The sequence below is a fragment of the Saimiri boliviensis genome, chromosome 1 (assembly GCF_048565385.1).
Source record: "Saimiri boliviensis isolate mSaiBol1 chromosome 1, mSaiBol1.pri, whole genome shotgun sequence".
In the NCBI taxonomy this organism is placed as follows: Eukaryota; Metazoa; Chordata; class Mammalia; order Primates; family Cebidae; genus Saimiri; species Saimiri boliviensis.
Window position 1 is genome coordinate 125,823,775 of NC_133449.1, and position 237,998 is coordinate 126,061,772.

At 44.9% G+C, this 237,998-nt stretch overlaps 5 protein-coding genes and 2 pseudogenes across 11 annotated transcripts; 3 read left to right on the forward strand and 4 right to left on the reverse strand.

Annotated features, from left to right (window-relative positions):
* The first annotated feature begins 25,517 nt into the window (after positions 1-25,517).
* On the forward strand, positions 25,518-49,183 carry MAL (mal, T cell differentiation protein (MAL blood group)). The gene is made up of 4 exons (XM_003941247.4): positions 25,518-25,720; positions 43,328-43,495; positions 44,867-44,992; positions 48,573-49,183. The coding sequence occupies exons 1-4, from the start codon at positions 25,628-25,630 to the stop codon at positions 48,645-48,647; spliced, it is 462 nt and encodes a 153-aa protein (XP_003941296.1). The 5' UTR covers positions 25,518-25,627; the 3' UTR covers positions 48,648-49,183.
* Positions 49,184-75,273: 26,090 nt separating this feature from the next.
* MRPS5 (mitochondrial ribosomal protein S5) lies at positions 75,274-111,674 on the reverse strand. Of its 2 annotated transcripts, none has more exons than XM_003941248.4 (12): positions 111,406-111,674; positions 106,878-106,958; positions 102,355-102,492; positions 98,996-99,121; positions 97,251-97,484; positions 93,781-93,815; positions 91,968-92,058; positions 88,658-88,704; positions 87,813-87,870; positions 87,457-87,519; positions 83,618-83,754; positions 75,274-80,826 (listed from the first exon to the last, which is right to left on the reverse strand). In XM_003941248.4, the coding sequence occupies exons 1-12, from the start codon at positions 111,461-111,463 to the stop codon at positions 80,602-80,604; spliced, it is 1,293 nt and encodes a 430-aa protein (XP_003941297.2). In that variant the 5' UTR covers positions 111,464-111,674; the 3' UTR covers positions 75,274-80,601. The 2 variants fall into 2 exon arrangements, with proteins under 2 accessions (XP_003941297.2, XP_010350307.2); XM_010352005.3 differs by lacking the exon at positions 111,406-111,674 and adding an exon at positions 111,101-111,397.
* On the reverse strand, positions 94,549-97,244 carry LOC104653431 (heterogeneous nuclear ribonucleoprotein A3 pseudogene; annotated as a pseudogene).
* Positions 111,675-122,011: 10,337 nt separating the features above from the next.
* On the reverse strand, positions 122,012-135,666 carry ZNF514 (zinc finger protein 514). Of its 2 annotated transcripts, none has more exons than XM_010352007.3 (5): positions 134,947-135,666; positions 133,370-133,458; positions 129,054-129,180; positions 128,595-128,690; positions 122,012-126,177 (listed from the first exon to the last, which is right to left on the reverse strand). In XM_010352007.3, the coding sequence occupies exons 1-5, from the start codon at positions 134,963-134,965 to the stop codon at positions 125,195-125,197; spliced, it is 1,314 nt and encodes a 437-aa protein (XP_010350309.3). In that variant the 5' UTR covers positions 134,966-135,666; the 3' UTR covers positions 122,012-125,194. The 2 variants fall into 2 exon arrangements, with proteins under 2 accessions (XP_010350309.3, XP_010350308.3); XM_010352006.3 differs by having other exon boundaries at positions 122,012-126,180.
* Positions 135,667-143,420: 7,754 nt separating this feature from the next.
* On the forward strand, positions 143,421-160,281 carry ZNF2 (zinc finger protein 2). 3 transcript variants are annotated; one of them, XM_003941249.4, is made up of 5 exons: positions 143,423-143,848; positions 153,079-153,150; positions 154,657-154,783; positions 157,802-157,915; positions 158,442-160,281. In XM_003941249.4, the coding sequence occupies exons 2-5, from the start codon at positions 153,118-153,120 to the stop codon at positions 159,443-159,445; spliced, it is 1,278 nt and encodes a 425-aa protein (XP_003941298.1). In that variant the 5' UTR covers positions 143,423-143,848; positions 153,079-153,117; the 3' UTR covers positions 159,446-160,281. The 3 variants fall into 3 exon arrangements, with proteins under 3 accessions (XP_074259590.1, XP_003941298.1, XP_074259589.1); XM_074403489.1 differs by having other exon boundaries at positions 143,421-143,848; positions 153,079-154,806; XM_074403488.1 differs by lacking the exons at positions 143,423-143,848; positions 153,079-153,150; positions 154,657-154,783 and having other exon boundaries at positions 155,855-157,915; positions 158,407-160,281.
* A 16,757-nt stretch (positions 160,282-177,038) lies between these two features.
* Positions 177,039-185,962, forward strand: ZNF892 (zinc finger protein 892). Of its 3 annotated transcripts, XM_074403490.1 has the most exons (6): positions 177,039-177,342; positions 178,146-178,234; positions 180,912-181,014; positions 181,490-181,576; positions 183,905-185,179; positions 185,874-185,962. In XM_074403490.1, the coding sequence occupies exons 1-5, from the start codon at positions 177,324-177,326 to the stop codon at positions 185,170-185,172; spliced, it is 1,566 nt and encodes a 521-aa protein (XP_074259591.1). In that variant the 5' UTR covers positions 177,039-177,323; the 3' UTR covers positions 185,173-185,179; positions 185,874-185,962. The 3 variants fall into 3 exon arrangements, with proteins under 3 accessions (XP_074259591.1, XP_010350311.2, XP_074259592.1); XM_010352009.3 differs by having other exon boundaries at positions 183,905-185,956; XM_074403491.1 differs by lacking the exons at positions 178,146-178,234; positions 180,912-181,014; positions 181,490-181,576 and having other exon boundaries at positions 183,905-185,956.
* Positions 185,963-186,506: 544 nt separating this feature from the next.
* On the reverse strand, positions 186,507-186,887 carry LOC120361816 (protein POLR1D-like; annotated as a pseudogene).
* Positions 186,888-237,998: the final 51,111 nt, after the last annotated feature.

The following is a 237,998-nucleotide window of genomic DNA, read 5'->3' on the forward strand; positions in this document are numbered from 1 at the left end:
CCTTTGGCAAGTGTCTCTTGAGAGCCAACTAATTAGGAGTTGGAGACTTTGTCCTGGGCAATTCACTTCTATTGTGAGAACTAAATAGGGAAACTTGGATCAAGAGCCTGGCACAGTAGAACCTTCTTATATTTTGCTTCCCAATCTCACACATCATGTAATGCATAGAAAAATAATACAATTTTTTTGCACAATTGGATAAAGTAGGTAATTATATGAGGCTTTGTGAAAAAAATCATTACCTTTCTGTATATATTTAACTATGATAAAAAATAATTTTAGAGGTATTGGGGAGGTGTTAAAGGTGGATTTGATATAAAACATAAAAACTAAGTCTTTTTTAAAAAACTTAATGAGAAACTTGGGCTTCCATTTATTTCCATACTTTTTTGTGTCAGTCTTTTTGCTTGAACTAGCTACAATTACTGAACAAGACTTTTGGATTACTCCTTAGGTGAGTGAGTGAAACTGCCAACAAGTTCTGTGGGCAATTGGGAGGGCAATGGGCCTTCACAGCAGGCGCACACATGCCAATCCCAGAAGGGTCTGGGCAAGCTCAAAAATGCTTAGGTGTTAGTATCTGGTTGTCAAGAAGAAATCCACACATTTGGAATTTTCTGAAGATAATATGTTAGAAATGTGGAACTCAGATTCTGGTGTGGAATTGCATAGTCGTTTTAGCCTTGTGGTTTTAGATTGAAATCTAAGTTTGCAAACAGTGTTGGAACATTTAAGATAATGTAAAGTTCAACATACTTCAAATTCAATTTATTAGACACAAAAACTTGTTTAATTAGCTAGGCGTGATGGTGCATGCCTGTAGTCCCAGCTACTCAGGAGGCTGAGGCACAAGAATCACTTGAACCTGGAAGACGGAGTTTGCAATGAGCCGAGATAATGTCACTGCACTCCAGCCTTGGTGACAGAGTAAGTGTCTGCCCCCCCCCAAAAAAAAAAAAAAAAAAAACTCATTTAAGAGACTCAAAACCAATTTATTTACATAATTAAAAAGGAAAATGAGTATATTAAACTTATAAAGCCAGCTTACAATGTTGGAAGACATTTCCTTAGTTAAATTTGTGATTGAAACCAAATATTGGCCAGGTGCACTGGCTAAAGCCTGTAATCCCAGAACTTTGAAGGCTGAAGCAGAAGGATAGCCTTAGCCCAGGAGTTTGAGACCTGCTTGAGCAACATAGTGAGACCCCCATCTCTACAAAAAAACAATTAAAAATTAGCTGGTGGCACATGCCTGTGGTCCCATCTACTCTGGAGACTGAGGTGGAAGGACTTTTGAGCCCAGGAGGTTTGAGGCTGCAGTGAGCCATGACCAGGCCACTGCACTCCAGCCTGGGCAACTGAGCAAGACCCTGCCTCAAAAAAAAAAAAAAAAAAAGAAGAAGAAGAAGAAGAAGGAAAAAAAGAAAAAAAAAAAGCAAATATTCATCAAAGCCTATCAAAAGTGATTGCTGACTAAACATTAGCAATAAACAACCCAAAAGTATTATTTTCAAAAATTCCTCATAAATAGCATCAAAAAAAAATAAAATACTTGGGAATATATTTAATTTAAAAGAGCAAGATTTGTATAGTGAAAACTACAAAACACTGTTGAAAGAAATTTTAAAACTTCCAAATAGATGGAAAGAAACCCATATTTATAGATTGGAAGATATAATATTAAGAAGGCTCTATTTCTCAAATTTATCTACAAACAAATGCAACCCCTAGCAAACCCCAACGTGAAATGGCAATTTTTGGAGAAATTGACAAACTGATCAAGTTTATGTGAAAATGCAAAGGACCCAGAATAGCCCAAACTATTTTGATTTTGAAAAAGGACAAAATTAGAGAGCATACATTTCCTAATTTCAAGACTTAGTATAAAGCTACAATAATCAATGCAGTGTAGTACCAGCAAAAGCGTAGACATACACAGAAACAAAATAGAATTAAGGGTCCAGAAACAGCCCACACATTCACAGTCAATTGGTTTTGACAAGGATGTAATGACAAGCCAACGGAGAAACAATACTCTTTTCAACAAACTGTGCTGGGACGCCTGGATCTCCTCAAGCAAAAGAAAGAAGATGGACCCTTACTTCACACCAGATGCAAGAATTAACTCAAAATGGATAAAAGACGGAAAATGGAAGAGCTAAAACTACTAAAGTCCTGGGAGAAAACACCATAGTAAATGTCCATGACCTTGGATTAGGCAAAGGTTTCTTAGGTATGATGCCAAAAGCATCCGCAACAGAAGAAAAAAATAAACTCACCTTGCCTTAAACACAGATGGTGGAGGAAAATCTGAAAATTGGTGGCGTGTATCAGCGCCAATGTCCTGGCTGTGATGTTGTACTATGGTTTCAAAAGGTGTTATTATGGAGGGGAACCAGGCAAAGGGCACAAAGGATCTCTCGGTATTATTTCTTACAGCTGCATATGAGTCTATAACGATTTCAAAATAAGAAGTTTTGGGTAGTTTTTTCTTAAAGTGCTTTGGATCAGGAGGCAGGGGCTTGGGATCTGGACATGTTGTTCCAAGTCAGTCACTGTGTGACCTTGAGCAGGTCACTTCTTTTCACTGCTTCTGTTTCCCTTTTGTTTCCTTATCTGGAAGATAAAACTCAGGGAGAGGAGCATCACATACTGGGGGTGCTAGGGGAGGGAAAGCCGGGGGTGGGGAGAGAAAGCTGGGGGTGGAGGAGAGGGTGGGGAGGGTAGGGAGGATAGGGAGGGATAACATGGGAGAAATGCCAGGTATAGATGAATTGGGCATAGAGGCAGCAAACCACCTGGTTATGTATACACCTGTGCAACAACCCTGCATGACCTGCACCTGTACCTCAGAACCTAAAGTAAAATAAATAAATACATACATACATACATACATAAGTTTAAATTTCCCAAAGGTGTCCTCCAGTGTGGACAGCCTGGAGTCAAGGCCTTCGTGTTGCTGTGGCCTGAGGCCTCAGGTCTAAGAGGCTGCTCCTCAGCTGCACAGAGTGGACAGGCCTCTACAGGCATGCCCTGTTCCCTGGAGGACCTCGATACCAGGCACAGCACAGGAAGTTAGGTACTAGGACCAGGAGTTCTGGCCTGTGGGGGTCACTGGCTGCCACAGGCTTGGCCAAACTGGCCTTAGGCCAGATGCTCCATGTTATGACCTGCACCTGCTCTCAGTAGGAGGCAGAAAACAGAGCTGGGTAAAGCATATATGAGCCACCCAGGAGCTACAGAGAGAATAGCAAGGAGGAGGATGTCACGCCACTGAGCTGACCAGGCTAAGGTTGAAAAGTGCATGCCTGAGTCAGCCAGGGTCCAGTCTGGAAAACAGAAACCACGCTGGGTATTTCACAAAGCAGAGATTTAATCCAGGGGCCTGATTACAGAGAGTTTTCAGAGCAGAAGGAGACCAAAGGGGGACAAGAGGTAACCCAGAGATCGATGACCGCAGGAAGTCGGCACAGCCCTCAGGGCTGGAGGATCACAAGACAAGAGGTCCTGCTGTCTGAGCTTCCTTCTTGATGTCTATTTTTCGGACAACATTCACATTTTTATTTTATTTGACTCTAGGGAGTTATTGGTCTTTATTTTTCAAAAAGTCCTTATAGAAATAATAAATTATAGAATTTAAAAAAATATTTTAGAAAATTCCACGATTCATAAAGTAAAAGTAGAACTCACTTGGAATGCTCCTCTGCCCCCACGATGGCCAATGTGAATATTTTGGTGCTGGTGTGGCACGTCCTCCCTGGCTGTATCTGTAAATATGTTGGGTGAAAATGGGGTTTTGGCTTCTCCATGGAGAGAGCAGGACATTCCAAAGGATCCCCATGACAAAGGTCCAGCCATATAGGACTTTCCGATGCACCGTTATCAGTGCATTGCCCATGCTGATGACAGAGGGGAAGGCAGGAGCATACCCCAAGCCAAATACAGGAAGTGTCAAGAGAGTGCTCGGAGAACTTGGCTGGGTCCCTGGAGTTTGGGAGGGGAGCACCAGGACCCAACACAGGATGTGTGCCTGGAAAATCTAACAGCAAGGGCTATAGCAGCTGCAGTCTCTACAGCAGAGGGAGCAGGAGCACTTGGCCTTCCCTGGGCAGCGATGTCAGCTGCATGAACTGGCATCTCCAAGGGGCCTAAATGGCTTGGATAGGCAAGGTGAGTCCCCCACCAGGGGAATCCCAGACGGGTGGGCAGCCAGCAGGCCAAAGCTGAGAGCAAACAGCCAGCAAAGGAAAAACCGCATCAAGGAACCACAGGTGCGGCCCCTACTGCAAAAGCACCATAGCGTGAGAGAAGGTGCCTGCTCAGGGCACGAGCTGGAGGAGAGAACTTCAGAGAGCCGCAGCGACCTAGGGTTCAGCCTTTGCCCCTGAGCAGAAGGGAAGGGGTGCGGGGGGTGGGGGCCAAAAGAACAGTTATTGAATAGGAGAAAAGGTAAAGTGAGGAAGAGAGAAAAGCTGCCATAGACAAGCCACCCCTTCTACTGAAGGTTTTCAAGCCTGGGCTGGCGAGATGGGTGCTTGGATTGGATAAAGATCGATTGCAGCTTTGGTTTCAGACTGGACTGGATTTTCCAATCTTGAAAAACAAAAACATTCCTTGATACCTGAGGGCCACATGTGGCAACTGAGCCCTCAAACCAAGGCTGGTCCAAATAGCGATGTGCTGTGAGTGTAAAATACACATCGAACTTCAAAGAACTGGAACAGAAAGTAAAGTATCTCAAAAATTGTTGTATTAATGTATGTGTTTAAGAGATAATGTTTTAGAGATCTTGGGGCTAAACACAATACATTATTAAAGTCAATTCTACCTGTTCCATTTTACTTTTTCTAATGTGGCCACTAGAGCATGGACGCTTAGGTATGCAGCCGCTGGGCTCCGGTCATCTTTCTCTCCGATGCCACAGCACAAGGACACAGCCGAGGTTTCTTCCAGGGCTGGGAGGAGGCCTCTGCTTGGCATTCAAAGCGGTGAGGGGAGGAGGCTGAAGCTTACTTTCCTATTTTCTTTTTTTTCCCTTCCAACAGACTATGCAGAGCCTCGATGGCACAGGACATCAGCAGCAGCTGCACGGGAATTTCCCACTGCCCCTCTACTCCACTCTTGGGGGCAGTTCCTGTTCTGGATGAAAGCACAGCAGAGAGTCTGGTCATTCTTAGGTAATAAAAACATGGAGTCCCCTCCTCTCCTCCTGCCACCCCCCGAAACCCTCTCCAGCCTGCTGCAGCCGGGGCGATGTGGCACAATGGGCTGCCTCGCTCTTCTTCACCACCCTTCTCCTCAAAGTCACTTCCAACCCTTCCAGGGTGGAGACGGGACAAGGAGGACGGAAAGCAGCAGGAGCCTTTCACCCGGTGGGCCTGTGATGGGATCTGGCCCTGGCAGAGGTGGAGACAACCTCTTTCTCAGATAGCCGTTCTCCTGACTCCTTCCGAGATTTCCCCTCCACCCGCGACAGCAGGTGCTGCACAGCGCACCTTTGGCTGCAGTCTCTGAGGAGGAGAAGCCCGCTCTGTTCAGATTGGTTGCTCACTCCCGTCTCAGCCTCTGGGCAGCCGATCTCACCTCCAGCCCCCCGCAGTGGTATCTTTCCACAGGAGCTGCCACTACCTTGGGCCACCTCAGTCTCTCACCTGGCCTCTGGTCAATGGGAACTCTTTGGTTCTGCCTCCCCATGACCCACGTGGGCTCCAGCATGAGAGGCAGGCAGTCAGTCTACCGTCGCCCTCTGGATCGTCCAGTCCTGGGTCTGAGGCCAGTCTCTCTGTCCCTCATGCTGCAGGGTCCCAGGTTAAACTCTCCCAGCAGCCTGCTTTAAGCCCTTACCTCAGATGGACTAGACCAGTTGCGCCCCTCTCCTCCCCCGGGAATGGCTCCTGGCTCCCACAAAGTTCTTCCTCAGGCCCACCTCTCAGCCTTTTTTCCCTTGATGAGAGGGAGTTTTAAGGGGTCCTGCAAAGCATCTTCCCAGCCCCTCCATGGAGATTCTGCAGGTGGTTGCCCCAGAAGGAAAAACACAATTAATATTAAAGTTCTGCTGGGATATTTGACAGGAAGGGCGACGCTAATGATGAGGAACGCCAGAAGCATGGTGGGGTTGGGGTTCCTGAGACAGCTGCCTGCACGGTCCTGGCAAAAGCTTCCTTCTAAGTGTATCCTACAGTAGTGATGCCAAACGGCCACCTCCAAAAACCCCTTTCTGGGCCTCATCAACCAGCAAGCACGTGACACAACTGATGTCGCTGGACTGTGATCACACACATAGAGATGGCTCTACTCTCAGCAGGCGCTCCAGTCTCTATCACAGGACATTTTTATTCTACAGCTGTGCACCTGCGTGGTAATGTCCTCTGTGCCCTCGGAGGGTCAAGTTGAGAACTTGCTCCTCAGCTTCCAGCAGGTTGTACCTGGCCCTCCTCCTTGGACACTGTAGAGATCTGCACCTTCCTGAAATGCCGAGCCTCTTGTCTCTGTCTGCCCTCATCAAACCTTCCGTGTAAGCATCAACTGCACACATGCAAAGCAAAAAGGGGTCCCTCCCTTTGATGTGTATATATGTGTAGAGTGTAACTGCACATCTTTTCATCTTATTGAAGGTACACATTATAGTGTGTCCCCACGACAGATCCCAGAATCCCTACATGGCAGGTGTAACGAAACCCCCTCCCAACTTGGCTTAAGGTCACCCATTTCTGTTACAATCACTTAAAGAGCAGGGAGGGGAGCAGCCCCAACTAGTGGCCCTCGATAAGCCCTGGATGCCTTGCTCTCTATGGACCCAGCCCGTTGTTAATTTAGTTAATAAATTTAATAAGGATATAAATTAAATAAAACTTTGAAGTTAAGAATTTATTGAAGAAGTAAATTAACATGTTAATTACAAAAACCTAGAAGTCCCAGGAATTAGATTTCAAAGGATTTGGTTTCAAAGAATTCCTTATGAATGATTTTAACACTACATTCCTGATTAAACTGGGACTTTTTCTGCTTTGGGAATTACGTTGCCCCAGCTGTGGCCATGATTAAAATTAATCCGCAGCATATGAAGTTGTGGAGAGATGAGAGGTTCGCATTCACTCTTTTCCAAGTTTTAGCAAATAGCACTGTATTTCCCATTTAGTGGGATGCAGTTTCTTCTGCGATTCTTTGGCATAATGAGGCGCTAGACTCCCCATTTCTCCCACTTAAGGAAGAGCCATTTGCATTCTTGTCCTTACACCTGCAGACTTGTCACTTGTCACTTGACCTGTCTCTGAGTCGCCATGGCCCAGAAATGGTCAGAATAAAGTAGAGAATTATTAAATAAACCAAACCCAAAATAATAGTATTTCATGTATGTTTGCACATAGTTTACAAATTCTGGGTGTTTTTCAAGTTTAAAAGAAATTAGCCTGAATGGAGTAAAAATTCACCTTTTTTTGATTCTAATTTAAAATATGTCATCAACTGAGATTGTGATTTTCAATTAAAATGTCCTAAATTTGTAAGCACCATTAGAAGACTTGAGAGAACTTAAAACACATTCTATTTCTAGATTTAACCTATTAGATTCATAAGTTGTTTAAATATTCAGGAAGATTTTTAATAATTCAAATACTTGGAATACTTAAAAGAAAGATAGAAACTATTCTATTTATAAATACAATTTCAAAGGCTTAAGGGAATTTAATCCTTAAGAAATAAAGTTGCTCTTAAAACAATTGCCAAAAAATGTTAGATAAAATATGTAAGATTTAAAAAATATGTATGTACAATTTTAAAATTTGCTGGCTGAAATTAAATGCCTGAGTGAAAACTGGGTTTTTGAATGTGTGGGTTTAATGAGTGAGATATTAACTCTATAAAGCAGAATAATCTCTGGTTAACCTCTCCTGTACCGAAAACTTTCTTTAAGGACAGCAGAAGTTGCCATGAAGGAGGCCTCCTTTCTAGGGCCAGTCAGAGGAAGCCAGAGTGACCCTAAAGCCCAACCCTAAAGCCCAGAGCACTGTGGGCAAAAAAGTGGAATAAAAGAATAACATAACTTAAACAGGGAAAGTCTAGTCAAGATAACACCTGCCTCCCCTAGGGGGTCACAATTTTTATATATTGCTCCAAAGTTGTATTATCTGGACAATAATTTCAAAATTCATCATGTATCCCATTATTTAATAAGCCTGCTCTTCAATTCTTTGTAAGGTTGAGCTCTGTTCAGGACAGGAAGGATTTGCTGTGGGGCTGTGCAGCCTCAGCAGCTGGGCTCTTGCTGGCCAGTCCCTTCCATGGCCCTGCAAGGGGACCGGGCAGTGTGTTCACATAATTATGTGTTGTGTATATTTCACAGACTGTGGGTATATAAATAGCAAGTTTAAAAATTGAATTGCTGAGACCCAGAGGCAACTGAGCTGGTTTCGGGCAGAATAGAACACTGCAATTAAGACCCTAGATGCTGGCCTGGGCACCATGGCTACACATGTAACCCAAGCACTTTGGGAGGCAGAAGCAGAAGGATCACGAGCCCAGGAGTTTGAGACCAGACTGGGCAACATCTGGCAAAACCCCATCGCTACAAACAGAATGAAAGAAACATTAGCTGAGTATGGGAGGTCGAGGCTGCACTGAGCCATGATCGCCACTGCACTGCAGCCTGAGCGACACAGCAAGACCCTGCCTCAAAAAAAAAAACAAAAAAAACAAAACAAAACAAAAAAAAAAACAAAAACTGAACTCTGAGCTCAAAAGTGCAAATCCCTCCTCTGCCATTTTCTAACCATTGTGATTCTAGGCAAGTTGTTCCATCTCTCTGTGCCTCTGTTGCCTTATCTTTACAGTGGGCACGCCTGCGTGACTGCTGCCCTGATGGAGCTGATGGGAATTCATTTACATCAGGACTTGGCCCAGGGGCTGCTGCACAAAGCCATGGTAGTTCTGAGCACTGTTGTCACCACTTCCAGCAGAAATCAGAGGGTGTGGGCTCTCTACTCCGGTCAACTCAGGCTGCCGTAACCAAATACCACGGACTGGGTGGCTGAAACAACAGCCCTTCATGTCTCCCAGTTCTGGGGACTGGAAGCCTGGATGCTGGATGGGAAGGCGGCTGGGGCAGCTAATGCAGAGAGAGGAGAGACAGGAGGCCCTCCCGGGGGTAATGAATGCTGTGATCATCCTTTAGTAGTCACTCATGTGGGGTGGGCGCAGGATAGGAAAGGCTCCCTTAACCCCTCAACCACCAAGGTACCACTAGGATGCCTGCTTCGCACATGAGTGTGAAAGAACTTGTCACAGTCTCCAGACGGTAGAAGGGGTCTGGAGTTCATGCCATGTGACCCAGCACCCAGTAGGCCTCACGGAGCTCACTGATGGCCATTCCTCAGGCCCTGTTGTCCTTGCCGCCCAAACACCACTCTCTCCACCTGGAGGAGGCCGTTAGGACAGGCTTCCCTTGCTGGAGCCTGCAAGCTGGAGGAGTAGGGGCCTCACCTTTCCCTCCTCCCACTCCATCAGTCCTACCTTGGGCTCCCTGGGCTCTAGGCCTGGCAGTCTGCTGTGGACAGAGGTCTAGAGTTCCCTGGTGACCAGCAGCCCAGCCCGGCGCAGGCTGGTGGTGACCTGCCCAGCTCCGGCTGCAGAGTGATGAAAGCCCAGATTACATTCCAGGGTCTCTCACCAGGCCATAAAGCCTACAGTCTGTTGGCAGCCCCACCCCGTGCACACTGCCACCTGTGTGCCTCCAGCTCCAGTACCTGGGAGCCGTCAGTGTGAGAGGGCCTCCGTGCCTTGGGCTCTGTGATGGGCAACGAAGCGATGCGATCATCTGTGACTTTCTCTAAGACCTCAGGCTTGACTCAGTGCTGCCATCAGTGCCATCCTCTTATTTGCCTCCCATTTGTGGAGGGAGATTTTTAAAGAGGATCAGAGTCTGACCCAGAGGCGGGTCATGAAGAGGGGCTGGCATCAGTAGTCAAGGGCTGCCCTGTGCCAGGTATCAGCCACTGCCTTCTCAACTCTTGTGATCCTCATTGACAGATGAGGGGACTGAGGCTCACGGAAGGGGTAACAGCCTGCCACCAAGGCAACTGCTCAAAGCATTCAATACACGGATGATGACCAGAGGGAAGAGCAGGCTCTGCATTCCGGAAGGAACCTGGTTTCAAACCACACTCCACCATTTTCTTGCTGTGTGGGCTTAGGAAAGTCCCTTAGTCTTTCCGAGCATCACTTCATTTGTTTATAATGACGATTGTAAAATTTAGAGATCACGAGTAAAAAACCTTTGTCAGTTAATATGTGTTCAATAAGTGACCACACCCTTCCTCTAATTCTCAGAAGGGCTGGTGGGGTTTAGTGGACAGAAGTGGCCATCAGATGACTCCAGCCACCAACCAGAAACCTGGCAAAGAGCTCCTTGTATCAGCAATCTTGTGTGTAAGTCATTGGTTGTGAGGAAGAGTTCCCAAGCCCAAAAAGCACACAGGTAATTTACTGTTGATCACGAGATTGGCTGCCATCCTTTAGAGGGCTCCTCTACCTCCAGGTGTGGTGACTCATGGTGGCCCAAGTCATGAGTACCAGCACTTTGTTTTCTTGGTCATCAATCAGCACTTAGAAGGGTCTTCACATCATCAGTGACAACAACAGAGGGGACGCTCCCCTCTTCTAAAGCTTCCTCATATTTGGCTGACCAGTGTGGGTTACCGATTCTGACCTCCTGACATCTGGACATCCCTCCTGAGAGGCCCACACTCTGGCTCCAGGACTGGCCAGCCCCAACATGGAATTCTCCTCCTGTTACTCTCCAATGAGACATTGGGGCTTGTTATATTTTTTGTACAGAATGCACATCAGGCCAGGTGAGGTGGCTCATGCCTGTAATTGCAACATTTGGGAGGAGGAGGTGAGAGGATTGCTTGAAACCAGGAGTTCAAGACCAGCTTGGGCAACATAATGAGACCCTGTCTTTGCAAAAAAATAAAAATAAAATTATTCAGCCATGTTAGCCTGCACCTGTAGTTTTAGCTATTTGGCAGGCTAAGAAGGAAAAATCACTTAGACCAAGGAGTTCGAGATTTCGGTGAGCCATGATTGTGCCACTGCACTCCAGCCTGGGCAACAGAGCAGGACCCTGTCTCAAAAAAAAAAAAAAAAAAAGAATGCACACTAGATATCATCAGACCTGCACAGAGACATGTACAGATGCAGAAGGAACCCACAACTGCTCTGTGCTCCTCAGCACCGCGGAGCTAGGGCCACGATATACACGGGATCATGCAGTATGAGCCCAGGACCAGGCTGCTTCTGAGTGGCAGGAACAGAATCCCGACCCAGAGAAGCCTAAACAGTAAGGAACTGAGTGCCACATCCCACGTGATGGAAAGGCTGGAGGCGCAGCACCTCCAGGCTGAGTAATTCAGCAGCTCCACCCTAGTCAGGGCCCCAGTCGGCCTCTTTGTCTTTTCTGCGGTTTTTCAGTCATCTTCTCACAGAGGCTGCAGCAGCTCCAAGCATCATGTCTTTACACAATAAGGCCCAAGAACGTAAAAAAGCCACATCCCAGAAGCAGCCCTCTGTGGTATAAGGCCTAAAACTAATATTATTAATGACATTATGTGCTGCCTTGACATCTGGTAAAACCGGGAGGGCCTTGAATGTCCTGACCACAAGCTCCCCTCTGTAAGCCTCCACCCTCCTTCTCAATGGGGCTGGGCACCGTTCCTGCTTGTCCCTGCGTTTCCATTCCCTGCCACCCCACAGAATTATTCAAACAAGCCAGTCACATCATCAGTTGGGAAGTAGGGTCACCCCATCCCCTTAGTACTGCAAAGCCTGCCTCCCTAGCCCCTGCTGGGTTCCTCTGCTCGCACCGCAGCACTCACGGACCCTGTGTCCTCTGCTCCCAGACTGTTGTCCTTGTCATCTGCCCAGTGTGTCGAGGTTGTGTGTTGGGCCATCCCCATAACCCTGGGATGAGAATCCCTTCCTCACCAGCAGGGTGAGTGGGAGCCATTGAAAACACCCTGACCCACAGCAGAGCTCTCTCCCTAGGCCAGAAGCTCCCCGAGGAAGGGACATTGTTCTATCCCATGCAAATTCCCTGTTCACACAATAGTGCCTAGAAAAAAGCAGGTGCTCGATGCAAGTAGAGTAAATGTGCGGGTGGAAACCAAACGAATCCACCCTATCATTGCCTGGGCTGTGTCGCATGCCTGCACCCTAGCTAACAACCAGCAGGGAGACTGGTATCACCAGGACTGGCCTCGACCTGGGCGCTCCTCTTCTGGTGTGCAGGGGTGGGCAGGTCCTGGGTGCTGAGGTATGGCTTCTTCAGGCCTGGAAGAGGCCTCTGCCACCTGAACCAGTTATAATAACATTATATATATATATATATATATATATATATATATATATATATATATATACTGTCTTGACCCCATTTTGCAGCCCTGTTTAGAGGCCAGTTAGTTTAATTTCCTGAGCAGTTAAGTCTACAGTCCAACCATCTCCCTTAGGGGGCTGTCACTATGACAGTCTCTCCAGACCACCACACTCACCCTAACTGCCTGGGATGAAGTTCCGGACAACCAGGGATGCCTTTCAGCCTCCTGAGCCTGCAAAATTGTGTCAGTGAATCAATTCCCAGGGAGCCCATACAGCCCACCCCACTTGCCATGCACGAGGTATCCTGACAGTCCTGGCCTGCCGGTCCGCCGTCCCCCAGTGATTCCCCTGTGTGGCCCTGCTGGGCAGCCGGCTCTCTTTGGGAGTTGTAAGTAACAAAAAACTCTGCCTTTCATCTCTTCCAGAGTGTTTGTGTTGTGTCCACTGTCAAAAGAACATTGAAATATTACAAAACAATTGGCATTGTGAGCAGGATGGCATGGCTGTGACGCTGGCTCTTGGACAGCTTTGTCAGGGACTGCCCTTGGCTTGCCAGTTTCTCCCAGGCCACCTCAAGAGGGCTTGGGGCAGAGCTCAAGCCTGCACTTCAGCCAAGCTGCCTGCTACTGAATCTGCCAGGGATTGCCAAGTCTCTCCCCACCCAAATGTCCTCAGCATGGGACTATTCAAAGTAAACAGAGCTAACTGTCCAAACTCCAGGACTAGACACCAGCCCAGGAGGGCCACGTTAGAGTGAGGGGAGTGATGAGAACCAGAGCAGCTCTTTTCTTAATGGGGGGGTGTGGGGGGGGCGTTCCTGTGTATGTGGTGGAGGCCCGTCCTAGGGCTCATTACTTCTACAACATCAGTGTTCACTATTAGTTGGGCAGAATCCTGGCTCTTCTGTGTTTTTCAAGCAAATCCTGTGAAAGAAGGTGTTGTTGGGATCCCCCATCCCCTCACCCCTGGTACAGAAGTGAAACCCTGGCCTTAATGCTGATGCTGCTCAGGTGGGAGCTGCAGTCTACAGGTCTCCTTTGTGCTGCACACCTTGCTGCTTCACATCCTCCCAACCCCACTACCACTCCCATTAGTGCACTCGGAGACTCCTTACCTGCAGACGCTTTGGCAGCCTCCTCCAGCCTCCTGGAGTCTCTGGACCACCTATGCAGCTGTGAGTTGCCTGTGGGCTTCTATTGAAAAAAAAACAAAACAAAACAAAAAAAAACTGCCCTCCTTGGCTCCATGCTGTACACCTTAGAGAAAACACTGCTGGCCGCACACTGGGCTCTCTTGAAAATAAAGGCTTTCAGAGCCCCTAAGCCGGTGGGCCTCCATGCAGCTGCCCATTAGCTCCATACAGCTGACCCTTTGGGTCATGCCAACAGCACCCCACAGCTTGGCACAGAGACTGAGGCCTCCCTGATGTTAGACAGAGCCAAGCATGTACCTGCTGGTCTATTTCACCTGCGTGAAGGGTGGTTTCCCACGTCCTCAGTTCCTTGTGAGCTCACCCTCCCCCAGACCCCTTGGCTATCTGGAAGCCTCTTGGATCAACTGAGTGAGGCCATCTCTGGACACGAGCTTTTCAGCCAGGGCTTGCAAGTTTTTTGGCAGCCACTCACCAGATTTCCTTCTGCTTTCCCATGCAGAAAGGACATGGTGACCACACAGAGCATGGTGAAACGGAAATGATAGATCAACGCAGGAACAAAGCAATACAAGAAAGCAATAAATCTCTCTAAGGCTGTATTTGTTAATGAGAGTGCAGGAGCAGCTGAAAACCATGAGAAACTCATGGCAACAATGCTTGTGATATTGAGGGCTTCCTCAAAATTGCAGTAACTGTAACCATGCATGTGTGTGCACACTCGTGTATGTGCATGTGTGCTGGCCCAGAAGCTAGACGACTGCTTCTCAGACAAATTTCTTAGGGAAATACTGAGTTGGGGCCTCAGAAAACTCTGGTACCAAACTTCTTATTTATGAATATCAAACTTAGCCGGGTTCAGAAAGTCCCTGTGGATTCTCTCCATTCATGCACAAGTTATTCAGAAAGTCCAGGAAGCCACTGACCTTTGTCTCTTAAGAACCACCACCAGGGCCAGGTGCGGTGGCTCACACCTGTAATCCCAGCACTTTGGGAGGCCGAGGCAGGTGGATCACTTGAAGTCAGGAGTTGAAAACCAGCCTGGCCAACTGTGAAACCCTGACTCTATTAAAAATACAAAAATTAGCTAGGAGTGGTGGCACGTGCCTCTAATCCCAGCTACTAAGGCTGAGGCAGGAGAATCGCTTGAACCTGGGAGGTAGAGGTTGCAGTGAGCAGAGATCGTGCCACTGCACTCCAGCCTAGGCAACAGAGAAAGATTCTGTCTCAAAAAAAAAAAAAAAAAAAAAAAGGAACAACCACCAGCCTTTTATGGTGGCTCACACATACAATCCCAGCACTTTGAGAAACCGAAAAGGGAGCATCACTTGAGCCCAGGAGTTTGAGACCAGCCTGGACAACAAGGTAAAACTCTGTCTCTAGAAAACAATACAAAAATTAGCCACATGGTGGCATACACCTATAGTCCCAGCTACTAGGGAGGCTGAAGTAGGACAATTGCTTGAGCCTGAGAGTTCAAAGCTGCAGTGAGCTGTGATCGTGCCACTGTGCTTCAGCCTGGGTGACAAAGAAAGACCCTGTCTCAAAAGAAAAACAAATTCCAACAAAAGCTGCTACCTGGGGGTCAGGGTGAGGGAATGGAGAGGTGTGGGTCAAAGGGTACAAACTTTCAGTTAGAAGATGAATACATTCTGGGGATCTAATGTACAGCTCGGTAACCATAGTTAATTACACTGTATTGTATGCTTGACATCTGCTAAGGAAGTAGATATTAAGTTCTCATGGGGGAGCGGGGGAATGTAACTGTATTATGCGGCTGATGCGTGTGTTAATTAGTTTGGTTGTGGTCATCATTTCACAATGTATGTATCAAATTGTCACATTGTACACCTTAAATATTTACAATTTCTATTTGTCAATTATACCCCAATAAGGCTGGAGAACAAAAGAAATTTGGAGGCTGATGTGTCAATGTGGGGATGGTTTCAAAATGTATGCATACGTCAAATTCATTAAGGTATACACTTCAAATTGTGTGGTGTATTACACATCAATTATATCTCACTGAAGTGGTGAAGAAAAAAAAGAGAAAAAAGAACAACTGCCACCAAGAAAGATTCAGGGAGCATCTGTTAAATGAGTTGTTGGTTTATCCTGAGTGGTCTGACAGCCCCTAGGGGGTCCTCATCATATGTGAGCCAATCCCTTTATTGAACTGCGTGAGTGTACTGCTCACCCCTCCCTCCCCAACACAGAAAGAGCAGGAAGAACTGAGTTCCCACATTAGTGCAGTGGGTCCCGATGCATGGGCAGGACTTTTGTGAACCACATTCGCTTCCCAGCAGTGAAATGGAACCTCTGGGCTTGAAGCTGTCGCTCAGGACCCCTGATCCAGGCCTGACCCCAAGCAGAACCTGCCAGTGGTGAGCCTGCCCTGTCATACTTCTAAGCTGGGCGGGCCCTAGCCCTCCCTTGCAGGCCCGAGAGGCCACTGGAGGTGAAACTTCCAGAGCCAGCTCAGCAGGTGACTAAGGCCCCATGATGAGGCCCCAGAAATGTGGCATCCAAGGTCTCCTGCTCAGCCAGCTGACTCTGTAAACACAGGAGTTCCTGGCCAGGCAGAAGGAAGCGACCTGCACAGGTGAGCAGGCTCGAGCCAAGGCATGCATTCCTTTAGTGGGTTTTCAGTTGCAGCTGCTCCACATACGCCATGACACAGTGCACCTGATGGTCCAGTGAACTGTGGAGGGAGCAAGCCCATGAGGACTGGGTTCCCGGGAAGGCTGGGCTTCCACTGGAGCTGAGAGACTTTACTGGCTGATGACAACTCCGGGAGCTTTTTGAATTTGCTTTCCTTCCCTAGCACTGAAAGGCCACAGTGACCCTTTATAAGAGCTCATAGTGAGGCATGGTGACATTCACACTGTGTCAGCCTTGGGTTTCGCCGGAAGCTCAGCTGTCAGCTGTGAGGTTGGCTCACGTGGCCATCCCATCTTCAGCCGTATAGGAATTCACAGTGCAGTGCCTCCAGCAGTGACCAGAACAGGAACTGCCACTTGCTGCAAGAGTAGGTACAGAAATAGCCTTAGGCCTGGGAGGTGACAGCCTAGAGAAAAGGTGGAGACGCAGGTTTGTGTGTGAGAACCAGAATGTTCCCTAATAGAAGCTACATTCAAATAGGGAAGACAACTTTTCTCCTGAGAGTGAAGCTATGAGACAGGACATGGCATGCACAGGATGGCAAAGAATCCTGGGGGAACCCAGAGAGCCTCCGTTTATAAAAACACCAGCTGCCATGTCCTGGGCACTACCTCATGCCAGGCACTGCCAAGGGCACTGACACACATTATCTCATTTAATCCATGGATAGCCGTGGAAGAGAGAGATTACCATCACTATTGTGTAGACAAGAAAACCGAGGCACTGAGAAGTCAAATAATTTGTCTTAAGTTGCCCAGCAAGGAAATAGCAGAGGGAGATTTTGTCTGTCTTTCTGTCTGTCTGTCTGTCTGCTTGTCTCTTTGTTTGTTTCTGAGACAGAGTCTCACTCTGTAGCCGAGGCTGGAGTTCAGTCAGTGCCAGGATCTTGGCTCACTACAGCCTCCACCTCCTGGGCTCAAGCCATCCTAGAAGAGAGATTTTTAATCCAGGCCCCGAGGTCACTCGAATCTGAGTGCTCTCTGAGGTCTCCCAGGAAGGAGGAATTCTGTGGTATATTCACAATGTGACCAGGGGGAGAATGATGCCGTGAAGAAGACAGAGGTGCTGCCACACTCCCTGTGAGCAGCCATCTCTGGGGAAGGCACTATGCAGAGGAGAAAGCTAGAGGCCCCAGGTCGGAAGTGCCAGGCTCCTGAACAGGCAACCCCTTCTTGGGAGGAAGGCTAAGGCACAGGACAGTGAGGCCAACGCAGAGGGGCCACTCACCAGCCCCAGGCCTCCCAGGGACAGCAAACCTGCAGCCGTCTCTACCCAGCCCTGTCTCTAACCCTGCCTCTTTGAGGTCGGGACCACATGAGGGTGGGGAAAAGAAAAAGGAAGTCCCCAGAAATGTAGCATCCAACGTCTCCTGTGCAGCCGGTCAGCTCTGCAACGCACAGGAGTCCCAGCCAGGCAGAAGGAAGACACCTCCGCAGGTCAGCAGGCTGGAGCCAAGGCAGGCATTCCTTTAGTGGGTTCTCGGTTGCAAATTCTACATCCTTTGTTCACTGTTTAACGAAAAAGTGACATCTGCCTTCAGCCCAGCTCTTCCTCACCCCCAATACCACCCTACCATCCTCAAAGGGAGCCGTTGCGAGGAGCGCAGCTTCTGCCCATCCAGGTGTGCATTTGCCTCTGTATCTGCAGACACATTCTATTAGCAGCAAAAAATGGATTACGCCTTAAGTACAGCTCTGTCACTTCCTCTTTTACCCCAAAAGGATGCTGTCCCAGTATCCTTCCGTTGCAGCACATGGATGTCTACCGTCCCTCTTCCACCACTGGCAGGGTGTCATCCCACAGCCCGGACACAGGCCCCCTATGCCAAGTGAAATGGACACTTTGTGAGAAGGGACTGTCCTTTCCCACATAAAAAGCAAACGATCAGGCCTGGAGCCGGTGGGGGGAGACTGTCATGTCTCAGAGGAGCGGGTAGTGCCAAGATTCTGACCTCTCTGATTTTTTAAGGGGTCTGCTGGAGGTGATGGATCTGAGAGGTGATGGGGTCTGGCAAGTAGTGATGGTTTGGGAAGATAGTGGGGTCTGGAAGGACATGGGTCTGGGGGGTTTGGAGTCTGAGAGGTGAGGCAGAGGGGATGGGTCTGAATCTTCCCCGTGATGCAATGACTAGTCCTGCACAGTCAGGACCGCTTCACAAACAAGCCGGGCTGGTCGGATGCAGGCAGCCCTTCCCTCTGTGGCTGTGGTTGCCCTCTGGTTTCCTATATGCCTCTGAGGTTCACCTCCGTGGGTGCCTCCTCATCTGTCATCCAGGTGATCCAGGTGGGGTGGTGGCAAGTCCCCTCCCTTCTTTCCAAGGCTTGGCTGCTCTGACACATAGACCAAGGCCTAGGGCAGCCAAGAGCTTTTCCTTCCTCTTCCTCTAGGCCCTACAGCTGGAAAAGCAGGTCTGTTACCACAACAGGAACCAATGCACCCAAAGGACACACTTTGTGTCTGAGCCGCAAGTTTAGGAAACCAACAGGACAGGCCCTGTGGGGTCTGAGGGGTTCCTCAGCTTTCTAGATGGCTGCCTGCGAGCTCGTTTCTCCCCCCTTTCTCCCTGTCCTTCAATAAGCACTCATGGTCCCGCCTATGGGCCAGGCACTGCGCTAAGCACTGGGCACTGAGACATGAAGTAGCAAGTTCCCTCCATGCAAACAAGCCATTCTTTCGTAGCAGGTTTTTACATTCTGCTTCATTGAGGTTTCATGGTTTTGTTGTGTTTCCTGATTTCATGCTATTCCTGATCTCCAAGGCCCCTGGGCCAACTCAGAGGCATCTGGGCTGGTCTCTGTGCCCTGTTTCTTCTGGCTCTGTTCCAAGTGCTTGGCCCTGGCCAAGCATTCAAGGGACAGAAGAAACAGTAAGCCTCACTGGACCCTGCTTTCTTCCCCCAGAGGAAAACCCACATCGTCCTTGTCAAAGGTCTTGAGGGCCGCACCCTGGAGTGCCTGCACCTGCACCTCGCAGGCTTCCACATGCGCCTCCCCGTCCAGCCTGGCTGCCTGTGCTTGCACAGCCTGGGTGTGAAACTGGGGGAGTGTGTTTGAGGCTGAATGAATGGACAAGTCGCCAGCTGGAAAGAGAAGCACAGAGAGGGAATGAATTCATCTCTCCATGACTTCTAAAAAATCATATGCAGAAATGAAAATAGTTGCCTTGATTTGGAAGAATCGTGGGCATTAGGGCAATGCTGTTTTTCTGTGTTTTCTAAGTAAGGGTGTGTTTTTTCCAACAGAACATAGCAATGCTAAGAAGAACCATATCTAGCAGGAAAGCCCCACTGCCACAGTCTCTCTCCTTGACTGTAGGGCCAGGTGGCTTCTCTAGAAGATGGGTTCCTGGCCATCCATGAGGGAGTGACCTCACTGCAAGATGGGGGGGTGCCTTTGGAGGAAGCCCCAGTTGGAAGTATAAGTTGGAGCAGGAAAAGACTGGGGCCAAGCTCATTGCAGGATGCATCTGCTAAATTCTGTTATTTACTTAACTGCCACTCCAGAGTTTAAGAAGTCAGGAAGCGGCCATCTGAGGGGTGTCGTAAGTGAAACCTGAAAGAAGATGCTTTGCACTGGAGCAAACCAGCCTAGCCCCAAACATGCTGAGACTGCATTCCAAAGACCCACTGGCCCAGCCCTGTGGGTCTGATGTTTCGGACAAGTTTGGCCAAATTCCTGGTGCAACTTGCTGGGCAGGTTGTGAGCTCTCATGTGGAGGTGCAGGGTCCAGTCCCTCTCCGGGGCAGAGAAGATGGGTTCCAAACAGGGAAGAAGAGGGATCTTACTTTTGGGGTTGAACAGAGGGAATTGACTAAATTCAGGGTGTACAGCACACCCTCTGCATTTTGCCTGAGCCCAGCCTGTGCCTGGCCTTTCTAGATTTGTGCAGGAGTCACCTTCTCACACGTCACAGGTCTCCCTGGCCCCAGGACTCATCTGCACTGTCCACTTGGCCTGGCACCCATCCTCCCTCTTCCTGCACATCCACATTCCATGCAGTTTCACAGGCCTTCCTCGAGCTCCCCTGTGGCACTAGTTCTGTCCTCCTCCCCTTCCAGAACCTGCCCCCATGCCTGTTCCTTCTGCCCTGGACGCCTGTGGCTTCTGTCTCCTCCCGGCTCTATCGCCTTCCTCAGACTGTTACTGTTGCTCTGTGTCCACTGGAGGCCCACAGCATGTGATGCGGTGCCAGACCCTCCTCCAGGAGACAACAAGGGGCCTCATGTGTGCTGTTCCCGTGTCAAGAAGGCTCTCTCCCTTCACCTGGCAACTGCTGCCCACCAGACCAAAGGACGCTTCCTCCCACAAGCTTCCTTATAGGTCAGCCTGGGCTGATGGTGTATCTGGGCTCCCTGCAGTGTGCTGTGCTTGATTGAAGTCTGCCTCCCACGCCTCGTGATAAGATTCAAAGAAGCAGGATTCCCTCCTCCATGGTGTCCCCATCACCCAGGGCTTACCGAACTTGGGCTGGTGGCAGGAGAATCTATTGAGTTTACTGTTACATCTTCAGGGTGAGCACAGAGGTGCCATCCAAGAGGTGCTCAGAAATAGGGCCGCACTGTGCAGCCTGCCCCCACCCTAACTTTGTTCTTGAACAATTGGTCCATGTGCCACCTGCTATGATCTGAATGTCTGTGTCCCCTCCCCAAATTCCTATGTTGAAATCCTAACCCCCAAGATGATGGTATCAGGGCTGAGGCCTTTGGGAGGTGATTAGATCGTAAAGGTGGAGACCTTGTGAATGGTATCAGTGCCCTTGTAAAGAGCAGGGACTCTGACTTTCCTACTCACACACCCTCTACCCTCCATCCACATCCACAAGACACCCAGATAATGCCAGCCTGTTTTGTGCTAGAATCTCGTGAGGACTCTGTTGAACAGTGGCAGAGTGCCACATCTCCCTGGTTCTAGAAAACGTGATTCTACAGGAGGATGGGGGAAAGAGCACATGCGGATCATTGTCCCTGAAGGCAGTGGGCATACAAGCCCATGCCCATCAGAAGACAGTGCCCTGGTGAGCATCCACCACTTCTGATTTTCCAGTCTGTGGATTTCGTGCAGGAGACACAGGGCCTGCCTGCTGGAATTAAGAGGCCTGGTCACCAGCCATGTGGCCTGAGCACATTACCTCCCACTCCCAGCCTGTATGATGCTGCCAGCAGAGCTCTGTGGCATTAAACGAGGCCATGCAGGCAAAGTGCCTGTGGCGTTGCTGGGACTTAGCAGGCCCTCAGTAACGGGTTCCACTCCCACGCTGAGGCCAAGGCAGCTGCGGCTGCCCTTCCACCATCCACCAGCAGGTGCTCTCACTGCTTCACACCATCTGTGGAACCCAGTGCTGTGCGTGACTGTGTCTATGAGACAGGTAAGATCCCTAGGGGTAAGTGCACGGTCAGGGTAGCTCTCTGAACTCATGTCTGCACCCAGCCTCGCCATCCATAAATGGGGATGACAACCCCCACTTCCTTGTGTTCCCAGAGGAAGAATGTCCCAAGCCCTGTCCACCAGGGCAGGTGCCCAGGGCCACGCCTGAGATGACTATGAAGACTGGATTTGGGAGGCTGCTGATCTCTGCATGGAGCTGGCATTTGACTTACAACTGCCTATCTTGAGCAGGGTTTTCATTGAGGGCTTGAAGTTTTAGAGGTGCAGCATCACTCAGGTTCAAGGTACTCAGCAGCTCTGTGCCCTTGGGCAGCTTCCTAACACCTGTGAGCCTCTGTGACTTCATCAGTAAAACAAGAGTCATCTTACCTACCTCAAAAACCAATGTACCTGCTATTACAGATAGCAACGCCTGCCCCGTGACTCTCGCTGAACATGTCCCTCTCCCCACAATCTCCTCCCTCCCCCTGAACAAATACAAGGTGGAAGTAACCCCTTCCTTCCCCAGGCTGGCTCTGCAATTGTGACTTTCCAATTCCTACTTTGTGGAAACCCACCCTAGGCCACACTATTAATTTGACAGAAGCCCCAGACCCACCCTCTCATTCACACTCACTGGGAAGACTGAGGATGCTCACTGAGTTTTTATTGGCTGAAGTTATTTTTTCATGTCCTGCTGGAGCAAAATATGGTCCTGGGCTTCTGGTAAGTATAAACCACGTCATTTATCAGCAGGTGGCCCAGAACACCTGTGGAAGCTGTGCTGGAAAATGAAGACAGGCCCATCTCTACTTACCAATGTCACTGTCTTAGCAGTGCCTCTCTCTCTCCTCACCAATACTTCTATCTCATCAATGCCTCTCTCTCACCAGTGCCGCTCTCTCACCAATGCCTCTCTCTCTCTCACCAATGCCTCTGTCTCTCTCACCAATACCTCTCTCTCTCTCACCAATGCCTCTCTCTCTCTCTCACCAATGCCTCTCTCTCTCTCACCAATGCCTCTCTCTCTCTCACCAATGCCTCTCTCTCTCTCACCAATACCTCTCTCTCTCTCTCACCAATGCCTCTCTCTCTCTCTCACCAATGCCTCTCTCTCTCTCACCAATGCCTCTCTCTCTCTCACCAATGCCTCTCTCTCTCACCAATGCCTCTCTCTCTCTCTCTCACCAATGCCTCTCTCTCTCTCACCAATACCTCTGTCTCTCTCACCAATACCTCTCTCTCTCTCACCAATACCTCTCTCTCTCTCACCAATGCCTCTCTCTCTCTCACCAATACCTCTCTCTCTCTCTCACCAATGCCTCTCTCTCTCTCACCAATACCTCTCTCTCTCTCTCACCAATGCCTCTCTCTCTCTCACCAATGCCTCTCTCTCACCAATGCCTCTCTCTCTCTCTCACCAATGCCTCTCTCTCTCTCACCAATACCTCTCTCTCTCTCACCAATGCCTCTCTCTCTCTCACCAATACCTCTCTCTCTCTCTCACCAATGCCTCTCTCTCTCTCACCAATGCCTCTCTCTCACCAATGCCTCTCTCTCTCTCTCACCAATGCCTCTCTCTCTCTCACCAATACCTCTCTCTCTCTCACCATTGCCTCTCTCTCTCTCACCAATACCTCTCTCTCTCTCTCACCAATGCCTCTCTCTCTCTCACCAATGCCTCTCTCTCTCTCTCTCACCAATGCCTCTCTCTCTCTCTCACCAATGCCTCTCTCTCTCTCTCTCTCTCACCAATGCCTCTCTCTCTCTCTCACCAATGCCTCTCTCTCTCTCACCAATACTTCTCTCTCTCACCAATGGCTCTCTCTCACCAATGCCTCTCTCTCACCAATACCTCTCTCTTACCAATGTCTTTCTATCACCAGTGCCTCTCGGCTGACCAGTGCTTTTTACATCCAAACAAACAAGGTGCTTACACTTCCTCCACTGGTGGTCAGGCACAGATAAGGCTGGAGTCATCCAGCATTGGCTAAGGTTTAGTGAGCACTCACCAGAGACTGGGTCCTGCTTGGGCGCTAAGGATATGCTAGGGTAGGGAAGGAGAGTGGCAGATGGGGGTGGGTAGAGGGCGCCCTTCTGAGGGTAGAGCCCAGTCAGGAAGATGAACATCTAGTGGAGAACTCCAGGTGGGAGGAGGAGGTCACAGAGATAGGGACAAACCCCTTGACCCTGGCTAGGCTGCCTTCCTCGTCCTGTGAAACCTCTTTCAGAGACCGCTGCCCCTCTGCCTTATCAAAGGAGGGCTGGGACTGCCGAGCTCCACTGAGGTGCCCCAGGGAGTTAGCCCTTTCCCAGAGGCTCAGGCTAAGTAAGAAAGGGTTAGCAACAAAGGCTTGAAAGAAGCAGCAAAACCCCAAACCGAACCACAAACAAAAGCCCTCAAGGCCAGGCAAAGACATTATTAGGAGCTGATAGGATCTTTCTGTCTTAATTAGTATGTGCTGATAGGAAATCTCCAAGCAGCTTTGCTGTACTGCTTGCGGGTCAGCTCACCCCCAGCAGGTAATGGCCTTCTGTGGCCACCTCAATTTAAGGCTTGTTTCCAGAATTGTCTCCTGGGGAGGAAAATGTCCTCTCAGAGGCCAGCAGGTCCGACAAACGAGCTATGAGATGTCCAAGGCGGGTGAGGACGGGGGCTCCTGACAGTCCCACAGCCCACTGTGTCCAGAAGGATGCTGCCCTTGGGACCTGACACAATAGCACCTTGGTTGTGGCCATCCAGGCTGGCAGCTCACAGAGGCACAGTGGGGTTTCCTCATTTCAAATGCCTGATCCCTTTACAGAAGCAGTTAGAATGGCCAGCTCATGGGCGTGCCACTTTTGCTTTGGAAAATGGGTCCAAGAATGTACTTTCTCCCTAGGGACTGAGAAGGAGGAAGAATTGTGCAGCGGGGAGAGTGCGGGCCCCAGTGGAAAGAGGGGAGCCCCTTGCCCTGCCTGCAGCAGCTGTCAGTGGAAAGCAAGGAGAGTTAGGAGTCTGAGCTGGAGGCTGCGGGGCCAATTCCCTCTTGGCAGGAGAGAATCCGGGCTGGAGCAGATTTTAGGCGTCAGTGTTTGTAAGACAAAACACAGCAATCATACTATTAATACTAAATTAAAATAAATGGGCAACTGCTGTATGGTTGTACTTGCTTAAAGGCAAAATACAAAAACTAATAAATAGCGAAACAGAAAAACAAAACATGAAACGCCGGCAGTCAACAAGCAGGCAAAGAACACGGGGCTGAGGGTAGCAGCGGTCCCACCCTCAGAAGGGCTGGGCTGCCCAGAACAGGAGAAAGCGATGCATCTCCTCTGGTAAGGTCTTTTCCTGTCCCATGGATTCAAGGCAGACCTGCCCCAGCACCACCACCCACAGCCTTCTGCTGGGGCCGGCGCGGCTGGGAGCAACCCTCAGGCAGACGCGCAGCACCAAGTAGAGAGGCCCCAGTGCATGATCCCAGCGCTGGCTGGGTGGACGCGGAAGGAGCCGGCGGCCGGGGCCGGTCCCAGCCCCCACGGTAGACCCCAGCCTGAGGCGGCGGTCCCATTCGGCCAGGAAACCTCCTGGATGTGCGGGTAGCGCATATTAATGCATCCAGCGGAAGGATGAAGGAGACCCAACTTCAAAGTTAAAGCACTGGTGACCGGAGGGGTGCCTCGGTGGGAAGGTTTGGGGTCTTGGTTACTGATGGTTATCATTCTTAGAAGATGCTGGTCACCTACCAAGCTAGAAAAGCATGAGGAGCGCCTGACCAAAGTGCTTTTGCCCTGCTTCGCGCAAGAGGTGGTACCCAGGGCTGGAACGCAGGAGTCAGGGCCACCGTCTTCAGCTCTGCAGCCGGCAGCGCGCCCTCGAAGTGGTTCAGGGCGGTGCCCGCGGTGCTCGGGCCGAGTCTCCGGGGACGGAGGGGCGGGCTGGGCGGCGGCCGGAGCTCCTCCCACTTCTGCCCCGGGCTCCCCTACTCTTAACCCGCGCGTGGGGGCGCCCAGGCCACTAGGCTCCGAGGAGCAAGCGAGAGGTCTGCGCCGAGCCTGAGCGGCGCGCGTCCAGTCCCGAGGCCGACGCCAGCACGCCGGCATGGCCCCCGCAGCGGCGTCGGGGGGCAGCACCCTGCCCAGTGGCTTTTCGGTCTTCACTACCTTCCCTGACTTGCTCTTCATCTTTGAGTTTGTGAGTGACTTGCGGCTGGGGAAAAGGCGGGATGGGCTGAGCTCTGCGCTCTCGCTGGCACCCCGCACAGCTGTCGGGCTGGATCCGCGAGCTGCGCAGGTCCTGGGAGCAGCGGGGCAGCAGGGGCAGGGCGGGGACTAAGCCAGGAAAGTCCCCTCCCATCTCTGGTCGTTTGCCCCCTTCTAGACCAACGGAATGAGGGGAACAGTCTACAGGACTATGGAGGAAAAACCGGGTTCGCAACCTGGGTCAGATGTCGGCAGCGGGCCAGGTGGGGACAGTTCTTGGTGCCCTGGTTCCAAAGTTGCGCGAGGGGCCAGCTTGGCAAGCGCAGCGCCAACGAAGCTCATGCTGCGCTTTGGGCGGTTGGGTGGAAGTGCCCAGCTTTTTCAAGGAAGGAGGTTTCGTTTAAAAAAAAAAAAAAATCATCAAAAGAAATGTTAGTATTACCAACCGAGATTTGGAGAAGAGAGGGAGCTGAATCCGGTTTATTTTCTTCTGGCCTTTTAAAGTTTCACTTATTTGCGACCAATTTGATCTGGAAATGAGGAAACTGAGGCCGTCGTTTGCTCGGCCACAGTACTTCTGCCTCTTGTGTGGGGTGGGGGTGGACGAGATGGGCGGGCGAGAACGATCCGCGCGCCTCGGCTGACCTTGGGCAGCCCCGAAGCCTCTGCACCTGCTGTCGGTCCCGCCTTGCGCGCAGGGTCGCTGCCTGAGACTGCGGGAAAGCGCTTCCTACTGTGGGCTCCTGGTCAGCACTCACGGTGTCGCGAGGCTGAAGTGACCTCCCTCAGCCTGAACTCTCTGGGGGCCACTCGCCCTCAACTGGGAGAGGTGTGCCTTGTATATTATATGGGTGTGGTGCATCGCCGCCTCAGGGACACGTTTTCCGGCACCCCTGCCTCAGAAGCATCGGCTTCGATGGTTGGGTAGGAAAGAAAATGTCGGAGCCTGACTTTAAAAATTGGACCCCAGGTTGTTATTGCCTGATTGGAGGCGGAGGGCGTGAGTACCAAGGAGAGCAGGTCAGTTCATCTAAGGAGGGCTTGGGAACAGGGGTTAAGAGGGCCACAGCTCTGTGAGCAGGGCTGTCTTGAAATTGGGGTGAAAGTCGAGTTGAACCCAAAGCTGAGTGGAACCAGTGCCTCCAAATCCTAGGGATTGGCAGAATCCAAGTAGTTACATTTAGAAAAATCCCTGGACACCAATTAACCCAGCTCCACCATTTACAGAGAGCCCACCCCCTCTGGCCTTCTTTTAGAAGTTCAGCATACAAGAAAGAGTGAGTGCCCTTGCAAGTAGAAACAGTCCAGTTAGACCCGGAGATCTCATCTGCAGGAAAGAGGGCCAAAGATTCCAACCCAACCCACCAATGCTATGAGAAACCTTGAAGCCATCCACTACTGGCAGCTTGCTCCTCCAGCGTGGCTTTGTGGCTTCAAGAGGAAACAATTTCTCCCTCGCCCAGAAAGCTTCTCTCAGCTGTCTTAGAAAGTCACTTCTCCACCTCACCTCTGTTCACCTCCCTTCCTCACTTCCCAGGAGACCCTCAAAGCATAGTCATCTCCTGGTGTCTTCCTCAGGCTCTAGATTAGATTAGGGGTGGGCTTGCAGATGCCTGGGAGAGAAGAGGAGAAAGCTGACTCCAAGCCTCTCAGTTGTCCTCTGCATGGACCGTAAATATGAAGCTGTATATACTTGATGTATGGAAGGAGTGGAGAATTAAAGGATCTAAGAAGGCACTGGCCACCCCAGGATAGTTTTTTGTTGTTGTTGTTTTTTTTAATGGAATATTACAACTCAACAACTAAAAGACAACCAAGTTAGAAAATGGACAACGAACTTGAACAGAGGTTTCCACAAAGAAGATATACAAATGGCCAATATGCACCTAAAAAGATGCTTAACATCATTAGGCTTTAGGAAAACAAAACTGAAATCACAAGGAGACTGGGTGAGGTGGCTCACACCTATAATCCCAGCACTTTGGGAGCCCAAGGTGGGTGGATCATCTGAGGTCAGGAGTTTGAGACCAGCTTGACCAACATGGTAAAACCCAGTCTCTACTTAAAATAAAATAAAATAAGTAAAATAAAAAATAAAAATAAAAATAAATTAGCCAGGCATGGTGGCTCATGCTTGTAGACCCAGCTACTCGGCAGGTTGAGGCATGGGCATTGCTTGAACCTGGGAGGCAAGGTTGCAGTGAGCCAAGATCATGCCACTGCACTCCAGCCTGGGCAATAGAGTAAGACTCAGTTTCAAAAAAAAATAAATAAATAAGTAAATAAATAAAAAGAAATGACAATGAGATATCACTTCACACCCATTAGGATAGCTACTATCCAAAACATGGAAAACATCAAGTATAGGCCAGGATGTGGAGAAATTGGAACACTTGTATGCTGCTGGTGGCAATGTAAAATGGTTCAGCCACTGTGGAAAAGAGTCTGATGGTCCCTCAAAAAATTGCCCTCTGACCCAGCAATTCCACTCCTGGGTATATAACCAAAGGATTCAAAGCAGGGACTTTAGTACCAGCACATGTATGTTCACAGAAGCACTCTTCACGATAACCCACAGCCCAATGTCCATCAGCAATGAACTGAGTGACAAAGTGTGACATATCCAAATGATGGATACTATCCGGCCATAGAAAGGAATGAAGTACTGATACGTGCTATAAAGTTCATAAACCTTGAAATCTCTCTGCTGAGCAAAAGACACCAGGTACAGAAGGTCATATAGTGTATGATTTCATTTATATTAAATATCTGGAATAGATAAATCCATAGAGATGGAACACAAACCCTGGTGATTTGCCAGGGACTGAGGGGAGCAATTGTTTAATTGCTATGGGGTTTCCTTTGGGGGTAATGAAAATGCTTTGGAATTAAATCGAGTTGGTGGATGCACAACACCATGACTGCACTAAATGCTGCTAAACTGTCAACTTAAAATGGTTGGTTTGATGATAATGTGAATTTCACCTCAAGTTTAAAAAATGAAAAAAAAAATTAGAAATATTTCAAATGCCACAGAAGAGTATGTATAATATTTTAACAGACACCCACATAATTATTGCCCAACTTTGTCAAATCTTAATATTTTGCTTTATCTGCTTTTATGTATTAAGGGAATGAAGCTTTCAGATGGCATCTAAGCCCCTTAAACAGCCTTCTGTTATCTTATTCTCTCTCTCCCTCCATCCTCAGGGCCACCTGTAGGCTGAATGAGGTGATCACTTCCAAGCACAGTTTAGACTTTAACTGCACACATATGAACTACGCATGGCATTGCTTTACATGTTTTCACACTTTATGAAATGCCAGCATACAGTACATATTCTTCTGCAACATGCTTTCCAGGCAACATTATGTTTTGAGATGTATACATGTTGACTTTGTTTATCCAGTCTTCTGTTAATAGATATTTTGTATACTTCCAACTTGCTGCCTTTAGCTACTGCAGACAGCATTGCCAAGAACATTCTCATGTTTGCCTCTGTAGTTACATGTTGGAAATTTCTCCCAGAAACACATGGAGGATGTGACTTGTTGGGTGACAGGGGATATTCACATCATCATTTTCCCAGATGTTATCACATTGCCATCCAAAAGAGTAGTTCCGATTTACACACCCCAGTAGCAGATTTACTGGGAAGATGGTGATGTTCATTAAATTCAAGACTTCCACTTACTCAAGCCCCTTCCAAGACTCTGCCTGATTTTGATTCTTTTATAAAGATGGTTCCCCCAGTTGTTTAAGCTTCAGGCTAAACCTGGACTTTCCCCTGTCCCACCAGCAGCGCATGAAAGTCGCCATTGTTCCTCATCACTTGGTAGCGTCAGACTTTATAATTTTCTGCTAGTCCGATGGGTGTGAAATGCTTGATTATTTTTTATATCTGTAGTCTACTGAGTTGCTGATGACTCAGTTTGGATTCCCATGCCTGACCTCCCAGCAGCCTGGGAGGCACAGATGTCCAAGGCGATCAGGGTGGAGCACCACTTCTATGCTGAGGGGACTGCCCACTGGAGCAGGCGAGGGTGGCCACTCAGGGTGGGGCATAACAATGTCTTCTTGGCCCAGCACCCCTATCCCAGAGCTCCTGACCTCTGAAAGCTGCAGGGTCTTCACATGAAGAGGAAGGCAGACCCAACTAGGTAGTGAGACTGCCGTTCCAGACACTCCCAAAGCCACAGCGGCTGTGCCCTTATTTCATGTGGTGGGGTCATTGGTGCAGCCCCACATAGGCCAGGGGTGAAATGGCCAATGCTCTCCCCTCCTCCAACAAAACCCAGGGCTTTGCTTCTGGTCTGCTGCCCTGCAAAAGTTCCACCCAGTGAGGAACTTTTCCTTTTGGAGCCACTCTGTCTCCTCCTCCTTCTCCAAATCTAAGCCAGGGGCTTCATGACACTGGGCCATCATTCAGGGAACAAAAGGTTCGCAGGGAAGAATTTCTGTCTCAGCTGTGGCTCCTAGAGCAGTGTCTCCACAGAGTGCCAGGAGAGACCCTTCGCTCTTTCAGGACTTTTGAAGGAAAGGCCTGAAGACTGCCGTGAGCCCATCTACTCAGCGCCCTCCTCCCCAGGAGGGGTTGTGAGTGAGAGCTTCAGGAATCCCACCCAGCCTCCCAGGGGCACACCCTCCTCCTCTGTGCCTCCTCTGTGCTTTTGGGGTGGGGGACCACCTGGAATCAGTTTGTAGTTTTTACACAGTACACTGCAGAGTAATGACTAAAATGACACCTTTTCTGTGACCCAAACTGACTGGACTTTTATTATTTAAGAGTGACCAGAGAAGTCCAAGGACCTGCACTAGATTTCTACCTGGCTGGGGAAGAGCCAGCCTGACAGAGCTGGGACTGGCCCATGGGCTGGCGAGGCAGCTTCGCATTGAGTGGTCTGAGCTGAGGCTGCATTGAGAAGGCAGCATGGAAACTCCCCAGGGACCAGAGATGTGGAATCACAGAAATGTAACTTTCAGAGCTGGCAGGAAACTCAGGCTCAGACAGGGAGCAACTTGCCCAGGTCATTGAATCCAGGGTCCAGCAAGCCCTTCTGGCAGCAAGCAGGTCACATCCAGGCTTCTGTTTTCACCTAAACAGCCACACGGGACTTTTGCTTACACCAGAAGGGACCCAGGGATCCTGAGCGAGCAGCCCTGCCCACCTGGCAGCCCTCGGCAAGGCTTGAATCCCTTCTCTCCCACAGCAGAATGAAAGGCCAGCTCAGGACCACTGGGGAGCTTGCACTTTCTGGGCCTCCTTGTCAAAAACACACCCTACAGGTTCTGAGTCACGAGGTCCAGGGCAGGTCCAAGAACCCACACTGGGTAAGCACGGCACACCTCCGCTGGCTCGCTGAGACTTGGAGCAGGCATCTGGAGGCCAGGTCACCCTCTTGATATTTTTACAGAGGGACAGAATAGTGGGAACAGTTCTCAGAGAGTCTGGGGCAAGCAGCCAGGTGCTCCAAGGTTCTCACAGGTCAGGCCAGGGACTCCTCTGTTCCTAGAGAAAGTTCCCTGCTGCTCTAGCTAGGTGCCTCTCCTACAGGCGCAGGTAGTGGGGCAGGCCCTGCTTAGCTAGCAAGGGATGGTGGCTGAGTTGGCCTTCCCTGACTGTGTCCACTGGCTGCTGGCCCTGTCCCCTCTCTGTAGCTCTTTAGAGAGGGCAACGGCCTGATCTGCCGTATTTTCTCCTCTCTCCCTCTCTAAAGGGCGGAGAAGAGTTCTAGACAGAGGTCTCACAGGGGTTTGGTGGAGAAGTGACTTTTCCAGTTTTTCAAGACCAGAGGCCGGCTTTGGTGAGAACTCGGTGACTTTGAGCTGCTCCCTGGAAACTGTTAAGTGTGATGATGTGGCTCAGCTCCACAGGATTGTCAGACATGTGTCATCACACTTGAGCTGCATTTTAAAAGATTGCCTTTTAACTTTTCATAAATCACTCCCCCACCTCATGGGGACAGGGCAATGCCAGGGCTGGTGCACACATATCCTTTCTGTCCAAGTGCTTTCAGGAGTGAGTAGGAGGCCCCACGATGCTGCTGCCGACAGGACTCACGCTCAGGTCAGCCAGGGCCAAGGGCTGACTATTTGCACCTACGCTCGCCACACCAGTGGGCAAGGGGCAGAGCATATTGTGCTGCCAGCACAGGCCAGCTCTGCACAGCCTTAGCAGTAGCCTGGCTTTGTCCTGGGCCCAGGACACATTCCCCAGAGAAGGGGCTGGGAGTGGGGACTGGACCACCTGGGACCTGCCTTGACATAGGACAGAGCCAGCCAGACTTGAACTAAAAGGGGCTGGGGGCTGACTTAAGCCACTCTGAGGCTTCTTCCTGAGGCCTCCAGTCTCAGTCCCTGGACATGGTGCTTTGGACCAGCAGGTCCCAGAGGCAGGTACTGAGAGGATGCCCCAGCAGGTGTTCCCTCCTGGTGCTGATGGGTGTGAAGACAGTGGGAGTCAATACCCCTTGTACTTGAAGCAGGAACACCCTGGGGTTCGTGGTCAGCTCCTTCTCACAGCTTTCAGATTGTTCCCAGGGGCGTGGAGCATGGAGTAGGTCCCTGGTGGTCTCTCAACAATTTGGAAGGCTCCAAATTGCCTTCGACGCCCTTTTGGAAAGGTTTGGTTCCCAGTGAGCTCCCAGCTGGGTATGAGCATTGTAACCATTTCCTTTCCTGGGGTCATGAATGTGCTACACTCTGATTATCTGCAGCACTTTGCCCCAGGCTCTCTGACACGCACGGCTCATTCACAGCTAATGTGTTGGGTGAATCATTTTAATGCCCTGGGTCCTGAAAAACGGAGGTAGGAAATCAAAGGAAAGCCTGTCATCAGCCACAGCACCTCCACATACACTGGCAGTGGCAAGAGAAGGCGCAGGGCAGCACAGCCAGTCTCACTGCCCTGCAGTTCCTGGCCAGAGCCTCCAGTCCCTGTAGGGGTGCAGTGGGCCAGGAGGGAAGGGGCTGGAAGGGCCAGGGGAGGAGACAGAAAGTGAAAGTTCCAGAACCAGCTTGAGGGAGGCCCACGGGGGACCCGGGAGGTGGGCACTCCAGGAGTGAGGCCATGAGGAAGGACAGAAGGTGACATCCCCTGACCTATCAGTGGAGTGGGGAGGGGTGAGGTCTGCATGGCAGCCCTTCCCTCTTCCTACCGAATTCCAGGCCTACATCTGTGGAAGAGGGAGCGGCATTCTTCAGCATTTCATTTTGTGTTTTATGTGTCTTAAACACAAACCTTGCTATTGTTTTCCTCTGAAAGAACAGAGGTTATTGAGACTCATTGTTTCAGTGGTAGGCCAGGGAGGGAAAAGCTGTCTGGGAGTGGCCTGAAAACTAATGGGTTATTCTCCTTCCTCTATGTTAACACGCCCGTAATCCCGGCATTCTGGGAGGTCAAGGTGAGAGGATCACTTGAGGTCAGGAGTTTGAGATCAGCCTGGACAACACAGCAACACGCCATTTCTACAAAAAAATGTAAAAAATTAGCCAACCATGATGGTGTGCACCTATAGTCCCAGCTACTTAGGATGCTGCAGTGGGAGGATGGCTTGAGCCTGGAGGTCAAGGCTGAAGTGAACTGTGATCACATCACTGCCCTCCAGTGTGGGTGACAGACTGAGAACCTGTCACCAAAACAAAAAGTCTCGTAGCCATTCCCAAAGCTGATCCTAGACACAGAAGGTAACTGCCATACTCATGGGGGCCTGGATCTGGACCTCAGCCAGCCTGTCAGAGCAGCTGCAGGAATGTGGCAGGTAACTGTGCCTCAGTTTCTGCATCAGTAAAATGAGGATGCAGCAGCACCTGCCTCATGTAGCTACTGCCCCGCAGCTATCTAGTGCTGTTATTATTAGTTGACTAAATATTTAAACACCTGATCTGAGATCAACTGGCTGACTTGTGTCCACAGTAGAGTCTGCAAGGCCTGCCCCCATCACCTTTGCTGTAGGTGCTACATGAAGATTGGGATTGGACCAGGCTGTGGAGGGCACACTTGACTTGTCCCTGGAGTCACCGAGTCCTGCATGGACACCACCTTCCTGGGGCCTTCCCAGTGGCTCTCCTCTCACCAAGAAGGAACAACTGAGGGCAGAGGTCGGTGTGTCCTCAGGTAGGAGCTTGACGGGGTAGCCAAGGAAGAGAGAACAGGATGGCAGCCCCGGCCTGCCTTCTGCCAGGGAGCAGGCTGCTTTCTAAGCCTCTCTGCACCACACTGCCAGCCTGGTGCCAGGACAAGTGAGGAGCGCTTTGTGGATTCTGTGACACACATTGCTGTAATTGCCCACAGGCATAGGAACAAATTACCAGTGGACTCAGATTAAAGCTTTCAAAAGTGATTTGTCATTAGTGTCAATGTGTCTGCTGTCTGCAAGGGCATCAGTTCAGGGAGGGAACAGCCTCTGGCACAAACATGTGCCCTCATCTCCCCCAGACTCCATCCTGGCCCCTGGCTGCTTGGCAGGTGGGCACAGTTGGATTGAAGGGCCTGTCAGGAAGGGAACCACCCAGTTTGTGGGTCTTAGGACTCTTTCTGAAACCAGCCACAGACCTCCCACATCTCCGTTTGTGGCTGGGTTGGAGGGCGACAGTGTCAGTGCTTCTTTGTTGGAGGGGGCCCTTTAGGCCCGGGCTTACCCATCACCTCCACCGGGAAGCCTACCCTCCTAGCACCCTTTCGTGGCACCCAGAATACCTCCTGCAGACCTTGCTTATTGTCTCTCTCGTGCCTACACCCTGAGTCTGCCCACATACCTGACACAGACCAAGAACTCTGAAACATTTGTCCCAGCAAGCATCAGTAGGGAAGGGGCTCGGATCTCCTCTCCCACCTACCTAATACTGATTAATCATGAGTCCTTGGCCTCAAGGGCAGACAGAGGGTGAAACTGACAAAGGCTGCCAGTCCCCAAGAGACTCTGGGAGTTCCAGTTCCCTTGAACCCTCCCAGACCCTGGGCAGGCAGCCTCCTCTTGCCTCTTGCAGGTATATGCCTGTTTTGTTGCTTTGCTCACATTACTAACCCACCTGGTGACTCCCATAAATACCTTTTGTTTTTCTTGCATTTAAGCCACTCCTGTCTGGTCTAGCATTTCCATGGATTTTGCCTTTTACAGGTGGCTTACCCGGTATTTTCACGGAACCTCTTGGTTTCTGTTTACCCTGCTGGGTAAAGCCAGTGGGTGTAGGTGTGGTAGGCAGAATTTTCCATCCAAACGGAGACCTGCCTATCAGAAAGTCCATAGATTTGTGGATCTGAGGGGAGTTTTCCTTCATTCAGGAACTAATGACCGTCCTCTAGCTTGTGACGGAGGTGGGTTTAAGGCAGCAGTCACTTTGTCCTGCTGGCAGCATGTGCTATGGGAGAGAAGGCTTCCCTGGGGTTTAAGGGGGGGTGGGATTGCAAGCCTGAACAAGGGGCTCTTCCCAGTCCAACTTGCCTTGTTAATATAAACTGTGGCCCTGAACTCAGCTCTTAGATCTTTTAATCTCAAATCTCTATCCCTCTCTTCACAAACAGATCCAAACTCTTTGAGTCCTTGACTTGCCTTCAGATTAGATAAAGGAACACTGTCTGAGGCTAGCTGCGGGGGGATGATGGGGTGAGGGGTTCCTCTGAGAGAAAGAAGCCTGCTGACGAAGAGGCCAGGAGGGGAGAGTGACTGGTATAGGTAAACCAAGTCAAATCCCAGCCCCACTCCCACATTCAGGGTTCTCTTTGAGGGCAGCCCCAGGGGTCAGACTCCTGATAATCTGCCTTTTCAGTTGATGTGGGGAGAGGGTCACAATCCAGAGAATCTCTGACCCCTACCCCTGACCTCTCCCCATGGGCTCAGATGGGGATCTTGTGCCAAATACCAGGCTCTGTCCCTGTGCAGTGTGACATTTGTAGCTGGTGACTCTTGCTCAAACACTGAAACTTTCACCAGGGCCTGAAACCACCCTTGTGGACCCAGACCTGCTCCAGTGGGGACTGTGGCATGAGAGGAGAGGAAGGGAGAGGTGGGCTTCATTCATTAAAGTATGTCTTTGAATGAGATCCATTACCTCAGTGTTGATCATGGCCACACTCAGCACCTGTTAAATGCAGGCATGAATGAATGAATGAACCACCAAGTGAGTGAGTGAGTGACAGACTGACTGACTGACCGAGTGATTAAGTGACTGACTGAGTGACTGAGTGAAGGAGGAAGTGACTGAGTGATTGAGTGACTGACTGATTGACTGAGTGAGTGACTGAGTGACTGACTGAGTGAGTGACTAAGTGAGTGAATGACTGAGTGAGTGACTGAGTGAGTGAGTGACTGAGTGAGTGACTGAGTGACTGAGTGAATGACTGAGTGAATGAGTGACTGACTGAGTGACTGACTGAGTGAGTGTTTGAGTGAGTGACTGAGTGAGTGATTGAGTGACTGAGTGAATGAGTGACTGACTGAGTGACTGAGTGAGTGAGTGACTGAGTGAGTGGCTGAGTAAGTGACTGACTGACTGAGTGAGTGACTTAGTGAGTGAAGAAAGCTCCCCTAACTTGCTGGGACTGAGTTCCTTCGTACCAGGAGGTACGAAGGACTAATACAAGTAGAGAAGCCAACCCGCGTTTGCTTCCTTGCCTCTCTGAACTGGAATAGAGTCCCCCAGCCTCCCTCTCAGATGCATTTTCTGAGTGGAAGAGCTGCGGGACTTTGAGGAAGCTTTCAGCATTTAGCGGTCTTGGGTATCCCCCCGACCTCCTGCTCTGTGTATGTTCATTCTCCCACCACCTGGTGCTTGGTGCCCTCTTGACTTCACCCTAGCATCCAGGCCTGTCGTGCCATTTACCTGCTCTGCAGTAGCTCATCCTTAACCCCACTCTGCCCACCTATACACACACACACGTGCACTCATATGCACACACATGCATGCATGTGCACACACACATACACAAGCATACACACATATGCACACATACATATACACATGCATATGCATGCACCATACACACATACATACACACATGCATACAGATCTGCACACAAACACATACATACACACAAAGAAGCTCACACATACACATGCACATGTGCATACATACACATACGTATAGGCACATACATACACATATACACAAGCATGCATCTGCACACAAACACATACACATACACACAGAGAAGCTCAGACATACATATGCACACACACATGCACACACACACATACATATAGGCACATATATGCACATATACACAAGCATGTATGTGCACACACACATATGCATACGTACACAAAGGAAAATGCTTCCTACTCTCTATCTCACTCCAAGAATGATTTTTTTAAAATCAGTCCTTAGAGCTGGGCAAAGACTGTGAGCCTCTCCTGAAGCAGCTACTTTTCTGGTCAGATCACCTACACAAAATGTTCTCCTGGCATTGAAATAACCCTTAGCTGCTAAAACGATGCAGTAAGTAGATTGCCAGCAATGTGAGTGGGGGTTGCTACTCCTGGTGGCCTTGGGAGGGCACAGAAGGGTGGGGAGCTCCCTGGGGTCCTCCCAGCAGACGGGATGAGTCTCCATGTGTCCCTCATCTGTCGAGGACATCTCTTCTTTTCCTTCCCGGGGAGATGATATCTGCCACTTGATCTAAGCGGCAGGAGAGCTCAGCAGTGATGCACAGCCTCTGTTTCGTGGCCGGTTTCCTTTACTTCTCAAGAATTCAAGGCAAAAACTGCTGTTCACATATGCCTTTAAAGGCACACACCATGTGTTCCATGCCATTGGGAATGTTGATGCTGAGCTCTGGGGACCACGCCGTTGATGTAGATGGAAAGCCTTGCCTGGGAAAACCTCTTAGGTTCACATCTTGATGTGTCCTTGGAAGAATTTCTGCTTGTGGAGGCCCTGACAGAGTGAAATGAAACCCCAGAAAAATATCCAGAGAATCTGAGCAAGCCCTCTGCATTGCCCTTGTTACCCAGCCCTGCAGCAGAAGAAACACTGGGGACTGTGGATGAAGAGTTCTTTCAGACACAGGCAGTGGAAACTCCAGACAAATCTCAAGAATGTGCCAGAGAATGCCTCTTCCCGTTCTTGATGACCAGGCTCGTTGTTGGAAGGAAAGCTAGCTCATATCTTAGCGCCCTTTGGGCTTCCTTGTGTGGGGCAGGCACATTGTTCTCAATTTTTGGTTTCTGGAGACCATAGATTTTTCTCTTTTTGATGCTTTTGAGGTTATTTTAAAAATCTGGCTCTTCTTGGACAAGTTTTGGAGTAGATGATTGTGCATAGTGAGATCAGACTCAGACCGCTGGGATTTCTCACAGAGTTACAGAAGAGGCTGCTTCATCTAACAATATTTGTGACAGCAAACACTTAGTGGAAGCTGGGTACCAGCCCCCTGCAGGTATAACTTGAGTCACAACTACTGTTATCACTACTTTCCAGATGAGGAGACAGAGAGATTCAATAACTTACTCAGGGACAGCAGGTCACCCAGCTAGTGACAGAGCTCACTTCAAACTCATCAACCCTGGCTCCAAAGTGTACTCCATTAACTACCCTTTAACAACCTGGCTGCTTCCCATGGATTAATCTGGAAATAAAACATGAGACGCTTCTTCAGGTTCACACGAGAGCTTCCAGGAAAACAATTCCTGACAGAATTTTTTTCACAAACCTCATTTCACCGGGTAGACCATGGATGTGAACTCTTCGGAAAATTTTTGTCCAGTTTTATACATTATCCCCTGTTCTTAGAGAAGCTCAACTCTGCTCAGCACTCCCAACTGGATGGAATTAAAGATGGGAGGTTTCCAGCTCTGTCATATCAGAGTTGAGAGGGGCCTCTGATCGCTCATGCACCCCCTCGGCCCCCATCCTCAGACAGTGAGGCTGCGTCTCGGAGTTCAGAGGACACCCCAGGACAAGCTCGTCTCACGTTCCAGGCTCAAGGAGAGGAGAGGTGGAGAGAGGAGAGGAAACACTAGGGTGACACTTTGCACTGAGAGGCCGGGCAGGATCTGGAGGGGAACAGTCGGCTGGCATCACTGGGGGACAGGCAGGGCCCTGAGACAGGAGCTACAGAGCATTGCCCATGGCCTTATGTTACGGTAACACATCACGAGGCCTTGGCCAGGAGTCTGGGGCATCTGTCCCATCACTCTGCTTCTTTCCCGCAGAATCAGACGCTGGGCATGAGTCCTAGGCTTTGGTGTTTTTTTTCTAAAGGCGTCCCAGGTGACTTAATGTATAGTCAGGGCTGAGGACGATAGAGTGTTTGCCTAGGCTCCATCCCCATCTTCTTACTTAAAGCCCTGGGACCCAGAGAGTGCTCAACCTTTGTCCCTCTCCAGCCATGCAACTGGAGACCTTTGTCTGAGATTGCCCAGACAGCTGTACCGTCTCTATTTTGATGGACAATGACAAGGTGCAGCTGCGGGCTCAGGGAGAAGTCTGACCCATTGACAGAAACCAAGGGGACACAGCACCATGCCTACAGAGTGTCAATAACGTTTTCAAAATAATTGCCTCTGTGCATGGTCACATGGAAGCTGGGAGCCACCGGAGTTTCCTTGATGAAGGAAAATGCTTGAACCCTTACCTACTCCCTTGCTCTTGACAAATATTTGGCCGGTGGGGTGGGTCCTGACGCCAGGCTGGAGTATATTGCTCCATGCCCAGGATTGCCTTATCTCCCTGGTGAGAGTGCCCTGCTTATTCTGTTTGCTCTGTACATTGAGTAGGTGGAGCAAGATGGGAATCAGCTTTGACTCATGGTGCACACGAAATCTCAGCTTTGCATACAGCAGGGCTGGAGGCTCACCCGCCCTCAAGCCTCATCTTCTAGCACTCTTTGACCTGTGCCCAGCTGCTCAGCCTTCAGCCTCCGAAGCCCTCACAACTGTTTCAGCATCCTCTGAGCTTGAAATGTGCTCTTTCTGCTATGAATGTACCATGCAAAGGAAAAATGTCAGCCTGATTTTTTTAAAGGGCTTCACTTGCAAGGTGAAGCCCCTGGAGTTTGGATGAGGTTTTGAGATCTGTCAGGGGACAGGGGCTGGGGCTGAGCCCATGGTAGGCTTTGTTCTATGGGCAACTGTGGACAGGGTTCCCATTATAGACAGGAATCTGCATGCCAGTGTGGGGATCATGGAATTTCCCAGGGAGCTGAAAAATAGTCTTCATCGGGTTGGTAAAAGCACTCACCGGAACAGTCAGGGCATAGAATCTAGCTTGATCTCAAGGCTCTCCACGCAGCTCAGGGCCCACGCTGTGGCTGCAGTCAGCAAGGTGCACACAGAGGCTGTGGCCAGCCCTCCATGCACTGACTTCCCCTCACTTTTCCTGCCCTTGATTCTCACATATCACATCTCGAGCCACATGGGAAGAATGGAGTGAAGAGAGATGACTGCAGATAGGAACTGGGGGCCACCTTCTCAGATTTGCCATTTCCAAGTGCCACCTGTGCATTAATTCACCTCATATGTATTTTACAGTTTATTTTTCCCCAAATGATGATATTGCAATCATAAGCATAGAAACAATGTCACTATCCAGTTCACCTTTGCCTATCTGCACTATAAGAGAACTCCAGACACCCAGCTCCACCCTGAGCCCTTCCTGCCTTCATCAGAAAAAACAAAGAGAGTAAAGGAGCAGGGAATCATTGCCTCACTATGAAATTCAGTGTTCCTCAATAGCATGCCCATTGGTCACCCATAAGCACCTCTGGCCCCTGGGGTCCCACTGGGATTCCATAACGGAGTCTCCTCCCTACCATGTGCAACCCAAGCTGCTCCTTTGGGGTTTGGTTCGTAAGTGGCTCTACTTTAGCCACACCAAGGTACCAGGAGACTGAAGGTCCATTAGCCGACTTGGACACTGATGGGTGGCTGAATGGGTCTTCTCCAGGTCCCCTCCAGGGAGGCAGCTGTGAGCAAGGCAGACCTCAAGCCCACTATCACCTGGTAGGAGGAAGCACCACGTTGTCCCTAATCCAATACCCCTGTGTTTGTGCTGAGTGTTGCAGAGACGACATGCAGGACTCCCCGAGAGCATGTGAACAAGGAGGCAACTTAGTTTTGTCATCCTCGGAGGGTCACGTGGCCACCAGGCAAAGGGTGCTTAGGGGAGGAATTCCCAGGCCAGGACCACCCTCTGCCCTCTGGATGTGTCCAGTGGATTCTCCCATTTCTCCGCGCCACCCTCGCATGCCTCCTGAATCCAAGTCCTGCCTGCACCAATGCGCTCCTGTCCCTCCATCAGTGCCCGCTATGGAAAAGGCCGCATAATCTATTTGATCTTAAACTCAATGGTGGATGAAATCCACACACACATCTTATTCTATGGCGGTCTGGGGATTTTTATTTAATTGATTTTGCTCCCATTTTTATAAGGTGCACAGTGCATCCCACCGGCCCTGCCATGTGCCTTCAGGCAACCTAAGATCCATCAGCAGAGGACGCTTTATCGTCAGAGATACCCACATCTGATTCCTTAGGGACAACTTGGTTTTGATAAATCCAGAGTCTTCATTGCACTGATTTTTGTACCCAAATGCAATTCTCTCCTGATGCTTTTCAGAAAGCAGCTCAAAGAACACCTGTGAAGACAGTAGTATCTCTCACCCAGCAGGTGGTTAGCAGGTCCAGGGAGGTGGGGGGTCAAGGTGCTGTGTGAATTCACACTACAGGGGACATAGGCCTCGGAGGGCAACCCCGTCCTCAGTCCCCCAGATGTCTCTGTAGTACCTTGGAGACTTGGCTGCAAAGGAATCTCCATATAGGCCTAGAGTCCTCCGAGCTCAGTCCCCATCTGAGTGGGGAACCTGTGGATGAGGCTGAGCTGATTCTCACTGAGGGGAGCGGGGAGAGATGAAGAGAAGGGAAGGAGAAGTGCAGAAAGTCCCCGCTGGGGTTTGTATGTGCCTATCCGTGGCAAGGTGGTAAAGAGCAGGGCTAGGCCACTGAGGGGCACTACTGGCTCCTGTGTCTGCTCCTTTTTTTTTTTCCCCCGCCCCGAGAAAGAGTTTCGCTCTTTGTTACCCAGGCTGTAGTGCAATGGCGCAATCTCAGCTTACCGCAACCTCGCCTCCTGGGTTCAGGCAATTCTCCTGCCTCAGCCTCCCGAGTAGCTGGGACTACAGGCGCGCACCACCATGCCCAGCTAATTTTTGTATTTTTAGTAGAGACGGGGTTTCACCATGTTGACCAGGATGGTCTCGATCTCTTGACCTCGTGATCCACTGGTCTCGTCCTCCCAAAGTGCTGGGATTATACGCATGAGCCACCGCGTCTGGCCCGTGTCTGCTCTTCTTTGAGTAAATGGGGCTCATTGACCCTGGGGACATCAACTGGGATATATTCTGGATAACCTCGAGGCTGTACTTCCCTCACTCCCATCCTCGGCAGTTCAAGGAGACAAGGCTGATCTGGGTTACTTTATTCCAACTCCAAATTTGTGGTCGGAACACTTCCTGGACTTGGGGATATAAAGGGTTGAATCCAGAAAAAGAAACAATAAGTAAGAGAAAGAAAGAGAGAAGGGGAGAGAGAGAAGAAGAAGGAGGAGGATGAAGAGGAGGAGGAGGAGGAAAAAAGGGAAGGGGGGAGCAGGAGGGGAGGGAGGAGGGGAGGGGGAAGGGGAGGGGGAAGGGGAGGGGGAAGGGGAGGGAAAAAGGGATGGGGAGGGAGAGGGAAAGGGAAAGGGAGGGGAGAGACATAGAAAGGAGGTGGGGGTGGCTACTGACAGTGTGACTAATTTGTTTTGCCAAATAAAGACGGAAAGGATCTGCTGGTCACTACAGTTACATAAAAGAAAGGACATCTTAATATCAAAGCAAGTAGAAAGGCTAGAATCTCGGAAGAAATAGCAGCCTTCTCATGACAATACTGAATGACATAAATCCTTCCTCAGAATGATGAGTTACTTAACTTCCACCTACCTCAGTTTCCTTATCTGGCGAACGGGTCAGCGTTACTCAAAGGGTTGTTGTAAGAATCACTGAGTTATTATTTGTAAAGTACTTAGGATACTGCCTGGCATGTAGGTCTGATATAAGCGTTTGTTAAATAAAAAATTTAAACTGTATTTAAAAAGTGAATCAGGCCAGGTGCAGTGGCTCACAACTGTAATCCCAGCACTTTGGGAGGCCGAGGCAGGTGGATTACCTGAGGTCAGGAGTTCAAAACCAGCCTGGCCAACATGGTGAAACCCTGTCTCTACTAAAAATAGAAAAACTAGTCAGGTGTGATGGTGCATGCCTGTAGTCCTAGGTACTCAGGGAGCTGATGCATGAGAATTGCTTGAACATAGGAGGCAGAGGTTTCAGTGAGCCCAGATTATGCCACTGTACTCACGCCTGGGTGACAGAGCAAGACTCTGTCTCAAGAAAAAAATTTTTTAAAAAAGTGAATCAAAGCAAGTGTGCAGGGGATTGGGAATGAGATCCAGCCCAGGGCCTTTGGGGGGACTAAAGCTGCATTTTTTATGAGGAGGAGAATGCCTGCCCTGTTCTCTTTGCCTTCTTTCTGTGTTTCTGCACCCCAGTCACCCCTGCTGGTCAAAGGCTGGTCACGGGCTGGGGGCTCCTCTGGGCTGACACTCACTCTGCTCCTCCCCTGCAGGTCTTTGGGGGCCTGGTGTGGATCCTGGTTGCCTCCTCCCTAGTGCCCTGGCCCCTGGTCCAGGGCTGGGTGATGTTCGTGTCTGTGTTCTGCTTCGTGGCCACCACCACCTTGATTGTCCTGTACATAATTGGAGCCCACGGTGGGGAGACTTCCTGGGTCACCTTGGTGAGTCCAGCCCAAGGCGGCTGTGGGAGCGGGTAGTACTGGCCCCTGGCCCAGTAGGGCTGGCTTTTCCAGTGCCAGTGAGACTTCCCCATAGATGTCACCCCGCCATGTTCCAAGGCTGAGCCTGCCCAGGGCTTCCGGCAACAGATTCAGGAGAGTCGGGGGCAGAGGCAAGGTCTGTGCTGCCAGCCCTCACTGGACCTGTTCTGTGTTCTCCTGCATAACTGCCTTTCCACAGATAACCAGCTGCCCAGCCACCACACCACCTGCACCCACCAGGTGCCTGCTGCCCCTCCCATCACCCAGGAGGGCTATTTTCATCTCAGGGGAGCAGGGCCCCGGAGGCCGACACAGGCTGGAAACTGGCCCTGACTCTCAGGGTCAGGCCATGCTTACTGTCTGGGTCCTCAGCCACTGACTTCCAAGCAGGGCTGTCAGAGAACACTGGGAAACAGAAATGGTCTGCGGTGGTTATTCTATATAAATTCTGCTTTGAGGCCTGTGAAAAGGTAACTTTTACATGTGGGATGCTGCCCTTCCCTACTGTAGAGGTGATGGAGGCCATTTGGCCAAGCCTCTTTCCAAATCATAACTACACAAAACCCTGTTTTAGTACCTTTTCGCTTTCATTTATTTCTTTATTTTGAGCTGGGGGTCTCGTTCTGTCACCCAGGCTGGAGTGCAGTGGCGCAATCTCATCTCACTGCAGCCTCAACTTCCGAGGCACAAGTGATCCTCCTGCCACAGCCTCCTGAGTAGCTGGGACTACAAGCATGTACTGCTGTGTCCAGCTAAGATTTATTGTTTTGTGTAGAAATGGGGATCTCAGTATGTTTTCCAGACTGGTCTCAAATCCTGGCCTCAAGAGATCCTCCTGCCTTGACCTCTTAAAGCTCTAGGATTACAGTCACACACCCAGCCCTTTAATGCTTTTAAATATACCAGGAGCCAAAAATAAGCAATGAAACAAAACAAAACAAAAAAACACCATAGAAACAGCGTGGGCCACCCTCACCCTGCACTGGCCAGTGAGGCCACACCCAAGCTGGCCATGCACGACACTTCTCAGATCCAGGACCAGCTTCTCCCCGGGGCACCCCAAGTTGCTGGACCCTCCTCCACCTCTCCCTTGACCCTTCCTCAGGGGAGACCAGTGTCCCATCCCCAGGGAAGTGCTTGCTCTGACCCCAAGCAGTGAAGTGAGACTCAGCATAGCAAGGTGGGCACAGGACCTCCGTGAGGAGGCTGGGAGGGGTGAAATTCAAAGAAAGTGGGGGGAGAGGCTAGGGGCAGGGGTGGAGGGGACCTCAGCTCTGCATCTGGGCCCCGTCTCTCTCTCCCCATCCCTCTGACACCCCGTGTGCCCCACAGGATGCAGCCTACCACTGCACCGCTGCCCTCTTTTACCTCAGCGCCTCAGTCCTGGAGGCCCTGGCCACCATCACGATGCAAGAAGGCTTCACCTTCAGGCACTACCACGAAAACATCGCTGCCGTGGTGAGTCCAGGCATCTGGGGCTGTATTCACGTGGGTGGCTCCGCGGCTGGCAGGGGGTATGCAGAGGCTGCCAAGGCCCTCCGTCTGTTTTCAGCTCACTAATTTTTCTGTAAGGTCAAACCTTCGCCTCATCCTTGAAGCAGGGAAGCCTCCGAGAAGGGGAGTGTCATGCCCAAGACTCCGCTTATTCTTCCTGTCAGGGCTGCATGTCCCAGGCCTGGGTGGGCTTTGCAGAAGGCAGACATGTGAAGGGATGACAGCCGCCCAGCGCCCCGTCCAAGTGCTTCGTGAACAATCTGATTTAACATCCACAGCAACCCTACAACCCAGGGTCATGACGCCAATCTCACAGAGGGAGAACGGGGGCCAGAGAGTGTGGGTGTGTGGGTGACTGGCCCAAGATCGCCAGTCACCGTGGGGCCCGGCATCGAGGCTGAGGGCCCAATCCCCACACTCTCAACACCAGTTCAGGGCTGTGAGGCTGGCCACATGGGTCTCCTGACTCTCCCTGAGAGGCCATCCACTGAAGCATCCAGCCAGGGGTGGGGACACTGAAGCCAGGTGGATTTTCCTTTTAATGGACTGGATCAGAATGACAGGGTAACAGAATGTACTGTTTCATCAAGTGCTTTTCAGAGCTGGGCCTGTGTGCCCCTGCACCAGTCTATAATATAAAACATACTTCTAACCACGGGTTATTGCTAAAAAGTAAGAAGTTTCCAAAATAGCACCCTTCAGATCTCTAGAACTTGACCTATGAGGTATGCAAATCCCAAGGTAGAATGTGGTGATAGATCCTGAGATACCAGCTCCGTTGACCAAAGCTGTGCTGTCCCCTCTTTTTGGAAAGTGTAGGATGGAGGCTGAGAGAAGACCCACAGATGGGCACAGCTGGGCCTTGGGAATGACGTTGGTGAGGTGACTCTTGAGGGGAAAGTCCCTCAAAGCCTCACCTGGTGGTCCCTCTGCACAGTACCCTGCCCTGGGAAAGCCGCACACTGCCCTCAAGCTCCCAGCCTACAACTGCTCCCCTAAAGAGGCCCCCCTCAGGATCCTGGCATCTCCCCAGGGGCCTCACAGTGTGGAAACATTTCCTGTGTTGGCCCATCTCCCAACATGGCTGGTTTCCAAGCAGCAGCACAGCCAAGTGACATCTTGACGGATCTTCCTTCCCCAGGAGGCTGGTGACCCACCCTCCATCATTCTTCACACAGTTCTGTCTCATCTCCCTCTCCCAAGACTGCCTCATACCTCCCCCATCCCAACCAAGCATTCTCTTTTAACAAACATCAGCAAAGTGTCTGACAACAATTTTCATAAAATTGTTGTGAACAAGTGTTGTGAAATGTAGATGGGATGTGGGTAGTGGGTCAGCACTTGATGGAAAAAAACCCAGACAGGGGAATGAATGCCCCTTCCCACTGGGCAGGTCACTAGTTGAGAACCACTAGGCTCTACTGCCTTCTGATATTTCTCTCTTACCTTTTATCAAAATGCAGCACACAGCCAGAGAGGTGTGCAGTTACCAGCGCACAGCTTGATGAACTTTCATAAAGTGAATTCCCCTGTGTAGTTGGCATCTGGACTAAGAAATAAGGCCTGATAAACCACTTCCAGAAATCCCCTCAAATCCTGTCCCCATCATTGTGCACTCTCACCACCACCCAGTTCTGATTTCTAGCACTCCGTTCAGTTTTGCCTGCCTTTGAACTTCATATAAGTGTAATTACACAGTGGGTACTCATGTGTGGCTTCTTTCTCTCACCCTTGTGTTTGTGAGATTCACCCATGTGGCTGGGTATCCATGTGGCTTATTTGTTCTCATTACTATATTGTACTCCCTTGTAGGAATAGACCAACATTTATTTATCCATCCCACAACTGACCATCTCCCCATTTTTTTAGTTGAGTTGGATAGACACAAATATGCTCATGCAGACAGAACCATTAGAATGGAGAACCAGAGTGTTCTCAGCTGGCAGATGCGCCCGAACAAGACCACCAAGGGGGATCTGCACAGTGTTGGACGTAAAGTCATGCCTTTCTACCCAGGGTATCAACTGCATCTGTTCGTGGGGGAGAAAGAAGTTCATTACTCAGGATTCAACCCCAGACACCTGCCCCCACAAGCCACAGCATGCCCAGTCCAGGGGATACTCGGGTACAGGGAGGCACCTCACACCCCCCTCACACAACCTGGTTTTGGAGGCAGCCAGCCTGCCTCACATCCACTCTGTGGCTACTAATTAGGGTCTGTCCCAACCTGAGCTCCTCCCTCTCTCCTTTGTGGGTGGCAGAGCTGCTTTCCTAAAGGGACCCTGGGGACCGGTGGAAACTGATTGGGGCGAGATGGAGATTTCCGGAGAAATATGGAGGCTTCTCGATTATAACTATGGTGGGCAATTATGGCTGCAGTTTAGGGAGAGGGCTTTCTGAAGCCAAAACATGTCCATTCATGCCCAGCTCTGTTTTCCCAGTAGGACATTTCTTGATCCTTCTTGGAAAATGAGTTTCCACTGCTTTTCCTGCGGGGGACTTTCAAGGTGCTTCTGCCAAAGGCTCCCATTGGTCTGGAATGCCCACATTTTTGGAGGGCTGCCTCTGGTGTGTGACTGCTCCTCCCTGGATACATTATCGTAAATGTGTTATTCAATAATTTGGCTTACTCACCACCTCCAGGCCATGAGAGAAAGTGCTTGCCCAGGCGTGGGGGCAGGAGGGCAGGCACCCTGAGGGCTGGGGTTGATGGGCATTTTCAGGAGTCACAGAAGCGTAGCCACCCTACATGGATGTTGTGCCTGAGCTGGAAACTCTTGACCCCCACTCAAGGTCACAAAACCAGGTGCAGATATTGTTCTTGGCGGCAGGCAAGTGTTTAAGGAGCAGGGTGATGGGAGCAGACGGTGCCCAGGAGGACACAGCAAGTCCCCAGCAAGCAGGGCCATCCCTCCCAAGGCCACAGTGGCTGACTGCATGGTCCCAACAGTAAGCCCCCTTCTTTCGACAAAAGCTCAAAATCCCTGTCTCTCATTTCCTATGAAGCCTGGCTCCCTTGGCCACACCTGTGATATTAAGAACCCTAGAACACAATCCTGAGAGGGCAAGGATGTCCAAGCAGCATGGAGACTTTCACCAGGGCCAGCACACCCAGGTCTTTACGATCGCTCAACCCAGCTACCAGGACCACAGCTGGTGGGCGCTGGTCTCACTGGTGTGGGGAGGGAAGCTGTCCCTGGAGAGTTACCTGCCTGAGATGCTTTCACTGGAGGAGCCTTTGAGGACTCCGTCTCAAGTCAGCTGAGACCTAAGCTGAGTCCAGTGTGATGGTGGGTGATAGTGGAGTCTTACCTTGCACACCAGGTCTAGGAGCCCGTAGGTCATGTCAGCTCTGTACTGAGAGGATTTGGTGTACACTTGGGCTCAGCAGGGAGGGCATCCTCTGTGTGAGGGATGAGAAGCAATGGCAGCTCACGCTCTCTGGGTCTGGTAACCCTGCGCCATGTGGGGCTGGATGCAGTGCAAACTCTGTGCCTCGTCCTACCCGAGCAAGCCCATTAACGGCCCTTTCTCTTGGTTCCAGGTGTTCTCCTACGTAGCCACGCTGCTCTACGTGGTCCACGCGGTGTTCTCTTTAATCAGATGGAAGTCTTCATAAAGCCGCAGCAGAACTTGAGCTGAAAACCCAGATGGTGTTAACTGCTCGCCCCACTTTCCAGCATAACTTTTTAAAAAACAGAAATGCCCTTGATGGTGGAAAAAAGAAAACAACCCCCCGCCCAAAAAAAAAAAAAAAAAAAACCTGCCCTGTTGCTTGCGGGTGCCGTGTGGACTCTCCCGTGTGCCTTCGAGTCCGGGTTGGGAGCTTGCTGTGTCTAACCTCCGACTGCTGCGCTGTCTGCTAGGTCACCTCCTGTTTGTGAAAGGGGACCTTCTTGTTCGGGGGTGGGAAGTGGGGACCATGACCTAAGAAGGAAACAAAGATCCCCTGCTGACCCCTGGACCAGCTCTTGAGAAGGGCCATCTGGAATTTTCCACAGGCTCTCCTGAGCGCCCCATCTTGTGGCATGTTTTAAGTCTTCATGGATGTCTGCGTGTCATGGGGACTAAAACTCACTCAACAGATCTTTCCAAATATCCATGGTGGAAGATGATAACCCTTTGAAATACTTTATAAAGTGTCTTTATGTTCAATACATTTGTTGGGTGTTTTTTGGGTTTGGGTTGAATTCCCCAGCATCAGGAATGCCATCATTTCAGCTTGCTTTCTGAGGAATCCTTTGACTTAACCTGAATCTCAAGAGACAGCATCAGGTGGCAGCTCAGACGACACTGTATGTGCCCGGCCACTGCACTCTGGGGAGCCCACGCTCCCAGCTACCTGCCCAGATGGCTGCCCCTCTCTCTGGAAACTGGCTAAGTGCCAGCCTGGGGCCCCTTCTCTTTCCTACAAGACACAGTAGTCTGTGCCCCACTAGAACCTCCTTCCACCAAAAGAAAACATGGTGCAGAAGTTTCCATTCACTCATTGTGAAACTCATCAGAATGTTCTGGGCAGTCTGTTCTGTTTCAATTATGCGGATCATACACTATTTTAGAATTTCCTTAGGCCACTCCATAGGAGAGAAAGGAAGGGAGATTACAGAGTGAAAGGAAGTACCGTGACAAGAGGGAGAATGCCATATTTCGGGTCTGAGATGTCTGGGTTGAAAGGAGATGGGATGATTAAGAAGAAGGCACTGAGTTAGGAATCTGGAAAGCCCAGCTCTGTTATGAAATGCTCCTTTATCCCATGGATCCCAGGAATTAGCGCCATTCCAGTGATGGGACCCTGGGACAGGTGCTCCAAGACCCCTGAGCTTCCCACCATGGAGGTATGTGGCAGAATGTCTGTGACCTCATGCTGGCAGCCATGGAGGCAAAGATTCAAGCTTCAGGCTAGGAACAGTGTCAGGTACCTGTGGTCCCAGCTACTCAGGAGGCTGAGGTGGGAGCATCACCTGAGCCCAGGAGTTTGAGGTCGCAATGAGCTGTGATGGTGTTACTGCACTCCAGCCTGGGCAGCAGAGCAAGACCCTGTCTCTAAAATAAAATAAAATAAAATAAAATAAAATTCAAGCCTCAAGTGGTGAGTTTAGTTGACATTTTACTCCTCTTCAACTTGGAGATTCTACAACTCAATTGGTCTATTCAGGAGGTCCTTTGTTAACCCAGGATAACTGGTACCAGAAACCAGCCACTTTTAGTAAGTCCACTTCAAACCAACATTTCATTGTACATCATGAACAAAAGGTTTGATTGGAGAGTCACCTTAAAAAACTAAACTACAAATGAGAAGTAATAGGAAGTTTGTTACATGTTTAACAAAACTTGCATCAAGTGTTGATGGAGGAAACCCTCATTTTTCAACAAAACTGTCCAGTTGCATTACAGGAAGCCAGCAACATCGTGTTAATGAAGCTCACTTCTTACTCTCATCAAAAAAAGAAGAAGAAATGGAAGGCTTAGTTTCCCAAGAGCTTCTCAGTGTTTTGACATTTTAATCATTCTCTTTTTAAAAACTTTTCATATACTCTATTTTCTCTCTAACCAAAGGCTTTGCAGATGGTTCTCTGGCACCACTTTCTTATTCCTTCTGTCCCTGGGCATGTTTTAAATTTGCAGTTTCATTTCACACTTGACTTGGGTGTGAATTGAATGGGCAAGGTTTCATTTCCAGCCTCAAAAAATACCCCCTCCCGGTCTTGCTCTTCCTCCTTGCCTCCTACCCCGACTCCCTGATGGATTTCTTTGCTCCAGCAACTCTGTGCCCAGCTCTGTCCGTTTTCAGCTGTTTCATGCTTGCAGGTACACATGCGTGCTGGCAGCAGCCCTGCCAGCCATGGGCACTGCTCCCTTGGTAGCCCACGGTGCCTGGGTAAGAAGGGTTACAAATGAGGACATTAAATAAGCCTGCTAGGTGAAGCAGGCTGCAAAGCAGGGGCACCAGCTGAGCACTTTCTGTGTGCTGGGACCCTTGGGAGGATGATGTCTAGCCCCCAAAGCTGCTTCTGTCTGACACTCCTCACCTCTCTACTTCTGGGTCTTATACAGGAGGGGACTTCTAGGGCAGAGCCTGGTGCCACCAAGGCACTCAGAGACTGCCTGCTCGGTGACCCTCACTTGGATCGAATATAACTGCCCAGAAGACCCAAATTCACTCCTGTGTAACCATCTTCCCTGCCATTTTGGGGCTCTTGCCTTGTGCCAGGCACTGTGTAAGCACCTTCCATATATAGCCTTTGTCACTTTTCCAGTGGCCATGTCATCCTACAGATGAGGAAACTGAGGCTGGTGCAGGTGGTGAGAAGTGCAGCTAGATTGAGGGCCGCCTCCCTCTGGCCCTGGAGCTCTGGGCCTGATATGACCTAAAGATGCCCAGACCTGATCTCACATGGGGCTGTCCTCCCACCTCCCAGGAAGTGGCAGTGAGATTTAGTGGTGCCATGATGCCAGTAGGCAGGGACCTTCAGAGAGTGAAGCCAGGCACTTAAGACAGCCCCAGATCACCACCAGGGCCCACGGCAAGCCACAGCCACAGCCACGGCCACGGCCAGGCCCTGGACTCAGCTGTCTTCTGGAGAGGAGCTGGCTGCTCAGAGCTGTAGCCACAGCCACGCCAGCTCAGGTAACTACTGGGTCTACTTTGCAGCCCCCACAGAGTCAAAGGCTAGCCCAGTCCAGCTGATACTTTGCAAAGGTGAGGAACTGGATATTTTTATGCCCACAGAATAAAGAGCTAAACCTATCCATAAGCCTGAGAAAGGATCAGGGAGAAGCCAATGTCGATGATGTGACCAAGAGCCAAAGCTTGCAGAATAGGCCAAACCATAGTCAGTCACCCCACTGTCATCCCTACCAAGTCTTGGGCCCAACAGAGAAGAGGACCGGGGAGTTTGGACCAACTGGGCCTCATGGGTCACTGCTACGGGCCTCTTCCTCCTCCCCTGATTGTCCCTGTGGCTTGTGTGCTATCCGTGGACCCAGAAACACTAGCACCCGGCCAGGTGCCAGGAGGGCATGGGTCCAGCGCTCAGTAAACAAGGCTGCATGAGTGAGCAGGCCCAGTGCCCTAGGGCTGCTCTAGCTGACCTGAGCTCCTACGTATCTGTCCTCTGGCTTCTCAGGAAACGACAGTGAAACGAGACCTTGTTGTGAACAGATGCCAGGTGAAAGGGGGCTTGAGTGGGGTTCGGCCAGGGCTTTGGGATAGTGGCTGGGAGTGCTCCGGTGTGGCTTTGACTGGACACTGATTTCATCAGTGCACTCCCTCCTGTCTTCCATGGCCCTCGGGCAGCTCCACAGGGCTTATGATTTGTTATGGACACATGTCGGGAGGCTGCGCGTCACCAGAGGGCAATCAGCAAAAGGCAGCTACAAGTCAAATCCAACCAGGACATTTTGGAGGCTATGGCCTGTCACTTGCAGGCTGTGGCACTTTGCTTCAGGTGGATTCCTGGAGGTACCCTCTTGATGGCCTTCCCTGTGCGGGGTAGGGTGGCCTGGGAGGTGTCCCAGGGAGCCAAGCTCCTGCCCCCCATTCTGCACACAATAGAGCCCCATCGATCTGCCCTTCTGTAGAAGACATGGTTTATAGGAGCCGGGCTTCACCAACATTCGAGAGCTGAATTCTAAACAGCATCTCGTACCCCCGCCCCCACAGGTTGTAGGACTATTTTTGCAGCAAAGCAGCCCAAATGGAGGACTGAAGGCTGTTTTACACTGACCTTAAAGAGACAGCAAAGGGTTTGCGCTGCCAGCCGTGGGTTGGAGCGAGCCTGCCTTCGTGGCCCACACAAGGGCCTGTTGTTCTGGGAATCAATTGGGGCCGGTGTGGGGTCACAATAGGGCCTTTCAAAGAGACAAAGCGCCTCTGGACAGAAAAACTCTCTTTGCTGAGTGTCCCTGCACACGTGGGCATCCGCCCAGGGCATTTAAAATAACGCAATTTGAAAAAACAGATTTGAAGTGATTTTTCCCACTCCGCACGATTCAGGGGCCTTTGTTCTGTCTGCATCGTTCCCAGTGACAGCAGCTTCTAAGATCTGGGGCGCTGGGCAGACACGGGGGTTCCTAGCTGTGGCTGCTCTCTTCCGTCACAGGTAACGAGATCATCACACTGCCAGGCTCTCTAGATGGTACCCAGAGAGGCTGGATCCACACAGCGTGCTCAGCTGCCAGGACTTCCTTCAGCCGGAGGCAGGCACCCAGCACATGCAGTGTGAGACGACTTGCCAGCGCCACTGAGTGCCAGGTGCTGCTTGAAGTGCTTTACTTCTTCACTTAATCCTGTGACAACCTTATGTGGTAGATACAATTTAGATGAGGACTCTGAGGCACAGAGAGGTTAAGCGACTTACCCAAGGTCACACAGCAAGTAGGCGTGGATCCTGGTTCCAGCAGAGTGGCTCCTGGGCCTCTGAGGTTAACCATCATGCTTCATGTCTCACTATGACAGGGTCCCTGTCCCTCTGGGAGCAGGGGGCACAGACATGCTAAGAAGTCTTTCATACCCACAGTACTGACTTCACCAATGCTGAAAACTCCAAATGGCACTTGAGTGTCAGGAAAACCCAGCCAGGAGCCCAACCTTCCAGGCAGGGTTGTCTGAGATGAGGGAGACTTTGCCATACAAAGAAGTCAGAAAGGGCATCCCTGGGCAGGGCAAGGCTGATCTGGGCCAGGTGTGTGTCAGAGGTTACAAGGGCCTGGGCTGCTCCTACAGACAGAGCTGAGCTTGGCTTTCACCCAAGGGGCAAGCCCTATGGGGCTATCTGCTGGGCAGTGACAGCCATCCAACCGAGAAATGCTGTGGGTGTAGGCAGGCAGGCTAGACCAGGGAGATGGGAGAGTCTCAGCCAGACTTTGATGAACTGGGAGCAGCCAAAGGGAGGTGGCCAAAGGCGTGGCCTGAACCAGCCGAAGTGTGTGGCCCCTCTCAGCCTCAGCTTCCTGTCTGCAGAATGGGAATATTAATTCCACCTCACAGGCTGCTGGGAGGATTTGAGGACTTGGTTCAGATAAGCCCCTGGGACCAAGGACATCTCAGGAAGTATCAGCCACTGTTATTGTGGGAATGAAGAAAAGGAAGGTCTAGAATGATCCTGAAATTTCCAGCCTGGACAGATGATGGCTTCACATTGTGTTTATTCATTAAACGAAGAATGCCATGTTCTTTGCATTTTATCATAAACTTGGACTGTTACTTTTGCTATTTCCCATAGAACTGAATATTTAATCAGTCATAACAGAGTTTAAAATAGTACCAATTAGGAAACCAAGCTCCAGTGCTTCGGGGAGGGGCCATTCCTGTCACAGCCCTGGCACTGAGGGAGGAGCTCCCAGAGGGCCTGAGAGGGTCACAGTCACTGGGTGGACCTCTGTGCTCCCTCGGCCCCGGGCATGAGCAGCCAAGTCAGAACAGCCTCAGCCACCAGCACAGTAGTTCTGGGAGATGCCTGGGAATTTACAGATGAAGAGCCCAGGCCCCAGGAGGGTGAGAGTCAGCCCAGGGCACCGGACGAGTCAGCGCTGGCCTTGGCCCTGCCTCCCACGTTCCCTCCCCTATGAGGGTACCTTACTGCTTCTTGAATTGAGGCAGAGGAAGAGGCAGGAGCTGATGAGAGTGATGAGTAACCCATGATAAAGACGGAAAGGGGGCAAAAACGGCCCGGGAGGCTCGCCGATGGCAGCATCCAAGTCTATTGCCAACTGGGAGTCTGGCCCCTTGGCCTCCACTTTCTGGGATGAGAGCTGGTAACACCTGCGGATTGCACAGGACATGCCCCCTCCAGTGGCTGGAATGAGGGGCATGGCTGTCCCCCACATTCACACACACACATCACCCAGCACAGTCCAAGTGTGTTGTACCGTGGATGTTAGGTGGCACGATGATGGTGATGAGGATGTCATCTATTGGCTTAAACCCTGCCCACCTCACATGCCCCCTCCTCCAGGGCTCTACACCTGTCCCACTCCTGCTCCTGGGCATCCTGGCTCCCCACACCCCACCCACTGCCCTTAAGCCTGCAAGCACCCACCCTCCAGACCCCACTCCCAAGACTCCACTGCCTCCCAGACACCATGGCTGGGTCTCTGCCGATGCTCACCCACAGCCATCCCCAAAAGGCTCGGTGGACTGAGGGGCCCCACACAGCCCCAGGACAGGTACTGGCCAAGGGAAGAGGAAGAGAATTGACCCTGAGGGCCTCCCCTGTGACTCATCCCTGACACCCAAGCCAGAAGACGGTGGAAGTGCAGGTGGAGAGACAGCATATTTTTATGGACTACTCACTTCTACAATTGGGATTGGGACCTCCAATCACAGCCTGTGCCCCACCTTGGACAAACAATGACAGGAATGTGCACCGAGACAGCCAGCCCAGCTAAGCCGGCCTGGGCAGCCAGATGCCTCAATAGGGTCTGCCCTGCCCTTCACCCCACTTCCTGAGGCGGGCAGTTTTCTGGCTCCGGTGCTGACAGGTGAAGGACGCTCAGCCCTGTGGCTGTCCCCACAGGGTGCACTCTCGGAAGCTGGCACTGCCCTGCTGGAATGGAAGGGACAGGGTTTCTGGCCTCACTTGGCAGAAAGGTGGGTGGAGAGAGGTTACAGGGGACCAGAGAAAGCTGGCCACGTGGTCAGCCTGGGGCCCCATCCCACCAGCTCCATCTGCTGAATGTCGTTACCTACTGTATCAAACACAAGACCCCACAGCAGCCAGCGTGCATTCTCCATGTGACCGGAAGGAAGAGCTCCACATGCGCGCTCCACTGTTACGTCGAGACAATCCTCCTAGGGAGATGCTATGATCATTTCCACCGTGCAGATGAGGAAGCAGATTCTCTGAGGCTGAACTGTGCCCAGCCTACGCCGCATACAGAGGGAGCCGGGCAGAGGCATGGTGTAGACTCCTGCATCTTTACATTCCCTGCCTCCCTGTGAGTCTGTCTTCCCTTGAGCACTCTTCCCATCCTAGCCCCATACGCAGACTGCGCTGGATGTATAATCTCTACTGTCCCAGCTTCTCTCTGAGGCTTAAAAGGGCTACTGTTCCCAAATACCCCTGCGCTTTGGCCAGAGACCCTTGAAAATCCACAAAGAAGGTGCTCTTGGTAGGGCATGGGACACCAGAATGGGGAGTATTTGGGGAAGTGGAAAGCAAAAAAAATAACGTTTTTTTGTTTTGTTTGTTCATTGAGACGGAGTCTCCTTCTGTCACCCAAGCAGCTGGAGTACAGCAGCACGATCTAGGCTCACTGCAGCCTCTGCCTCCGGGTTTACAGCAATTCTCCTGCCTCAGCCTCCCCAGTAGCTAAGATTATAGGCACACACCACCGCACCCGGCTAATTTTTTTTTTTTTTTTTTTTTAGTAGAAACGGGGTTTTGCCATGTTGGTCATGTTGTTCTGTAACTCCTGACCTCGTGATCTGCCCTTCTCTACCTCCCAAAAGTGCTGGGATTACAGGCGTGAGCCACCAAGCCCCACCAAAAAACTAATGTTTTACAGTAAAATTTACAGGCAGGGTGCAGTGGCTCATGCCTGTAATCCCAGTACTTTGGTGGGAGGTTTGCTTGAGGCCAGGAGTTTGCGACCAGCCTGGGCAACACAGGGAGACCCTGTTTCTACAAAAAAAATTTTAAAAAGTATCAGCATGGTGGTGTGCACCTGGGGTTCCAACTATTCAGGAGGCTGAGGTGGGAGGATCACCTGAGCCCAGGAGGTCAAGACAGCAGTGAGCTATGATTGGGCCACTGAACTCCAGCCTGGGCAACAGAGCAAGATCCTATCACCAAAAACAGGGAAAAAAAAGTGCTTATTATATACCCCAAACAGGAATGGTGCTAATCTTTTAACCTAACAGGACTCGGATGAGACTTTTGTGAAGAAGACAGTTGCCTGGTCCTGTTTTACACTCTGTATTGTTTCAGGGGAATGGAATTCAAGCATTTCCCACTCCAGACAGGCAGGTTCCCCAGCCCTGACAGTGGCCTGGTCTGAGCAGACGGTCCAGGTTTGGGAGGAGGCTGGCTGTTCATGTCTGCTCACTCCTTCCTTCTCCGAATCTTCTGTCTGCTGAGCATGTGTTTCCTGCTGGGGTGAGAGGACAAACCCATAGGAGCGGCCCCTTCACCCAGTCCGTGAGGAGCTGTAAGGAAGCCCCAGCAGACTCAAGCAAGCTCCAGTCGAGTTATTTCCGAGACAGCTGTGAGAAAACAGGCACGGTTGCAGAAGCCATCCGAGGTCTGTGGCGAGTGGTTGGGGACAGAGAGAGGTGCAAGGGACAGGCATCGATGACAGTCTTGGGCACCAGCACACTGGCACCGTGGGTCTGACCTGTGGCCTTTGCTATGCTGGGCCTCTGCATCCACACGCAGAACCATGGGAGGTGCAAAGCCGTGCTCTGGCCACCTGCTCAGACGGTGGGCACCGGGAACCTTCCTTCGTCCCCAGGCACGGAGACACAGGTCTCTCCCTTCCTGCCCTCCTACCTGGGGTGCTGAGAACAGGCTGTGACTTCACAGAATCCACACATCTTTGCCTCCCACCCCACAGGGCCTCAGCCAGCAACTGAAACGTCCTGCGGAACTCACTCACTCCTCAAGCACCTGTTGGTCTCTCCCTTTGGCACAGGGAGTAACTTCACCTCTTACTTTTAAAAATTAGAGATTTTGTAATTAAAAAAAAAGGGGGGGCTTCCCTATTAGAGGAAGGGACTTTTCCCGGGCCCCTTCTTCCTGCCCATCCCTCCCCATCTACAAACCTACCTCCATCCTCTGGGTCACATCCACCCCCACTGCCAGACGTCAGGCCTCCTTCCAACAGCTGCCTCCCGTCTTCAGAGGCTGTTCTGCTCCCAGCGAGGTCGCTCCCAAGGCATCTGATCCAATCTCTGCATCCTTCAAGGCAACACCACCAACACCATAACCAAAATCAGACAAACACATCAGCGAAAATGAAAATATGAAAAACTCACAACACCCAAATCACACCAGACCCAAGAAAACTGCCAATCCCGCCCCTCTTCTCCCCTGCCCAGCCTGACTCCTTGAAAGAGCCAGCCCGAGGCTCTGCCCATTTCTCTGCCTCCAGTGTGCTGTCTTCGTTTGTGTTAGTAATCTTTACATTTTTATTTCTACCAAGCGTAGATGTGAACATGGTTTGAAGGCTTAAATAGTTCATAAAAACGCCCAACACTGCCCTGGACTCCTGCCCTCCTGCACCCTCCTCTTTCCCCAGAGGCAGAGAGGCAGCCACTTCCACCTCTTTCGCTAATCATGTAAACAACAAGTCTGTGTTAGGCTTCCTGGGTTTTTAGATTTAGGTTTTCCTGCTGGGTGTGGTGGTTCACACGTGCGTTCCCAGCACTTAGGGAGGCAAAGACAGGAGGATTGCTTAGCACAGCAGACCTGCGTAGACAGCGTAGCCAGACCCCGTTCTCCACAAAAAGGAGAAAAGAAAAACAAGTACATTCACAGACTCCTCACTTTGGATGACGAAAATTGAGCTCCTGTCCTTCTCCATCCGCCACCTTCTGCATTCAGTTCCCCTCCCTCCACCCTCCTGTGTGGCTGCATGGTAATCTTGTGCAGGTCAGAATTCATCGTTTGCAGCACTGTATTAAGCTGTGTCATGCTGTTCAGAGATAAGCCATGCAGTGCACCAGAACGACTTCCCCTTTCTTTTGTATCCCATGGAGCTAAGAATTACCTGCAGTTTGGGTTTGTTTTTTGTTTTTCAAGAGAAGGGGCTTATTTTTTTCTATTTACTTATCATTAATTCAACTCAAATCTGGTGACAATTTTTTTTTAAGACATTCTCGCTCTGTTGTCCAAGCTGGAGTGCAATGGCATGATCACAGCTCACTGCAGCCTCAATCTCCCAGGCTCAAGCTATCCTCCCACCTCAGCCTCCTGAGTAGCTGGGACTACAGAGGCGCACCACCACGCCTGGCTGATTTTTTTCTTTGTAGAGATGGGATCTCTCTATGTCACCCAGGCTGGTCCAAACTCCTAGGTGGTGACAATTTTCTAAGTCTCCCTCAGGATCATCACACACATCATGTATTCCACCAGCTTCCTCCTCCTAGAGGGTCTCTCCCGGAGCCTTCCCACCCACCCTGGGTGCCCTCATCGCCTGGGGCCAGTGGTCCCTGCATCATCTTCCTACGATGAGCCGCCCCCCGCCCAACGCCCCGTGCCCCACTCCCCTTTCCTGCTGTGCGCACAGCTCTTGCTCCTGTTAGGCCCACTCCTTTGGGAACGCGTGCTCCACTGACCTCCTAGGAAACTGTTTAATGAGAGTTAAGGAGGCTGGGTTTTAGGCTGCTACTGTTGGACAATGTTTTCTTCTACCTTCACCCTTGATTAGTAGTTAAGCTGGGAGTAGAATTGGGGTTAAAAATAATTTCTTTTTAAAATGTAGGAGGCATAGCTCTATTTACATTTAAGCTTACAGAGCTGCTGTTTCTTCCATGATTTCCTCCGATTTTTCTCTGTCCTGTTTAGGGCTTTTTATTTGTGTATCCAGTGTACTGAACTGGTTCTCCAAGCTTATTTTACTGTCTTCTGTCTCTTTGTCATTTTGCTCTACTTTCTGAGAAGTTCCTCAAATTTGTCTTTCAATCCTTCTACTGAGTTTCTAATTTTTATTGTTAATTGTTTAAAACTTATTTCTAACAGCTTCTTAGGTGCTCTGATTTTCGTTTTCAAAGTCATCCTTCTGTGCTTCATGGATCTGTTAGCTTTTCTTTTTTTCCCCTCCTAGGATATTAATAATTGTATGGATGTTTTCTTCTCCCTTAAACTCACTTTTTGTTTGTTTTGATCTCCCTGTTTTATGTTAAAGGCATTCCTGGGATTTCTGGTAATCTTTATTTAATAACTTATATTTTAAAAACAACCTTACTGGGGCTGGACGCAGTGGCTTACACCTGTAATCCCAGCACTTTGGGAGGCCAAGGCAGGAGGATAACCTGAGGCCAGGAGTTCAAGACCAGCCTGGCCAACATGGTGAAACCTCATCTCTACTAAATGCACAAAAATTAGCCAGGCATGGTACAGAGCCAGACTGTCTCAAAAAATAATAAATAAATAAATAAAAACAATCATATTGGGGCACAATTTGCATTTTTAAAAAGGCAACCATTTTCCAAACACATTTAATAAGTTTGCTGCATACATGCATGCATATAACAACCACGGCAATCAAAAGAAAGAACATTTCCATAACATAAGACAGTTCCGGGGCCCTTTCCCAGTCAAGCCCCACCACCCTCACCCCTCAGTCCCAGGCAACCACTAATCTACTTTCTTCACTACGGATTAGAGTTGTCATTTCTAGCGTTTTATGTAAATACAATCTTACACAGTATGCTCGTACACAGTGTACACGGTGCCTGTATTCTTTTGTTCAGCATGACGTGCATGAAATTCATTCATGTTCTTGAGTTCTTCAGCAGTTTATTTCTTCTAGTTGCTGTTTTTTCCCCAGTTACCCATTGTATGAATATGTGTTTATTTATTCACCCATCTGCCAATGGACATTTGGCTTGGTACAGTTTTAGTTATTATGACTAAAGCTGCTAGGAACATTCACATAAAAGTCTTCATCCAGTTGTAGAATAGCCAAGTCAAATGGTCAGTGAAGCTTAGGTTTATAGGAAATCATCAAAATGGTTGTACCATTTTACATTCCCACCAAAAATGTATGAGAGTTCCAGTTTCTCCACATCCTCAATAACACTTGCTATTATCAATCCTTTAAAATTTTAGCCATTCTTGTGGGTACATAGTGGTAGCCCTTTGAGGGTTTAATATGCATTTCCCCAACAGTTAATGATGTTGGACAATTTTTTATGTGATCATTGGATATTTGTGTATCTTCTTTTGTGAAGTATGCATTCAAATCTTTTGCATATTTTCTGTTAGACGACAGATAGATAGACAAATAGACTCAATTCTTGTTAACCACAGTAGTTATGTTCTATAAACTCACGACAAACACTGAATTAGAGAATACCGAACTGTTGTTCATAGGATAAATATAAGATTAGGCTCTATGAGCTTATAGTCACAATATTTTTCTCAGCTAAGAAATATGTAACCTTGTTTTCTGTGAATTTCTATTTAGAGACACCCTTATTTAATGTATGTTGTTGATTCATTAACATTGAAATCATAGCCAACAACACTATTTCTCACGCCTGAACAAAGCTGGTCTAACACGTGTATTTTCTCTGTAAAGCACATTGAAGCACTTTCAAGCATTGGACAGCACTTCAGCACTGTGCTTGAGGGCCAATTCAACCCAAAATCACCAAATGTGAAAGAAGGGGCACTAAAGAACATTTGTTTACAGTGTGAACTCATAACATTGGGTTTAAAAATGTTGCTTGGATATGATACCAAAAGCACAGGCAACAAAAGAAAAAGTAGGCAAATTGGACTTCATGAAAATTTCAAACTTTTGTGCACCAAAAGGCAACATGAACAGAGCAAAACACAACCAGCAGAATGGGAGAAAACATTTGCAAATCATGTATCTGATAAGAGATTAATACGCAGAATGCATAGAGAACTCCTGAAACTCAGCAACCTGAAAAGAAACAACCTGGCTGGGTGCGGTGGCTCATGCCTGTGATTTCAGCACTTCGGGAGGCCAAGGTGGGTGGATTGCCTGAGCTCAGGAGTTTGAGACCTGACCAATATGGTGAAACACCATCTCTACTAAAATACAAAAAAAACTAGCTGGGTGTGGTGGGGCACACCTATAATTTCAGCTACTGGGGAGGCTGAGGCAAAAGAATCACTTGAATCTGGTAGATGGAGGTTGCAGTGAGCCGAGATCATGCTACTGCATTCCAGCCTGGGCAACAGAGCAAGACTCTGTCTCAAAAAAAAAAAAAAAAAAAAAAAAAAAAATTATTTCAGCATTGTTTCGTAGTTTTCCTTATACAAATCTTTCATTTTCTTGGTCAAGTTAATTTTTAAGCTTCTTTGTGATGCTGTTGTAAATAGTACTATTTTTTCATAATTTGTTTTTCAGATTGTTCATTTTTAGTATATAGACATGCAATGAATTTAGGTGCATTTACTTGGTATTCTGCTACTTTGCTGAATTCATTTAACAGATTAGTGTGTGTGTGAAATCTTCAGGTTTTCTACATATGAGATTATATCTTCTTCAGAAATAATTTTACTTCTTCCTTTTCCATTTAGATGCCTATTTCTTTTTCTTGCCTAGTTGCTCTGGCTGAGACACAGCACTATGTAAATAGAAGTGGCCAAAGCAGGCATCCCTGCTTTGTTCCCAACCTTAAAGAAAAAAACACTTTCAGTCTTCCAAGAATTGGTTTCATGCTGAAGCTGCTCTCCTGGGCTTGCAGATGGCCGCCACTCAAACATGACCTCCTAGACTGGAGGATTCCATCAACTGCTATCTGTAAAGTGAAGTGATCTCTAGGTGGATGCATTGGAAGGGTCTGGAGAGGCACACACTGACATTTGATTTGCTTATGAGCAGGGGTGTGTTTGTGTTCCATAAGCTTGTTTTTGGACACTTCTCTCTGTATGAACATATGTCCTACAGAACTCTGCACATCTGGATAGATGCATATTACACATTGTTGATTAGGACTTTTTGTCAACGGTCACTTGATTGTTACCACTGTTTAAAAACAGTACCAGGACTATCATGAATCCCTTCTGGGAGCATTTCTCCAGAGTAGATGCCAAGAAGTGAAACTTCTCAAGAGTAGGTGATACATGTGCATCTTAAATTTTGACAGATAATGTTAAATGTGTCTCCAAAATGTGTGAGTCTATTTCTTTCTACCCCACACATATTATTGATATTTTTAATTTTTGTGAAAAAAAGTATGTCATTTGAATTCACATTTTCCTCATTGCTGGTGAGTTTCTGTGCCTTTTTCACATGCATATTGGTTATTTGTGTTTTTTCTTAGGAGAATCACCTATTTATTATATCCTTTGCCTACTTTTCCACTGGGTTGTCCTTTTCTCCCAACCTGTCCGTTATATTGTAACACTGAGGATGCAATTTATTGCAGAAAGTTTTTAGTGTGGATGTAGTCAAATGGTCAATCGTGAGTTCATGACATTGGCTTTTTGAGATTAAGCTGACATTCCCTATTTCTGGGCCACAGGCATATTCATTTAGCTTTTTTACTAAAATTAAAATAAATACTTTATATGCATGTTATTTTGTTGGGGGAAAAAAAAAAAGATCTTTCCTTCTCAGGGAGAAAGGCAGAGATCAAATCAGGACCAAGGAACTCAGGCAAGGTCCACCACCATCTGCGATCCCCTTTCCAGGAAGGTCAGCTCAGGTTACTGCATCACTGTGGGTCTGCAGTTTCCTGGCCGGATCTGTCTTTGGACGCTGTGTTTGCTTATTGTTTAGTGACCAGATACCCACTTCAGGTCCTGGAGAAAGGAGTCAAGCAAGCTATGGCCCAGATCTGTGCTTTCTGTTCTGAGGGCTATAACCAAGCACCAGAACACCCCATAGTCTGAGTTCACATCCTAGGCTTCTCCACTCACTAGCTGGCAACATTGAGCGGGGACTTGACCTATTTGTGTCCACTTCTTGGGGCTCTTGTGAGGATCAAATGAGATGATGCAGGGAAGCACCAGGCCCAGAGCCTGGCCCAGACAGCACTCAGCGCACTCACAAATGACTGCTGTTAGCTAGAATATCAATGACTAACCGGCACATAAATTAACAAGTATTACTAACATAGTGGTGTTAAATTTGGTTATCATTGCTTTTACTTTTTTGTGAATTAGTCAATCCTGTGGATTGACTGACTTTATTTATTTACAAATTGGATAAACAACTGCTCCAACAGATAACCTGAAAGATCTTTAAATTCCCATATGTGTAGGGTTAACATTATGACTCTATTCTGTTCCATTAATTTTTTTTTTTTTTTTTTTTTTTGAGACGGAGTTTTGCTCTTGTTGCCCAGGCAATGACATGATCTTGGCTCACCGTAGCCTCTGCCCCCCAGGTTCAAGCAATTCTCCTGCCTCAGCTTCCCAAGTAGCTGGGATTACAGGTACCTACCACCACACCCAGCTAATTTTTGTATGTTTAGTAGAGAGGGAGTTTAACCCTGTTGGCCAGGCTGGTCCCGAACTTCTGACCTCAGGAGATCACCCACCTCAGCCTCCCAAAGTGCTGAGATTACAGGCGTGAGCCACTGAGCCTGGCCTGTTCCATTAATTTCTTTGCCTATTCTGGAATGAATGCCAACTTCTTAAAGGTGTTGCAAGAACAGAATAGTCAACACACTGAAAAGAATGTCTGGCATGCAGTGCATGTTTAAGGTATATGTATTTTTAAATTTAAGAATACTTAACTGGCAAAAATTGTATATATAGTGTACAACACAATGTTTTGATATATGTGTACATTGTGGAATGGCTAAGTCAAGCTAATTAACGTATGCATTACCTCACTTTTTTTGTAGTGAGAACATATAAAATTACTCTCTTAGCAATTTTCAGGCATACCATACATTATTGGTAGTAGCTGTTGTCACCATGTTGTGCAAAGGATCACTCCTGAATTTATTCCTCCCCACAGAAATTGCGCATACTTTGACTACCATCTCCTCGAAGTAACCACCATTCTACTCTCTGCTTCTATGAGTTCGACTTTCTCGGATTGCACATATAAGTGAGCTCATTTGGTATTTGTCATTCTGTGTCTAGCTTATTTCACTATTTCACTTAGCATAAAGTCCTCTGCTTCCTGTGCTTTGTGACTTGTGCTCCATGACTGGAATCCCCCCTTTTCTTTTTCCAGATGGAGTCTTGCTCTGTAGCCCAGGCTGGAGTACAGTGGCGCGATCTTGGCTCACGGCAACCTCCGCCTCCCGGGTCTGGGTTCAAGCAACTCTCCTACGTTAGCCTCCCAAGTAGCTGGGATTACAGGCATGAGCCACCATGCCCAGTTAATTTTTGTATTTTTTAGTAAAGATGGGGTTTCACCATGTTGGCCAGTCTGGACTTGAACTCCTGACCTCGTGATCCACCCGCCTCGGCCTCCTAAAGTGCTGGTATTACAGGCGTAAGCCACTGCACCTGGCCTGGAATCTCTTTCATGTCACTTTTTTTTTAACTGGCCATTGCTAGGGCATTGGCTACTTTGAGATTTTTTATGAGATCACCTGTATCGGGCCACCTTGAGCCTTGCTTGCATTTGTTCTAAGAGTCTGCCATTGATCCTTTTGGATTATCTGTGTGGACAATCATGTCCCCTGGAACGAAGACTGCTTTGTTCCTTTCTGTCCCTCCTCTTGGCTTGCTGTGCTGGGTCAGCTCCCAAGACAGAATTGAATATTGAATGGTGAACGAGAAAGCATGCATGCCCTGTTCCCTGCAGCAAAAGAAAAAAAAAATGTTTCTAAAGTTTTTCACCATTCAATCTCAGGCTTACTCTAGTAAGCACCATTTATCTCAACGAAGTTCCCTTCTACTCCTAGTTTGCCAAGAGACTTATCAAGAATGGGTGTGACTTTTATCAGTTTTTAGGGGTTTCTCTTGGAGCGACTGATCACAAGCCTTTCTTCTTTTAAACTCTAGTAAATTACAGATGCTCTAGTAAATTACAGTTACAGACTATGATTGAACCAGTCCTGGGGCCATTGTTCTGGCAGTCCTAGGGACACCCCAACCCCATCATGTGAGGGTTTTTCTTTCGCAAGGAGAAAGGCAGAGATCAAACCAGGACCCATGAACTCAGGCAAGTTCTACCACGATCTGTGATCCTCTTTCTCGGAAGGTCAGCTCAGGTTTCTGTGTCATGTGGGTCTGCAGTTTCCTGGCTGAATCTGTCTTCCAAGGCTGTGTTTGCTTATTGTGTAGTGACCAGAGACCCACTTCAGGTCCTAGAGGAAGGAATCAAGCACACTATGGCCCAGACCTGTGCTTTCTGCTTTAAGGGCTATAATCAAGAGCCAGAACACCCCATGCCCACCGGGTCCCACTCTCAGAACCTGCCTGTGGATTGCAGCCAAACCCATCTGTGTCCACTTATGGGGCCACATGAGCCGCCAGCTCTGGAGTCCAGGACATTCAGGCTCAGGAGAAATTGTACCTTAGAAGAGAGATGACCAGAGACGAGCAGCCTTTTAACTGGTCTCCATCTGTTGGTGTCTCAAAACTTCATCTCTCAGATACCAAAGGAATCAAAGAAAAGCTTCACCCAGAAAAGGAAATAATTCTTATTTCAGCAGGTTCCACCACAGGAATACTGTAATGTTCTATAGATGTGCCATAATTTTGGGGGAGTTTGGCTTTTGGATGCCTTCGTGGAACTGACATGCCCTTTTCTTTTGTGCGTTGCCTAGACGTGGGGAGCTTTAAAAAATAGAGGGCTGGACCCAAGCCTTGGAGATTCTGATCCAGTTGCCAAGTGATGGACATTGAAATCTGCATTTTTTTTTTTTTTTTTTTTTGAGACAGGGTCTCTCACTTATCCAGGCATCCCCAAACTACAGCCCGCGGGTCACATGCAGCCCCCTGAGGCCATTTATCCGGCCCCCCGCCACACTTCAGGAAGGGGCACCTCTTTCACTGGTGGTCAGTGAGAGGAGCACAGTATGTGGCGGCCCTCCAACAGTCTGAGGGACAGTGAACTGGCCCCCTATGTAAAAAGTTTGGGGACGCCTGCTCTTATCTCTCTGTTGCCCAGGCTGGAGTGCAATAGTATAATCACAGGTCACTGCAGCCTTGAACTCTTGGGCTCAAGCATCCTCCCGCCTCAGCCTCCTAAGTAGCTGGGACTACAGGTGCACACCATCACGCCCAGCTAATTTTTATTTTTTGTAGAGGCTGGGTCTCGCTATGTTACCCAGGCTGATCACAAACTCCTGGCTTTAAGCAGTCTCCCCGCCTCAGCCTCTCAAAGTGCTGGGATACCAGGTGTAAGCCACTGCACCTGGACAGAAATCTGCATTTTTTTTTTTTTTTTTTTTTTAAGACAGAGTCTTACTCTGTTGCCCAGGCTGGAGTGCAATGGCACAATCTCAGCTCACTGCAACTTCTGCCTCCTGGGTTCAAGCAATTCCCCTGCCTAAGCCTCCTGAGTAGCTGGGACTACAGGCGCGCATCACCACACCCAGCTAAGTTTTGTATTTTCAGTAGAGATGGGGTTTCACCATGTTGGCCAGGATGGTCTTGATCTGTCGACCTCATGATCCACCCATCTCGGCCTCCCAAAGTGCTGAGATTACAAGTGTGAGCCACCACGCCTGGCCAGAATCTACATTTTTAAAAAGCTTTTTCAGAAGGTTCATTTATGGTCAGCCAGGTTTGGAAACCACTGACTAAAAAGGTACTGGGAGGTCCTGGTCTCAGCCTCGAGATCGAGGGGCGCCTGGAAGGTCTCAGAGATGGCATGGTCACCATGGGCCTTACAGCCTCATCCTCTAGTGTTAGTTCTAACCCAAGTAGAGCAAGAATGTGTGTGTCTGGGTGCACACTGCTGAGTCCAGCTCTCACTGCAAACTCAAGGGGACTCTAAACCTGTGGCTTCCACCCTGAGGGCCCTGGGGACTACCTCTGCACATCCAACTGTCGTCCAGCGCCTTCAGTGCTGTTTCTCAAAGTGTATACATGTGTTTGTGGCACCTACATTAAAAACACCACTAACCTCAGAGCAACTTTTTACAAACCTATGTCTCCATCGACAGTTACTAGAAGTGTACCTACTATTAACATATATCTTGAATAGAGGACCAATGTGTGAATTTAAATATATATATATATATACATATATATGTATATATATATATATATATATATATAAAACAGAGATCTTCAAGCACGGACAGGCTGGGAAGTCCTGGGGAGAGGGCCTCCCTGGAGCCAGTGGCCACCTCTGAGTTAATGAGCAGCTGGGTGGCTGCCACCCTGGCTGCAGGGCAGGCAGTCACCCCACCCCACCCCACTCGGGTGACAGCTGGCCCGGGTGCGGTCCAGGACTTGAGTCATCCCAGTCTGTGACAGGGAGGGCAGCATTAGAGAGGAGGGCCTGGGACAGAGTGAAACTTTTGACCATGGAACTGCCTCGGGTGAGGGTGAGGGCACCGTAGCTGCCATCCTAGTGAGGCCCCGACCCTCCCAACCCTTCAGGCTCTTAGATTCTTCAGAGTTCTCAGCCTGCCCTCCATTGAGTGAAAGGATCTGGATGTTAGTAGATTCAAAGGCTTAGGAGACAGAGAGAGCCGGCTTCGACTGCTGTCCCAGGTCTTAAGGGTCTGGTGGGTTATGTGTGTGTTCATGAGTCTATGAGTTGAATCCCCATAGGCCTGGGCTGGGCGCAGCACCATGTCTGAAGCAGCAGCTGCATTTGTAAGATGAAGATCTGAGCCTGTTTTTCAATTACATATTCAGTGTTCATAAAGAAAGGGCCTCCCGGTTTGTGTTTAGTAGACATGAATTGGACTGCTCTCCAGGAATAAGAAAAAAATATTATAGCCCTGCTGTGTGGGCACCCCAGGGCAGCCCCCAGGGTTAAGGGGCAGCTTTCTTTCCAAGGAATCCCATCATCAAAGATGAACCTTCAGCTAAGGGCTCAGAGCTGCTTGCTTGGCCAGATACTTCCAACGGGGTTCCTGGGGATATGAGTTGATCTCCCCAGAAAGGAAGCTGTGCTCGGGCACTGTGCCCAGGGAGTATCCAGATCTGCACCCTGGAAGCTAAGGCTGTAGCCTCAGCCCCAGTTAAGGACCATGGTGTCTGGTCTGTCCTTTTGTTTTACAGATAGGGAAGCAGAGGACACAGAGGAAGCAAGAGCAGCCCCAGGCCACTCAACCTTCTTTTTATTATTCATTCAGGTTGGGCCCTATCTCATTATTTGAATAGCAAATTGGTTTTTCTTCATGACTCTTAGTCTGTAGAGTCTCTCAATGTGCTGTGAGCCAAGAAAGAACGCTCTGAAGCGTTCCAGTGCCACCCACTCCTGGTATCCCACTTTATGCTTGAAAGTGAAGCTCGTGGGTTTTTTTTTCTTCTGGTTGTTTTAAAAATCACAATCAGCTGGGCGTGGGCACAGTGGCTCACGCCTATAATCCCAGCACTTTTTAAGGCTGAGGAGGTGGATGACCTGAGGTCAGAAGTTAGAGACCAGCCTGACCAACATGGTTAAACCTCGGCTCTACTAAATATACAAAAATTAGCCAGCTGTGCTGGTGCTTGCCTGTAGTCCCAGCTACTAGGGAGGCTGAGGCAGGAGAATCGCTTGAACCCGGGAGGCAGAGGTTGCAGTGAGCCGAGATCACACCACTGCACTCCAGCCTGGGTGACAGAGCAAGACTCCGTCTGGAGGCGGGGAGAAGGCCTGGCATGGTGGCTCACGCCTGTAATCCCTGCACTATGGGAGGTAGAGGAGGGGAGGAATCACGAGGTCAGGAGTTCCAGACCAGCCTGGCCAACATGGTGAAACTCCATCTCTAATAAAAATACAAAAATTAGCCGAGTGTGGTAGTGGGTGCCTGTAATCCCAGCTACTCGGGAGGCTGAGACAAGAGAATCGCTTGAACCCAGGAGGCGGAGGTTGCAGTGAGCCGAGATCACGCCATTGCACTCCAGCCTGGGCAACAAGAGTGAAACTCCATCTCAAAAAAAAAAAAGGGGGGTCGGGGGAGGAAGGGAGGGAGGAAAGAAGAGAAGGAGAGAGGAAGGAAAAACCACAATCAGTGAGTGCTGAGCCCTCGGCCAGCTGTAGCTCTCCCTCCAGCAACACCCTTCCTGGCTATCCTCAGGCAGGCCCCGCCCGCCCAGTCACCCAAGTAGGAAGGGTGCCTCCTGGGTGCAGCTCTACTGGCGGGGCTGGCACCCCAGCCCTCTCGTGAAACTCCAGTGCTCAACCCGTTCGGGCCAGCCGGTGGCGTTCGCTGAGCAAACAGTGAGTGGGGCTCGATTACTCACTTACCCCCTCTTGAAAGTACCTTGTTCAGGCGGGGACGTCTAGACCCTCACAGAACCCTCCTTAAACCAGCAGTAGCAGCTAAGAAGGTGGGACTGCGAGGAACAGGGAACAAAGGCTCCTTCCTGTGGCCGAGCGCATCGCCAGCCCGAGTGTGGAGGCAGGGGAAGCTCCCCCGGTCCTAGCTGGCGCCACCCGCGGCCCAAACGCCAGCGCACCCCGCTCAGTCCTCCCAGAACGCCCGGCAAAACGGAGAGGTTTTCCCGGCCGCTATCCTGACGGGGAGCTCCCCCACCTGCAGGGACCCCACTAGGGCTCAGCCGCCCGCTGGGCAAAGCGGGGAGATCCGAGGGCCCCAGGACTGCGTCGGGGCGTCCCACCTACCCCACAGGCACCTGTGCAGCTGCCGGGGTCCCCTCCCTTTCCCCCCCTCCAAGCCCCGGCAACAACCACTATGTGTCCCGGTGTATACAGTACCCTTGACATAACTAATTTCATCAGACTAAGACTGTATCTAACATTTCATAGGACACTTTGCTAACAGGAACCAGATGTTTTGCCTGATCAATAAAGACTGCATTCAGCCAGACAAGGACATAACCAAGCACACTCCTCCATTCAGTCCTCATCTGAGGATGCTGTAGCCATTAAGAGCAGGACTTCGGCAGCCCCAAATGGCCATCTTAACAGATCCAGTCTTGCAGTCACTGGTGATCAGCACCTGACATCTGCCCACATCAAAGATGCTTCCTAAAAGTACTGAATTTTGCACCAGCCCAGAGTAGGAGATTCTTTTTCTCTGTTACTCTCTGGACTGGTGTGTTAACCTTTTTCCTACCGCCTTTCTCTTGATGTTAAATGTTAACTGTGTGTTGTGGAATGTTTAATCTGTAACATTTATATATTGATTAAGTATATGACTATACATGGCTTGCAATACTGACTGGCTTGTGGAATGGCTTGAGCCCGTGTGCTCTGACTCAGGAAGTAAACAGGAAGTCCTAAGGAAAACTGCCATGGAGCTCATGGCTCCTGTGATTGAAATAGCATCAAAGTCTGACAATGTGGAAAGCCAAACATGCACAGACCTGGTTATCGTTGAATTTGCACTGCTCACAACACCCAGGATGGCTCAGGCCCCACCTGGCTCCCACAAGCAATCCAGTTTCAGCTCTAACTAGCCAAGCTCCCCGAGGCCACAGTCCCTGGACTCTCTACCCAGTGTGTGCACACACACCTCCTACTGACCCTTATGACCCTACACAAAAATCCTTTCACTCCTCAGTGCTCTTTGAGCTTTCTTTGAAAGGCCTTTGAAACCCTTGCCTCCCCTCAACTCTCTGAGCTGGGATTCCCAGGTAAGGGAACTTGTCCAGCCTCACTGGGGCAGCTTGAGTTTAGGAGCTGGGCACTGGAGCCAGTCTGCCTGGGTGTCAACCCTGGCCTCACCCCTTTCTAGCTATGTGTTACCTTGAACAAGTTATTTAATCTGGGAATCTAATTTCTCAAGGTTATTAATTTAAATATGTAAGTGGATTACAACACTGTCAAGCACATGTTAAGTGTTCAATAAATATCAGCACATTATAAATTAAAAAAAAAAACCTTAAAGTCACAGGACATACATACACACTAAACAATATTCTAGTTAAGAATGAGGAGCTCAATCAACATCAAAGTAATGAGCAAAATCTCTGAGGGTCTAGAATCACTGATCTGAGTGCTAAGAAAAAGGCCAAGGTGCTTCTGCCTGTCACAGACTACAGAGCTGTGGCAGCCAGTGACGGTGCTGTGCAGCACAGACACACATTGCTTCTTCCTGTACCTAGAGCTCAGCTCTCATTTGCTGGCCTCTTTCTGAAAATAAATAAGCCTCTGACCCGGCGCAGTCACTTACACCTATAATCCCGGCACTTTGGGAGGCTAAGGCAGGAGGATTGCTTGAGCACAGGAGTTCGAGACCAGCCTGGGGAACAAAGTGAGACACTGTCTCTACAAAAAGAAAAAAGAATTAGCCAGGTGTGGTGGCATGTACCTGTGGCCAGTTACAAGGGAGGCTGAAGTACAGAATCCCTTGATCCCAGAAGTTGAGGCTGCAGTGAGCTGTGTTTGCATCACTACACTACAGCCTGGGCGACGGTGCAAAACTGTGTCTAAAAAAATTAAAAAATTAAAAAAAAAATACTAAATGAGCCTCTTAGAAGCAGCGGCCCCAGGCTGTTGACATGCTGGCTTTGCCTCACATGCCACAGGTCTAGGAGGAGCTCAGAAGGCTCCACTCCCCAGGCTGCTGTTTGTCTCCTGCAGTCCACCAGCCACCACTGACACCCAGCAGGATGCTTTATTCTCCACCTACGCTACACTGGCCTGCAGTGTGGATCTTACGTAACACACACACGATGAAAAGCTCATTACTTTCAGAAAGTTAAGATGATGGTGGAGGGTGCTGGGAGCAGAAAGAAGAGTTAAGCCCCACAACTGACGTCACACATCAAGTTGATGGATTTTCAAGCTTCAGTCCCCAGATCCCATGTGTGTCCTGTCTCTGTCCCACAACTCACCCTTTAGGCTAGTGATAAACTGCAGTTTGAATGCATGATCTGCAGCTGAAAGGTGCCTGAAAACCACAAAGGAGAGGAAGAGAAGCAAATGTGATTCTTTCAAGGTAATCTTTGTCTTGCAAATCTGGAAGCTTAACTTTAATCATGTTGCTAGTAGGTACTTACAGCCCTTCAAGATCTCACATTTAGCATTTCAAACAGAAGTGATCACCTCTGTAGGTAGGACATGCTTTTTTTGCTTTTTTTTTTTTGGGGGGGGTGGAGTCTTGCTGTCGCCAGGCTGGAGTGCAGTGGGGTGATCTCAGCTCACTGCAACCTCCGACTCCCTGGTTCAAGTGATTCTCCTGCCTCAATCTCTCCTGAGTAGCTGGGATTACAGGCACGTGCCACCATGCCCAGGTAATTTTGTATGTTTAATAGAGACAGGTTTCATCACATTGGCCAGGTAGTCTTGATCTCCTGACCTCGCGATCCGTCCGCCCCGGCCTCCCAAAGTGTTGGGATTACAGGCGTGAGCTCCTGCGCCCAGCCTGGACACAAGCATTTCTAACTGCAAATTATTTCCCTGAGAAGAGAGATAGGTTTCTACTACAATCATCAATGTCTCCATTGCAGCATTCAGCAAACAGAGACTGTATTATTTGGGAAGCTCTTTCTGCCCCCTGGTGGTAGTTAAGATGTTTAGCATAAACTACACACTAAAAAGTGTACTCTTGGATAATAAATTTTGATTATGTATACACTGTGAAACCATCACCACAATCCATTTGTTGACCATATCTGTCACCGCCAAAAGCTGCTTCATGCCTCCTTTGTAATCCCTCCCTCAGACCCATCTTATCCACTCCCAGCCCCATCAAATGCTTTTAATGGACTCCTTAGTAGACTGGACACAGCTGAGGAAAGAATCTCTGAGCTTGGGGACATGTCAATAGAAACTTCCAAAACTGAAAATCCAAGAGAAAAAAGACTAAACAACAACAAAAACTGGAACAGATATAACTGTGGGGCAACAAAAGGTGTAATATATACCTAACGGGAATATCAGAAAGAAGAAAAAGAGAAAGGAATGGAAAAACTATTTGAAGCCATAATGACTCAGAATTTCCCCAAATTAATGTCAGATACCAAACCACAGATCCAGGAAAACACACACACACACACACACACACACACACACACACACGAGGTGCCAAAAAGTGTACCTACACATCACATTCACCCTGCAGAAAATCAAAAATTAAGAAAAAACCTTGAAAGCTTTCTCGGCTCACATGCATCGGTGGCAGCAGGTACAGCCTCAATGTGCAAAACAATGCCTGCGAGTTCATGGATGTGAATGTCCCATGGAAATGCTCCACCAGCAACTGTGGCATTTGTGCCAAGGATGTCATGTCCATCCAGATAAATGTGGCCAAATTTGAAAAGGTTACAGGCAGGGTTTTTTGTTTTGTTTTGTTTTGTTTGATACGGAGTCTTGCTCTGTAGCCCAGGCTGGAGTACAGTGGTGTCATCTCAGCTTACTGCAACCTCTGTCACCCGGGTTCAAGTAATTGTCTGCCTCAGTCTCTTGAGTAGCTGGGATTACAGGTGCCCACCACCACGACCGCCTAATTTTTGTATTTTTAGTAGAGACAGGGTTTCACCATCTTGGCCAGGATGGTCTTAAACTCCTGTCCTCGTGATCCACCGCCTTGGCCTCCCGAAGTGCTGGGATTATAGGCATGAGCCACTGTGCCCAGCCAACAGGCAGGTTTAATGGCAAGTTTAAAACCTATGCTACTGGCCAAGTGCAGTGGCTTATGCCTGTAATCCCAGCACTTTGGGAGGCCAAGGTAGGCGGATCACTTGTCAGGAGGTCAAGACCAGCCTGGCCAACATAGTGAAACCCAATCTTTACTAAAAATACAAACATTAACCAGGCATGGTGGCACACACCTGTAATCCCAGCTACTGGGGAGGCAGAGGCACAAGAATCGCTTGAACCTGGGAGGCAGAGGTTGCAGTGAGCCAAGATCACACCACTGCACTCCACTCCATTACAGCCTGGGCAACAGAGCAAGACTCCATCTCAAAAAAACAAAAACAAAACCTATGCTATCTGCAAGGCCATTTGCACAACAAATGAGTCAGATGACTCCATTCGCCAAATGGCCAAAGCAACAGTGTTGTTTCAAAGAACTTCTGACTAGAGAGCATCATGAATGTGCAATATTTCTCATAAAGGAATAGTTTTTTTTTTTTTTTTAATGTTGAAAGAAGCTAGAGGAAAAAAGCATCCTACCTATAGAGAAGCAAAAATAGAATTATATCCAACTTCTCCCCAAAAACGATGCAAGCAAGAGTGAAGTGAAATATTTAAAGTGGTGAGAGGAGAAAAAAAGAAAAACAAACAAACAAACAAAAAAAAACCCACCACCTAGAATTGTTTCCCGTGAAATTATCCTTCAAAAGTAAAGGAGAATAAAGATTTTTCTCAGACAGCAGGGAGTTTGATGACTTGTGAGAAACACTAAAAGTTCTTTAGAGAGAAGAAAATTCGGTAAGCCCGAAACTTGATTCTACATAAAGGAAGACCATCAAAGGAGGAATAGATGAAAGGAAAATTAAAACTTCATTTTTCTTGGTTGATCTAACAGGTAACAGTTTGTTCAAAATAGTAATAGCAACAATGTACTTGATGAGTATAGATTATATAAGTAAAATGAATGACAGCAAGAGATATGAGGGGGGAATTAGGAATACTTTATTAATGCAAGGGATTCCCACTACCCAAGAAGCAATATAGCGCTATTTGAAATTGGCCTTGGATTAGCTGTAAACGTGTACTGTAAAATCTAGGGTAATCAGTAAGTTAAAAAAAAAAAGTATATGCGAAGAAAGGGGAGAAAATTGAACCATAAGGCAGAGAAAGTAGAAGACAAAAATAGAACAAAGAACAAGGGCAACAAGCTACAGTAACGTATGAAGTATGGCAGACATTAATTCAATTATATCAAGAATCACTTTAAATGTGAATGGTCTAAATACACAAATGGAAAGACAGATTGTTAGAAGGGAGAAATTTTGATTCTTAATCAAAAACCAAGAATCAACTACATACTATCTACAATAAACCCACTTTAAATATAAAGACGCATGTAGATTAAAAGTAAAGGAATTGGAGAAAGATATCAGGCTAACACGAATCAAAAGAAAGTGGGAGTAGTTCTATCAATTTCAGACAGAGCTGACTTCAGAGCAAGGAAAATCAGCAAAGATATAGGGGCATTACATGATGATAAGGAGTCAATTTTCCAAGAAAACATATCCTTGTTTTTTGGGGTGCAAATATGGCTCATGACAGTCTCAACCTCCAAGGCTCAAACGATCCTCCTGCCTAAGCTTCCTTGTAGCTGAGACTATAGGAACACACCACCATGCTACTTTTGTAATTTTTTGTAGAGACGAGGTCTCACCATGTTGCCTAGGTTGGAAAACATTCTTTAATGAACAACGGAGCATCAAAAAATACATGAGGCAAAAACTGATAGAACTGCAAAGAGAAATAGATGAATCCTAATAATGTCCACCCTAAAGGAATCACAGAACTGTGTTACTTCTGTGATTCCTTTAGGGTGGACATTATTATAGGTTAGAGACATCAACACCCCTCTCAGACAGATCTCGTAAGAGGAACATCAGTAAGGACCCAGTTGACAGCAACACGACCATCAACCAACTGGTTATAAAGAACACTGACCATTTACGCTTTAGGTGATTATGAATATGGCTGGGTTTCTATCTACCATCTTGCATCCTGTTTTCTATTTATTTTGCCTGTTCCTTGTTCCCCTGTCCCTTTTTCTGCCTTCTTTTAGAATGCAACCTTAAAACTTATTAATAGAAAGTTTTGGCCAGGCATGGTGGCTGTCACCTGTAATCTCAGCACTTAGGGAAGCTGAGGCAGGCAGATCACGACGTCAGGAGTTTGAGACCATCCTGGCCATAGTGAAACGCTGTCTCTACTAAAAATACAAAAATTAGCCAGGTGTGGTAGCGGGTGCCTATAGTCCCAGCTACTTGGGAGGCTGAGACAGGAGAATCACTTGAACCCGGGAGGAGGAGGATGCGGTGAGCGAGATTGCACCATTGCACTCCAGCCTGAGTGACAAGAGAAATTCTGTCTCAAAAATAAGTTTTAAGATTGCATTTTTATCCTCTTTGTTGGCCTAATAGCTGTAATTGTGTTACTTCTGTGATTCCTTTAGGGTGGATTTTCAGTGCACATCTTTAACTTAAACCAATCCACCTTCATATACAACACGATTTCAAATATGTAAGAACCACATAACTACATATTTCCATTTCTCCCCTCTCCACCTTTGGGCTATTACTATATATTTTACTTCTACATGTTGAAAACCATGATACATTATTATTACTTTTGCTTTAAATAGTCAATTAGGTTTTAAAGACTTCTGAATAAAAGGATATATGAAATCCTTTATGTATATAACCTACCTAGTTATCATTTCTAGTGTTATTTCTCTGCATAGAAGCAGGTTTCCATCTGTTACCATCTTCTGCTTGAAGAATGTCTTTTAACAACTCTTATAAGGCTGATTACATTCTTTCAGGTTTTACATCTGGAAAACTCTCCATTTTTAATCAAAGAATTCCAGGTTGGTAATGTCTCTTTCCATTTCTCCCCTCTCCGCCTTTGGGCTATTATTTATTTAATAATATTTGGAAATAGTTTAAATATAAACACTTTAAAAATGGTGTTTGTCTCTTGCCTTGCATTATTTCCAACAAGAAAGCTGCTGTCTTTACCTTTCTTCCTCTGTACCTAAGCTGTGTTCTCTTTCTCTCTCTTCCTCACTTCTAAAGTTTCCTCTTATATTGCCAGATGAAATTTGATTGATACAATTCATTGCATTTCTTGGGTCTCACTAGTTGTCATCAATTCAGCTATTATTTCTTCAAATATTTTTTTACACCTTCTTTCTCCAGGGACTCCAGTAACATACATATTTGGCTCCCAAAGTTGTCCCATAGTTCTCTGAAGCTCAATTTCTCCGACCATCTCTTCTTCGGCAGTCTTTTTCCTGTTTAAGTTGCTGTCTTCAAATTCTCTTATCTTCTTCTGAGATGTCCAATCTGCTGTTAACTGCATCCAGTGTTTTTCATCAGATATTATAGTTTCCATCTCTAGAGGTTCAATTTGTTCTGTATCTTCCATCCCTCTACTTAGTATGTTTTTCTCTCTAGCTTTTTGAACATATGGAATACAGTCATAATACCTGCTTTAATGTTGTCTACTGATTCCTGGGTCAGTTTTGATGGACTTATTTTTCCCTTCATTATGAGCTTATTTTCATGCTTCTTTGCATGCCTAGTGATTTGTTAGATACCAAGTACTGTATATTTTACTTTATCGGATATATTTCTTGTATTCCTTTATTCTTGAGCTATGTTCTGGAACACAATTAAATTACCTGGAAACAGATGTGTTCGTTTGGTCTTTTTTTTAAGCTTTGTGAGTTGGGACCAGGGGTAGTTTTTATATAGAATTAATTTTTCTACCATTAGAGCATCTTAGTTTTCTTCCAATGCCACTTAGGTTACAAGATTTTCCACTGTGGCTATTGAAAACAGGCACTATTTGCAGCTCTAAACACTGTTCCCTCTTATTCTTTTGGGTGAGTTTCCTCACAGGCATGCACTGTGTATAACTGAGTATCTGATGGAAACTCTCTACAGATCTTAGTTCTCCTGCTGTGCAGCCCTCCCGTCAAAGGCATTCTCCCCTGTGAACTCTAACCACCTTGACTGCCCAACTGCACGTCAGCTCCAGGAAACCGCCAGGTCCTGATGGGGTAACCCTTCCTGGAGCCATGGACTTTTTCCAGATATTAAGTACAGATAATTTTGTTTCCCCTCTCCAGAGGATGATTGTCCTTTGTTGCTTAAAGTTCATTGTCTCGGTATTTGTTAGGTATTTAAAAAAAGGAAGTTAAACAAGACAGTTAACTTCTAGGAAATAACTACCTTACTCTAGCAAAATACCACAGGAAAAAAAAGAGCCCCACCCTCACCGAATATAACAGGCTGAGAACGTTCACCATCCAGCCTAAGACAGCCTTCTCCCTATGTCGTGGTGTCATCAGGGTGCTCCTCCTAATTCCAGCAGAAAGGCAGCAGCGGAGGTCTCCAGAAGAGCCACAGTAGGAAACCTGGATCTCCATCCTTACCAGGCAGTAATGAGGCTGTGCCCCATTGCACACCGGCACCATCAGAGGAAGCATGCTGAGAGATGTAAATAACTCCCAGAGATTCATTGCATAACAGTGAAGATGTCCAGGATACAGCCAAAGTCACTCATCATAACAAGAACCAGGAAATTGTAAACTTGAATGAGAAAAAACATCAAGGGATGTCAACACTAAGATGACACAGACATATGACAACAATTTTTTTTTTTTTTTTTTTGAGACAAGTTCTCACTCTGCTGCCCAGGCTAGAGTGGTGTGAACAAAACTCACTGCAACTTCAACCTCCTGTGATCAAATGATCCTCCCACTTCAGCCTCCTATGTAGCTGGGACTACAGGCACCATGCCTAGCTAGCTAACTTTTAAATTTACTTTTTATTTTTTGTAGAGATGAGGTCTCACTTTGTTGCCCAGGCTGGTCTCAACTCTTGAACTGAAGTAGTTCTCCTGCCTCAGCCTTGCAAAGTGCTGGATTACAGGCATGAGCCACCACACCCAACTGATGAGAAGGATTTTAAAGCAGCCATCATAAAAATGCTTCAGTGAGCAATTACAAACACTTTTGAAGCAATCAAAAAAAAAAAAAAAAAAAAGTCTCAGCAAATAGAAAACCTCAGCAAAGAAACAGGAGATATAAAAAAGAAATCCAATGGAAATTTTAATTAAAATACACGATGATCGCCACAGTTAAAGTACTGCATGGATGGTTCACGAGCAGAATGGAAAGGAAAGGGAAAATAACCAGTTATCCTGAAGCTAAGACAACAGAAATGACCTAAACTGAGCAACAGAGAGAAAACAGACTGGAAAAAAAATAATAACACAGAGCCTCAGAGACTCATTAGATGATAATAAAAGATTTAACATTTAGAAAAAAATAAAGAGAGCTTCAGGGACTCACGGGACAATAATTAAAGGTTTAACATTTGTGTCATCAGTGTCCCAGAAAGAGGATGTAAGTGGGGCAGAAAAAGTATCCAAAGAAATAAAATATATACATACACATACATATATACACACACACACACACACACACACACACACATATATATGTTTATATATATATATATATATATATATATACTTATATGTATATGTTTCCCAGAATGGGTAAAAACTTTTGTAAAGCATGTTTCTCATAGGGGGCTTATATCAAGAAACTGTAAGGAACTCAATAATAACAAAAAATAACTTTTTAAATGGGCAAAGGCTCTGAATAGACATTTCTCCAAAAAACACATACAAATGGCCAATAAGCACATGAAAAAATGTTCAACATCATCAGCCATCAGGGAAACACAAGTCAAAATTACAATGGTGTACAATTAATACACCATTTAACATTTCCAACAGAAGCCTACAGGCTTCCATTTCCACTGTGGAAAACAGTTTGGCAGTTCCTCAAGGTAGTCAAGTTTCTTAACTGCTCTGTAAAATGAAGTTAATCACATTCACTTTGGACGAATGAGTTAATATATATATTAGCTACAATTATTATAGCAATTATTATTGTGCATATTACTGATTGGGTCAGATTATTAGCCCTGTCTCCCTAACTCATTTGCTACTTTGGATGAATATTTAAGGTAGTCTTGAACTGAGATATACATGTAAAGATCCTATCACACTGGCATGTACCATGTGCTCAATAAACGAAAGCTGTAATTATTTATTTCTCAACAGTTTAAACTTTCCTCAAAACAAACAAAAAACAAGGCAACACCCCAAGCTGTGAGGAGCTGAGTCTCTCCTAGGTATGGGGCAGCACAGGCACTGGCTGCACAAAGCCAGAAAGGTTACATGGCACCTCTCTTTAAATTAGACCACACAGAGCCTTTAATTCCCTGCGCAGTCTTCACATCTTGCCAGTCCAGTTTGATGTCTGGAACTTCATCTTCTGGTTCTGGATCCTTACTCAGTGCCCCCCGCGGGGAGGCAACCACAATGGGCAGAGGACCACATTCCTCCCGGATTTCCACAACATGGAGGCCCTTCTTATCAGCCAGCTGTTGATGGGTTTCCTAGGCCAGACCAAATTGAGAACAGGTTAGGTCTGAAGTACATTTGCAGCATAAAAAGCAGAACTTCCACAGGGAGAAGGAAGCCAGCAGTACAGCCTAGGGGAATTCAAAGACCATTTCAGTGGATTTGGGTTAATGTGTTTTGTGGCTAAACTTTGGTAACCTGTCATGGGTGGTGCCATTTCAGCCTCATCTGCCTCATCTGCCCACCCCAAACCGGGACAAAGGAAGGCCCTTGGCCACTGGTCCCTTGGCTTCTAAACCCTCCTGATTATGCACTACGCTATGCCAAACACTGAACTTGAATCTCACCAATCCCCTAGATCTAACTACCAATTTACAGTAAATACACAGGAGAGAAGACATTAAGGACCCCAGAGGTGTTTTAGTCAGCAATAGACCGGGAAGCACTATGAAACAAACAAGCTGGATTCCTCAGCAAAAAAATCATAAGGGGCAGGGAAAGACGAGGGGAAACCTATTGAAAAGGCATAGCAAAAACATACAACACATTGACCTATTCTGCAGCCTGATTCAAACACTTTGTGTAAAAAGCATTTTTTAAATCTAACAAATGGAATTTGTTCGTTTAGACAAATGTTCATTAGTCCAAATGTTCATTTGTATGAACACTGTTCCAATGTTCATTTGTATGAACATTGATAGGACATTTAATGATACAAGTTACTGTTAAATTTTTAGGTATGATAATAGTATTATAGGGTATTTTTTAATGCTTATCCTTTAGAAAATATATACTAAAATATTTAGGGGTAAAATAAAATGTCTGAGATTTGGCTCAAAATAACTGGGGGTGGTACTGAGAAGCAACTGGTCATCAGCTAGGTGACAGGGCCATGGGGATTCACTGTAGAGGGAGGCCACAGAGATCTGGAAGCAGGCAGATTAGTTCAGTAGACATTATTCACGGTACAATGACATACCTGATATGTCAATCCCATGATCCCAGGCCTTATGGCTGCCTTGCACTATTCTAATTCTATGTATGTTTTAAATTAGAAAAGAGATGAGCCGTTTCATAAACAAAATAAAATAATTTATATTGGTGTATCTTTCAATCAAAGGCATATCACCTAAACTGGTAACATCTTTTTCTTTTTGTGTAGCATATTAAATAATGTAACCCGGCCGGGCGCGGTGGCTCAAGCCTGTAATCCCAGCACTTTGGGAGGCAGAGGCGGATGGATCACGAGGTCGAGAGATCGAGACCGTCCTGGTCAACATAGTGAAACCCCATCTCTACTAAAAATACTAAAAAAAAATTAGCTGGGCATGGTGGTGCGTGCCTGTAATCCCAGCTACTCAGGAGGCTGAGGCAGGAGAATTGCCTGCACCCAGGAGGCGGAGGTTGCGGTGAGCCGAGATCGCGCCATTGCACTCCAGCCTGGGTAACAAGAGGGAAACTCTGTCTCAAAAAAAAAAAAAAAAAAAAAAAAAAAAAAAATAATGTAACCTTTTATAGCTGATAGCATTTTAGGAGAGATGATATATGGTAATCATGTCAGAAGGTTTAAAAAACTAACAGAAAACAAAAATATCACATAAAAGAACAAGTCTACTGGATCATAAATAAACCTATCTAAAACCAACATCTTAATTAAACCTCTAATGTTTCAACTTAGAAGTGCTGTGAAAGGTGTTTTAGGCAGTACCAACAAACACGAAAAGCTTCAAAAACATCTTTTACCTAAAGCCTTCTTTTTCTTCTAATTTTCCTAGAGATGTGGAAAATTACTCCCTGGATCACTTTAACTAAAACCCACCACTGTACTCTTGAAGTGTCAGGAAGCCTGCCAAAGTCCTCACCTAACAGAGTTCAGCAAATGAAACCTACCGAACCGAATCTGCTCATCCATCTATGCTAAGGTCTACCCATCCTTTCAAGAGACAGGCCAGCCCTACTGGGCAAGCAGGATGGGTACCCAAGAATGGGGGACCAGTGCAGTCACCGTCCTCTCCTCCATGGTGGGTGACTGGAAGCTGGGCCCACCTATGAGGAATAGTAACCTGGCAAGTTCATAGTTTCTTACCCACCCAGGCATCAGTCCGAACTACCTACGCAGGTAACGGGAAACTGACTGTGCTTGCCCTGAATGCAGAGTGCTTCACCCTAGCCCCGGCTGAAAGGACTAAATTAGGAAATGGAGTCCGGGTGCGGTGGCTCAAGCCTATAATCCCAGCACTTTGGAAGGCCAAGGCAGGTGGATCACGAGGGCGACAGATTGAGACCATCCTGGTCAACATGGTGAAACCCCGTCTCTACTAAAAATACAAAAAATTAGCTGGGCATGGTGGCGTGTGCCTGTAATCCCAGCTACTCAGGGGGCTGAGGCAGAAGAATTGCCTGAACCCAGGAGGCGGAGGTTGCGGTGAGCCGAGATCGCGCCATTGCACTCCAGCCTGGGTAACAAGAGGGAAACTCTGTCTCAAAAAAAAAAAAGGAAATGGATGTTCTCTTTTTATTTTACTTTTCCATACTTTCAGAGCTTTAGAACAGCATGTGTTATTTTCATAATAACATGTAGATTGTAATTCCTGGCTTGAAATAACGCTACTTAGAAAAATCCATGAAGTACTTTTTAAAAGGTAATTTTAATGAACTTTTCAGTGAATTTAACTAAACGGATGCAGTCACAGACAGCAAAGAATGCCCAATTCCTCAGGTGCCCACAGGAAAGATTCTCCAGAAGGCCCCAGGGCATGGTAGTCCCAACACACACAACTGAAATACAAACTAAAACTTTTGTTTCAGACCCCAGGAGAAGGTTACCTGTCTGGAGAGCCCATGGAAGAGTCCCCGGGTGAGGTTGAGCATATTGAGGGACCCAGAGACCTTGGCATACATGTCTTTGATGCCAATGAGCCGGCAGATGGTAATGATGGCCCTGTGGCAGTGGAGGCCATAACCTAGAAATAGAGAAACCAGGTGAAACACAGCCCACTTGCCTGAAGTGGGCGGAGTCACCCTGCTGACTTTCACATGGCTTCAGGCTCAGGGCTTCAGGAAACTGATTCATATTCTGGTATCACCACTTCCTAGTGAGTCGACCCTTGACAACTTAACTTCTAAGATGACACTTACTTAAACAGGATACTACAAGGATTAAAAAGATGACATCTATAAATATCTTGAACACAGAGGGTAAAAAAACAGGACTGTTACTAACAAAGATGCATGAAAATTCTTGGCACCCCAGACTCATGTTAACTAAGGATGGAGGGACACATCTCTTCTCAGCCTCCTTCACTGTTCTGTTGCCCTGAGCAGAGGGTCCACTTCCTCCTCCTAGAGAAGCTCTTCTTTTCTTATGGTAACATATCCTTTCCCAGATTTCCTTCTAGCTACTGGCCTGTCCTTCCCTCCTTGCTGGCCTCTAAATCTTTGGGGGTCTCCCCTCCAGCCACTTGCCCTACCCCCATTTCCACCTGTAATCCCTTCTCCAGAGAGCTTTAAAAACACAAGCCAAACATGTTGCTCCCCATGTAAAGAGACCCCCCTACCCCGCTCTGTTCTCGAGATTAAAATAAAGAATGCCATGGCCTATAGAGCCCTCTGTGCCTGAGTCCTGCCCACCTCTGACCTCATCTAGAGACACACCACCTCCTGCTAGCGTCCCTGCCTTGAGGACTGCACTTGGGATTCCCTCTGCCTGGAATGTCCTCCCAGCTTTGCCCCCTTGGCTCCTTCTCACCTTCAAGGTCCCACTCAAATTGCTTCTCCTCAGACACGCCTTCTGTGACCATGCTGCTCAAGGTGGCATCCTTCCTTCCACCTTCCTCCCTCCTACTCTAATACAGTACCCTGATTAGGGTACTCAAAGAAACCTGTTTATCCAATGTTTCCCCCCAGTAGAAGATGACTTCCATAAGGGCCAGGATATTGTTTGTTTACGACAGTGTCCCCAGAGCCTATAGCAGTACCTGGCAAATGCAGGTGGAGTGAGGGAACGTGAAGGGGCCCAAGTGTGGCCTTTAACTTTCTTATTTGCCAGACATGAAACTAAGCACACACCTCTTCTGCTCCAAGGTAGAAGATCTACTCTAGAAGTTGGACATTACTGTCTTTCTCATTTGACTTTTTATGGTCAAGAACTATTCCTTCTACTTGAGAGGGCCAATGAACTGTGGCCTCCATAATTATGCTAAAGCATGCAAGAACTTAAGAGGATAGCTAAAGACAGGACACAATGGAGTCCTTTGTTCTTCCATGTGGAGTTATTTACACACAGAATATGTGCCCATGTGTGAACACAATGTACCCACGTCTGGATGAGCACAAGTGCACACACACCTAGAGGGAGATACACATGGAAGGGGGTATCATGCAGATTCCAGAAGGAGCTGAGAGGCAGCCTCTACCCTGCCACTGCTCTCTGGATGACCCAGACAAGAAGGCTCCTCCCTACAATACCTACTTAGCAGTGCTGCTGGTGAGCATCGAGGTGTGTAATACACAGTACCTGGACCAGCACAGACAAAGCACAAATGCTGGCCACTGTGTCACACATACACAAACACCCACGTGACAGTGGTCGTAGTCTTATGGTAATGATTTGACTACCTTCCAGGCAGAGACTATGTCAAAAAAACACTTGTTTAATGAAACTTAATGTGTATATTTAAGTGGCAAAGTTTTGCAGTGCTGTGTGTGGAACTGAATACTGTCCTATTGCCAAGGTAGACGTGTTCCATGGTTAAGTAAGTTTGGAAACACACTTTCCATTTCCCTTGGGAGATTCATATTGCATGGCAGTGCATTAAAGACTGCAACGTTCACAAAGATGCACAAACACTTTTGGTGCCTTTCCTTAATCCTGTTCTGACATTTGGCGTCCTTTCTGGAGTAACACCTATTCTATCTCCCACAGAACTAGCAACACATAGGAACATCATTTAGGAAATGCCTATTTGTACATGTACGTACAGAATGTCTATAAATGTACACGTATTTAGGAAATGTCTAAAAGTACTATAGACTGTTTTAGTTTCAAAATCAGAATATTTAACCCCAATAAACAGGTAATGGTCTAGCTAATACAATACAGCTTTGATTAAAAGACAGGAAAGATTTTAAAAGGTAGCTTCTTCAATTAAATTAAAATTGAAGCAGTCATTCAAAAATCATCCAGATATAAAAATGTATCTAAACAACATTGCCCAACATAAATATAATGCAAGCCACAAGCAGATGCATAGACATAATTTTAAACATTCTCATAGATGCATTTTCTAAAGTTTTTTAAAAGTTTATTTAGTAATGTGTTTTATTAACCCAATATGTCCAAACATTATCATTTAAAAATGTTATCAATACAATAACATTTTTGAAATATTTCATATTCTTTTTTTGTACTAGGTCTTTGCATTCTGGTGCGTATTTGACAATTAGAGCACATCTCAATAGCCCCATGTGAAGTGCTCCCTAGCCAGGCCGGCTAGTGGCTACTGTGTGGGACAGCACAGATCTAAACCTTGAAGTCCACTCAACACCTTTTCTAATGACAAAATATATGGTTTTTATCCAGCATTTAAATGGTTAATTATGGTTTTAAAGCAGAAGGCAACTTCTGGTGCATTAACACAACTGATTCTGTATTTGAGGGCTATTTATTTCCAAGCCATAGCTCTAGCAAAGTTGTATTAGAAGCTTTGATAAGAAATTTTAAATATGATGTTTTATCTCTTCTGACTCAAAACTTTTTGAGATTTATATACCAAAAGTTACATAAAATCATTCCTTATTGTAGAACTACAGGTGAAATGCAAATCAGAATGTTCAAGAATCCTACACTCAGAGACCACTAGGCATGCCTGCCCTAGCACATGACCCTAAACTCTGCCTTCCTGCCTTCTTTTTTTTTTTTGAGACGGAGTTTCGCTCTTGTTACCCAGGCTGGAGTGCAATGGCACGATCTCGGCTCACTGCAACCTCTGCCTCCTGGGTTCAAGCAATTCTCCTGCCTCAGCCTCCTGAGTAGCTGGGATTACAGGCACGTGCCAACATGCCCAGCTAATGTTTTGTATTTTTAGTAGAGACGGGGTTTCACCATGTTGACCAGGATGGTCTCGATCTCTCGACCTTGTGATCCACCCGCCTCGGCCTCCCAAAGTGCTGGGATTATAGGCTTGAGCCACCGCGCCCGGCCTCTTCCTGCCTTCTTGTCCATAAAACAGGAAAGTCCATCTCTGCATCATCCCTAGTGCCTAGAGTAGCACCCAGCTCACAGAAGACATTCAATCAGAACTTGATGTGCAGTAAACACCTGCACCTGAATAAGTTAGAACAGAAATGTCTAAAAGCAACAACGAATTTCCTGTGAGGAACTAATATTCCCACTCCTCCAAACCCTACTCCACTCAGTTGCTATTTCCCATTTCCAATGTGCTCTCCCCACCATCAAGTATTCCTGGAACAAGCCTGTGCTCACGGGAGCCTGTGTGCCTTGACTATTCTTTATTTCTCTGAGAGCCTCATCATTCTTAAATCTAATATGAGCTCTTAAATCAAGATGAATTCAACTAAAGATGAGCAAAAACAGAGGAGAGGACAGAACTGTTAAACAATTTCTCTGCTTTATCATCAACAAGTGGTAAGAGTTTTAAAGTTACCTTTGGGTTGTTTCTTCATCTTGATATGTGTCCTTTTATATCTTAATGAAATATCATGGAATACTGGAAGGTAAAAACATAAACACAGAAGGTTTAGGTGTGTGGCTTTAATGCCTTTGCAAATATTGCAAAGCAATGTATACTAGCCTCAACCGCCAGTGCACATTCACCAAGGATAAATGATAAGCTCTAAATTCATTCACTTTACTAACCTTCTTAGGAGATTGTTTTCATAATTCATGTGTTTGTAAGAATGTAATAAGAGAGAGCACAAAGATAACTATAGAGATACATTGCCACACATACTTTAACAAATGTAATCCTGCAAATTAAAAAAAAAATAGATTAACACTCACTTGTATGGTCTTCATATCGTTCTATATAATGCAAATAGTGAACTGCTCTGTTCTTTGCCTGAAAGAAGGAAAATGTTTTTCTTAAATGTGTTGAAATTTACATCTTTTCAAGGATTCCAAAAATACTTTTAATAAAATGTTTCATTATTAAAAATTCATTTATGCAAAAAGGTTAGTATATACTTCTAAAATATAAGGACTTATTTTTTTAAACTCTTAACCACAATATCACTATCATGCCTAAAAAAAAGTAACAATAATTCCTGGCCAAGCGTGGTGGCTTACGTATGTAATCCCAGCACTTTGGGAGGCTCAGGTAGGCAGATCACTTGAGGTTAGGAGTTCAAGACCAGCCTGACCAACATTGAAAATCCCCATCTCTACCAAAAATACAAAAATTAGCCAGGCATGGTGGGGGGCACCTGTAATCCCAGCTACTTGGGAGGTGGAGACAGGAGAATTACTTGAACCCAGGGGACAGAGGTTGCGGTGAGTCAAGATCATGCCATTGCACTCCAGCCTGGAAAACAAGAGTGAGATACTATTTCAAAAAAAAAAAAAAAAAAAAAAATTAACAATAATTCCTTAGTATCTTCAAACACTCTGTCAGTGTTGAAACTTCCACAGCTGTCTCCTAACTTGGCTAGGCAATTATAAATCTGATAAAAAATGGTGTGAAGGAATGTAAGTACTTCTGAAACTGATTTTTATGAGCTAATTAAATCTTGACAGCAAGCCTCCTGGGAACGTTCTGGGACAAATTATCTTTTTGTGGTTCCCACTGTGTCTACCATATAGCTTACTTATCTTTTACTGAGTGTCAACCAAGAAAAGAATGTACATACCTTCCTCAAAGCATCGAACCGGTCAGCGGCTTTCCCAAGAGCAAAACCTTAAAAAAAAAAAAAAAAAAAGCAAAACTAAGAAAAGTGACAAACATTTGGCCCATGTGGCTTTTGCCACATCTCAAGTTTCACCTCCTACAATATTTTCTAGCACTTCATTTTTCCACCACCCACAAAAGACTTGCTATACAAAACCAATAACCGGCTGGGTGTGGTGATTCACACTCGTAATCTCAGCACTTCAGGAGGTTAAAGTGGGAGGATCACTTGGGTCCAGGAGTTTAAGACCAGCCTGAGCAATATAGCAAGAGTCTCTACTAAAAATAAAATTTAAAAAATTTGCCTAGCATGGTGGTGCCTGACTGTGGTCCCAACTACTTGGGAGGCTGAGGTGGGAGGATTACTTGAGTTTGGGAGTTTGAGGGTACAGAGCTATGACTATACTCCAGCAAGCAGCCTGGGCAATAGAGCAAGACCCTGTATCAAAACCAAAAAAAAAAAAAAAAAAAAAAAAAAGTAACAAAACATGAAGCTACAGAGATCTGTTTTTAATTATTCTGGAAATAATAAATTTAAACATATTTATAAAAGCCAAGGTTAGATGTGGCCTTTTAAAAATAGCTAGATAAAATACACTTAACTTTTAAAAAACTAAGTATGTTCGAAATTAATCAGGTAAATCACTTTGAACAGTTAAAGATAGATTAAAGGGGCGAGGCATGGTGGCTCATGCCTGTAATCCCAGCACTTTTGGAGGCCAAGATGAACAGACTGCTTGAGCTCAGGAGTTCAAGACGAGTCTGGGCAACATAGTGAGACCCTGTCTTTACAAAAAATACAAAAATTAGCCAGGCATAGTGGTAGGTGTCTGTTATCCTTGCTGCTCAAGAGGCCGAGGTCAGAGAATCACTTAAGCTCAGGAGGTTGAGGCTGCAGTGAGCTGTGATGATGCGACTGCACTACATCTGGGGTGACAGAGCAAGACCCTGTCTCAGGAAGGAAAAAGGCAAAACAAAACAGAACGGGTGGGAAAAAACATCCACTGCTATGAAGTAAAACTATGATTTCACTGGAACGTCAAATGGAATTCAGATTTTAATTAACCAGGAATCCAAATATATGACTCTTTAGTTTACAAACTCTTAACTATGAAATATGGTTTACCAGCAGTTACAGAGATGCTGCCATTATTTGCTGCCACTGTATCTTGTTTTGAACAACGTATTTTGTTTCTACATTATACAGGGGAAAATAACATAAGACAATACTGCTCTATATGATACGTGGGACCTCTGAGACTTGGGACAAAAGAGGCCGTGAATGCCAATTCCTAGTTTAAACAAAAGAAATTAAATCATGGAAGTTCTACAGGAAAATACGGGGAAACTTATTAATATTTATAATCTTCAAACGACCCTTTCTAAGCAAGACAGAAACCTAGTCATGATAAAAGATTGATACATTTGCCACAGAAAGGCTTAAAACTTCTGTGTGGGGAAAAAATTAAAACCAAAGTCAAAATATCTGACTGACAAAGGGCTAATGTCCTTAACTCACAAACAGCTTATACCAATCAGTAAAGAAAATAATAACCACCCAATAGAAAAATGGGCAAAGCACATAAATGAACAGATCTCAAAAAAAAAAAAAAAAAAAAGATGGCCAATAAACATGTAAAATGGTGTTCAAGCTCTCATACTTTAAAAAATACAAATAAAAACTGAGTTTTTATTTGAGAGATTTGTTTCACAAATCATACTGACAATCAGTAAAATTTAATGACACCCAAGGCTAGCAAGGGCGAGATGGCGTAGAGCAACATACACTGGTGCAACCTTTTGGGAAGGGGAAATCTCGCAATATTTATCGACACTTAAAATGCATATAACCTTAGGGCAGCAATTTCACTGCAACAAGTTTCCTCTATTGATATACTTGCAGAAGTAAAACAAATTACATATACACGAACTATACTGTTTTTTATAATTAGTAAAAATTTGGAAACAACATAAATATTCAGCAACAAGGAAAAGGTTACAAAAATTATCCATGGACAATGGAACGCTTTGCAACCAGTACAAATAATCAAGGACAATGTTTATGTTAATCTGAGTATTAATATCGCTGAGTATAATACTAAGCAAGAAAATCACAGTGCAAAATTATGGCTATAATGTGATCCCTTTGTGTAAATTTTTTTAATGATATGTGACAATAATGCGAACATCACATTTCAGGAAAGGTACAAAGGTAGCTGTTAGGCCTGGTTTCCTTGGGCCACATACCATATATATATATGTATTACTTTTGCTTTGAAAATGTCAGTATGGGCTAACTAGGTGATTTTCCTGTTTTCTTCTCCTTCAACAGACATGAACACATTTCAAAAACAGGTGTCCACTATGGTAACTATATATAGGAGAAAATGTAAATAACCAGCAAACCTACTAATTGGAGTAAACACTATTAACCTTTTCAGTGTATAGTTTTCCAGTCTTGTCTTTGCAGATAAATATATATTTTTTTTGGTTTTTTTTTTTTTGAGACGGAGTTTCGCTCTTGTTTCCCAGGCTGGAGTGCAATGGCGCGATCTCGGCTCACCGCAGCCTCCGCCTCCTGGGTTCAGGCAATTCTCCTGCCTCAGCCTCCTGAGTAGCTGGGATTACAGGCACGTGCCACCATGCCCAGCTAATTTTTGTATTTTTAGTAGAGACAGGGTTTCACTATGTTGACCAGGACGGTCTCGATCTCTTGACCTCGTGATCCACCCGCCTCAGCCTCCCAAAGTGCTGGGATTACAGGCTTAAGCCACCGCGCCCGGCTGCAGATAAATATATTTAAAAAAAAAACTAGGATTTTATATGGTCTTATATAAAGTTTTTGTGTTTTTTAACTTAGCATATTATTTTATAAGTAATTTCCCATAATTCTTTAATGGACAGAGAATATTACATTATATGTCTTTAATGGATAGAGAATATTACATTATATGGCTATATTGTTTTTATAACCATGGCCCTATTGAACATTTAGTGTTTTTCTCTCTAATTTTCCACTATTATGCATAATAAAATAATGTCCTAAGCCTTTTATAATACTCCTTTTCCTCGGAGGAAAAGGCATTTTCATCTTTTCTCTCTAAGGGATGTGATGGGCTTAACACAAGCTTTGTGAACCCAAGCCACTAAAAGGTTTAATCAGTGCAAAAAGTCTGGCCAGCAGCATGATACTGTAGGCTCCACAGCATGGGCCCATAACACACCTGTCCCTGCACACCACCGCCACTGAGGTGCCAACACTCCCCACTCACCTGCAGCTCCTCTTCCATTCCCCACAGCCACCAGGACACGGACCGATTTCTTTCTTCCCTCTTTCGCTGTCATACTGAAAACATTTCTTACCTAAAAGGCAAAATGTCTCAGAGATATAGCACATTAAGAAAATCTGAAGGAGTTCCCTCCTGGAGGGATGTGCCTTTCTTGCAGGCATACATGGTGAACAGGCACACACAGAGAACATCCTCCAACTCCCGAGCACAAGTAGCAGACTTTCTCTAAACAAAACCTCCTGGACTGTTTCAGGAAGAAAACAGAAATGAGACTTTCTCTTCATTTCACAGGGTTATCAGAGGGTTCAACTGAGAAAACTTTTAAAGGAATCTGACATTATACATCTCGATATATCCTGTCTTAATGAATGTACCACAAGAAAGAAAAAAGTTGCTGATCAAACTTTGATACAGTTTATCACTGATTGTAAGATGTATCCCCATGTCAGAGATGTTAAAATGTGAGGAAAATAATCCTCAGAAATTATGACATGCAGTATACAGACATAACCAGCACAGGACTGGCTCTCTATGCTAAGGATTAAGATATATGATTTTTTTTGAGACAAGAGTTTCGCTCTTGTTGCCCAGGCTGGAGTGCAATGGCATGATCTCAGCTCATTGCAATCTCTGCCTCCCAAGTTCAAGCAATTCTCCTGCCTCAGCCTCCCAAGTAGCTGGGGTTACAAGCATGTGCCACCATACCTGGGTAATTTTGTATTTTTAGTAGAGACGGAGTTTCTCCATGTTGGCCAGGCTGGTCTTGAACTCCTGACCTCGTGATCCACCCACCTTAGCCTCCCATAGTGCTGCGATTACAGGTGTGAGCCACCGTGCCCGGTAGGATTAGCATATTTGGAAATATTTGGAAATACTTGCTTATTCTGAACTATAGGAAAATGTATATTTTTTTCTGTGTATTTAAAAGGCCAGGAACTATGAACTGTTAACTAAACTGCTTACACAGCAGCTGGCTCTCTGGTACATACCTCTCTCTTTCCCATAAAATGGGGTTAAAAGGAAATGGAGCTTGAATCCACCCCGATGGATCTTACAGAAAATCACCCACATATATATGAATTCTTCAAAGAGATTAACTTTCAAAAGCTCTAAGTGGGAATACCAAAGCCATAATATTGGTAAACATTTTAAATCCTACAATGCAACTCATACTGAGGTAACAATACAGATATTAGGTGAGGCTCAATCACAAACTCAATAAATGATTATTCCACATGGTATTAAACACTGAGCATTCAGTGCCAGCTCAAAGGGAAGTAGACTATTTTAGAGAATGTTCCAGAAAGTGACTATAGTTTACTTGATACAGGCTTTAGTTTCAAAGGCCTGTGAGCAACCCAGAGACCATTTCCCCATCAAAAACCAGACATGCACCACAACTTTAAGCTTTCTACCCTGCCCCAGGGCTCAACCCAACCCCAGCTTCCTGCATTGAGTGCTAGATACAGCTGGTCTATAATTCAAAAATAGACTCCCAATGCTACTTTAGTGTTAGGAAAGAGGAAATTTAAACCTAATCTCCAAATCCTGTAGTTAACAATACCACCTTACCATGAGACCTCAATTTGGTAGCACCCCCACAAAGAGTGCAGTAGTCAGAAGAGCAAGTATCAAGCAAATGAAATTAAAGTTGCATAATTTCCTTCCCCAGATCAGCTGTGTATCAGAAATAGTATGCCAAGGCATTCCCTCACAGTTCCTCTTGTCCTGTCCCTGCCCCACCCACCCCAACCTTTCCAAAGGCTTAGCCAGGTATTTCATTCTGCAAGCCTACCTCAAGTATTCTGGTATCAAAATCCTCGTATGTTTCTGCAGGAAGAAAAGAAACAGGCATACAGATGAAATGTGTGTACACAACTAACATGAAAACATTTTCAGCATGGGCACCATCACAGATCTTTTGGTCCTACTCTCAAGGTCATGCCCCAGTCACCCCTCATCACTAGAGACTGCTCCACCAGTAAGTTCATAAACTCAGACACTGATCCCACTGGCACCCTCCTCCCCATCCATCTCTATCTCATCAGCTTCTGGCCCCTCCAGACCCTGGATCCCTGCTTTCCCTTTGCTTCCCTCTGTCTTCACGGCCTCTCCCACTCAGCCAAGACACCATAGTCCATAATTTCCACCAGATCGTGAATGCCCTCAAACCCTTCACCCTTTGCTCTCTCCACACTAGCCAGACCTGCAACTCTTGGCCACTCCTGACCTGCTGGATGCTGCTAGAGAGAAATCAAAGTATTCATACACAGGGGCCACTAAAAATTCATAGACTCCAATTCCATCAAGTCTTCCCTGCTGCCAGCTGGCCTTTTTGTCCTTTCAGTTAGGTCTCCCTCCACTTACCACTGCAGCCATTTCAAAGACTATGTTTTTTGTTGTTGTTTTTTTTTTAATATTTTTATCACAATTTCAATCAAACAAAAATAGAACAGCAGAACCAGCAAAAGCTTATGTATGCATTAGTCAGCTTCAACACACATCAACCCACAGCCAATCTTCTTTTCTCTAAACTCTGTTCAACTCTCACTCCACTGGCTAATTTCCTTTTTTTTTTTTTTTTTTTTTTGAAAAGTTAAAAATTCCTTAATTTTTTATTCCTGGTACCACTACCACAATTTACAGGGCAATATACCTGATGTAATGAAAAGAAAAAGACAAAGCTACAACAGATAAAAGACCTCAGGAATGTACATCTAACTGACACTGCATTGCATTAATCAATAGCTGCACTTTTTGCAAACTGTGGCTATGACAGTCAACAAGAAGGGTTTCCTGTTTAAGCTGCAGTAACTTTTCTGACTATGGATCATCGCTCCTTCTGTGGCAGATTTTTACAGTTCCTCTAATGCATTTGGGACGACTGTCTCAAAGTAACCTGCAGCTTTCCTGACAACTCCTCGCTCTCTCTACTGCTAAGAACTGCAGCCCTTTTCTGCTGCTTTTAGAACCTTCTGCTACCATATCCACCACTTCCACCACCAGATCCATAACCACCACCACAGGGACTGCCGGAGCTTCTTCCACCGAAACTGCCCCCTTTCATGGGTCCATAATTTGATTGCTGTTGTCCACTATAATTTCCAAAATCATGATAGTTCCCACCACCACCATAGTTACCACCTCCAAAATTTCCTCCTTCATTGTAACCATCGTATCCTCCACCACCGCCACCACATCCACCACCTTGGTTTCCATATCCTGGTCCACCACCACCATAGCCCCCTCTACTACTATAACCAGGACCACCACCATAGTTGCCACCGTCACCAAATCCATTATATCCACCATCACTTCCTCCATAACTACCTCTGCTGCCACCACCTCCACCACCATAACCTCCTCTTCCACCAAAGTTTCCACCCCAGCCAAAATTACCTCCACCACCTCCAAAGTTTCCTCCCATAAAATTGCCAGATCCACCTCCACGACCTCTCTGTGATCCAGCAGACAGCATCTCTGGTTTGGAAAGGGCCTTTTTCGCTTCACAATTATGCCCATTAATAGTATGGTATTTCTAAACAACAATTTTATCAACTGTATCATGATCATTGAAAGTTACAAAAGCAAATCCTCTCTTTTTTCCACTCTGCCTTCCGTAACTTCTATGGTTTCAATCTTGCCATACTTTTCAAAGTAGTCTCTCAAATTATACTCTTCCGTATCTTCTTTAATACCACCAACAAAAATTTTCTTCACTGTTAGATAGGCACCAGGCTTTACAGAATCCTCTCTTCTAAACAGCTCTCTTTGGTTCCACTACACGCCCATCAACCTTGTGTGGTCGAGCACACATTGCGGCATCCACCTCTTCAACATGAGAATAAGTCACAAAACCAAAGCCCCTGGAACGTTTGGTTTCGGGATCTCTCATTATCACACAATCTGTAAGTGTGCCCTATTTCTCAAAATGTTATCTTAACATCTGTAGTTTCAAAGCTCAGACCACCAATAAACGGTTTTCTCAACTGCTCTGGTTCCTTTGGATCATGGCCCTCCTCCCGCCAGCGGCAACGGCAACAGCCGGAGTTGGGCTGGGGGTGACCGGGCGGCGGTTTTACCTCCATTTTGAGACCGGACTCGCCTCTTCCAGCTCCCCACTGGCTAATTTCAAAGCCGGTTTCAGATACCCTACCTTTTCATAAATAATCTGGAGGCCATAATCATCAATGTCCCCAACTCACTCTCCGCAGATGATTCCACCTCTTCCTTACAGACCAACTGCGGCCACATCACACAACATCCCCCCCTACCTACAACCCCACAGGCTCACCTGATTCTCTGCCCTGCCCTTCCTCCTGTGAACAAGTGAAGCCATTTCTCTAGACTCTGGATCTGGGCCACTGTGAGGGACTTGGTTCACTGACTTGGTACTCTTCCCTCCATACCTTCCTCCTCCTGACTGAAGCATTTTGATCAGTTCTAAGCACGTTCCTTGGAATCTCTCCATTTCAACCTCTCCCCTCCTCTTTATGCCAAAGTTCTTAAGAAAGCAGTCAAACTCTCAGCTATTTCCTCTTCTCTCATTCATCAGTAAGAACAGGCTTCTTGGATGATTTTTACTGGTTTACACACTCAAAGAGGGAGCCGGAAACTTTGTTTTCAAATTTGGCCTAAGTATTTTCAATATCTGCTTCATGCATTCTTTTACAGGATCAATGACAACTATCTGCTTTGCTGACTTCTAGTAGGGAAATAGTATTCCCAGGCCATGCTGCTCCACAGGTGCCCCTGTGGCCAACAGTTTTTGGGAAACACTGTATCCTACAGGCAGCTCCTGCAGGTCTACAGTGCACATCCCCACATTTAAGGATCTGAGAAGGTACACAATAAACACCAGGAACCCAGTGCTTTCTACCCTGTTAGTAGAATACTTCTGCATTCCACAAAATACAGTTGGGACATTAATATATGTTATTGCGAAGATCAGGCATCCCCAAACTACGGCCCGCGGGCTGCATGCGGCCCCCTGAGGCCATTTATCCGGCCCCCCGCCGCACTTCAGGAAGGGGCACCTCTTTCATTGGTGGTCAGTGAGAGGAGCACAGTATGTGGCGGCCCTCCAACGGTCTGAGGGACAGTGAACTGGCCCCGTGTAAAAAGTTTGGGGACACCTGGCAAAGATGCTCAAATCTTTTTTGGAAAAAGGCAATATAAAGACAAGTAATAATACCATTTCAAGGAAATTTTAAAATACAAGTACTCTCTCTGTCACAAAGGCAAACAAAACCAGGAGTCTGCTACCTCCATTAGGACCAGGGTCAGGGGGTCCAAGACTGAGGCCTCCCCATGACCTTCCACTCCATCCTCGCTCCCGTTTAACCTTCATCTTCCTCCTTCGGTCCCACTCTTCTCTCTGCTGGATCATGTCCGCCTCCACCTTCTCCTGTTCTTCCTTGCTTCTTTGGGCAATGGTCTGCACTGCTCCATTTTTCATAAGAGGAACATTCAGACCAGGCCACAGAAAACCATGATGCCCTGAAGGTTTAAAAATATTATAAATAAAAAATTTTTTTAAGTACCCATTTTCCAAGTGTTAAAAAGTCAGTTAATCCACGTACAGATAATGATGACACTGTTCACTGGACCTTAAGCTAACATATTACCTTGGTAGGCCACTTGGCACAATCAAAATTTTAAATGTACTTCATGCTATTACCTAAAGAAACACTCACATACAGGTACAAAGCATATGAATGCTTGAACAAGGATGTCCACTGATATATTATTTGTAAAAGCAAGAAATGCATGTAGTCCAAATGTCCAGCAATCATGGACTGGTTAAATGAACCACAGCATCTCCAACATATGAAACATTCTGCACTAAATCAAAAGAACGAGGTAGCTCTCTAGGTTCTGATGTGGAATGATTTCCAAGACCTATTATTGAATGAAAAAAGTAAACTGTCAGACAACAAGTACCATGTGACATAATCTAAATTATTTTTGTAAAGAAGATATCTATTTCTTTTTAGGTATTTATCCATAAATTTAATACATAATACCTTTAGTAATACCTTTTTAGGTATTCATGTATTAAAAAACTGAAGGAAACACACCAATATGAGGCCAGTGGTTTCCTTGAGGGAGAGAGGACCAAAGAAGGTAGAAAAAGCATCCAGGGGGACTTTAGGTTTCTTTATAATCTTTACATTTTTTACTGAGAAAGTATACATACATGATTTTTATAATTTTAAAAAACAAGTGTTAAAAAATAAGATATAAGGAAAGAAATAAAGAAAAACATCCGAGTAGACATGTGATGCTGGAAGTGTGGTACCAGGTGTTTTCTTTATTCCTGAAAGGTCATTACTATCAAAGATGGTTTGTCAGTAAGCACAATACAAGACGGGCTGATTGAAGTACACTACATTATTTTTACTCTTCCAAAACCATGAGTATAAACAATCGTGTGATCTAGGTGTCAACAAACTAAGGACCACAGGCCAACTGAGCCCACCACCTGTTTTGTAAATGAAGTTTTACTGGAACATAGTGATGCCTATTCCACTGTGTGTTGTCTGTGGCTGTTTGTTGAAAAATTGGATGCTTTACAGACATAAAGCATTTAGAACTATTAAAAACCTAAAACATTTCTACAACAGCAGAGTTGAGCAGCTGCAAAACAGACTATGTAACTCACAAAGCCAAAAATATTTACTATCTTCCCTTTCCAGGGAATATTTGCCAACTCTCCATTTATTCTCTCTTTTACCACTAATCATAACCTCTTTGAGGGCACACACTGTTATAGGAGATGACACACAGAGATATGTAATGCTTGCTGAATGAATAAATCCATTTCCATGGGATTTTCCTCACCCAGAATCCTGGAAATGCGTAGTAAGTCATCTAGTTGAATTCTAAAACCACAGATTCTAGTGCCCTTCATGAGAAATGTTTTGATGCTTCTCGTTTGTAAAGTATCTTTAAAATCTGGGGTAAAAAACTTTAAAAAGCACTTTAGTTGTTTTTATAAATAAGTTTACCTTCACCAATGATCTGACCCCTGTTCAAATCCTTTCTTTTCTTCTTTTTAGTTCTTTTGCCTCTTCCTTTTCTTGTTCCAGCACCAGTCTCTGCTAAAGCACCTTTCCACAGCTCACTTGCAGTCACTGTAATGAAACAGGGCTTTTTTGTTTGTTTGTTTGTTTAAATTCTGTAGTTTTCAAGCAATGGTCTATGTTCTCCTATTGAATAAGGAAAGTAGAGGTCAGCTTATAGCTTTACCCATGCATCACTGAGGTAATGAAAGCAAAATTAAATCATTCTTTGCACATATCAGACGGTTACATTTGGAAAGCCCAAGAAGAGACAATTCTATTACTTTCCTCCACAAAACTCTCACTATTTGATTTTCCCCTCTAACTGCTTAAAAGCCGGCATTTAAATCTCAGTTTACTTACCAGTAAGTTTTTTTTACCTAATATTTTATCAACCATGATGTAGGCATCCTCTCTGTCCTCTTGCCTCCTTTATAAGCAGTAAAATAACTAATAACTATCCTTCCTCAGTATAAGTTTCCTAGTCCAAACAAGAATCAACATTTCAATCTGAACCCATAAATCTGGACCACAATCTATAGTCATAAAATCAACTGTTGACCAGACACATTCCTATAATCCCAGAACTGTGGGATGCTGAGGCAGGAGGGTCACTTGAGCCCACAGTTTGAGTCCAGACTGGACAACATAGTGAGACACCATCTCTACTAAAAATTCAAATATCAGCCAGGTGTGGTGGCATGTGCCCATGGTCCCAGCTGCTTGAGAAGCTGAGGTGGGAGGGTCGCTTGACCCCAGGAATTTGAGATTACTATAATTATGCCACTGTTCTCCAGCCTTGGAGACAGAGCAAGACTCTGTCTCAAAAAAAAAAAAAAGAAAGAAAGAAAAAGAGAAAAGATAGCAAGTCATTAGTCAACCTTTGAATACCATTATGCTATTAAAAATGTTTTTAATCCTTTTTCAAATTATAAAAGTTATTTTTTTTAAATCTGGAAAATACAGAATGTAATAATCATAATCCCATTACCACTGTTAGATAAGACTGTACATTCTGTCTTTTTTTCTTTATACATGTATGCATAGTATATATTGGTTTGTTAGTCTTTTCCTATATTCTTAAATATTATTCATGATCATAATGTTCTGTAATGGCTGTAAGGGGAATTAAGTTCTTTTAATAGAGATTTTACTATTTTTACAACAGGTCTAAGATTCTAAATAACCTAAAAGGCTAGTTAGAATACATTTACTATCATTTCAATCCTGTCATTTTCTGGAAGGGTGAAGCTAGGTTAATATATACACCTGTTAACTATCATAGTCATAAAAAATAAAGTTCATGTTTTATATATACACACATATACATAAATCCACTGTAGTATCTAATTTTATATACTGAGTTACTTCTCTCTTCATCATGCTAAGTAACACATCTTGCTAATTTGAATCAAAGGGATTTAAGCAATGGATCCTCTACAGAAAAGAGACAGGTTTGCAAGTACAAGGTTCAGTATTCATAGGAAATCTTAACAAGTTTTGAAAAAGTGTGTCCCATTTCCTGGAGATTCAGAAAATCAAAGACTATTGCCTATTGAAACAGCAAAAACTAGCCCCACGCTAGTTTCAACTGAGTTGGCCTCACTGGAGTGAATCTTACTATCACTTGGAGCCATAAACCCACAAAAGTACTGAGTCTTGTAACTGAGGAAGAACACAGGTGAATGAAGAGAGTCCGAGGCAGGGGTAGAACAACCATGAAGGATGAGGTCTTGGAGGGTAAGGCCACCTCTAGAACAAGGCTTTTTAAAACGAAAAAAGGCTATTAAAAAATAAAAATTCCCAAGGCTTGTAAATCTGATATACCCACTAAAGTACTAAGTCAACTCTGAGAAAAAACTGGGGCTATGGATACCAAGGGGAGAGACTAACAGCCCCAACTCTACCCATCTCTCTTTTCTCTGTACTGAAATCTGCAGCTTCAGCTAAGCCTATGTTGCTTCATCCCCCACCAAGACTTTTCTGTGTTGTTGCTATACAAATGACCTAGCTATCAGGAGATTTCCAAATTAAATCAAGCTGTATCTATACAATGAAATATTCTATGGTCGTATGACTGCACTGCAGAAATCCATTGAAAAATGTAATGTATCACTACATGAAAAAAAGCAGCAAACTAGTATTTCAGGGTAGTAGGAATACAGGTGACTGTCTCTTTTTTTTTTCCTGCATTTACCAAATATTCTAAACTAATAATGAACTGCCTTTGTAATATTAATTTATTTTTTAACCTGCCTAATGCCGAGTTGTGAATTCAATCTCCGTTTATTTATTTATTTATTTAGGAGACAGAGTTTCCCTCTTGTTGTTCAGGCTGGAATGCAATGGCGTGATCATCTTAGCCTCCCGAGCATCTGGGACTACAGACACGTGCCAACGTGCCCAGCTAATTTTTGTATTTTTAGTAGAGACAGGGTTTCACTAAATTGGTCAGGCCGGTCTTGAACTCCTGAGCTCATGATCCACCTGCCTCGGCCTCCCAAAGTGCTGGGATTACAGGCATTAGCCACTGCGCCTGGCCTTCAATCTCCATTTATTACCTGACAAGCTGGTCTCAGTTCAGATTAGACTCTTTCAAATGCTATCACGAATAAGAGTAGTGTTAATGAATAAATCTCCTTAAAACTAACTTTTCCCAATTAGATGTCCTGTCTCCTCAAATAAGGCACAAATGAAAACATGAATATATTCTTGGTGTGAATCTAAGTCAGCAAGGGATATTGGCCATGATTCAGTATTCTTCAGGCCTCAGGTGCCCCAAATGAGGGGACTAAAGCAAACTGGAACTCCCCAAAATACAAGTGGTAGCATGTAAGATAATTCTAGGAGGTACATCAAGGAATATTTTCATTTTAACATTACATTCTAATTACTAAAATCTTTTTTTTTTTTTTTTTTTTTTTTTTGAGACGGAGTTTCGCTCTTGTTACCCAGGCTGGAGTGCAATGGCGCGATCTCGGCTCACCGCAACCTCTGCCTCCTGGGTTCAGGCAATTCTCCTGCCTCAGCCTCCTGAGTAGCTGGGATTACAGGCACGCGCCACCATGCCCAGCTAATTTTTTGTATTTTTAGTAGAGACGGGGTTTCACCATGTTGACCAGGATGGTCTCGATCTCTCGACCTCGTGATCCACCCGCCTCGGCCTCCCAAAGTGCGGGGATTACAGGCTTGAGCCACCGCGCCCGGCCTAAAATCTTAATTCATGTAAAAAAGAGGAAAAATTCAGATACAAGAAATCCTTTTACTGTTTCAAGAAACAGCAAGTTTGTGGCCACTCTACATACATTTAGTGAAGAAACTATATGGTCTATACTGCTGGCCCATCAGGTGACTGGAAGAAGAAACACAGCATTGTGTCTGCAGCGCACGGCTCAAGCTGGCGTAAGGATGGGTGTCTCTGGTTCCCAGTGATGACAAAGGGCCTGTAGGCAGATGGGTTAAACTTTGAATTAGATGCTTCATGGCTGTGGAAAAACACTGCTAGCATCAAATAATCATTACTAACAAAAGTAAGTCACCAAAATCCTGAACTTCGAAGAATCAGATTTTTAGGACAGTCTTTCTTTTAAAAATGAAACAAAACAAAACTTTTGACCAATAACAACCTAAATGCCCATCCTAACTGGGAAAGTTACAGTTCATCCACACAATGGGCGCAATGTGCAAAGAAAGATTTGTCCATACCAGGGTTTCTGCACTGCATTCAATAACCTAGGTGAGCAGTCTACTCAGGGCAATTGGCGCCCTCTGCTGTATGCAGCCAGCAACATACTGCGGTGGAAAGACCTGCAACTGGCCTGGTCAGAAGAGCAAGGCGCAGGAGAGCATGTACACTATCCTACCCGCGTCCTGCCAAAAAACAAGGAGCGGCCATGAATGCACTTCATAGACTAACCCAGAAGTATGCAGGAACCTGGAAACAACAGTTGCCTCTGGGGAAGAAATACGATACATTTAAAACTGGATATGAGGGACTTGCTGTTTTCGTATTTTTTGGAATTGTTATCACCAAATGCACATATTACTTAAAAAGTTTTTAAACATCTATGTGTTACCGGCAACATCTAATCAATTCATGGAGGGTAAAGTCCTGTGAAGGAAGAGGGGAGGGTGAGAATTGGTGGATGTGAAGAAATGGGAACATTGCTAACACATAAGGGTGCACACACCCTTAAGCTCTGCATTTCAATAAAGACACTAGTGACTACAAGAGAAGTGATAAAGAAAATTAGAACAGCCCTAGAGAAAAGAAAACAAAGTTATTTAAGGGCATGGGCTTGAAAAATAGAAAACCAAACAGTGACAACACCTATTTTCAAGTCTACATGAAGTGATGAAGAAGATGGTAACAGCTGTTTTATGGCCACAGAGGGCCACACACCAGCAATGATCTTACATGGCAATAACAAGTAGTATTAAATGGTTACAGTAAGCTATCAAAATGTCTCCATTGCATATCGACACTGAAAAATAAAGGAACAATCTCCTTTTAATTAAATTAGATATCTTTCAATGATTTTAGATATCTTTAAAATCATTTAAATATCAAAATTTAATTAAAAGGTTATTCCTCTCTTAATTAATTTAAATGATCTAACTAAACTAGATTATTTAATCCAACCCCTACATTTCACAAAATAAACTTAAGTCTATGAGGTTAGGGAGTTGCTGAAAGTCACAAGACTAGTTAGTAGGTGGGATTTAAACATTAATTCCAATTTCCGATGACTTACTAAACTGCACAGAGGCAGACAGATGACATCCTGAGGTCCCTCTGGACCTATTAGCTCACTTAATGAATTAGTAAATAAAAAATAGATGGGAAATGAACTGGCTTTTCATTTTTAAACTCAGGACTTCATCATTCCAAATCCCATGATGCAGCATACACTTTAGTTTTAGGTTTCCTTATATGCTCTTTTTCCTTCTTCTTTTTCTTTTTTTTTTTTTTTTTGGCAATGGAGTTCTGCTCTTGTCACTCAGGCTGGAGTGAGTGCAATGGCCGTGATCTCGGCTCACTACAACCTTCACCTCCCAGGTTCAAGTGATTCTTCTGCCTCAGCCTCCTGAGTAGCTGGGATTACAGGCACCACCACCATACCCAGCTAATTTTCATATTTTTAGTAGAGACAGGGTTTCACCATGTTGGCCAAGCTGGTCTTGAACTCCTGACCTCATGTGATCTGCCTGCTTCGGCCTCCCAAAGTGCTGAGATTACAGGCGTGAGCCACCACACCTGGCCAACTCTTTAGTTTTCAACAAAATATCTTACTTAATACTAGGTTACTTACCTTAACATTAAAGAAGATATTTAATCTTGTACTGTTTAGTACTGCAATCTCGATATACTTCAAAGAGTGTAAAATTGTTACTAACAAATTTAGAATTCTTTAACCTTTTTTGAAAGCCTGAAATATTTCTCCTATCTAATAATGTACCTAAAAACGTCCAATTGTCAAAAGCAGAAAGAAATTGACTTTAGAGTTGAGAAACAGTCACTCATAATACACTGTTACAACCAACTTTGTTTAAAATGTGTTGTAATTTTTAAAACAGGGGATGTCATCAGCTTATGCTAAATCACTGTTATAGATTATCCGTCAATGATCAATTATCAGTTTTGCTTTCATTCTCTGAATTATTATTAATTTCAGTCCATGAACTCCCCGTCTCAGGAAACAGTTGCCCTGGAGTCCAAAATGCGCCAAGCCCAAAAAGCATCCTCGTGTGGGTCAAGTCAAAGACCCACAGAGTCCTTTGGGAGGCCAAGGTGGGTAGATCACTTGAGGTCAGGAGTTCGAGACCATCCGGGCCAACATAGTGAAACCCTGTTTCTACCAAAAATAGAAAAATTATCTGGGCGTGGTGGTACATGCCTGTAATCGCAGCACTTCAGGAGGCCAAGGCGGGCAGATCACTTGAGGTCAGTTCTAACCATCCTAGCCAACATGGTAAAATCCTGTCTCTACTGAAAATACAAAAATTAGCCATGCACGGTGGCACATGCCTGTAATCCCAGCCACTCAGGAGGCTGAGGCAGAAGAATCACTTGAACCCCAGAGACAGAGGTTACAGTGAACCGAGATCATGCCATTGCACTCCAGCCTGGGCAACAGAGCAAGATTCTCAAAAACAAACACCACACAGAGTCTGATCTCGAGGGTTTTCTATTTCAGCATTTACAGTTTTCACCATGATGAACTTCTTCCTCCTAATTTAAATCTCATCTATTACATCAAACCAGCTGATCAATGATGTGTTTGAGAGATTTTAGAAAACTATTGCTATTTGTATGATCCATCTATTGAAGCACTTACAAAAATACAGTAATCGGTACTAAAGAAACTGTTATAGGAAAAAGAAAATGTAATGATAGAATTCTACCTAACTCAGCTATAAGTATACACAAACTTAATAATAAAAACACTGATCAGAGATCAATCAAAAGTGTGCTTATAACTATGTTGGAGAAAGCAGGGAAAATGAAGAGTTAAATTCTCAATTGACATAACAATGTTGATAAAGAATATCTACAACATAATTGATAAATATAAGCAGAAAAAACTGAAATAATTTAAAAGTGTCACTGGCAATGAGAAGGAGTAGGAAAGAGATTGGTTTTAAAATATAATCCTTTTAATACCTTTTTGTAAGTTCAACATTTTAAGAAATAATACAACATTTCAAAGTAGAAATTACTATCCCTATTTTATGGATGAGGAAACCAGGGCTCCCAGGGTCACATTTGCACCTGGCTGCAAAGATAGGAAGTGGTGGAGCAGAGAATTCTGCTTTCACTCCAACAGTCAGGCTCTTCCCCACCCAGGGCCTTGCCAGGGGCTGTCCCCATGGCCGAAAACGCTCTGCTCTACTTTCCTCACAGAAGCCCTCTCTAGGCCCACATTAGCTCAGGCCGGGGACCCTGCCTGGCTCACAGTAATAGAGGAAGCATCTTGTGAGTGAGTGAGTGAGTGAGTGAGTGAGTGAGTGAGTGAATCAGTCAATCAATCAATCAACCAACAAGTGAACAGACAAAGCGAAGAGCCCAGGTCTGCTAAGCCCCTCTCCAGGACCTCTCAGCGGAGGTATAAAGGCATCTCACAGGTGAAGTTAACAAGAGGAAAGGGAACAAGAGTAAAAGCCAAGCCCAGCAACTGAGAGTTCCCAGAACTCATGGGGACAATAATATTTCAATTCTGTCCTAACTATAGTCCATGTAAAAAAAGCAGTATTTAACAGATCTCAAGTACAATGGGCTCAGCATGGGTTGGCTTCCTTCCTTCCTAGAGAGTGAATGAAGAGAGGGCCCTGTCCTATGGCAGTGAAAGGCAGTGAAGGGCTGGTGCTACAGTATGAAAAAGCATCACAGTCTCTAGACAGCTCAGGTCCCAATCCTGCCAGGTACTGGCTGTGTGTTCCTAACAAGTCACTTAGCCTCTCAGAGACTCACTTCATTGTCTATAAAACAGGAACCATAACTCCCTCATAAAAACTGGTGTGAGGATTAATCAAGATAATAGCTCTAAGTCTAATACACAGAAACAACCCAGTAATTATTATTTAGTTATTATTTTTTAAAGTGTGGAATCATAACAACTGCAATCATTAAGAAATCTGAAAATACTCTTCAGATCCTATGCATTTCTATCATAAAGAATGTGATTATTGCAGTAAGACTAACCAGGCTAAAAAATGAAAAAAGAAGAGAGAAGGGAAAAAAGCAGGTGATTATTTACATTTTTTAACTATAGAAACTACTCCGACATTACATCTTATGAGAAAAGGTAGCAGTATTAATGAATCTCACCATTGCTGAGAGCAGTCTTCCATGCCAAAATGGAAGCTGTTGGTAAGGTGTTTAGGGAAAGCTGTCTCCCCAACAAATGACCTGCAAATTAAAAAAAAAAAAAAAAAAAAATGAAGATACATTTCTACATGAAAAGGAACATTTTAAACAGTAATACCCACAAAGTATATCTATAGAATAAAGAACCAAGACAAGGGAAGAAGTAATTTCTGGGCTCCAGGACAACTTGTCAAGTAGCTGACATCGTACTTCATCTTCTCCCTTCACCCTCACATCCAACTAGTTACCAAGCCCTTCAGTTTCCTCAAAAATCAATCCACCTGTCAGTTGTACCTTTTCCTGTGGCCTCAATGACTCTTATTTGCTCAAGTTTCATCATCACTCAGCCACAGAGTAACAACAGTTTCCTAGTAGGTTTCCTAATTTCAATTTCTCCCCCTCTGCTTCATGGCTTTTCTAAAACAACAGGTCTGTCACTTCACAGCTCTGATAGATTATTCTCTGGTTCCCTACTACCTTCAGAACAAAGTCAAAACTCCTCAGCATAGCCTACAGGCCTGCCACATGGCCCTAAGCTTCCACACCAGGCTGCTGCCCCACCTCTCTCTCCTCCATCCTCCCTCTGGCCATGCCAGACATATAGTCAGTTGTGAACCCACTGTGCTCTTGCATACTTCTGTGTCTCTGCAAGGTTCTCTGTCTGAAACATCACCTCTCAGTGAAGGCTCCCTGATTCTGCAGTGTTCCCACCTCCCTCTGGAACCCCCACAGCACCAGGCTGACTGTACTGTAGGCCCCCTCACACACTGTGGTACTCCAGAACAGGCTCCGACAAAGCATTTATGGCAAGTGATTTTTGACAAAAGTGTCAAGACCATTCAATGAGGGAAGAATCATGTTTTCAAGAAGTGGTGCTGGGACAACTGGATATCAACATATAAAAGAATGAAGCTGGCACCCTGCCTCACATGATATACAAAAATTAATTCAGGCCAGGCGCAGTGGCTCAGGCCGGTAATCCCAACACTTTGGGAGGCTGAGGTGGGTGGATCACAAGGTCAAGATATCAAGACCATTCTGGCCAACACAGTGAAACTGTCTCTACTAAAAACACAAAAAATTAGCAGGGTGTGGTGGCACATGCCTGCAGTCCCAACTACTCAGGAGGCTGAGGCAGGAGGATCGCTTGAACCTGGGAGGCAGAGGTTGCAGTGAGCTGAGACTGCACCACTGCACTCCGGCTTGGCAACAGAGCGAGACCCTGTCTCACCAAAAAAAAAAAAAAAAAAAAAAAGAAAGAAAGAAAAAGAAAAGAAAATTAATTCAAAATCAAAAAAAAAAAATAATTCAAAATGGGCCAAAGACTTATAGGTAAGAGCTAAAATGATGAAACTTTTAGAAGAAAACATAGGGGTAAATCATCATGAACCTTGCTGGGCACGGTGGCTCAAGCCTGTAATCCCAGCACTTTGGGAGGCCGAGGCGGGTGGATCACGAGGTCGAGAGATCGAGACCATCCTGGTCAACCTGGTAAAACCCCGTCTCTACTATAAATACAAAATATTAGCTGGGCATGGTGGCACGTGCCTGTAATCCCAGCTACTCAGGAGGCTGAGGCAGGAGAATTGCCTGAACCCAGGAGGCGGAGGTTGCGGTGAGCCAAGATCGCGCCATTGCCTCCAGCCTGGGTAACAAGAGCGAAACTCGGTCTCAAAAAAAAAAAAAAAAAAAATCATCATGACCCTGGATTTTGCAATGGCTTCTTAGATGAGACACCTAAAGCACAACAACAAAAAGAAAAAAATAGATCGGTGAGACTTCACTAAAATTTAAAACTTGTGGCTTCAAAAATACTATCAAGAAAGGGAATAGACAACACACAGAATGGGACAAAAATTTTGCAAATCATCTATCTGATATAAGGATCTTATACCTAGAATATATAAAGAACACCTACAATTCAACAATAAAAAGACAACCCAATTTAAAAGTGGGCAAAATATTTGAATAGATATTTCTCCAAAAACCATACACAAATGGCCATTAACACATAATAATATGCTTCTTATTCATGAGGGAAATGCAAATCAAAACCACAAACTGATACCCCTTCCCATCCACTGGGCTGGCCAGGTACAGAGGCTCATGCCTGTATCTCAGCACTTTGAGAGACCAAGGCAGGAGGACTGCTCAAGCCCAGGAGTTCAAAACCAGCCTGGTCAACATTGTGAGATCCTGTCTCTACAAAATTTTTTTTGAATTAGCCAGGTGTGATGGCACACACCTGTAGTCCCAACTACTCAGAAGTGGGAGGGGTTACCTGAGCCCAGAAGGTCGAGGCTGCAGTGAACTGTGACTGTGCCACTGCATTTCTACCTTGGCAATGGGGTGAGACCCTGTATTTAAAAAAAAAAAAAAAAAAAAAACACATCCACTAGGATGGCTATAGTCAAAAAGACAGATATTAAGTGCTGGCAAGAATGTGGAAAAACTGGAAGCCTCATATACTGCTAGGAATGTAAAATGGTACAGCTGCTTTGGAAAACAGTTTGGCAGTCCCTTGACACCTAAACATAGGTCTTGGCACAGTGGCTCACCCTATAATGCCAGCACTTTGGGAGGCCAAAACAGGAGAACTGCCTGAGCTCAAGAGTTAAAGACCAGCCTTGACAACATAATGAGACCCACTATCTACAAAAAGTAACGAAAAACTAGCTAGGCATGGTGGCATGCACCTGTAGTCCCAACTACTCAGGAGGCTGAGGTGGGAAGATCGCTTGAGCCCGTTAGACGGAGGCTGCAGTGAGCCGTAGTGAGTGTAGTGATCGTGCCACTACACTCCAGCCTGGGCAACAGAAGGTGGGAATGAAAGAAACATTAAATATAGAGTTTCCATAGGAGCCAGCAATTACAATCCTAAGTATATACCCAAGAGAAATAAAAACACACTTACAAAAACATTGCACACAAGCGTTTCTAGCAAAATAGACCTAAGAGCCAAAAGGTGGAAACAAACCAAATGTTCGACTGATAAGGAGATAAACAAAATATGGTATTCATACAATAGAATATTATTCATCCATAAAGGATGAAGTACTGGTATATGCTACAAAGACGAACCTTTACAACATTATGCTAAATGAAAGAAGCCAGTCACAAAAGACCACATATTACATGATTCTACGTATACAAAATGTCCAGAACAGGCAGGTTACAGAAAGAGAGGGAAAGTACATCAGTGGTTGTGCTGGAGGCCGATGGGAAGATGGGGAGTGACAGCTAAAGGTACATGTTTTCTCTTTGGAGTGATGTTGGCTGCACCGCTCTGGTGATACATTAAAAATCATTGAAACATCACTTTAAATGGATTAATTGTATGGTATGTGAATTATATCTCAACAAGGAGGCTATTACCAAAAACAAAAAACAGGCTTTGGAGTCAGGTGGTATGGGTGCCAAATCTGATGTCCACCTAGCCTAACCTTAAGCAGGTTTCTGAATCTGCATGCCTTAACGCCCTCATCTGTAAAATGGGAGTAACAGTCTCTATCTCACGAAGGCATTGTGAAGATAAAGTGAGGAAAATGAAGGAAAGCTACAACAGCTAGGAGCTATTTGAACAGGGCCTTGAAAAAGGAGGAGATGGCGACAACATGGACAAAAGAACGTTCTAGTCAGACTTTCTGCCAAATGACTGCAAAGATTGCAGCTTAATTAGTTTTAAAAACACATATTCAGGTTTTAGGGGTCTTCAGATTTCGAAACTACAAACGCTGGATTGTGGACCTCCAGTAAAATTGAGCAAACAAGGCCGGGCACGGTGACTCCTGCCCGTAATCCCAGCACTCTGGGAGGCCGAGGTGAGCAGATCAAGAGGTCAAGAGATTGAGACCATCCTGGTCAACACGGTGAAATCCCGTCTCTGCTCAAAAACAGAAAAATTAGCTAGGCGTGGTGGCACGCGCCTGCAGTCCCAGCTACTCGGGAAGCTGAGGCAGGAGAATTGCTTGGGCTCGGGCGGCGCAGGTTGCACTGAGCCGAGATCGCGCCACGGCCCTCCAGCCTTGCGCCTGGCGACAAAGCGAGACTGTCTCGAAAAAAACAAAAACAAAAACAAAAAAAAAAAAACTGAGCAAACAGAAAATGCAAGTCTATCACTGAGCGTAATGCTGGAGGGCAAGCCCACCCCGACATTACCAAATGAAACCGGGGGTCGCGCGCACCCCAAAGGCGATACCGGCCAGTTCCCGCTCCTCTTCGCCCAGCACGATCAAGCGGTTTTGCGAAGGAAAGAACCCCGGAGAACGACGTCCAGTTCCCCCTCATTTTACAGACAAGAGCTCCGCGACCCAGAGAGGGAGAGGACGCGGGCAAGGTCACACAGCGGGTCTGCATAAGGTGGGAGCATGGCGTGAAGAACCGGGCCGCGGCTTCTCGCTTCCCTCCGCCCAGGCTTCTGCAGGCCCCAGGCGAACCCCCAGCTCCCGGCCCGCTCAGAGCCCCTGCTCCCGGGCGTCCCAGCTCTCACCCGCCGTCTCGGTGCATAGCGCAGGGAGGCAGCCCACAGCGCGCACCGCCGTCGCCATGCTGGAGCCCGAGCCACGACTCGGCCTGCGCCCAGGGCAGCCTTGCCCACCGCCTACCGCGACTGCTCCTCATCAAACGGTGGGCCTCGGCCCGCAGCTGAATTCCCAAAGCCTGAGTCTACACCGCAGCGCAGGCCGGGGTCGGGGACTGTCAGGACCCGCTGCACTGCAGGTGGAGCCTGGCGCGGCCGCGGACAGCCCCGCGGGGGCCTCCCGTTAGGACCCGAAGGCGGGGCTTGGACCAGCGGCCTGGCGTGGGCGGGCTAAGCTAGCGCCCGAAAGAGGGCGCAAGCGGCTCTAGGTGAATTTGGCTGCTCTTTCAGGGGCTCCGGAGAGGTCCGCTGGCGGGGGACCGTGGGCTTACCCGAACAGGCACTGCGGACCCCGGCGAGGTTCATAGGAGCACGGAAAGGGAGGGTCCGAGCGCAATGAGGATCCAAGGGATGAATACGGAGAGGAGTGTAGAGAAAGTGCTCATTCCCAACTCTAGTAAAGGTTTGAGTTTCATTAGATTAAGCACTTAAATGACCTGCAGATCAGCGCACTTGTGGATTCAAACGGATTCTAACGTTTGGTCGCACATGCATATCTCAGCCCTGGGCCATGTTTTTTGTTTGTTTGTTTGTTTTTGTTTTTGTTTTTGTTTTTTAATTGCTTCTATACCATCTACGCCTACCCGAGTGACCCAGACACCTGCAACACAGAAGGAAGGGCACAATGTCTTGTAAGAGGGTAGCCTGCTCAGACCAGCGTCTGGTTTTCAAGTCCAGCATAAAAATTTTCAAACATACAGAAGAGTGAAAATACTGACAAGCTAGAGTTAAAAATTATCAAGAGGAACACAGTTGTTTCCTCTATTCTTTTCCCATTTTCTCTGCTAAAATAGTCAATTTATTTCACTCCAGGCTATTCTGATGCACACTATTTTCAAAAGACCTTTTACATCTTGAGTTGGTCAAATTAAGAGAAAAAGAGATTGATTACACCCATGTGTAAAGCCAACTGCTTCAGGATAACTGGGAACATGGTAAGACTAGCTAATTCCATGAGCAAGGACCTACTGCCACGCTTCATTTGCTGTGGAGTGAGTTCCTAAGACAGAGGCAATAGTGTGTAAAATAATAAAGTATTAAGTCCAAGGTTAGTTGTTTTGGCAGAAGCACTGTGGGCAGGAACGGCAAATCCATAACCTAAGTGTCTATTCCAGTGAGAAAAAAGTGCTGCCCTTTCCATGGTCCAATGTAATTAACTTAAAACCAGATAGCTGGCTAAGACCCCAGGAGTGGTGCCATATCAGGAGCTGTAGTTAGATTGTCCCTGGCAAGTGAAAGTCCATGTTGACCCCATGTGTAACCTCCATACCTAGCCCTTTATTCACGAGTCCATTTGTCTGGATAAGGAGGCTGACTGACATCCACAGAATGAGTTATTCTATCCATCTCATTAAAATCCTCTGTGGAGGTCACCCTTTGATAAGCACTTATGTGGGAAATAATTATCTTCACATTTTGGGCCGAAATCCATTCACATACCTGTTCCCTAGACCTCCTTGTCACCTCCTTGTCACCAATTATGTTCCTTTCAAGTACTGACCATCCAGCCATTAGCCACTGCTCATGAAAAAGTATGGATCTATACTTCTAACTGGGTAAAATGAACAACCAGGTACACTACTCTTACTTCTTCCCACTGGGAGGCTTTCCCATCACTGCCATCCTTCAGAGCCATCCCAGAGTGGAATTGCAGCACTGCAGTTATCCATGTTCAGGTGATACCTGCAGATCATGCAGAACCATGTGTAAACCAAGTCCAGGAGTTTTCTTCTTCAGGCAGCTGGTCATAGGTAATTCCTAATGAAGCTGTGGGTAGGGGTTGAGAGAAGATAATGTAGCAATAGTAGGGGCCATGGACATGGGGAAGACACACAATTGCTTGCACATTTAGAACCTGCTCCAGTTCAATTTTATATGTACCACTTCCACTTGATGATGGAATGTTGCTGTGCACACGCAACTTTATGGCTCGGTGATCAGACAACAGCCAGTTCATGATGAGCAACTTAAATTGCATGATAAGTTGCTGGTCAATGGTCAAGCCTTCAGACTCTGTTAAGGCCCAGAGCAAATTTGGTTTTGATTGCTTATTTGTTTGTTTCTAACTTTTAAATTTGAAATAATTACAGATTCAAAGATACAGATAGGAAGTTGCAAAAACAGTACAGAGAGGTCACATGTATCCTTTACTCAGTTTTCCAAAGTAGTAACATCTTACATAATTATAGTACGACATCAAAACCAGGAAGCTGATAATAGTACAATCCATAGAGTTTATTTAGATTTTATGAGTTTTACATGCACTCGTTTGTGTGTGTGTGTGTGTGTGTGTGTTTGTGTAGTTCTGTGCAATTATGCACATGTAGATTTCTGTAACCAGCACAATTGAGATACAGAATTGTTCTATTTCCAAGACCACTTGTGCTCCTGCCTTTGAGTCAAAGCCACCCCCTCTTTTCTTCTCTCCTCCACCATCTCTAACCTTTGGCAACCACTAATATTTCTCATCTCTATAATTTTATCGTTTTTGTATTTTTTGTAGAGACAGGGTCTCCCTATGTTGCCCAGACCAGTCTAAAACCCCTGGGTTTAAGCAATCCTTCTGCCTCGGCCCCCTAACTTGCTGGGATTACAAGTGTGACCCATCACATCTGATCTGGAATTGTTTCCTTAATTTCATTTTTGGATTATTCACCACACATGTATAAAAGCGTTCATTTTTGTATATTGATCTGGTATCCAACAACACTGCTAAACTCATTTACTCTCAAAGGTTTTTAATGGATTTCTTAGCATTTTCTATATATGAATTGAAATAGTTTTTCATGTTCAACCAACTAATTAAACATTTACAATATTCCTTTTCTTTTTTTTTTCTTTTTGAAATGGAGTCTCACTCTGTTGCCCAGGCTGGAGTGCAGTGGTATGAACTTGGCTCACTGCAACCTTTGCCTCCCAGATTCAAGTGATTCTCCTGCCTCAGCCTCCCAAGTAGCCAGGATTGCAGGCATGCACCAACATGCCTGGCTAATTTTTGTATTTTTAGTAGAAACTGGGTTTCACCATGTTGGCCAGGCTGGTCTTGAACTGCTGACCTCAGGTGATCCACCTGCCTCTGCCTTCCAAAGTGCTAGGATTTCAAGCATGAGCCACCATGCCTGGTGTACAGTACTGTATCATTCTCTCCCTGTGGCACCTCTGTTCACCACTGCAGCACTCTGAATCCTGCCATTTTCCTGCTCCTAACAGAAAAAAAAGAGCAGGGTTGGGGGGGAACCTCAAATTGTCTTACCTAACAAAAAGTTATGGAACTTTCTGCACCTCATTAAGATTCATTAGAGACTCCTGTAAGAACCATTGCCTAATATTTGTGTTGTTGTTTATGATGGATGATACCTTAAAACTGAACCTGAGGTTATTAAGCAGGATAAGCTATTACTAATTTAAGTTCTCTTTAGAATATAGTCCCCTACTTGAGGTAAAATCTTCCCAGATGGCAGAACTTATTTCACTTACCATATAGAACTCATTGGGAGATGATCCACGATGGCTGAATAGGAACAGCTCTGGAGTACAGTTCCCAGCAAGAAAGCAGAGGGTGAGTGACCACCACATTTCCAGAAGAATTTTTACTGCCCACAGACCAGGAGATTCCTGGGTGGAAAAGTGCCACAAGTCTCCAGCATGGCTGTTTCAGCCAGCACAGTGGGTCTCCACACAAAAACTCACACAAATCTGGGTGCCGTTTCAACTGGTGCCTGGAACACCTGGGAAACAGAGTCACCCATTCAACTGAAAAAAAAAAAAAAAAAAGTGGTACTGGAACAGAAAGCCAGGTAATCTGGCTCAGCGGGCCCCACCCCCACAAAGACCAGCAATCAGAAACACTCTGGATTGAGAGTTTTGCAGCAAGCGCAGCTGGACCTGGGACAGTCCAGCTTGGTGGGGGGAAGGGTGTCTGCCATTACTGAGGCCGCCCACCACTACCAAGGCAGTCTGCCATTACTGAGGCAGTCCACCATTACCAAGACAGTCCACCATTACCAAGGCAGTCTGCCATTACCAAAGTAATCCACCATTACTGAGGCAGTCCGCCATTACAGAGACAGTCCACCATTAATGAGGCACACTACCATTACCAAGGCAGTTCTAACTATACCTCTATAAACAAAACCACAAGAAAGTTCACACAGCAGGTGGGCAGAGCCCACGGCAGCTCAGCAACACCTCTGCTGGCAGGCTGTGACTAGACTGCCTCCTCACTGGGAGGGCATCTCTGAAAAAAGGCAGCAGCATGTCAGGAACTTATAAATAAAGCCCCCCCTTCCCAGGACAGAGCACCTGAGAAAAAAAGGTGGTTATGAGTTCCAACGCAGCAGACTTAAACATACCTGCCCAGCAGCTCTGAACAGAACAACAGAGCTCACAGCTCAGCACTTGAGCTCCTATAAGGGTCAGACTGTCTCCTCAAGCAGGTCTCTGACCCCTGTATATCCAACGAGACACCTCATAAAGGACAACTCAAGCTGACATCTGGTGGGTATCCTTCTGGGACAAAGATAGCAGAAGAAGAAACTAGCAGCAACCCTTATTGTTCTGCAGCCACTGCAGGTGATCCCCAGGAAAGCAGGGTCTGGAGTGGACCTCCAGCAGTCATATAGCAGAGAGGCCTTTTAGAAGGAAAACTAAAAAACAGAAAGAAATAACTTCATCATCAACAAAAAGGACATCCACTCAGAGACCCCATCTGAAAGTCACCAACTACAAAGACCACATGTAGATAAATCCACAAAGATGGGAAGAAACCAGTGCAAAAAGGGTGAAAACACCCAAAACCAGAATGCCTCTCCTCCTACAAGGATCACAACTCCTCACCAGCAAGGGAACAAGGCTGGATGGAGAATAAGTCTGATGAATTGACAGAAACAGGCTTCAGAAAGTGGGTAAAAACGAACTTCTCTGAGCTAAAAGAACATGTTCTAAACCAATACAAAGAAACTAAGAACCTTGAAAAAAGGTTTGACGAAATGCTAATGAAAATAAACAACTTAGAGAAGAATATAAATGAATTGATGGAAACGAAAAACACAACATAGGAACTTCGTGAAGCATACACAAGTTTTAATAGCTGAATCAATCAAGCAGAACAAAGGATATCAGAGATTGAAGATCAACTCAATGAAATGAAATAAGAAAGCAAGAATAGAGAAAAAAGGGTAAAAAGAAATGAACAAAGCCAAGAAATATGAGATTATGTGAAAAGACCTAATCGACATTTGATAGGTGTACCTGAATGTGACAGAGAAAATGAATCCAAGCTGGAAAACACTCTTCAGGGTATTATCCAGGAGAACTTCCCCAACCTAGCAAGGCAGGCCAATATTCAAGTCCAGGAAATACAGAGAACACCATAAAGGTATTCGTCAAGAAGAGCAACCCCAAGGCACATAGTCTTCAGATTCACCAGGGTTGAAATGCAGGAAAAAATGCTAAGGGCAGCCAGAGAGAAAGGTTGGGTTACCTACAAAGGGAAGCCCATCAGACTCACAGTGGCTCTCTCAGCAGAAACCCTACAAGCCAGAAGAGAGTGGGGGCCAATATTCAACATCCTTAAAGAAAAGAACTTTCAACCTAGAATTTCATATCCAGCCAAACAAACTAAGCTTCATAAGCAAAGGAGAAATAAAATCCTTTATGACAAGCAATTGCTCAGAGATTTCATCACCACCAGGCCTGCCTTATAAGAGCTCCTGAAAGAAGCACTAAACATAGAAAGGAACAACCAGTACCAGCCACTCCAAAAACATACCAAATGGTAAAGAGCATCAACATAATGAAGAAACTGCATCAACTAACGGGCAAAACAGCCAGCTAGCATCAAAATGGCAGGATCAAATTAACACACAACAATGTTAACCTTAAATGCAAATAGGCTAAATGCACCAACCAAAAAACAAAGAAATTGGATAAAAAGTCAAAACCCATCAGTGTGCTGTATCCAGGAAACCCATCTCACGTGCAAGGATACACATAGGCTCAAAATAAGGGGATGGAGGAAGACTTACTAAGCAAATGGAGAGCAAAAAAAGCAGGAGTTGCAATCCTAGTCTCTGATAAAATAGACTTTAAACTGACAAAGATCAAAAGAGACAAAGAAGGGCATTACATAATGGTAAAAGGATCAATGCAACAAGAAGAGCTAATGATCCTAAATATATATGCCCCCAATACAGGAGCACACAGATACATAAAGCAAGTTATTAACGACCTACAAAGAGACTTAGATTTCCACTCAGTAATAATGGGAGACTTTAACATGCCACTGTCAATATTAGATCAACGAGACAGAAAATTAACAAGGATATCCAGGACTTGAACTCAGATCTGGACCAAGCAAACCTAATAGACATTTACAGAACTCTCCACCCCAAATCCACAGAATATACATTCTTTTCAGCACCACATAGCACCTACTCTATAATTGACCACATAATTGGAACTAAATCACTCAGCAAATGCAAAAGAACGAAAATCGTAACAGTTTCTCAGACCACAGTGCAATCAAATTATAACTCAGGATTCAGAAACTAACTCAGAGCACACAACTTCATGGAAACTGAACTGGCTCTTAAATGTTGACTGGATAAACTATGAAATGAATGCCAAAATAAAGATGTTCTTCAAAAGCGATGAGAACAAAAACCCAACATATCAGAATCTCTGGGACACACTTAAAGCAGTGTCTAGAGGTAAATTTATAGCAATAAATGCCCACATGAGAAGCAAGGAAAGATCTAAAATCGACACACTTGGCAGAGGTTGCAGTGAGCCAGGATCACTCCAGCCTGGGTGACAGAGGAAGACTCCATCTTGAAAACAAAAAAGTATGTTGGGATGTTGGGAGAGCTAAACTATGAGGATGCAAAGGCATAAGAATGATGTAACAGCCTTCAGAGACTCAGGGGAATGTGTGGGAGAGGGATGACGGATAAAAGACTATACACTGGGTACAGTGTACACTGTAATGGGTGCACCAAAATCTCATAAATCACCACTAAAGAACTTATTAATGTAACCAAGAACTTATTCATGTAACTGGAAGTACCACCTGTTCCCCCAAAACCCAGTCTCAGGTATTTCTTTATAGCAATACAAGAACAGCCTAATACGGGAACCAGTATAAAAAGACTTCGTAAGGCATTACCCCTTACCCAAAAATTATACTTCTTTTACTATCCTCAATCTTCTGGAAAGCTTGGAAGAATAAATGGCATCCGTAAGTTAAAATTAACAAAATTTTCGGAAACCCTTGCATTCCCTAGGTAAAGGTACTTCCAGAATCTTGCATGGCCATTTGGTTCACTCCCTTGGGACATATCACTTCTCCCCCTAAGAACTGGTAACTGGAAGGCCCACTTACTTAGGGATTTTACCTCCAATGCTATACTCTACCACGCTGTATGCAGGCATGGCAAAATAGGGTAAAGGATTCATATGGTGTCACCAACAGTCTTATCTTCCCACATCTTCCTAAACAGGCTCTTTATAATGTTAAATCATAAGATTTTGTCTACTGGAAAAGTCATCAAAGAAAAACTGCTTTTGAACCTCATTGTGAGGGATATTATCAGATACCAATAGCAAAAAATACAGCAGTGAAACTCCAGGGAATCAATCAATCAAACTCTAGGGAGTCAAGTTGTACTCATTTCACAACTAAGGAAGCAATTAAAAATTGAAACAAGTTAGCAACTCCAATAGAAAAGTACAGACTGGGGATTCTCCAGGGTATTCTACACATAGCTGATCTTCAGAACTACAGAGATAATTTAAGACCCTCAGAAAGAATTACCTGGAATAGTAGATAGCTTCTGCCCAAGATGTCAGACCAAGACCTCTATAGAAATTATGTTTTGTTTTTCATCTGTTTGCTTATGGTAATCTTCTTTTCATTGTCTATAGACCCCTGGTTATCATCCACCCACAATGGCCCTTTGTCTCTTTTCTTTCATTTTTGTTATACTTGTTAGTTAGGTCGGAACATACTCATTCTGATGCCATTCTTACATTATCCCAAACAATAATTACTACCCTCAATCTTACCAACATTGGTTATGCATCCATCACCAGACCACCATGATAAATACATCAGACAAATTCTAGTTTCACCAAATGAGTCTATAGGGAATTAGACAACAACTTTGGGAATTAGACAACAACTTTTTCACTTGCACCTACGGATGACTAAATAAACCCATCTGCAGTTTTACTAGTATCCTTCTCTCCCGGAAAAAGAACAAATTATGACAATCCGTTGATCTGACTCCAGGTAATTCTAAATTTAAATCCAATGAACTTCTTAGGGTGATGAGTTAGTTACTTACCACCTGGAAGAGACATTAATAGGAATCCCAATTTGTAATATAGTTCATGTAAGGCCTTTGTTCCAATTTTGAGCCATGAAACAACTCCCTTTTTTCTGGATTTCTATGTGCCCCTACCAGGTTCACTTCATTTGTAGTGTAGATGCAGGACATCTAGTCTTATTTTCCCCAGATTAAGGAATAGTATTTCAAGACTTTGTATTGAAATCCTAACTCTGTAAGTCACCAATGCTGGAAATTACAACTCAGGCAGGAGCTCCAAAATGAAATCATCCTTGCTTATCCAGGAATTCTACCCGAGGAATTGCTTACTTACTGTTTATGTGAACACAGCAGTGTTCCAATGGTGGGAAATAAAAAAACTGAAAAATACCTGTCACTAACTATGGCAGAAATTATTACTTCTTCCCTAGATGTAATAAAGATCCGTCTCAACTTACTGGCACAAGTAGTGATGAACAATTGCATTGCTAGGATTATTTGTTGGCTAATCATGATAGCATCTGTGTCCTTGCTATTACTTCTTTCTCTACTTGGATTAATGAAACAGACTTGGTAGAATAAGCTATATATTGCCTTAAAGCACTTCTTTACACAATGCTTCTGTACAGCTGCTCTTTTACCAGATGGTTGTCATAATGACACAACAACAAAAAGATCATGAGGATATTCTGGTACAGTTTACTACAAAGACAACTGAATAACCCCCAAGTGGTGAAGATCTGGATCTCTTGCTGTCCCTGAATTGGTCAATCTTTCTCAACAAAGAGAATGATTAAAAGGGAAGCCCTTGGCAGTCCTAGTGTTTACGACTTGTTTATTTGAATGATGGAATCGTTTTCATATTGATTTGTTTGAGGGTGTGTCGTTGTGTAATAAAGAACTTGGGCTGGCTTCAGTGGCTCATGCTTGCAATCCCAGCACTTTGGGAGGCCAGTGCTGGGATCAGATCATCTGAAGTTGGGAGTTCAAGATCAGCCTGACCAACATGAAGAAAACCCGTCTCTGCTAAAAATACAAAATTACCTGGGTGTGGTGGTGCATTCCTGTAATCCCAGCTACTTGGGAGGCTGCAGCAGAAGAATCACTCAAACCTGGGAGGTGGAGGTTGTGGTGAACTGAGATTGCACCATTGTACTCCAGCCTGGGCAACAAGAGTGAAACCCTGTCTCAAAAATATAAAATAGAACTTGGCGGGCCTTTGTCCTTGTTTCCTGGGAAATAACCTATAAATCATTGGAATTTCCTAAGTGATAGAAGTGCCTTGGGGGCCACATCTGACAGTTTATGCTAAAGAAGTGACCTACAGTTGGCTTCTACTTTATGCTAATGAGATAACAGGATGGCTGCTGGCCATGCCAGAAATACCAAGCATGTAATTACAGTTGGGGCTTTAAGCCATGTTATATCAGCCAAACCTCTAGGGATAGGAGTGGGAGCTGGTGACTGGGTTCTGTGGTGAATGATTCAATCATTCATGAATATGTAATGAAACCCCAATAAAAACTCTGGACACCAAAGCTCAGATGACCTTCCATGGTAAGCATTTCTCTGTGCATTTTTACACATCAATGTGCCAGCAGGGTAACATGCTGCTGAGGACACAGAAACTTTGCATTTGGGATACTCCCCATACTCTTCCCTATGTATCTCATGCTTGGGCTGGTTCTGATTTGTATCCTTTCTCTGTAATTGTCATCATAAACATAGTACTCTCCTGAATTCTGATATTCATTCTAAAAAGTTATCAACCTGCAGAGGTGGTTGGAATTCCTGAATTGTAGCCAACTGGTTGTAAGTGAAGGTATCCTGGGAACTCCCAAATTTGTGTCTGGTGTCTGAAGTGAGGGCAGACTTGTGAGCTACTGTGTCCTAACATAAAATTTGGCTTAACTCTGGGTAACTGGTATCAGAAGACAGAATACTGCTACAAAATAACACTGAATTTCTATGTAAGCACACACATTCTCTCTCTCTCTCTCTCTCTCTCTCTCTCTCTCTCTCTCTCTCACACACACACACACACACACACACACACCCCAGCCTATTCCTAAAAGATGGAACAGTGCTAATCTATATTTGAATTTGAAAAATAACTACAGTAAGCAATATTATATTTTCTAAAGAAATATTTAATTGGTAGTTTTCTAGAAAGAAGTCTTTTCATCTAGTACAAAAACATGAAGTCAGACGGAAGTGCTGAGAAAACTGGGCAACACAAAAGAAGTATGAGATGTGATCTGAAGCAGCTGATAGTCTGTGTAAATCAAAAATAAAATTCTAAGCCCCACAACCAGCTGAATGGACTCTTCCTCTTGGCCAATGGCATTCTAAAGTAAACCTGAAACACTAGTTCAGGCCATGATGCTAATGGATGGTCAGACATACTTCATTATGCCTTCCTCTCTTTGGAATTCAGGCACAGTAGGCCAGCATTATATTAAAACAGAGACCTTAAGACTGATGAAAACAGGTTCTTTGCAGCAGTAAGATAATGTGACAGATAACAGGCCCTGAGAGAAATCTAAGTACTTTACCCAAAATAAATTTCTCTTAAGTCTGATAAGAAACATTTATAATCTATTCTTTCTGAAGCCTGTTACCCTCCAGCTTCATCTCATAGTAAGAACCTTGGTCTCCACAATACCTTATCTTAACCCAGACATTCCCTTCTATTGATTCCAGGTCTTTGAATAAACCAACTGCCAATCAGAAGATCTTTGAATCTACCTAACCTGGAAGGCCCTCCCTCTGTCTCTACCCCTTCCCCACCAGCTTCAAGTTGTCCTGCCTTTCTGTGTCAAACCAATGTAAATCTTACATGTATTGACTGTTGTCTTACATTCCCGTAAAATGTAAAAATGTATGAAATCAAGCTGTACCCTGACAGCACAACTGTCTCTTTCTCTCATGTATCCTTGCCATGTTAAACACTCATCAGTTTGAAGCCAGTGTCCTGCCCTCCAAAAATCCTTTGCACTGCCTATAAATCCTCACTCCCGTGTTTGGTATATAATGCCCTCTTCAGGGCTGCCCCAGCCTCCTGCTGCTCCTAACAAGAGCTACCTTGAGCACATGTTCTCAGGATCTCCTGGGACTGTGTCAGACTTGTTTCTTACCAGACTTAAAATAAATCTGTTTGGGGTAAAACACTTTGCTTTCTCTCAGGACTTTTTGTCATGTTTTTACTGCTACAAAGAGTCTGTTTTTGTCAGTCTTAAGGTCTCTGTTTTAATGCAAATGCTGGTCAACTGTGCCTACAGGTCACTCCTATTTGTCTCAGAAAAAAAATCTCTTCAAATATTTTATTTATCATTGGACTTTTTCTGTTGTCATCTGGTTCCAGAAATATGAAAGTGATAAAATGATTTTAAAAAATACTTAAATAGATCAAGGCAGTGACAGGATTTACCAGAAGTCCAGATATCTTCCATTTTAAAAAAATATGCAAACTAAATATTTTTATATTGCAAACAATAAGATCAGACTTCATATCAGTTTTCAAGAGAACACCTCCCCAAGGAAGGGAAATTTACACAAGTTTCTGACTGATTATATAGGCTTTAGATAGGTGGAGAAAGTGCCCCAGGCTGATGGAACAGCTGAGGTAAAGGTTTACAGGCTGAAAAGTGGAGAGGCATGTCTGAGGGAAAGCAAGACAGAATTTGGGTGCAATGGAGGCTCCTGTCAGGAGCAGCAGGAGGTGGGGGCAGCCTAAAGAGGGCATTATATACCAAACACTAGGGTTAGTAGTTTTAGAACATTTTCATGACCCCAAAAAGATTTCTTGTAACATTTGCAGTTACTTTGTTTCTGAAGATCTGCCATTTCTGGACATTTCCTAAAATGATACTATAAAATATGTGGTATCTGGCATCTGCCATCTTTCACTTAGAATCATGTTTTTGAAATTTTGATCCTGTATAATACCCATAACCTAGCAATTTTAATGTTTAAACAAAGTTTCATTTCATTTCAAAAATTCCAAATCTATTAGCATAAAGATGCAATGAATACTGTTTTTTGCTCAATCCTAGACCACTCCATTGCTTCATAAAGAAAGGTAACATGTGTTACCGTAGAAGTGCATGGAGGTGTTGTACAGCAAAGGTTCAGTCTATTAATCTCCATACTACAGTTGTGAACCACAGGAAAGAGGCCCAGCCCAGTTAGAACAACAGGCCAAGGCATGTCGCTTTCTGAATATCAGTTTCATTCACTCTAAAATATGACTGGGCTAGATCATCGGTAGCTGTCTACCTTTCTCAGCCTCCATCCTCTGTACCCATGCATGACACCCTGCCCCATCAGTAACAGCATGAGGAGGCAATGCCCAAGTGTGGTTCTACGAATGGCCCCACCAGGCAGAAAATCATCAGACAAGGTGATTTCTCAGCTTCTTTTCAGCTCTAGTTTTATACATCCCAAGTTGGAAAGGAACTTTCCACAGATTCATCATGTTCCCAGGGTTTCTCTTTGAGGTGAAAACTGAGGCTTGAACTCTAATAGTGGGTTTTCCCAGTTTCACTAAATTTGAAGCATTGCTCTAGCACATGCTTCAAATTTAGTGAAACTAGGAAATTTTCTAATGTGCAAAAAAGTGGAACATCCACCAAAGCCTTTCCTACACTCATCACATTACCAGAGTTTCTAGTTAGTATGGAGAGTTCTTACGGGGTTTATAAAACAATGAGGTTTGGCTGAAGGCTCTCCCACATTGCCCACATTCAAAGGTTTTTCTCAAATATGAATTTTCTGATGCTTAATAAGGAATGAGCTCTGACTGAAGGCCTTCCTCTATTTTCTGCTTTCATAGGGCTTTTCTCTAGCATGTGTTCTTGATGCTTAGTAAAGGAATAAATACAATTGAAGATTTTACCATACGTACCACACTTGCAGAATTTCTCTCCAGTACAAGTTATCTGATTTTCTTAAAGAATCAACATGTAACTGAAGGCTTGCCATACTCACTGCATTAATAAGGGTAGTCCCCAGTGTCAGCTATCTGATGCTGTATAATGTGCATCCTCTGATCAAAGCCTTCCTGCATTCAATATACTCATGTTGTTTTTCACTAGTATGGATTCTCCCATGTGTGGTAAGAGAGGGGATATGGCTGAAGCCCACCCTCTCTTGACATTGATAGGATTTTCTTTAGTAATTAGTGCCTGATGTGGAACAAGATGTGGTCTTCTCATATACATGACACCTTTAGGATCTCTCTCTGATATGAATTCTCTTAAGTACTGGTGATGACTGCACTCCAGCTGAAAGCCCTTCTATATTCACTGAATTCATACGAGTTTTTTTCCAGCATGACTTCTCTGATGTTTAATAAGAGATGCAGTATGAGCAAAGACCCTTCCACACTCATTACATTTGTAGGGTTTCTCTCCAGTGTGAAATCTGTAATGCTGAGTGAGAGATGAACTCTGGCTGAAGGCTCTCCCACATTTATTACATTTGTAAGGTTTCTCTCCAGTATGAAATCTATAATGCACAATGAGTGATGAGCTCTGGCTGAAGGTTCTCCCACATTCCCTGCACTCATAGGGCTTTTCTCCGGTATGAGTCCTCTGATGCTTAATAAGGGATGAAGTGTGACCAAAGGCTCGTCCACATTCATTACATTTGTAGGGTTTCTCTCCAGTGTGAAATCTATAATGCAGAACAAGAGATGAACTCTGGCTGAAGGCTCTCCCACATTCACTGCATTCATAGGGCTTTTCTCCAGTATGAGTTCTTTGATGTTTAATAAGGGATGAAATATGACCAAAGGCTCTTCCACATTCACTACATTCATAGGGCTTTTCTCCAGTATGACATCGCTGATGGCGCCTAAGTTCTGACTGGAAGTAAAAGGACTTCCCACATTCATTACATTTACAAGATTTCTTCTCTGGATGGGTTCTCTGAGAGTTATTTCCCCCTGAAGTCTGTCCAAATTCTGTATCACATTTATAAGATCCTTCTCCCATCAAAACTCTGTGTTGGTTAACAAGGACTGATGTTAAACCTAAGCTTCTCCCAAATCCATTCCATTCATAATTTCTGCTAAGATTGGTAGCAAATTTGTGAGTGGTTGACATTCGTTTCAGGTGTATCTCCTGTTTTATCTGCTGCATCTCTACCTGGCCATCACAACCACAGGCTGCTTTCAGCTTCAAGAACTGCAGCTCATCTGGAATATGTTTTTCCACTGATGCTACCTGGAATAATTCTTTGGAAATTCCCTGACTTGGCATTGATTCCTTGGATTTAGACCTTCTCTCCCAGTCTGCTTTAAAAAAAAAAAAAAAAAAAAAGACATTCTAGTAATACCTGTCCTATATGTCAAGAGAAAGTAAGCTCCTATAATGAATATTAAAAAATTAAGCTTTAAAGTAATACCTAAAGGGGATGTACAGCTTTTTTCAATAACTGCTTATGTCTGAAAATGGTTTTATATCAAGAACAAATGATGAGTAGATGACTTGAGATTAAGAAAATCGGAGAGATCTGTGTTTAGATTCCAGTACACAAGGTAAGTCTAAAGATTAATGATGACAGGAGGGTAGGAAGAGTGACAAGGGAAACAGACTAAGTTTAAGGGATGAGGACAAAAATCAATAAACCAAGTACAGGATTGTAAATCACCCAGGTATGGACTCTATATTCTCATAATTACTTCAGGCCTATATAATTGTAACAGACTTCTGCCCAGTCTTCCTATCTCCAGGTTTCCTGAAACCCTTCACTTTCTTCTTTCCAAATGCACATTTCCTTAAGTTTCTTCCCAGTCTTAATCTTCCAAAGGCTCTCCAGTGCCTTTGGAAAGCATTATTAAGGATAAATCCTTAATCTTTCCCTCTAGCTCTATGATACTTTACCATGTCTTGTCTTCTTTTTCAGGAAGTGCCTTTAGCACAGAAACTGGCTGCCTTCCTGTTTCCCATATATCCACAGCCCCTCTCACCACCCTCTTTCTTTAAGACTTTGCATACCTTTCAGGAACAAGCTCATGTCCTCCATGAAGTATTCCGTTAACACCTTTGTGCACATCCTATGTTATGTATTATGCACATATACATATAATATGTGTATATAATTATGACAGGAAGAGTAATTCTCCCCTAAAGATGTCCATGCTGTAACCCCCAGAACCTGTGAAAGAGTTAACCTTACATGGCAAAAAGGACTTTGCAGATGTAGTTAAGGGAACAGACCTCGAGATGGGAAGATTATCCTGGATTACATGTATTTAAATAGGTCAAATCTAATCATGAGTGCTTAAAATCAGAGAGCATTTCCTGGATGGGCAGAAAGATGTGTAAACCTTTGCTGGCTTTAAAGTTGGAAGAGGGGCACTTTCAGCCACATAATCTGGCAGTCTCTAGAAGCTGGGAACACCCATCTGTTTATTGCCAGCAAGAAAACAAGGACCTCGGTTTTACAACTGCAAGGTATTGGTCCTGCCAACAACCCAAATGAAAAGAAAAAAGGTGCCCGGACCCTCCAGAAAGATACACAGCACTGTGGACATCTTGGGTGGAACCATGTGATACACATGCCAGACTTCTGACCTAGGAACTATGACATAATGAGTTTGTGTTGTTTAAAGCCATCAAGTTTGTGCTACTCTGTTTCAGCCACAGTGGAAAATTAATACAATAATAACACACTTCAGAAGAAGGAAATCACTGCTGATGCCTAACCAGTGGTCCCAGAGGCCAGCCCTCAGAAAGATTCTGAGTCAATAGGTCTTATGTGGCTCCTGGGAACCTGAATGTTTAACAAGCTTCCTGGGACAGTCTGAAACATAGCCATGCTTATACACCACTGTTAAATAAACAGATTACTAGATCCAGAGGTCAGACCCTTGATCTCATTTTGGAAGGAAAGAAGATCAAGTAAGTACCAGTATAGAGGAAATAAGCATCTTCTCTCTCTGCCATAACCTAGGTTCCTATCATAAAGCCCAGCCTATCCTCTCAGGAATTTAGCACCACTTTCTTGAGCTTCAACTCTAGCCAAGGGGTAAGATTCTGGCTCATGGAAATGAACTGGCATAGACTGCCACATGCCTCCAGTGTGCTTGGTTAACACATGGCAGTAAGGAGAGCTTTGAGTCAAGAATTCTGCTCCAAGGCATATAGCCTACCAGGTACTCTCAAGTCACCTAAGAATCAAAGGTCTCAAAGGGATGGTGTCAACAGCTGTCAAGGAGGAGTCTTTGTTCCTGGAACTACTTTTGCTGAAGTTCAGCTTAATCAAGCTGAAGTGTCCTTACCTGGATCTTCCTGACATCCTCTGTCTGTCCTTGCCTGTAACCCCTTCATTTCTGGGGTGCTCAACTGCTGTTTAATCCCTCACTAACTCCCTTAATTCTGCTGATCCAGGATTACCTGGCCCTATATGATTGTTGATCCATCTAACACTGACTGTGAGACATCTAGTGATGCTGCATAGCACCAATAACCCAGAAGGCATGGGCAGAGATGGGTACCAAACAAAGGATAAAAACTAGAAAAGAAAATGAACATCTCCTCTTCAGACACCAGAAGTAACTACAAAATACAACACACCAGAGTTGAAGTCTCCTGCCAAGTGATCTCATCTTCTGAAAGGACAGCTCCCTGATCAAAAGCTCAGGGCTACCTCCCACCCCAGCTGGGTCTTATCATATGCAATGCCCTCACTCACTCACTCACTCACCTGAGTGGGCTCCTATTGAGATTTCTCTCCTCACCATGAAGCACTCGCCCCCTTCCTCCAACTGGCAGATCACATATGGTTTCGATACCAGAAGGCCTGACGGTAGAGAAAGAAAAGGATTTTGGCTGTGTGTGCCAGTGGCCAAATCTTTGGATATTCATCTTCAGAAATGCTGTAGATACGGAAAGCCTCCGGAGAATAGGGATTGTGAAAAGTCAGGAACACAGCCAGGTAACTTCCTATTTCAACTCCATATATAGCAGGATGTTTCCTAGAACTAGGAACAGAAATACCATATCACTGGGCCCCAAAGAGAATGTAAATGTCTGATTCCAGGCTTCCCAAGGAAACCCAACGTAAAACTCAGCCGGCTGGCCCAGATACCGCTAGCTCTTAAACACCACGGAAATCAAGAAGTCCTGCTGGGAAGGCTTGGGGCTTTGGAGGCCTTGTGCTCACCCAGGAGGGTCAGGTTCCTGAAGTTCTCCAGCATCACCTCCCTGTAGAGGTCCTTCTGAGCAGGGTTCAGCTGCCCCCATTCCCACTGGGTGAATTCCACTGCCACATCCTCAAATGTCATCAGGTCCTGAAACACAGAAGACACTCTGGTACCCTGAAGGAGCACCCTCACAGCCCTCAGGAGAAGAGCAGGCAGGTATCTAAGGAGAACCTCAGGATGCACAGGAAGGGATTCTGAGTGCCCAGCAACTATCCCAGTGCCCACAGAGTTGTGGGTTTTGTTATTTCAAAAATATTTTAAGCTGCTCCAGGGATTGTATCATCCTCACTACCTGGTATCCCACCCAGTGTCCACTTGCATGCCTATCAATGTGAAACTGCTAGGATATATAATCATGGTCTCAGGTGAATCACGCCTATGGAGACGTTCTTCTTAGGTGGTGGTAAGCATAATATATTTCCTCATTTGTCAAAAGGTTTTATTCTCAATCTAGTTACATTTACTTGGAATCCATTAGAATTAACAGATGAATATGTTTTACATTCTCAAATGCACAAGGATCAACAGTCTTCTAATGAAGTATTATTGAAACTTGTAACCTATGATTTTAGCAACAATTAGGCCAATTCAAGTAATCTGGGGCTTATGAAAATTTATCCCCCACCTGCCTGCCAGCACACAGTTCAGCAAAAGTAAATCAAGTGGCTTTATGATGAAACACTAAGTTTTGTGAGTTTGACTAGCATGATCCTTTCCCTCAAAGCCTAATCATTATTCAGTTCCTAAGTTTATAAAGCTGAGCGTGAGACCCTGGATCCCAGGTCACTATTATAAGGCATAATCATTCTATCCTGGCCAGACTATCCTGTCACTTTCAATCTCAGTAATTAGAACACCTCCCATTTGGCTTATATTGTATGACAATGCACTAAAAAGCAGAATAGGTGAAACTACTATAAATTCCTGTTACTGTTACACCAAAGTATTTAAAAATCAAATCCCATTTAGATACAGATTACATAGAAAAGCTGAAATAACAATTTTATAATATAAAAATCATCCAAAATAATCAAACATGAAAAATTATAGTGACATCTTATGATAGGTTATTTGTCCAAAATATCCACTGGCCCTCCCTAAAGAATTAAGCTTCTGCCCAGGTAAGTCTATGTCATCTGCTTTTTCAAATTGAATGTGAAAGACATGAACTACAGGTGAGCAAAAGCCTTCAGAGCCAGTGGGGGTTCTGCAATTGTCCTATTCTGTCTGCCTTGAGAAGGGCAAACAATCTGAGTGAAGATGTGGGCAAAGCCACAGCTGTCATGTAACACAGGCAAGAGGGAATCTTTCATGGTATAAGTCTCGGAGAGTTTGCTGTTGTTATCATGGCATAACTAGCCTACACTGACTCATTAAAAAACTGGTACTCAAAGTGGAGTTCTGCCATAACAAAAAGCCAAAACTAGATGACACTGTCTTCCAGGACAGGCAGTAAGGAAACTTACTGGCAAGGTGGCAACCCATGTAATTTGGTGGTGAACTGTTTGATGAAACTATTGCCTTCAGTAACTTGAAAGATGAACAATGAAAGCATGAGCTTCTAATGTTATGAGAAGAGGCTGGAAGCATAACATTAGTAGTGTCAGTTGGCTGTTATTGGCTGCATTTGACAAAATATTACAAGAAAAAATGAGCTTAAGCGTTTGTGGTTTACAAAACAAAAATGGAAGGCGACAGGAAATGTACAGAAATGCTAGGACTTGCAGGGTTGGAAACAACCAATTCTCATTTCCAACTGGCCAAAGACAATATACACAAGCTTCTGCATGACAGCAGCTAATTAAAACTCAGCCCATTATCAGGGACCAGATCATGGATATGGTTGTCAAACCTTTTGTTTAAACCTCTGAGTAATTTCAAAAAGCTCCCAGTAAATCTCCCAGTAATTTCAAAAGGCTCCCAGTAAATTGTTCAGAGTGAAAAAAGTATGGGCTTCCCAAGGAAATCCAAAAAGCACCAAAATTAAGGCTAATGAAAGAGGCATATTTCAGAAAGAATTGTGGCTCAAACCACTGATGCATGGAGCCATCTGGAAGTAAATACATAAAAAGTTGATTAAGTTTTTGAGAGTTGCACTGAAAACAATCCTGGGTTACCAACCTACTCCAGCAGGATGAAAAAGCTGCTTTGCCCCCAAGAAATCTTATTCTCCAGTATCATCTTCACACGCCACCAAGAAGGTATCAAAAGAAAGGAACTTCCCAAGGGCAAAGCTAACAGTCAAGGAATCACTAGGTTGGAGAGCTCCACCTAGGGAGCAGAACCAGGGCATAATCTAGAGACTTCCCAACTCCCAAGATCAAGGGTCCTCACAGTGTCTGTCCAGTAGAATTTCCTGACTGTTGGTGGGACCTGGGACTGGCTCCTCTCATGCTTCTCCTTTCTGCAAAGAAGTGTTTGCCATGGCATCCTAACCCCATTGCTCAATGTATGTTGGACATATGGATTCAGGTAATTGTCCTTTTAGTTTATAGGTCTCCAGACCCACAGGATCTCCATCCAGACTATTGCGCCATCCAGAACTTTGATCATGATGCTCTGACTGGATGGGGCTCTTGGGTTAATTCTCATGGGGGGCATTTTGTCTGCAAGAGAGAGGGAAGTGAACATCTACAGATAAGAAAATCACAGTGATAGATGAATTATTTGCTTAACATAATCCCTGCCCTCCCATTTGGGACCCTTACTCTAGGAGGCTGATAATTCCCACTTCATTAACATTAGGCTTTGCCATGGGACCTGCATCAGCCAGTGGGTTGTAAGGAGAAGCCACACATGCCGCTTCTGAGTTGAAGCCCAAAGAGCCATCCCCTGGTTCTGACACTGCTCTTTCCCTCTAATACAAGAACAGCATACCCCAGAGGGGACTGACCTTTCAGCCTGAAACCCAGAGAGAAGAGGGTATGGAGCAGAGTCACAGTCAGCCTGCTACTAATAAAGGCAGAAGAAAGAAGAAAGACACTCTTTCTAATGGGAAACCATTGAGATGTGGGGCTGTTATTACCACACTGAACCCTCCTGAATGATGTACGTCAGGGCCAAAAAGATTTAAACGCTATTTACGACTCTACTGATTACTTGGAAGAATTCCTTACTGGAGGGGATTCCCTTCCTTTTGGCTTGAAAGTTAAATATCAGTGTCTATCATCAAGCCTGAATCCTGCACCCATCCTGGAGGGCAGGAAACACTGCAGGCTGCCATTTGCAGCCCTCCACATCCAGCTCATTAAAGCCAAATCCGAATCCCCCTTGAGGGCCAGTCACCATGATCCCTGATGCCCATAAGGATTAGGCAGTTACCATTTTCCAGCGGACTCTAACAACCATATGAGGCGGTTGTATGACTGTATCATTAAGATCTCAGAGCTAGACAGCCTGGATGTGAAACTGGGGTCCCTTCCTCACTACCTAGATAACCACAAAAAAGTTACTTTCTCTCTGTGTGCCTTGATTTCTTCAGTTTACCTCTCCATGTTTTGGTTACTATTCTTCAAACCGGTAACCATTTTACAGGAATGTTTTAGAGATAAAATGAATTAGTATATGTAAATTGTAGAGAATAGTTCCTGATACAGGTTTTGTTCTCTGTAAATGATAATTATTTTCATCATCATTAAAATTACTATAGTCTTCATGTTACAGGTGGGAAACCAATGCGCAGAGAGGTTAAGTGACTGGTCCAAGGCCACACAGCCTGTAAATAGTAAAATGTATCTCCTCCCTAATCCAGGGAGATAACATCTGAACAGGGATCCAGCCTAAAATGGCCTGCCCACCTGTCCATACCTTCAGAACCCTCTTGTCCCCAATTCTCCACAAGCTTTCCCAACCTCTTCAGAATAGGCTGATTCTCCTTTTCGTAAACCCTAATGGAAAGGCCTGTCTGTGCCACTCCATTTGCCATCAAGCCATGCACATCCTGTTACTAGTGGCTGCCGCTTGGGTGTCAGGGTCCTCTCCCAATGTGGGTGTGACACTCCTTCAAGGCCAGGGCTGTCATATTACCTGGTGGTCACCACAGTGCCATTTCAATAAATATGCCAGAGTATGCCCAAACAATCCCAGTGGGTGCACAGCAAGAAAAAAAACCCCGGGCAGGGGTGGGGAGCCATTATTCACTTAGATAGGCTCAGCCTCCTGAAGAAATGGCATTGGGTCAGTTCCCTTAGTGAACAAAGAGGCTACTTTTTGGTGAAAAGCAGGCAAAGCTAACCACGGTTCAGCCATTTGAGGAAAAATTAAGAATACAACTCACCTGAGGCCTGGCTTTCAGGAATGAATTCGTTGTTCCCTTTTCTCCCAGGAATCTCTCTGGAGGAAGAGCAGGGTCCTGAGAAGAGGAAGCTGGGGAGGTAGAAGGAGCCATATGGGAAGCTGACCCTGCTGGCACACACAGCTCTCAGACTCCCGAAACCTGACACCCTGCACAGCTCTGCATGTCACCTCCGTGGTCCTGAGGACACCAGTGGGTCAAAGGGAGCTGAGAGGTACCTTCTAGCCTTCAAATATTGAGAGAAGTGCCCGTGTACACAGGCCCACTTCAGTCTACAGGTGGGTGAAGTGTGACCAGTCTCGTAACACCACTGAAGTTATTTGCTGGGCATACTGTATGCAGGTAGGTCTTCTCCTAAGACTTTTGGAAATACAAATATGGAAAATACCTTAAAGGTACTTTAAATCTAGCCTACAGGTTAACAACTATACAAAAAGCCTCAAGGCAAGGCCATAGGGGATTATGAGGCTTTAAGGGGAGGAAGCTACACCTCTCCCCAGCTTAGAGGTCAGCTCTTCCTGACAAGCTGCCCCTGGTGTTCCCAAGTGCTGTTAGGTCTCTGCAGCACACTTGAGAGCTCCTCCGTGATAAAGCTTTGTATCATACTGTTTGTAAAGCCTTAAAACAAGCCAAAAAGACTAACCCAAATCATGCCAGAGAAGTAGTTAAGGCTAATAACAACGTGGATGTAAGCAGGCAGCATAGCACAGTTCGGCACTCCTTCAGCTTCATGTGCATGTGGATCCCTGAGGATCTTGTTGAACTCTGGCTCAAGACTTGCTAAGACCCTGGTTGAGGGGGATGTGGGGCCCAAGAATCTGCAATTCTAGAGAGCTTCTGGCCAATGCCTCTGCTGGTCCCCGAGCCACACTGATTAGCAAGGGTATAAAAGAAAAAAGAAGGGGTGGGAGGCCCGGTTTTTTCCAAGGGCTAGTTTTGTGTCCTTGAGCAAGTGCACTGAAGGATGAACAGTCAGATTAAAACGCCCACCTGGTGAAGGATAGGACGTTCTAAACTTAGGAATGGCTTAAAACCTCCTGGGTCACCTGGATTGCTCTGCCCCAACACTACTGGGGGAAGGGGCTCACAGGAGGTGCCCACCATGTACACTGCTGACGTTGTACATTGCTGAGCCAGAAGGGCTGGAAGAACCTTATTACTGAGGTGATTAAGAAAGTGGATGACAAGGCTCCAAATGGCCCTACTGTTCTCTGATCCCTGGCCAAGGGCCACTCCCTCAGGTTTGCTTGCTCTCTCCTTGCCGCAGCAGGAAGAGATCAGATCCCCTCCTGCGCTCCTCTCCCTCCTCTGGCCATTGGGGCAATTTTCTGTGGCCATCCCCTCCACCTCTGCGACGGTCATCTAAAGATCCCTGCCAGACCCAGGAGACTGCTGCTTCAGCCTCCTGGGTCTGGAACGTTAGATATCGCCACAGGGCAGTACAGCCTTCTTCCTCAGCGGGATTCCTCGGCCTCTTCCTAGCTAGGGTCCTCCTGATATCCGCCCGGTACTAGCTCCCCAGTAGGGCTCTTGGCCCTCGGCACGCTCCAGAGCCAAACCTGATGCTGTGGAGTCCATAGCTGGGGCTAAGGAGCGGTGTCCTTTCACTAGGTCCAAATCTCTGTCTTTCGTTCACAGCCCTGTGGTCCTCCCGAGGGTTCAGGTAGCGGGGCGCAGGCTGGAGCCGCCTGCCGGGGCCACGGGGCATCCCCACTAGGCGTGGCAGGGCCAGCAGACATGCTGGGCCGGCAAACGCGGTGCTCCGGGAGCGGCGCGCTGCTGCCCGGGGCCGTGCTCTTGCCCTGGAAGGAACCCCGGCCTCCTCCCCACGGCTCGGCGCTGCCGCTCTTCTCCTCAGGACGAGGCTCTGGAACCCAGCTCCACGTGGATCCACACACGCAGCGAGTTCAGACCACCAGGAGACGCGGCCACAGCCACGCCCGCGACGCTTGGGGCCCAGCGCTCCTCAGCTGCCCGGAGACAGCAGGTATTCGGTGAGAGCCTCACAGGGGCAGGGATTGGGCCTGCCAACTTGGCTCGCCCCGCTGCCCCGCCCAACTCCGGCCTGCATAGTCTCTAGCGAGGGGGCACCCGGAGGGACACGTCCAGCTCTGTAACGCACCGGGACGAGGGCGCAGCGCAGATGTGCGCGCCCGCAATCTCCGAACCTTCAAGTGCCAAGCCCTACTCCGCGCCAACCCCGCCTCCCGAGGCCGTCCCGAGCTTGCGCAGACGCGGCCGCCGCCGGAACCCTGCAAAGGTAGCGCCGGGGACTCGGCAGCGACGCCAGAGAGGCGGGGCTCGCGGGTGCCTGTACCACCTCCACTAGGAGGGACCATGCGCTCCTGCCAAGTGCGAGATTTCACCAAGCTGTACCCCAGGGGTGAGGACCCGGAAGCATTTCCCCTCTTGTGCTGAGCTCCATCTCTCTCTCTCTCTCTCTCTCTCTCTCTCTCTCACTCTCTCTCTCTCTTTTTTTTTTTTTTCTCTGAGATAGTCTGTTGCCCAGGTTGGAGTGCGGTAGTGCGATCTCGGCTCACTGCAACATCCACGTCTTAGGTACAAGCAATTCTCGGGTCTCAGCCTCCCTGGTAGGTGGAATTACAGGTGCCCACCACCACGCCCAGCTAATTTTTTGTATTTTTAGTGGAGACGGGGTTTCACTATGTTAGCCAGGCTGCTCTCGAACTCCTGCCCTTAGATGGTCTGCCTGCCTCGGCCTCCAAAAGTGTTGCGATTACAGGCGTGAGCCACTGTACCCTGGCCGCGTATCTCGATGTAGGGCTGTCCAACAGAAGCCGCGGCCCTACCCTGGATCTGCCCAGTGAGGATTTCCAGGAGGCTCTCCCAGCATGCCTAGGAGATACTGGGTGCTCAGTGCTAGATACCCCTTCTACAGGCTGCCCTGTGCCTCTTACCTTTCTAAAACTTCCCCTGAATTCAGCAAAGGGTGATGGAGAACAAGAGAGGACTTCCGACGCCCAAATATCATTTAGGACCCAAAAGAAATGAAGAAACGGTCTGCTATGGTCTGAATGTATACGTCCCCCTCAAATTCATATGTTGAAACCTAACTCCCAAGGTGATGATATTAAGAGGTGGAGCCTTTAGAAAACTCTGCCCTCATGAATGAGATTAGTGCCCTCTAAAAACAGGCCTCAGACAGTGGTTCACACCTGTAATTCCAGCACTTTGGGAGGCCGAGGAGGGCAGATTACTTGAGGTCAGGAGTTGGAGATCATCCTGGCCAACATGGTGAAACCCTGTCTCGACTAAAAATACAAAAAATTAGCCAGGAGTGGTGGCAAGCGCCTATAGTCCCGGCTACTTGGGAGGCTGCATCAGAAGAATTGCTTGAACCCAGGAGCACAGGTTGCAGTGAGCTGAGATTGCACCACTGCACTCCAGCCCGGGCAACAGAGCGAAACTCTGCCTCAAATAATAATAATAATAATAATAATAATAATAATAATAATAAATAAAAATAAAAACGGGCCTTAGCCCCCTTTGCCCTTTATGCCATGTGAGGACACAGAAAGTGACATCTATGAGAAAGGCATCCTCACCAGCCCCTGAATCAGCTGTCATGTTGATACTGGATTTCCCAGCCTCCAGAACTGTGAGCAACAAATTTGTATTGTTTACAAATTACCCAGTTTAAGATACTCTGTTATAGCAGCACTAATACCTAAGACACAGTCCGAGTATTAAAAGGGTGGTTTTCTGGAGGCAGTCCTTAGCCAGAGAAGGGCAACTTGTGTGGACAGAGAGATTGGTTTATCAACCATATTTAGGAGTTCAGGACAAAATAAGTTACAAAATCAAAGCAAAGAGGCCATTCTCCTTCCCTGCTTTTTACAGTCTCTGTTTCACTTTTCTGCCAGAACTTCTGGTGGCAGGTAAACCCTCTTCCATGCAGGGGGACACTGTCTTGGAACCATGGCTTGTACAGGAGCTTTTCCATCTTCAGTTCTCTGAACCAAAAAGGTGAAGGGATGCATAAATGAGAAAAGATTTTCATCTCATTGATGGCTCAACAAAACTAGAGATGGAACTACTTCAGATGAATTTGAGGGGCACCATCTTTCCCTGATCCCATCCTGTGGGCCTGCTGCAATGTCTGAAATTCCCCACTCTTACATTCTGTCCTTTGGGACAGATCTTGATCCAGAGGTCCTTTACAATGCACATTTATTACCCAGGAATATTTTCTCTCCTGCTCAGTGCTCTTGTGCGCCATTTGATCTCAAAGCACTGTTGGTGGAGCTCGTCCTCATGAACCTATAGGCTCTCCATCACTTTCAACATTCCTTTTATTGCTCCTTTGCAGTCAGATGCCTCTTCCACCTCAACCCGTGACCGCTGCTCTGTTACCTGTCCCTGTAGTCCCTATAGTAATGCTTTTTCCTGAATGTCACATAAATAAAATCATACAGTTTTTAACCTTTTAAGACTGGATTCTTTCACTCAGTGTTAAAAGCCCTTGAGAACCATCCAAGTTGTCATGTGTATCAACACTCCTTCTTATTCCAAGCCAGCTGTCTTTAAGGAAGGTTGTTAGAAGGTGCTATACAACCCATTCACTTACCTCCCATTTACCAAAACAGTCACATCTAGCTGCAGAGAAATGTAGTTTTGTTTTGTTTTGAGACAGGGTCTTGTTCTGTCACCCAAGCTGGAATGCAGTGGTGCAGTCATGGCTAACTGAAGTCTCAAATTCCTAAGCTCAAGCAGTCCTGTGCCTCAGCCTTCTGTAGCTGGGACTACAGGTGTGCACCACCATGCCCAGTTAATTTTTTTTTTGAGACAGGGTCTTGCTGTCACCTAGATTGGAGTGCAGTGGCAGGAACACTGGCTCACTGCAGTCTTGACTTCCAGGGTTCAAGCAATCCTCCTGTCTCACCCTTCTGATTAGCTGGGACTGCAAGCATTTACCACCATGCCCAGCTAATTTTTTTTTTAATTTTGTAAAGACAGGGTCTCATTATGTTGCTCAGGCTTGTCTTGAACTCTTGGGCTCAAGAAATCCCTCCACCTTGGCCTCCCTGTTGGGATTACAGGCATGAGCCACCATGCCCCACCTCTAATTTTTAAATTTTTCCTTCATAGAGACAGGGTCTCACTATGTTGCCTGGGCTTGTCTTGAACTTTTGGCCTCAAGCAATCCTCCCACCTCAGTCTCCCAAAGTGCTGGGATTATAGGCATGAGCCACTGCACCTGGCCTAGAAATGTAGTGTTTATTCTTGTGCCTCACTAAAAATCTATTACCATGGAAGATGGAAAGAAAGAAAGGATTAATCATATTTTAAGAACAATATTGATAAACCAGTTCATCTACAGGAAAAGCAAACAGTAAGAGCATCTCTCTAAATCACACTACCCTGAAGAAGATGGCTGATCCTAATCTAAAGAGCTAAAGAAGTTTTAAGAACTAATTAGAAGAAAGAAAAATGTTGATGACTGGCTGGTGCTTTTGTAAGGCAGAACTGAAGTGCAGAGAGTTCTAGACATCCTCTGTGTGCTTTGGCAAACAGAGCTTCCTTAACTAACATGGGATGGTAGAGGACCATCATTCACACCCTCTAAGGACCTCATGATAAAAATAGTAACTGTCTCACAAATAGCGCTTAGATATATACAGTCATCTCTGGTGGACTAAAGATGCCTAATGGTAGCCAATTTGCACAAAGATATTAAACTAAAACACAGAGGTGAATAGCTAGTCTGCTCTGGAATCAGACCTAAGTATCAGAAGAAACAACATTTTCAGATACAGTGTGAGATTGTGCCTGATTATGTCTCTTCCATCTCAACCACCCAGCTTCCAGATGACACACATGCACCTCAGGAATAAGAGCTGGTAGTGTAGTATAAAACAAAGAATATTACCGCTAAGTAACCAAATCCTTTGCTAGGAGATCAGCCATGTCCTCCCTCATAGACCAAGTGGTAAAACTGAAAATACTTATCACTAAGAACCCATGCCATTCTATGAAAGTACCACATCTAAAAACACCACCTGCTTTTAGACACCTTCTTCAGAGAAAGAGATGAGGGAAGTTGGAGAGCTGGTTAGTGAGTACCAAGTAGCAACAGCAAAGAGAAAGATGCTCTGAGAGTGAAGGTCAAAGGGTAGCCAGGAAGATGAGTCCTGGAACTGCAAAATGCATCCAGGAAGGAGTAGAGCTGGCTGGAAGAAGCAACCTACAGCATCTCAGGCAGCAATTCAGGAGGTGAAAACAAAGGCAAAACAATGAAGCACAGCAAAAGTCCCCACTGAAATACAGACACTGAAAAGCTACCAGCAGAATCTCTCATTACAACTGATCCTTCTCTTCTACATTCCACTCCCCTGCACCTCACTTCTTTCCCAGAGAAACTTTTATAAAAGAGGAAGGCTGAAATTCTACAGGGAAGTCTTTTTTTTTTTTTTTAATGGCCACAAATTATTTGACATAGTCAGCCCTCCATATCTTCAGGTTCCACATCTGAGGACTCAACCAACTACACATCAAAAATATTTGAAAAAAAATAGAAATGCAATAATAAAAATTAATATTAAAAAACAGTGAAGTATAGCAATGATTTACATAGTATATACATTGTGTTAAATATTATAAGTAATCTAGAGATGATTTAAAGTATACTGCAGGATACGTGTAGGTTATATGCAAATACCATGCCATTTTATATCAGGGTTTTGAGCATCCATGGATTTGCAAGGGGTTCTGGAACCAATCCCCCAAGAGCATCAAGGGACAATTGTACTTCCCTCTGAGAGGTGGGCTCTATGGTGCCTCCTGTTGGACTTGGGTAGGCTAAGGACTACTTTAACCAATAGAGTATAGCAGAAGTGACACTACTGATTTTTGTGTTAGGTCATAAAGGGCCATGAAGTGGCTGGGCACAGTGGCTCATGCCTGTAATCCCAGCACTTTGGGAGACCGAGGCAGGCAGATTACCTGAAGTCAGGAATTGAAGACCAGCCTGACCAACATGGAGAAATTAGCCGGGAAGGCGGCACATGCCTGTAGTCCCAGCTACTCGGGAGGCTGAGGCAGGAGAATTGCTTGAATTTGGGAGGCAGAGGTTGCAGTCAGCTGAGATTGCACCATTGCACTCCAGCCTGGGCAACAGCTTTTTTTTTTTTTAAACTGTCTTTTAAAAAAAAATAGGCCATGAAGCTTCTATCTTGTTCACTGGAACACTCTTGGAGCCCTGAAATGAGGTGTAAGAAGCCTGGTTGTCCCAAGGCCACCATGTTGTGAAGAAATCCAAGCAGAAAGAGAGGCTACATGTGGGGACTCTGGCCAACAGTCTCAGCTGAGCTTAGCCATGGGTGCCAATCTGGGTGCCAGATACAGTCTTCCCAATTGAGGATCCAGAAATAGGGAACCAGAAATGAGCTGTGTTAGGTCATTTTGCACTGCTATAAAGAAATACCTGAGACTGGGTAATTTATAAAGAAAAGAGGTTTAATGGATTAATCTTGGTTCTGCAGGCTGTATAGGAAGCAAGGCACTGCCATCTACTTGGCTACTGGGGAGGCCTCTTAGGGAGCTTTCACTCACTGTGGAAGGTGAAGTAGGAGCTTGCACTTTGCATGGCGAAAGCAGAAACAAAAGAGAGTTGGGGGGATGGGGGCGGGAAGGTGCCACACATGTAAACAACCAGATCTCAGGAGTACTCAGTCACTATTGCAAGGACAGCACCAAGCCATGAGGGATCTGCCCCCATCACCCAAATACCTCCCATCAGGCTCCATCTCCAACACTGGGGATTACATCTCAACATGAGATTTGGAGGGGACATTCAGATCATATCCCTGTGTGCTTATCCCTGTTGTACCCATCCAAGTTCCTGACCCACAGAATGTGTTGGCCTAATAAAAGTGTTGTTTTAAGCCACTAAGTTTGGAGTGGTGTGTTAAATATTAGATGGCCATAACATCCTGCAATTTGACAGAGCCTACAAGCTCGTGGGCCTAAGAGATAACTGTTTTACTCTAAACAAGATGGATGTATGTCACTTCTTGGCTGTTTAACTTCCATCTGCTAATGCTTTTGAGAAAATCAGTTAAAATTATCTTAATCTTCCCAGTAACATGGCAGATTAGATGGCCTAAACAGCCCTCTTAATAAAAAAACTAAAAATGCTGAAAAATTGTAAACATCTTTATAAACACACTGGTAAGCCCGCATGAAAATGAGGAATTTGTAAAGATTTTAAAAAATAAAGTGAAATGGGCCAGGGCCAGTGGCTCAGGCCTATAATGCTTGCACTCTGGGAGGCTGAAGAAGGTGAATTGCTTGAGCCTAAGACTTTGAGACCAGCCTGGGCAGCATGGTGAAACCCCATCTCTATCAAAAACAATACAAAACTTAGCCAGGCGTGGTGGTGCATGCCTGTAGTCCCAGCTACTCGAAGCTGAGATGGGAAGACTATGTGAGCCCAGGAGGTGGAGGTTCCAGTGGCTGAGAGCAGGCCACCGCATTACTACAGCCTGGCTGACAGAGCCAGAGCCTGTCTCAAAAAATAAATGAAATGAGAGCTAGAATTCTGAGAATTGAGCAACAAACCTGACTTTTAGACTGCTAAATCCTAGAGAACATAAACTTACACTTTGGCAGCTACCCAGAAGCAGTAAAGACAAAGCCTAGGGCCTGCCAGTGGGTGGGGAATATTCTCCAAGGAAACACTTTCAGGATCTGTTTCCACCCTCAGTATAAGGCTAAATAAATAATAAAAACCACCATGCAGAAGCAAATAAAAAAAAAATATTTCTCTTCTGGATGTTGTGACTTTAATCAAGCTCTAATCTTCTAGAAGTCCAAACCCCTTAGTATGACACAAAGTCAGCCACAACCTGGCCTCAAGATAGTTATAAGCCCCTAAACCTCATCCGCAAGCCATTCATTTTGCTACTAATTCTTTTCACTTTCATACGCTAGACTATGCCTTTACATGTGCTATTCTGTTTAGATCACACTTTTTTTTTCTTAAGAAAGTAATTACTTTCAGTATACCAGTTATAGGACTCCTTTCTTGGCCATAGTTAATAGCGTCCTTCATTCTACTCTCATATTATGTTGCATGTGACATAATTATAGAATATACTATCTGTATTGATTTTACAGTCTGATTTTTCCACTGGACCAAGAGTTCATTTGGGGCAGTAACTTAGACATATTTGTAATCCTGCCTTGCTTATAGTGAGCAATTTGGATTTTTTGAATGAAAGTGTAGTCTTCCAGAGATGACGAATAGCAGGAGATGGTTAACAGAGGCTGGGAAGGGTTGCGGGTAGGGGTGGGGGCGGGGGAGGGGGGAGTTGGGATGGTTAATGAGTACAAAAAAATTGAATAAGAAATAGTGTAGTATTTGATAGCACATCGGAGTAACTACGGTCAATAATTGTACATTTAAAAAAGAATATAACTGGATTGTTTGTAACAAAGGATAAATGCTTGAGGTGATGGACATTCCATTTACCCTATTGAGATTATGCACTGCATGCCTGTGTCAAAACATCTCAGGTAGCCCATAAATGTTTAACACCTGCTGTGTACCCACAAAAGCTTTAAAAAACTAAACCATTAATACATGATTAACCTGGAAAAAAAAAAGTGTAGTTTTGTTCCTGAAGTAGGATTTTATCATATTCTTTGTAATTTCCAGGCTTCCCTGAGCTGTAGCTCAGTGGTTCTTAGTTTTAGGTACACATTAGAATCACCTGCAGCTCTTTTCAAATTTTCGCTCCACAGCTGGGCCCCAGGCATCAATGTCTAAAGCTCTCCGGGTGATTCCAGCTTGCCTCAAGGGCCCTTCCAGCGGCTCCAAGGCCGGCTGGTGTGCGCTCAAGCTGTCGGGAGTCGGCCCAGCTGCAGTTAATACGTATGTATCCTAGGCTCTTCTCTCCTTCCAACGCAAATACGCGCCCAGACGTTGCCCGGAACCGCAACCCAGTGCTCAGAATCAAACGGCGCCTCACTGGCCAAAATTTCAGAATTAAATTCCCGAAAGTGGATAAGCGGAAGCGGAAATAAGCCAGAAGATACAATTTAGTCCCCGAGACGGCTGGGGACTGGGCACCAGCATCAGAGAGACACATTCCGTGCGGACGGCGCTCCCATCGGATGACTGGAGGAATGCAACACCAGACGCAGGCAGTACTTCAGGGTGATCATAAGTCTCCCAGACATCTACAACAACCCGTTCTCCCCGCTAACGCGACCGCGCTGCCATGTTGATTCTTGTTAGCCACGCGAAGTTTGCGTTTGCACAGATTTTCGTACGTCATATTATAGCGCGCCGGGCGCGGAGACTTCTGGGAGATGAAGTCTTTGCGAAGGCAACGCATTGATTGGGAGGGCGGGCTCGAGGACCCTTTGCGCAGGCGCATTGCTTTCCCGACCTGAAGAGACGCCGTCTTCCCAGGTCCCGAGCACTCTGTGCCGGAGGTGAGGGTTGTGGGTGTGTGTTTTCAAGGAGCGGAGTGAGCGCAGCAGCCGAGAGACGGGGATGTGAGAACCGTGGGGAGGTGTTGTGGGAGCAGAACGGGGTGACACGGGCGAGGCTAGCCTGCAGAGCGTGTGTCGCGACGTCCCAGTGCGGACGGAAAGTTGTGCACCCACCCCTGTGTGTGCATGTGTCCCGTGGGGTCTGGGCACCCATTGTCTGTCGGGTCCCGGACTTTTAGGTTGGAAGTTTGGAGTCTTCCTCTGCCCCTCCCATTCCCTCTTTCCATATTGGGTGCTTAATGAACGCGGGCGGAGTTGACACCAAATCTAGGGTGCCACCCGCTCCCTCTTTCCCAGAAAGCTCCTCAGATTGCCTAATTCAGCTCCCTGCCCTGGGCCTCCGCATTGGTGCTGGAGGGCTTCATGGAGGAGGAGGGCTTCATGGAGGAGGATGGATTTGAAGTGAAAAAAACACCAAAGCAGCAGCTGAGCGTTAGGCAGATTTGAGCTGGAGATAATTTTTTACAGAAATGCAGGAACAGTGGTAGACAAGGTTGAAGAAAAGATACGCTAGGAGCCAGGGCCCGGGACTCAGAATCAGGACAACACCCAGTAGGCAAGGTGGCTTGTATAGATGTGATCCAGGAACTGACACTAATCAAACTATTTGGGGACAGTTATTCGAGAGGTGACATTCAGGACCAGAGAGACGAAAGGACCAGTAGCAGAGCCAGTTAGAAATGTATTGTAGTTTTGAAATAAGCTGTTGTGGACTTGAATTATGGTGGTGGTAGTGAAAGGGAAGGATACAAATGACATTGCAAAAAAAGAGTCAAAAGAGCCTGGTGACTAGATTTGGGAGGAAAGAGTGAGGTAAGGGTTTGAATTTGGGACACCTGGGAGAATAGTAAAACATCTGATACAAATGTAAAGCCAGGGAGAGGCGTTGATGTGGGGAATTGCCCAAAGATAGTTTTCAGGTGATGGCAGAATGCCTAATTCAAGGTTTGCAGACATTTGGAAATGCAGGGTGAGGATGGAGGAATGCAATACAGTTGTATCATAAAATTGTAATACAATTGTATTGTAAAATTACAGTACAATTACTGGACATGGGGACCACCTCTGTAGAATTGGAAAATGGAGCCCTGAATGTGGATGTACTTTCTGAGGGATGGCAAAAAGAAGAAAGTACAAAGACTGAGCCATGGGCAGCATCCATGTTTCCAGGGCAAAAGTGGGGAAAACGAGTCAAAGAGATACAGCAATTTTAGTGGCTGGAAAAAAGGCTAGTGTAGTAACATAGCAGTTACAGTAACCGCTCAAACAATCAGAAGCTTGTCAGAACAGTGAAACGCTGCAGAAATAGAGATAAGATCAGAAACGCATCGGTAGGCTGGGCGCGGTGGCTCCCGCCTGTAATCTCAGCACTTTGGGAAGCCTGGGTGGGCAGATCACCTGAGGTCAGGAGTTTAAGACCAGCCTGGTCAACATAGTGAAACCCCATCTCTACAAAAATACAAAAAGTAGCCGGGCATGATGGCAGCTGCCTGTAATCCCAGCTACACGGGAGGCTACGGCAGGAGAATTGCTTGAACCGGGGAGGCAGAAGTTGCATTGAGCGGAGATCATGCCATTGCACTCCAGCCTGGGCAACAAGAGTGAAACTCCGTCTCAAAAAAAAAAAAAAAAAAAAAAAAGAAGAAGAAATGCATTGATAGTTTTCAAGCATGCCATTTCAGATGTGAGGGTCAAAAGCTGAAAAACGGACTGGAGAAGAGTAAGTGGTGACGATGTGGCGTCCGTATGTTTGTATTACTCTCTAAAAAGTTTGAAAAGGAAAGCCTAAATGAGAACTGTTTTGCTAGAAAGTGGTCATGGGATTCAGTGAAAATGGTTTCAGATACAGGAGGCTTGTATGTCTTTGAAGATGTCGAAAAAAAGTGCTAGTCGGGTGGAAAATGCTGAAAAAAAAGACTGGAAAGTGTGGGGACAAATTCTGAGAGGAAGCAATAGTGAAAAAAAAAGTAGAACATAGGGTGTAGGACACAAAGGTAAAGTCCTGGAGACAGACATTCTGTCTTGGGGACCTCACACATCTTGCTGCCTAGCATATAACAGCTACTTGATACCTACTCATTGAATAGTGGGATGAGTGGATGGATTGCATTGGGCAGTGGAAAAGAAGAAAACTTTTATTTGTTGAATGAATTGTATGATACATGCTTTATATTAATGGTCTCACCATTTATAACTACTCTGTGAATTAGGTATTAAACTACTGTGGGTCAACTATTGGCTTAAGTAACTCACCTAAGGCTTCATAGTTAATCATTCCATGCCTGTGGAATGCTTTCTACCATATAGCCCTGCTTCCCTTAAAATTCATTCCTAGGAATCTTCGGTATAGTAGAAGACAAAAGTTGTAAGGAAATTGAATGGTAGCCATGGAGGTTTGGAATAGCTATGTAGAAAAGAAGAGAGATTTGGAGTAGCTGTGTAGCTAAGATGGGAGTAATAAAGGCTTTTTGGACAATGTCAAGGGCTCATTTGAAGATATAGACTGAATTTAGAGGACATTTCTCCAGTGATACTCAGATCCGAAGGATAGGAAAAGAACACAGAAGAGGAGGTGATTCTTGGTTGGCAGTAACTCCGTGTGAGTTTAGTGGACTTGGAAAGTCTTCAGTGTCAGTGGGCTTACTGAAGTGACTGCGAGTGAAGTCTACGTGACAGAGAACCTATGGATGAGGAACACTTTGGGAATATCGACTGGTTGTTTAATACCTGGGGAGCTTATATGCTCACCACCATTTGTAATTTGTTCAGTCCTCAGTTTAATTAAAGTGGTAATCTAATAAAACTTTGAAAATTGTCTTTACACATTTAACACTGAGCAGCTTCGACTGCAGTTTCTGATATGGTTTGATTTGTTCAAAAAGCTCCAGTGCTTTAGACAAACATATACAAATACTTTGACTCCAGTGTTATCACTACACTTAAACCTACTCTAAAATAGCAACAACTCAATGTAATATTTTCATTATTTCTACCTTCCTAGAATTATAACATTTTTACTGATTACATTAGTTTATATTAACTTTACTTAACACATTATTCTAAATGCGTTAGTTACATGTATTACCCTATTTAAGCGTCAAGATGACTGCATGAAATAGGTACTTCCATTATTCCAGTTTTGTAAACGGGCAGACTGAGACAGAGGTTACGAAACTTTCCTGCAGTAGCACCGGTAGGAAGAGGCAGTACCCTCTTGGGATGGAGGAATCTTAACAGACGAAAAAGGAAAAGAATACTCTTAACATGAGCCAAGTGTGGTGGTTCACAGCTCACACTTATAATCCCAGCACTTTGGGAGGCCAAGGTGGGCAGATCATGAGGTCAGGAGTTTGAGACCAGCCTCGCCAACACGGTGAAATCCCGTCTCTCCTAAAAATACAAAAATTAGCTAGGCATGGTGGCAGGCACCTGTAATCCCAGCTACTGAGGAGGCTAAGGCAGGAGAATTGCTTGAACCCAGAAGGCAGAGGTTGCAGGGACCAAAGGTCGTGCCACTGCACTCCAGCCTGGGTGACAAAGCAAGACAGGCTCTGGTTATCAATTGATGACACGTCTTTGTTTCTGTTGATGACATGTCTTTGTTTCTGTTTGTGTTTATATCACTCTGCCTCCTCCCAGCAAGATTCAAATCTTAATCTCTCCCCCTTCCCCCGGCCCCCCCGTTAGGTTGGGGGGTGTTTTTTGTTTTTGGCTTATACTTAGCTAAACTTGTTTTTCCAATAAGTTTTTGCTTTTCATGTAGTTCTTACAAATTGGTATTCACCCTCAAGGTAATATTCTTTTAAAATTTTGCTTGGCCAGTGTGAACTCATTGTTAAATAACTCTGAGCTGTCTGGTAACTTTTAACTCTATGCTATAATGATTTATTTTCATGAAAAGATAGCCACATCGGTAACAGACCAACAGACTAGAGCAGAAAATCCTGAAGCATCCAAGAATATGATAGGCCTGTTACAGAATAGAGTTAAACGCTGCCAGACTGGTAAATATCTATTGATCTGGTCTTCAACATTTTTGAAAACTTACTTGTTCCTTATTTCTATCTTATGATTAATAAGTTTAGCTGTAGGGCTCATCTCCTAAGGGAGAAAGGATGAAGTCTGCACAGTTACCGTGCCTCTTTGGAGCCAGAGGTTGGTTCATTGTTAGTAACACCTATTCTTCTTTCTACCTGATAATTACATGTGGCCCCAGTAGTGATTAGTCCTCTCCCTTTGGGGTATGTAGTTCTGTGTCTGGAATTACCTGGTTTATTTGCATTAGAAATTTCTTTTTACATACTTCTATCAGTAGATACAAGTATATATTTCAAGGGTACATCTATACTTTATGAATAGTCATACAATTAATAGAAAAAAATGCCTTTTTATATAACTAAAGTCTCAAACATTGCCTTCCTTATAACCTTTTATGGCATATTTTATATTGACTTTTCTATTTTGAGTATGAAATGCATAGCTTTTTAAAGTTCAAATTATTTTATTTAACAGTAATAATTTTTATTATTTATCTGGCTAGTGGGAGCCAGAGTCATCTGAGTTTTCTTATTTAAAGATGTGGGGTCAGCTCAAATTCTGAATGTCCAAAACTGTACTCATTGGTTTTCCCTTCAGTCCTCCTTCTCTGTTGCTTATCTCTGTGAACGACATCGTCATCCACACTCCATCGGTAACCTGGGCGTCATCTTTGCTCTCATCACCTTCGGCCTCTTATTCCGGCCAGTATATTGTCTGTTCTTAATAGCTTGACAGCAGTTTCCTCTATTTCTGCTTTCACAGCTTTCACTCAGTTCGTCGTCTTTCTTATTACAACAGTATCCTCACTAGTCTACTTACCTCCATTCTTTCCTTCCTGTAATCCCATCACACAACAGCCACTCACTGTGGTGTGGCCACCTGTGTTGGGATCCCCAGGATCACCCCAGGTTTAGGGATTTACTAGAAGGACTCACAGCTTGACCTGTAGTTGTATTTCTGGCTAAGAGTATGCTGATGATCCTGCAAGGATATGCAGCCAGATCATAAGGGGAGAAGACAGGCCAGGTAAAGGAATCCATATATAGGTTTGCATCTATTCTCTTTCTCCCATAAGATGTCACACAGAGCACACTTTTTTCTCCAGCAATGAAAATACAGCAATGAGTGTGATGTCTCTGCTCAAGGAAGCTCATTGGAGACTCAGAGCCCATGTTTTTTTTATTGAAGGCTGGTCACATAGGCACCGTCTGCCTCACACATACCAAAATTCCATACCCTCCAATAGGAGAGCAGATGTTCACCATAAACCACATTGTTTCCACAAATTAGGCATAGTAGACCACCATTATCTCTTAGGGATCTGGGGAACCCTCTCAAAATCGAAGTTTCTAGCTGCCAGCGAAGGGCCAGCATGCATGCAGAACTTTCTAGGAATAGCAGTCTCTGGTCTACTATAACTTTTCTGCACATCACTCTCTTTCCTTCCTGTTATTTTTTCTGTACACCAAGATAAGGACATACTCTTGTTGAAAAAACATATATAAAAAATGGTAAGAAAGTAAAAATCACTTATCTCACTACTCAAATATCATTTCCATTTTAGTATTTCCTTTTTCTATAATTATGTGCATGTACAAATATGTAATTTTAAGACTGTGCATTCTTATTTTTTGAAATTCTTTGTGGGTTTTTTTTTTTTTGAAATGGAGTCTCACTCTGTTACCCAGGTTGGAGTGTAGTGGTGTGATCTCAGCTCATTGCAACCTCTGCCTTCTGGGTTCAAACAATTCTCCTGCCCTAGCCTCCAGAGTAGCTAGGACTACAGGCATGCACCAATATGCCTGGCTAATTTTTGTATTTTTAGTACAGATGGGATTTCACCATGTTGGCAAAGCTGGTCCCGAACTCCTAACCTCAAGTGATCTGCCTGCCCAGGCCTCCCAAAGGCCTGGGATTACAGATAGGTGCTTGGCCGTTCTTGCTGGTTTTCAGTTGTTGATTTTTTGTTTTGTTTTGTAAGAAACAAAGCATTACAGATAAAGCTGAAGTCTCCTGGGTATCCCTCCCCAGTTTTTTTTCCCCCTCTTCTCAGATATGTACACATTTGGTGCTTATTGTCCCATATGTTAATAGATTTTTGTGGGTGTGATCTACCTGTTGTTAAATTTTATGTAAATATTATACAGTAAGTCATCCTATAACTTATTTTTTGCTCAGTAATTATTTTTTTTGCAATTTATCTCTGTCAACATGAGATAATGTATAATATTTGTATATGTGTATATATTCACAAATCCGTTATCTGATTAATGGACATTGAAATTGTTTGCAGTTTATCACTAGTGATCTTCTCCCCAGGGACTTTTAATGCTACCTCAGTCATATATCAGGCTTCCCTAATGCTTGGCTGTGTTTTGGGATTTTCTGTTCTAGTCTATTGGTCTGTAACTGATGTGGCTATCTTTTCATGAAAATAAATCATTATAGCATAAAAGATAAAAGCTCCCTGGCAGACCTAGGTTCAAGTTCTACCTCTGCTTCTTACAAAGCCTTAATTTCCTAATCTGTAAAATAGTGCCTACCTTATTGATTTATGAGGATGAGGTTAAATTAACCTTATAAAAAGCACTTAGCACAATACCTGGCAAATAGCAAATGCTCAATAATGCTAGTTGTTATTAAGATGATGTTTAGGCCAGGCATGGTGGCTCCATGCCTGTAATCTCAGCAATTTGGGAGGCCAAAGTGGGCAGATCACCTGAGGTCAGGAGTGCGAGACCAGCCTGGTCAACATGGTAAAACCCTGTCTCTACTAAAAATACAAAAAATAGCTGGGTGTGGTGCTGCACACCTGTAATCCCAGCTACATGGGAGGCTGAGGCAGGAGAATTGCTTGAGCCCAGGAGGCGGAGGTTGCAGTGAGCTGAGATTATGCCACTGCCCTTCAGCCTGGGCAACAAGAGTGAAACTCCGTTTAAAAAAAAAAAAAAAGATAATGTTTAATAGTGTTACATTGTATATGTGGACTGGACCATAAATTATTTAACCAAATCTCCAGATGTTTAAGGTATTTCAAAATTTAATCTTTTCAAATTATTGAAAAGATTAAATGAGATAATACATGTAAACTGCTCAGGAAGTGCCCTGGCACAAAGCTGTCAATAAAGATTAGGGTTAATGATGAGTCATAAAAAGCTTTGTATATATTATTACTTATTTTCTTAGTATAAATTCCTAGGAGAGAATTGTTGGGTCAAACAGTATGTTTCAAGGCCCTTGCTACAAGTCGCAGCGATTTTCCTAAAGCACAGATGTGGGTAATGACATGTCCATGCCCAGCACCTTCAGTAATCTCCATGCCTGTGGAGAAAGACATGCAGAGCTCTCCTCAGTGAAACTGGCCACTGCCTACTTCTCCAGCCTCATTTTCCCCACAGCACTACTCACAGCCTAGACTTCCACCATTCTAAGCTAATTTTTTAATGTTAGTTGTTAATCCTTTCCATGTAAAGACCTGCCTCCTCCTTTTTGAAAAACTTGAGTGTTTTTATTCCTCAACACGTTTTTTTCCTCAACATTTAGAATGTTCCAGCTCCTCCCACAAATGAAAACTTAGCTTAGATCCCACTCCTGTCGAGAAAGCTGCAGTGTTGCACCCTCCATCCCTTCCTGCTGGGTTAGGTGAGCCTCTGAGGTGTTCTCATGGATTGCTGTACATATCTCTGCAGCACTTACCCATCCTGGAGTGAAATATTATTTCATTTACTTGATTGTTCTGTCTGCTAAGCCAAAGCTTCTGGAGGACAAAGACAGCATCTAACAGGTTTTCTTTGGTGCTTGGCATAAGTAGTTGGTGCTGAATAAATGCTGGTTGAATAGAAGGATGAGTAAGTCACAAGAAGCAATGACCATATCCCCTTGAGTGTAGGAGAATGGTCAGTGTACCACAAATATGCTTTTTCTTCCTCCTCACCAGGACCACCCCATCTCCTAGCCACCATAAATCCCAGAAATGTGTGATTTAATGCTCTCGTCTTATTTTTACAATTTGTATTTTTGTAGAGACAAGGGTCTTGCTATATTGCCCAGGCTGGTCTCAAGAACTCCTGGCCTCAAGTGATCCTTCCACCTCGGCCTCCTAAAGTGCTGGGATTACAGACATGTGCCACCATGCCTGGCCTGTTGTTTTAATTAGACTTTTAGTTGTGAAAAACTGAGACTTACCTAATCCCAGTAAAGGGAATTAGTGATAAGGTCTTGCACAGAGCCTAAGATTAGTTAGAGTCTCATGGCAATCTATGAATAAATAAGGCTGGTGTGCATGGAAATGGGAGCCTGTGGGTGGTGCTAGGCGAGGTGGGAGCCTCCCCAGGAATTCTTAGGTCTTTGCTTCAGTGTTTTACCACCAATAGGACTGTGCTTGGCTTCCTTCTGCCTGCTTCTGGTCCCATGGTCTATTATTACCTTTTCTCTACCTTGTACCTCCCACATGCCCACAGGTTCTGCTTCTGGTTAACTTTGGTTCCCCGATCCTCATGGTTACTTTGGAACTTCATGATACTCTCAGCTCATCACCCAGTTGTCCTGACATTTCTTAGTTCATTTCCAAGGAAGGATGTCATCTTTTCAAGCCAGGTCACATCTCAGTCTACTAGTCACCTACGCCTTGCCCACCTGAGGCCTAATCAGTGTGGCTCCAGGAATGAGACACACGGTCACGTGGTACAAAACAAAAATACCCCACTCATAGGTCCTTTGGTAACTTTCCTTTGAAGAGACTAGACTGTCTTTGATGTATCTTGTCCAGGTAGTCATTTACAAAATTGCTTATGGCTTTTGCCCAGTAATGATTCAGGGTAATATTGAATGTGAGTTTATACATACTGTATGAATTTTACACAGTTCTTGACTTAGGAATAGAACTCTGCCTCTAGTGTCATGGTAAAACAAGCACCACATTGTGGTCTAATTCACAATTCCATGGTTGTTGGTGCTAATTCTGGGGGGTGGGGGCCTGGAGTTGTTCCTGGCCTTGCTTTACTTTGACGCCCTTTTGTAAGGTATTGAGAATGACATATCCCCCTAGTGTGTGCTTCATGGGTCAAAACACTATGTGATAGGACTGGTCTTTCTCATACCTTCTTTCTCACCCCATACTTTTGCCTCATTAGGACTCTGCCCTTGCCTACAAAGAGAGCACACAGGAGAGAATGGCTGCTGTGTCTCTGACCACCAGATGCCAGGTGAGGTGGACTTTTGTGTTTCCAAAATACTCCACTCATCAAAAGAAAAACCACTTTTGTTTCTCTATCCTGGAACCTCTTTGACCAGACCCAGCCAGGCAGATGAAGGACTTCATAGGGAGTACTTCCTTCCCATTTGACTTGAGGTGTCCTTCAGTGACCTTTTCTTGCCTTGAACATGTGTCCATTAGCTTGTCACCAGGCTTACAACTGTTGGAGCCTTCACTGTGAGTGATTTTGCCTAGAAGCCAATGGTAGGGTCTGATTGGAAGGTTTGGGGAATAGTGGGCTGGTTCTGAATGTCCCTTTGGGACATTCATGTGTGGACTGAGAAGAGGCCCCAGTGTTCCAGGGAGTATGGTCTAGGCTGGGGTGTGTAATACACGCTGTAGAGCACCTCTGTGGGGGTGGTAAGAACCCTGAAGAGTCTCATGTGCTAGAGACATGTGGCTTGTTCCATTCCTGCCCAAGGGCAGAGTTGTGAATTCTGCACCCTGGCCTAGAACTTCTGTGGACACACAGGAGACTCATCTGAGGTTTTAGAAGTGGAGGTACAGAGATGCAATCTTATAGAATCACAGAGCTTTAGAATGAAATGAGAGGGATCCTACAGATGATCTGATCAGTACCGTTATTCTAAGGATTTGTAAACAACAAAGACAATTGGTGAAATTTAAGTAAGATTGTAGATTAGATAATAATAGTATAAAATCAGTGCTATTTTCTCCTAGTTATACTGTGATTATAACCACAGTATGTCCTTGTTTTTACAAAATACACACAAATATATAGGATTAAAGACACATGATGTTGCCAAGTTCGCCAAGAGGTTTAGAAAAAAGATAAGAGGCTGGGCGTGGTGGCTCACGCCTGTAATCCCAGCACTTTGGGAGGCCGAGGCGGGTAGATCACAAGGTCAAGAGATCGAGACCATCCTGGTCAACATGGTGAAACCCCGTCTCTACTAAAAATACAAAAAATTAGCTGGGCATGGTGGCACTTGCCTGTAATCCCAGCTACTCAGGAGGCTGAGGCAGGAGAATTGCCTGAACCCAGGAGGCGGAGGTTGCGGTGAGCCGAGATGGCGCCATTGCACTCCAGCCTGGGTAACGAGCAAAACGTCTCAAAAAAACAAAAGAAAAAAGATAGGAGAATGTGCATCTAGAAAGAGACAGAAAGATAAAGCAAATGTGAAAAATGTTGCCATTTAGGGGAGCCAGGTGAAGGGTACACAGGATTTCTTCTGTGCTGTTTTTAGAAGTCTGAGAGAAGCGTCTGATATTCAGAAACTCAGCTGTAAGTATACTGGTGTGAGATTCTGACCAAGAGCTTCATGTCTTGGGTGATTAGGCCACTTTTCCCAAGTGCTTTAAAGCTCTACTCAGTCAGAACTATTTTTCTTCCCTCCCACCATGCATCTTCCAGGGCTGTCATCTTTGACATTTTTGGTCTGGTCCAAGTAAAGAGAAGGGTTAAGAGTAAGGGAGAAGGTGATTGTATTTTCAGGAATCAGTGACATTCGAAGACGTGGCCGTGGTTTTCACAGATGAAGAGTGGAGTCATCTGGTCCCCATTCAGAGGGACCTCTACAAGGAGGTGATGCTGGAGAACTATAAGAGCGTTGTGTCACTGGGTAAGGGGAGCCTCCATGAGGAGGTACGTTCTGTATTATGCTAATGTGGGGCTGAGAGGGCTGAGGAATAATACCTTTCTTCTCCCTCCTGAGTTCTGAGCCACCTGAGAGACAAGGTAATATAAGGGTAGCCGAGAAAAGGGGAATAGACCCAAAGTCCGGCAAGAAAGTTTATTAACCTGCCGGGCTGCTCAGAGGAGGCAGCAGCCCCGAGCTTACAAAATGAGTGGTTTATATGGGATAAGGGGACCATAAGGGGGTTTCAGGTAACAGGCACAGAGATAGTTTGTTAACTTGCAACAGACCTACAATACATCATCCTGTGACTTTTGTGGCGGCAGTCTTTTAAAAAGACTGAAACCAGAATCTTTTACAGGTGGGTGTCAAGCAGGAATTGCCGTCCTGATAGCTGTAATTAGGCTTTGCTTAATTGTAGCACGTCTGGCAGCCTTGATGTGGTGCCTAGGTAGGGATTCAGGGGTTCAGGAATGCAGCTGCGAGGGGGTGGTGGTCATCCTGTGCGGAGGGGGTTTTCTGAAGCAGCACAGCTCCATCCCTAACAGGTAAGAGTCAAAAGGTGTGGCATTAGAGTACAGCAACACAAGGCTCCATACTGAACCCCAGCATTGGACAGACATGCCTCCCCAGCGTGGGCAGTGCTGGACAACCATAGGCTCTCTCACTCAGCAACCTGCCCCGGCAAAATGGAGGGAGGGTCAGTGAGGGCTGAGGGATGGAGCAGAACGTGTGTTAGACGCAGGGAGCTGGCTCTCCAGAGGGGCGGGCAGAAGAGGCTGAACTCCATATGGCCAGTCCTTCTCCCAACTCGCCAGCCAGGTAACTCCGCAGCCGGGTAACTCGGCTCACCCAGATGAGTGTGCACTGGGGCAGGGGGCCATCTTGTTGGAATACAGGGTTATGCCTCTGAGGTCACCAGAGATATGTTTGATTTTGAATATGTCTTAGGTACAGTCTTAGATGCTCACAGAAGACACTTTGTAATTATAGAGACTTGTGTGACAAAGAGAAAGTTAAGAGTCACTGCTGATTCTGGTGTTAGTGAAAAGTAAAGTTGGGCTCCTGGAGGTTATAAGAACTTGAGCTTCACAAGCAGAGTTGGAGAAGCTGAGAGAGTGCCCAGATTGAGAACCTGGCTTAAAATAAGCAGCAGATGGCAGCAAAAGAAGTCACATTGCAGATTTCATACAAGGCAGGTCAAAAAGTAAGTGCTAACACCCCCCAGATTAACCTAATAAGGCCCAATTGTCTCCCAAACAGAACTGAATGTTCAGGAGGCATCAAACAAGATGGCTGAGCATCTGTTACAGGCTTTAGCAGATAACATATTGAGGAAAATAGAACCCCTGAGGTCAGAGACAGAGAGCCACAGGGAGATGCTAGGTGTGGCCGTTTTGTCAACGGAGAATTCACGTAAAAGCCAGGGTAGATGATCCTTGGGCCCAAAAAAAAGTGCCTCTTTCCCAAGTTGGGGCCTCAACGAAAGGGAAGTTTAGAGCCCAAGCCTCTTTCTAGGATCTATTTTTTAATATAACCAAAAATGGATAGATTTACTTCAGGGAATTTATCCTAAGGAAATACCAGGACGGCAGTCCATAGTATGCACAGATGTTCATCACACTGTTGTTTGTTAATAGCAAAACATTAAAAATGCTCTAAATGTCTATAATGGAGTTCATTAAATAATTATGTCATCTCATACAATGTGATATCCTGTAGCCATTACAATGGTGAGGTAGATCAGTGCTGACTGAAATAGTATTTTAAATTTATTCTCATGAAAAAAAGTTTACAAATCAGCATCATTTCATTATTAGTTTTTTGTTTTTGTTTTTGTTTTTGTTTTTTTGAGAAAAGTCTCACTCCGTTGCCTACACTGGAGTATAGTGGTGCGGTCTTGGCTCACTGCAACCTTTGTTTCCTGGTTCAAGCGATTCTTGTGCCTGTCTCCCAAGTAGCTGAGATTACAGGCATGAGCCACCACGCCTTGCTGATTTTTGTATTTTTAGTAGAGGGTTTCACCACATTGGCTGGGCTGGTCTCGAACTTCTGACCTCAGGTGATCTGCCCATCTCGCCCTCCCAAAGTGCTAGGATTACAGACGTGAGCCTCTGTGCCAGGCCTTATTACCTAGTTTTTAACATAATGTATCTATAGCTATCTTTTAATATCATAATTAATAGAAAGAAAATGAATACGCCATATGCAAGCTGATTTTTCTTTTTACTTATATACACTTCTAATTTTCCTAAAATTGTTTTAGGTACAGTCTTACAACCAGGACTTGTTTCAGTGAAAGCATAATGCTCAAGGCAAAGACACAAACAGAAATGGGCAGGTTTGATATACTTTTTTACTCAGTGACTTAATTTCATTCTTATCTCCCCTAAGCCAACGACCTTCATCCTACCAGTGCTAACACCAGGAGCTTCCCATTCACTTCACAGGGCAGAATAAACACGTGAATTCACACAGGTTCTCTCAACTTTCTGACCTTGTGCCACTTGCTCCTTTTATAGCCTCAGTCCTGGCCTCAGTCTAGGGGTTCCTCTGCTTTGGACTCTGCATTCATGGCCTGTGCATTCTGCCTTTTGCATTTTCTTCCTAAAAGATTAGAGGCTGTGGCCAGGCACAGTGGCTCAGCACTTTGGGAACCCGAGGCAGGCAGATTACCTGAAGTCAGGAGTTCGAGACCAGCATGGCCATCATGGCGAAACCCCATCTCTACTAAAAATATAGAAATTAGCCAGGTGTGATGGCACCCGCCTGTAATTTCAGCTACTCGGGAGGCTGAGGCAGGAGAATCGCTTGAACCTGGGAGGTGGAGGTTGCAGTGAGCTGAGATCAGGCCACTGCACTCCAGCCTGGGTGACAGAGCAAGTTGCTATCTCAACAACAACAACAACAAAAAAGACTTAAGAGGCTGGGATTGAGCTTTGGGAGAGTGATACTATTTTCATCACATACAGCCATCTGCTTTGTTTCTTTCTCTTTGAGCAGGCCTTCCAGTTCCTCAACCTGATACGATTTTCCAATTGAAGAGAGGGGACGAGGCATGGATGGTAGATCTTCATGGGTCTGAGGAGACAGAATGGCCAAAGAGTCTCTCTCTAGGTAACTGAGTGTGAACAGGACAGGATGGAGTTTTCTTTGGCTTTTTGTTGGTTATTTGGGTGATGGGGGAAATACCAGGTATCACCTTTCTCTCAAGTTCAAGTCTTCTGCTTTATTATTTATTGTATATCATCCACCAGCTTTCATTTTTTTCCCTCTATATCTTAACATATTATTCATCTATATTCACCAAGTGTTACTTTCTCATGTCTGTAACATTGCCCACTCACACTTTGCTATTTCTATCGAGCACTGTCCTGTCCATTCGGCTTGCTCTCCTAATTGTCCTGGCCATGCTCCCACTGGTTCTCCTGTTTTTTGAGGTGTCCATCATCCATTCTGTTCCCTGCCACCTTCTTCATCCCCAGGTCTCGGTCCCTTCCTGCAGCGTAAGACTATCTGTGGGAGCAAGCAATGCAGTGACCATACATTACTTTCAGACTCATTGGAACATCTCTTCCTTCTGCTCTAATTTTAATTTCCTGGCCTAGGGTAAAAAATGGCATCTGTCTTCTGTTTGTTCCAGACTGGGAAACTAAGCCTGAGATTTATGATGCTTCAGAAGAAAAAGCAGAAGGATTGTTGAGGGAAAGTCTTGGAAGGCAAAGTCCTCTGTGTCCTAAATTTGAAGTTCATGCACCCGATGGCAGGATGGGAACAGAAAAGAAAAGCCCTACAGGGGAGACTCATAAGAAATCCCTCTCCCAGGAGAAAGGCTCACGGCGAGTGTCTGCCCTCCCCAAGGAAATTCCCACTAAAGAGAGACAGCAGGAATGCAGTGACTGTGGAAAGACTTTTTTTGACCACTCATCCCTCACCCGCCATCAGAGGACTCACACTGGGGAGAAGCCCTACGACTGCCACGAGTGTGGGAAAGCCTTCAGCCACAGAAGCAGCCTCAGCAGACATCTGATGTCGCACACTGGGGAGAGCCCCTACGAGTGCAGCGTATGCGCAAAAGCCTTCTTCGACCGCTCGTCCCTAACTGTGCATCAGCGAATTCACACTGGAGAGAAGCCCTTTCAGTGCAACGAGTGTGGAAAAGCCTTTTTTGACCGTTCATCCCTTACTCGACACCAGAGAATTCACACTGGAGAAAGTCCTTATGAATGTCATCAGTGTGGGAAAGCCTTTAGCCAGAAAAGCATTCTTACTCGCCATCAGCTAATCCACACTGGCAGGAAGCCTTACGAGTGTAATGAGTGTGGGAAAGCTTTCTATGGTGTCTCGTCACTGAATAGACATCAGAAAGCTCACACTGGGGACCCTCGCTATCAGTGTAACGAGTGTGGTAAAGCTTTCTTTGACCGCTCGTCCCTTACACAGCATCAGAAGATCCACACTGGAGACAAGCCATATGAGTGCAGTGAGTGCGGGAAAGCCTTCAGCCAGCGCTGCCGGCTCACACGGCATCAGCGTGTCCACACGGGAGAGAAGCCCTTTGAATGCAGCGTGTGTGGCAAAGTTTTCAGTTCAAAATCATCAGTTATTCAACATCAACGGCGTTATGCCAAACAGGGAATAGACTGAGTTGGGCGAAAGCCTGGACTAGGCAAGAACTTCTGCACAAATTTGAGATAGGTTTCCTCTGTCTTAAAGCCGCTATTTGCTCATTCTACCCACTCTGGCTGCCTTTGTCCAGTCCTGCTTCTGCGCCAGAGTATTTAATAAGCACTCCCTTCCTGCCGTGTTGTAGAACTGTAAGGGAGGCCATGGAAATGACTCTCCAGATTCAAAATTTTGAAGAGGCTTGTCCGACAATAGGATAGATGTTAGGAGGAGGCATACCTCTTGTGGGAACCTAGGCCCTAGGTATCACTGCACTTTAAGTATCTGGAGGGAAAGGCACAACAGCATCATAGCAGCACGTTTTTTTCAGAACAGTTGTTTTGATGGCTTAGTCCCTCTGTCTTGGAGCTTTTTGGGGCACTAACCTTGTTCTCTTGTGTCCCAGTTTTTAGATCTCTTTCTTCCACTGCTAGTAGCTAGCACTTACTGAGTGCTTACAGTGGGGTAAAGACTCAGCTAAGGGTTTTACAGTAAGTAGATTAATTGATCCTGTCACCAACCCTATGAAGTAGGTACTCTTACCATCTTCATCTACAGATGAGCACTCTTGAGGTTTAGGGAAATTAAATCACTTGCCCAAGGTGACCCTGCTGGTAGGAGGTGATGCCAGGTCTTGAAAACAGGTCCACCTTCAAAGTCTATTCTCTTTACCATTATGCTTGATTCCTTGTTTTATAATTTATGTGTATTGTCTTCTCAACTAGATTGTAAGCACTTGGAGGTTGACTTACAGGTCTTTGTATCTCACACAGTGCCTTGCTAATAGGTGCTCAATAAATATTTATCTGAGTGAATGACTTTTCTGCTTACCAAATTCTCTCCATTCAAAATACCTCTTAGATTCATATACTTTCTCTGAATTCATAGCCCAGCTTGTACTTTTATCATCCCTAGCTCCCACTCCTGGCAGCAGTAGCTTCCTAATTCCAGTTCCTCCTGCTTTATTACTGAAGAAGGATGTGCTATGATACAGTAACAAGCCCACAGAGAGCTGTGTCTCCCTTAAAACTTGACGGGAACTAATCTGTCTCATTTTACCCTCATTATTTGGAACATCTGGCTTCCAAAGTTACCACAAGGGAGGAACAGAAAGCTAGAGGAATTTGTAGGATATTTTTTTAGACCCAGGCTTAACATCACTTTTGTCCACATCTAATAAGCCAGAGCCCAGCACCTGGAAACTAGGAAAGTAAACAAGCACCTGGATAGTTGGTTAATACCAAGAGCCTCTGTCATGGTTACATTTTGCATATTACTACTAAGCCAGTCTTTGCAAATGACCCCTTTCTGCCCATCATTGCCTTTCTCAAGACCTAAACTAGCTCCCTGTTTGGTGAAAAATTACCTGAATATTTAAGGTCTGCCTTAACATGATCCCCATTGCTGAACTTTACTTCCTGACTCCCAAAACTCTTCCCTAGGCCCAGTCCTATATTTTTATGTTTATTGAAGGGTAGGCACTAGATGACCTTGACTCTAGGCATTTGCATTCTTTTGCTTTTTGCTTAGGGTGAAGCTCAGAAAAGGACTTGGTTCTGAAAGGCTGTCTGGAATTAGATTGTTCTCTGTGAATCCCAGTGGATTGAGATGAATTTCCTCTGGAAGTTCAAGTCAGATTTCAGAAGCTGAATGACCAAACAGACCCTTCCCAACCTACTAACAACCCTATTACTCTGTTCACCCTAGAGCAGATAAATGGCAGGGAAGACTTGATGTGTGGACTTTTGAAAGCAACTTGAGGAAAAACACGTAACAGAATCTATGGGTGTGGATAATATGTGATACTGCTAAATGTCAAGTAGAAAATAAAAGAGACTTGGCAAACTTTTGGCTGATGACTGTCTCTGGGAGTTCTGAATTAAAAAAAAAAAAAATTGAAGGTCAAGTATTTTCCTAATACATTCTACCACTTTCAGCAAGATAAGATTGGAACAAATTCAGGATTCCAATGGACATCTTTTTTACTCAATTATTCGTAGAAAAGATAATGGACTTTGAGCACAGTAGTAATGGAAACAGTGGGGATATGAATTTGACAGTTTTCCTTTTATAGATTTGGTGATCAGAGGTTTTTTTCTTTTTTTTTTTTTTTTTAATGTGGAATACTTCCACTTCCTTCTAAAAACACAAAAGGGCTGTTTTACCTTTTAATTGATATATCCCAATATGGCATGCAGTAATGGAGACCATAAATTTTGAGGTTTTGGCTTCACCCAGTAGCCATTAGTAGGATCAAATGTTGGAATCAGAAATTGATCAAATTGGAAGAATATCACCATTCTTAAGGTGTAAAGCAAAAATGACTGGATAGTATTTGTAGGGGTTTGAGCCTCAGAGAAATGAAATAATATCACTGATGACAAGCTTTAAAAGGAGTTTCAAAGAAATGAAATAATATTACTGATGACAAACTCTAAAGTTTAAGAAATAATACTACTGATGACAAATAAACTTTAAGTTTTAAGAGAATTGAATGCTTACCACACAAAGGCACAGAAGCATTCCATGAAAAAAAAAATGGCTGGCAATGCTAGAGAACCTTGCAATGGTGAGAATATGAGAGATGGAAGAAAGCTGGGCACTGCAGCCTGGCACAGACAATTGGCAGGCCCACCGATCCCAGAAGTGTATCTGGGGTGTTAGGATGCCAGAGTGGCCAGCGGGAGGGTTGGCCAGCTTCTGGGCTCAGGGACACCCACCCCCTCCTCCCCAGACCTGCATTTCTAAGAATAACCCCCTCTGCAAGTCTTACATAATACATCACACAGCTCAAGAACAAAGCAAAGACCAAGTGCCAGCCATTAGACAAGTATGTTGGTTTTCAATGTCATATCCTGTAGCCATTACAATGGTGAGGTAGATCAGTGCTGACTGGAATAAAATAATATTTTAAATTTACTATGTGAAAAATCAAGTTTACAAATCATCCAGTTTTGTGGGAGGTTTTTTGTTTTTTGTTTTTGTTTTTGAAACAGTCTCACTTTGTTGCCTTGGCTGGAATGCAATGGTGCAATCTCGGCTCACTGCAACCTCTGCCTTCTGGGTTCAAGCTATTCTCCTGCCTCAGCCCCCTGAATAGCTGGAATTACAGGCGCCCGCCACCACACCCAGCTAATTTTTGCCAGATTCTGGAAGTTAACTATCACAGATGTTACAGAAAAGTTCATGAACTGGGGTCCAGTATAGCTACTTTTGTGCTTCACTTTGTTTCTATATTGAAAGATATTTGTAAATCACTTCTTGGCTGACATGCAGCCATTGATCTGGCTAGCACATAATTTTCTATATGCATTATATTGACCCACTAACAGCAGTGTAAATTTAACTCCATTTAATACACCAGCAATTTACTATCCTGCCACCGAGATATTTAAATTTTTTTAATTACAATCTAATAAAGCAATATTTAAATAATTAAAATACTGAGATTGCTCATTACCTTCATGAGAGTAAGTATCAAAAAGAGAAGGAGGGCTGGGCATGATGGCTCATGCCTGTAATCCTAGCACTTTGGGAGGCCAAGGCAGGTGGATCACCTGAAGTCAAGAGTTCGAGACCAGTCTGGCCAACATGGTAAAACCCCCACCTCTATTAAAAAATACAAAAATTACATGGGTGTGGTGGTGGGCACCTGTAATTCCAGCTACCTGGGAGGCTGAGGCAGGAGAATCATTTGAACTCAAGAGGCAGACGTTGCAATGAGCCAAGATCGCACCACTACACTCCAGCTTGGGCAACAAGAGAGAAATTCCATTTCAAAAAAAAAAAAAAAAAAAAAAAAAGGGAAGAGGAGAAAAACCCAATATGTAATGTAATCAAGTTGGTCATTGCTATGGGCAATGAGTCTTGATCCCATTGAGACCTGAATCATACTGACTGAGCCTCAGGATTTTCTGCTCCTGATATGGAAGTGGGGGCATCTATAGGCCAGCTCCCACCCACATTGGTCAAGGATTGCTGCATGAACACCATTGACATCTGTAGTCATCCCCTACTGCAGGTTTGGAGAAACTCTGGGGAAAGGGAGCAATGTGAGGGGTAGCTGAGGTGAGGTGTAATCTCATTATACCTGTGTCAAGTTGTTTGCTGCAACAGGCATGGGATAAAATTTGAGTCATGAGACCACACTGGGATATATTGAGCTTGAGATGCTTGTGAAATATCCAAGGCATATGGCAATGTAGAGTGGACAGCTCTGTAGATACTATGTGAAACCATGTGAGTGGAAGGAAATCACTTAGGAAGAAGGGGTAATGTAGGAAGAGACAAGGGTCAAGGACAGGTCCTTCAGGAAGACCAAGATTTAAGGGGTGTGAAGACAGGACAAGCCTTCAAAGGAGGAGTAGATGGAGATAGGTAAGAGAGATGCCAGGTGACAGCACTGCCACAAGTCAAAAGAATTTTCAAGAAAGAGGGAATGGTTGGTCAGGTGCAGTGGCTCATGCCTGTAATCCCAGCATTTTGGGAGGCTGAGGCGGGTGGATCATGAGGTCAGGAGTTGGGAGACCAGCCTGGCCAACATGGTGAAACCCCACCTCTACTAAAAATACCAAAAAATAATTAGCCAAGTGTGGTGGCAGGCGCCTGTAATCCCAGCTACTCAGGAGGCTGAGGCAGGAGAATTGCTTGAACTTGGAAAGGCAGAGGTTGCACTGAGCTGAGATCATGCCACTGCACTCCAGCCTGGGCAACAAGAGCAACACCAACCGGAAAAAAAAAAAAAAAAAAAAGAACGGTCAAAAAGCACTCAAAGTTGCTACATAATAAAGGAAGACAAAGCCTGAGAAGCCTCCACTGGAGTTTATCAGTGACTTTTTTTTTTTTTTTTTTGAGATGGAGTCTCGCTCTGTCACCCAGGCTGAGTGCAGTGGCACAATCTCAGCTCACTGCAACCTCTGCTTTTCCAAGTTCAAGCGATTCTCCTGCCTCAGCCTCCTGAGTAGCTGGGATTACAGGTGCATGCCACCACACCTGGCTAATTTTTGTATATTTAGTAGAGAGGGTTTCTCCATGTTGGTCAGGATGGTCTTGACCTCTTGCTCTCATGATCCACCCACTTCAGCCTCCTAAAGTGCTGGGATTACAGCCGTGAGCCACAGCCCCAGGCCTATCAGTGACATTTATCAGTGATATTTATGGAATTAGAAAGATAATGATATATTGCTAAATGATAAAAGCAGATTACAAAAAGTTTGGAACTTGAATACATTTACAATATATTCCCACATATATGCCTAGAAAAAGAAGGACCAGCCAGGGGTGGTGGCTAGCGTCTGTAATCCCAGCACTCTGGGAGGCTGAGGCGGGCAGATCACCTGAAGTCAGGAGTTCGTGACCATCCTGACCAACATGGTGAAACCCTGTCTCTACTAAAAAAAAACAAAACGTTAGCTGGGTTCACATGATTAACTTCTTTCTTTCAGACCTTAGTTTAAACGTCAATTCTACATGACCACTCTTAAGTATCTCCGTGAGGCACTTATTCCAACTCCCACTCATTATTTCCTTCACTGTAATCATCAGCATCTGTTATATTTTGTTTGTTTCTTTGCCATCTGTGTAGTAGAATATAAGCATCATGGGGGCAGGAACTATGGCTGTCTTAGGCATTCGTGTTTCAGTGACTTACTGTGCCCAGAACGTAATAGGCATACTAGATGATAAATAGCTAATGCAAGAATAACTGAGACGTGTTTACTGGTCTAAATGTCTATTTTCCACTTCTAATCTCTATTTCTCTGCCTTTGCTATTTTTTATTCTGTCCCTGTTGTTTTTCTTTTAAGGAGCTACTAATCAATCAGGCAATATTTTGTATTTGTTCTTAACACATACAATACTTACTTTTTTACTGGCACTCAAAGCTGTGGTATCTATTTGCTATTTATTTTAGACTGGAAGACTAGACCTAAGAGCAAGGATTCCACTCAAAGGCAGGATGTTTCTGAAAAAATAAAACCACAGAATACATTAATGAAAAACTCTGAAAAGATTGTCCACTGGGTCCTGCACTTATCTTTGAAAAGCTTGAGGACAGAAAGAAGAAAAACCATTCAGGGGAACATTGAAGAAATCGTCCTCCAAGGAGAAGGACTCAGGCAAAGACCTACTCCTGCCAAGAAAACCAACAGTAAGGGGAGGCACTTTGAATGCAGCATGTGTGGGAAGACCTCATATAACCACATATTTGTCACCTAGCATCAGAGGACTCACAATGGAGGAAAGCCCCGTGACTGTCAAGAACTCGGAAAAGCCTTCAGCTGTAGGAGTCTTAAGAAAAACCTAATGCCAGTTGGCGTGGTGGCTCATGCCTGTAATCCCAGCACTTTGGGAGAATTGCTTGAGCCTAGGAGTTTGAGACCAGCCTGGGCAACATTGCAAGACCTTGTCTCTTATAACATTAATTAAAATTGAAAACAACAACAACAACAACAAAAAAAAACACCTGATGTTGCACACTAGGAAGAGCCCCTTTGAATGCAGTGAATACTTTGTACAGTTGATTAACCCTTTACCGGACATCAGTGAACTCATACTGGAGAAAGTCCTTATGAATGCACAGTGTGTGGGGAATCCTTCAGCTGGAAAGGTATTCTGGCTGGCCACAGCAAACCCGCCCTGGAGAGCAGTCCTAGGAATGCAGGGGTAGGACAGAGCTCTGTTGGACCATTCATCCCTCATTCAACACAGGACTGTGCCCACTGGAGACACATTCCAAAGATAATAAGTGTGGGAAGGTTTACTCTGACGGCTCATCCCTTAATCGCCATCAGAAAATTCATAGTGTAGACAAGCCCTATGAATGCACTGAATGTAGGAAAGCCTTCCTCCAGAAAAGATGACTCATTCAACATCAGAGAGTGCACCCTGGAGAGAAGCTCCATGAGTGCAGCATGTGTGGGGAAGTTTTCAGTCCAAGTCATCTATCATCCAGCATCAGTGATGTTTATGCCAAAGAGGCTTCATGGTATCATGAAGATGCTTCAGCCAGACAAGCAGTCCCCAGAGAGACTTAGGATGCTTTTGTTCAAAGTAATGACAATTTATGTTTGAGTATCTTCTGACGACTTCTTATTCTTATCCCTCCATTTCGTACCACAGTCTTAATAAATAGTCTCAGTTAACCATGCCATATACTTCCTTTGGATACCTCAAATTCGAGATGATGTCCTGAGGATCCCCAAATTGGTCAGAAGCTCCCCGATCAATATGCTTTGCAGGTGTTTGAAAGAGATCCTAAGATAGGCACTGGATATGTTATTTATGTATTTATCGCTAGACTGAATGCTGTATGAGAACAGGAACTCCCTCATATCTGTGCATTGCTGTGTTCCCAGTGCAGTGCCTGGCACTCAACACATATTTTCCTTTTTTTTTTTTTTTTTTTGAGATGGAGTCTCACTCTGTCACCCAGTCTGGAGTGCAGTGGCACAATCTCAGTTCACTGCAACCTTCCCTTCCCGGATTCAAGCAATTCTCCTGCCTCAGCCTCCCAAGTAGCTGGGATGACACATGTGCACCACCACACCCCGCTGATTTTTTGTCTTTTTAATAGAGATGGGGTTTCACTGTGTTAGCCAAGACGGTCTCAGTCTCCTGAACTTGTGATCTGCCCACCTCGGCCTCCCGAAGTGCTGGGATTACAGGCATGAGCCATCATGCCCAGCATTTCTTTTTTTTCTTTTCTTTTTTTTTTTTTTTAAACAATGGAGTCTTGCTCTGTTGCCCAGGCTGGAGTGCAGTGGCACAACCTCAACTCACTGCAACCTCCGCCTCCTGGATTCAAGCAATTCTCCTGCCTCAGCCTCCTGAGTAGCTAGGATTACAGGCGTGTGCCACCACACCAAGCTACTATTTTGTATTTTTAGTAGAGATAGGGTTTCACTGTGTTAGCCAGGATGGTCTTGATCTCTCTGACCTCATGATCCACCGCCTCAGACTCCCAGAGTGCTGGGATTACAGGCGTAAGCCACCGTGCCTGGCCTTTTTTTTTTTTTTTTTTTTGAGATGGAGTCTTGCTCTGTTGCCCAGGCTGGAATGCAAGTGGTGCAGTCTTGACTCACTGCGACCTCCGCCTCCTGGGTTCAAGCAATTCTCCTGCCTTGGCCTCCTGAGTAGCTGGGATTATAGGCCCCCACCATCACACCTGACTAATTTTTGTATTTTTAGTAGAGAAGGAGGTTTCACCATATTGGCCAGGCTGGTCTTGAACTCCTGATCTCATGATGTACCTGCCTTGTCTTCCCAAAGTGCAGGGATTACAGGTGTGAGCCACCACACCTGGCCTTAACACATATTTTCTAAACAAATGAATACCTGAGAACTTGAGCCAAAAATCAAATGTACTTATGCAACTAGAAACTTTGGTAACAAAATAAACATCAAAGAAAATGTGGTACTTATACACTATGGAGTACTATTCATCCATAAAAAAGAATGAGATCCTATCATTTGCAACAACATGGATAGGACTGAAAGTTATTATGCTAAGTGAAATAAGTCAGGCACAGAAAGACAAACATCACCTGTTTTCACTTATTTGTGAGATCTAAAAAAACAATTGCACTCATGAACACAGAGAGTAGAAGGATGGTTACCAGAAGCTGGGAAGAGTAGTGGGAGATGGGAGAGAGGTGGGATGGTTAATGGGTACCAAAAAAATAGAAAGAATGAATAAGACCTACAATTTGATAACAGGGTGACTACAGTCAATAATAATTTAACTGTATATTTTAAAACAACTAAAATAGTATAACTGGATTGTTTGTGACACAAAAAATAAATGCTTGAGGGGATAGGTACCTCATTTTCCATGATGTGATTGTTACATATTGCAATGCTTGTATCAAAGCATCTTATGTACTCTATAAATGTATATACCCACTATGTAACCACAACAATTCAAAATAATTTTTTTTTTGAGACGGAGTATCACTCTGTTGCCCAGGCTGGAGTGCAGTGTCCCGATCTCAGCTCATTGCAACCTCCGCCTCCTGGGTTCAAGTGATTCTTCTGTCTCAGCCTCCCAAGTAGTTGGGATTACAGGCACTTGCCACCACACCTGGTTAATTTTTTGTATTTTTTGTATTTTTTTTTTTTTTTAGTAGAGATGGGGTTTCACCATATTGGTCAGACTGGTCTTGAACTCCTCCTGACCTCAGGTGATCCACTTCAGCCTCCCAAAGTGCTGGGATTACAGGTGTGAACTACCACACCTGGCCAAAAATAAATTTCTTTTAAAAAAAGATAAGAAACATCAAGCTTCTATCTACTTAAGGCTGCCAATACCTTCACTATAGCTGTGCTGTGAGCTCTTTATCTGATCCTCTTGTCACTTCCTGGAGTTCTGATTCTGGTTATGTGCTCCTGCTCTTCACTCAGCTCTCAGGACCCTTTGTTTCCCTGAACTTGGCTCTTCTGGCCCCAGACCCTGATCTCTGGGTTCTATCCTTGTTTCTACAGTGGTGGTGATTGTTTAATCTTTGTTTAATCTTGATAACCAAGCTTCCTTAGTCTGGCTCTGCCATTCCACAGCACCCTGGATATACCCTTGTCCCTTTCTCATCATATATGCACTTGTAGCTATGGAAGGGAAACATGGTCATACCAAAAAGTTTGGAGTCCAGTGCAGCATCCAGGTGCAGCTGTGGCAGCTAGGTGGGGTCCCAGGCTGAAGAGGTTAGCCACTGTGAAGATGGCTACAAGAAATGGGGCTGTGTCTAATCTCAAAGAGTACCGCAAACCCAAAGTTAACTCCAGACACTGCTCGTCCGCAAATGGTCATCCCTCAGTACCAAAACAACAGATGTGAGGACGTGACTGCAGGCCAGGCCACCAAGTCCTATGAGACATGGTGTCCTCCTCCTTGCCCTCAACATCAGTACCCGTGAAGCCAAAACACAGACTGTCCGGTCCACACCTATACAATAGAGACTTAGATCAGCTTCCTCACGTCTACAGCTTTGACAATTCCTGCTTAGAAGTAAAGCAATAATTTTAGACAGCAGCCATACAGAGCGTCAGCACCAGGATGAGGAGGAGGATAGGCTCTTGCTATCCAGGCATTAAGAAACATAACTATCTTAATTTCTTGTCCCATATTGGCACTTCTGTGGATGAAGGACAGATAATTAGCATGGCCCTCCCTTCTTTCATCCTGTAAATCGCAGGAACGTGGAATTTCAGGCAGGACAAATGAAGTGATGGTGAACCCCAGGAGCAGAGGCCACAAAAAAAAATCAGTCCCCATGATGATCAAGTATCTGGACCCTGGTGTGGTAGCCAGCCTGTTGAACATGCCAGAGGTGCCATATAAAGATTTGGATTCCTCTCCATCGTACTTTTGTACAAAACCTGTGCAGAGTCTGCAGAAAAGGCCAAAGACCAGCTACCCTAGGATCAGAGGTTCAATGTTTCAAGCCACTTTACAGATGCTCATGATAACGTACCTTGCAAGAGCTAAAATGTTAACAATAAGTATTGAGTAATGCTTACTATGGCAGAAGCTGTTAGTTGTCTAGCCAGAAATCATTCTTTACTTCCTTCATGATAGGAACTCTGATTCTATTCTGAGCAGCAGAGTACCCAACTTTATTTCTTGGCTTCTCTTGTCGCTAGGTATAGCTAATCAGGCCAATGAAATATTGATATATCAAATATCAGGCAAATGCTATGCTGATATAATTCAAAATTTTTTGGATAGGACTTCTGGAAGGGTACTTAAAAGAAAGAGTGACAGCTAGGACACTCCCTTTTAGCCTTGCCCTTTTCTTCTTTCTACCTGGAATGTGGATTTAACGGCTGGAACCCCAATAGCCACCTTGTAACTTTGAGGACATAAGCCATGCCTTAAGGATGGCAGATGAGAAAAATAGAAGATGCACGATGCTCTGATAATCTAATGGAGCCTTCATACCAGCCCTGGACTGCCTACTTCTGGACTTGAATATGAGAGAATAAATCCTGATGTAATTAACCATTGTACTTACAACCAAAGGAAGTGTGATAACCTGCTTTTTGTTAGCTTAAACTGACTCTTTCTTAGCTGAGAGCTGTTTAGGCTTCATGTTAGCTTTTTGAGCTGGACAGGCTCCATCTTAGCTTCTTCATTTTAGTTATTCCCCTCATTAAGTATGTAACTGTAGTATGTAGCTGGGGCAGGATGACACCGGGCACACCCCAGAGTGCATTTGCTGATAAGAGGCTGAGTTAAGCAGTTCTAGCAGAGCCTGGGAATGTAGGTGCTGTTCAGTACCCATAGCCCCCATATCTATAAGGTGTATGTCTTTTTATGACAGCTCTAGCCCTTGTACCTGGTACTGTTTTATTTCTCATGTACTAGTTTATCTTTTAATTTTTTGCTTACTCTGCTTCTGTGAAAAAATTGCTTCAGCTAGGTTCCCCCTTCCCTTTTCAAACTAGGGTATAAGAAACCCCTTAACTCTTTCTTCAAGGCTGAGAGAATTTTGGGCGTTAGCCACCTCTCAGTCGCCAGATAAATAAAGACTCATAATTCAATCTCAGAGTGTGGTGCATTCCTTGACTCACTCGGGTATAAGAGAAGTTCCTGTTAAACTTTCCAAAAGAGTACTTAGATTCCACAGAAAAAGAGCTAACTCTTCCATCCAGAGAGAACACTGCCTCATACTGGGACCAGAAGGGAGAAGAGCAGTACCTCACTGCGTGGCTGGCCTGACCTCAGAAACTTCATGGTCAGCTCCAGAGCACTGACGCCTCCAGGATTATAGCTCACCAGGGCAGAGTAATAGTCACAGAGGAGGTGTAGACCTTCCCTGTCCCCATAGCCCAGCATCATTCCTTACAAATGCCCCGTAAGGATCTGATAGTTCAGTCCCAGCATCCTTCAAATATCCTTTGGCTGGTTCTCTTCAGGCCAATTTCTCTGCCACTGTTACTAAAAATATATCCATTCATCCACATACAACTATCTTTTCAAAGTACACAGAGAATGAATTATAAATGAAATATACAACCTCACTATTCACAATTGGCTAACTGGTTGCCAAGAGTCACTTCAATATGGAATTCTTGATTATTATTTCACCTGGCTGTGGAGATGCCTGATGATGTTCCAGGTCTACTACTTGTCTCATTCTGTTGTTCACAAGTGGTGAAAGGGACATCCCAAGCATCCTCTTGGTACAAGAGGATGACATGAGACTGGAAGGTGGTTTTCATCTAAAGGCCTATTTGTTTTCCCCACAATGTAGTTGCCCACTTCTGGTATTTCTTTCCAATTAACCCCCAACAGCTACCCTCCTAGGAAATGGGAGTTTTCTATAACTCCATTGAAAAGCCATTATCAGTAAGTCTATCTGATAGAAACGTAATTGAAATAAGACTCCATTTATTGGCTAAGTGGCTTGATGAGTTTCAAAGAATCCATTATACTCCTCCAGCTATTGTCAGGGAACAAGATATCAGCAAACCAAAGACAGGCTAAAACCAACCCCGAATGTCTCGTGTCTGGGCAAAGTAGGTGTGGACCTATCACCTGGCTTGACAGAAACTGCCTAGATAGTCCAGGTCCCCGATCCCTTTGCATTCTTCAATCTTCATGGTTGCTCCTTCCAAATGCCAGATCAGCATTTATCAGGTTCCAGAAGTCTATCTGGTTGTTGCTTGTGAAATCAGCAGCCATCTTGGCCTCATTCTGTGGCTCTAGAATGACTGCTATTTGCAACAGCTTCTCTACTATCAGCGTGACTTCTTCAGTAAGAGATGGCCAGAAATTTCCCAAGTAAATTCCTTCTATACTAGAGTTCCTGAAGGATCTGGCCATGACACTAAGGTTTGTTGAGCAACTCTAAGACAGTAAGGTATTTGCTTCTTTGAAGTTCCTGGTGCTAGGGTCAGAGCCCCTCTGTCATCCTCTCCCAGGGGCTTGTCTCCAGGCTCCTCCTTCCTTGACCCAGGCCTGGGCCTCTGCCTTCACCACTTGATCCTTGCCACTGCTCCTGCTCCACCATCAGTCACTGCTCCTGGCCCACAGCTGTCCCTTGCAAAAACACTGCTATTAGAGGGACCAGGGGTCCTAGGCAGCCATGCTCCCAGTCTTAGCCTAAATTCCGTAAGAAATAGAGCCTGAGGCAAGGATTAAGAGCCTTTATGAGGTGCAAACCTAGGGTAAGAGTGAGGAAAAGGAAGTGAAGCAGGGATAGAAATAAATGCAAGACGATCTGTTGCCTGTCGACTTCTATTTCATCAGCTGGGAAAGAGAGAAATATTCCTATTGCTTAGTAATGCTGTAGTCATTAGCGCAATACTGGTGTAAAGAAACTCGTGCTTGTGGCAATGCTGGTGTAAAGAAACCTACTGTGCTATCAGTTGTGTAAAAGTACAGTAATACAATTATGTATAGTACATAATACTTGCTAATGATAATAAATGACTATGTTACTGTTTATGTACTTATTATACTATATACCTTTTATTTATTTGAGTTATTTTAGAGTATACTCAGTATACTCCTACTCAAAAGGAAAACAGTTAATTGTAAAACAGCCTCTGAGAGGTCCTTTGGGAGGTATCCTGGAACCAGGCATTGCTATCCTAGGAGATGACAAGGTCCATGCATGTTATTGCCCTTGAAAACCTTCCAGACGTGAAGGTGGAAGACAGTGATACTGATGACCCTGAACTTGCACAGGCCTAGGACAATGTGTATGTGTGTGTGTCTTAGTTTTTCCTTTTCTTTTCTTTTTTTTTTTTTTTGAGATACAGTCTCACCCTGTTGCCCAGGCTGGAGTGCAGTGGCAAAATTATAGCTGGAACTCCTAGGCTAAAAGCCATCCTTCTGTCTATACCTCCTCAGCAGCTAGGATTACAGGCACGTGTCACATACCCAGCTAAAGTGTGTTAGTTTTTAACAAAAAAAATTTAAGTAAGAAATGTTAAAAAAGAAAAAAGGTTATAGAATACAAAGAAATATTTTTGACAGCTGTACAATGTGTTATGTTTTAAGTGTTATTACAAAAGTCAAAAAAATTAAAAAGTTTATAAAGTAAAAAATTTCTAGTAAGCTAAGGGAAACTTTTTCTAAGACTTAGAGGAAATTAAAGGTAACTTCTTTTTTTGGGACAGAGTCTTGCTCTGTCACCCAGGCTGGAGTGCAGTGGCACCATCTCAGCTCACTGCAATCTCCACCTACTGGGTTCAAACGATTCTCCTGTCTCAGCTTCCCCAGTAGCTGGGGTTACAGGTGCGTACCACCATGCCCGGCTAATTTTTGTATTTTTAGTTGAGACATGTATTTCCATCATGTTGGCCAGGCTGGTCTCAAACTCGTGACCTCATGTGATCCACCTGCCTCGCCTCCCAAAGTGCAGGGATTACAGGCATGAGCCACTGCACCCGGCCTGTTTTTTGATACTTTGAAGAGGCCTCGGGTTTCTTTCCTGAATAAGGAACACAGATAAAACAAATGGAAGTTTCAAGCTTTCAGACTAGCAAGGACACTTTCTATGTTTATCAGAAAAAGAATGTGAGCCAAGATCGCGCCACTGCACTCCAGTCTCGACAACAAGAAAAAAACTCCCATCTAAAAAAAAAAAAATCAAAGAAAGGAAACTCACCAGATCACCGCATCCAGTGAGACACCAGGCACCACATGCATGGTGAGTGCTAACCTACCTGTCCTGAGTTCCTGTTTTCCCACACATTGTTACATTTCTTCCCTGCCAGATAAATCCCTACTTTCAGTGGGTCAGGGATATGAATCTGATACTGACCTCCCATCTTCGCAGCTGCAGCACTCGATAATCATCTCAGTCATTGGCTTCCTGTGCTGTGAGATCACGGTCTTAATCATCAACTTCCTGAGCTATGAGTGGCAGGACCTAGACTGAACCCCTGGTGTTTTGGTAACAGAGTAACCAAGTTCCAATCATGGTTAGTGCCCTATACAGGTGTGCCATTTTCTATCTTTTATATTGTATTTTTGTTGAATCCTTTCTGTATTTAGATATGTTCAGACACACAAATACCATTGTGTTACAATGACCTACAATATTCACCACATAATTTACTAGCCGTACATGTTTATAGCTTGGAACAAAAGGCTATACCATACAGTCTGGGTGTGCAATAGGTTGTACAGTCTAGGTTTTCATAAATACATTCTATGATGTTCACACAAGAACAAAATCACCTAAGAATGCATTTCTCTGAGGGTATCCTGGTTGTTAAGTGATGCATGACTGTAGTTTGGAAAACACTGGTTTAGAGATGAGGAGAAGACAAAATAATTGAGATTGAGAAAGAGTAACCAGTCAAGGAGGAAGAAAAACAGAGTATTTCCAGGAGTAGGGAATAGCCAAGTGTTACCACCTGATGTTAATAAAGTGAGATGAGGACTGACAATTGATTTGGTAACAAGAGATATCTGTGATGGGGACGGTTAGCAATAAGAACGGGGTGCTCTAGACACACTGAAACCAGCCCAATAGTCCCACAGAGCTTATTTTGGATAAACACAGAAACTGACTCTCTGGTTAATTTTAATTTGTTTACTTTTTTTTTTTTTTTTTTGAAACGAAATCCTGCTCTCTTGCCCAGGCTGGAGTGCAGTAGCACGATCTTGGCTCACTGCAACCTCTGTTTCCTGGGTCCCGGTTCAAGCAATTCTCCTGCCTCAGCCTCCCAAGTAGCTGGGATTATAGGTGTGTGCCACCACGCTGGGCTAATTTTTGTATTTTTAATAGAGACGGGTTTCACCATGTTGACCTGGTTGGTTAGGAACTCCTGATCTCAGGTGATCCGCCCGACTTGCCCAGACTCTGAGACAAAAGGCGTGAGCCCAACGCAGACTCTCTGTTCTTAAAGCTTGAAACTCATGTACTCCAAAACCTAAAATGCAATAAAATAAATAAATAAATAAATAAATAAAAGTCAAAAAAAAAATGAGGAGAGAGAGAAAAAGAAACTTATACTTGTTTTATCTTAGTTCCTTCCTCAGGAAAGACCCTCGGGCTCCTCAAGAAAGTATCAAAAGATGATTCTGAGAGAGCATTTGATTAAAAAAAAAAGTATCAAAGAACTGAAACACACCAGATGACAGCATCCAAAGATACACCAGATCCGTCTTTCTTCATGATTGCTTCCTTAATCCTCCCTAGTTCCTGTTTTCCCCTACACAGTTACATTTCTATAGACCCCTAATTTTAGCAGGTCAGGGAGATAGATTTGCAGCTAGTCTCCCATCTTCTTGGCGGCAGCACCTGATTAAAGCCTTCTTCCTTGGCAATACTCCTCTCAGTGATTGGCTTTTTTTGTGCAGCAAGCTGCAGGGCCTAGACCTTATCCCTGGGGTTTCCAAAACATCAGGGGGTGATGTCTTTCATATGAAGCATTTTCTGAAGGAAACTGCCCCTCCCATATTTCCTGCGGAAGGAAGAGTGGGGAGACTCCCTCAGGCTGTCATTTGAGGTGGCAGGGCTGTGTCCCTACCACATGTCCTTTATCCCCACCAGCCCTAGCGGCCTGGACCAAATGCAGCCGATCTACGGACCAGCTAGAGATTTAAGTGTGGTTATCTGTGCAGAAGAAACTCAAAATAATAGTGGCTTATACAAAATAGAAGTTTGCATCTCTCATGCTAAAGGCCAAGCTCCGTTCCTTCTATCTTGTTGGTTTACCATCCCTAGGGTGTTAGTCCACACGGCGCATTATGATTTACTATGTTCCAGCAGGGGCAGGGCGTGCCGGGGAGGGCAAAGGGCAGAAATAATTAGAAGCCTGGGGAAACCTTAAGCCTAGCTAAAAATTAAGAGATTCTGTTGGAGAAAGGTCAATTGGACATTTTGGCTTGTATCCAAACAAGGACACAGCTAAGCTAATTAGGTTTTCTCTTTCTGAACTGGACAGAAACCTGGCACTTTATCGTGGGAAGGTATATGAAAACACACATTAGTCTGAAGACCAGCCCACCCCTAGAGCTCCTGAAGAGTCTGCAAAACCTTCAGGCTCAGCCTCCTTGGGGCACCAGCACTAGTTTACTGGTTCTTCTTGGAGACCTGGCTATTTGGGGGGTTTGAAGTGATTTCGGGATTGAAATTCCATTTTTCTTTATTCCGAGGTGCAGTCTGGAACAAATATCCCGGGTTATTGGAAGTAAACTGAGATCACCTCTGTGCAGGCCAGGAAGCTACGATCCGCGGAGGCGCAGCCGCGGGGATACCGCGGGACACCTACCCTCCGAGGGAGCACCGCACGCAGCCAGGGAGGGATCTTGCGTGGGTCGGGGCGCTGCCTTCCGTCGTCACAGTAGCGGGGATGCGAAAGTCCCACGCCGGGCGGGGTTTGGCACAGCCACCGCCCACAGTCGGCACGGAGGGAGAAGCGGCCCTTTGAGAGCAGTGGGCAGGGCTTCGCGAACAAGCTGGCGCTTCCCGAGGCTGGTCCCGCGCGAGCCGCTGCAGCAAACGCAACCCCAGGCGCGGAGGCCGCGGGGTCCTCTGGGAAGCGGCGTTGGGGGTGGGGGCTGCCAGCCGCGCCCCGCGAAGGATTCTGGGAGTGGTAGTTCGGCCTCTCGGTAGGCCGGCGCGAGGTGTCCCTGCAGGCTGTTAGATGCCTTTGTCGTCTGGCTCGGCTTCCTCCGTGTCTGGCTGGAGGTCGGACCCAGGATCGAGGAGGACTGAGCGCATGCTATTCTAATCTAAGGGCCTGGGAGGGTGGCGGGAAGAACCCCCGGGTGCGGGCGCCGGGCTGCTCGGTGAGGGTCGCGCTTGCGTTCCGGGCCTCTGGGGGGACCCGAGCGACGGACCCCCGGCCCGTTCCCCAGCGCCAGTTGCCCTCAGCGCGGGCCCGGAGGAAGGAGTCGTCATGGAGCCTGGGGGCAGAGGTGAGGATTTGGAAGTCAGGCGGCCTTGGTGCCTGCTAGAGAGGGAGAAAGGCTGCCTCTGCCTGGGGCAGGCTCAGGAAGGAGTAGTATCACGAGCTCCCTCCTACTAGTCGGTCTCACTTGGGGTTTTGAGGGACAGACGCCACCTCTGTTGCCCTCCTGGTCTGTAGGGCGCTGGATGCCTCCCTTGTCCAAGGGAAAACATCAACACATCTAACAATTTGGCTTTTGATAATGACTTCTTTTTTGACCTCAGAGGAACCCTATAAGGCACTAGGAAGGGACTAACTGACCCTTTTGGAAGGTAGGGAAAGCGGAGATTTGAGAAGTCACAGAATTTGTTTACAATCTTGGTTTGGTTTTGGTGGTGGTGGTTTTTCCATAAGACCCATCACTTTCTGAGTCAGGCAGTATTGTATTAATATCTGAAAAGCCAGTGTTCAAAAAGAGTTTAGTCTTCGTTCATCCTGTGAGTCTGGAATATAACAAGGATCAATCACTAAGTGAGGCATGGACACACAAAGACTTTGAGTATTATTTTGACTACTTAGCACATACAAGATAAAAATATGTTTATATGTCCACATGTTCATAGCAGTTCTGCTGGAGTTTAAGGGCAGAGGAGGACAGGAGGAGCCTGAGGCAGCAATGGTCAAGGCTGTCTTGATTAACGAATATTATGCGATCGTCTTTTGGTTCCCTGTGTTGACTCTTCTTAGATGACAAGTAGCTGGTGTGTGGCACTTGCTGCGCGTTTATTGCGAGGACAGAGTAATCATCATGGTGCCTGTCTCCACTTCTAGGATCCCTTTTTGAGGACTCAGACCTTCTCCATGCTGGAAACCCAAAAGAAAATGGCATGACTGCTGTGCTGCTGACCTCTGGGTCCCAAGTAAATTTTCTTCTTTTTTTCTTTCATTTCTCTGAGCAAGGATATGTTTCCTTTCATTGTTATGGAATTGGCCAGCCCTGATTCCTAGACCACTGGGTTTATCCTGATAAATTGATGACTGATGAACCCCACAGGAAGTGCTTTTCATTTGTGCAGAACTTTCTTCCCAGCATTGCTTTCTCTCTACCCACTGAGTATTTGCTGCACCCTTTTTAGCCATTCAGTACTGTAATTGGCCTTGGTGAGATGCAAAAAAGTAAAAGCCACTTGCTGTTGCATTGTGGAGTTTACCAAGGCAGTGAGAGATACATGAATAAAACATGAAGAAATTGATATTTTTTAAACGTAGAAATAACTGGTCCAGGCAAGTCACAAATGGCTCTGAAAGAGGCTTTTTCCCATCCGTTTGGGAAAAGTGTGGGATAAAAACTGTACTTTGAAAAACAAGAGAGAGTGAGTAGTTGAAGGGTAGAATAAAGGAATATTCCAAGAGAGAACAGCTTTGGCCAGAAAAAAAAGTATTTAAATGATGAGGGAGTTGGAGGTCTTCCAAGAATGTGTGGATGTGTGAGTCACTGTGGGGTGACCTTAACTGTGGTGAGGGAAGCTTGAGTGTGTTGTACCCAGATGCCAGGACAATCTATACTTGGTCTTACTTCAGAGGCAAATGAAGGCCCCATGAAGGTTTTTAGAGGCCCAGCAGGATGAAACATGCCATAGCTGATTGGCAAGAGAAGATTAGAAAAGATGCTTCTGTAAGATCTGGCCTTTGGTTCAGGTGCTGGGACTCTGTCTCCGTTACACCAGGCCTAACGGCATTATAGGTACTGATGGTCCTTTTAAAACCATGGGAGAAAATGCCAGTATTGATGTTTGTCTGTGAATTAGTAGATCGCTTTTAGAGAGATGAGGGCAGAGAAAGTCAGTGGCACCTGCTGACAGTGTCTGATTTGCCTGCCTGTGCCTTCCAGCTCCAGCACATGCACACTTAAGTGAGTTGCAGAGGTTTTCTCAGGGAACTGAAGTCTGAAAGCAACTGCCTGTTAGTCTGTTAGTGTTAGCACTGTTTGTAAAGAATGAAGATTGTGCACCTTATATTACTTGTGCTGATCACTCCTGAGGCATATGGCCATAAGGGACCTTAAGCTTAAAAGTTAAAAAGTGTATTTGAGGCAGAGGATTTTCAGAGTAGGTAGTTCTTTTAACTTATGTCATTATGTGCATTGTTTTACAGTCATTTCTGGAAGACTGTGAAATATATGTTAGAAAGTTGAATATAAACAAAATTAACAGTATGATTCATATGTATATTCAAAGGACTGTGGCCAAAGTGGTAGTTTAAAGAGGGGTAAAACTGATTCATTTGCTAAACCAAGGACTGGTTTATTTTACCCTATCTCAGTTAAGTTGTAGTTGTATAGAAATTTGAAAAATAGAATTTGAAAAATTATTAGACATTTATCTTATCAGCAGTAAGAGATTCAAAGGAACATTACCTTCCCTACTCCCTTATTTCAATATTTTAGTAATTATTTTACTAAACTTTGTTGTTGTTTAGCCTAACTTTCATCTAGATGCCTGCCATCTAGATGAAAGTTAGGCTAAACACTCCTGTTTTCAATGTTTGATACACTTCTGTTCTTCTCCTCACTTCTGTTCCCATGCACACTTTTATAGAATATCCCATTTAAACTTGTTTCTACTAATTATTGTTCATTCCTTCCTTTCTTCATTCAAATATTCCACAAATATTTACAGGGTTTCTGCACTGTGCTGAGTAGTAGCACTGCTTCGGTGAGCAAAAATAGACCTGGCCTCTACTCCTGTGGAGCTTATGTTAGTCACAAAATCCTCTCTATGTGTACAACCCAAGAGAAGGGAAGGAACATGTGCTATAACTAGGAGTCAAGGAGGGCTTCCCTTGAGGTAACACCTGAGCTGAGACCTGAAGGGAGAGAGGGATTCACATTGCTGAAAGGAGGGCGCAGTGGGCAGAATACTCAGGAATAGTAAGCAAGATGTGTAAAAGGGCTAAAGGGAATGAGACACACACTACAGGCAGAGGAGAGAATGCCATCAACTGGGGGATGGGGGCAGACTGATCAGGGTCATTGTGAAAAATGACAAGAACACTCTGGAAACTTATAATTTGGGCTTCAGATACTGTTTTACAAATAAATTCATATTCTGTGAAATGTGTAGGAAGCATCTTAATGTTTAACATATATGGGACTGATTTCATTTTGAAAGGAAAACTAGAGAAAAAAACTTCAATTTATAGAACCCCATATATTTTTTTAAAGTATACCATAAGGAAAATACTTAATTCATAATTATATTTTTCTCCCCTTTTTCCTGTGTAAGTAGTAGCAAATTTTATAATTCTGTAATTCACTGATACGTACACTAAGAAGTACATACCTTCGAGTTTTACATTGAAGGTACTTTCCCTCCTACTTGCAGGTAATACGCACTTCTGCTATCTGGAAGCAAAGCGTGAGTGTGTGGACTACAAATTCACCAGAGAATCTTAGTGCTGGAAAGGGTGGCGGAGGCTGTTTTGTCTGTCCTCTTCTCTCCTTCCTGTCTTCCTCCTTCTGTGTTGTCAGTTTTAGTTCTCTTCAGAGGCCTCTGGAAGGAGGCTTATTGGTGAGCACCAGTGTGTTTCATTTTTCAGGAACTGATGGTCAGGGATATGGCCGAGGCTTTCACCCAGTGGAGGCAGCTGAACTCTCCTCGGGGAGATGTGCCCGAGAAGCCTAGGAATCTGGTCTTGCTGGGTAAGGATGGCTCCCCTAACGCCTGTGAATTTACCCAGTGTGGTACCTTGGCTTCCTCAATTTCTAGGAGCTCCAAGGTCCTTACATGCAATGATTTTTCATTCTAGTAGGGCTTGAGACAAGCAATTTCTGCTTTTTGTTTCTGGATATAGTTTTAACACTCATGGAATTAGACATAAACAGCTTTATGTTATGGACCTGTAGCATCCTTCTTCTCTACTCCTTGACCAAGGATATAGAGACAAAGTGCCAATGAAAACAACTCTTAAGAGAATGGGTGCTTATTCTTTAAATAGGAGGAGGTAAAATTGACATGGGATTCAAATGAACCCCTATCAATCTTCCTACCTCCTGAGCACTGTTGAGGAAGAAATGGAGAACTGACCGCACTCTCTCCCTCTCTTACTGTGTTCCTGAAAACCGAGGAATGAACACTGACCTCTTTACTGATTCCTTTTTTTTCCCCTATGAATAGGGCTTCCAATTTCCACACCTGATATAATCTCTCAGTTGGAGCATGAGGAGGAGCTGGAGAGAGAAGTCTCAAAAGCAGCCAGTCCAGGTGTGTGAGTGTTGGAAACAGTGCCAGTAGAACCCAGATGGTCAATGGAAATGCTTATGGAAGAGGAGCCTGTCCAGATTTTGCTAGACCCATGGAAAAGTTGAAGTCCCCATCTCTCCCTTGTGCCACATCCCAGCTCTGTGGATGGTGATCTGTTTATAAAGTTATAATTTGATTTTTTTTTAAAGTAAATACTTCTACTCTTTTTTTTTTAAATTGAGATGGAGTCTTGCTCCCATTGTGCAGGCTGGAGTGCAGCGGTGTGATCTTGGCTCACTGCAGCCTCCACCTCCTGGTTCAAGAGATTCTCCTTCCTCAGCCTGTCAAGTAGTTGGGATTACAGGCATGTGCGATCATGCCCAGCTAATTTTTGAATTTTTAGTAGAGACAGGGTTTCACCATGTTGACCAGGCTGGTCTCGAACTCCTGACTGCAGGTGATCCACCCACCTCGGCCTCCCAAAGTGCTAGGATTACATGCATGAGGCATTGCACCCAGCCTTTCTAATCTTTCACACCAATTCTTTTTCCCAATTAAGGTGAAATGAAACCAACATTTTCATATTTGTTAATAACTTGCTTGGGTTCAAGGCTGTAAACCAGGATTGTTTACATGTGTTACTTTATCTTTGCAGGATGCCATTTTTGAGTCTCAGACCAATGACTGTAAATTGATCTCTGAGTTTTCCCTTGCTGCCTTCGCTGTCTAAGCAGAGGTGGCATAGCATGATGATTAAGACTGTAGACTTTGGAACCAGGCTTCGTTGGTTTAAAGCTGATCTTAGCTACTCCATTAGCTTTGTGACCTTTAACAGGTGACTTGTATTCTCTGTGACTTAAATTTCCCCAGTGGTAAAATGGGGATAATGAGAACACAAAGCTTATATTATTATGGTGACATAACAATATAAGGAAATAATCCAAGACAAATGGCTTTATGCTAAGCAAATGATAGTTATTAAGTTCTAATAATTTCTTTGAAAGATGTTATGAGTTTGACCCTATTACTTCTGTCAAACTGCATTACTGCAATAGACTACTGGCTAATTATACTTTCTTTAGTTTTACTCTTGTAAAATTGAGGCAGCGTAATATTGCTAGATTCCCCATTGAGTTCCTTACTCTGCCAGTTCTGTATTCCTGTACTTGCTTTCAAAGCTGTTGTTAGTCTACCTGCCTAACCTTTTTGCTTTCTCTGTTCTTCAACTTGAACTCTTAACATCAGATAGGCAAGTCCCTTACCTGCCTCCCCAACCATGTGTTCTTCATGAACATTTGGGGCTTTAATTTTCCCACTCCCCTTAGCTGGAAGTCCATTTGCCTTTAACCTATTCTACTTATTTGTCCTTTAAAATCCCAGGCACTCCCCTGAGTATATCTAATTGAGAACACTGTATTAATTTATTTCATGTAGAGACATGATTGGCATGGATATTAAAGGCCATCTAGGCTTGGAAGTATTTACACATCTTTAGCAATGAAGCTTTGCCCTCACCCCCAAATTCTTACTAGGAAGTCCAGGAACTTGGGTCAGTTATCTTGAGAGGTTGGGGACTAATCTGAGAGTTTTAACCTTCCTTTTCTGACATGCTGCTGTTTTTCTCTTTCTTTCCTTTTTCTCTTTTTTCTTTCTTCTTGGTTCTGGTTTACTCTTTCCAGTTTGCTGAGTTTAGGGTGATGGTAAGCAATCAGAGGTGATTAGTTGCTTTCCAGTTACTAAGCTTTATGGTATTTGAGTTTGTAGAACTGGACCATGTTGAATGCTAGCTTCTAGAATTTGTATCTCATCTTGAGACATTAGAACCAACAGATTTTTGTAAAAGAGAGATGGTTTTGAGAGATTATTCTTTTAGCAGTGGTTGGGACATATTGGAGTAGGAAAAGGTTGGTAGCAAGGAGATTAGCTAAAGATGGTCATTCTCGAGGCATGAAGTGATAAGGCTCTGCTGGTCAGATAGGTACAGTGAATCTTTGGAAGACCATCTTTCTCTGATCTTAGCCCTGTCTTCTCTAAGTCATTTTTTTAAAAAATCTGGTATTTCCCCACATCACTTCTTCTTAGTCTCATTCTGTTATTCTTTGTTATTTCCTATCCTGCTGAGAAGAGGAATGTTGAGTCCCTACACACACTGTCCTTTTATGCAGCTGTAATTTTTTGCCCAGTCATCTTTTTTTCTTGTGTTCTCTCAAGATTGCAAGACTATTTTTGAGAGCTTTCAAGTTCATGTGTTCCCTATAAATATTCTTTGTCTCATTATTTTCCTACCACAGCAGTTATTTTTCTCTCAGTGTAGGAAATGATTTACATGTGTACTTTTGCTTCTTTCAGACTGGAAAACGATACCAGAAAGCAAGGAGCTAACTCCAGAGAAGGAGATTTCTGAAGAAGAATCAGCCCCTGGGGTGTTAATCGTAAGATTTTCAAAGGAAGGTTCCAGTGAACCTGAGGATTCTTTAGAGAGTCAGCAGGAAAACCATGAGAAACATTTAATACAAGAGGCTATCACTCAGAAATCTTCTAGGGGGAGAAGTTACCAATTTGATAAATTTAGAAGAAATTGCACTCGGAGGTCCTTACTTGTTCAGCAGCAAGGAGAGAGACTACATCATTGTGATTCATTTAAAAATAACTTAAAACAAAACTCAGATGTAATTAGGCATGAGAGAATTTGTTCAGGAAAGAAACCTTGGAAATGTAATGAGTGTGAGAAAGCCTTCAGTTACTACTCAGCTTTTGTCTTGCATCAGAGAATTCACACCGGAGAAAAACCCTATGAATGTAATGAATGTGGTAAAACCTTCAGCCAGAGCATACACCTTACTCTGCACCAGAGAATTCATACTGGAGAGAAACCCTATGAATGTCATGAATGTGGGAAAGCCTTTAGTCATCGCTCAGCCCTTATTCGGCATCATATAATTCATACTGGAGAAAAACCCTATGAATGCAATGAATGTGGGAAGGCCTTTAATCAGAGTTCATACCTCACTCAACATCAGCGAATTCATACTGGAGAGAAACCTTATGAATGTAATGAATGTGGGAAGGCCTTCAGCCAAAGCACATTTCTTACCCAGCATCAGGTCATTCACACCGGAGAGAAACCTTATAAGTGTAATGAATGTGGCAAAGCCTTTAGTGATCGGTCAGGTCTTATTCAGCACCAGAGAACTCATACTGGGGAGCGGCCCTATGAATGTAACGAATGTGGGAAAGCCTTTGGCTACTGCTCAGCCCTAACTCAGCACCAGAGAACTCACACTGGGGAGAAACCGTATAAATGCAATGATTGTGCCAAAGCCTTCAGTGACCGCTCAGCCCTTATACGTCATCAGAGAACACACACTGGAGAGAAACCTTACAAATGTAAAGATTGTGGAAAAGCATTCAGCCAGAGTTCATCTCTTACAAAGCATCAGAAAACTCACACTGGAGAAAAGCCCTACAAGTGTAAGGAATGTGGAAAAGCCTTCAGCCAGAGTTCATCCCTCTCTCAACATCAGAAAACTCATGCTGGAGGGAAAACCAAGGAATATGTCCAAACTTTTAGTGAGCATTTAGCCTTTGGCCAACTCAAGAGAATTCATACTGGATAAAGACCATGTAAATGTGGTTTACATTCAGAGCATACTTTTTGAGCATTTACCATTCTTGCTGTGGGAGTCTACAAAGAAATTTAAGACTGTGTTGCAAAAAAAAAAAATTTATCAACTAGTCATTGCTGATGTGGGAAGTAGCATAATTAGACCGTGAAAGTATAGTTTTATATTTTTAAAAGTGTTCTGGCCAAGGACACTGAATTTCCCTCAGGAAAGAGAAAAATTATTTGTAACATCCTAATGTGTATGTAAATTACCATAGCCTTGGGAGAGAAATGGGTTGTGGCATGGTGGAAAGGGGACACCTTGACTGTGCCAGGTATTTTCATAATACTAAGAATATAAGTTTTAAAGAGATAAGTGATCTTTTTAGAGAAGTTGCACAGGTAGAAATAAGAGATTGAGAATTCACAATGAGTTTGTCCAGAGTCAGAAGGGGTGGAAGAAGGGAAGTTGTCCTTCATTCTTAAGGAGCCAAAGGAAGTAGAGGGAAAGGACAGAAAAAAAGAGCTGGGGGAATTAACTGAAGAAATGTTGACTATGATAACTACTTAACTGAATATTCATAGCCATGAAAAATATTAGACTTGCTAATTGGTCAGCTGAAAAGTTTCTGTGAGGGTAACTTGACCCTGCAGCTAAGGAATGTTGGCTGCAGAGTAATGCAGATGTTTGCTTCTGCACTTTTTGTCTTTCAGACCTTGCTTATTGAGACGTCACCTACTATAAATCATGTTAATTCCAAGGGTCAAGACCCACAGCATAGAAAATTGAGTACGGAAGAGACCTTTGATGTGTTCAAACTGTTTTAAGGTATCTGAGTTGCCTAAGAATGTGCTTATTTATAAAGATTTACCTCAGTTGTATCTAGTTTGTACCTTAGATTTTTTTATAGCTTACAGTAAAGTTTAGTGTAGATTTGCACTGATGCTATATATTAGATTATGAAAAACTTGGAAAGACTTTGAAATATCTTTTACCATTTTACTCTTGGGTAGAGGTAGGTGGCATCTTTATATATATATATAATTTTTTTTTAAAACTTAAAATTTTAGACATGTTTATTTGAAACACACTTCCAAACAATACATGTGTCTACTACACTGCAGATGTAGCTTACAATTGGCAAGACATCCTCCTTTGTACTTGTTTCCTAAAAGAGTTGCTAGGTCACTTTTTGCCCATGACCAGCAGCATCTTTTTAAGAACAACAAAGGACCTGCTGTAAAATTCAGTCTCAGGTATCTGCATTGCCAGCTAGCACCCTCTCTGCATACTGCACCCCTGAAGAAGCACAGAGCCCACAGGGCTTGCTGGCCCTAGCTCCGGCCTCACCGCCAATTGGGTCGCTTTTTGTACTTGTCCTGGCTGCTCCACTTTTGTGGTGGGGAGCAACTGATAATCTTGAGCACGGAAGCTATGCTTGTGAAGATGGTTTCTGTGTTTCTTTGGGTCTTCTTCTTTCTGGGCCTGGTTCTTTGCTGGTTCCTTATTGTCCTCTTTTTGTTCATGGTCTTGCTCTTTATGAGAGCACAATGTGTTTTTAGTTGTGTTAGTTAGAAATCTTTTATTGGTACCAGCAAGAGGACACTTTATCCAACCCAGGGGTCCCATTGTTTCAGCTCTAGTTTTCCCACATTTTGCCTCTGTATTGCTTATCATTATTTGCCTCCTTCTATTGCTTTCCTCTCCAGCTCCTGGTCCTCTTCCATCGTGGGGGCGGTTTCTGGATCCTCACATTGTGCTAGCAGATCGGAGGCTCTTCACCATAACTTGAGGCATGGAGGTGAAACAGGAAGCTACATACGTTTTGCATTGAAACTTTAAAGATTATTGGACACACTATTTTGAGTGAAGTGTTTTTAATTTTGAGGAAGTTTTACTATAATGTATCTTGGTGTGGATTTCTTTTAGTTTACCCTATTTGGGGTTTGCTTAGCTTCTTCAATCTACAGGCTATGTCTTTTTTTTTTTTTTTTTTTTTTGAGACGGAGTTTCGCTCTTGTTACCCAGGCTGGAGTGCAATGGCGCGATCTCGGCTCACCGCAACCTCCGCCTGCTGGGTACAGGCAGTTCTCCTGCTTCAGCCTCCTGAGTAGCTGGGATTACAGGCACGCGCCACCATGCCCAGCTAATGTTTTGTAGTTTTAGTAGAGACGGGGTTTCACCATGTTGACCGGGATGGTCTCGATCTCTTGACCTTGTGATCCACCCGCCTCGACCTCCCAAAGTGCTGGGATTACAGGCTTGAGCCACCGCGCCCAGCCTACAGGCTATGTCTTTTGCCAAATTTGGGAGATTTTCCACCATCATCTCTTTAAAAACATTTTAGACCCTACCTTCTACTCCTTTTCTCTTGGGACTCTAATGAAAGGCTCTTTGGTTGTATTCTCACAAGCTCCTGAGGCTCTGTTCCTTTTTTCTTGATGATTTTTGCCTGAATCTGCTCGATCTGCCTTAACAAGGTAACATAGACTGACTGGGTGGTTCAGAAAAATACCAATTTCTAACAGTTCTGGAGGCTGGGAAGGCCAAGATCAAGGTACCTGTGGACTCTGCTTCTAGTGAGGGCTTTCTTCCTGGCTTACAGATGGCTGCCTTCTCACTGTGTCCTCCCATGTCTGTAGTGCATCCAGATGGGACACTAATGGGGAGAGGCAGAGAGAAATAGCTCCCTTTTCTTATCAGTCCACCAGTTCTAGCAGATTAGGACTCTTCCCTTACTGTCTCATTTAACCCTAATTACCACCTAAAAACCCTGTCTCCAATAAATTACATTGGGGATTAGGGCTTCAACATAATTTTGGGGAGGAGGGGATACATCTAGTTAATAATATTCCATTGCAGCCCCCCACCCCCACCTAATTTATGTTCTTGAATGCAGAATATATTTATTCCACTTCAACAGCCCCTAAAACCTTGACTCATTCTAGCATTAGCTGTAAAATCCAGACCTTCAAGTAAATATCACCTAAATCAGATATGGGTAAGAGTCAAGGTGCAATTTATCCTGAGGCAAAATTACTCCCCAGCTGTGAACCCATGAAAACAAACAAGTTATGTGCCTCCAAAATACATTTGTGATCTAGACATAATGTAGGCATTCCCATTCCACAGGGGGAGAAATAGGGAAGTAGGAGGAGGAGTGGGTCCTGAGCAAGTCCAGAACTTAGTAAGGCAAATTCTTCAGAGGTTACATTTCATCAGATCTTGTGAGAATAGTCCTCTTTTGCTCAATGCCCTGCCTTCTGGACCCACTGGAGTAGTGATCCTATCTCTGTGGTACTGCCAGGTGGCCCCTCTCCTAAGCCTCTGCAGGGCAATTCTGCCTCTAAGGCTTCAGCTGGAGCCTTTCTGTTCTGTTGAAACCAAAGTGATGGTTCCACCCTTTGAAACAGGAGGTATCCCCAGTGGTCTCTGAATTGTTTTCAGAGTCATTCTCTTGAAGAATAACACATTCATAGACAGATGGCTCTCTAATCTGGTTCTATATGATCTAAGAAGCCCCCTAAAGCCTGCCTTCATTTTATTTTGTTTTCCTCTCCCCTTTAGTACTAGCTGGTTGTGCCTCTGCTGGTATAATCCCATTTATGTTCCTGGCTTCTGATGGGGCTGCTAAACCCGTAAGTCACATTCATGATCTCTTTATCAAATGGTTGTTCACCCACACCCTTAGGGTAAAGGTGGAGAATGGAGAAGCCTTGTTACAGCCTGGTGAGGGTGGAAGTATAGGCCTTTGTTGGTGTGGATAGGACCATAGCTTTCTTCTGTGGTCTTTGAGGTAGGATTGTGATTTTCTGTCTTGCTAGGCTGCTCCCTTCCCAGTCCTTTGGCTAAAAAAAGCAGACTTGTCTTGGCCTTCTTTTTTCTTGTTGTTGTCTGTTGGCATTTCCAGGTGGTCATCTTCTCTGTCAGAACCCAGTCTGGGATAGATAAGGCAATAAGAAAACCCAAGAAAGTCACTGCCGTGTTCTTCCTCGAGTTCTGAGGTCCCTAGTCACTTCATTCTCTCTCCGTCTTTTAGAACCTTTTTATGTTTGCTTTGTATATACTATCCAGGATTTTTAGCTGTACTTAGTGAGAGCAATAGGAGAAAGTAGTGCTCCACCTTTCCCGTGACATTTTTGTGCTTGACACTGAAATCACATATCAAGTTGTGGTATATACAGGGTTTGTGGTATATAACCTAAGAGTCTGTGGTATATGCAAGTCATTTGTAAGCAGTTAGGAAAAGGTACTAAAAGGAACGCTCACTGGTTTCCTGAAGATAAGCTTCCAATTTGATAGGTAGAAACTATTGGCCGGCTCCATCTAGCTTCGAAGGAACTATAGTTTTTGAATTGAGGAAACACCAGCATTTAATTGTAGGTTATAAACTTGAGAAGGATAGATATGACTAACAATATAAAACATAGGGTTAAATTTTTAAAATTTGTCTTTTTGTTCAAAAAGTGTATGAGAAGCACTGGAGAACTGGACTTAGAGTTTTGGATATTTTTTCCAGTTATATATTATCTACATGTGGCTCTCTGTTCATTTTAATTTGCCATATGACATATGATATCATAGAGAATCAACAAAGGATGAAAATAATTGGGATTTGGGACAAGTCACTTTTATCCTTTGAAATCTGTTTCCTCATAGATACATGTTTTAAAATTTAATGCCTATTTGAGAATGACTAGAGTTAGGTAGAAAATGGATGCAATGTGATTTGTGAGCTTTCAGGTGCTGTATAACTATTAGGTATTATTGATAGAGTCATTTAGAAGAGGACATGTCTGTCGTGTATGCTCCACACTGGTGTAGCCCAATAGAAACAACTGTGAATATGGTGGAATGAGGCTTTTTATATTTTTAAATAAGTTTTCTGGGATCCTGGTAAAATCTGTATCTTTTGAGCTAATCATATGATTTCTTTTAATCTATTGATGTGGTAAAGTACATTGATTTTCTGATGTTAAAGAATCCTTGCAGTCCTGGGATTTACCCAATTTGGTGATTTTTTTTCCCCATCTCTGGGGGAGTTTGTGTCCCCTGAATTTCAGTTGCATTCATCGTTAAACTGGGATTATTGTGTTTGTAATATGTGGTTTGAGTGGTTTTAGGGGCTATTTAGACTTACTGTTTCTTCTAGAAAGTTGTAGGTTTTTCTAAAAATGTATCCTTTTTGCTCATTGAATTATTTAAAATATTTTTATTTTCAAGTACTTGTTCTATCTGAACTTATGTCCCTTTTTTCTTTCCTGATATGGCTTATTTGTAGCCGCGCATTTTCTCTTGGTCGTGTTTCTAGAGACTTGTCAATTTTACTAGTCTTTTAAAATAACTTTTTGAACTTTTGCAAAATCAGCTTTTATCAAAGTACACAATAAAATTCACCCACTTAAAGGTGTTTGCTATGTTTGACAAAGATATTACCCTTCTAACTACCACCATAATTGTGTGTGGTTATAATAGTTCCTCCTTCTCCTCCTCCTCCCCTCTCTCCTCCTCCTACACATCTTCATCCTCCTTTCACCCTTTTCTCTTTATTTCTCCCTTTCTCCTTTCTTCCTTCCACAGTTCTGTCTTAAAATGACCTATGTAGACTTGTGCAAAAATCACCACAAGGGGTACAGAACAATTCCACTGCACCAACAAATTCCCCTTGTGCTTTTTTTCATGACTGGCTCCCCACCCCGCATTGAGTAAAAGGCTTTGATATTCATAATTGTTGTGTTATTTATTCCTTTTTATTGATGGGTAGTTTTCCTTGTAATGTACCACAGTATTCTTAACCATTAACCCATTGAAGGACATTTAGGTTGTTTATAATTTTTGTTGATTATGAATAAAACTACTACAGTCATTTATATGTAGGTTTTTGTATGAACATAAATTTTCATCTCTGAAGGGTAAATATTGGAATGAAATGATTAGGTCATATGGTAAGTGTATGTTTATCTTTGTAACACAGGGCCAGCCTTTTCCAGAATTATTGGTTAATTTTGCTTTTCCACCAGCAATGTATGAAGATGTGGTTGCTCCATAATTTGCCAGCACCTGGTATTCTCATTGTTTTTATTTTATCCACTGTAGTAGATGTATAGTGGTATCTCAATGTGGCTTCAATTTGCATTTCCTTAATGACTAATGATGCTGAGCATCTTTTTATGTGCTTATTGTCCATCTGTGTATCTTTGATGAAGTGTTCAAATCTTTTGCCATTTTAAAAGAATTCTATTGTTTGTTTTCCTGGTTTAATTGTGTAGTTTGTGGCTTGTCTTTTTATTCTCTTTTATTCCGTTTTTATTTCAGTGTCTTTTGTAAAGCAAAGGCTTTAAATTTTGATGAAGTCCAAGTTTTCCTTTTATGGACCATACTTTTGGTGTCATAGTTAAGAACCCCATCCCTGGCTGGGTGCAGTTGCTCATGCCTTTACTCCCAGCACTTTGAGAGGCTAAGGCAGGTAGATCACCTGAGGTCGGAAGTTCAAGACCAGCCTGACCAACATGGAGAAACTCTGTCTCTACTAAAAATACAAATAAATTAGCCTGCTGTGGTGGTACATGACTATAATCTCAGCTACTTGGGTGGCTGAGGCAGGAGAATTGCTTGAACCTGGGAGGCAGGAGAGGTGTGGTAAGCCAAGATTGTGCCATTGCACTCCAGCCTGGGCAACAAGAGCAAAACTCTGTATCAAAACAAAACAAAACAAACAACAACAAAAAAAACCCCATCCCTAACTAAAGTTTAGGAAATTTTTCATTTTTCTTCTAGCTTAATGATAATGTTTTTCACTTACATCTATGATCCATTGTTAGGTAATTTTTATGTAAGGTGTTAAATAAAGCCCCAGGCTCATTGTTACTTACATGTTATCCAATTGTTTCAGCATCATTTGTAGAAAACATATTTTTTCTGCATTGAATTTCCTTCGCTCTTTTGTCAACGATTGATTATATTTAAGTGGGTTTATTTCTCAGTTTTCTATTCCACTGATCTGTGAGTCCATCCCTTTGCCAAAACCACACATTGTCTTGATTACCGTAGCTTTGTAGTAAATCTCAAAATCAGGTAATGTAAGCCCTTTAAATGTATTCTTTTTCTAATTTATATGCTTCCACCATCATATATTTGTCTGTTATTTCAAGTTTTAATTTATGTATTCTGACACTCGGTTGTTATCTGAATACAGGTTAAGAATTGTCAAATCTCTGGTGATTTGACTGTTTTCTCATTATGTAATGACTTTCTTTAAACATAAGAATATAACAGATATATTGGAGTTTTTTGGGGGGAGGGGGTTTGAAACAAGGTCTCACCCTCACCCTGGTTGGAGTGCAGTGGTGCGATCTTGGCTCATTGCAGCCTCAACCTGCTGGGCTCAGCCTCTCAAGTAGCTGAGATTACAGGTATGTACCACCACACCCAGCTAAATTTTTTAGCATCTTTTGTAGAAATGGGTTTTTGCCATGTTGCCCAGGCTGGTCTTGAACTTGTGAGCTCAAACAATCTGCTCACCTTGGCCTCCCAAAGTGCTGGAATTATAAGCATGAGCCACTATGGCCCACCACAGATTTATTGAGATACAATTTACATACCATAATATTTCACCTGTTAAAAATGTACAATTCGGTGTTGTGTATTCGCAAAGTTGTAAGACCATCACCACAATAAATTTTAGAATATCAACTTCAAAAGAAAACTTTTAGCTATTACCTCTGCTATGGTCTGTATGTTTGTATACCCTAAAAATTCATAAGTTGAAATTCTAACCCCTAAGGTGATGGTATTAGGAGATGGGACCTTTGGGAAGTGATTAGGTCGAGAGGGCAGCCCTCATGAATGAGCTCCGTGCTCTTATGAAAGTGGCCCCAGACAGATCACTCACCCCTTTTCCCTTGTGAGGACACAATGAAAAGATAGTCGTCTGTGAGCTAGAAAGTGGGTTCTCACTCAAATTTCATTATGCTGGTGCGTTGATCTTAGACTTCCCAGCCTCCAGAACTGTAAGAAATCCTAAGCTACTCAGTCCATGGTACATTTGTTACTACAGCTGGAACAGACTAAGATAACTCCCAACCCTTCTATTCTCCCCAGCACTAGGCAACCATGAATATAGTTTCTATGTCTGTAGATTTGTCTATTCTGGACATTTCATATAAATGGAATCATTCAATGATCATACAGTATATGATCTGGTCTGGTTTGAATATGTATTAGCTCATTTTCACACTGCCATGAAGAAATAATCTGAGACTCAGTAACTTGTAAGGAAAAGAGGTTTAATTGGCTCACAGTTCCACAGGCTGTACAGGAGACATGGTTTGGGAGGCCTCAGGAAACTTACAATCACGGATGAAGGCAAAGTGGAAACAGGCTCATCTTACATGGCTATAGCAGGAATGGGGGACGGTGCCACACTTAAACAACCAGGTCTCATGAGAACAGCATCAAAGGGAAATCTGCTCCCATGATCCAATTACCTCCTATCAGGTCCCCACATCCAGCACAGTATTACAATTTGACATGCAGTTTGGGCAGGGCCACAGACCCAAACCATATCTGAATGTGTCCCCTAACATTCATGTGTTGGAAACTTGATCCCCAGTGAAGTGGTTCTGGGAGGCAGGGCATAATGGGAGGTCAATGGATTATGGGGGCACCACCGTCATGAATGGACCAATGCTATCATTGTGAGAGCGGATCTGTTCTCACAAGAGTGGGTTCCTTACAAAAGAACAAGTTTGGCCCCCTCTTACTTTCTCTATTGCCCTCTCTTTGCCCTTTTGCCATGGAATGATGCAGCAAGAAGGCCCTCAATGGATACCAGCTTCTTGATTTTGGACTTCCCAGGCTCCAAAGTCAAGGAGTGAGGAGATTTATTGTGAGGAAATAAATTTCTATTCATTGTAAGTTACCCAGTATAGCATTCTGTCATAGCAGCACCAAAAGGACTGAGCCATGGTCTTTGTGATTGGCTTACTTCACTTACCATAATGTTTTCATGAGGTTTATCTACGTTATAGAATATATTAGTGCTTCATTTCTTTTAAAAACACTCCTTTTTTTTAAAAAAAAAATCTCAAATGTGATAGTACTTTTTTTTATTGTGGTAAAAAACACATGACATAAAATTTACCATCTTGACCATTGTTTTTGTTTTGTGCTGCTATAACAGAATACCACAGATGGTAATTTATAAGGGAGGAAAATTTATTGCCTTATAGTTCTGGAGGCAGGCAAGTTCAAGATCAAGGGGCCAACATCTGATCAGGGCCTTCTTGTAGCATCATCCTATGATGGAAGGTGGAAGGGTAAGAGAGAGAGCAAGAGGAGACTGAGCTCACTCTTTTGTAATGGCACCAATTGCACCCACAAGGGTGAAGCCCCCATGGCTTAATCACCTCTTAAAAGGTCCTGCCTCCTTAAACTCTTAGCACTGGCAATTAAATTTCAGTGTGAGTTTTGGAGGGGGTAAACATTCAAACCATAGCATTCCACCCCTGCCTCCCCAAAACTTTTGTTCTTTTCACATACAAAATACATTCATTCTATCCCAGTATCCCCAAAAGTCTTAAATAATTTGAAAATCAACTTTAAATTCCAAAACCGAGTGTCATCTAAATCAGATATGAGTGAGACTCAAAGCACTATTCATACTAAGGCAAATTTCCAGTTCTGAGCCTGTGAAATTAAACAAATTATGTGCCTCTGAAATACAATGCTGAGACAGTCATAGGATAGATATTTGCATTCCAAAAGGGAGACACAGAAAAAAAGAGAGGAGATCCTAAGCAAGTCCACTCTGTGGCTTTCCTGGGCTCAGTCCACAGAGACACTCTCATAGGTTGAAATCTTGTGCCTGCAGCTTTCTCAGGCTGGTGTCGCACACTGGTAGCTTTACAAGAACTGTTCTGGGGTCTTGGGAATGGCCCTGCCCCCACAGCTCATCTAGGCCTAGTGGGGACTCTCTGCAGTGGCTCTGAACCCATAGTTCCACTGGGCATTGCCCTAGTGGGGTCTCTCTACAGCGGTTTTCACTACAAGTCTCTGCCCCAGGCTGTTCATGACATCCTTTGAAATCTAGGGCTACATTTAAGATCAGGTCATCTGCAGATAATTTTATTTTGTTCTTTGCCAATTTCTTGCTTAATTACTCTTACTAGGACCTCCAGTGCTATGTTGAATAGATGTGAGAGTAGGCTTGTTCCTATTTTGGAGGAAAAGCTTTTAGTTTCTCACCATTGAGCATGATACTAGCTATGGACTTTTTATATATGGCCTTTTATGTTGAGGTAATTTCCTTCCAATTTTAGTTTGTTGAGTGCTTTTTTTTTTTTTAATCATGAAGGGGTGTTAAATATTGTCAAATGCTTTTTCTGCATAAACTGAGATAATCGTGTGATTGTTTTTCATTCTGTTAATGTGGTTTATTGCATTCGTTCATCTTCATGTACTAAACCATCCTTGCATTTCATGGATAAATCCCACTTGGTGATGGTGTATAATTTCTTTTTTTACTGTGCTGTTGAATTTGGTTTAGTAGTATTTTTTAAAGGAATTTTGCATCAATTCCTCAATAAATCCTGATCACTGAATACATTCGGGATATTGAGCTGTAGTATCTATCATAGGCGGAAGTTGAAGAGGAAAGAGGCATGTGTTAACATGGACAGAGCAGAAGGAAGAGAGTGAAGGGGGAGGTGCTACACACTTTTAAACAACCAGATCTTTGAGAACTCACTATCATGAGAAAAGCAAGGGGGAAATCACCCCCGTGATCAAATCACCTTCCATTAGACCCCTCCTCCAATGTTAGAGATTACAGTTTGACATGAGATTTGGGCAGGGACACAAATACAAACCATATCATTCTATTTCTATTATTTTTAATGATTATTTTTGAGACAGAGTTTCACTCTAGTCTCCCAGGCTAGAGTTCAATGGCACAATCTTGGCTTACCGCAACCTCTGCCTCCCAGGTTCAAATGATTCTCCTGTCTCAGCCTCCTGAGTAGCTGGGATTACAGGTATGTACCACCATGCCCAGCTAATTTTGTATTTTTAGTGGAGATGGATTTCTCCATGTTGTTCAGGCAGGTCTCGAACTCCCAACTTCAAGTGATCCACCCGCCTCAGCCTCCCAAAGTGCTGGAATTAGAGGCATGAGCCACCGAATAGTCATTATTTTTAATATCTTAATTAATTAAAGAGACAGGGTCTTGCTCTGATGCTCAGGCTGGAGTACAGTGGCACCATCATAGCTCACTGCAGCCTCAAACTCCTGGGCTCAAGTGATCCTCCTGCCTCAGGCTCCCAAGTAGCTAGAACTGCAGTTGTACACCATCACACTCAGCTTATTTTTAAAATTTTTGTGAGATGGGGGTCTCACCATGTTGCCCAGGCTGGTCTTGAACTCCTGGTGTCAAGTGATCCACCCACCTTGGCCTCCCAAAGTGCTGCGATTACAGGTATGAGCCACCACACCTAGTTTATTAATATTTTGTTATTTTTAATACATACATATATATATATATATATATATATATATATATATATATATATATATATAATTTCATCTTTGTTGATGAGGGGGACAGAGTCTTGCATTGTCACCCAGGCTGGAAAACAGTGGCACAATCTTGTCTCACTGCAACTCTGCCTCTTAGGTTCAAGCAATTCTTGTGTCTCAGCTATTAATATTTTCACAAGGCCAGGCGTGGTGGCTCACACCTGTAATCCCAGCAATTTGGGAGGCCGAGGCGGACGGATCACAAGGTCAGGAGATCGAGACCAGCCTGACCAGCATGATGAAACGCCGTCTCTACTGAAAATACAAAAATTAGCTGGGCATTGCGGCGTGCGCCTGTAGTCCCAGCTACTTGGGAGGCTGAGGCAGGAGAATTGCTTAAACCTGGGAGGTGGAGGTTGCAGTGAGCCGAGATTGCGCCACAGCACTCCAGCCTTGGCAACAGAGCGAGACTCTGTCTCAAAAAAAAAAAATATCTATATCCATATCTATATCTATTTTAACAAGCTAAATTAGCTTAAGGCATATTTAAGACTCTTAAGGGTAATTTCTTTATTGTTCCTACAAAGAAATAAACAACTTTAGAATGCTTTAGCATCAATCACTGCTATAGGGGTTAGCTATTGCTGCAAACAAACTATTCTAAAATGTAGTGGTATGAAACAACAGCTGGGGGTAACTCCTCGTGAATCTAAGGATCAGCTGGATAGTGCTGCCTCTGCCTCCCCAGCTGGGCTTAGTTATGTGTCTGCAGCCAGGTAATGGATCAGCTGTGACTGGCTGGCCTATGATGGCCTTGGCTCTTTTTTTTCTAATAGACTAGCTAGCTCAGGCATGCCCTCCTGATGGCAGGAGTTCAAGAGAGCAGAAGGGTGCAAGCCCTTTCAAGGCGTCCACTCCAAACTAGCATACTGCAACTTTTATCACATCCTATAGGCCAGAGTCACAAGACCAGCCTAGATGTGGAGAAATAGATGCCAGCTTCCGATTTCAGGAGCTATAAGATCACATTGTAAAGAGTGTGGACACAGACAGGGATGACGAATTGAGTCAGTCTTTGCAATCAGTATGGCAGAATCACCCTTCCTCTGAAGTATCAGTTGTATTTTATTGACAATGTCATTATTTTATATGATCAATATTTTTTTAGACTTGCCCATATGTTTTTCACTATGCCTTCTTACATTCCAGAAGGCCTTCTTACTGAAGCCAGTAAAATGTAAGCTCACAGGGGCCTTGATTCTAGAATACCTTTTTTTTTTTTTTTTTTTTTTTTTCTGAAGGAATCTTTTTCATAGTCTGGTGAGGATCTGTAGGTGGTAAATTGTCAGTTTTTGTTAACTGATGTTTTCATTTTTGCCTCAGTTCCTGATGTGCATTTTCAGTGGATGTTGAGTTCTATTAACTGATGTCTTCATTTTTGCCTCAGTTCCTGATGTGTATTTTCAGTGGATGTTGAGTTCTAGGCTGCTGTTATTTTTCTCTCATCTCTTTAAGGACAGTGTCCTACGTTGGTCTGTCTTAGTTTCTCATGGTTTTATAATCATGAATTGTGAGCTTACATTTTACTGACCTTAGTTCGTAGGGATTCTGGAAGGCCTGTGTTTTGGGGTGTTTCTCTGAAGAAGAATAAAATAAATTTATTTTCTGAATTGAGATTTCCTGGACCAAGCAGGAAACATTACCTCAAATGCCAAGCCCTCTTTGGGACAGGTCTGTGGTTATTGACTCACTAAGGGAAGATCACCCCATTCCCAACTCCCATCACCAAGTATAGGGTGCTTAGAGAGCCACGTGTCTGTCCCTGTGGGCCCCATTTTTACTGGTTAGATGCGTTTTCTACCACCTGTTACACTAAGGGTTTCAATCCTCTGTGGTGTCCTGGATCCAAATCGCTGCCCTGCTCATGCCAAGTCCTGGTCTCCTGGCTTAAGTGGCGCTTGAGTCCCCAAGTCCCAGGGAGTTGGGAGCACCATGCAAGGCAGGAATTTTCTGGTGTCTCTGGTCCCTAGAAATGAAATATTTTATTAAATAAATTATTTTTCAAGACAACGAAATAATCACTGTCACAGTTTATTCATACGGCCCTAGAAAGAAGGGACCTGAGGCTCTTCTCTCCTTCCTCCCTTTCTTCCTCTTACCTTTTTTCCTTCCTTCCCTCCCTCCTTCCTTCCTTCCTTTTCCTTGTTTTTCTTTTTTTTTCTAGCACATCTGCTTTATCTTTGTCTATGCATGTTTTCCTTTTGCTGAACTATTTGCGACAGGATTGCCAACATCATGGCATTTTACCACTCATGTCCTTTATCTTGTAAGAATATGTATCAGCATGTGTATTTTATTATTTTGTTTTTTTGAGACAGAACTTCACTCTGTTGTCCAGGCTGGAGCGCAGTGACGTGAACATGGTTCACTGCAGCCTCAACCTCCCAGGCTCGGGTGATTCTCCCACCTGAGCCTTCCAGGTAGCTGGGACTATAGGTGCACACCACCATGCCCAGTTCATTTTTTTGTGTTTTTCTAGAGGCAGTGTTTTGCCATGTTGTCCAGGCTGGTCTCAAACTCCTGGGCTCAAGTGATCGCCTGTTTCAACCTCCCAAAGTACTGGGATTAGATCTGAGCCACTGCGCCTGGCTATTTTATTTATTTTTGGAGACAACGTCTCTGCTCTGTTGCTCAGGCTGAAGTGCAACAGCATGATCACACCTCACTGTAACCTTGAACTCGTAGGCTCAAGTGATTCTCCCACCTCAGCTTCCCAACTATCTGGGATTACAGGCACACACTACCACATCCAGCTAATTATTGTATTTTTTTTTGTAGAGATAGCATCTTGCTATGTTACTCAGGCTGGTCTCAAACTCCTGGGCTCAAGCCATCCTCCCTCCTCATCCTCCCAAAGTTATGGGATTATAGCATGTGTCTTCTATGAGCAAGTACATTCTCCAACATAATTACAATGCTGTTATTCAACCCTAACAATCTAACTCTGATGCAGGATTACTATCTAACGTACAGTTAGTTTAAATTTACCCACAGTTATCCACAAATGTCATGTACAGATCTCTGTCCAGTTTCCAATCAGTCAGGACACACTGTATTTATTTGTCCTGCCCCTTTAGTTTCCTTCAATCTAGAATGGCTTTTCCACCTTGTTTTGTCTTTCATGACATTAATATTTTGAGAAGTCCAGACCAGTTTGTTTTATAGAATGTCCTACCATCTGCATTTTCTATTTCTTCATGATTAGATCGAGTAAGCAATTTTGACAAGAAATCGACATAGACATGGGATTTTTATTAAATGACACGAGGAGGGCTGGGCTTGGTGGCTCCCACCTGTAGTTTTAGCTATTCAGGAGGCTGAAGCAAGAGGATTGCTTGAGCCTAGGAATTCAAAGTTATAGTGAACTAAGATCACACCACTGCCCTCCAGCCTGGGTGACAGAGACCCTGTTTAAAAAAAAAAAAATTATATCACAGCAAGAAACTCAAGATGCCAATTTGTCCTATTCCTAATGCTAAATTTGATTACTTTATTCACATGTCCACGTTCTCTAGTTGTAACTTCTCCCTTTGTACTTAATAAAATTATCTATGAATATCTTGGCTACTAACAACTTTTCACCTGGTGTTTTTGGTCTCCATTGATGATACTCGCCTGAATCAATTATTAAATTAGTGCTTACAAAATGGTGTTTTTATAATTCTGTTATTCCTCCCACATCTAGCACTGGCATTCTTATGACAAGAAGAGCTTTCTGTCCATCTCCACTTTTCACTTTGTTGTTGTTGTTGTTTGTTTGTTTTGTTTGGTTTGGTATTGTGAAAGGAAAATATCCTGGGCCCCCAAAATCACTAAGGAAAACTCAAGCTAGAAATTGCTTAGGGCAACTTGCCTCCCATTCTATTCGAAGTTATCCCTCTGCTCAAGGAGATAGATTTCATATCTGATTGCCTCCTTTGGAAAGGCTAATCAGAAACTCAAAAGAATGCAACAGTTTGTGTATCCCCTATCCGTGACTTGAAACCTCCCTCCTAGCTTCCAGTCTTCTTGCCTTTTGGTCCCACCTTTCCAGTCCTGATCAGTGTACTTCTCTCATATATTGATTGATATCTCATGTCTTCCTAAAATGTATAAAACCAAGCTGTGCCCCATCACCTTGGGCACATGTCATCAGGACTTCCTGAGGCCGTGTCATGGGTGTGTCCTCAACCTTGGCAAAATAAACTGTCTAAATTAACTGAGACCTGTCACAGATTTTCTAGGTTCACAGCATCACAATGAATCTTTGGATTCCTTTTTAAGGAAGTTTTGAGGGTTAACATTCCTAACATGTATAGGTCTTCAGTGTATGCTTGATGAATTTTTATATGTCTGTAAACCCAGGCAACCACCAACAGTTCTTGGTCAAGATACAGACCCTTTTCTTTCTGCTGGAAGGCTCCTGCGTGCCCTTCCCTTCCCAGTTAATCCAGCCCACGCCACCCCACCTCATCATCCCGGTGCCTTACCTCTCCGTCCCCCTGGGCGATCACTGGTTTGGCTTCTACCTCCTCTACTGGTTTTATCTGTTTAAACATCATTTAAATAAGATCCTATAGTATATACTCCTTTGTATTTGGCTTCCTCACCCCACATTTTGTATGATTCAACCATACTGTATGTATCACTTGTTCTTTTTCACTGATAATGTGGTATTACACTGTATGAATATACTGCAGTTTGTTTATTCTTTCTACTGTTGATGGATAATTGAATTGTTTCCAGTTTGGGGGCTCTTATGAGTATAAGTGCTCTAAACATTCCTAGTAAGCATATGCATTTTTCTTGGGTACCTAATACCTAGGAGTAGAATTCCTGGGTTTTACACACACACACACACACACACACACACACACACACACACCATGGAATAAAAGGAGCAAAATAATGGCATTCACTGCAACCTGAATGGAGTTGGGGACCATTATTCTAAATGAAGTAACTCAGGAACAGAAAACCAAGCATTGTATGTTCTCCCTTATAAGCGGGAGCTAAGCAATAAGGATGCAAAGGTGTAAGAATGATAAAATTGACTTAGAGGACTCAGGGAGAAAGGGTGGGAAGGAGGTGAGGGATAAAAGACTACACACTGGGTAGAGTGTACACTGCTTGGGTGATGGGTGCACCAGAACCTCAGAAGTCACCACTAAAGTACTTATCCCTATAACCAAACACCACCTCTTTCTTCCAAAATTTGAAATAAAAATAAATAAAATTTTCATTTTTCTGAGTATTACTAATATTGATCATTTTCTCAAGTGTTTATTGGATATTTGGTTATATTCTCTTTAAAAGTGACTCTTTTATCCTTTAAAAAAATTCGGTGTTTTAAGTTCCTTTGCGGAAGTTCTTTATCTGTATTCTTAATGCAGGTCCTCTGGTAGCTGTCTGCATCGGGAACATTGTCTCCCAGCTCTCGGCACTGGCGAGACGGGAAGTGGCAGACCTTCCTGCTGGCTCCTCTGTCACCGCCTCTGGGCGCCTCCCTTCTTCCGATGCGATGGAGGTTTCAGGCTCACTTTGTTCCTTCCTTGCACAAAATCTGGAATCAGCCAAGGATCCTTGGTTCCTTTTAGTGAGGAATGACTACTTGTTTTTAAACCTCTGGGGGTTGCTGTTATGTTTTCATGAGCTGATTTGTGATGTTTTAATCCAGGATTTCCATTTTAAAGTGTGGGGAGTTGCAGGGAATGCCCACTTCGCCCAGTGCTGACATGATAGCGTCTGTGAGTGCTTCTTAGTTTTATTTTGCTGCTCATGTAGGACTGGACTCCTTCCAACTTAAAAAATGTGAGGAAAGTCACACACTACTGGTGGGAAGATAAAAATGCTACTGCCACTTTGGAAAATAGTTTGGTAGTTTCTTATAAAGACATCCATTGACCTAGCAATCTAACTCCTGGATGTTTGCCCAAGAGAAATGAACACATATGTTCACAAGAAGACTTCTTCAGGCAGGTTCCTAGTAATGCTCTTCACAACTGGAAACAGCCCAAATGTCCATTAGCAGTCTAATAGAAAAACAAATTACAGTGTATTCACACAATGGACTACTCAACAATAAAACAAATGAGCTCATTGCAAAACATCATGTTGAGTGAAAGAAGTCAAAACACTACAGTACATATTACATTATTTCACTTATATGAAACTCTAGATCTATAGTGACAGAAAGTAGAAGGAAGAGTCACTGCTACTTAGAGACGGACTACTGGGGAAGGGGTAAAACAAACTTTCTAGGGCAATGACAATGTTCCTTATCTTGATTGGGGGGTACATACAACTGTGTATCTGTTGGTCAAATTGTACGGTTAAGATTTACATATGCAATGTATATAAAATGTTCCTAAAATGTGTATAAATATGCAAGACTGTGTGTTTAAATTGTGTCTCCAAGTGTTAAACAAATTAAAAAGGAGGGACAGAAATATTAACTGCCTAGCAAAAGCTTGAAGTTGGCTGAGTAGATCAAGTTAATTTAACTCCAGGGGAACCTTTGGCAAAAGGGGAAACGGGAGTTCTCTGCAGTGTTACTGGGTTTCAGGGCTGTTGTCCACAGGCTCAGCTTTGGTTTTACTTTTTTTACGGGTCTATTTGCTTCAAGAACTTTCCTGTAGTTCCCTTCACCCTCACCAGGTGGCAGTGCCATATCAGTTAGGGGCCTGAGAAAGGTCAGCTCCCAGGAGACCCTGATGCTCTCTGGAGCGCCGGGAGAGCGGGCATCTCTGTGTCATCATCAGCCGCCTTTGAGCAGACTGAATGACTCATAATCATTCACCGGTCTTAGCTGGACATTTTTTTTTTATCTGTTTCCAAAAATTGTATCTAGGGCACATATGTTCCACCACTGCAGGTATTCGAGAGACTATGCCTGGGGCCCCATGGAAAGCTGGGTGGAGGAAGAGCTCCCAAATCCAACGTGTAAACTTCTCCCGAAATGGAAGACATGTGTGCAGCATGATTCCCTGTGGAGGGGTTTGGAAACGTGGAGATGATTTCCCTCCACAGAGATGTACCTCTACGACTTTTGGTTTTACGGGGGGGCCCTGGGTTTCGTCGATGATTATTCACATGTATTGAGCATTTGCCATGCACCAGCACGGTTTTAATTGTTGAACGTAGGTGATGTCATTTCTACTCTAGGAGGTAGGGACTATGAATACCCATTTTTTTCAGGAGAAGAAACAGATACCAAAGGGCATTGTGACATCCCAGTGCTTGTGAGAAGGCAGCTGGCTAGACCAGACAGTCCACTCCAGTCTACAATCCAGGCAGGGCACCTGGGACACTCCTAGCCTAGCATCTAAGCAGATAGGAGAGGGAATTTGGCAAACATTTCCATTACAGTATTTTGCTTTTCATCTCTTTAAAATCTTGGGTGGATTCCCCAGCTCAGTGTTTGTCTCTTTTATTACATATCGTGTACTTGCTGACATTGGAGCTGGCACTTCCAACATACCTGCTTCAAAGCACACTGTAAGGAGGTCAGTCTCTCTGGAAGCCGGGACAGCAGCAACAACGACAAGAAAAGGATTCTATTTTATCATCGTTACTTAGCACTTCTTTGTATCCTGGTCTTTTTAATGCTAATATAGGATGCTCTGAGTATACCTAGATATACATGTATGTATGTGTATATACATACATATGTATATGCATATATGTATTTAAGGGAATAGAGTTGCAAAAATATTCTTCCATTCCTTCTTGCTTGTCGTGTGGTGGTGGATACATAATGGGTACTAAGTACAGTGAACTGAATGGCCTGTTGAATTCTTGGCAAAATGTACCTGAAATTACGTTTAGCTCTCTAATCAGTTTGCCTCATTATGTGGGATGTCCTGTTTCCTGCCTAATTGTTTTTGAAAGACACTTTCCTGAGGGATGACTCAGGTAACATCCTGAGCCTCTGCTTTTATTTTCTGGAAGCACACCTTTTTCCAGAGTTTCTTATAAGGACTCCAAATTTTAGTCTTTTTGTTTTAGTTTTAGTTTTACACATACACACCAGACTTCTTAAATTTTATTTTTTCCCTTTCATTTTTTTGAGATAGCGTCTCACTTTGTTGCACAGGCTGGGGTACAGTGTCATGATCTCAGCTCACTGGCACCTCCACCTCCTGGGCTCAACCAATTCTCATGCCTCAGGCTCGTGACTAGCTGGGACTATAGGTGGGCACCACCACATCTGGCTAATGTTTGTATTTTTAATGGGGAGTTGGGGGGAGTCTTGCCATGTTGGCCAGGCTGTAGGCTGGTCTTGAACTCCTGAGCTCAAGTGATCTGCCCACCTTGGCCTGACAAAGCGCTGAGATCACAGGCTTGAGCCACCACACCCGGTCTGTTTTTTTTTTTTCAATACACACACTTGCTCAGCTCAGGGCAGGCTGCCCCCAGCTGGCATCTGTTGCTGCTTTGTGATGCTGCAGCCCTTAGTCTGAGCTGGGACAGGACCAGCAGCTGGCACATGGACCAGTCACCCAGTTTCCCTTTGTGAGAAGTATGGAAAGTGGTTGCAAGGGAAACTACCAGAGGCCTCAGGATGGGGAAGGCAGAGCAGGACCTGCAGTGGAGAGATGGCATGGAACCCCACTTGTCAGAGTGAAAGAAGGAACATCTATCTCATGGAAGTGTACTGGGGAAGAGGCCAAGGAAATCTCTGGTACCCTCAAAGTGAGAGGGTTTGAATGGAAGTTCATTAGGCTGAACAAAGAGAGGCGACTGTGGAAAAGTAACTAAATCATGTGGCAAGGCTAAAGAAAGGTAAGGCTGATTTTAGGGAGGTCTATTTGTAGGAATTCTCTTGGCTATGACTCCCCTTCAAAGAACATTTCTTTCTCCTGGTACAGGGAGGGCATCTTTCACATGGGAGTTTTTATTTTTTGTTTTCAGGAATAATAGGGGAGATTAGAGTGCCTTTCCTGCATCTGCTGTTTCTCAAGATGCCTTTAGCTTGAGGTAATCCTGATGGTAGACTTCATTTTTCTCTTTTAAAACATTTTTATTTTTGAGACAGGTCTTGCTCTGTTGCCCAGGCTGGAGTACAGTGGTGCAATTATAGCTCATTGCAGCTTAGAACTCCGGGGCTCAAGTGATCCTCCCACCACAGCCTCCTGGGTAGCTGGGACTACAAGCACGTACCACTAGACCTGGATATTTTTTGAAAAAAATTAAAACATCTCGCTATGTTGCCCAAACTGCTCTCAAATTCCTGGCCTCAAGCAATCTCCCTGCCTTGACCTCCCAAAGTGCTGGGATTCCAGGCATGAGTCACTGCACCTGGCCCTCCTTTGAAACATCACCCATGACATTTCATTGTCCAGAAGCTCAGTTGGTAGACTGTCTCCTACCTCAGTGGACCAGTTTCTTAGTTTTTTTTGTTTGTTTGTTTGTTTGTTTTTGACGAAGCCTCGCTCTGTCTGTCACCCAGGATGGAGTGCAGTGACACAATCTCGGCTCACTGCAACCTCTGTCTTCCACGTTCAAGTGATTCTCCTACCTCAGCCTCCCATGTAGCTGGGATTACAGCCACACACCACCATGCCTGGCTAATTTTTTTATTTTTTATAGAAATGGGGTTTCACCATGTTGGCCAGGCTAGTCTCGAACTCCTAGCCTCAAGTGATACACCTGCCTCGGCCTCCCAAAATGCTGGGATTACAGGCATGAGCCACTGTGCCTGGCCCAGTTTCTTAGTTTTGAGAATAGGTCAGTTTCATGAAATATGTGTGTCTTATTCCAGGAAGCAGTGGTGCAGGTGGGAGTAGGTGTCCATTTAAATGAGGTTTCCATATGGTGCCAGCAGTCAGGTGCTCGATGAGGAGCATTACTTTGGAAACAAAAGAAAAATGAAATGAATATTATGATTAGAAGAAGGCCCCAGGAAAAAGAATTTCTCTCTCTGACATTTGCCTATCCCTCTTTCACCTCCCCAAGGCAGGACTCTAATCTGATTGTGGATCTAAGACTTTCATTTCAGAGAGGGTCCTGCCTCACTCACCCTGGAGGAAGGAGTGCTGCACAGAGACGGCAAGGGGAATCTGGATGGATGGGCAGTGCAGGGTTTCCCACTTGGTATATTAGCATTTGATCATGCTCTTTTTGTCCAATTACATTTCTGCATGGTTGTCCGGGCTTCAGTCATGCCTATCCAAGGAAGGCTTTATAAAAGGCCCAAGAGGACAGGGTAGGACATGTTCCAGGTAGCTGACACAAGGAGGCTCACAAGAAGGTGAACAAAAACTCACTCCTGTGCCCAGAGGTTAGAGCACTCCAACTGCACAGGGCCCTTCCAGACCTCACCCTGTGTGTCTCATCATCTGGCTGTTTACTTGTGCCTTTTAAATGTGCTTTGCAATAAACTGGTAAACAGAAGTGTGTCTATGAGTTCTGCAAGCTGCTCCAGCGAATCATGATAATAAAACCTAAAAACTAACCCTCTTTGGGTTTTATTATCTTAATTTGCTGGCGCAGTTCACAGGACTCGGGGAAATACATGAAGCTGGTTAGTCAGAAGTTCCAGGGTCCTGGACTTGTGGCTGGTTAGGAGAGGAGGGCCTTGTAGGGGTGAGTTCTCACCTTGCAGTTTCTTAAGACTATCTCTGAGTAGACAGCATTAGAATTGAATTGAATTGAATTGAATTGTAGGTCACCCAGCTGGTATTTGCTGCACAATTCACTGCTTGCTTGGTGAGTGGGGAGAAATCCACACACATTTGGTTATAGAAGTCTTCTGTGTTGGTTGTTGTTGAGGGAGAGAACAGGATAAAGCAAACTGGGTGTTGTTTTTTTCCAGAGTTTCACGAAGATTAATAATTGGAAGCCTAGTCTCTGAGTCCAGAAGGCAGCCAGTCAAGGTTTCTAGAGTTGAGCTCAGAGCATCCTCAGGTGATGGAATGAAGATGGCAGTTGTAGTTTGATGTACCTCCTGGTTTGCAGTTGGAATGTCTTCAGTTATGGCATTGGACGTTCCAGTAAACTTTCTCAGTGGCTCAGACAACAGCAGGCATGAAGTTTGTCCATACAGGATTTGTTGTGGCGATTTCTCTGAAGTTTATGTCAAGTGGTCAAGTTTAGTTTGTTAGGGTTTCGGGAAAAGGGAAGTTTTACTTTTTAATGATTCCAAATCAGAAGGGTGGGAAAAAAATGGGAAATGTTAGTTATTGATGAAATGTATAAAACAGCAGGAACGAGTTCAAAAGAGGAAGAAGCTCAAAGTTGGTGAATACAGTACTGTTCAACGCCTCCTCAGAAGTTACAGCTTTAATTGAAACAGAACTGTCTCCCTACAATCACCTCTATTTTCATCAGAGACCTCCTGAGCTGCTTAGGTCTGCCAGGAAGTAGACTTCTTTATTCATCTGGAAGGCAGGGGACTCTGTGGGCAAAGAGCCAGGCTGGTCTTGTAAGGGGGCTTTCTGATTCCATGAAGTCACCTCTAGTTCCTTAAGTCTGTCTGGTCGTATCTGAAAATAGGACATCTCAGTCAAAGCCTTGGCAATATAATTAATGTTTTCAGATTGTGTCTTGTTACAGAAGAAGTAGATTCTTGTTGAACCTATGAAAACAGCTATATTGCCACGAAAATAAGAATACTCAAAGCTTCCAGAATTCTGGAGGAATCAGGTAGGCAGAAAAGGAAAAATGTCTCACCTTTATTTACAAAGGTATAATTTACCAGACTGCTGTAAGCTATAGACAGCTTAAGAGACAAAAGCGTTTCCTTAAATATGGTAAACAAAACATTAAAGAATCACCAGTGTTTTAAACAGTTATACAAACTACGGTCATCTTCTTCAGTTCATTTAGTTCCCTGTAATTCATTCTCGTTTTGCTCTATGTTGGATTAGCTGTTTTCTGAATCCATTCATTTTTTTTCCTTCATTAGAGCTGTGGAAATTCTTACCATGTTCAATGGTATGATCTGAACATTGTCAGGAGCCTGTATCATTGCACAATGCTTGTCAAAGTCTTTCCATGAATCTATTTGAAGATGAAACACTTTTGTCTGTAGCTGATTGTAAGAGCTTTCGGGAAAGCATCAGAATACAACCACCACCTGTGATAGACAAAACAAACTAACAAAAACAACAACCCTCTAAAATAGCCATCATTGAGGATATGGTGAGAGTTTACTATATTAGAGTTGACAATAAAATTTTATTATTTCTGTGCAATGCAACACCTTAAGATACATAGAATTATGACTGATTATATGGATACTAAGGGCATTGATAAATTTCTAGGGGTTTCACATACAGGCATACATCATTTTTCTGGTACTTTATTCTTTATTCTTTTTTTTTTTTTTTTTTTTTTGAGACAGAGTTTCGCTCTTGTTACCCAGGCTGGAGTGCAATGGTGTGATCTCGGCTCACTGCAACCTCCACCTCCTGAGTTCAGGCAATTCTCCTGCCTCAGCCTCCTGAGTTGGTGGGATTACAGGCGTGTGCCACCATGCCCAGCTAATTTTTTGTATTTTTAATAGAGATGGGGTTTCACCATGTTGACCAGGATGGTCTCGATCTCTTGACCTCGTGATCCATCCGCCTCGGCCTCCCAAAGTGCTGGGATTACAGACTTGAGCCACCGCTCCCGGCCTCTGGTACTTTATTCTTTATTACACTTTGCAGATATTGTGTTTTTTACAAATGGAAGGTTTTTGGCCACCCTGCATGGGCACGATTTATCCAATAGCGTTGTGCTCACTTCTTGTCTCTGTGTCACATCTTGGTAATTCTCACAATATTTTAAACTTTGTCACAGTTGTTGTGTCTGTTATGGTGATGTGTGATCAGTGATTTTTAATGCTACCATTGTAGCTGTTTGGGGGCACCGTGAACTACCATTAATATGGTGAACTTAATTCACAAATATGTGCTCTGACTGTTCCTCTGACCAGATGCTCCCCTACCTACCTTCCTTGGGCCTCCCTATTTCCCTGAGACACAACAATATTGAAATTAGGCCAATTAATAATCTTACCATGGCCAGTAAGTGTTCAAGTGAAAGGAAGGGTCATATGTTTCTCATTTTAAATCAAAAGCTAGAACTGATTAAGCTTAGTGAGGAAGGCATGTCCAAAGCTGAGACAAGCTGAAAGCTAGGCTTGTTGCACAAATAGTTAGTGAAGTTGTGAATGCAAAGGAAAAGTTTTTGAAGAAAAATGAACGTGCTACTCTAGTGAACATATGAATGATAACAAAGCAGTGCAGCCTTATTGCTGACATGGAGAAAGTTTGAGTGATCTGGATAGAAGATCAAGCCAGCCACAGCATTCCCTTAAGCCAAAGCCTAATCCAGAGCAAGCCTTCTATGAAGGCTTAGAGTGGTAAGGAAGCTGTAGAAGAAAAGTTTGAAATTACCAGAGGTTGGTTCATGAGGTTTAAGGAAAGAAACCAGCTCCATCACATAAATTAAATGCAAGGTGAAAGCAGCCAGTGCTGACAGAGAAAACACAAGTTATCCAGGATATCTAAGATCACTGATGAAAGTGGCCACACAATGTAGAGAAAACAGCTTTTTCTTTTTCTGTTTTTATGTTTTGTTTTGTTTTTGAGACAAAATCTTGCTCTGTCCCCAGGCTGGAGCAAAGTGGCGTGATCTCAGCTCACTGTAACTTCCGCCTCCCAGGTTCAAGCAGTTCTCCTGCCTCAGCCTCCTGAGTAGCTGGGACTGTAGGTGTGTGCCACCACTCCTGTTTAATTTTTGTATTTTTAGTAGAGACGGGGTTTCACCATATTGGCCAGGATGGTCTTGGTCTCTTGACCTTGTGATCTGCCCGCCTCGGCCTCTCAAAGTGCTGGGATTAAAGGCATAAGCCACCATGCCTGGCCCAAAACAGCTTTTTGTTGGAAGAAGATGCCATCTAGGACTTTCATAGCTAGAGAGAAGTCAATATGTGGCTTCAAAACTTCAAAGGACAGGCCGACTCTCTTGTTAGGGCTAATGCAGCTGGTGACTTTAAATTGAAGCCAGTGTTCATTTATCATTTTTTAAATCCTAGGGTCCTTAAGCATTGTGTTAAATCTACTCTGCCTGTGCACTGTAAATGGAGCAACAAAGCCTGAATGACAGCACATCTGTTTATAGCATGGTTTACTAAGTATTTTAAGCCCAGGGCTGAGACCTACTGCTCAGAAAAAAGATTCCTTTCAAAATGTTACTGCTCATTGACAGTGCACTTAAACACCTAAGAGCTCTGATAGAGACGCACAAGGAGATTAATATTTTCATGGTTGCAAATACAGCATCCACTCTGAAGCCCATGGATCCAGGAGTGATTTCAACTTTCAAGTCTTACTACTATTTAAGAAACACATTTCATAAGCCTATAGCTGCCACAGTGATTCCTCCAATGGAACTGGATAAAGTAAATTGAAAGCCTCTGGAAAGGAGTCACCATTCTAGATGCCATCAAAGACATTTGTGATTCATGATAGGAGGTCAAATAGCCACATTACTAAGAGTTTGGAAGAAGTTGATTTCAGCTGTCATAGATGAGTTTGCAGGGTTGAAACCTTCAGTGAAGGCTTGGCAGAAAGAGAAAGAGAACTAGAATTAGAAGTGGAGGCTGGGCCAGGTGCAGTGGCTTGCGCCTGTAATCACAACACTTTGGGAGGCCGAGTTGGGTGGATCACCTGAGCTCAGGAGTTCAAGACCAGTCTGGCCAACATGGTGAAACCCCGTCTCGACTAAAAATACAAAACTTAGCTGGGTGTAGTTGTGCATGCCTGTAAGCCCAGCTACTTGGGAGGCTGAGGCAGAAGAATCGCTTGAACCTGGGAGGTGGAAGTTGCAGTGAGCCGAGATTGTGCCACTGCACTCCAGCTTGGGTGACAAGAGTGAAACTCTGTCTCAAAAAAGAAAAAGGGGAGTCTGAAGATGTGACTGAATTGTTGCCAATCTCATGGTAAAGGCTGAACAGATAAAGAGTTGCTGCTTGTGGATGAGCAAAAGAAGAACTTTCTTGAGATGGAATCTACTACTCCTGGTGAAGATGCTGTGAACACTACTGAAATGACAACAAAGGATTTAGAATGTTACATAAACTTGGTTGCTGCAGCAGGGTTTAAGAGGAGTGACTCCAATTTTGAATGAAGTTCTACCATGAGTAAAACCCTATCAAACAGCATGCTACAGAGAGATATTTTCTGGAAGAAAAAGCCAATTGATATGGCAAACTTCACTGTTGTCTTACTTTAAACAATTGTCACAGCTGCAGCAACCTTCAGCAACTACCACCGTAATTAGTCAGCAGCCATCATCATCAAGGCAAGAACCTCCACCAGCAAAAAGACTCTGACTTGCTGAAGGCTCAGATGATAGTTAGCATTTTTAGCAGTATTTTTTGATTACCATAGGTACTTTTTAAATATACATAATACTCTTGTATACTTTAAATAGACTACAGGACAGATTTTTATTATCATTATTATTTTTTGAAGACAGGGTCTAGCTCTGTCGCCCAGGCTGGAGTGTGGTGGTGGGCACAATCTTGGCTCACTGAAACCTCCACCTCCTAGGTTCAAGCAATTCTCCTGCCTCAGCCACCTGAGTAGCTGAGATTACAGATGCCTGCCACCACACTCAGCAACTTTTTGTGTATTTTAGAAGGGATGGGGTTTCGCAAGGTTTGATTTGAACTCCTGACCTAAATGATCTGCCCACCTTGGCCTCCCAAAGTGCTGGGATTACAGGCGTGATCCACTGTGTGCAGCCTATAGGATAGTTTAAACCTAACTTTTATATGCACTGGGAAAGAAAAAGTTGGGGTCACTTGCTTTATTGCAATATTTAACATATCAAATAAGCCTAATTAGTCTAGTATATCTACTTTTATAAGATGAGAAAAAATCCTTTAAGATCTTCCAGGCGTTCTCTGGGAAATTCCAAAGTTAGTTCAAGGTTAAAATAAATAAATAAATAAAAGGCCGGGTGTGGTGGCTCATGCGTATAATCCCAGCACTTTGGGAGGCTGAGGCAGGTGGATCACGAGGTCAAGAGATCAAGACCATCCCGGTCAACATGGTGAAACCCCATCTTTACTAAAACTACAAAAAATTAGCTGGGCATGGTGGCGCACGCCTGTAGTCCCAGCTACTCAGGAGGCTGAGGTGTGAGAATTGCTTGAGCCTGGGAGGCGGAGGTTGCGGTGAGCTGAGATACAGCCATTGCACTCCAGCCTGGGTAACAAGAGCAAAACTCTGTCTCAAACAAACAAACAAACAAACACTTTATTTAGAATTTGGTTTTGGGAAGGAGCAAAGATGGCCAGTTAGAAGCAGTTGCAGTTTGCAGCATTCATGGAGAGGAATGAATGAGGCAAGTTAATACAGCACCTTCAACAGAAATATCCAGGTTATCACATTGGGACTGACTAGGCAAATGATGACTCATGGAGAACAGAGAAAAGTAAGGTGGGGCAACGGCCCACCCAGGAGTGGCACAGAGCCAAATGAACCCCCACCCCCAGCCAAGGGAAGTGGTGAGTAATTGTGTGACCACATTCGGGAAACCATGCTTCCCCCATGGATCTTTGCAACTCATGGATCAGGAGATCCCCTCATGAGCCCATGCTGCCAGGGCCTAGGATCCAATACACAAAGCTATGCGGAGTTTCAGCAAAGTAGCCACTCAGGCATACACAGAGACCCAGGAGCTTTACAAATTCCAGCCCTGGGATTTCCAGCAAGGTGGGAGGTCTGGTCATACGTACTCCTAGAAAGGGGACTGAATCCAGGGAGCCAAGCAGTGTCATTCTGGAGGCCCAACTTCCACGGCACCTCTTAAGATAAGACCCACTGGTTTCGAATTCCAGCCTGCTAACAGCAACAGGCTGGAGTCTGCCTGAGACAGGATGGAGTTCCTAGGGGGTGGGACAGCAGCCACCATCTCTGGTTCAGTCAACTCAGCCATTCCAGCCTGCCGGCTTTGGAGAGTCCAAATGGTCTGGGAGAGGAAGTGTCCCTGACAACACAGCACAGCTGATTTGCCAGATCATGACCAGACTGTTTTAAGCAGCACATTGATCCAATCCCACTGCTTGGGACCTCCCTGCAGGGCCTTTAGCCACTCCAGCCAGGGTTATACGGACAGAGCTCTGATCTCTCCCAGGGATGGAGCTTCCAAGGGAAGGGGAAGCTGCCATCTCTGTGATTTGGTCGATTCAGCCATTCCAGCCTGCTCTGCTCGCAACACTTCTGCAGCAAGGGCACAGAACTGGGCTGAGGCTACGATGGCTGAAGTGACAGAAGTAGGTTTCAGAAAGTGGGTAATAACAAACTTCGCTGAGCTAAAGAAGCATATTATAACCCAATGCAAAGAAGCTAAGAATCATGAACAAATAATACAGGAGCTGACAGGCAAAATAGCCAGTTTAGGGAGAAACATAACTGACCTGATGGAGCTGAAAAACACAACATGAGAACGTCACAATGCAATCACAAGTATCAATAACAGAATAGACCAAGCAGAGGAAAGACTCTCAGAGCTTAAGACTGTCTTTCTGAAATGAGACAGGCAGACAAGAATAGGGAAAAAAAAATAAAGAAAAGGAATGAACAAAACCTCTGAGAAATATGAGCTATGCAAAGAGACTGAAATTATGACTGATTGGGGTACTTGAAAGAGACCAGGAGAATGGAACCAAGTTGGAAAACATACTTCAGGATATCATCCAGGAGACTTTCCCAACCTAGCAAGACAGGCCAACATTCAGGAAATGCAGAGAACCCCAGTGAGATACTCCATGAGAAGATCAACCCCAAGACACATAATCATCAGATTCTCCAAGGTCAAAATGAAAGCAAAAATGTTAAGGGCAGCCAGAGAGAAAGGCCAGGGTACTTACAAAGGGAAACGCTTAGACTAACAGCAGACCTCTCAGCAGAAACCCTACAAGCCAGAAGAGATTTGGGGCCAATATTCAACATTCTTAAAGAAAATAATTTCCAACCTAGAATTTCATATCCAGCCAAACTAAGCTTTATAAGCAAAGCAGAAATAAGATTCTTTACAGACAAGCAAATGCTGAAGGAATTCATCACCACTAGGGCTGCCTTGCAAGAGCTTCTGAAGGAAGCACTAAATATGAAAGGAAAAACTGTTACCAGCCACTGTGAAAACACTCTGAAGTACAGAGACCAGTGACATTATGAAGCAACCACATAAACAAGTCTGCAAAATAACCAGCTAGCATCATGAAGACATGATCAAATTCACAAATAACAATACTAAACTTAAATGTAAATGGGCTAAATGCCCCCGATTAAAAGACACAGAAGAGCAAGCTGAATAAAGAGCCAAGACCCATCAGCATGCGGTCTTCAGGAAACCCATGTAACATGCAAAGACACACATGGGCTCAAAATAAAGGGATGAAAGAAAATTTACCAAACAAATGGAAAACAGAAAAAAGCAGGGGTTGCAATTGTAGCTGCTTACAAAACAAATTTTAAGCCAAGAAAGATAAACATCACATAATGGTAAAGTGTTCAATTCAACAAGAAGAATTAACTATTCTAAATATATATTCACCTAATACAAGAACACCCAGATTCATAAAGCAAGTTCTTAGAGACCTACAAAGAGACTTAGACTCCCACACAATAATAGTATGAGACTTTAACACCCCATTGACAATATTAGACAGATCTTTGAGACAGAAAATTTAAAAATATATTCAAGGCCTGAACTCAGCTCTGGATCAAGTGGATCTGATAGCTATCTACAGAACTCTGTACCCCAAAACAACAGTACATTCTTCTCATTACCACATGGCACTTACTCTAAAATTGATCACATATTTGGAAGTAAAACAAACAGTCTCTCAGACTACAGCACAATTGAATTAGAACTCAAGATTTTAAAAATTCACTCAAAACTACACAACTACATGAAAATTGAACAACCTCCTCCTTAATGACTCTTGGGTAAATAATGAAATGAAGGCAGAAATCAAGAAGTTCTTTGAAACTAATGAGAACAAAGAGACAACATACTAGAACCACTGGGACACAGCTAAAGCCGTGCTAAGCACTAAATTTATAGCACCAAACGTCCACATGAAAAAGCTAGAAAGATCTGAAAATCAACATCCTAATATCACAACTAACAGAACTAGAGAACCAAGAGAAACAAACCCCAAAGCTAGCAGAAGACAAGAAATAAACAAGATCAGAGGGGAACTGAAGGAGATAGAGACATGAAAAACCCTTCAAAAAAATCCATGAATTCAGAGGCTGTTTTTTTTTTTGTTTTTTGTTTTTTGTTTTTTGTTTTTTGAAAAAAACAATAAAATAGGCTACTAGCTAGACTAATAAAGAAAAAAAGATGGAAGAATCAAATAAACGCAATCAGAAATGATAAGGGGGATATCGCCACTGACCTCAAAGAAATACAAACAATCATCAAGGATACTATAAACAGTTCTATGCACATAAAATAGACAATCTAGAAGACTTGAAGAAATTACTGGACACACACGCCCTCCCAAGACTGAGCCAGGAAGAAATTAAATCCCTGAATAGACCAATAACAAGTTCTGAAATTGAGGTGGTAATAAGTAGCCTACCAATGAAAGAAAGGCTAGGACCGGACAGATTCACAGCTGAATACTACCGGAAGTGTGAAGAAGAGCTGGTACTATTTCTACTAAAACTATTTTAAAAAATGGAAAAAGAAGGACTCCTCCCTAACTCATTCTATGAGGCCAACATCATCCTGATATCAAAAACCGGCAGAGATACAACAAATAAAGAAAACTTCAGGCCAGTTTTTTTGATGAACATTGATGCAAAAATCCTGAATAAAATACTGGCAAACTAAATCCAGCAGCACATCAAAAAGCTTATCCACCACAATCAAGTTGGCATCATCCCCAGGATGCAAGCTTGGTTCAACATGTGCAAATAAATAAATGGGATTAATCACATAAACAAAACTAAAGAAAAAAACCACGTGATTATCTCCATATGTAGAAAAGGCCTTTGATAAAATTCAGCATACCTTCATGTTAAAAATTCTAGATAAACTAGGTATTGAAGGAAGGTACCTCAAAATAGTAAGAGCCATATATGACAAACTCACAGCTATATCACACAGAATGAGCAAAAGCTGAAAGCACTCCCCTCAAAAACCAGCACAAAACAAGGATGCCCTCTCTCACCACTTATATTCAACATAGTGTTGGAAGTTCTCGTCAGGGAAATCAGGCGAGAGAAAGCAAGAAAGGGTATTCAAATAGGAAGAGAGGAAGTCAAATTATCTTCGTAGATGACATGAGCCTATGTTTAGAAAACCCCATCATCTTGGCCCAAAAGCTTTTTAAGCTGATAAACGACTTCAGCAGAGTTTCAGGATACGAAATCATATTTTTGCATATTTACAAAATATGCAAAAATCTCTAGCATTCCTATACACCAACAACAGACTAGCAAGAGAGCCAGCACATAAATGAACTTTTATTTACAATGGCTACAAAAAGAATAAAATACCTAGCAATACAGCTAACAGCGGAAGTGAAGGACCTCTTGAAGAGGAACTACAGACTTTCAAAGATATCAGAGAGGACACAGACAAATGTAAAAACATTCTGTGCTCATGGATAGGAAGAATAAATATAAAAATGGCCATACTGCCCAAAGCAATTTATAGATTCAGTGGCATTTCCATTAAATTACCATTGACATTCTTCACAGAAGTAGAAAAAAACTATTTTAAAATTCATATGGTCAGGCACGGTGGCTCATGCTTGTAAACCCAGCACTTTAGGAGGCTGAGGCGGGTGGATCACCTGAGGTCAGGGGTTCAAGACCAGCCTGGCCAACTTGATGAAATCCCATGTCTACTAAATATACAAAAATTAGCTGGGCACGGTAGCGGGTGCCTGTAATCCCAGCTACTCGGGGTGGCTGAGGCAGGAGAATCGCTTAAACTCGGGAGGCAGAGGTTGAAATAAGCAGAGATTGTGCCACTGCACTCCAGCCTGGGTGACAAGAGCGAAACTCTGTCTCAAAAAAAAAAAAAAAAAAAAAAAAAAAAAAAAAAAAAAAGCACACACACACACAAAAACACACAACAACAAAAATTTGTATGGAACCAAAAAAAAGCCCAAATAGCCAAGACAATCCCAAGCAAAAAGAACAAAGCTGGAAGCATCACACTACCCAAGTTCAAACTACAAGGCTGCAGTAACCAAAACAGATAGTACTCGTACAAAAACAGACACATAGACCAGTGGAACGGAGCAACAAACCCAGACATAAAGTTACATGCCTACAGCTATCTGAGCTTCAACAAAATTGACAAAAATAAGCAATGGGGAAAGGACTCCCTATTCAATAAATGGTGCTAGAATAGCTGGCAAGCCATATGCAGAAAATTGAAACTGGACCCCTACCTTTCACCATATACAAATATTAACTCAAGATGGATTAAAGATGTACATGTAAGGCCTCAAAGCATAAGTGGGACCTAATTAAACTAAAGAGCTTAATGGCCATACTGCCCAAAGTAATTTACAACTTCAACGCTATTCCCATCAAGCTACCAATGACCTTCTTCACAGAACTGGAAAAAAACACCTTAAACTTCATATGGAACCAAAAGAGAGCCCGCATAGCCAAGTCAATTCTAAGCAAAAAGAACAAAGCAGGAGGCATCACACTACCGGACTTCAAACCATACTACAAGACTACAGTAATCAAAACAGCATGGTACTGGTACCAAAACAGAGATATAGACCAATGGAACAGAACAGAGGCCTCAGAGGAAATACACCATATCTACAACCATCTGATCTTCGACAAACCTGAGAAAAACAAGCAATGGGGAAAGGATTCCCTGTTTAATAAATGGTGTTGGGAAAACTGGCTAGCCATGTGCAGAAAGCAGAAACAGGACCCCTTCCTGACACCTTACACCAAAATTAACTACAGATGGATTAAAGACTTAAACATCAGACCTAACACCGTAAAAACCCTAGAAGAAAATCTAGGCAAAACCATTCAGGACATAGGCGTAGGCAAGGATTTCATGACCAAAACGCCAAAAGCATTGGCAAAAAAAGCCAAAATAGACAAACGGGACCTAATCAAACTCCACAGCTTCTGCACGGCAAAAGAAACAGTCAGTAGAGTGAATCGGCAACCAACAGAATGGGAAAAAATTTTTGCAGTCTACCCATCTGACAAGGGGCTGATATCCAGAATTTACAAAGAACCAAAACAGATCTACAAGAAAAAAACAAACAAGCCCATTCAAAAGTGGGCTAAGGATATGAACAGACATTTTACAAAAGAAGACATACAGGAGGCCAGCAAACATATGAAACAATGCTCATCATCACTGGTCATTAGAGAAATGCAAATCAAAACCACATTGAGATACCATCTCACACCAGTTAGAATGGCGATCATTAAAAAATCTGGAGACAACAGATGCTGGAGAGGGTGTGGAGAAATAGGAACACTTTTACACTGTTGGTGAAAGTGTAAATTAGTTCAACCATTGTGGAAGACAGTGTGGCGATTCCTCAACGACCTAAAAATAGAAATTCCATTTGACCCAGCAATCCCATTACTGGGTGTATATCCAAAGGATTATAAATCACTCTACTATAAGGACACATGCACACCAATGTTCATTGCAGCACGGTTTACAATAGCAAAGACCTGGAACCAACCCAAATGCCCATCAATGATAGACTGGATAGGGAAAATGTGGTACATAGACACCATGAAATATTACGCAGCCATCAAAAACGATGAGTTCGTGTCCTTTGTAGGGACATGGATGAACCTGGAAACCATCATTCTCAGCAAACTGACACAAGAGCAGAAAATCAAACACCGCATGTTCTCACTCATAGGCGGGTGTTGAACAATGAGAACACATGGACAGAGGGAGGGGAGCACTACACACTGGGGTCCGTTGGGGGGAAATGGGGGAGGGACGGGGGTGGGGAGGTGGGAAGAGATAGCATGGGGAGAAATGACAGATACAGGTGAGGGGAAGGAAGGCAGCAAACCACACTGCCATGAGTGTACCCATGCAACAATCTTGCATGTTCTTCACATGTACCCCAAAACCTAAAATGCAATAATAAAAAAAAACTAAAGAGCTTATAAATAGCAAAGGAAACCGTCAACAGAGTAAACAGACAACCCACAGAATGGGAGAAAATATTAACAAACTATGCATCCAACAAAGGTCTAATATTCATAATCTATAAGGAACTTAAACAATTAAAAACAAATAATCCCATTTAAAAAGGGCAAAAGACATGAACAGATACTTTTCAAGACATACAAGTGGCCAACAAACATGAAAAAATGCCCAACATCAGTAATCATCAGAGAAATTCGAATCAATACTATAATGAGATACCATCTCACACCAGTGAGAACGGCTATTAAAAACTCAAAAAATAACAGATGCTGGGGAGGCTGTGGAGAAAGGAAATGCTCATACACTAATGGCGGGAACGTAAATTAGTTCAGCCACTGTGGAAAGCAGTTTGGAGACTTCTTGGAGAACTTAAAACAGAGCTACTGTTCGATCCAGCAATCCCATTACTGAGTATACATCCAAAAGAAAATAAATCATTCTACCAAAGAGACACACACACTCATTGTAGCACTATTCACAATAGCAAAGATACAGAATCAACCTCGGTGCCCATCAACAGTGGATTGGAAAAAGAAAATGTGGCACATATACCATGAAATACTATGCAGCTGTAAAAAAGAATAAAATGATGTCCTTTGCAGCAACATAGATGCAGCTGGAGGCCATTATCTTAAGCAAATTAACACAGGAACAGAAAACCAAATACCACATGTTCTCACTTATAAGTGGGAGTTAAACACGGGGTACTCATGGACATATAGATGAAAACAACAGATGCTGGGGACTATTAGAGGGAGAAGTAAGTGGGGAGAGGGGGCAGGGGGTTAAAAACTATTGGGTACTGTGCCTTTTTTTTTTTTTTCTGAGACGGAGTCTTGCTCTGTCACCCAGGCTGGAATGCAATGGTGCAAACTTGGCTCACTGCAACCTCCATCTCCCCAAGTTAAAGCAATTCTCCTGCCTCAGCCTTTCGAGTGGCTGGCACTACTGGTGCACACTGCCATGTGCAGCTATTTTTTTTTTTTATTTATTTTGATAGAGACCGTGCTGCCCAGACTGGTCGTGAACTCCTGAGCTCAGGCGATCGACCCACCTCGGCCTCCCAAGGTGCTGGGATTACAGTATTGATTATACTTTTTAATCATTAATAATATTTCTTTTACAGAGCAACCTAGAAAGTAAACAATATTTCAGTCATCTACATATTAACATCCTGTATTATACCAGCAAATTTTACCAATATACCATCTCTTAATTTTCTAGGTGTGTTCTTTTTCATAATATAATTTTTTGATGCGATTAAAAGAAGATGTTTATTGATAGAATGAAATAGCCTTTGTCTCTCTAAAAAAGAAACAGGAAGTCAAAAACTAGAGAAACTTAAACACACATAATAATTAAGTTTCAGTATTTTACCTTATTTGGAAATGATGTAGATATTCAGTGAATATTCACCTTTTAACTTAGTAGCACTTTAAAATTTCCAAAAAAAGATTTTGGAACTTATTTTTAAACAGACATATGAAACATAACCATTGTTAAAAGTCCATTTACAAACTTTTATGTCACTTCACTTCATTTACTTGCTTTTAACAATTATGTCTGAATTGTTTGTGAAAATTTCATGAGACATTAAACAAAGCTAGTAATCATCTTATTTTTCTTGTAGATAAATCAGGCAAGTATTTTAACAATCACGGAAGTAAATAATATTAAGGTTAAAATAAGTTCTTTCCAACGTTTTCTTCTTTTTTCTTTTTATTTCAGCAGTTGGCATATATGTCAAGCAATTTATTTTTATTGTGTATTTTGTTGTTAGGTTGAATTTATGATTTTATAATCTTAAACATCTAGTAAATATAAGTTTACTTGACTAGTCAACACAGGTAGAATAAGTTGTATGTCTGCATTATAGTTAATGTTGACGACTCTCAAGACCTCAAGACACACTTGATTTAATTAAACCAATAACTTACATAAGCATTTATATAATAAATGCTTATTTATTATTTGTTTATGGTTATAAATTATTTACAGTTATAATGCATTTATTATTTATGAAATAAGTGCTTGAATAATAAATATTAAATATTAATAAATGCTTAAATTATAAGCATTTACATAAACGCTTATTATCAAGCCAATTCAATAGAGCTCTTTTTTACAAATTAATTTTGGCAATAACCATTTGAAGGTAAAAAAAATTACCTATACATAATATATATATGTAGATATAAACGTAAATGCAAACAGAGATCTTACCGTTTTCATTTAAAATCTTAGCCAAAAGTTAGGTATAAATACAGGAACACAAACTTATTAATTTATATAAACATTGATTCTCATCTTGGCCTTATTCACTTTTTTCTTTCAGTCTGATCTTCTTATAGGTAACAATAAGACATTTGTTGAGGATGAGAACTCTCTAAAACAATCCTTTCACATACAAAAATCCAAATCTTCAAAGGTACACCTGTTATGACTCAAAGCCAATAAACCTTTTTTTTTTTTTTTTTTTTTTTTTTAACATAAGGGGTTTCCCCATGTTGACTACCAGGCTGGTCTTGAACTCCTGACCTCAGGTGATCCACCTGCTAGGCTTCCAAAAGTGCTGAGATTACAGGCATAAGCCACTGTGCCCAGGCTGCCAATAAGCCTTTTTGTGGCTTAACATCAGTTAGCCTTTCTTGGCTTACCCATAGAGGCAGAGACATCCCCAAAGAGTGTGCAAAGGACGTGGAATTCCTCAATGCAAAGCCTCTCCCAATGAGAGCCTAGGAAAGCAGAGACCCTCATTGTTAACAAGGCAAGGAAGCCTGAGACAGCAATGACCCCTGTGGACTGCGATCCCTATTTTAGGATGAGTTTCCCTGAGAGCTTCCGGACTCATAGCCACAGGCTGGCGCCTGATGGAAGCCTGGCCACTTGCATCCCCATCCTGCAGAGACCAGAGAATATTTTTGCCGGCCACAAAGCCAAGCTCTTAGAACATGAAACAAGAGGAAAGGAGAATCTCTTCTTAGGACTTTCCCCTGTGACAAACCACACTTTCAAAAGTCAGAGACAAGAAAACGAAGACTCTTCACAGGAGGCAGTGGATCAATAACTAGTACGTACCCAGAACCAAATTCACAAGTGTTGCAATTCAAAGAACTAATTTGTACAAATGTTTTTCTCCTGCCAATTTAAATGTGGAATGGAAGGGACAAGGAAAAATCTCGACCTGGATCCCTTGACTAAGCACAACAGACACAGTGCCCAACTCAGTAAAAATTCCTGCCTCTCCCAGGGCCCCACCCATAGGTTCTAGAGCAAATGGGGCATCTTAGCCTTCTGGGGTCCCATCCTCATCACCAGAAACTATAGGGAAGGCAAACCTTATCCTTCACCTGTTAGGGTTTCTGCTGAGCCTGAGAATGAGATTGACATAAGACCGATTAACAGGAGAAATGCAAACACATTGGTGTAAGTTTTACATCAAATGGAAATTCTCATAAGGGATCAAAGGCAGAAAGAAATGACAAGACCTGCCTGTATGTGTATCAGGTTAGACAAGGAGAAGTGACTGTGGAGAATAACTGAATATGTGGGGAGGTTCAAAGAAGAGAAGAATTACTTTAACAAGGCCTGTTTGCAGGGAATTCTCTTGGCAACAACTTCCCATTGAAGAATGTTCCTTTCTTCTGGAGAAAGGAGGGCACTTTTCACGTGGGAGCTTTTGTCTCCAGTTTCCAGGGAGAGAAGAAAGATTAGCGTGCCCTGGTTGCATCTGCTGTTTTCAAGTTGCCTTTAGCTTGAGGTAATCCTTATGTCAAAGTCGCCTATTTTGGGGTTGAATGTTCTGTCACTCTTCACTGGGATTGGGGTGTACTGGGGGGATTGGGGGCTTGAGTTTGGCAGCTCTGCCAAGACCCAGAGATCCAGGCTGATGGAGGTGCCACCATCTTGTCACATCACGATCCCAGCACACAGCTTCAGGATCTCCCGGCAGAGAGGGAAGCCAGGCAGCCTCATATCTACTTTGCTGTGCTTCAGCCAGGAAGTAATCCGTTTTACTTTGAGTTATAGCTTGCTCATCAGAATTAGCCGCATGGACCCAAACCAACTGCAATGGAGGCTAGAATGTGTGGTCTTCCCCAGCGTCTGGGATAGGAAAATGAACAGGGAGTATTGTCTTGGCTATGGTGGCCAACAAACATTTGGGATGGAACTTGATTGCAAGGCACCAAGTGGGAGGGGAGTGTTATAACCCGATGGCTTCACTTGTGAGCTGTTTTTCATGATAATACAGGCTAAACCTGAGCCCTGGTTTCAGGACAGGCAGTCTGCTGCCTTTGGCTAACTTTTAAGTGCAGAGGTGCTGGGCTGCCCCTTAGAGGAGTGAGCGCTCCTGAATCACAGTCATTTTCCTGTAGAGAGAATCCTAAGAGGAGATTCCAGCTGTTCCCCACCCCACCTTAAGCAAGGGCCATTCTTCCCACAGAAGCGCTCCTGAGGAGCCTGACACCACCTGGGAGGAGTCATGTTTGAGGTGGAGCTTCTTGTTAGAGCTTTGGTTTGGTGAAACCTGGATCTTGGGGCTGCCCTGGGATGCTTCTGTCTCCAAGGTTCACACCCAGGTCCAGCTGCTGTGTGGCTCCCAACATGTCACAGGAAGGGGCCAGGGCTGCTTCTTCCTGCTGGCCCGTGTCTGCGTTTCTGCTTTCTGCTTCTGTGCTTCTCCCAGCAGCCTGCTGCCTGTTGCGACGTGTGCTCACCTGCCGCACTTTGCTTCTGCTTCTTCGTCTGCACTCACTGGCTTGTCTAGTTCCTGCTGGGCACCGAATACACACCTGCCCTTTTATGCTGACCTTCTGTCCCTTTGTGAGTTTGCTGCCTCGTTGCTTCATACTGACTTTGAAACAGTGGGTCTGGCCTCTGTGTTACCCGCCTGCTCCCTGATCTAGCCTGGATCCTGAATGCCAGCTGTCCCCTCAGCTCTTCCTCTCGAGCTCCATTCTGCTGACACTCACAGTTCCCACTTTGCTGCCCTTTGCTCCCATATTCATTTGGGGGCACTGCCTCCCTCACCAAAGTGTATTGTAATTTACACCACAGTTCCCCCTGGGACATTGCCGGTCTCCACGGAAACCTTGACAATGAAGCCAGTGTCCTGGATTCTCATCCTCTCTTCCTCTGGAGACAGGAAGACCAACTGCAAGAGTAAAGGGCCCATTTCTGTCTCCCTGGGCCCAGGCAAACTGCTGCCTGGGCCGGGCCTCTGCTGTCTCAGGCCCTGCCTCATTTGCAAGAGTGCTGCTTAGTGAGGGAGGGCACCGGCTTCCTGCGTGGTGGGAGCTGGGATCACCAGCAGCTGATGGGTGAAGCCAGGGGTCGATCTCAGAGGTCAGCAAGGCCAAACCCCACTTTGGCACGTGGGAGACCGGGGTCCTCAGTGGCTCATGAATCTTTCATGGGAAGGTGAGGCCGACCTGCAGCCCCGGTGGTTCTCTCTGAGCGCACGATGTCCTCCAGGCAACCCTCCAACAGTGATCTCTGAGATCGACCCCTGGGCTATGCACATGGAGAGGGCTCACATTCCAGCCCCAGACAGAACCCTGTATGATGTTATCATCGGGCTACAAGTTTGGGTTTTCAGTGCCAGGATCTGAGACGGGAGGAGACTCACAACAACACAGAAGAGGGAGGCCCTGCGGGCAGGCAGAGCCCAGAGCGATTCCCTGCTGCGGAGACCTGTGGGGGCATTGGGAGGAACATGATGACTGCCATTCCTTCCTCTGTGGCACTTACCTTACTTATTCCTAAACATTAATCAAAGACCCCTACACAATTCTTTGTGGAGATTCAGAGACAAAGGATAGGGATTGGCTCCCAGATTCCATGTTGTGACCAGCAGCAAAGTGAGCAAGGGGACACTCGAGAATCCTCCACTGTGCCGAGGTCTTCGATAAAGTGGCCTTGCAAGGAGGTGGAAGGGATGCTGTGGGATGGGCTGAGCCACTTGGTTGGATATGAAAGGAGAGGGCCCAGGGACCTCCAGGCAGAGGTCCCTGGAGTTTCTCATTTGCGTCTGCTCATCCATCGAGTTCCAGGGCCATGGCTGGTAGGAATGGGCCCCGTGCAGGCGCTGGGGGCTCCCCTTCTCCTTCAGAGCTACATGAAGGTGTGGTACCTGTCAGTGTACGCGCTATCATATTTGAGTACCAGCAGAGTAAAACAGGAATGAAAGGGAAAAGAGAAGACATGAATTATGTCATTTAGGCTTGACAAGCGCAGGATTCTGTTTTAATACAACACAACTTACGGGTGTGTGGTTTATTTTCTTCAGTACCATGTCATTTGCTTCTAAAATACTTTTACTAATTGGGGGCTAGGAGAGTAAAACTTAAACGTTTTGGGCAACCAGAATGCAAGTGAAGGAGAAGTGAGGGAGAACAATCACACTTTCTGACCTGTGCTCTGATGGGGAGATTCTGCTTGGTGCACTCAGAACAGATGTGTCTGCAGTCAAATAAACTCAAGACGCAGAGGATGGCATTGAAGGCTAGATCCATGCAGTGTCCCTGAGCCACAGAGCTCTGGCTTTATTCCATGCAGCAGAATGCCCGGCTAAAAGTTAATATTTCCCACCCTACCTGTAGCTTATGTGTGGCCTTATGATCAAGTTCTGGCTAATAAGATGTGAATTCAAGGTCTGGGGATAACCTCTGGGAAGGCTGTTTAAAGGAGGTTGCCTCAACCAGGAGGGATATAGCTCCTCTCAGCCATCTCCAATCCTGGGATGTAGATGTGATGACTAGACCTTCTGCAGCCATTTTGTTCTGTGAAGCAACCACAAGGTTAGAAATTGCCTTAGGATGACAGAGTAGAAAGAGAGAAGGAGCAGGGATTGTTGACACTCGTGGTACTGCCAGGACACCCCTAAATTTTCAACCTCCATTCTCATTTTATGTAAGAGGAAATGTATTTCCATTTCCATTTACCCACTGTTATTTGGAGTTTTCTGATGTATTCAACTGAACCTAATCCAAGAGATACTTGACACAGAAATCCCCCTTCTGGGAGACTCAGAAGTTATAGTTGCAAATTAAAGACAATAAGGAGCTTTGTAATCAAGAAACCTATTATAGGCAGAATTCTAAAGATGTCCCTGGAGGATTCCTGTCCCTTGGCTATTTAATCAAATGTCACTCAAGGTACAGATGTGGCAGGACTTTACAGATGTAATTGAGGCCATTAACCAGCTGACTTTAAGATAGGGGGTCAATCCTGAAATATTTAATTGGTTCTAGTGTGAGTCGTTAAATACAGATTAAGAAGCAGATGAGTCAGTCAGAGAGATGAGGCCAAAGGGATGAGAGAATATGGCAGATTCAGGAGTCAAAGAGATTCCAAAGGTGAGAAGGATTTGAGGTACCCATGGCTGACAGCCAGCAAGGAATCGGGGGCCTCAGTCCTATAGCCACAAGGACCTGGATACTTCCAACATATTAGATGCTATTGAGCCCCAGGATCAGAGCTCAAGCCATCAACCCATACCTTGATTTAAGTCTTGTGAGACTCAGAGCAGAGGAACTAGTTGAGAGCCACCCAGATTCCTACCTACAGAACAATTAGATCATACATTTGCATGGCTTGAAGCCACTAAGCTCATGGGGATTTCTTTCAAAAATAATAGAGAACAAATACAGAAACCTGATCACCTTCACATAAAATATTAAACTTTTGGCAAAATAACACATACATATGGTAAAAGAAACAAACAGTACAAAAAGAACTATACTGAAAAATCAGCAAAACACTGCCATGCCCTGGCTGCCTGCAATCACACTGTCTTCTCTTCTTTTTTCTGGTATTACCTCCATATTTCTAAAACATGTTGCTATATCTAATTTATGAACACAGACATTGCTTATTAACTTTCTATTATGAGAGACTCAGATGTAGCTCCTTCATCCTTTTTCATCACACCACAATTGCTTTAATAGGTTTGTTTTTGTTTTTTGTTCCTTTTTTTTTTTTTTTTATTTGTTTTGTTTTTTGAGAAAGTCTTGCTCTGTCACCCAGGTTGGAGTGTAGTGGCACCATCTGGGCTCACTGCAACCTCTGCCTCCTGGGTTCAAGTGATTCTTGTGCCTCAACCTCCCAAGTAGCTGGAATTACAGGTGCCTGCCACCATGCCCAGCTAATTTTTGTATTTTCAGTAGAAACGGAATTTCCTCATGTTGGCCAGGCTGGTCTTGAACACGTGACCTCAGGTGATCCACCTAACTCGGCCTCCCAAAGTGCTGGGATTACAGGTGTGAGCACCACGCCTGGCCACGATTGCTATAATATCAATGAATTCCATCTCCAGTATTGGCCTGACTCTTGCAGGTGTGCTGTGATCGCATCTCTTTTCTTAGTCCATGTTATAAACTTTCCCTGTTTGATAACTTGCATAATTTACTAGACACGTATCTTTATTTCCAATACTCCATCAGGCACCTTCTACAGTTTCCCTTTATTCTAGAACCCCTGCCGCCGAGTATCCCTCTTTCCCCTCCACCCATCCACACACACCGCTCCTCTTTCACTCTAATCCGGTCTGGGTGTCCTCCAAGTTCTGTAAACAGCTGGTTGTCATCTTAAGGCATCTCTGCCTCTCTTTTGGCATCGAGTCACTGTCTTCCAATTCCTATATCTTACTTATTCTTGGTTTGTGCCACCATTTTTGAGGAACACATCCTTTTCTTTTTTTTCCAGCATCAGTAATTAATTTATATACATTAAACAAATTACCATAGCCTGCATTCATTTATATAATTTCTTTCTCTTATGATTAATTTAATACTTATAGAAAAAAATGAATTATTGATTTGTTTGATGCCAGAATTCTACCCTGCATCAAGTTTCATCTGTGAAAAGTTATATTCCTTGTAACTAAGGAGACAGTAAATTCCCTAAGTTGATAGATTGGTTTGGAGGAACACATCCTTTAGGAAGTTCCACAAGAAAGAATGCAGGATGTATTCATGTTTTGGGTCCTTTAGGTCTAATATTGCCATCTTTATGCCACTTAAATGCTAATCTGGCTGGTTATAAAAGTCTGCATTTGGAGGTCCTTGATCCACACTGTTCTGCATTTGGAAGCGCTGCCCCACTGTCTTCTGCGCTGGGAAGTCGCCGAGGCATTGTCCAACATCTCAGGAAGGCACTGCTCTGCCGTCTCTGCGTTCGAGGGCACTGTTCTGTACTCGCATCTGGATGTTACTGCTCACTGTACGCTTTAGCTCCAGTGTTCTCTGCATTTGAAAAAAAACATTCCAGCGTTTTCTGCAGTGGAAAGCCCTTGTTCCATCCTTCTGTGGATGTGGAAGGCACAGCTCTGCTGTGTGTCTATGAGACACTGTGCTGCTGCTCTCTGCTCTACCATCATCTTCATTTGCAGGCAAGAACCCCATCTTCTGCTGCAGAGCTGTACCTCGCTGTCCTTTGCAGGCTGAGGCACTGCTCCAGGAGTACTGCTTCCCTTTGGAGCCAATGCTCCTCTGTCATCTGCACTGACCTGGTACTGCTTCCCAGTCTTATGTATTTAAAGAGGCAGCATTCCCTCTTTGCTCTGGACATGGAAGGCTCTGACCCACACTGTTGTATTGGGAGGCAGGGCTCCCCTGCCCATTGCACTAGGCTGTCTCTGCTGCCTTCTCATTTTCTTCTGGAGTCAGTGCTTACCTGCCCAGTGCATTTGGGAGACACAGCTGTCCTGTCCTCTGCCTTTGGTGGAACTGCCCCACTCCACCGTGCGTCTCCACGGCCCTGCCCCTTGTTCTCTGCATGTGGAAGGCATGGCTCCGTTCCACATGGAGAGGAGCCTACATTTGGAGGCATTTTGCTGACTTCCGCCTTTGGGTACACTGCTCCATTTACCCTGTGGTTTGGTTTGGATCTGTGGCCCCTCCCAATCTTATATTGAAATGTAATCCCCAATGTTGGAGGTGGGGCCTGGTTGGAGGACTGCGGATCGTGGGGACGTATTCCTCATGGATGGCTTAGCACCATCCCCTTGGTAATGAGTGAGTTTTCACTGTGAGTTCACGTGAGATCTTGTTGTTTAAAGGTGTGTGGCACCTGCCCGTTCTCTCTCTCGCTCCCGCTTTCACCATGTGACTTGCCTGCTTCCCTTTCACCTTCCGCCAGGAATGAAAGCTCTCCAAGTCCTTCCCGAGAAGCTGAGCAAATGCTGGCACCCTGCTTCGTGTGCAGCCGCAGAACTGTGGATCAATTAAATCTCTTTTCTTTCTTTCTTTCTTTCTTTCTTTTTTTTTTTTTTGAGACAAAGTCTCGCTCTGTCACTCAGGCTGGAGTGCAGTGGTGTGATCTCGACTCACTACAATCTCAACCTCCTGGGTTTAAGTTTTTCTCTTGCCTCAGCCTCCCGAGAAGCTGGGACTACAGGCATGTACCACCATGCCCAACTATTTCTTGTATTTTTAGTAGAGATGTGGTTTCACCCTGTTGACCAGTCTGGTCTAGAACTTTTGACCTCAAGTGATTCACCAGCCTCAGCCTCCTAAAGCGTTGGGACTATAGGCATGAGCCACTGTACCCGGCCTCTATTTCTTTATAAATTACCCAGTCTCAGGTGTATGCCTTCATAGCAATGCAAAAACAGCCCAACACACCCTGCGTCAGAGGCTATGCCCACAGCCCTCCACATTTGGAGACACTGGAGCTCCTGTCCTCTGCGTTTATGTGGATGTCACTGATCCAAGGTCATCTGCATCTGAAGCTGCTGTTCCACAGTCCTATGCTGCTGCTGCTTCTTCTTCTTTTTTTTTTTTTTTTTTTTTTTTTGACAGGATCTTACTCTGTCACTGTGGCTCATTCAATCACAGCTTACTGTAACCTCGAACTCCTGACCTCATGGGATCCTTCCACTTCCCAGGTGAGTGCTGTGCTTCTGGAAGGACTGGCTCCAACACTCCCTGTCTTGCTAATGCACCGCTAATGCACTCTCTTGTGCATTTGAAGAGCCTTGCCCCACTGTCTTCTGCACTTGGATGTCACTGCTTCACTGCCGTCTTGATTTTGAGTTCCTTTCTCTGCTGTCCTCTGCATTTGGAACAATCAGCTAAGGCAGTTATTCGCTGCCGCAGAACTGCTTTGGTCACTGACTTCATCTGTTTTCCTGCCAGCTTGGTAGCCCACCCCTAAGAGCTCCACATAGTCTTGCTGGCCCCCAGTGCTCCCCCAGAGCACCCCACAGGCTGCCCAGACCTTGGCAGGGAGTGTCTGCATCTCTACACATGCCCACAGTGGGTATTACTCCCCAAATTCCAGCTGCGCACCCCAACTAGTTGAAGGCTTTCTGAGATATGTTCTAGGACCCATCTGCACCCAGCCTCCTCCCAGCCACCCAGCTGCTTCCTGCCCCACCCCATCTGAGAGCAGTGGAGGGCACCCATCCTCTCCCTCCCTGCTTTTTCATGCCTATTCCTTACCTGTGTGTATTGGTCCTTGGAGCCTGGCACAAAGGCTACCTATTCTCAGGGTACAGGTTGCGGTGGATGGGGAAGGTAGGGGGAGAGACAGCCACAGGCAGAATGGGATTCTGATCCCCTTCCCAGCCCATATAGAAATGTCAGGAGCATATGAGGTGGGAGTGCCCCAGCCCTACAGGATAAGAGATGTGTCCTGTAAGGGGGCCCTGGGGCTGCCCTGGCAGTGACTCTCAGGCCCCCTGACCCACCAGAACCTTCTGGAAATCTCACAAAACTCACAAACACTGAACTCTACTCCTGGAGATTCGAATTTGGGGTCTCTGGGACATGAGCCAGGGATCTGCAGGTGATTGTGATGAGCAGCCAGGCAGAGACATGGGGGTAAGAGATGAGCCCTCTTTGCAGCCCACCCAGAGAGGAAAGGCCTTCTTTTTCAAAGAGCCTCAGAAATCAGCGGTCCAGGTCCTTCCTGCTTCCTGGGAGATGCCATGTGGATCTACTTCTGGGGGTCTGCACAGGGGGTACGGGAGGACTGGGGCCTCTTGGGTGTCAGGTGTCCTATGTCTTCTCCCATGGTCTGCAGAGAGCTTGCACTTTCTGTCTGCAAAGTGCACCAGCTGCATAGGAAAGGGAAATGCTGCTGGGGGTGGCCCCTGGGGGCTGCGCCGTGCCTGTCCTCACCTTTCCACGGCTTAAACCAGGCCTGGGTGGCCGGGTCTGTAAGGCAGAGAACATAGGTTAGAAGAGTGGGGGGAGAAGGCAGGGTAGGATCAGATCTCTTGGCTCCTCTCAGTGTGGAAGGTGAGAAAGCAACGCCACCTTCCTCTGACCTTCCCGTTCTCCTTCCTGACCCTTGGCAGGGCTCTTGTCCTTGGCACAGATGACCCTTCTGGCTTGGTGCCCCTGGTCCTGCCTCATCTGGCTGTGGCTGTCCTGAGAGGGAGTCCAAACTGCAGAGCAGGGCTGGGCAGTACAGGACCAGGCCGCGGCCCTGGCTGCCAGACCTTTGACCTCCGGGGCTGTCTAGCCTTTAAAGTGTCCTGGGTGTCCCACCACATCGTTAACTCCCTATAGCTTGCGGTCAGCTAATCCTTCCGGTCTTTCTGTTTCCACAAGCAGTTGTGAGTCTGGGAATCCTCAGCTGGCAGTTTCATCCTCCTGCCTCCCTTTGGAGCAGTGGGTGTGAGCTCTGTTCCAGTCCCTCCAGTTCCCTTTCAGGTCCCTCCTGTAATCAGAACCACGCACTTTCTTCCTGGTTCTGAGCAGTAGGTCCTGCTGATGAGACTGGTTTCCAGGTGCTGAGCAGGGCAGACTGTGATCAGAGCGGGTCATGGGCTGCCAGAAACTTCCTTCAGGGTTCTCATCTCATGTTTCACCCGAGCATGGTATCCCCATCCCAGGTTCCCAGCTGTGGTTGAGGAAGCTCATCTTTAGGCCTTACCCTACCTCTTTCCTGGCCCCAGAGCAGAAGCCTCTGCTCCTCCACCCTGGGACTCCCAGAACTATCTCTGGGACAAAAGGGGAAATAGAAAGTCTGTCTATCTCAGCCTGTTGGTGCAGAGCTCCTGAGCATCTGAGCATCTGAGGAGGAGACTCCAGAGGCCACACAGGGCTCAGGAGAGTTTGATGAACCTTGCTGTTGTGAGCCCCGAAGAGGCAGAAACAGACAATGACCTCTCCAAAGGGGTAACGCCAATGACCTCTCCTTCCACTGAATGTTGGGGGAGAGACTGAATGGGAGAAGGTGTCAGCTTAGGCCCAGAGGCTGTTGGTCAATGTGTGTCCACTGTCTTTCTAAGTCTGGCTGTAGGGAGGCTCTGTGATGTTACCAGACCACACGTGGCCTCAGCTGCCTCGAGGTTCTGCACACCAGACTTCTGTCTCTGTCTCCTCCCCAGGGGTCAGGGTTCCAGAGCCACAGGGAGAGAGGCAACTGATGCCAGTTTCAGATGTGGCCTGAACCTAACATTGAGACAAGCCCTCCCCTGACCTTGGAGAGAGAGGGCAGCAGAGAAGGCTCTGGGCAATGAGGAGATCTGGCTCAGGCTGGAAGATGCTGCTCTCCCATTTGACACAGAGGCCATGGAGAGGTGACAGAGGGGACTCACCTGGCCATGGAGAGGGGGCAGAGGGGATTCACCTGACCATGGAGAGGGGGCAGAGGGGACTCACCCAACCACAGAGAAGGGGCAGAGGGGACTCACTGAGGGGACTCACCTGGCCATGGAGAGGGGGCAGAGGGCACTCACCAGGCCATGGATCATGAAGAGGGAGCAGAGGGCACTCATAAAGGGGACTCAACTGGCATGGAGAGGAGGCAGAGCCTATCCTGTGGGCCTGGGCTGCAAGGACTGAAGTTTTTCATTAACCTGAGGCCTTTCTATAGCAGGTATTTCTGGAGGATCTGTTTGAACATGACCTGCTTTTTCTAGAAGCTCACCCTGCCATAGGGAACCAGAACACAGGCACCCCTGCCTGCAGGGCCCCTGCCCTCCTGACTCTGATCACTTCTATCAAAGCTTCCTGAGGTCCTGATGTCCGGTGGCCTTCTAGTCCCTGCCAGGTAGCCGTGGTAAAGCGTTACAGACCTGCAGTCACCATTATGGGGACTCTCAGCACTTTGCTGAAACTGTCACACACTTCCACACTTGGATAGCCTCTATTTGGGCCAAATTCCATCCTTACTGCTTGGAGAGGCTCATGAAGAAGGTCCCAGGGCTCATCGAGGAGCCTTCTCTTTTTCCCATACCACCCACCTCGCCCCTTCCTCGCCAGGCTCACTCACCACAGTGGCACAGAGTTTTAGTTTGGAGATGTACCCATTCATTCCTCTTTTTCGAAAATACTTTTATTTATTTATTCAAAGACCAGGTTATAAGACTGGCTATTTTTCTTTTTCTTTTTCTTTCTTTCTTTCTTAGTTTTGGTAAAAACAAGGTTTCACCATGTTGGCCTGGCTGGTCTTGAACTCTTGTGCTCAAGCGATCCGCCCACCTTGGCCTCCCAAGTACTAGGATTACAGGCACCAGGCACCAACCCAGCTAATTTTTATATTTTTAGTAGAGATGGGGTTTCACTATGTTGGCTAGGCTGGTCTTGAACTCCTGGCCTCAAGTGATCTGCTCAGCTTGGCCTCCCAAAGTGCTGGGATTACAGGCATGAGCCGCTGCGCACAGCCAGGTTTTTGGTTTGTTTATTTTGATGGCCCTTATGGGGAACGAATATTATCATTAAATATATTCAAATGTGCTTTTCCAAAGTTTAGAGATTGGAGAATATGCTGAGAACATGCTGGGTTCTGTGTTCAGGGCTGAAGAGGGTGTGATGGTGAGTAAAACTCAATCCTGTCTATGTAGAGAAGGCAGACAAGTGAATGGGTAATATGGGAGCAGGTTTCATATTAAGGGATGCCTCGAAGGGACCCCTTACTCAGACTAGGGGTCCTAGAGAAGGTGACCACTGAACCGACTCTTAAAGGATGAGTAGAAATTGGGTGAACGTGGAGACTGGAGACAAAGAGGGGGAATTGTGCCCAGGGCCAGGATGGAGAGGAGTGTGGCACGGCGAGCCGAGGACTGCACGAACTAGCCTGGGGAACTGAGAAGGGCTCCAGGGGTGGAGGGTCCCAGTGAAAAACTAAGGAGTCCAGTGCAGGAGCTGTTAGGAGGGGAGTCCCAGCGTCCATCTGCAATTACGATGGTCCTTTCTGAAGCCATTCTCAGGAGGGGTGCTGGAAGACTGGATGGGTGGCTACATGCAGGAACAGGGGATGAGAAGTCAGGCAGGGGCAGCCGCCACACACTGCAAGCTTGGGCCCAGCTGCTATGCTTGCCCCATGTAAATCTGTTGTGGTCAGAGGGCCCCAGTAGACTGGGATACCCTGCCTCCAGTTGGGACCATCAGTGTCCTCCCACTAGGACGGAGAGTGTGGCCTGTGGCGATGGTGGGACTCATAGTAGACCAGCTGGGAGAACAGGAAGACTCAGATCGGCAGGGCAGCCCTCTCTGCCATATTGTACGCAGAGAGTCCGTTCTGCAGAAGAGGCCGATGTGCAGTGGGAAGAGGTCCCGTCCCAGAGAGAGGATCTGAGACAGACACAGGGGCCCTTGTTGGATTTCCTGTTCCAGGATCTGAGCCCTCCTGAGGCCCCTTGGGCTCCAAAAGTGCCCCTGTATCTCTATAATAGATCCTCATGTTTCACATCTTTCCACCGCCCTAAGTGGGTTTTTCATTCCTGCCATCAAAAATGTTGACTAAGACAGTGCTCTGCCAAAGCCTTGATGGTCTGATAAATGGGTCTTTGGCCCCTTGAGTTGGTTTAAAACTCATTCCCAGTGTATGGCATGGATAGCAGAGGCAAGAAAGAGGAGCCTGTCTTCTTGCCTGCGGTTACCTTCAGAGTGTCTGAGCATCTCACCTGTCTGTTCCCAGCGTGGCTGCGTGAGGCAGCCAGAGGGCCCCAGGGGCTTTCTGGAGAGCAGAGTTCCTTCCCTTGCTCAGGTCTCCGCCTTTCCCCACTCTCCCCACCTTGGGTCTGTGGGGCTTGGGAAACATGGATCTTCTGGAGATACATGAGTTGGGGTGAGCACGTGGCCCCAGGAGGTGTTTCCAGGGCAACTAGGAGCAGCTTCTCCTGGTCAACCAAAGAATTCCCCATGGAGGTCAGAAGGTGCCAGGGGTCAGCAGGAGCAGAAAGAATCCAGGTGTACCCAGAAAGATGTGAGGAAAAGGAGGCACCAGGCCATGATCCCCCTTTGGCCCCCCATTCCCACTTCTAGAAGCCCTCCAGCTGGGCAGGCTGCCTGCCCTGAGACCCTTAGTGGCTGCCCCAGGGGCACCTGTGCTTGTGTGCAGCCCCCACCCACCTGCTTGCTGGGCCTTTCCACGGAATTCAGTTAGAGCAGAGACTTCCTCGCCTCCTCTGCCCAGCTCCAGGGATGGATCTTGAACCCCACCTGCTTTGCCAGGTAGGGCTGCAGGTGGGAGGAGGTAGGGGCTGACCGGTCGGTCTGATGATAAACTGTTTATTGGTATCCCGTTGGGGAAGGGGAGCTGTCACGTTCTCTCTGGGCTTGGCTGCTGACTCAGAATAGTCCTTTCTTCCATGCATCTATTTCTCCATCTGTTGAACAGGCAGATTCAGTACCTTCATCAACCCGCCCGCCCTGGGCCGAGGAAGAGGCGTGGTATGTTTTTGTTTCTCCTAGGGGAAATCTTACCTTCAAATGACGGTGTTTTTACCATACACACGTGTAAAAGCAATAGCAGTAACCAATGATTGGCTTAATTATGACAATAATTCAGAAGAGAGAGATGGTGGGAGTGGAGCATGTGAGGCCAAAGCTGCTTATTTCCCAAGTCCTCAAGGGGCTCTAGTCCTAACCAGGAAGCTGGGACCTGAATTTCCCCACCACTAGAGCACCCAAGTCAGAAGTTACAAAATCGCCTAAGCAGCAGGTACTCAGGTGAGGGCTGTGTCCCTCCTGCTGCTGCTGGGGAGTTAGAAGGCCGTCCCAGGGGAAGGCATTCTTCCTGACAGCCTAGACTGAAGGGAGGAGAAGGGAGAAGCAGTGAGGCTAGAGAGACCAGCCCTTCCTCAATGCAGTCTCTGGGGAACTAGGATCCGCCAACACAGATGCTGGGCTCAGGTGAGTTGGGAGGAAGAGCTGTGGGTGGGCTTAGGTGGGCTCAGCCTTCACTGAGCTTCACAGCACTGTCATAGGCAGTGTGGCCAGGGGCCACACACTGGGGTCAAACCCCCACAGAAGGAACTGGTCCTAGACCCTCCCTGGGGTCCACAGCCTGCTCCCACCAGACCTGGGGTGCCAGGGAACTCCTAGACTATTCTTCACTGTGTCCCTGATCCTCATCTCTGAATCACCCCTTGATGAGGCTCTGCTTCCTGTCTGCACCCCACTATTAACTGGACCATGCCTTCTGCCACTGTGTTTTCTTGTCCCCTGACTCTGAGAAAGCCACAGAGGCAGTAATGGGGAGAGTAGGAGCTCTACTGTGGGCCCAGCCCTGACTCACATTTAGGGCCCTAATTCCCTGATAACCCCACCAGGGACAGCAGAACATCCCTCAACCTCACCCATCCCACAGACCGTCCTCAACTATTGTCCTGGATTGAGCTTGGGGGTCCTAGGAGCCACAGAGCTGGCCCTTCTCTGCAAGGCTCCTGGGCACAGTCAGGGAGCTGCCATGGAATCTCACAAACTTCTATTAGTTCCTTTTTTATTTTTTAAGACGAAATCTTGCTCTGTGCCAGGCTGGAGTGCAGTGGTGCTGTCTCAGCTCACTGCAACCTCCGCCTCCTGGGTTCAAGTGATTCTCCTGCCTCAGCCTCCTGAATAACTGAGACTGCAGATGTGTGCCACCATGCCCAGCTAAGCTTTGTATTTTTAGTAGAGCTGGCATTTCACCATGTTAGCCAGGATGGCCTCAAGCTCTTGACCTTGTAATCCACCCACCTCGGCCTCCCAAACTGCTGGGATTACAGGCATGAGCCACTGTGCTAGCCTCGATTACTTCTTTAAATACAATAACACATGTTTAATGCACAGAAATGAGGAAGTACATGTGAGCAAAACAGAATGAAAAATCGCCGGCGACTCCACCCAGAAATGATCGCCGTTTCACACCTTCA

Bases quoted from the DNA above. Each gene is read 5' to 3' on its own strand.
- MAL (XM_003941247.4), top strand. From the start codon at position 25,628: ATGGCCCCCGCAGCGGCGTCGGGGGGCAGCACCCTGCCCAGTGGCTTT. The intron at 43,496-44,866 runs GTGAGTCCAGCC...TGTGCCCCACAG, and splicing joins AGACTTCCTGGGTCACCTTG to GATGCAGCCTACCACTGCAC. The intron at 44,993-48,572 runs GTGAGTCCAGGC...TCTTGGTTCCAG, and splicing joins ACGAAAACATCGCTGCCGTG to GTGTTCTCCTACGTAGCCAC.
- MRPS5 (XM_010352005.3), bottom strand. From the start codon at position 111,272: ATGCAGACCCGCTGTGTGACCTTGCCCGCGTCCTCTCCCTCTCTGGGT. The intron at 102,493-106,877 runs GTGAGATTCATT...ATCTGCCTACAG, and splicing joins GAAGACTGCTCTCAGCAATG to GCCCTTTGTCATCACTGGGA. The intron at 87,871-88,657 runs GTATGTACATTC...TCCTTCTTTCAG, and splicing joins GGTTCGATGCTTTGAGGAAG to GCAAAGAACAGAGCAGTTCA.
- ZNF514 (XM_010352006.3), bottom strand. The intron at 129,181-133,369 runs GTGAGTTGTATT...TCTGTGTTTCAG, and splicing joins TCCTGAAAGCCAGGCCTCAG to GACCTGATGACATTTGAGGA. The intron at 126,181-128,594 runs GTGAGTGAGTGA...TTTTTTTTAAAG, and splicing joins CTCAATAGGAGCCCACTCAG to CAGACTGGGAGAGAAGGTCT.
- ZNF2 (XM_003941249.4), top strand. From the start codon at position 153,118: ATGGCTGCTGTGTCTCTGACCACCAGATGCCAG. The intron at 154,784-157,801 runs GTAAGGGGAGCC...CTCTTTGAGCAG, and splicing joins TAAGAGCGTTGTGTCACTGG to GCCTTCCAGTTCCTCAACCT. The intron at 157,916-158,441 runs GTAACTGAGTGT...TGTTTGTTCCAG, and splicing joins GCCAAAGAGTCTCTCTCTAG to ACTGGGAAACTAAGCCTGAG.
- ZNF892 (XM_074403490.1), top strand. The intron at 178,235-180,911 runs GTAAATTTTCTT...TTCATTTTTCAG, and splicing joins TGCTGACCTCTGGGTCCCAA to GAACTGATGGTCAGGGATAT. The intron at 181,015-181,489 runs GTAAGGATGGCT...CCCTATGAATAG, and splicing joins TAGGAATCTGGTCTTGCTGG to GGCTTCCAATTTCCACACCT.